The sequence below is a fragment of the Callithrix jacchus genome, chromosome 4 (assembly GCF_049354715.1).
Source record: "Callithrix jacchus isolate 240 chromosome 4, calJac240_pri, whole genome shotgun sequence".
Lineage (NCBI taxonomy): Eukaryota > Metazoa > Chordata > Mammalia > Primates > Cebidae > Callithrix > Callithrix jacchus.
The window spans coordinates 36,924,213-37,211,348 of NC_133505.1; the positions used below are offsets into that span (position 1 = coordinate 36,924,213).

At 44.5% G+C, this 287,136-nt stretch overlaps 7 protein-coding genes, 1 long non-coding RNA gene, 1 other non-coding gene and 3 pseudogenes across 60 annotated transcripts in view; 9 read left to right on the top strand and 3 right to left on the bottom strand.

Annotated features, from left to right (window-relative positions):
* Window positions 1-25,836: 25,836 nt before the first annotated feature.
* Window positions 25,837-27,865, top strand: LOC144582311 (uncharacterized). Its single transcript, XR_013534778.1, has 4 exons — window positions 25,837-25,905; window positions 26,128-26,346; window positions 27,182-27,280; window positions 27,658-27,865. It is a non-coding gene; the product is annotated as an uncharacterized LOC144582311 (long non-coding RNA).
* Window positions 27,866-39,389: 11,524 nt separating this feature from the next.
* Window positions 39,390-65,635, bottom strand: LOC144582083 (interferon-induced transmembrane protein 3-like; annotated as a pseudogene). Its single transcript, XR_013533942.1, has 4 exons — window positions 65,546-65,635; window positions 61,362-61,445; window positions 41,431-41,517; window positions 39,390-40,077 (listed from the first exon to the last, which is right to left on the bottom strand). The product of XR_013533942.1 is annotated as an interferon-induced transmembrane protein 3-like (transcript).
* LOC128931751 (small ribosomal subunit protein eS27 pseudogene) lies at window positions 56,567-56,947 on the top strand (annotated as a pseudogene).
* On the top strand, window positions 57,774-57,906 carry LOC128931961 (small nucleolar RNA SNORA16B/SNORA16A family). The gene has a single exon (XR_008481108.1). It is a non-coding gene; the product is annotated as a small nucleolar RNA SNORA16B/SNORA16A family (small nucleolar RNA).
* A 9,859-nt stretch (window positions 65,636-75,494) lies between the features above and the next one.
* LOC128931945 (putative uncharacterized protein C6orf52) lies at window positions 75,495-105,097 on the bottom strand. 11 transcript variants are annotated; one of them, XR_013533939.1, is made up of 8 exons: window positions 104,843-105,097; window positions 103,945-104,167; window positions 97,125-97,207; window positions 96,741-96,921; window positions 92,714-92,759; window positions 81,232-81,327; window positions 79,050-79,157; window positions 76,352-76,382 (listed from the first exon to the last, which is right to left on the bottom strand). XR_013533939.1 is itself a non-coding variant. In XM_078368624.1 (7 exons), exons 4-7 carry the CDS (start codon window positions 97,193-97,195, stop codon window positions 75,668-75,670), a joined length of 441 nt encoding a protein of 146 aa, XP_078224750.1. In that variant the 5' UTR covers window positions 97,196-97,207; window positions 103,178-103,474; window positions 103,945-104,066; window positions 104,843-105,097; the 3' UTR covers window positions 75,495-75,667. The 11 variants fall into 11 exon arrangements, 9 of the variants coding, with proteins under 9 accessions (XP_078224750.1, XP_078224748.1, XP_078224747.1 ...); XR_013533940.1 differs by having other exon boundaries at window positions 76,366-76,382; window positions 79,050-79,138; XM_078368624.1 differs by lacking the exons at window positions 76,352-76,382; window positions 79,050-79,157; window positions 81,232-81,327 and adding exons at window positions 75,495-75,810; window positions 103,178-103,474 and having other exon boundaries at window positions 103,945-104,066.
* LOC144582279 (serine/threonine-protein kinase MARK2-like) lies at window positions 84,448-86,348 on the top strand. Its single transcript, XM_078370530.1, has 2 exons — window positions 84,448-85,989; window positions 86,244-86,348. Exons 1-2 carry the CDS (start codon window positions 84,448-84,450, stop codon window positions 86,322-86,324), a joined length of 1,623 nt encoding a protein of 540 aa, XP_078226656.1. The 3' UTR covers window positions 86,325-86,348.
* A 345-nt stretch (window positions 105,098-105,442) lies between the features above and the next one.
* LOC144576504 (p21-activated protein kinase-interacting protein 1-like) lies at window positions 105,443-115,593 on the top strand. Of its 2 annotated transcripts, XR_013533941.1 has the most exons (6): window positions 105,443-105,567; window positions 107,784-107,949; window positions 112,297-112,417; window positions 112,488-112,562; window positions 115,194-115,339; window positions 115,431-115,593. XR_013533941.1 is itself a non-coding variant. In XM_078368630.1 (5 exons), the coding sequence occupies exons 1-5, from the start codon at window positions 105,484-105,486 to the stop codon at window positions 115,468-115,470; spliced, it is 486 nt and encodes a 161-aa protein (XP_078224756.1). In that variant the 5' UTR covers window positions 105,443-105,483; the 3' UTR covers window positions 115,471-115,593. The 2 variants fall into 2 exon arrangements, 1 of the variants encoding a protein (XP_078224756.1); XM_078368630.1 differs by lacking the exon at window positions 115,194-115,339.
* A 6,688-nt stretch (window positions 115,594-122,281) lies between these two features.
* LOC144582399 (double homeobox protein A-like) lies at window positions 122,282-132,864 on the top strand. Its single transcript, XM_078370885.1, has 2 exons — window positions 122,282-122,341; window positions 127,303-132,864. The coding sequence occupies exons 1-2, from the start codon at window positions 122,282-122,284 to the stop codon at window positions 127,978-127,980; spliced, it is 738 nt and encodes a 245-aa protein (XP_078227011.1). The 3' UTR covers window positions 127,981-132,864.
* Window positions 132,865-137,877: 5,013 nt separating this feature from the next.
* LOC144576516 (serine/threonine-protein kinase MARK2-like) lies at window positions 137,878-204,893 on the top strand. Of its 38 annotated transcripts, XM_078368598.1 has the most exons (6): window positions 137,878-138,136; window positions 138,775-139,122; window positions 159,064-170,430; window positions 175,056-175,238; window positions 183,420-184,725; window positions 184,981-185,088. In XM_078368598.1, the coding sequence occupies exons 4-6, from the start codon at window positions 175,111-175,113 to the stop codon at window positions 185,059-185,061; spliced, it is 1,515 nt and encodes a 504-aa protein (XP_078224724.1). In that variant the 5' UTR covers window positions 137,878-138,136; window positions 138,775-139,122; window positions 159,064-170,430; window positions 175,056-175,110; the 3' UTR covers window positions 185,062-185,088. The 38 variants fall into 38 exon arrangements, 28 of the variants coding, with proteins under 28 accessions (XP_078224724.1, XP_078224729.1, XP_078224730.1 ...); XM_078368603.1 differs by lacking the exons at window positions 159,064-170,430; window positions 175,056-175,238 and adding an exon at window positions 138,183-138,522 and having other exon boundaries at window positions 137,878-137,994; XM_078368599.1 differs by lacking the exon at window positions 138,775-139,122 and having other exon boundaries at window positions 138,027-138,136.
* LOC144582280 (uncharacterized) lies at window positions 144,913-172,127 on the bottom strand. Its single transcript, XM_078370531.1, has 4 exons — window positions 172,076-172,127; window positions 170,879-171,594; window positions 167,796-167,913; window positions 144,913-150,513 (listed from the first exon to the last, which is right to left on the bottom strand). The coding sequence occupies exons 1-4, from the start codon at window positions 172,125-172,127 to the stop codon at window positions 150,410-150,412; spliced, it is 990 nt and encodes a 329-aa protein (XP_078226657.1). The 3' UTR covers window positions 144,913-150,409.
* Window positions 204,894-238,155: 33,262 nt separating the features above from the next.
* LOC144582085 (saoe class I histocompatibility antigen, A alpha chain-like) lies at window positions 238,156-241,461 on the top strand. Of its 2 annotated transcripts, XM_078368632.1 has the most exons (7): window positions 238,156-238,239; window positions 238,369-238,638; window positions 238,891-239,166; window positions 239,749-240,024; window positions 240,147-240,263; window positions 240,690-240,722; window positions 241,043-241,461. In XM_078368632.1, the coding sequence occupies exons 1-7, from the start codon at window positions 238,167-238,169 to the stop codon at window positions 241,045-241,047; spliced, it is 1,050 nt and encodes a 349-aa protein (XP_078224758.1). In that variant the 5' UTR covers window positions 238,156-238,166; the 3' UTR covers window positions 241,048-241,461. The 2 variants fall into 2 exon arrangements, with proteins under 2 accessions (XP_078224758.1, XP_078224757.1); XM_078368631.1 differs by lacking the exon at window positions 241,043-241,461 and having other exon boundaries at window positions 240,690-240,938.
* Window positions 241,462-286,905: 45,444 nt separating this feature from the next.
* Window positions 286,906-287,136, top strand: part of LOC144582086 (HLA class I histocompatibility antigen, B alpha chain-like) — a 15,087-nt pseudogene continuing 14,856 nt past the window's right edge. The window contains exon 1 of the transcript XR_013533943.1: window positions 286,906-287,136. This exon is cut by the window's right edge and continues 45 nt beyond it. The product of XR_013533943.1 is annotated as an HLA class I histocompatibility antigen, B alpha chain-like (transcript).

Here is a 287,136-nt window from a genome sequence, read left to right on the forward strand (position 1 = left end):
AAACCTCGATGTCAGTGTGAGGGGCCCTTGTGCTGTAGCTGCCAAGAAACAGCACTTGGCCTGAGTCTGTGTTACTAAGGATACTGCCTTTAGAATAGGAGATGCTCTACGGTGACCTTCGTTGTCGGCCAGACACAGGACAGAGTGGTTCTGCATCTGTGGAACATCACTGAAGTAAAATCAGAAAAATCTCTAACCTTGTGGAGCATGTGTTCCAGCGGGAAGAGGCAGACGATAGATACACTATCACCAGAGCAAGGAAGGAAAGTGCTGGAAGGTGGGACTTGCTCTGAGGCAAGTGATCCGGGGTGTGGGCAGTGGGAACAGGGAAGGTGGCTGTTGTGTTGGGGGGGTCAGGGTGCACCACATTGCAAAGGTGACTTTTGAGGAAAGAATTGAGGGACACGAGGAGTGTCCACGAGGATATCTGAAGAAGTTCTTTCCAGGCAGGGGAACCTCCAGTACAAATGCACTAGGGCAGGAAGGTGTCTGTGTTCCCAGGAGAGGAAGGAGCCCAGGAGGGCTGGAGAGAGAGAATCTGACGTGAAGTCAAAGGTACAGCCAGGGCAGGTGGGCCTGGAGGGTGTGAAGAAGCATCTGACCTTTGTTCTGAGTAAGATGGGGAGGTAGCAGACAGTTTTGAGCAGACAAGAGATGTGGTACAACTTCTCTTTTAAAAGGAGCTCTGACTGCTGTGCTGAGAACAGAATTGAGAGGCAAGGGGTGAGGGAGGCAGAAGGGAAAACAGTGAGAAGCGAGTGCAGTATTCCAGGCTGGAGATGTTGCTACCTTGATCGGGGTGTGAGCAGGGAAATAGTGGGACATGAGGGGATTCTGGATGCATTTTAACATGGACTCACAGCATTTGCCAATGGATTGTATCTGTGGTGTGAGAAAGTCGAATCAAGGACACCCACAGTTGTAAAATTAGTGAGTAGAAGGAAGGGTGGGGCTGCTGTGGAAATGGAGAGACTCTGGCAGGAGCATACTGAGGAGGGAACATCCCAGGCACTCAGTGGAGGAGATGTCTACTAGGAATACAGGTGAGGGAGCCCGGGTGGCAGTTGTACAGACAACTCCAGAGTTTAGGGGAAATGAGAAATAGACGGGGCTGGAGACATAGATTTAGGAGGTCACACCATATAAACAATACTTATAACTTCAAGCATGGATGAGGGCACCAAGGAAGTGACTGGCTGTAGAAGAGAATGAGTGCAGAGACTGAACCCTGGACCTCCAGTTCTAAGGGATCTGATCAGACCATACTGAGAGCAGACTGCACAGTTCTGACCCCACACCTAGAGGACACTGAGGCAAGGACCGCCCATGTGCACAGGAATCACCTGGACATGGTGCTGAGATCCAAGAAGTCCAGGGTTGAATGAGATTCTGGATTTTTGACAAGACTGGGCCTGTGTTTCTGGTCTCCAGATCAAGAACACCAGGATCCCACATGTCTGAGCATCAGCCTGCCTGTAGTGCTTGTTATATAAGTGATGGCTTGGTGTTGTGCATTTACTCTGAGACAGGTGTTCTGGAAAGTGGCCTGATTATTTTCTAAGCCCCTGCCCTCCCTCTTGGGATCCAGATTGGGAACCATTGAAATCAGAGATCAGAGTGCCCAGGGTGGGTGGATAGGGTGGGTTTTCAAACCTTGTTTAAAAGAAGATTTTTCTCTCAGAAATAAAAGGCAGGATGTATATAATCAATTGTGAGATGTGATATTCCCTGTTGACCTCTCCACCATGGGGTAGAGGCCAGATAGACAATTCAGGATGTGGCTCTCACACAGAGAACAACGCCTGAATGCTGCTCTCTGACACTGCTCCACAGACTGATTTCTCACTCACTTCTTGGAGCAAACTATGGAAACCAAACTTCTCTAATGTACACATAAAGCGGTATATCTGGTACTGGGGGCTAATTTTATTGTAGGGAAGGCCACAGAACAGGGCTGGAAATCACACAGCCAGGAACAGAATCCACAGCCCACCCAGGATCAGGTCCCTCCTAGGAACAATTGCCCCTGCTACTGAGCACAGATGCTACTGCTCACACCTCTGACATCCTAGTGCTGGACACTGGACCCTGAGGCTAGGACAGATGCCACTGCTGCTCCTGGAAACTGGACATCGCCACTGCCACTCAGCTGTTTCCACTAAAATGCATTCTGCACAGTCCCAGGCTCTCTGAGTCACCGCATTGTGGCTCAGAGTCTGGCAGTGACATAGGAGCTAAGAAGAAATTATTTAGGCAGATAGTGAGGGTACAGAAGTCCTCAGTAAGGTTTTCTTGTAATGAAACGCAGCCCTGAAATCATTTTCTTTTCTAACAAAGAGCAGCCTGTAACATGAGTACATTTAACAAGAGAGATAGATTCCAAGAATAGTGGGGACTTCAACATCTAAACCTCAACATTAGACAGATCATCTACACAGAAAGTCAAGAAAGAAACATTGTATTTAAATTGAACTTTAGACCAAATAAAGCTTACAGATACTTACAGAGCATTCTATCTAACACTACAGAATATACCTTCTTTTCATGAACACAAGGACATTTTCCGGGAGAGAGCCTATGTTAAGCCACAAAACAAGTCTCAACAAATTTTCAAAAATTGAAATTATATTAAATATCTTCTTTGGCCACAATGGAATAAAACTAGACAGGTACACCAAGAAAACTTTGGCAACTAGACAAATACATGGAAACTAACAACATGCTCCTGAATAAACATTGAGTGAACAGAAAAATTCAGATGGAAATCAAGTTTGTTGAAACAAATGAAAATGGAAACACAACATATCCAAACCTGTGTGATACAGTTAAACAGGGCCAAAGGGGAAGTTTACAGCAGTAAATGCCTACCTAAAAGGAGTAGAAACATTACAAATTAACAATATGATGATGACTCTTAAGGAACAAACTAGAAAAGCAACAAACCACATCCAAAATTAGCAGAAAAGAAATAACAAACACCAGAGCAGAGCTAAATAAAGACTTTTAAAAACGATGTAAGTGGGAAAAAAGCAGGAGTTGCAATTCTCATCTCTGATAAAAAAGACTTCAAACCAACAAAGATCAAAAGACACCACGAAGGACATTCCATGATGGTAAAAGGATCAATGCAACAAGAAGGGCTAATGATCCTAAATATATACGCACCCAATACAGGAGCACCCAGATACATAAAGCAAGTTCTTAATGACTTACAAAGAGACTTAGACTCCCACACAATCATAGTGGGAGACTTCAACACCCCATTGTCAATATTACACAGATCAATGAGACAGAAAATTAGCAAGGATATCCAGGACTTGAATTCAGACCTGAACCAAGCAAACCTAATAGACATTTACAGAACTCTCCACCCCAAATCCACAGAATACACATTCTTCTCAGCATCACATCACACCTGCTCTAAAATTGAACACATAATTAAAAGTAAATCACTCCTCAGCAAATGCAAAAGAACAGAAATCATAACAAACAGTCTCTCAATCAAGTTAGAACTCAGAATTCAGAAACTAACTCAGAACTGCACAGCTTCATGAAAACTGAACAACTGGCTCTTGAATGTTGACTGGATTAATGATGAAATGAAGGCAGAAATAAAGATGTTCTTCGCAACCAACAAGAATGAAGACACAATGTACCAGAATCTCTGGGGCACATTTAAAGCAGTGTCTAGAGGAATATATATAGCAATAAATGCCCACATGAGAAGCAAGGAAAGATCTAAAATCGACACCCCGTCATCAAAATTGAAAGAGCTAGAGGAGCAAGATCAAAAAACACAAAATCTAGTGAAAGACAAGAAATAACTAAGATCAGAGCAGAAATGAAGGAGATAGAGACACAAAAAACCCTTCAAAAAAATCAATAAATCCAGGAGCTGGTTTTTCGAAAAGATCAACAAAATAGACCAGTAGCCAGATTAATAAAAAAGGAAAGGGAGAAGAATCAAATAGATATAATAAAAAATGATAAAGGGGATATCACCACAGATTCCACAGAAATACAAACCATCATCAGAGATTATGACAAAAAACTCTATGCACATAAACTAGTAAACCTGGAAGAAATAGATAAATTCCTAGACACTTGCATCCTCCAAAGCCTAAACCAGGAAGAAGTCAAAACCCTGAATAGATCAATAACAAGGGCTGAAGTGAAGGTAGCAATTAAGAGGCTACCACCCAAAAAAGGCCCAGGTCCAGATGGCTTCACAGCTAAATTCTACCAGACATACAAAGAGGAGCTGGTACCATTCCTTCTGAAACTATTCCAAACAATCCAAAAAGAGGGAATCCTTCCCAAATCATTTTGTGATACCAACATCATCCTGATACCAAAACCTGGCAGAGACTCAGCAAGAAAAGAACACTTCAGGCCAATATCCATGATGAACATAGACACAAAAATCTTCAATAAAATACTGGCAAGCCGATTGCAACAGCACATCAAAAACCTTATCCACCAGGATCAAGTAGGCTTCATCCCGGGGATGCAAGGCTGGTTCAACACACGCAAGTCTGTAAATGTAATTCACCACATAAACAGAACCAAAGACAAAAACCACATGATTATCTCAATTGACGCAGAGAAGACCTTTGACAAAATTCAACAGCGCTTTATGCTAAGAACCCTCAATAAACTCGGTATTGATGGAAGGCAATTTATGACAAACCAACAGCCAATATCATACTGAATGGAAAAAAACTGGAAGCATTCCCTTTGAAATCTGGCACTAGACAAAAATGCCCTCTCTCACCACTCCTATTCAATAAAGTATTGGAAGTTCTAGCCAGAGCAATCAGGCAAGACAAAGAAATAAAGGGTATTCAAATAGGAAAGGTGGAAGCCAAATTGTCTCTATTTGCAGATGACATGATTGTTTATTTACAAGACCCCATCATCTCAGCCCAAAATCTCCTGAAACTGATAAGCAACTTCAGCAAAGTCTCAGGATACAAAATCAACGTGCAAAAATCACAAGCATTCCTATACACCAATAACAGACTTAAAGAGAGCCAAATCAAGAACGAACTGCCATTCACAATTGCTACAAAGAGAATAAAATACCTAGGAATACAACTCACAAGGAATGTAAAAGACCTCTTCAAGGAGAACTACAAACCACTGCTCAGTGAAATAAGAGAGGACACAAATAGATGGGGAAACATTCCATGTTCATGGTTAGGAAGAATCAATATCGTGAAAATGGCCATACTGCCCAAAGTAATTTACAGATTTAACACTATCTCCATCAAGCTACCAATGACCTTCTTCACAGAACTGGAGAAAACCATCTTAACCTTCATATGGAACCAAAAAAGAGCCAGCAGAGCCAAGTCAATTCTAAGCAAAAAGAACAAAGCAGGAGGCATGACACTACCAGACTTCAAACTATACTACAAAGCTACAGTAATCAAAACACCATGGTACTGGTACCAAAACAGAGATATAGGCCAATGGAACAGAACAGAGGCCTTGGAAGCAACATCACACATCTACAACCAGCTGATCTTTGACAAACCTGACAAAAACAAGCAATGGGGAAAAGATTTCCTGTTTAATAAATGGTGTTGGGAAAACTGGCTGGCTATGTGCAGAAAGCAGAAACTGGACCCCTTCCTGACACCTTACACTAAAATTAACTCGAGATGGATTAAAGACTTAAACATAAGACCTAACACCATCAAAATCCTAGAAGAAAACCTAGGCAAAACCATTCTGGACATAGCTGTAGGCAAGGACTTCGTGACCAAAACACCAAAAGCATTGACAACAAAAGCCAAAATAGACAAATGGAACCCAATTAAACTCCACAGCTTCTGCACAGCAAAAGAATCAGTCATTAGAGTGAATCTGCAACCAACAGAATGGGAAAAATAATTTGCAATCTACCCATCTGACAAAGGGCTAATACACAGAATCCACAAAGAACTAAAACAGATTGACAAGAGAAAAACAAATAAGCCCATTCCAAAGTGGGCAAAGGATATGAACAGACACTTTACAAAACAAGACATACATGAGGCCAACAAACATATGAAAAATTGCTCATCATCACTGGTCATTAGAAAAATGCAAATCAAAACTACATTGAGATACCATCTGACGCCAGTTAGAATGGCTATCATTAAAAAATCTGGAGACAACAGATGCTGGAGTGGATGTGGAGAAATAGGAACATTTTTACACTGTTGGTGGGAGTGTAAATTAGTTCAACTATTGTGGAAGACAGTGTGGCGATTCCTCAAGGACCTAGAAATAGAAATTCCATTTGACCCAGCAGTCCCATTACTGGGTATATATCCAAAGGACTATAAATCGTTCTACGCATGCACATGAATGTTCATTGTAGCACTGTTTACAATAGCAAAGACCTGGAACCAACCCAAATGTCCATCGATGATAGACTGGAGAAGGAAAATGTGGCATATATACACCATGAAATATTAAGCAGCCATCAAAAACGATGAGTTCGTGTCCTTTGTAGGGACATGGATGAACCTGAAACTATCATTCTCAGCAAACTGATGCAAGAACAGAAAATCAAGCACCACATGTTCTCCCTCATAGGTGGGTGTTGAACAATGAGAACACATGGACACAGGGAGGGGAGCATCACACACTGGGGTCTGTTGGGGGGAATAGGGGACAGACAGTGAGGGGTTGGGAGTTGGAAAGAGATAGCATGGGAAGAAATGCCAGATATAGGTGAAGGGGAGGAAGGCAGCGAATCACGTTGCCATGTGTGTGCCTATGCAAGAATCTTGAATGTTCTTCACATGTTCCCCTAAACCTAAAATGCAATTAAAAAAAAAATAAAAATCAGTTTGTTTCAGAGCATGTAAAATGTATCTGATAAAAATCAGGGGTCCCCTTAACCCCCCAGTAGAATTTTCTAGGGGTCCAGTGATCGGGGCAGATTAAGAGTTTTTCTAAGGTGATGGGTAATGTGTTGCATCTGGCTCCTCCTACAACAAAAAAGCAGGCACAACACTCACTGCACTGTCATTTCAGAGGCAGCATGTTCCTCATTTGGGTGTGCTACTCTTGCCCATTTACTGAAGGATCTGACCTGAAATGCTGCTAGTTTTGAGTGGGGCCCAGAACATAAGGCTCTGCAACAGGTCCAGGATGCTGTGCAAGTTGCTCTGCCACTTGAATAAAATGATCCAATGGATCCAACAGAGATTGAATTGACAGAGCAGACAGAGACCTACTTGGAGCCTTTGGCAGCCTCCTGTAAGTGAATCACAGAGAAAGATTTTAGATGCATGCTGGGAGAGAAAAGGTGATGTGGCAGGACTGGGAGCCGTGAGCAAAACCCTGCCACCCTCTGCAGATAACAACTCTCCTTTTGAGAAAAGCTTTTGGCTTGCAGCTGGACCTTAGTAGAGACTGAATGAGTCACTATGGGCCACCAAATGGCCATGTGACCTGAGCTACCCATCATTAATTGGGTGCTGTCTGACCCACAAGCCATAATGTGAGTGTGCACAGCAGCACTCCATCAGCTAAAGGAATTGGTATACAGGAGATCAGGTTGAAGGAAGCCCTGAAGGCACAATTACAGGACACCAGGAAATGGCTCAATTGCTCATGGCTCCCAGTTTTGCTACAGTACCTTTCTCCCCTAGCCTGTATCTATGGCCTCATAGGAGAGTTCCTTAAAATTAGTTGATTCAGGAAGGGAAAACTAAGATCTGTGTATAGATAGTTCTGTATGGTGTGCAGGCATCCCTGAAGAACTGTGTTGAAGGGAGATATTCCCAGTAGACAGAACTTTAAGTAGTCGCTGGTTATTTTGTTTGAAAAGAGAAATGAACACAGATGTGACTGTATATGGGTTCACAGGCTACAGCCAATGGCTTGATGGATGGTCAGAGAATTTTAAAGAACATGATTGGAAAATTGTTGGCAAGAGGTTCTGGGGATAATATATGTTGATAGACCTTTCTAAATGTGCAAAAAATGTGCAGATATCTCTCTTTTTTTTTCCGAGACGGAGTTTCGCTCTTGTTACCCAGGCTAGAGTGCAATGGCACGATCTTGGCTCACCGTAACCTCTACCTCCTGGGTTCAGGCAATTCTCCTGCCTCAGCCTCCCGAGTAGCTGGGATTACAGGCGTGCACCACCATGCCCGGCTAATTTTTTGTGTTTTTAGTAGAGACGGGGTTTCACCATGTTGACCAGGATGGTCTCGATCTCTTGACCTCGTGATCCACCCCCTTGGCCTCCCAAAGTGCTGGGATTACAGGGCAGATATCTCTTATGTGACTACTTCCGAAAGGTGACCTCAATAGGAGAGGTTTGATAAAGTGGATAGGATGACTCATTATTTGTACCCCTGTCATCCTCTTTGCTTAGTGGACTCATGAACAAAAAGGCCATGGTGATGCAGGTGGAGATCATGCATGGGCTCAGTAACATAGATTTCTACTCACCAAAGCCCACCTGGCTACAATCACTGCTGGGTATGTACCAAATCTGCCATCAGTAGAACCTACCCTGAGTCTCCAAAAGGACAGCATTCCCAGAGGTGATTAGCCAGCTACTGGAGCAGGTTGATTACATTGAACAATTACCTTCGAGGAAAGAGCAGGGGTTTGTTCTTCCTGAAACAGATGTTTCCTCTGGATACAAATGTATTTTCCCTGCAAGTTGTGCTTCTGCCAAAGCAAGATTCATGGACTTTAGAATGCCATATCTACTATATGGCATCCTGCACAGTGCTGCTTGGGATTAAGCAACTCACTTCACAGAAAATTAAGTGCCACAATGGGCCGATGAAATTCACAGGTCTTACTGTGTTCTCCATCAGCCTGAAGCAGCTGGTTTTACAGAAGCAGTATGGCCTTTTGAGCATGCGGTTACAGTGTCAGCCAGGTTATTAATAATAACTTGTGGGTGTTTATACAACTTTCTCCAGAAGTTGCAAATGCTCTGAATCAGCATCCATCATACGGTGCTGTTTATCCCATAGCCAAGATCTGTGTGTCCAGAAATAACCAAAGAGAAATGGGAGTCACAAGATTCACTATTACCTATGGAGTTCCAGTTGCAAAATCTTTCTGTGCCCACAACCTTGTGTCCTGAGAGTCTGGAGGTTTTCCAAAGGGTAGAATGCCTTCTCAGGAAACACAGAAATGATTCCCCTGAGCTGGAAACTAAGACAGCCACCCAGCCCCTTCAGCTCCTCATGATTCTGAATCAACAGACAAAGGAAGGGGTTACTGCACTGTCTGGGGTGATTGGTCCTGGTCATCAGGGGGAAATTGGTCTGCTACTATGCACTGGTAACAAATAAGGCAGTTTGGAACACAGGAGAGGTGTTAGAGCATGTCTTAGTCATACTCTGTCTTATAATTAAGTCAAAAACTATAACAGCCCAAGGAAGGCAGGACTACTAATGACCCATACCCTTCAGGAATGAATGTTTGAGTCACCCAAGCAGGAAAAGAAACCTGATTAGCTGAGGGACTTGCTGAAAGTAATGGAAATATAGTATGGTTAGTGAAAAAAGCTATTTATAATTACTAGTTGTGGCCAGCATGGTGGCACATGCCTGTGATCACAGCACTTTGGAGGCTGAGGCAGGTGGGTTGCTTAAGTCTAGGAATGTGAGACCAACCTGGGCATCATGCTGAAACTCCATCTCTACTGAAATAAATACAAGAAATTAGTCAGGCTTGGTGGTGTGCTTGTAGTCCCAGCTACTTAGGAGATTGAGGTAGGAGGATCAGTTGTTCCGAGGAGGTGGAGGTTGCAGTGAGCCAAGGTAATGCCACTGCACTCCAGCCTGGGCAGCAGAACAAGACCCTGTTTCAAATAAACAAGTAACTAAATAAATAACCAGCTGTAACCATGTGACCAGTTACAGAAATAGAGACAGTAAATGTTCTATTACTTCCTTATTTTTTATAAAGATATTTATGTCTGTGTATATATATATCCATACATGTATTAAGCAAATGCCTTTGTTTTCATATCATCTTACAATAAAACATAAGATGTGTTAATAATAGTTCCCTTTTATTAATGATGGTTTAACTTTTATTAAACATGGGATTTAGGTTACAGTATATCAAAGAGAAGAGTGCATATCATGCATTCAGTTTGAATCTTTTTCTGGGGAAAGGATTAGTGTGTTTTTAGTTGGATATAAGATAGTTGTATTATCATTGGCAAAAGTATGACTTTATAATTGCTTTTATTTGGAGACTAAGTATGGTTTAAGAAAAGATTTATGGGTGCCAAGTTCACAAGCATGGGCTGGGATGGTTGGTTTTATGTGTTAATTTGACTAAACCATAGCACCTAGTTATTTAATCAAACACTAAATGTATATGTGGCTATGATGGTGTTTTGCAGCTGTGGTTAAAACCTGATATCAACTGATTTTTTTTTTCCTGATATGGAGTCATTTCCCAATTGTATGATTATAGGATTGCAGCGTTTGGCTTTCAAAAGACCATTTAAAACAGCTCAAGGAAATTTTCTAACAAACTCCACAGCAGGATCACAACTAAACCTATGAGCAGTAGTAGAGATAAACAATGACACTGCCTTTAAAATTTCATTTTGAAAAATGTGTTTTGAAAGTGGCTGATTAGCTCCTAATTTAACCACTACCATTTGAGGTCATATATTAGATTGGCAGAGTCATTAAGTCGTAATTTTTTTCTTTTTTTGAGATGGACTCTTGCTCTGTGGCCAAGCTGGAATGCAGCGGCACGATCTCAGTTCACTGCAATCTCTACCTCCCATGTTCAAGCGATTCTCCTTTCTCAGCCTCCTGAATAGCTGGGACTATAGGTGCATAACACCACACCCAGCTAATTTTTGTATTTTGAGTAGAGATGAAGTTTCACAGTGTTGGCCAGGATGGTCTCAATCTCCTGACCTGGTGATTGAGGTCAGGAGATTGACCTCAGCCTCCCAAAGTGCTGAGATTACAGGTGTGAGCCACCACGTCTGGCAAAGTCATTGTAAATTTTATGTATTTTATTTTTGCAAGGCAAGTGCTTCTCTCTGCTATCTGATAAAATAAAATGTCAAGCTAGGCATGATGAGGCATGCCTTGTAGTCCCAAGTATTCAAGAGGCTGAGGTGGGAGGATTCCTTCAGTCTGGGGTTCAAGGCTGCAGCAAGCTATGATGGTGCCACTGCACTCCAGCTGGGCAGCAGAGTGGGAATAAAATGTTCATGTAAAATCTTAGTGTTAGCAGTTCAACCTTGAACTGATTATGTGATATCTTATTTGAGAGAAGCTGTTGTGTATAATGAAGTTTGGGGAATATCAACAAGAAGTAAATGCCAATCTTGTTCCTAATTTACAAACCAAAAGGAAATTCCATAAACCTTTAATGCTAAGCTAAATCACTGTAGAATGAATGACAAAAAATTATCATACAAAATGTAACCAGTTGCTAGGTGTATCTGAATATTAATTAGAAAAATAGATGAATGAAAGACATATTCTAGGAAGATAAAAACTATGAGAAGTGTAAAAGCTTATCAAGCCCTTGGCTGGAGTTACACGAAGTTGCTACTCAGCTCTAACTTGGGATTAGCATGGTGGCTACTTCTTAAAGTTGATACAAGGCTTCAATGTGTTTTAATGCATCAAAAGCACCTAGAAAAGTGCCTGAGACATCATAAGTTCCAAAGTCTCTGTAAATAAATAAAAAATATATAAAAGCAATGCTAAATTCAAGGTCCTGATCCTCTACTCAGGAGGCTAAGTGGGAGGATCCCTTAAGCCCAGGATTTCAAGGGTGCAGCAAGCTGTGACGGTGCCACTGCACTCCAGCCTGGGCAACAGTGAGGCCCCATGTCTAAAAAATTAATTAATGAATTAAGTGATGTTAACTTCAAATCTTACTGTTAGCAGTTCAACCTTGAACTGATTATTTGAGGGTTTGTTTTTTTTTTGAGACCATGTTTTGCTCTTGTTGCCCAGGCTGGAGTGGAATGACACAATCTCAGCTCCCTGCAACCTCTACCTCCTGGGTTCAAGCAATTCTCCTGCCTCAGCCTCCCGTGTAGCTGGAATGACAGGTGCTGCCACCATGCCCTGCTAGTTTTTGTATTGTTAGTAGAGACAGGGTTTCACCATGCTGGCCAGGCTGATCTTGAACTCCTGACCTCAGGTGATCTGCCTGCCTCAGCCTCCCAAAGTGCTGGGATTATAGGCCACTGTGCCTGGCCTTGAGATCTTATCCAACAGAAGCTGTTGTGTACAATAAAACTTAGGGAATATCAACAAGAAGTAAATGCCAATCTTGTTTCTAAATTACAAACTAAAAGGAAATTCTATAAACCTTTAATGCTAAGCTAAATCATGGTAGAATGAATGACCAATAATTATTCTACAAAACTTACCAGCTGCTAGGTGTATCTGAATATTAATAAGAAAAAAGATGAATGGAAGAAATGTTCTAGGAACAAGAACTATAAAAGGGCTGTAGAAACTTATCAAAGTTCTTAAAATTGAAACAAACATTAAATGTGTTTGAATGCATCAAAACCACCTAGAAGAGTGCCTGAGACGTAGGAAATGCTCAAGTTTCTGTAAATAAATAAAATACATTTAAATGTGACACTAAATTCCAAGTCCTCTGCAAATGCCCAAATGGTCTGTTCATCTTCCACTCACAATCCACAGTGAAATGTATCTGATGAATTGAATGAAATGTGTGAGGTGTTTGTCATCTTTAATGTTAACCTTGGTACATTATACAACATTCTTCTCTTGTATTGTAACCAATTTACCAAGATAACACAGGCTTAACTTGTTTTTAATTTTTTTATTTGTTTATTTATTTTTTTGAGACAGAGTCTCACTCTGCTGCCCAGGCTGGAGTGCAGTGGGCAATCTCAGCTCACTACAACCTCTGCCTCCTGGGTTCAAATGATTCTCCTGCCTCAGCCTCCTGAGTAGTTGAGATTACAGACTTGTGCCACCACACCCAGCTAATTTTTGTATTTTTAGTAGAGACAGGGCTTCACCATGTTGGTCAGGCTAGTCTTCAACTCCTGACCTTGTGATCTGCCTGCCTTGGCCTCCCAAAGTACTGCGATTACAGACATGAGATGGACTCTTGCACTGTTGCCCAGGCTGGAGTGCAGTGGTGTTATCTCAGCTCACTGCAACCTCCACATCCTTGGTTCAAGAGATTCTCCTGTCTCTGCCTCCCAAATAACTGGGATTACAGGTGTATGCCACCAGGACCAGCTAATTTTTGTATTTTTAGTACAGACAGCGTTTTGCCATGTTGGCTGGGCTGGTCTTGAATTCCTGACCTCAGGTGATCAGCCCACCTTGACGTCTCAAAGTACTGGGATTACATGTGTGAGCAACTGAGATGGGCATTTTAATTTTTTTTCATACAGCATAGAATTACACTGCTACATTTTTAAATTTCAGATGATTTAAAAGATATTTACACTATAGTAGCCAAACAATAATAATTATAAGTAACCAACATGGTGAAACCCATCTCTACTAAAAGTACAAACATTATCAGGGTGTGGTGGCGGGCACCTGTAATCCCAGCTACTTAGGAGGCTGAGGCAGTAGAATTGCTTAAACCTGGGAGGCAGAGGTTGCAGTGACCCAAGATTGCGCCACTGCACTCCAACATAGGCAATAGAGACCCTGTCTCAAAAGAGGGAAAGAAGAAAAGAAGGAAAGAAAGAAAAGAAAAAAAAAGAGAAAGAAAGAAAGAGGAAAAAGGAAATAAAAAACTGTATCTCGGATAAATTTCTCACCTTAAAGCAAAATCTCTTATTGAAAAACACATTTATTTCACATACAAATAAGAATTCAGCATATTTTCTATACCCAGAGATAACAGAGATTAACATGTTTTTTTTTTTTTTTTTGGTGGGGGTTCAGGTATTTTATTAGCTGCTGAGTGCAAGAAAGTCTCATCACTGAAGAAGCTGAAATCCCATTTTTCCTTGAAATGGGATCGTTCCAAAATTAGTAACAATGAAGCAGTCAGTCACATGATGGATGGCTGAGCAAAAAACAGAGACAGCAGATGCTGAATTTTGTTTCTGTAATTCTGCCTTGTCCACAGGGCCCTATTTACCCTTCAATCAATTAAAATAAAAGAGATTTTAAAAGTCAGTTTCTTATTTGCACTAGCCACATTTCAAGTACTCACAATTCACAGAATATGAATGTCTGTTTCTGTGCTCTAATGAACAGCACAGACATAAACACTCCATCACTGCAGAAGGGAATTGGACAGCGGTATTCCAATATTTCATGGACAGGATCCTGAGTATAATGACAGAATAATGACAATTCCAAGTTCCCATTTCAGTTCACGGTCTCTTCTCTGATTCGTGGTGTAGCACGGAGCCCATCTCTTTTGTGAACAAAGGTTAATTTGTCCAATTATACACAAGTAGCTAACATTGCTTTTTTTTTTTTTTTTTTTTTTTTGCCAGTCTTACACTGTAAGTTACAACCAAAGTGAAGGGCCTGAATTATATTTTCATTTTAACAAAGGGGTTTAAAGGGGAAATCCATCTGAAAAAGGAACAAGTCAGGAAAACAAAAACAAAACAGAAGTTTCCATACCAATTCCCATAGCAATAATCCCTTTGCCGTCCTGAGAGTTCCCCCTCATCCTGATTTCATAGTAATCCTGTTTACACCTTTCAAACTTAACCCCCATGCATATGTCTGTAAAACAATATAGGTTATCTTAAACTTCATAGAGATTTTGAACTTTTTATACAAATGGAATCGTGCTATGTGTATTCTTATGAGACCTTATTTTAGCTCAAATATATGCTTGCTAAGTTGTTATAGGTGTCTCTAAAGGGTTCTTGTTTTGTTATTTGTAGAATTGCATTGAATGAATAAACCACACATGAAATTAATCCTTTTCCCTTTGTGGTCATTCTGCTTTTAGAATTTAAAAATTACAAATGATGCTGCTGTAAGCCTTCTTGCACATGTATGTTGGTGCACACGTGCACTGGCGCACAATATTGGAGCACAGATCACTCACAATAATATGCCTAGGAATGGAATTACTGGTGTATGTGTATAATATCCCACCCAAAGAGATGATGTCCTAGATTAAGTGACTGTGCCAATTTGCACTATGGCGAGCAGTGTGTGGCAGCTATTGATGGTCCATATTCTCACCAATATTTGGAATAGTCAGTGATTTTAATTTAGAAATTCTAGTGGGTTTGTCATGACATCTCATTATGTTTCTTTCATTAAACTTTAGTAAGATATAAATCACATAAAACTCACCATTTAAAGTACACAATTCAACGTTTTTTCACATATTCAGATTTTTAAATCACCATATCTAATTTTAGAGCATTCTCATCATCCCTAGATGATGACTTTAGAATATGTCTCTCTATAAAATGAAGTCAATCCATTCATTTTGACTTCATGAGTGTTTTCTCTATCATTGGCAACTTTTCCAGTTTTGGAGAAGCACCTTTCCAAGTTCCTTTAAAAATTAGACTTTTAAGCCAGGCACGGTGGCTCACGCCTGTAATCTCAGCACTTTGGGAGGCTGAAGAGGGCAGATCACCTGAGATCGGGAATTGGAGACTAGCTTGACCAATAAGAGAAACTCCATCTCTACTAAAAATACAAAAAATTAGCCGAGCATGGTGGCACATGCCTGTAATCCCAACTACTCAGGAGGCTGAGGCAGGAGAATCACTTAAAACCAGGAGGTGGAGGTTGCAGTGAGCCGAGATTGTGCCATTGTACCCTAGCCTTGGCGACAAGAGAGAAACTCTGTCTCAGGGAAAAAAAATATGTAATTTTAATTAAAATTATGTTCAGTAAAGAGATTTGGAAAACGTTGACAAATTTTGTCACATTGAGACTTATAATTCATGAATATGGAATGCTTCTTTATTAAATATCCTTAAATAAAGCATTGCTGTTTGCATTTGTGCATTTTTCAGTAAATTTATTCCAAAGATCTTGAAGTATTTTGCTAGTGTTCATAATATCTCTTTCTCTGTTGGATTTGTTTAAGTGCTAGTGGTGGTACGTATATGTTAGGTTCAAGCCCAAGCTGGGGGGCTAGGGGAGTCAGTGGACAGGTGGCAGGTAGCTGAAAGAACAGTCATGGAATTGTAGGCAGGTGGGACAGAGCTTTATTTCTCTCGGTATGGGAGCGGGAGAGCAAGCACTATGCACATCGTTAGCAAGGGAGTTATACTTTTTACAGGCAATGATGCTTCCAAGGCAAGCAGGAGCTTACCTGAGTAGTCACATTACCTGCCTTACATGGCGTCGTTACATAATGCATTGGTTTATGCGCCTGAGCTCCAGACCCACTGTGTCATGCTGCACTGGAAGGCTGCCTGGGTCCATTTCTGACTGAAGCACCGCCATCCTCCTTGCACTCCACTCCCTAGGCCGATGGCATCTTCCGGGTAGGGACACCTGCCCATAGGGTGGACTCCTGAACCTATAACCCACAACAACAATACAGAGAGCAACAACTCACTGCTAAGATTCCAGCTATGCCACTTATGACTATCAGGATCCAGCATAGGCCAGAACCTAGGGACGCCCACCACCTCTGGAGGGGGTCATCAGTAAGGCCCTTGACCACCTTTATTCCCCATGCGACCCCTTGCAGGGCTGATGTTATGTTTTGCTGATTGTCAGGGATAAATGTACAGCACTGTGTTCCTACAAAGCACAGGTGTCTCCTTGGGAGCAGGTACTATGTCTAAGGCCATCCAGTCTTATAACACAACTTTTCTAATCTGATTAACCTCATCGGTCAACAGGAGGAGGCCTGCTTGGGTGTGTAATTCAGAACCAGAGCGGTATGCTCTGCAACAGCCGTCACTTCTTCCTCTGTAGTCATAACACCTGCTCCAGGAACAGTTAATACTAAGGGATAGAACTGCCAGGCGGCTCGCTGCACTTCAAAAACTGGAAGGGTAGTGCCTCTCAGTTATGCAGGCGTCTGGGTAATGTGGGGAGGACAGTGGCAGGTCCATAAGGCCACCCTCAGGAACAATGTCCAGTCCAGTTCCCTGTAAGCTAAGGCCACCCTGTGTACCCGCAGACCCCAAAACTCCCAAAGGGTACAAAGTCCATCAGGGCCGGACCTTGATGAGGCCACTTGTTTCACCGCACCTTTGGTGTGGTGACGCGTGTTATGTTTGCACAGGTCGTGGCGGGTCCCTATCTCACATTAGGGTTAATGTGTTCTATGGAGCGCAGCACCCAGGCTAGGGGTACATGTTCCCCCACTAGCCAGCCCCATCTGTCATAAGCACTATGAGCCAGCCAGGGGGCGGGCGGGCCTTGGGTCTTGCAGCGCCGTTTTCCCAAAGCTTGCCATGTTGCATTTCAGGCACCACCACCAGGGCCAGCCTGTGAGTGACGTCAGGCTTCAGGCACAGTCTTACCCCCCACCACACACTGACCAGCCACGACAAGGTCTCCTTAGCGTGGAGGGGGCGGGGCCTCATCTGACCCCTCACGGGTGGGGAAGCACTAGGAACATTTTGCTCCATGTTTCTCCTTCAGTCTAGATAATGACTGACTTCTGCTGGGACCAATCACAGAGGGAGGGAGGGAGGAGTTGGGGTGGGCGGGCTGAGACAGGAGGGGCGGGGAGACTTCCCTCCCATCCCGGGCCCTTCCTGGAGCTGACACCTGGACAGGTCCAGGGCCTGCACCTGCAGCTGCGCAGTGGCCCTGGACGGAGATTCCTCGGGGGACACTTTCAATTCGCCTACCATAGGGGAGATTTCAGGTCCCGAACCAGGACCTGCAGACCTGGACAGCGGCACAAACCGCAGCTCAGAGGAGAGGTTCTGGATTGCGGAGGCCACTAGGGAACCCCTAATGGGTCACTGCACTAGGTGGCCGCTCAGAAGCCTGAGCTTCGCAAGGAGACGCTGCCGCGGGCAGGTACTGGGGTCCTCAGGGCCTCACGCACCTCAGGACCTCCTGGAGCTGGAATTGTGTTCCCTCGAGGTGTCCCTATGGGAAGGAAGAGGGGTCAAACCCAGCACCATCCTCCTCCTCTTTCACCTTCTCCTCCTCCTCCTCCTCCTCCTCCTCCTCCTCCTCCTCCTTCTCTTCTCCCCTCCCCTCCCTTCTTCTTTCTTCCTTTCTTCTTTTCTTTATTCCATCTTCTTTCTTCTTGTGATTGAGGATTCTGTCCAGGCTCCTGAGGCTCTCCTGAGGGCAAGTGGGGAGGGTGGACAGAGCGAAGGAGGGCAGGGAGGTAAATGGGAAAGAACAGCAGTTACCCTTGTCAACAGTGATGCCCTTGGGTCCATCTTCACCGAGGGCTCTTATATGTAATCAGAAGATGAAACACCGGGAAACAGAAGCAGCGGAGACACAGTGAAGGAAAGCAGTCCAACAAACAACTTCTGGTTCAATATCGGACTATAACAGATAGTATCTGAAGAATGTAAAATGTGAGTGCAAATTAGAAAAGAAACAAAAATTTTAAAACTAAAATATAATATCCCCATTAGAAGCAAAAGAGTGGCTTTGTAGACAATGACACACAGTTGTAGAAAGAGCATTAGAGATAGATTAGGAAAATTGCTTATCCAGAACCTATTTTTAACTTTGAAAATTGTTGGCCAGGCGTTGTGGCTCATGCCTGTAATCTGGCACTTTGGGAGACCGCGGCAGCCAGATTACCTGAGGTCAGGAGTTGGAGACCAGCCTGGCTGACATGCTGAAACCCTGCTTCTATTACAAATACAAAAAATTAGTAGGGTGTGGTGGTGTGCACCTGTAATCCCAGCTACTCAGGAGCCTGAGGCAGGAGAATCACTTGAACCTGGAAGGTGGAGGTTGCAGCAAGCTGGGATTGTGCCATTACACTCCAGCTTGGGCAACAAGGGTGCAACTCCAACTCTCTCTCTCTCACACACACACACACACACAGAAAAGAAAAAGAAAGAAAATCGGTGCTGCCCCTCTCACAAGGAGGCTGATGAGATTCCCATTACACTTTCTCTGTCTATGAGAATCTACTGTCTGGCTCAGCCTCTGACTCTCCTCGGAGCAGCCATCAGCACTTGTGACTCCTCACTCGGGTCCTAATGGAAAAGTCGCCTTGAGATGCTGGGCTTGGGGCTTCTACCCAGGAGAGATTATGCTGATGTGACTGTGGCAAGGGGAGGACCAGATCCCAAAATGCATAGCATGGGGGCCCCAGGCCTGGGGGATGGGACCTTCTAGAAGTGGGTGGCTATGGTGGTGCCTTCTGGAGAGAAGCAGGTATCCCCGTGCTGTGTGGAGCATGAGGGGCTGCTCAGGCTCCTTAAACTGAGGTAGGTAAAGAGGGAGTGTGGTGGAAACCTCTTCACAGAACTGGCATAGTGAAAGCTGCTCTGGGCCCTGTGGCAGGGTCAGGATTTTGACCTGGAAGCCCAGGCCCCTTTCATTCCCTTCTCAGAAACACCTTCCAAGCTCATCCTAACCATCATGGGAACAATTGCTGGCTTCCTGCTGCTTCCTGCTCCAGTCTTTGGAGATGGGATATGCAAGAAGTTCTCATGTATGCAAGAGGCTGGAGAGATGGCTTTGCCCTTTCTCACCTGTTGGGATCCCACTGTGAGTGGGAGACTTGCTTATTCACTTCTCCCTGCTCCTGCTAGAGCTGGGGATGGTGAAGCCACTAAGCCACATGCCCTGAGAGGGAACCAGGCAGACTGACAAGGAGGGCACTGCCTGTCAAGTGGCCAATGGTCCCAATCAGAGAAGGTGAAGGGTGAGAGAGGAGGCTGCTGGGAACCAGAAGCTTGGTTCTGGAAGGCTGAGAAAGTGCAGGCTGACAGTAGAGGCTAAGGGCTGGAGACCCTGGGGTCAGCTGTGCTGTTCCCTCTGAGCCCCAGGGTGCAGGGGAGGGTCCTTTACACAAGGGAGCTTCAGGTCTCATGGCCATTTCTGGGCTCTGTACTCCGCTGATCCCCCATGAGGATTCTAAACATTGAGATCAGGTACCCAGGACCCCTGGAATCTGATTCTCATATAACCTGAATTATCTTTAATAAAAATATTCTTCTATTTTGTTTATTTCCTACAAGATATAAAATATTACCAAACTGTTGTACATTATGAGCTAATATGTAGGTACCAGGCATATGTGGACAGATCCTCCTAGTTATTTATATTGGAGGAAGGTGGGGGTCCAGCCCCATTCACAGATGTGAACAGCAGGATAGCAATGTCAGGACCACGATACTGGGTGGCCCTAACCCTGAAGGAAAGACCTTCACTGCAAACAGACATTCAGGACGCAGATTTCAGGGTCCTCCGCTTTCTTTTCTTCCTGTTCTGAATTTAACAGTTTAATTTCCTAATCTCAGCTGGTAGCAATATAAATGAGGTATTCATGACACTTGGGCCCCCCTCTACCATGGCACCTAACAGGGTCTTCTCTCCTCATAAGAATGTCAGGAGGGTCTACTCTATAAAAACCAACAAGGAAGGGGTGGCAGGAGAAGCTCATCTTGAACCCCTGGAATAGAGAGCGTGGAGCCATGGTCCTGTTCCTCACCCATCCCACGGTCCTGCCTCAAATACAGTCTCCTTCTGCAGGCTCTGCTGGGTCCTCTTTATTTTCATTCTCCAGGTGGTGACAGGGTCCCTGATGCTGATGTGGTGTTCACAGCTTCCTGAAATATAATCTTTGGGGCCCATTGCCAACAGGAGCTGAGGCTGGGGAGCAGCTTAGGGTTGTGGGGGATCCCTGGATTTGAAGGTAGGGGATGGCGATGGCCTGCCCATAATGCTCAGGGTGTCGAGGCTGAGAGTGGCTAAGCTGAATCTGGTCATTACCATGTTCTCCACAGTTTGGAGCTGCCTTGTGCAGACCAGCAAGACACAGATTGTTCTCAGCTCCCTTGTCTCTGAATCCTGACTTCTCTTCCCCCAGCGGTGTAGCTGATGAACTGTGCCTCCTCCCAAGCATAGCACAGGGGGGATGTAGGGAGAGGGACCCATTCCTCTGATGCCCCAGAACCCCTTCCACAGAGTCCCAATATCCAGGCCTGGGGTCCCCTTCCCTGGATCAACCTTCCTTTTCTGGAATGAAAGGGTTACAGTGTTTCCCTCCCAGATCTCCCCTGTGACTCACTCACTCTAAATAGATGTCTTGCTCTGGGTTATTATTCTCACATCCCTTCTTTGAAGCTGTGCTAAGATGTTACAAACTATTAAGAGAACATGGAGGCCGGGTGTAGTGGCTTATGCCGGTAATCCCAACACTTTGGGAGACTGAGGTGGGTGAATCACCTGAGGTCAGGAGTTTGAGTCCAGCCTGGCTAACATGGCAAAAACCTCTCCCTAAAAAATACAAAAATTAGCTGATTGTGGTGGCAGGCACCTGTGATCCCATCTATTCAGTAGACCGAGGTGAGAGAATCACTTGAACCTGGGAGGTGCAGGTTGCAGTGAGCCGAGAGTGCACCATTGCACTCCAGTCTGGGTAACGAAAGCAAAATTCTGTCTCAAAAAAAAAAAAGGAGGATAGGTTCCCTTTTTTGGATTATAAGGATTTTCTGTGCTGAGGCGGGGCCAGGTGGGGAGAGAAGGGCGGGTGGAGGGGCAGGTGCTGGGTGGTGCGCGGCCTCGCTCTCTGCTCCACAAAGTTCCTGCTGAGGTCATTCCTCGTCTATTTGTCTGGATCCCTCCCTGTGGTGTGATTTGTGCCTGGTCTTTAGGGGCGGGTGCTGCTCCAGGTTGGAGGCCTCACACATCTCCAGGGTGAGCCTTTCTCCAAGTCCATGGAGGTCAAGGGCAGGTCCTGGCAGCTCTCCATCCTGCCCTCAGCTGCACTTTGTATGTGTCTGTATTTTCACACATTGACCTCGTCCCTCTGATCAGAGATTTCCAGGAATAGCATCCTGTAGGGGAGCCATCATCATCACGCTCTGGCCAGGCTCTGTCTCTCACTCTTGGGTCGTGAGTTCTGTTTCTTGTCTTCTAAAGACTCGGGGCAGCCTCTGCACTTGGGGCTTCTCAGACACCCCAAATTGATTGTTTCCACCTTTGCCTTCCTTCCTGCTCTGTTTCCAGAACATCTTATTTTCCCTTTTTATTGTAGTAAGTCAATTTTTTAAATTAACACTGTGAATAGATGTGTTAATGCAGTGTCTTGGGTGCACCATGTGGTTAGTCAGGGACCTGGTAGAAAAGAAATGATACCTTTTTCTTCCTTTTATTTATTTATTTTTTTGAGATGGCGTTCCATTCTTGCTGCTCAGGATGGAGTGCAATGGGGCAATCTCAGCTCACTGCACCCTCTGCCTCCTGGGTTCAAGTGATTCTCCTGCCTCAGCCTCCTCAGTAGCTGAAATCACAGGCATGCGCCATGATGCCTGGCTAATTTCGTATATTTAGTAGTGATGGGGTTTCTCCATGTTGGTCAGGCTGGTCTCAAACTCCTGACTTCAGGTGATCCACCCACCTCAGCCTCCCAAAGTGATGGGATTACAGGCATGAGCCACTGCTCCTGGCCTGAGATTGTACCTTTTACACAGATGTCAGCAAGGCTAAGAAAGCGGCCGGGAGCGGTGGCTCACGCCTGTAATCCCAGCACTTTGGGAGGCTGAGGCGGGTGGATTACAAGGTCAAGAGATTGAGACCATCCTGGTCAACATGGTGAAACCTCGTCTCTACTAAAAATACAAAAAAAATTAGTTGGGCATGGTGGCGTGTGCCTGTAAACCCAGCTACTCAGGAGGCTGAGGCAGGAGAATTGCCTGAACCCAGGAGGCGGAGGTTGCGGTGAGCCGAGATCGCGCCATTGCACTCCAGCCTGGGTAACAAGAGCGAAACTCTGTCTCAAAAAAAAAAAAAAGAAAGCAACAAGGGGCACTGAAGCTCCCTGGGATGATAAAAGAGCAAGGAAAGGAGCAGTTTCCAGAACTCAAGGAAATCTATAGCTTTCAGTAGGGGCAGCCCTGCATGCCAGTGGCTGTAGGTAGAGGCTGAAGTGATTGCAGAACCACAGAGCTGCCCAGAGGGAGTGAGGGAAATGAAACCCTGAGTTACTTCTCCTCCCACACTCCCATCTCCTGCAGGTGCCTGTTATCATCCAAACCCAAGCAGAAGCCAGATGGTGAAGGGGCACAGGCTGTACCTGTCATGGTCAGCCTCCTAGTGCAGGGGGCAGGGTGGAGGAGGCTCTGTGGGGAGATAGCATCAGACAGCAATGCACCCACCTGCTTACAGTGTTCACAATGTTCAGGGAATTCACTTAAATATCCTAGAGTTTCCCTAACCCAAAAGCATGACTTTTTAAAAAATAAATGTTATTTATTTATTCATTCAAGTTCCCTTGTATGAAATCAGTGCTGAAGCATTGTTAGAAGGGAAACACAAGACTCAATAAGGCCACCACCTCAATAATACCCAACAAAATATGATGCAATGCTTCTAATCCCAGCTACTCGGGAGGCTGAGGCAGGAGAATTGCTTGAATTTGGGAGGCAGAGATTGCAGTTAGCTGAGATTGTACCATTGCACTCTACCCTGAGTGACAGAACAAGACTCCATCTCAAAATAATACTAATAACAATGACGGGAGCTGTACACATTAGGCCTTCAGGTGGACAGTGACATTAGTAAGGCACTTAGTGGTACCATCAATGGCCAGGGAACAGACCATGTTGATGCCATGCCCTTCAGCTACATAGAACTTTGCTGTGCATTTTCTTCTTAAAATCACAGCATTAGGCCACTACATTAACAAGTTCTTCAAACAGAAATTCATTTATTCTTTGTGATAAGATTTGGGTAAGGGTGAAAAGAGTATTAAGTAACACTGATTGCAGATTCTTTATGACTTTTAGCCAGAACTACGAAAGAAAGTATACAGAGGCTGGGTGTGGTGGCTCACGCCTGTAATCCCAGCACTTTGGGAGGCCAAGATGGGCAGATCACGAGGTCAGGAGATAGAGACCAACCAGGCCAATATAGTAAAACCCCATCTCTACTAAAAATACAAAAATTAGCTGGGCGCAGTGGTGTATGCCTGTAATGCCAGCTACTTGGGAGGTTGAGGCAGGAGAATCACTTGAACACGGGAGGCGAAGGTTGCAGTGAGCCAAGATATCAATATTGCACTCCAGCCTGGGCAACAAGAATAAAACTCCATCTCAAAAAAAAAAAAAAAACTCTAAGCATTCAATAAAAACCACTTCTCCCTGCCCAATGCCATCCATGGAAATACTTCTACTGCAGAAGAGATGCCATCTTCCATTTACATGTCTGTAAAAGCTAATGCATGCCTCCGCTGCAGTAGACAGAAGAGAGCTAAGCAGCCCCTTCCACACAGTGCCTCTGGTGGAGAATGTTGGTGTGGCCACAGTGCTCCCTGTCCTCTGCTGTGCACTTTACTGCTCTGTGGAGAGGGGTGAGGACCTCAATGGAGACAGGAGAAATCCTATTTTGTTCAGACGATGTGGCTCTCTTTGGGTTTGTCCAGCAAATCCAAGCTGTGTCTGTGGGTCTGTACGCTGTGTGCATCTTCAGCAGGAACCCCCGTGAAGTGCTTCAGTGCTGAGCTCCCAGTCTCCCTTGTAACCATGGCAAATGGAACCATCCACTTGACACAGTTCTCTCTGTCACACCACGAATGCTCTTAAACCTTTTGTGTCAATTCAAGGGAAGAGAATTACAAGGCAGAAGCAGTGAGTACATCCTAGGAAAATTCTAAGCAGTCAGCATCCAGCACACGGAGATCTGAAAGCTCCGCAATCTGTAAACATTTGCTGGGGAGGCCGTGGCAACAGCACTTTGTATGAGTCATTTAGAGACGCCACCTGCATGTATACATTCAGCCAGGACGCAGTGGCCAGGGGACTTAAACACCACTCAGGGGCCTTTATACTTACTCATTCCACAGTAAGAATTTTATGTCCTGAACAAGCCCCAAAGCTGCACACTGTGCAACTGTGAAGAACAGATTTCCTCAGGTTTGGCTGCAGTAGATAAAGATAAAATCCCAATCATCTGTAAAAGTGATTTTACAACATTCTGTGCTGTCACGTGTTGATCAAAGCAATCCTGTGCCAAGTAAACTATCTCCCTGTGAAGTCTGCAGACCTCATGCGCCTCCCTCAGCCAATCCAGAAGAGGCTGCAGAAGAGGGTGCCACGGCATAGAAGGCTTATCCCATAAGTATGACTTTTGCTGGTTCAATATGACTTTCCAGACTCTTCTGTTTGCCCATGTCTGTATAGGCAGTGGTGAGGCTCTGGATCACAGGAAATGCTGAGACATATGCATAGAATTCAGGTAGGCCAGCTCATCCTCTTTGTCAGATGTGGGGATCAAGCAGCAGGGTTTATACAGACTGTATTACTGTCCCAAGGCTGAATGCCACCCTGGCCTCCCACAGCCCTGTCAATATTGGCAATTTTTCCACTGGACTCTGAACAAAAAGCCACAATTTCCTTCTTTTTTCGGGAACAAACAGAGAAATCAGTGCCACTTCCCTCTTTCCTGCTGCCCTGTTCCTTCGCAACCTCCCCTACTCTCCCTGGACATAATGCAGGGCTCAGGCACCCAACTTAAGCCTGAAGCTGTCTCCAGGGCAGGCGGGCATGGACCTGTCAAGACAGGAGGCAGGAGGTGAGCAGGAGGAGGCATGCCTTTAAAAAACAACATCTCACTTAAAATTGCTTAGCAGGTACAAAAATGCGATGGTATCTAACTCTCCCTCCCTTTCCCCACAGGGACCATACAAATTGTAAATGAATTGCTTGAGTTATTTGAGTGCAAGCCCTAACAGTGAAGTCTGGCTTACACAGGCACAGGGAATTTCCACGGAGCTAGAGCTGCGGCTCATGGAATCACAGACGCTGCCAAAGTAATGAAAATGGTGAGTCACTTCCTCTGTAAAGGGAGAGAGGTTGACGGCGGTGCCTCTCGACCCAGACTGGGAACCTGACATGCTGGAGTGTGGGAGGCTTCTTGTAGCCATGGTTCTAATTTCCCTGCGGTGGCCGGGCTCTGTGGGCAGTGGGCCGGGTGTGTCTCAGGAGGGAACGAGGATGCCCAAGCAAGTGCCTGGTGATGCTTTTCCCCTCCGATCCCTTCTCAGCACACACAGGCACACAGGCAAGGCTGACCACAGAAGAAGCTGCGTGGACACCTGAGGACTCCACAGAGGAGCAGCTTTCCTCCAGGTGCTCTGAAGTGGTGATGTCAGAATGGAGGGGACCTGCTGACACTGGCTCTGCCAGACCTCTGTGCTCCCCTCCCCAGCCCCCACGTTCCAGGACTCTTGGCACAAGAAAATGGATCAGACAAGAAGGACCAGGTTGGTGGGAATATCCCTGCCAATTGGCAACTCAAGCCTCACCCAGACCTCACCTCCTCACCCCACACTCCTCAGACCCTGTTCCTCCAAGCCAAAGTCAGACATGCAAGGGAAATGCCGGGCACAGATGACAGGCTGCATAATTGCTGGAGAAGGTCCCCAAGTCTAGGACCAGACACCTGTCTCACCCTCTCAGGTGACCTTAGTCATCATCCTGCAGGCACTTACACTCCTTCTCAGCACTAGCACTTTCTGTAGATAGTCAAGTTCCTCTTTCTTCTCAGGGTTCACCATGAGCACTGGGGTGACCAAACACACTGTGCAAAGGGCAGGGAGACTCTTCAATGACAGCTTATGAATCTGTCCCTTCGCCACCGCCAATGCTGGGAAATGGCACCTCAATCCACAATTTCTTCCTGCCCTACCTCCTCACACCCATCTGGAATTTAGGGGAATGGGGAGGGCAGCCAGCGGTGATGGCAGCAGCTGAGGCCTAAGGAAAACTGAACGGGAAGCCAAGGAACCAGCTCAGGTGACTATAATTGTTTGCTGTTCTGCACGTGTGTCCAAGAATGACCACAAAGGATTTTCAATGAGCAATTCTAAGGTTACCATCCTATTTGGCCACATCACAGACATCAAGTGGATCAACACTGCCTTTATCTATGACATGAGTGAGAATTCCGACCCCTACCTGCATCAGGTTAGCCCCACACCCTGAAGGACCCCCACTCTCCTGTTATTTTTTGCATCTTATTTACCTTATATCCTCATCCCTTCCTCTGGGTGTCTTTGCCCTGGGGGTCTTCTGCTTCTACTCTCTGTCTCCTTTCAGGTGGCCAGAGCAGGCTGGTTTGGTCAGGGCTTGGCCATCACATTCGAGTCACATGAGAATGATGCCAGGATCCTCAGTGATGGGCAGCATCGCTTTGAGGTGAGTGTTAGGAGCTGTCTGATGAGACAGACGTCTCCTCCACAGTGAGTGCTGAGCTCGTGAAACTTTTGGATCCTCCCTGTTTGTTAGTATGTTTCTTCTGAAGCCTGTCGTGTAGGTCATGGGCACCTGATACATAATGGACGTGTTACCGGTTCATGCCCCTGGCCTTTGATGCTGTGTTGGGCTGTTTTCCTGGCCTCCGTGTGGGGTCTCTGTCTTCTCGCATCATATTACATGTCCTTCCTCAGCCCCAAGTCTGTCCTCTGAACCCACACAGTACACCAGCATCTGCATGTGTGCCATGGGTTCCTGCCTCACTTTCCCCTTTTCATGCCTTATTCTGAACATGCCATATTTTCTCTTCAATTGAACAGATGCAGTAGATGACTCACCAATTCTGGAATGTGACCATCTATCCTTCAGGAGAGGACATGAGTGTGGGGGTGAAGGAGACACCATTGCTCACACCCCCAACAGCCCCCACCCCATGGCTTCCTTCCTCTGCATCAGCACCACCCCTGAACTCTTATTCTTGATTGTCATAATTTTTAACATCTTAACTAGAAATGAAAGACATGTGTTTCTGTGGTATCTGTAAGTGCTACATCTTCTTACTGTGTTTGGGGAGGTTATTTTAGGACACGATCCAGGGTAAATTCCTGCAAGGCTGAGGTGCACTGCGGTGAGGTCAAGGAAAGATGACTGAGACTGCAGAACCCTGGCTCCTCCACTACCTTCTTGTATTAGCCAGAGTCCTCTAGAGAGACAGAACTAATAGGATATATATATGGGGATTTATTAAGTAGTATTAACTCACACGATCACAAGGTCCCACAACAGGTCATCTGCAAGCTGAGGAGCAGGGAAGCCAGTCTGAGTCCCAAAGCTGATGGGGACTCAGTTTGATGTTTGAGAGCAGGAAGCATCCAGCATGGGAGGAAGATATAGGCTGGGAGGCTAAGCCAGTCTAGGCTTTACACATTTTTCTGCCTGCTTTATATTCTGGCCATGCTGGCAGCTGATGAGATGCCACCCACCCAGATTGAGGGTGGCTCTGCCTTTCCCAGTCCACTGACTCAAATGTTAATCTCTTTTGGCACCACCCTCCCAGACACACCCAGGATCAATACTTTGCATCCTTCAATCCAACCAAGTTGACACAGTATTACCACCACACAGCCAACTTCTGGCCTTTTGTGGTCTCTTCCACTTTCCCAGTGGCCTGGGAGCAGCTGGGATATTTCTGATCCTGGGGCTCCTAGGTAGTGATGCACAGTATTTCCAGTGCTGAGGGGTGCCATGGACACTGAAGCTTGGGTGTCTCCTCACAGGCTCTCTTGGTGCCTCCTTATTTGTTCCTTCAGGTTCTGGATCTTGACCACTAGGACCTGGGCCCCCACCCCCTCCAGCAGGGCCTGATCCACTCCAGCTGCTGCTCCAGCAACTCTCTGGCTTGGGCCACCTCAGCCGTGTGGTGGGACCAGGGGCTTGGTGAGGGGAGTTGGGAGGGGAGCTCCAGCCAGGGCGCTGAGACCCTGGGAAGCTGTGCTGCAGGGTCTGGCTGTAAGAAATTTGACCTCTGTTTCTCTTTTTCTAGCCCATTAGTTTCAGTCCACCTGTACCAAGAAGCCCAGGGGGCTCTCTGTCTTAGGTATAGGCCTCTGGGAGGCAGGTAGAGATCCCTGACCCAGGAGCTATACTGGAAACCCCACAGCTGCAGAAAGTCAAGTCGCACCTCTAAAACCCCCAGCTGGTTAAAAAAGACAAAGAATTTGACTACCCAAGAGGTTTCATTTACATAACAAGACCACCTTCTCAGCCTCCCTCTGTGTGCTTTTAATTTAAAGATTTCAGAGATCTCTTCTTCTAAACAATTAATGAAAACATCAGGTTTTAAGAGGACACATAGTAGTGTCATGGCTAGCCTTAACAGATTCCCTTGACTAAATTAAGAGCAAAAAAATCTGACTTCAAACACTCTGGTAGTTAAAATTATACACTCATCAGCCTAGCACGGTGGCTCATACCAGTAATCCCAGCACTTTGGGAGGCTGAGGTGGGCAGATCATGAGGTTGAGAGATTGAGACCATCCTGGCCAACATGGTGAAACCCTGAGTCTACTAAAAATACAAAAATTAGCCAAGTGTGATGGTGAGAGCCTGTAGTCCCAGTTACTTGGAGGCTGAAGCAAGACAATTGCTTGAACCTGGGAGGTGGAGGTTGCCGTAAGCAGCCTGGGCAACAGAACAAGACACTGTCTCAAAAAAAAAAAAAAAAAAAAAAAAAAAGATTAAACACTTCTGCTATGGCTCAGGTTTGCTACCTCATCAGGGAACAACAAAGGCCACCCACTTGTGGCCTAAGAGTCAAAACTTTGGTTAAGGCACTTGGGAGGATACCTTTTGGTAAAGAAGGTGAAAAGCCAGGAATATCAACTGCTCCTCCTGGCTAACATCTGGTGATAAGGGATCTGAAAGGACTTTTTAGAGCTCTTATAGTCAAAATTTGACTTCATTACAACTGATATTTTAGACTTTAGTGTGTATATATCGTTTTAAGGTTTCTGTTCTCTCTGTGTAAACATTTCTCAGTCAGCTGACTGCCTCTCTTAAACCTCCTGCTAGTCACATGCACTCCCTCTGTTTCCCTATCTCTCTATTTATTTCCTTTTTATTTTTATTTTTTGAGATGGAATCTCACTTTGTCACCTGGGCTGGAAGCTGGAGTGCAATGGTGTGGTTTTGGTTCTCTGCAAACTCTGCCTCCAGGGTTCAGGTGATACTCCCACCTCAGCCTCCTGAGTAGCTGGGATTACAGGTGCATACCACCACACCTGGCTAGTTTTTGCATTTTTAGTAGAGACGGGTTTTACTATATTGGCCACACTGGTCTTAAACTCCTGACCTCATGATCTGCCTGCCTTGGCCTCCCAAAGTGCTGGGATTACAGGTGTGAGCCACTGTGCCCGGCGGACATGGAATTTTTCAAGATTACGAATAATATGGGTTTTCTAAAAATTGAATGAATGAATTAAAAATTGTTAAGCATAAATGATAAAGGGGTATTTCCAAGCCACTTTGGGTCCCATGGTTGCCACTCAAAAGTGGAGCTGTCCCCATTTCTTTTCAGTTTTACTCAGATCAAAGCTTGTGGTTCCAATTTAATATATAATCACAAAATGCATTTAAGTTTCTTGAGATGCCGAGGGAGCAAGCATTCCCTTAATTTTCTAGAAATTATGAGAAATAATTCTTTTGTAATCATTACTAAAGTAAAAAGGGATTTTTACCCAGGGCTTTGCAAATATGATGTGTTTTCTTCCTGCTTTTAAGGGTCATGTTTCTGAAAATCTCAACCTAGTGACATCACTTTCATGTTTCTCTCTGCATTTACTCCTTGGTACTGGAGAGACCCTCAATGCATCTCAGTAAGGATGAGATGTGTTCTCATGTATTCTCACTAGAATGGATGTGTTTATCCATGACTCACAGAATCTAACCATATCCTGGCTACAAGATACTCACTTTGGATCTAGGAACATGTAGAAGTTGAAATTGGAAGGACAGAAAAGGATATTCATGAAAACAATAAGAATTTCTTATGTTCTTTCATAGGATTCTATGTGTTGGCTGAGCTCAGATGATAGCATGGGTGTTTTACATGGTTCAGGGCTTGAAGTGGAAGGAAACAGATGCAGGCAGGATGGTTAATAGCTGTGTGTGAAACTGACACAACCACACTTCTGCCATATTTTATTGGCTAACACAGATCCGGATCTGCTCATGTTTAAGGGGTGGAGAGACCTTACCTCTTGAGGAGGGAGTGGTGGGTCAGACTAAAGAAAACCACGTGTGATGGAAGATATTTTTGCAGCCCTCTTTGGAAAATACGTGCAATCCAAAACATCCTATCTGCCAGAAAGGCAGAACACCGTCATGCCTTACCACTCAAGTCTAAGTCCTGCAATTCTATATGTTGGAAACAATTGCTCAGAGTCACACAGAAAACAAGCACTTAAATGACAGATTGCTCAGCAAGGGAAATTTACTTCTGCAGAATGGTGACACTCACATTCTTGGCTGCTGCCAGAGCATACCAAGCAAAGGAGAGAAGGGGTTTTTATCCCTGTCACAGTCCCTACTCTATGTCCTTCCTCCATTGGCTGGGGTTGGAACACAATTGGCTATTGTTTAGCAATTTCCAAGTAAAGAAGGTGCGGGTCAGTTACAAATGTGTCTGTGGAGGGGCTCGGGGTGAGGGGTGGTGAGACATGTCTGGGCATGTCCAGGAACAGCAAAGGTGGGAAAGATTACTTGCAGAATCAGGAACAAGGAAGTAACTGGAGAGGCATATTTTTCTACAGATTGGGACTGGTGGGAAGAGTTGTTGACCAAGCAGTGACTAAGTAATTAGACGTGAGGAGGTATAAGGATAAGGAAGTTGCTTTGGAGAAGAAAGAACATCTCCTTTCCTCATCTTCTTCCCTCAACTCCTTTCAAAGAACAAAGAAGTAAAACTGTTTAAGAGGAACGGTTTGTTCCTAACATATAATATCCTGGGGAAGGAGCATGTCTTAGGAAGTAGGTGTGGAGTTGACATTCTAAATAAAGCCCCATCTAAAGCCACAATTTCAGTTTATTTTGATGAAATTTTGTGTTATTTTTGTAAATTAGGGGCTCACAAATCTCTCTTCAGGGATTTCTCCAGTGGTGGGGATGATACGCTTCCCTCCTCCACAGTTCTATTTTACAGATAAGTGGATCTAGGTCTCAGTTTCAATTATTTAAAACACCAGAGACTTGGATGTGTGCAAGCCACAAAATGGTGAAAGGATGCTCTCTGTCACGTTCCCTTCTCTCAGTCACTGCATCCTGAACAAGAACCTGCTCTACTTTGACCTTCTGAATGGGGAGGAGAACTGCAATCCTGCATAACCTTCAAGCTTCCTGAGCTAAACCTGCTGCCCAAACAGAATGGTTTGTTGTAAAGACTAAACCCTACACCAAGGGCTCTCCCTTCACCCACCAGAGTCAAGCCAAAGAGATTTATTCTATTTTGTTCTTTAGAAAATGGAATCTCAAGGATGATTCAGACTGTTATGGGCTAAACTGCATCCCCTCAAATGGACATGTTTATGTCCTAACTCCCAGTACCTGAGAAAGTGACTGCATTTGGAGAGGTCTTTAAGGAGGTCATTTAGGTAAGATAAGGTCATATGAGTGTGCTCTAATTCAATGTGACTGATGTCCTCATGAAAATAGAAGATTAGGACACAGACAGATACAGAGGAATGAGCATGTGAAGACTAGGGAGAAGACATCTACAAGCCAAGGAAAGAAGACACAGAAGAAATGTGCACTGCCATCACCATGATATTGGACTGCCAGCCTCCAGAACTGTGACACAACACATTTCCATTTTGAGAATGCCCCCCTCACCAAGGTATGAAGGTTCCACTTGACACATACAGGTATAAAAATTGCTAGGTCTGCGGAATAGTCACCAATCTTGAGTCCTGGATATTCAGAAATTCTCACCCAGTAACTACACCAAAGCCAGGTTTTATGTCAGAGTCCCTCAAATGTGCAGAAGTCTGGTGTCTTTGAGAAAAGACCCTACAATTCTGTTTTAGATATATTCTTTCTACAGGCCTTTCCCAGAGGAACATTTAGTCATTTACCCCTGTCCACTGGGAAATAGAAAAACCCCAAAAATCTGGAAGCTCAACATTAATGTCTTTAATTCTGTCCAAGGTTACCCTGGGATGAATAATTTGTTGTCATCTGTATAAAAATCTTTCCCTACACTAAAGTAATGAAGATATTCTACTATATTATTTTAAAGAATGTTTTCCAAGAGATGAGTAAGATTGCATTTTTCCATATAGTAACCAATTGTTCTTAAACTATTTATTAAATAGTTTTTCTTTATCCACTGATCTGACCTACCTTTGCTCTACACGTGTTCATGGCTTTCTATTCTATTCAAAAGATCTAGTTGAGTGCCCTTGTCTCAACACCCTGACTCTCTCTAGAATGCTGCTCTTGCATTCTAACATCATGTCTTGATATATGCTAAGGAAATTCTCTCGCTTATTTTTATTTAGAGTGTTGTAGCTATTTTTTGTCTTTCATACTTCAAGATTTAAAATCAGCTTACTGTCACAAAATGCTGGATAAACATTTGATTGAGATGTATTTGTTCTCAGAGTATTGTAAGAAATTAATGTCATTATAATATTGAATCATCCAAGCCAGGATCTTGGTAAATCTCTTCAGTTAATCCACTGTCTTCTTCAATTACACTCTTCTGTAATTACTCTGTAGGGTTTTTTAAGTAACCCCATTGATGCCTTGTACAGAATTCGTTAGGTGTAGTTTTAGGACTTTATATGTATGCACTTAAGCAGTATCAATTTTTTTAAATTTTATTTTCCATCTTTGCAGAACAGCTCCATAATTTTTTCTACTTACCCTGTAAATCTATCTTACTAACTTCAAGAATGTTCTAATCATTTGCATTTTCTGCATTCAACATATTACCATCTGCAAACTATAAGAGTTTTGTGCCTTCTTTTAAAACCTTTTTAAGTGTATTTCTTTTCTCCTTTACAACACTGGGAAGATCCTTAATTACAATGTTTAAAAAGAGCAGTGAAAACTGCTGGGCCACCCATGCAAAAGTTGAGCTGTAAGTCCTGAGAAGTGACTGCGTTGCTCTTGCATTTCAGTCCTTTGAGACCCATCCTAAACCCAGGAATTTATGGTGCCCCATATGCACCCTGCAGCATTTACATGTAGCCTTTATCCCCCAGCCATCGAGAGTCTCAGACACTGCCCAGACAAGCAAACATCACCCAAGGCAAAAGCAGCCCCACAGCTCCACTTGCACTTCTAGACTTCTGCCTTCTCCAGCTTCCTGGCCTGGCAAATCTTCACTGCTTGGTTAGCCCATCCATACCTTCAATCAGATTTTTCAAATATGTACTCTTTTCCCACTTGTCCAGTAGTACTTAATGGGAGGGATGATCCAAATTACCTAATTAGTAATTGCTGAAAACTAAAGTACAGTGTACAAATTTTATCTCAATGTTACCAAGAGAGAAAATGCATAGGTATCAGTAGTGACCCCTTACTTAAACATGTGTAACTTAGAGGTAATAAAAACAAAAATGTTAGATAATATCTATTCCAGATTAAAATATATATCAATACACTCAAACTTACAGTAAAAACACCTACATATGTAATAGATGACTATGACTCTGATAGACAAACGTGGGAGTACAGTATGAAGACACTTCTCATCATCTTCACTCCATGAGGCAGACAGTATGAAATGAGAAACAGAGATTGAAATGTGTTGCAAGACTCTGTGAAAGGCATTAGAGTAAGTTCTACACAAATAAATCAAAGCAGTCTCCTCACAAATGACATTGGACTTATCTGTGAGATGCATGTCCTTATTGAAATGGAGCTAATCTTAGGTAGGTCGTTTCTTTTAAGTAAAATGGACTCTGACTCACTAGCTACTGGTCCACCACCAGTTTTTTCCTTTGCTAAAAGGAAGGCCCCACCCTGAGCCAGCATCTCCCAGGTGGAGGTCTCTTGCTGACATCACCTTCCAGCAGGATAAATTTTCATGGGAACCCAAAGAGAAGAGGAAGAGCTCAAGAAAAAGGGCCTAAAGGAATGACAATAGTGACAATATTTTACACTTTTATTGTGCTATGTGTCAATCAGTGGTCTTAGCACTTTAAAAATACTAATTTATTTTATTCTGACTACACATCAGCTTGTGCCTGTTATTTTCTCTTTTACAGATTATGAAAAATAGGAGCAAAGGTCACACACAAGTAGGAGTGGAGCTGGGTTTGCACCCAAACAATCCTGCCCCAAGGCCATGCTCACACCACTCACTTTTCCAAAATGTGAGGGTGGTGGAGAGTCCAGCTCAGGGAGAGACGAGAGTGAGAGAAGAAGGCTGAACAGAATGGATGACTCTGATGGACCCACGATTCCAGGAGAGAATGACAAGGATTATGTAATTCAGAGAAAATATTCAGAGTCTCTGGTTTAAACGTAAGCATCTTCAGCTCGAGGACAGGTAGCTGGGCAGGTAAGACAAACTAAACCAAAGCCGCAGCTCTGAAGAGTTTCCTCTCCTGAGAATTCCGCGGGAGTTTCCCTGACCTCATGGCCACCTCTCATCCTTATCTTCTAAGAAAAAGAGGAACCAGGTGCAGAAGCAGAACTTGAAAGCAGACATGAATGTGACCGCTGAAACAGAGCACCACATAGAGACAATTAAGTCCCCGGATGTCTGTGGGCCTCCCTGACAGTGGTCAGGCCTACCACAAGAGCTTGGAAGAGCAGAGTTTTCTCCTCATTCCCCAAAGGAAGGAGACATCTTGGCCATCTTGGATGTGTCCTTCCCTAGCTGGCTAAACAGTGGGCGCTTTCACAGGGCTGACACTGTCACACAGCCGAGGTGTCCCCAGCCCTTATGTGGGTGTGACAGAGGACTTAGAGCATCTTGCCTTTGGGTCACCTCTTTTCCAATGCCACTTCAGTCCCATACTTCTTGACCTGAGACTTATTAGTAAGAGTAAAGGTTATATGATTATATAGATGTGTATATTTATGATTGCACTTGAACAGCCATGTGATTATTTTATAATTATATATATATATGAATAACTATAAACTATATCTGTAATTTGTTTCTAATTCTATGTTTATATGAGAACATGCTGAGGCTTCAGACCCTTGCCTGGGCTCTTGTGGAGTTTCTCCCCCACACAGGCCTTTCTGCTTCATCAAAAGTTGTAAACAAGGAAGGCAGAAGACAGAGTCATCTACTAATACAGAAGTGGGGCTGTCACATGACCTCATCACAGAAATGACATCATTTTTGTCACATTCTATTGGTTAGAAGCAAGTTTTCAGTCTCTCGGTTCTCAGCTGCATGAGACGCCAAGAGACAGAATCACTGGGCATCATCTTAGGGTCTATACGCAGAGGCTGGGCCATCACTAAACAAGATCATTACAAACTCATATCCCGGGCTGGGCTGGATGATCTGCAGAGCTGAACTATGTTTATGAAAGCAAAGCCCTGGATACAAGAACCAGAGGTGCCCACAGGAAAGGCTGGTCTTGCATTCTGTGTGAAGCTAGGCTGGCGTTCTCTCCAAATATTTTCTCTTCACACCTCCTGCATCTCTAAAGAAGCACCACCACTAAACCTATCTGTTTTTTTCTATTGAGTGTCATCCTGTCAGGCAAATCTTCTGCTCTATTTCTTCAAGCTTGTTTTCAGGCAGACGCCCACAAACTTACTTCTAGTAGTTATTTCTTTTCCTTCACTCACTTTATTTTTTAGTGGTTTATTTCTCTTGTATGGATTAACTAGTCAATTTAATTAGGGAATTGGTATTTTCTAAATAAATGTTTCTACTACTTTTTGGATCATATAAGCAAAAATCCTCTTGCCAAGCCTCAGCTCACTTCCCACATGGGCACTAGACAAAATTAGTGGGAATCCTGGGAAGTCATGGATTGGCATAGTTCTTAAGCATTAGCAGACATGTTGGTCACAAAGTCATAAAATATTATCTTTGATTTCCTTATGTCCCTGATGACATCAGACCTGGCACTCAATCCCTGTTTGTAGAGGTGAACTCAACTAAACTCCTCCCTGTTCACTGAATATGTGAGCCCAACAACCTCTCATGTCATGGACCAAATTCCCTTGTCTTATGTCATTTTTCCAGGTGGGGTGCTGTTCACATGGAGCCATTTCTCCTTTTCCACCTCATTTTCCAGGTGCGAAACACTGTATTTCAATCACTCAGGGTCCTTTCTTTTTCTTTTCTTTTTTTTTTGAGACGGAGTTTTGCTCTTGTTACCCAGGCTGGAGTGCAATGGCGTGATCTTGGGTAACCACAACCTCCACTTCCTGGGTTCTGGCACTTCTCCTGCCTCAGCCTCCCAAGTAGCTGGGACTACAGGTGTGCACCACCATGTCCAGCTAATTTTTGTATTTTTAGTAGAGATGGTGTTTCATCATGTTGATCAGGATGGTCTCGATCTCTTGACCTCATGATCCATGTGCCTTGGCCTCCCAAAGTGCTGGGATTATAGGCGTGAGCCACCACACCAAGCCAGGGTCCTTTCTTACAGGAAGAGATGGCCAAGGGCAGACCTGTGTTCCATGGATCAAATCCAAACTATGGTGCAGTAAAATAAAAGCAGAGCTCAAGTGGTAACAGGACGCCTATAGTAAAGACCATCTGAGAGCGCCCTAAGACTGCAGAACACTGCTGTGTGGTTGCAGAGAAGGAAAAACTGCCTTGGTCCCACATCTCTTCCCAACATAGAGTTTGCATGAGGGTCTCATAAAGAGGGCTTATGCAGAAGACTCTGGGAAGGAAGGCAACCTTTACTCACTAGACTCAGGAGGGTCTTTGCAGTTGGATGCTTGTGAGGCCTGAAGGTCTTGCAGGGCAGAGATCACCGGAACACCACAGGCTCTGCCTGTGTTCTTAGAATATGGAGCAATTCTAATTGCTCTGTATCCACAATGCTACAGAGATAAAAGCCCCTTGATGCATGTGTGTGTGGTCAGACCTTATGGCACCTCATCAACTGCACCTCTCTTGCCAAAGCACCTGGATAGATAATGGGTGGTAAAAGCTCAGGGTCCTTAGTTAGCATTTCTTAGGAGAACCACATTTGCTATTGAATGCTGCAGAGAAGTGCTCTTCCTCAGGCTATCTTCCTTCTCAGTCCCCCTCCCCAAAGCCTGCAAGATTAACAAGATCATGCACCCAATAAAGGCACAGGAAGCTCACAGATTCAATGTGGATCACCTGTGCGGATCACCCCACTGGAGAGTGTGTTGGACCCCTGGACTCATGCTATGAAATTCTACCCTTGTGTCTTTGTCTTTATTTCTTTTCTCACTCAGAGTGATTCTTCTGGAATGCAGATCTGAGCAATGTCCTTCCTGACTTCAGTGATGCCAAAGCTGCACATTGTCCTTGGGACAAAAGACAAGGTTCTACCCAAACCCATGAGCTTCAGCCATTGAACCTGCTCACTGCTCCAACCTTGCTTTCTGCCCTGTGCTTTCTCTCTAATCTCCACCATGAACTGCTGACAGTTCCCCAGACTCCCTGTGTGCTCTTTCTTCTGAGCCTCTGTTTGTGATACTGATTCCCTAGAAGATTTTTCCTGCCATTCACCCAGGTTAACTATGTTCATCATCCAGGTCTCTGTTTAGACATTGCATTCTCCTGGAAGCGGTTTTCCCACACTAATTATAGTAGCCTGCATTTACTAGTTCTTTCAATCCTGTTGTGGAATCTTTGGTGTTTCACTCACTGAGGCCTAGGAGAGCCCGATGCATAGTCACTGCCTAATACAGGTTTGCTAAATAAATGTGGGGTCTGTTTGGTAGAAAGTCCCGCTATCTTTCCCCCAGGTTTCTTGCCCCCACCCTCCCCCCAGGCTTCCTGCTGCCCTGAGAAAAGCCCGCCAAGCCTGCTCTGTTCTGCCCAGCAACAACAAGCAGCCAATCATCGCAGCAGGAAAGCCCGCCAAGCCTCAGCCTATCCTGAACCGACACGTAACCCTCTGAGCCACCTCAGCAGTCTGCCCAGAGACAGACAGCCTATCCTAAGCTCCTACTACACTCCGCCAGCCCTGTGTCCACGCCCCCTCCACCCCCCTATAAAATCCTCCTACCCCAGCTGCGCAGTCGCAGCCAGCCCCCGATCTCCTTCCTTTCCTGGCCTGCCCGCTGGTCCCAATAAACCTGAACTCGGCTTCCAACTCTCGAGCTGTTATTTGGGGTCGGGTACCAGGCAGGGGTCTACAAGGGGGTCACACAGGGTCGACCATGAGATACCACCTTACTCCTGCAAGAATGGGCGTAATTAAAAAGTCAAATAATAGTAGACATTGGCATAGATATGGTGAAAAGAGAACACTCTTACACTGCTAGTGGTCAGAATATAAGTTAGTACAGCCACTTTGGCAAAAAGTATGGATGTTCTGGAAAATCTTACCCAACAAGAAACCCAAGTGGCACTCAGGTGATCAGAGGGACACACTTTATTACATCAGCAGGCCCAGAAGGGTTCACACCCAAAAGTCTGGACCCCAGCTAAGAAAAGTACACAGTTTTTTGGTTTTTTTCCAGGAACATGTGCACTTTATTGAACACAACTGTGGAAAAGTGTGTGAGGGAAAAAGGCTGATACAGGATCAGCTGGGGGCAAGGAGAGGAATGGAAGCAGGAGTGCGTGGGAGACAGGTCACAGGCAGAGCCCCTGGCCGGGATGATTCCTCTGATCTACTGATAGGCTTGCAGAATCAGTATTGGGATGATGATCAGCAGAATGGTCGTGAGGATGCCCAAGATCAGCACCCAGATGTTCAGGCACTTGGCGGTGGAGGCGTAGGCCTGGGCCCCGGTCAGGTCACCAACCATCTTCCTGTCCCTAGACTTCACGGAGTAGGCGAACGCTATGAAGCCCAGGCAGCAGGAGTTCATGAAGAGGGTGTTGAACAGGGACCAGATGACATGGTCGGGCACGGAGGTCTCGCTTCGGATGTGGATCACGGTGGATGTCGGGGGCGCAGGGTTGTGGGGCGCCCCCAGCGCAGCCACCTCATGTTCCTCCTTCAGCATCTCATAGTCCGGGGACGGCTGGTGCTGGTGGGAGTGAAGAAGGTTTGGACCGTGTGGTTCATGGTGTCCAGGGAAGACTGGCCGTGGTCGGGTAGCTGGGCAAAGTACACAGTTTTTACAGGTAAAGGGGCAGGGGAAGTAACTCAGGACTTTAGACAATGCAGCAGGTTTTAGACGAAGTGGCAGTTTCCCTTAAGGCTTTCCAGTTAGTAAGCAATAAACTGAGGTACAGAAGCAGAAAGGGGCAGTTACTAACAAAAATAGGGGCAGTTTTAAAATAGGGACAGTTGCTGAGTATGTGCTGACAAAATCCTGGGCAAAATTTCCACTTCATCCCCCACTTTGATGCTCTCTTATGGATATTAGGGAGCATCCCCTTTTACACCCTGGTGTCTGTACTTAGAGGCTTGTACTCACAGAGGGCTAGTAATTGAGCACTTGGTTTTCTAATTACCATTGTGACATGGTAAAAAGCCCCATAAAACTGCAGACCTCAACCATACCTCAGCTTTCTGTTGAAACTGCTCTCTATAACCCAAATGTGAATAAGTAATTAAGAATGGTGATCGCCACCCTACCCAGACAATGTGTAAACGAATGCTAATCTTGGCTTTTGTGAACCACTTAAGTAACAATCAGAATGTCAAATAGTTCCCTGGCCCTTGGAATGTCCGGAATCCCCTCACCCTCATCTCCACCCAGAAGGTGATTTACAGAATCCCCTGGCCCTCAGATTGTTGAAATCCTTTCAGCCCCACCCCCACCCCACACCCTCATCCCAGAGGTGGTTTTGGGGCATAAAAAGGTCTTGTCACCCTCCTTTCGGGGCCACAGGTTGGAGAGATGTGAGTCCTCTGTGTCCGCTGGCAATAAAGACCCTGCAATTTGGCATACTTTTGTCTTGGTGTTGACTTTCTATGCTTGGGCCAGTACATCATTTTGGAGACCCCAGCGAGATTTATCTTTGTCCATCACCAGACAAAAGCCATCTTAGACTCTTGCCTGGGCGGCCGCTCCCACCTTGCAGGCCTCTAGGGGAAGCACCCCCTGAGCTGTCCCAGGGCCCCAGAGTGCCACCATGGAGGATAAGCAACCACCCGGCCAACGTTCACCCAAAATTCTTCAGGGTCTTAAAAAGCCTCCAAAGGTAAGTTTGGTCTGCAATCTGGTCTGGAATCTGGGAACTAGTTCAAGGGGGGCCTGAGTCAGGGGACTGGATGCAGTCATTGCAACTCTGACCAGGCAAGCCTTACTGAGATGTCACTTGAGGCTCCTGGTGGTGGACACAGTGGGTGTCAGCCTTCTGGTAGCTGGTACAGTGGGTATCAGCATCTGGTAGCTGATATAATAGGTACCAGCATTCGATTGTTTTCCATAAATTCTGTGTGAATGAGAGAGTGAATGTGTATATATGTAGTCCCCGCTACAGGGCTTGTGTCGGCCTTCACCTGCGGTTCCATGGGAGTGTCATAAGGCATAATGGTGATTCACTTCAGAGCTGTCCTACTCGGATCTCCATCCTGAGGTGACCAGGCCTGGGGATTATACAGATACACCTTAGCCAAGATGCCCCTGAAACATCCCTCTGGGAACGTGGCTGGGCAGGCAACAGACTGGTCTCCCATCTGGGGGGCGCCCATCCTTTGTCAGTCAATCCTATATGTGGTACTGTCCTTTTTGTAAATTTTCTGGTTTTGTTAGACTCCTGTTAGCTGAAAAACAGTGGTTTAGACCTGTTATTCTTGAGGTGGATAATATTCTCCATTGGCTAAGTGACCATTGACTTCAAGAAACTCTAATTTAGTTTACACCTCTGGAAATAATTCTGTTCTCTTTCCTTTTCTTCTTCTTATACTATCATTGAGGCCTCATTCTTCTTTTTTCATATCTGAGAGAAAATTCTGCCCCCGATAACTTGGGTGTAGCTTTTTTTCTCTGTTTTAGAGAATAAAACTTTAAATAAGTTTGATTTAAACTTTAAATTCTCTTTACCACCCATCTTTGCCCGTTTAGGGTAAAAAAAGGAGCAATTGTCTCTTCTGTCAAAAGAAACAGAAACAGGGAAGAACAGAGAGAAAGAGAGAAAGTAGACAGAAGAGAGAAGAGAGAGGACAAGAAAGTAAGAGAGGAGACAGAGAAGAGAGTGGAGAAAAATAAGGAGAGAGAAATTTAATGCTTTATAGAGTCCCTGTGTCAAGGCGACCAAGAAAAAAAAAAAAAAAGCCACAGGGGTGGGGAACTCGAAGCTGGCCCAGTGGCTGGGAGCTTCGTTTTAAAGTGATGCAAAAAGTTTTTTTTTTTTTTTTCTCTGCTGGCCACCAGCCCCACCTGGCTTTCAGGCAGGCCACACAGCCTCAGGGTGCAGCATTTGCAACTGCAAGGTTGTTGGTTTAAATCCTCAGTAAAGCCAGTTTTAAATTAGTGAAATCTCTTAAGGGAAATTTGGCATTAAAAAAAAACACACACACACACAAATGGGGTCGTCTAGCTCCCGGCCTTGTACCCTCCCCCAATGCATGATGGACAACTTCAAGGTTGGATTCTCAGGCCAATATGGGGTGAAATTAACCCCTGGAAAACTCTGCTCTTTGTGTGAGCTAGAATGGCCATCTTTTGGAGTTGGGTGACCAGATACTGGAACCTACAACCCAAAAATTATTCAGGCTGTACGGAAAATGGTTGCAGAAACTCCTGGATACCCTGACCAGTTTCCATACATCGACCAATGGTTGGGTTTAGTCCAACAGCCTATCCCATGGCTAAAGCGCTGCATAAAACAGGCTTGGCTTCAGGTCATGTTAGCCGGCCCAAAGAAGGCCCCTACTGCGCTGACCATTCTCCCCACCCCAGAAGAGGATCTAGAATTACCTCCACCTTATTTTAGACTCTCTGGACAGAGGTCTCAGCACCCCTCTTCAGACAGCACTGATAGCCAGCCCTTGCCCTCTGAACAGGGGTCTCAGCACCCCTCTCCAGACAGCACTGATAGCCAGCCCTTGTCCCCACTCCACACCCATAGCGGGGCTCCATACCCACCCCAGGTATTACCCCTTCGAGAGATGCCCCCAATGGAAGGAGGTAGCTGGGGCCGCCCTTTCTTCATCCACATCCCCTTCTCTTCCAGTGACTTATACAATTGGAAGACTCAACACTCCCCCTTTTCTGAAAGGCCCCAGGTGCTCACAGGACTCCTAGAGTCTATCTTACTAACTCACTGCCCCACCTGGGATGATTGTCAACAATTACTCCTAATACTGTTTACTGCAGAAGAAAGGGGCAGAATTAGACAGGAGCCCATAAGGCCATAGTTGGAACAGGGGGAGGCTCGGTGGAGGACCACTGGGAGAAAATTAATGAAATTTTCCCTTCCACCCGACCCCAGTGAGACCCAAACACTTCAGCGGGTCTACAGGCTTTGAACAACTTTCACTGGTACCTACTAGAAGGGATTAGGGGAGCCAACTGAAGCCCACTAACCTCTCCAAGGTAGGGACTGTAACTCAGGGCCCGCAGGAGTCGCCAGCTGCCTTCCCTGAGCGTACAGGACACTTATCGCACCTACACTCCTATTGACCCTGAGGCTTCAGAAAATCAGCAGGTCATCAATCTGGCTTTCATTTCCCAGTCAGCCCCAGATATTAAAAGAAAGTTACAGAAGTTAGAGGGGTTTCAGGGAATGAGTTTGTCCCAATTGTTGGAAATTGCCCAAAAAGTTTTTTACAGTAGGGACACTTCAGAAGCCAGACAGGATAAGAGAGTTACTAAAGCAGTAATCGCAGCTCTTCAGGAAACCTGAATTATCCCATGGGGACAGGGAACCCCAACGGGGAGCCCCTGGGGTCCCCAGCCCAGCCTAGAATGCAACCAGTGTGGGTACTGCCGACAGATAAGCCACTGGAAGAACGAGTGCCCAGAAAGGAGAAGTCAAGAAACAACTCAGGGAAACCCACTGAGGGCTATTCTCAATTTAGAAAGCCAGAATTGATGGGGCCGGGGCTCTTATTTATTAAGCCCCCAGGAGCCCAGGGTCACTTTAAAAATTGGGGGCACACCTGTCAGTTTTTTGGTCGACACAGGAGCGGCCCACTCAGTCCTTACTCAGCCTCTGAGACCACTATCCAGCAGAAGAACAATTATTCAGGGGGCCACAGGAAATACCACAACTAGCCCCTGGACCGCCAATTGATTCACTGATCTGGGGAACGGCACTGTCACCCACTCATTCTTAGTCATTCCTGAGTGTCCATACCCACTCTTAGGAAAGGACTTACTTCACAAACTCCATGCAAATATTTCTTTCAGCGAGGGTCAGGCTTGCCTCTCAATTCCTCCTCCCTTAGCCAAAGGGCTGCTCACTATCTTGGAGCAGATCCAGGGAGCCGGTATGCACGACCATTCTCGGAGCCTGCTCTGTCCACTGACCTAGAATGAGACTCTGCAGGAGGCCTCTGCATCATGCCCAGCCTGCCAAAATTTTGCTTCTGCTCAGGGACCAACAAGAGACTGCTATTCTCTGAAGCCAACATCAGTCTGGCCAGTCAAGCAGGTACTTTCCAAACTGGAACAATTAGATCCAGCCAGCCATCCTTCCTAGAAAGCCCTGCTATGTAGTGATCAAAGACATGGGCTTTAATCACTTGGGTTCAAATCCCAGCTCTCCCATTCATTAGCTGTGCAACTTTAGGCAATTTTCCTAACCAGTCTGAGCCTCAGTATCCTCATCTCTAAAAGGGGTACAATGATTCCTACCTCTTAGGGTTGCTGTGTGCATAAAACAAAGTGATATACGGAGTGACTGGCACATTGCATTCAATGTGTGGGAGCCATAGTCTACTCAGAGTGTTACTGGGTTATCTACCGGCTCTGCCATGGAAAGGGTATTAGACACAGATGGGGACAGAAGTCAGCTGTGGGAGCCGCACTAGGGAGATCAAGAAGGGTGGAATGGAAAGAAACAGGGGGCCCAGAAGCCTGGACTTCCTCATGGGCTGAGGAAGGCCATGGAGGGGAGCATCCCAGAAACCACCAAGAACTGTGTGGTGAGTGGCCAGCCTGCACTACTAGGTACACAGTGCCATGCCAACACTGATGTGGAACTGCTTCCATCAATCAGAAAGAGGAGATTGCTTTTCCCCTCTTCTAACACTTTTAAATGACTGTGTTTGCCTGCTGATAGTCCCTAAGTATGACGTGATAAATATCCCATGGAAAGGAACCAAGGAACACGGGCCTAAAACCCGTGAGGTGGTGTGAGGGGGAGGAGAGGAGAGGGAATGGGCAAAGGGCCAAGCACAGTAAAAGATGTGATGGTGCTTTGGCGCCACGAATCGCATCTCTGACTTCATCTACTAGTCTCCTCTCTCCCTCTGTCCAGCCACACTGGCCCTTCTCTATGCCTTGAACACCTCAGCTGTGTTCTACCGCAGGGCCTTGGAACTTGCTTTCCCTCTGCCTGTGGGATTCTTCCCACAATGGCTCATGCTCCCTCCTTCCGCTAAAATGTCACCTTTGTGGTCAGGCCTTCCCTGGCCGTCCATGTGAAACTGCCACTACCCCCTTTCTGCTTAGTTTTCTACAGTGCATCTAAAGCCATCTCAACGTGCTGTTAGTCAACTCTGGCTCCTTCCCTTTCCCCCACCTCAGTTACCATAAGAGCAGAAGATTTTTTTTTTGATGGAGTTTCGCTGTTGTTACCCAGACTGGAGTGCAATGGCGCGATCTCGGCTCACCGCAACCTCCGCCTCCTGGCTTCAAGCAATTCTCCTGCCTCAGCCTCCTGAGTAGCTGGGACTACAGGTGCGCATCATCATGCCCAGCTAATTTTTGTATTTTTAGTAGAGACGGGGTTTCACCTTGTTGACAAGGATGGTCTCAATCTCTTGACCTTGTGATCCACCCGCCTCAGTCTCCCAAAGTGCTGGGATTACAGGCATGAGCCACTGCACCCGGCAAGAGCAGAAGATTTTTTATCTGCTTTATTTATCCCTTCATCCCTAGTGCCTAGCACATAAAAGGTACCCAAAAAACATCTGTTGAATAAATGGAGTAGGAAAGGGGAAGATGGAATTAGAATCACATGTTAATAATCCTAGATCCTCACTGGTCTGAAAGAACTCTTGTTACTAACATCATTGAAGGTGCTGGGAGAGTTCCAAAGCAAGGATCAGATACCATCTGAGGCTTCCTCTCTTGCGCCCAAGAACTCCTCAACAGATTTCCCCAAAGTGCAGATTGTTTCAAATATTTCGTTCAGAAAAGGGCTGGGCCTATGCTCTCCTTGTGCCGTGAGAGGGATGCCTTAAAATAAGAACACGGGGATCAGCCAAGCCACCAACTGTACCTGGAGGCAGATGAGCACTGTATTAGTTTCCTATTACACTGTAACAAATTACCACAAACTTAGTGACTTAGAACAAAACATTTATTCTCTTACAGTTCTGGAGGTCAGAAATCCAAAATTACTTTCACTGGGCTAAAATGAATGTGTTGGCAAGGCCACATTTCCTCCAGAGGTTCTAGGGGAAAACAGTTTCCTTGCCTTTTCCAGCTTCCAAAGCTATATTCGTTGCGTTTTTGGCCTTCTCTTCCACCTCCAAAGCCAGCAGTGTAGTATCTTGCTGAGGTAGTTACATTGCCTCCTTCTCCTGTGTCCATTCTCTCTCTCTGGCTCCCCCTTATAAAGACATTTGGGATTGCATTTAGGGGTCCACGTAGATAATTCAGGATAATCCCCTCATCTCAAGATCCTTAACTTAATCACATGTGCAAAGTCCATTTTCTCACCTGATATTCACATGTTGCAGAAGTTATAAAGGGGTTTATTTTGGGGGCCACTATTTAGCTTAACACCAAGGAAGCAAGCTCCAAAAGTCTGGAAGAAACACAGTTCAGATCCCTGGTCCACATAAAATAAGTGTCAGATTGGGAGCCTTGGCAGCATCCCAGGCCAGGGTCTTTCTTTCACTGTAACATTTTTTTTTTTTTTGAGACAGAGTTTCGCTCGTTACCCAGGCTGGAGTGCAATGGCGCAATCTCGGCTCACCGCAACCTCCGCCCCCTGGGTTCAGGCAATTCTCCTGCCTCAGCCTTCTGAGTAGCTGGGATTACAGGCATGCGCCACCGTGCCCAGCTAATTTTTTGTAATTTTTAGTAGAGACGGGGTTTCACCATGTTGACCAGGATGGTCTCGATCTGTTGACCTCGTGATCCACCTGCCTCGGCCTCCCAAAGTGCTGGGATTACAGGCTTGAGCCACCGCGCCCGGCCTCACTGTAACTATTTGTATTTAAGTAGGCAGCAGGCCAGGTGCAGTGGCACACACCTGTAATCCTAGCACTGTGGGAGGCCAAGGCGAGTGGATCACTGGAGGTCAGGAGTTAGAGACCAGCCTGGCCAACATAGTGAAACCTCATCTCTATTAAAAACACAAAAATCAGCCAGGTGAAGTGGCACACACCTGTAATCCCAGTTACTCAGAAGGCTGAGGCAGGAGAATCGCTTGAACCTGGGAGGCAGACGTTGCAGTGAGCCGAGACTGCACCACTACACTCCAGCCTGGGGGACAGAATGAGACTATGTCTCAAAATAAAAAAAAACGTAGGCAAAGGAGAGTTCATTTTATGGAACTGAGCATTCTGGCCCTTGGAGGACCACCTTGAAAGGGAAAAGCAGTTTTCTCTTCTCCAGCCTAAAGCCCCCAATGGACGGCTGAGGTGTATATTCCAGGATGTGTGTGCTGAGGGTTGAGGGGAATCCATCAGGACCTCCGAACTTTCCTAAAGGCTTTCACACAGGAGAGCGGGCTGCAAAGAAATGGTCTGAACCATATGAACAAGCCCCAGAACAAACCCCAGGATGGCAGATGTGCTGCTTGGGGTGGAGGATTCTGAATCCATCTGGGCTTGGAGAGGAAAGCTGATGTGGTCAGAGTGCCATGAGCACCACATCAAACACTAGGAATGGGCAGGTCAATGGCAATCTGCACGCTGTGACCTGGTCTACATGGCACCTCTGGAGGCTATAGGAAGGTGGCTTCTATCCAGACCAAAAGTGACTTGGAGAAGCACACCCTGAGAAACATGAAGAGAAACCGCTCCAGAAGATAACTGTACACCGTGGACACTCTCCTCTGTTGTGTGGACATCAGATGCTTTCTTACTTCTTTGGAATATGCTGCTAATTCTGAACCATTTCGCATCGCTTCTCCCCAAAGCCCTCAAGGGCCAGTGATGTAACTGAGGAGGGTAAACTTCTAATGTAAGAACAATACATTTCTCTTACCAGGTTTATTGATGTGAGGTTCACCAGTGGACCCAGCTGAACAGCAGGATTTAGTGAAGAAATGATACAGCAGTGACAGCCAGGGGAGATTTTGCCCCCTAGAGGACATTTGGCAATGTTTGCAGACATTCTTGGGTTTTACAGTAGGGGAGGGGAGAGTGTCACTGGCACTTGGTGTGTAGAAGCTAGGGATGCTGCTCAACATCCTAAAATGCACAAACAGCCCACACAAGAGATGATTATCCAGCCCAGTATGTTTACAGTGCTAGGCCTGAGAAGTCCTATACTAGAGAAACAGGAACTAGGAGGCAAAGAAAGTCAACCTCTACAAACATGAAGATGTTTTAGGCAATTAAGGGAAACGAAGAGCATGCCTTCCTTAATTGTCTGGAAAAGGAGGTAATGAGTAGAGCTCTGGGTTCTGACAAACTCTAGAACAATGTGTTTGTGAGGAGAGAGTGCAGGGTGGCCTGCTTGGCTAGTGCTGCCGGTTGGAGAGCAAAGTTGGCTTGTACTTCCACTGGAGTGGTGGCAAGGAACTCTGCGAGGTGGCTCACGCCTATAACCCCAGCACTTTGGGAGGCCAAGGCAGGCGGATCACAAGGTCAGAAGTTCGGGACTAAAAATACAAAAACTAGCTGGGCATAGTGGCACATGCCTTGTTAACCCAGCCACTCAAGAGGCTGAAGCAGGAGAATCGCTTCAACCTGGGAGGCGGAAGCTGTAGTGAGCCAAGATCATGCCACTGCACTCCAGCCTGGGAGACAGAGTAAGACTCCATCTCAAAAAAAAAAAAAATCAGCTGTTAGGTATCTTTTAGTATCATGATATGGAAGTGAACTTAAGCATGAAGCGGTTTTCCCACACTACTTGGAGCACCTCCCTTCAGCATCCTCCTAGAAGAGAACTCTTTCCAAGCTCAGTTGCCATTAGCTGTGGAGAACTTAGTAATGTTCTCAGGGGAGTAGCTGAGGTGACGATGAGGCTGAGCAGAAGTTAGGCATGAAAGAGAACTTTTTGGGGGAGTCTCTCTGAATCTGCTATGATTCTGAGGGCTGCCTGATTAAAATAAAATTATATAAGAAAAAAAAAAGAAAGACAGGACTTTTTTTTCTTTTTCTTTTAGAGACAGGGTCTTACTCTGTCACCCAGGCTGGAGTACAGTGGTGCAAACATGGCTCACTGCGGCCTCAACCTCCTGGGCATGAGTGATTCTCCTCAGGATCACTTGAGGTCAGGAATTTGAGACCAGCCTCAACATAGTAAGGCCCATCTCTACAAAAATTTTAAAAATTAGCCGGCCTGGTGGTGTGCATCTGTAGTCCCTGCTACTTGGGAGAAGTAGGAGGATCCCTTGAGCCCAGGAGTTTGAGCCTGCAGTGCACCGAGATCGCCCCACTGCACTCCAGCCTGGGTGACAGAATGAGACCCTGTCTCTTAAAAAAAAAAAAAAGTAAATAGCTGGGCGCGGTGGCTCACACCTATAATCCCAGCTTTGGGAGGCCGAGGCAGGTGGATCATGAGGTCAGGCGTTCGAGACCAGCCTGGCCAACATAGTGAAACCCCGTCTCTACTAAAAATACAAAGAATGTCAGGAGTGATGGTGGGCACCTGTAATCTCAGCTACTTGGGAGGCTGAGGCAGGAGAATCGCTTGAACCTGGGAGGCAGAGGTTGTAGTGAGCCGAGATTGCACCACTGCATTCTAGCCCAGGTGACAGTGTGAGTCACTGTCTAAAAAAAATAAAAATTTTTTTAAATAAAATAAATAAATAGGAAAAGCACTGTGTGAATGAGTTGCAAGCTAAACTAGACACTTGTTTCATGAAACACCATTTTTACCAGAAAGATTAACAGGCAAATGATAATTATTTAGACTTTACTATCTGACAGACTTTTTCTTGAAAATGGATGAAGTGAGATTGTTAATTCAAAAAAAACTAGTTGGCAGGCACAGTGGCTCACATCTGTAATCCCAGCACTTTGGGAAGCCAAAGTGAGCAGATCACTTGAGGTCAGGAGTTCAAGATCAGCCTAGCCAACGTGATGAAACCTCATCTCTAATTTAAAAAATACACAATTATCTAGGTGTGGTGGTACACACCTATAATCCTAGCTATTCAGGAGGCCAAGGCAGGAGATTTGCTTGAACCTGGGAGGTGGAGGTTGCAGTGAGCTGAGATCACACCACTGTGCTCCAGCCTGGGCAACAGAGTGAGACTCTGTCTCGAAAAAAAAAAATAAAAGAACTGGCCAGGCACAGTGGCTCATGCCTTTAATCCCAGCACTTTGGGAGGACAAGGCAGGAGAATGGCTCGAGCTCAGGAGTTTGAGACTAGCCTGGGTAACACAGGGAGATCTGATCTCTACAAAAAGTTAAAAAATGAGGTGGGCATGATGGTGCATGCATGTAGTCCTAGCTACTTGGAAGGCTGAGGTGGGAGGATGACTTGAGCCCAGAAGTCAAGGCTACAGTGAGCCAAGAATTCACCACTGCACTCCAGTCTGGGCAGCAGAGCGAGACCCAGTCTAGGGGGGGTGGAAGAAAGGGCTGGGTGTGGCAGCTCATGCCTGTAATTTCAGCCTTTGGGAAGCTGAGGCAGATGGATCACTTGAGGCCAGGAATTCAAGATCAGCCTGGTCAATGTAGCAAGATCACAAGACCCCATCTTTACAAAAAATTTTTTAAAAAGCTGGGCATGCTGGCACATACCTGTGGTCTCAGCTACTCTGGAGGCTGAGGAAGGAGGACTGCTTGAGCCCAGAAGTTGAAGGATGCAAGTGAGCTATGATTGCACCACTGTACTCCAGCCTGGGTGACTGAGGGAGACCCTATCTCAAATAAAATAGAACAAAAGAACCAACAGTATGTTACCAATGGTAAAAATCAAGCTTCAAGAGAAAACTCAAATTTAGAAAACATGCATTGGCCACTGCGAGCCTAACAGCTTCCCAATACTTAAAGACTTTTTAAAATGAGATCAGTGGTGATACTAATGAATATGGTTTTTTGACAATGTAAAATAAAATGTGTCAACATTCGGAAGATCTACATAACTCAATGAAACAATATTTCCCAATAACCAATTGAAAGTAAAAGATCCATTCAAAGTGCAAGACAGACCAATGGATTTTTTTTTTCTTTTTTTTTAATTTTTTATTGCATTTTAGGTTTGGGGGTACATGTGCAGAACATGCAAGACAGTTGCATAGGTACACACATGGCAGTGTGTTTTGCTTCCTTTCTCCCCTTCACCCACATTTGGCATTTGTCCCCAGGCTATCCCTCCCCACCTCCCCCTCCCACTAGCCCTCCCCATTTCCCCCCAATAGACCCCAGTGTTTAGTACTCTTCTCTCTGTGTTCATGCGTTCTCATTTTTCATCACCCACCTATGAGTGAGAATATGCGGTATTTCGTTTTCTGTTCTTGTGTCAGTTTGCTGAGGATGATGTTCTCCAGATTCATCCATGTCCCTACAAATGACACAAACTCATCATTTCTGATTGCTGCATAATATTCCATGGTGTATATGTGCCACATTTTTCCAATCCAGTCTATCATCAATGAGCACTTGGGTTGATTCCAAGTCTTTGCTATTGTAAACAGTGCTGCAATGAACATTCGTGTACATGTGTCCTTATAGTAGAATGACTTATAGTCTTTTGGATATATACCCAGTAATGGGATTGCTGGGTCAAATGGAATTTCTATTTCTAAGGCCTTGAGGAATCGCCACACTGTCTTCCACAGTGGTTGAACTAATTTACACTCCCACCAACAGTGTAAAAGTGTTCCTTTTTCTCCACATCCTCTCCAGCATCTGTTGTCTCCAGATTTTTTAATGATCGCCATTCTAACTGGCGTGAGATGGTATCTCAATGTGGTTTTGATTTGCATCTCTCTTATGACCAGTGACGATGAGCATTTTTTCATATGATTGTTGGCCTCATATATGTCTTCTTTCGTAAAGTGTCTGTTCATATCCTTTGCCCACTTTTGAATGGGCTTGTTTGTTTTTTTCCTGTAAATCTGTTTGAGTTCTTTGTAAATTCTGGATATCAGCCCTTTGTCAGATGGGTAAACTGCAAAAGTTTTTTTCCCATTCTGTTGGTTGCCGATTCACTCTATTGACTGTTTCTTTTGCCGTGCAGAAGCTGTGGAGTTTCGTTAGGTCCCATTTCAGACCAATGGATTTTAATGGCAGAAAGTATGAAAAGTCTGTTGGTAAAGTTTCAAACTCCATATTGCAACTAACCTTTGCTGAGTATAGCATAGTATAGTATAGTAATCAAAGAACAGAAGAATACCCACATGATCTGCAAAGGCTATTAAAATACTCCTCCCTTCCTCAACCACATATCTATGTGAGGCCAGATTTTTTGTCATATCTTTCAAACAAAACAACATACCACAAGAGATTGAATCTAGAAGCAGATGTAAGAATTCAGCTGTCTTTTATTAAACCAGGCACCAAAAAAAAAAAAAAAAAAAAAAATGACTGGCAAAAATGTAAAACATCACTCCCCTCAATAATTGTTTTGTTTTGAAAAATAGTTCTTTTTCATTAAAAAGTCATTTATGATGGCATGTAGTGCATTTATTATATTAAATAATTCTTAAAAATCAGTAACCTTTTTACTTATGACACTGATTTCAACAGAAAAGAAAAAATTAGTAACTTTAAAAAATTCCTCTGTTTTAATTTCTTCCTTTTTTTCTTTTTGAGACAGGGTCTCACTCTGTTGCCCAGGCTAAGTGCAGTGGTGCGATCTTGGCTCAATGCAGCCTCTGCCTCCTAGGTTCCAGCAATCCTCCCACTTCAGGTTCCTAAGTAGCTGGGATTACAGGTGTGTGCCACCACATCAAGCAAATTTGTGCATTTTTTGTACAGGCGGATCTCACCATGTTGCCCAGGCTGATCTCGAACTCCTGAACTCAAGTGATCCACCAGCCTCGGTCTCCCAAAGTGCTGGGATTACAGGTGTGAGCCACCATGCCCAGCCTGTTTTAATTTCTAACATGGTAAACATAAGCCCTTGGGCTCTCCAATAACTTTTAAGAATCTAAAGGGATCTTGAGGCCAAAAAGTTTGAGAATGCTGTTTTACAATATTCTAAAGTTGACTTCAAATTAAGCCACCTTTCTTTCCAAGCCCAACCTCAGACCCAGTTTTTTCAGGGACAATGCCAGCCTTCAGTGATGACTTACTCCTCTAAATGTGTGTCCTTATACAGCACCATGTGCTTAGTATTCGCCAGTTCTCTAACATTTAAAAAATATTTTTTGTGCATATTCTTTTTTCAGTGAGGTTCCCCACCCTGGGGGTGGGGTCAGCCAAGGATCACGCCTGAATGTCTGAAACACCTGTAACAAGATGTGGTCCATAGAAGCGCCTCAGGAGGGCTGGGCTCGGTGGCTCATGCCTGTAATCCCAGCACCTTGGGAGGCTGAGACAGGCAGATCACAAGATCAGGAGATCAAAACCATCCTAGCTAACATGGGGAAACCCTGTCTCTACTAAAAATACAAAAAAGTTAGCCAAGGCAGATGCTTATAATCCCAGCTACACAGGAGGCTGAGGAAGGAGAATCACTTGAACCCTGGAGGTGGAGGTTGCAGTGAGCTGAGATCATGCCACTGCACTCCAGCCTGGGCGACAGAGTGAGACTCTGTCTCAAAAAAAATAAAATAAAATAAAGTTAAGTGCCTCAGGTGAGAAAGACTAAAATGTCAACAACCATAGTTTTTTGAGATTAACACTAAAAAATACGATAAAGTTACAAGCTCACCTTTGCCAGAAACTAAGAAAGAAAACTTCTCCAGCTACTCAGGAGACTGAGGCAGGAAGATGGCTTGAGGCAGGAGTTGGAGACCAGCCTGGGAAACAGAGCAAGGTCTTATCTCTAAAAAAGAAAAAAAAATTTTTTTTAATGAGCCAGGCAGAAAGTCCTAGCTAGAGGAATCAGATAAGAGAAAGACATTAAGGGCACCCAAATTGGAAAGAAAGAAGTCAAATTATCCTTGTTTGCAGATAATACATCATATTTGGAAAAAGCTAGCTGGGTGTGGTGGCTCACACCTGTAATCCCAGCACTTTGGGAGGCTGAGGTGGGTGGATCAGGAGGTCAGGAGTTCAAGACCAGCCTGGCCAATACAGTGAAACTCCGTCTCTCCTAAAAATACAAAAAATTAGCCAGGCATGGTGGCTGGCGTCTGTAATCCCAGCTACTCAGGAGGCTGAGGCAGGACAAATGCTTGACCCTGAGAGGCAGAGGCTGCAGTGAACAGAGATCGCGCCACCGTACTCCAGCCCGGGTGACACTGTGATACTCCGTCTTAAAAAAAGAAAAACTAAAGACTCCACAAGAAAACTATTAGAACTAATAAACAGAATCAGTAAAGTTGCAGGATACAAAATCAACATACAAACATTAGCAGCAAGGCTGGGCATACTGCCTCATGCCTGTAACCCCAGCACTTTGGGAGGCCGAAGCAGGCAGACTGCTTGAGGCCAGGAGTTCGAGACCAGCCTGGCCAACATGGCAAAACTCCTCTACTAAAAACTAAAAAGAAACTAGCCAGGCATGGTGGTGCACACCTGTACTGCCAGCTCCTGGGGAGGCTGAGGCATGAGAATCGCTTGAACCGAGGAGGCAGAGGTTGCCAAGCTATGATTGCGCCACTGTACTCCAGCCTGGGAGATAGAACCAGACACCCTCTAACATCTCTGTCTCAACAACAATAATAAAATCAGTAGCATTTTTACATGCCAACAGTGAACAATGTGAAAATTTTTAAATTAATCCCATTTACAATAGCCACACAAAATTGATTACCTAGAAATTAACTTAACGTGGTATAGATGCAGCAAAGAACAAAAAAAAAAGAAAGAAATTAACCACAGAAGTGAAAGATCTCTGTAATGAAAACTATAAAACACTGATGAAAAAAATTAAAGAGGACATCAAAAAATGGAAAGATATTCCATGTTCATGCACTAGAAGAATCAATATTTTTAAAATGTCCATACAACCCAAAGCAATCTAAAAATTGGATGAAGTCCCTATCAAAATACCAATGAAATTCTTCGTAGAAATAGAAAAAAAAACCCTAAAATTTATATGGAACCACAAAAGGCCAATAGCTAAAGCTATCCTAAGCAAAAAGAACAAAACTGGAGGAATTACATTACTTGACTTCAAATTATACTACAAAGATACAGTAACCAAAAGAGAATCATACAGGCATGAAAACAAGACACACAGGCTGGGTGTGGTGGCTCATGCCTGTAATCCCAGCACTTTGGGAGGTTGAGGTGGGTGGATCACCTGAGCTCAGGAGTTTGAGACCAGCCTAACCAACATGGTGAAACCCTATCTCTACTAAAAATACAAAAAAATTAGCTGGGCATGGTGGCAAGTGCCTATAATCCCAGCTACTTGGGAGGCTGAGGCAGGAGAACTGCTTGAACCCAGGAGGTGGAGGTTGCGGTGAGCCGAGATTGCACCATTGCACTCCAGCCTGGGCAACAAGAGTGAAACTCCATCTCAAAACAGAAAAACAAAAAACAGACGCATAGACCGATGGAACAGAGAACCCAGAAACAAATCCACATGCCTACAGTGAACTCACTTTTGACAAAGGTGCCAAGAATATACACTGAGGAAAAGACAGTCTCTTCAATAAATGGTGCTCAGAAAACTGGATATTCATAGGAAGAATAATGAAACTAGACCCTTATCTCTTGCCATATACAAAAACCAAATCAAAATAAACTAAAGACTTAAATCTAAGGCTTTAAACTGTGAAACTACTATAAGAAAACATAGGAGAAAATCTCCAGGACACTCGTCTGGGCAAAAATTTCTTGAGCAGTACCCCACAAACACAGGCAACCAAAGCAAAAATGGCCAAATGTGATCACATCATGTTAAACAGCTTCTGCACAGCAAAGGAAACTATCAACGTGTAGTGAAGAGACAACCCACAGGATGGGAGAAAATATTTGCAAACTACCCATATGACAAGATATTAATAACAAGAATATACAAGGAGTTCAAACAACTCTATAGGAAAAAAAATCTAATAATCTGATCAAAGGATGGGCAAAAGATTGTAATAAGACATTTCTCAAAAGAAGACATACAGGGCCAGGTGCTGCGGCTCATGCTTGTAATCTCAGCACTTTGGGAGGCCGAGGTGGGTGGATCATGAGGTCAGGAGTTCGAGACCAGCCTGACCAACATGGTGAAACTCCATCTCTAATAAAAATACAAAAATTGGACAACCTACCCACGAGAACATGCCTCTTGCAAAGGATCTCCGTCATCCCTCTCCAGAAGAGGAGAAGAGGAAACGCAGGAAGAAACGCCTGGTGCTGAGCCCCAGTTCCTACTTCATGGATGTGAAATGCCCAGGATGCTATAAAATCACCATGGTCTTCAGCCATGCACAAATGGTAGTTTTGTGTTGGCTGCTCCACTGTCCTCTGCCAGCCTACAGGAGGAAAAACAAGGCTTACAGAAGGATGTTCTTTCAGGAGGAAGCAGCGCTAAAAGCACTCTGAATCAAGATGAGTCGGGAACCATCTCAATAAACACATTTTGGATTAAAAAAAAAATACAAAAATTAGCTGGGCGTGGTGGGGTGCACTTATAATCCCAGCTACTCAAGAGGGCTGAGGCAGGAGAACTGCTTGAACCCGAGAGGTGGAGGTTGCAGTGAGCGGAGATCGAGCCACTGCACTCCAGCCTGGGTAACAGAGCAAGGCTCTGTCTCAAATAAAAAGACATAGAGGCCAGTTGCAGTGACTCATGCCAGTAATCCCAACACTTTGGGAGGCCGAGGTGGGCAGATCACAAGGTCAGGAGTTTAAGACCTGGCCAACATGGCAAAACCTTGTCTCTACTAAAAATACAAAAATTGCCAGGCGTGGTGGCAGGCACCTGTAATCCCAGCTACTCAGGAGACTGAAGCAGAATTGCTTGAATCCAGGAGGCAGAGGTTGCAGTGAGCCTAGACTGTGCCATTACACTTCAGCCTGGGTGAGAAGGACAAGATTCCATCTCAAAAAAAAAAAAAAAAAAAAAACACACATACAAATGGCAAGCAGGCATATGTAAAGGTGCTCAGTAACACTGATCATCAGAAAAATGGAAATCAAATCTACAATGAGGCTGGGCATGGTGGCTCATGCCTGTAATCCCAGCACTTTGGGAGGCTGAGGCAAGTGGATCACCTCAAGTCAGGAGTTTGAGACCAGCCTGGCCAACATGGGAAAACCCTGTCTCTACTAAAAATGCAAAAATTAGCCAGGCATGGTGACGGGCGCCTGTAGTCCCAGCTACTTGGGAGGCTGAGGCAGGAGAATTGCTTGAATCTGGTAGGCAGAGGTTCCAGTGAGCCGAGATCATGCCACTGCACTCCAGCCTGCACAACAAAGCAAGACTCCAGCTCAAAAAAACACTACAATGAGATATCATCTCACCCCAGTTAAAATAGCTTATATCAGTGGCCCTTATTGAAGCTGCAGCAGCTTCCACATAGCTGCTATGGTGAAAAAGGAGCCGAGTGACAGTTTTCCTTGATGTTTGTCATTCTGTTTGTTGTAACTCATCTGCAACATTTAGGAAAAACAGAGTTCCATTATAAAATAAAAAAATAAGCCAGGCGCGGTGCAGTGGCTCATACCTGTAATCCCAGCACTTTGGAAGGCCAAGGCAGGCAGATCATGAGTTTGAGGCCAGCCTGGCTAACATGGTGAAACCCCAGCTCTACTAAAAATACAAAAATTAGCTGGGTGTGGGGGCACATGCCTATAATCCCAGCTACTCGGGAGGCTGGGGCACAAGAATCACTTGAACCCAGGAGGCAGAGGTTGCAGTGAGCCAAGATCGCACCACTGCACTCCAACCTGGGTGACAGAGCAAGATGCTATCTCTAAAGAAATACATTTTAAATGGCTTATATGCAAAACACAGGCAATAAATTCTAGTAACAATGTGGAGAAAAGGGAACCCTTTGCACACTGTTGATGGGAATATAAATTAGTACAACCACTATGGAGAATAGTTTGGAGGTTCCACAAAATAACTAAAAATTGAGCTACCATATGATCCAGCAATCCCATTGCTGAGAACATATTCAGAAGAAAGGGAATCAGTGTACTGTAGAGATATCTGCACTCCTATGTTTGTTGCAGCACTGTTTACAATAGCTAAGATTTGGAAGTGACCTGAGTCAACAGATGAATATATAGTACATATACACAATGGAGAACTATTCAGCCATAAAAAAGGATGAGATCCAGTCATCTGCAACAACATGGATGAAACTGAAGGTCATTATGCTAAATGAAATAAGGCAGGAACAGAAAGACAAATCGCATGTTCTCACTTATTTATGGGATATGAAAATCAAAACAATAGAACTCATGGACATAGAGGGTAGAAGGATGGTTACCAAAGGCTGGGAAGGGTAGTGAGGAGTTTCAGGGTGAGGTACAAATGGTTAATGGGTACAAAAAATATATAGAAAGAATAAGACCTACTATTTGATAGCACAACAGGATGACTACAGTCAATAAGAACTATATATTTTTAAATAACCTAAAGACTATAAGTGGATTGTTGGCAACTCAATGGATAAATGCTTGAGGGGATGGAGACACCATTCTTTAGAATGTGTTTATTTCACACTGCATGCCTACATCAAAACATCTTGATTGGGCACAGTGGCTCACGCCTGTAATCCCAGGACTTTGGGAGGCCAAGGTGGATGGATCACCTAAGGTCAGGAGTTCGAGACCAGCCTGGACAACATGGTAAAACCCCATCTCTAAATAATACAAAAATTAGCCAGGCGTAGTGGCACGCACCTGTAATCCCAGCTACTCCGGAGGCTAAGGCATGACAATCGCTTGAACCCAGGAGGCGGAGGTTGCAGTGAGCTGAGATCATGCCACTGCACTCCAGCCTGGGTAACAGAGTGAATCTGTGTCAAAAACAAACAAACAAACAAAAAACAACAAAGAACAAAACCATCTCATGTACCTCATAAATATATAATGGGTACTACTGTGTACCCATTAAATAAAAAAAAAAAAAACAAATAGCCAGGCATGGCGGTGTTCACCCGCAGTCCCAGCTACCTAGGAGGCTGTGGTGAGAGGACTGCCTAGGCCAAGCTTATCCAACCCACAACCCATGGACCACATGCAGCCCAGGACAGCTTTGAATGCAGCCCAACACAAATATGTAAACTTTCTTAAAACATGAGATTATTTTGTGACTTTTATTTTTAGCTCATCAGCTATTGTTAGCGTATTTTATGTGTAGCCCAAGACATTAATTCTTCTTCCAATGTGGCCCAGAAACGGCAAGAATATAATAGCAAAACCCCATCAAGAAAGAAAATAAAGAGAAGAGAAAAGAAAGAAGAGAACAGAAAAAAGAGAAAAGCGGAGGGAAGGGGAGGGGAGGGGAGACAAGATGCTCCTACCTGCACCTGGGAGATCAAGGCTCAGGGATGAACTGGACAAATGACCCCCAGAAACGCATATACAATTGCTGCCACTGGGCCTAGCTACTGCTAAATCAAATGACAAAGCAAATCAGTTCAACTCAGTAGCTCTCCCTGCTCAGGGGGTAATTCAACCTCTTCCCTTTTGGGGAACCTCAGAAGCCTCTGAAACTTCTCCCTTCTTCCTCCCTCACATTCCCTTCAGAGGAAAGCACTTGGTATGGGTATGAGAGCAGGAGGGCCCCCCCGCAACCCCAGGACCTTCCTGAAAGATCCACAAACAACCTGACCCACACGGACAGGGAGACACGGGGACTCACCACCCTGTTTGACAACAGGAAAACATGCAGGGTGTTAAAGGCAGAAAAGGGGAAGTGAAGCCCACAGACAGCTACTGGAACCACTGAACTTCAGAGATTAAAACAAATCAGACAGGAGGCCCACATTTCCCCCGGCCCCCAGCAGGGACCCACAACAACTCTGCCTTCCAAATAGGACAATGAACATTGTATTCCCTGGAGCTCCACTTCCGAGAGTTTATAAATCTGCCAGGCATCCTGAGAACATGGAAACAGCAATGGGAAACTCAGAGCATTGTTCAGACTCTTGGTGAGAACTCCCTACCCCTGCAGAGATGGAAGAAACAATTCTGTATACTATGGCCAGCTCTCATATATACCAGCAAACCACAGACCCATAAGGCAGAGCAGAGACTGGATCTGTTTTTTGCTATTATCATTTCCCAAAGTGCCTGGCACATAATTGGCACTCAAAAATATTTGTTCCCGCCGTGTGCAGTGGCTCACAGTATAATCCCAGCACTCTGGGAGGCAGAGGCCATTGGATTACCTGATATCAGGAGTTTGAGACCAGTCTGGCTAACATGATGAAATCCCGTCTCTACTAAAAATACAAAAATTAGCCGGGTGTGGTGGCGCATGCCTGTAATCCAGCTGCTTGGGAGGCTGAGGCAGGAGAATCACTTGAACTGGAAGGCAGAGGTTGCAGTGAGCCAAGATTGTGCCACTGCACTCCAGCCTGGATAAGAGCAAAACCCCATCTCAAAAAAAAGACATCTAATTTAAACCATCCTTACACACACACACACACACACACACACACACACACGTATGTATATGTATTTGTTCCCTAAATAAGAGAGAATGATGGACACCATCTTAGTGGCCTGGCACCCTAGGTACACATATAGGCAAAGACAAAAGTCTGTTCATTTATTCATTCAACAAATATTTATTCAGTATCTCCTCTGTGCCAGGCACTACCCTAGACACAAAGGCAGCAGAATAAGTCCCTGCCCTGTGGAGTTTATCTTTTAATGGGCACAAAGGTGGGAATCTCCGTGCTCCTGAAAAAACTATGCAAGCCATAGACATTTGATAATTACTTAATCAACGCCTAGACTATGCATAAGCAACTGGTACCAGATGCTGTGACAGGAACCTGCAATCTGGGACTTAGCCCTAGTGAAATTATTTCATCTACAAGGTCAGGATCTTAAATCTGCACCACGTGTTAGTGGATGGTCAGAGACCCCTGAGTAAAGAAAATGGGATTACCTCATCGGTGCATCTGTCTTCATCTGTTGGTGAGCAGAAGCCACTGTGTGAGCATCATGTGCATGCCCAAAACACTGTACAACACTGCAGGACAGAAAAAAAAATCGGCTTTAGCTGAGAGGTGCCAGGGGCCCTAAAAGCAACTCTAATAAGTTATAAACATTGTAACTCACAGAGTGCTCCCAAGGTAATCTGGCTCCTTGTCCGTCCCTTACACACCACCCTGAGATGTGATTCTGAGCCTGAGTCAGCAAATATTTCCCCAATCCTGGAAGGAGTCTGCTCACTCCCAAGTAAGCAGACACTGGCTTTGCTGATTTTGTCAGGTTAGGCAGAAGGAGCAGGCAAGGTAAGAAAGGAGCTGGTGCCCAATACCCCCCATGGGTAGCAGCTCATAAATGAAGATGTCCTGAGTCATGGTTGATTCCTTCACCAAAGCCCCTGGAGACTGAACTGGAGTCACATCCTAGTTACCAGCCTGCTGAGTTATGAAGGCTAGGAGCCATGTGTCAAGGAAGAAGACCCACATGTCTGAAACCGGATACAAGGGGCCATGTTCTCCCTGCCGGGCTCAAGGTAAGCTCCAAGCTCTCCTCTGACACCCTGGAATTCTGCTGTTGCAAGCAGCTCCTCCCGCTGGCTCCAAAGGCAGAGAAAAATGCTCAGGGATGTCAAACTGTCTCCAAGAAGCAGCCATTAGGTAATCTGGGACCACATGGCATAGACAATGGCATCAGGCACAGGGCTTCTGACATCATTTAGGCAAGGGCCTGGCAGAACGGACAAAACCCACAGAGACCTGGGTAGGGAGGAAGAAGAGGATGTTTCCAAGCTGGGCAGTGGAGCTGGGTCCCGCAATTTCCAGGCCCTCCAGAGGCACACGAGGAAGGCACCACTGTTCAGCTTCCCAGCCTGTAGGGGGCACCCAGAGAGGTGGGCCTCAGAGACAGAATACAGCTGAAGCCCTTAGACGTGACAGGTCCAACTCCTGAGAGAGAGAAGCTGCACTACCCCAGGATGTGCCAGGATCCGCAGGCCCTGAAGACAGCTTGCACAACAGTCAGGACAGCTGTAGGCCCAAAGCAGAGGCCTAATGGCTTCCAGGCCACTGCCTTACACTGGCTATCCTCTTACCAGGCCTTAAGGGAAGGGGTTGAAGGGACCACAGGTGGGGTTGAAAGACTGAGTAGGAACAATTCTTCCCAGATGTGTTGAGGCATGTTATACAAGCAGGCAGTGGCAAAGAGGCAAGGAGAAAGGCAGCCAAACTGGCAATCAGTGTCATCTCAGTGCTCTGCGACACCAAGGTGGGGAGGACTGCTGGAAGCTAGGAGTTCCAGATATTGTGAGAGCCTGTCTTTACAAAAAAAAACTTTTTTTAATTTAGTGAGTGTGGTGGTATGCACCTGTAGTCCCAGCTTCTCTGGAGGCTGAGGTAAGAAGATCCCTTGGAGTGCAGGAGTTCGAGGTTACAGTGCGCTATGATACTGCCACTGCACTCCAGCCTGGGCAACAGAACAAAACGTTGTGTCAGAAAATAAAGAAAAACAATCCAGACCCAGGCTCTGCAAAAATCACTGAATGGGAAGGAATTTGGTAATTGACAATCACGACTACCTTCTCAGAAAACGACAGAGTGAACAAACTGCAAGAAGCTTTCCAGCTAGGCTGCTGGTGCCCAAGCTGCTCCACAAGGACCGGCCTTAACCTGTTCTCAAACCTCTCACCTGCCACCACAGCAGAGAGCCCTACTAAGGGGTAAGTGCAGACAGGAGTAACAAACTGCTCAGAAGAGTAAGAAAGGGTCCTTCTTGGGAGCCAGAGACTAGACTAAAAATCTGCCCCCAACACTTTACCTCAACCTCTTTAGAATGATCCACTAAAACCCCGGAGAGATGCTATTCACAGGAACAAGGAAACCTTCTGGTCCAGTCTGCCCAAATCCCTGCAAGTGCTGCAAAGGGGGTCTTGGGATCAGTGAAGAGGCGACTGGCTCAACGACAGGTCATCCACAATCCTATTGCTTTCATAGAAAACAGCGCACAAGAGGATTACAGAACGGTAAAGTCTGGTCAAGCTGGTTCCTTTGGCTCTCCATCACAGCTCCTGAAGGTTGCCAACTCCTGTGTCCAATCTGGGCTCAAAGATAGACAGCACAATCCTCAAAAGGGAAGTCCTAGAAACCTGGAGCCAGATGAAACGACAAGCCTTCATTTCTAAATGTGAGACTGGATCACACTTTCAGAATCCTCCAAGATCAGATTGGGTATGTTACCCGGTGAAACAAAGGATATGTTATTTCTTGAAGACTTAGCAAAGGATATATTATTTCTCAAAGATTTCTTTAGAGAACCAACACCAAATAAAGGAGCTCAAACTGAAGGATATGAAGAGAATTTTCTGCTTGGTAAGTTTAACGTCCAGACACACCAGGAAGGTGGTGGGCTCTCGAGCCTCAGAGAAGATGATCTACATGACCGGAAGCAGATATGCCTGGTCAGGTTCCTGACAAGGTCTAACTACTGCAGTCCCACATCCTTCCCAAGTAGTTCTCAATTTGATACCTCACACTATGCCTGGGCAAAGGGAACAGAACTTTGGGGTTGCCCTTCCTCTTGCATGCAGAGGAAATTAAGCTCCCAGGGGAAAAAAATAGGGAGAATTTGGATTCCCTAGATTCAGAAAAGAATAAAGAAAAAGAGGGAGAAGAGACTCCGAGAGAACATGTTCAGTGACCAACGTCAGAGGCACATTCAGTTGGTCAAAGATTGTCAAAGAGATAGGAGAGAAAATCAGCAGCCGTTTCAAGCCACCAATAACAAAAGGGACAGATGCCCGCCAGCCCCAGGGCTAACAGGCCGGCAATCTATTTCAAAACTCAAACAGGGAAAAAAAAGTTCTGGAGCCAGCACAGAGGAAAAAGGTTGAGGACTACAAACATTTTCTGGAGCACAGCTATGAAGAATGCTCTTAGCCCTTTGGGATGGAGCACAGGGTGGAGGGTGGGAGTGAGGGCAGAGAGGCTGGAGTATCGTGGTATAAACGTATTCCATACATCCAGAGTGGAAAGACACAAAACCCTGATTCCTGGAAGGGGAGAAGAACTGGACAAAGCCTCCAGCTACCCGTGGCACACATCCAACTCAGCGCCGTCTCTTCCCAAGGGTTCCTGAAAGTCAACAGGCCCATAAAGGGGAAGTATTAAAGCTGAGATGAGAAGAATGGCCCACAAACTGGACATCATCTCTGACGCAATACCCAAGTCAATTCTCCCACACAGATATATCTGTTATTTCCTTTAGTCAGTCAGCCTCTTAATTCGATCAAGGTCTGAACACCTCCACCCCACCCCATGGGTATGTCAACCTCAGGTCAAGTGAAAGCAGAGTCAAGTGAAAGCTAACGCTTCTCCCAGAAGCAGGGGAAAGGAACAGGGAGGGAAAAGAAGGTGGACGACAGGAATGCAGGGGACAGGGCTGTTAGGAAGGAAATCGGAAAGACGAGCAAAAACAGGCCCTCTCAGGGAGCCAAGGTAAGAGAGGCTTAGGGAGACAGGGACTGCAGGCACGGAGTTGGAAAAAGTCTAGTAACACCCTGGGGAAGAGGATGGGGTTCCATAATACTAGGAGGGATTAGGACACAGAGTAAGAAGGGGACAGGGATGCGGAAGGAGAGCAAGGATGGAAGGATGAAGGCAGGAGACAAGGGGTACAGAGGAAAAGATCCCCGAGAAGACCCTAGATAGGGCAACAGATTAGGGAACACCAGAAAGGGGTAAAGAAAGTGGAGGTCAGAGACAGGGGAAAAAATGGGAGTGGCCCCCCCGGGCCTGACGGGGTTCTCATAAGTAGGAGGAGACGGGGCGAAGAGGCCCAAGAGGGGGCACAGAGTCGAGTGGACGGAGGCCAGTGTTTCGTACTCACTCAAGCAGCTATGGGGGTCCAAGGGCGGGGGGCGCAGAGGCGGCAGGGCGCCTGCACTGCAACGCACGACTGCTGACCGGACCGGGCCGGAGCATCTGGAAGCCGCCGCGACGCTGCTCGCGGACCCCGGCCGCTCCCCGCACCCCGCACCCCGCTCCCCGCCGCCGGGACCTGCGCCCCAGTCCTGGGGGCTGCCTCGGTCCGGGCCCGCCGCTTCCCGCCACCGCCGCTTTCCGCCCGCTTCCCCCGACTCGGACTGACCTGTCCCGGCTGCCTAAGGCGCCACTGCCGCCCTCTCGCAGGCTCCGCAGAATCCTCCCGCTCCTGCCAAAACTTTTCCCATTAATCCCCAGCTCCGCGGCGGCCGCAGCGTCACACGCTCTGCGGCCCGGCCCCGCCCCCGCCGGCACGACGTCACCGCGCAGCTCTGCCCTTCCCTCCCCACGCCCCCTCCCGCCCGGCGGCGGCCAATCACCGCGCCTCCTGGAGGCTCCTCTGATTCTGCCTCTCCGCCCACCGCACGCTGTCCCGGGCCCTCCTGCGGCGCCCTCTGGTGCGGGATGCGGGCACAGCAGGGAAGGGAGGAGCCGGGGAGCGCCAGGGCCAGTAAAACGAGTCTAGCAAGTGTCACAAGACGGAATTTAAAGCTGGAAGGGAATTTCGAGGTCATCTAGTGCAACCTCCTCATCTCCCATTGAAGAAACTTAGTCCTAGAAAAGATAAGTGACTTGCAGTGACGAGTCTGGAGGGACTCTTAACCCAGTGCTAGGTCCACTAGAGGAGATCATACCGCCTGTACTTTTCAAAAAAGGGCTTTCCGCTTTCAAGAGGCTTCTACAACTGGAAACTTACGGTCTTAGACTTCTTAACCTTTCTTCCCATGTGCTTACGTAATACGCTTATTCACCTAAAATAGGTAACATCTTCTCTATAGTTGTAGACAATTCTGTTCTCACTTCTTAACCCAGGTCTTTAAGACCTGAAAGGGACCTATTATCCCAACCTGGCGCTTGAGATGTACCACAAAATGCTACCTAGCAGCTGGGAGGCAATCTGGTGGAAGAAGTTGGCTTTCATCTGGCGATGAACAAAACTTGACTCAGGTATATGACCAATGCCTCCTCTCCATCATCATTAAAGCTTACCCCGCCCCTCCCCTTTGAGGACACCTTCTATAGGCCACAAGCTCCTCAGGCCACACCCTAGCTATCTGGATGTGTGATTTTTTTCTTGAGACACAATTTCACTCTGTTGCCCCTGCCTGCCTGCAATTGTGCAATCAGCTCACTGCAACCTCCGTCTCCGGGATTCAAGCGATTCTCCTGCCTCAGCTTTCCAAGTAGCTGGGATTACAGGCACCCGCCACCATACCCAGCTAATTTTTGTATTTTTAGTAGAGACAGAGTTTCACCATGTCAGCCAGGCTTGTCTTGAACTGTTGACCTCACGTGAACCGCCGGCCTCAGCCTCCCAAAGTGAACCATCTCACCCAGTCTGGATGTGAATTGTTGTTGTTGTTGTTGTTGAGACCGGTTGGCTCTCTGTTGCCCCGGCTGGCGTGCACTGGCACGATCACTGTAGCCTCTACCTCCCTCGAGTGATCCTCCCACCTCAACCTCTTGAGTAGCTGGGACTACAGGGGTGCACCACCACAACCGGCTAATTTTTTGTGTTTTTAGTAGAGACCGGTTTTCGCCATGTTGCCCAGGCTGGTCTTAACTCCTGAACTCAAGTTATCCTCCCACCTTAGCCTCCCAAACTGCTGGGATTACAGATGTGAGCCACCATGCCTCGGAGGGATGAATGATTTTTTTTTTTTTTTCATTCTGTCTGCTTCTCTCTTTTTCTTTTTTTCTTCTACGTTTTGAAATGATTGTGCATTATACTTCTAACTTAGATGTCAACCTCCTTGCCTTCTGAGATTGAGGTCAAAATGGACTGTGGAAATCAAAGACCCTCTCCTAACATTTTTGCAACTATCTGGGGGTTTATATTCTCTTAAATATTTATGTCTCTGTTTCTGCTTTTGCCAGGCTGTTGCTGTACCACGGTTCACAAGCCTGGAAAGGAAACTCAGCTCTCCCTGAGGACTGCCTGCACCTCTTCCCACACAAAATATTCATGAGTACAAAGACATTAGGGTCCTCTGGGCCCTGGAGCAGGTCATATGATAGATAGCAAACAGTTTAAACTTACCCATCAGAAGTTTTTCTTCCCTTTTTTATTTTTTGAGACAGAGTTTTGCTCTTGTTGCCCAGGCTGGAGTGCAATGGCACAATCTCTGCTCACTGCAACCTCCGCCTCCCGGGTTCAAGCGATTCTCCTGACTCAGCCTCCCAAGTAGCTGGGATTACAGGCACCTGACACCACACCCAGCTAATTTTGTATTTTTAGTAGAGACAGGGTTTCTCCATGTCTCAGGTGAACTGCAAATCTCAGATGATCTGCCTCTCAGAGTGCTGGGATTATAGGCGTGAGCCACTGCTCCTGGTCAGAAGTTTTTAAAAGTCCTTTTCACACCCCTAGCTGAGGTTTTCTAACTGGCCCTGCACCCGCTAGCCTCCTCCAGAATCACCACCTCTCCTTCCCGCCCACCATTCTCTCCTGTGTCCCACCCTCACTGGAGGAAACACAAATTCCTCTGGCTTTTCAGACAGAAAGAGAAAGAGACACTTTAACCTTATCTCTTTGTTGCTTAAGTTCCGTCCTTCCCAGGGAAACAGATACACCAGCCAAATCTCCTAATGATGCCTATCCTATAGCTCTAGTTTATACAGATCACTGGGCACTCAGGTTGTGACTCAGCTTATATCCCAGTGTTAAGGTCCCTACAGATGACTTTGTTGTCCACAAAATAGTTCATTTTGGCTGCTACCAAGGTCCTAGAATATACTGCTTCTTCTTCTATTCCATTTTTGGAATCCTGAGTTTATTCTCCATGCTTCCATTCTAATTCTTTTGACTGTTCACCTCTACAAAGTAGGGAGAGGTACTAGACACAGAAGGTCACATATTGTAATGTGTGTAATGATTTCCTACAAGAGAACACTTTTCAGCAATAAGGAACAAACGAGATACACAGACATACACGTTGTATGTACAACATTGATGGATTTCAAAAACATTGTGTGGCACAAAAGAAAAAAGACACAGAAGGCTACATACTATGTAATTTCATTACATGAATTCCTGGAGCAGGAAAACTAATCTGTCATGACAAAAAGATTAGTGGCTGCCCATGTAGAAAACTTAAATAAAAGTGGCACAAAAATATTTTATCAAGGTGATGGAAATGTTTCATGTGTTAATTAGGTGTTGATTAGGATGGTAGTTACCTGGTGTATAAATTCCTCAAAACACACAGAACTGTATATCTAAAAGCTGTGCCTTTTATTGTATCTAAGTATAGCTTAATAAAAAATAAATATGGCTGGGCGTGCTGGCTCACACCTGTAATCCCAGCACTTTGGGAGACTGAAGCGGGTGCATCATGAGGTCAGGAGTTCAAGACCAGCCCGGCCAAGGTGGTAAAACCCCATCTCTACTAAAAATACAAAAAAACTAGCCAGGCATGGTAGTGTGCGCCTGTAACTCCAGCTACTCTGGTGGCTGAGACAGGAGAATTGCTTGAACATAGGAGGCAGAGGTTGTGGTGAGCAGAGATCACACCACTGCACTCCAGCCTAGGTGACAGAGCAAGACTCCATCTCAAAAAAAAGAACGTACGACCTCACGTAGGCCTTTATTTCTACTTCTTGACCTAACTTCCACAGTACTCCACGGGTTTCTGGAGCGTATAACATGTTTTATTCTGTACTTTAGTATTTAGGGAAATTCTCTCTTCCATGCCTCTCCAGATGTGATCAGATGCCTGATTCATCTTGCAAATCAAGATGACACCAGGAAGTGTCACCTGGTAGTAGGAATAGCCATTGTCTTATTTATTGAATGAATTAGTGCTACATATTCCTACAACTTTTAAGCTTGAAACTTGCATTCGCCCACAAATTCTATTTCAGACTCATCCTTGCTGCTTTTGCAAATAAATGCAGCTGACAGAATCATTTGCAAATGAAGCAGTGTATCTTACACAATAAACACTTATCTCAGAGGTGAACGAATCCAGAATGCTTTCTCTCTTCAGGATGCAAGATGTCTTAGTTTTGGTGATTGTTTTACTTTGTTTCCCTTGATGTCTTCTTGTTGACTTACAGGCCACTATTGGCAAGATATGTGCGTCTATGGCCCTGGGGATTTAAAGTGGCTGTATATATCTTGTAGCATGTTCACTAACAAGTTAAAGTTGGAGACCTACCCACTTACTGTGGAATGCCTAGAACTGAGGATTCGAGAGAAAACTCTGAACCAGAGTGAATTCCCTGTGGAAACAGACTGGTATCTGCTCCAAGAGTAAAAGCTACTTCAAAGAAAATATAAAATATCAACAATAAAAAAAACTAATAACTCTTATTTTGGAACATGTGTCCTACTTTCCTCATGGGTCTTGCCTAGGACACATGGCAGACCTGGGGACCACCTGTGAGCCTGCGGGAAGAACATCCCAGGTCACTATGAACACGGAAGGCGTGAAAGTTCAACTGACTGCAGTTGGCACCTTAGCCATGAGTGGCTGTTTCTTAACTCCTCATGTAACTCCTACTCTAACCCATTCTAATCACAGTCTTAAATATTACATTATGTGTATTGTAAAATGCCCTAATTAAGGAGTGTCCCTTCAGAAATTAGTGGTTTTCCCAGTCTTCCTTATTGAAAGAGGGATCCAGCTTTTTTGTTTGTTTTTTAGGCAGGGGCTCATTTTGTCACCCAGGCTACAGTGCAGTGGCATGACCTCAGCTCACTGCAGCCTCGACCTCCTGGGCTCACGCCATCCTCCCACCTCAGTCCCCAAGTAGCTGGGACTACAGGTGCATGCCATCATGCCCTGCTAATTTTTTTGTACTTTTTTGTAGAGATGGGGTCTCGCCATGTTGCCTAGCTAGGCTGTCAGCTGTTTGATATGTAAGTAAGGACAGAAAGTCACCTTAAAGCAGAATAGTTCCTTCTTGCTGTGCCAAGAACTACTAAATGATTGAACACTTTTTTAAGTATAGAGCCATGAGCCTTAGTATTCTGGGGAAAAGGTTTAACCAAGCTCTTTGAATTTTGAGAGCTTTGTGAAAATTGGTCTCACCTCTTAATGGAAGAATTGGCCTCCAAGAAGCAGCCAGCGGAACACTGTCTTCCCGGGGCTCGAGCCTGTTTGTAAAAGATGATCTGCTAGCAGAATGTAACCCTCAGCCATTACTTTGCCTTAAAAACCTAACTTGCTTTGAAAACCTAATGTATTTATAGCAGCATTATTCACAATAGCCAAAAGGTGGAAGCAACCCAAATGGACAAATGGATAAACAGAATGTGGTACACATACATTCGATAGAATATGATCCATCCTGAAAAAGAATTCTGACACGTGCCACCACATGGATGAACCTTGAAAACATTGTTACGTGCAATAAGCCAGACATTAAAGATCACATATTATATGGTTCCATTTATATGAAATGTCCAGAATAAACAAATCTACAGAGACCGAATGGTGGCTGCCAGGGGATGGGAGGAGAAGGGGAATGGGGAGTTATTATTCAATGGGTACAAAGTTTCAGTTTGGAAAGATGAAAACTTCTGGAGATGGATGGTGGTGATGGTAGCCAACAACATGAATATACTTAATGCCACTGAACTGTTCATTAAATCAATAAAGATGCTCATCAATAGAGAAGGGACTGATTTTTAAATTTGCGTGATAAACCTTACCCGTGTTTACTGTGCTTTTCCTAGTCACCTCTCCATAACTTGCCTCCCTCAATCTCCTTTGAGATGAAGGTCACAGGTGTTAAAGCCTGAGTTCTAAGCCACCTCTATGAGAGTCACTCATTTTTCCCTGGGTATCTTCTGGGTCTGGGTATGTACACGTTAATAAATGTCAGCTTTTCTCTCGTTAATGTTTTCCATTATGGTGGGGGAGGGCACTAAAAACTCCGAAGGGTATAGGAAAAAATGTTTTTTTCTAACCTACAGAACTGTCAGAGGACTTCAGCCCTAGCAGTGATCCCAAATGAGAAGCCCAGTCTTTATTGCTGATCCTATTTAAAATATTTTCAAAAAGATGACATGATGATTTGGCAGTGAAAAGGGTACAGAAAACAAATCAGCAGAGCCAAAATTTGAGTTTAGTGGAGCCCATATTTGTTTTTAGAGAAATGACCACAAATCCATATTTTCTTGCATATGAATTGTAAAGAAATGACCAGTTTATTTCATTTATAACAATCTTGTGTGTAAATAAAATAACTTTGATTTTTAATTTTTATTTATTATTTTTGAGACAGAGTCTTGCTCTGTCACCCAGGCTGGAGTGCAGTGGTGTAATCTCGGCTCACTGCAACCTCCGCCTCCTGGGTTCAAGTGATTCTCCTGCCTCTCCTCCCGAGTAGCTGGGACTACAGGCACTGCCACCACACCCAGCTAATTTTTTGTATTTTTAGCAAAGACAGGGTTTTGCCATGTTGCCCAGGCTGGTTTTGAACTCCTGAGCTCAGGCAGTCTGCATGCCTTGGCCACCCAAAGTGCTGGGATTACAGGTGTGAACCATTGCGCCTGGTCAGTGTGATTTTTTTAAAAAAGTGTCTAAATGAAGCAAGAGCAGGGGTTGGCCAGATAAATAGTTCTGCCTCTGAAGGCCATCCTATCTTTGTCCCAGCAATTCGCCTCTCCCATTGTAGTGCAAAAGCAGCCAAAAGGGAACCAGTGAGCTTGGCTACCTCTCATTAAGCATTATTTAAATCCAAGGTGGTTGGATTTGGACCATGAGCTATAGTTTGCAAATCCCTGGTCTAAAAGGGCCCCTATAAATTTTTAAAATAAAAATTATAAGTGGTTAAACAAAGTATTGTCATAGTTTAATTGGCAAGGTTTTATATTTCTTAGTGGTACAAGAAATTATGGAACTTACATTTAGTAGAATTTTAGATTGAATGACATACAGTGTGTATGTCCGTAAGGGGCATAGCATCACACAATAAGGCTTGATGAGAATGAATAGAAGTTAGCAGTTAGATAATGCTTCTAAGGTTTTGGGCAGCATTGTTAAACTCAGTTTGGTAGGGCAGCATATAACATGGCATGCAGAACTTGATGAAGCTTGATTAAGAAGATCTGGATTTAGGGTGTGATGAGGGAGCTCAGGACAAAATGAAAGCATCAGCATACATTCATATGTTTAAAAGGCTCCTGGTGGTATGAGCTCACAAGGGGTCTCCTGATCTGCAGGTTGCAAAGATCCATGGGGGAAGTGTGGTTTCATGAGTGGGGTTGCACCACTCACACTCACCACTTCCCTTGGCTGGGAGCAGGGGTTCCTTTGGACCCAGGCTGTTCCCAATTGGGTCATCACCCCACCCTTTTCTTTGTTCTCTGTGGGTCCAGTTGTTTTCCTAATCAGTCCCAATGCAAGAACCTGGATATTTCAGTTGAAGGTGCTAAATTCACTCGCCACTTTCATTCCTCTCCATGAGCACTGCAGCTGCTTCTAATCAGCTATCTTGGCCCCTCTGCCTTTCAAGTAACTTTCTAAAGGCAAAACTGACCATGCCAATCCTATGCTTAAAATTCTTTCATTGTCTCCTAATTTTAATAAAATCCAAATTCTTTACAGTGACCTAAAATCCCTGCCTAAACTTACTTATGACTACCACACTAGCCATGTATTTGCAACAGGGAACAGTATCAACCTCCAAGGAGGTGAAAATTGGTTCTGGAGGAATAGAGAGGGGATAAGTCTTACTTTTTCCAATGTGTAAGGAACAGGCATAGAGCATATATAATAAATATGGAATTAAAATCTTATAGAGGGGGGACAATTAAAAAAAGAGTGTGAAGAAAAATTGAGAATCCACCTAACCTAATCTCAGGGCTACCATGTTGCTAGGGGCTACCGTATTGCGTAGCACTGGTCTTACCTCTAAGTCCTGTAAGACCAGTGCTACGCAATACGGTAGCCCCTAGCAACGTGTGGCTACTGAACGCTTGCAATGTACCTAGTGCAAAAGGAAAAGCAAAGTTTTAATTTTGCTTAAATAGAAATTTAATAGCCATATGTGGCTAGTGGCTGTGATATCAGACAGCACAGCTCTACACACATGCTATCTGTATCTATCCATGCTAGAGTCAGGATACTTTGCTAGAAATAACAAAAATTCAGAATAGATTACACCTAAGTCCAGATAAGAGAGAATCCAGGGTTGGCTAATTCAACAGATTCGAAGCCATTATCATGGATCCAGGGTCTTTCCATCACCCTTCACTGCCATCCCAGGTGCATCAGCACTACCCTAAGATTGTTTTCCTGATAGTCACAGTATGTCTGCCACAGTACCAGGCATCACATCTAAAACTAATGCTCAGTATGAGACTGCAGCTGTCTCTTTTTTTGTTCCTCCTTTTAAAAATGAGAAAACATCACCTCACATCTTGTTAGCCAGAATTTTATCAGATGTCTTCACTGATCACTGGCAACAAGAATGGGATTACTACACATGACTCAGATGCTATGAAAGCCATTCCCTGGAACTGAATATAGTGCTGGTCCCCAAAACATATGGCTAGAGGAGGAAGGCTGATCAAGCCAGGCCTTGTAGGAAAGTAGGGACTTGCACAGCTTGTATTAAGGAGGGAAGAGTGAAAGCAGAACTTCACCCTCTGTTCTAGGTAGAACTAAGCTGAACTAGTTCAGAATATCCCTGTGCCAGTGGTTTTCAGAGTGTTGTTATCCAGAAACTTTTTAGAGAATTGAAAATCGTCAGGTTCCACCCAAAACTTATTGAATCAAACTCAGGATGGTGCACAAGAATCTGTGTTTCAACAAGCCTTCTAGGAGATTCTGATACACCCTAGTTTGAAAACATTGCCCTATTCCAGTGGTTTTCAATTGTGTGTGTGTGGGGGGGGACAATTTTGTCCCTAGGGAACATTTGGCAATGTCTAGAGACATTTTGGTTGTCACCACTGTAGTGCAGGGTGCCTCTGGCATCTAGCAGTAGAGGTCAGGACAACGTGCAAGACAGTCTCCCACAGCAAAGATGCGTCCAGCCCCAAATGGCAATAGTGCCAAGGTTGAGAAACCACGGGGCAGAAGAAGCTCCTTTATAGTGGCTTCAGCCCACCTGGCTCTCCACCCAGGTTTCAGGTCTTTGAACCTGGTTAACGCAAGGATTAGCATCTGTCAAGCACCTTCAGAGCAGAAGAGATGTCAGATTGCCTTTGCCCACAGTCTGATCAACTTCCTTCTAAGCAATCAGCCTTCTAGTGGTCAACTCAGTCAGATCAGTCCCTGGGGTCACTTAAGTATCAGGACACAATGATTATTTCAGGACAAAAAAAAAAATCTTATAAGGAACACAGTCAATATACACATTGGCTGGCTTTTGTGAGGGCCTAATTCCTCTATCTTAGAAAGTTGACAGGTTGTTTGGATCAAGCAAACCTTTTCCATGCTTTTTCGTTGTTGATTTGTTTTTGTTGTTTTTGAGACAGAATTTCACTTTGTTGCCCAAGCTGGTGTGCCATGGTACAATCTCAGCTCACTTGAACCTCTGCCTCCTGGGTTCAAGCGATTCTCCTGCCCCAGCCTCCTGAGTAGTTGGGATTATAGGCATGTGCCACCATACCCAGCTAATTTTTGTATCTTTAGTAAAGACAGGGTTTCTCCATGTCGGTCAGGCTGATATCAATCTCCCAACCTCAGCTGATCCTCCCGCCTCAGCCTCCCAAAGTGCTGGAATTACAGGTGTGAGCCACCACGCCCAGCCTGATGCTTAGGAATCTTTCTGTTCAATTGAGTCTCTACCACCACCTTTAGCTCTCTCTCATGGGGCCAGGAAATGGAGATCAAGCATCTAGTTCTAACTAACATTTTCTAGACAAGACAGAAGCAAGGAACCTTACATTGCCTATGGATATAATTTCTAAGAGAGTTTGAAGTTACAGAAAGCAGCGAATCATATCATAGTAGGCAATGCCACTATCAGTTCAGCTCAAACCCACCTCATATTAAACCTATTTTCCGAGGGTTTTGTATCACAGCTTGTTCTACCATGATCACCACATGAGCTCTTCTGACACTTACCTAATATAACACACTTCCAGGAACAGATGTGCTGGTGAAGTTTATTTACATTAATGTTCTCTTATGTCAATCACAGGTAAGCCCTGGATGCTAGTTTTCATATACAGAATCCAGTACCTTCCTGGGAGAACTACTTTTTTCCCTAAACAAAAGAAGACACAATTAATATGATAACTGGGGAGCTTAATGAACATCTTGCTTCACTTTGGGGTGTCATCTGGAATTTCTGAGTCAACTGTATCCAGCGGCTGCCAGTGGCAATTCATGAGGGAGTCGTAGAGTTCTTCACTTTTCACCATAAACTCTTGGTTTGATTCCTCAATATTCAAATGAAGATGTGGATCTGCAGAAGTCAATAATGGATATGAAAGAAATAGAGTTTTACAGAACACATATTAGAAAGGTTTTAGAAAGCATTTGCAGGAAGTACCGCAGATAGTAAATGTTAAAATTCTTAAATTGCATATTTCCTTTCAATAAGACTTGAAAATAGAAATTTAAGCTATAAAAGTAGTAGTGTTGGCCAGGCATGGTGGCTCACACGTAATCCCAGCACTTTGGGAGGCAGAGGTGGGTGAATCACCGGAAGTCAGGAGTTCAAGATCAGCCTGGCCAACATGGTCTCTACTATAAATACAAAAATTAGCTGGGCATGGTGGCAGATGGCTGTAATCCCAGCTACTCAGGAGGCTGAGGCAGGAGAACAGATTGAACCAGGGAGTCAAATGTTGCAGTGAGCTGAGATTGCACCACTGCACTCCAGCCTGGAGACAAAGTGAGACTCTGTATCAAAAAAAAAAAAAAAAAAATTAAAAAAAGTAATAGAATCAACAGACTTAACGAGCATCTGACCTTGACAGAAGAGATGGTGAAATAATAATGGACAGATTTGAGATGCTTCAGAGGTGGCTTCAACTTAGGAGGAAAGAAGAAAAGGAAAATCAAGAACCACTGCCATGTTCCTGGCATGAGCCAGGTAGATACAATGCTAAACAGTGAGCCAAGCCAAGGGCCCCGAGGACAGGGGTTTATAAAAATAAACATGCTATTTTAACTGCTCAGTTAACAGATTCATGTTAGTGAATAAATTTTACATAGCAACTAATTCAGAAACACAGGATGACTTGGCCTTCTATCTCTGAAACATGGAACCCTATGAGGAGGTGGTATTATGTTATAGCAAACGTATTAGACCTGGATTTTCAGCCCAAGTTGCCAGGCTTCCAGAGCTTGCCAAGGCTTTCAAGGTCATTAATTTTTTTAATGTAACCTGTTTTTGTCCTCTTCTTGTACTGAATGTAAAGGAAGAAGCCTTTTGTGTTTTCCTTTGTAATTTTTCCAAGCCTCAGTTCCTTGAGGATCATAATTTGCTTCCTAACACTCATATGGGTTCACGCTATTCATCTGTAGTGCAATGGGACTAAATCTTGGCCCCACAAAATTCTTCTGTTAAAAGCCTAAACCCCACAATGTGAAGGCATTTGGAGATGAGGACCGGGAGGTCAGATGAGGTCATATGGGTTGGTTGCTGGTATGATAGAAGTAGTGCCCCCATAAAAAGAGACAGCAGGCTGAGCACAGCAGTTCACACCTGTAACCCCAACACTTTGGGAAGCTAAGGCCAGCGGATCACTTATGTCTTGGAGTTTGAGATCAGCCTGGGCAACATACTGAGACCCCATCATCACAAAATATAAAAATAAATTTTAAAAGAAGATAAAGCAGAGAACTTGCTCACATTCTCTTCTACAAGGCATGCAAAAAGAGGTCAAATGTGGAAACAGGAAGAAGGCTGCTGTCTGCAAGCCAAGAAGGGAGCCCTCACCAGAAATCAAATTAGCCTGGATATTGGATTTCCATCCTCCAGAACTGCAAGAATATAAATTTCTGTTTAAACCACCCATTCTGTGGTATTTTGCTACAGTAGCCCCAGAAGACTAATGCAATACCCTTCTATATTTATCATTTTGGAACCAAAATGGTCAAATCAGCCTTAGGCATCATATAAATTTCATGAGCTACTTCTCATTTTTCTTCACTGGAATCACTGGTGACTGTGTTGTCTGATTCTTACACTTTAGAGCTTCCCAACCTTTCTGAACCATCTTTCCCTTGAGGATTTCTGATCATAAAAGTAGAAGTTTCCCTTTTTTTCCCCCAAAACATTCTGAAATTTTCTTAATACACTTCTGCCCCCAGTTCCTTTCCTTCACCATTGTTACAGGCAGTTGTTTGCTAAAGGGTCCCTGACCGCATGCCCCTAGTGGGGAGAGAGGTGTCAGAATCATGTGCTTATGAGCATGCTCTCTACTTAACTTGCAGCCAAGAGAACAGATAAGGTGTGGTTAGCTCCAAACCCTGGATGATATGATCTCTGCCCTTCCAGTGATGTTGACCAAAACTATAATAGAAGAAGCCTATACAGGACAAACTAATTATGTCTTCCCTAAACCTGTGCATCTTTTAGACCAACACTGTCCAACACTAGCCACATGCAGCTATTGAGTGAGCATTGCTAGCCTTGACTAAGATGTGATGTAAGGATAAAATACACACCACATTGAAAGCAGAATGGTGGTTGCCTGAGGGAAGGGAGAGTGAGGAGTTACTGTTATTTAATGGGTATGGAGTTTGAGGTTATAAAATGAAGAGTTCTGGAGATGAATAATGATGGTTACACAAAACTATGAATGTACTTAATACCACTGATACATTTAAAAGTCTATTGCTTCTCAGCCTTTTGGCTAAGACCAAATGTGATACATTGACAAGTCAAGATGATAAATTTTATGTTATGCATATTTCATTCACCACAATTAAAAAAATTTTAAATCTGCTTTAAGGTACAATCTGAATAGCCCTCAAAATAAGAATCCCCCACAATCTGCAGGTGAGGGGGCAGCCATAAAAGAAAAAAAAATAGAAAAAATATACACTGTATTTCAAAGACTTGATGTAAAATGAAAGTGATTAATTTTTATATTGATTGCATGTTGGAATAATACCTTGGATATTGTCTTAGATTGGGCTGCTAACAACATATCAGAGACTGAGTAGTTTATAACAACACAGTTATTTCTCACAGTTTTAGAAGCCAGAAGTCCAAGATCAAGATGTCAGCATGGTTGGGTTCTGGTGAGGACCCTCTTCTGGGCTGCACACTGCCCAGAAGTCATATCTTCACATGGGAGAGGGCAGGGAGAGGAATCAAGCTCCCTTGTGACTCTTGTAAGGTTACCAATTCCATTCATAAGGACTCTACCCTGATGACCTCACCTAATCCTAATCACCTCTCTAAAGACCCACATCCTAAAACTATCGCATTGGGTGTGAGGGTTTCAACATATGAATTTGGCAAGGGAAAAGAACGCAAATTCAGTCCATCACAGATATTAGGTTAAGTAAGAAACATTATTGGGCCGGGCATGGTGGCTCATGCCTGTAATCCCAGCACTTTGGCAGGCCGAGGCAGGTAGATCACTAGGTCAAGAGATCGAGACCATCCTGGTCAACATGGTGAAACCCCATCTCTACTAAAAATACAAAAAATTAGCTGGGCATGGTGGTGTGTGCCTGTAATACCAGCTACTCAGGAGGCTGAGGCAGGAGAATTGCCTGAATCCAGGAGTTGGGGGTTGCGGTGAGCCGAGATCATGCCATTGCACTCCAGCCTGGGTAACAAGAGAGAAACTGTCTCAAAAAAAAAAAAAAAGAAAGAAAGAAACATTATTAATTTCACCAGTCTCTTGAGTTGGTTCTTTAATTTGGTTACTAAAAAAATTTAAACTACCTACATAAATAGCTTTGTGTTTCACATTATCTATTCTTTAATTTCTAAATGTTCCAAACTGACAGAAAAAAACTATGTATTTATCATGTACAACATTTCTTTTTTGTTTTTTTTTTTTGCTTTTTGAAACGTAACATTTCAAGTATACATTCATTGGTGAATCATCAAAAGCACTACTTCACAGTTATTTTTCATTTTTGTAGTGGAAACACTGAATGTCCTCTATGTATTTTTCTTTATTTTTCCTTTTTCCTTCTCTTTAAGACTAGTCAAATGCAGCAGTAAGAAGCAGGGAAAGAGTAGAACAAAAAGTTCAATACACAATTGACTCAACAACCAGTTGCGATAACTCACTACCTTCGAACTAGTCTGTATTTTTCAATATATTTCTTCATTAATTATAGTCACCATGCTGAACAATATATCTTTCTCTTTTTTCTTTGATGGGGGGTTGGTGGGGGGGGACTGGAGTCTCACCCTGTTGCCCAGGCTGGAGTGCAGTGGCACAATCTCAGCTCACTGCAACCTCCACCTCCTGGGTTCAAGTGATTCTCCCACCTCAGCCTCCCAAGTAGCTGGGACTACAAGCAGGCACGCCATCATGCCTGGCTAATTTCTGTATTTTTAGTAGAGACAGGATTTCACCATGTTGGCCAGGCTGCTCTTGAACTCCTGACCTCAAGTGATCCATCCACCTCGGCCTCCCAAAGTGCCGGGATTACAGACATGAGCCACCATGCACCCGGTCATTTTTTGCTATTTGCATGAAGAATGCCAGTGGTATTTTAATAGAGAGTGCATTGAATCTGGCTGGGCAAAGTGGCTCCTGCCTGTAATCCCAGCACTTTGGGAGGCCAAAGCAGATGGATCACCTGAGGTCAGGAGTTCAAGAACAGCCTGGTCAACATGGAGAAGCCCTAGCTCTACTAAAAATACAAAAATTAGCCAGGCATTTGGCACCCGCCTGTAGTCCCCGCTACTTGAGAGGCTGAGGCAGAAGAATTGCTTGAACCCAGGAAGCGGAGGTTGCAGTGAGCCAAGACTGCGCCACTGTGCTCCAGCCTGGTGACAGAGCAAGACTCCGTCTCAAAAAATATATATATATATTTTCAAATTCTATTTGTTGTAACATCAAACACAGATATAAAAGTCTCCAGCGTATAGGACCTCCAACCTACAATGTTAATTAAAACAGGAGGGAAATTCGCTGATGAAATCATTGGAAACTTTCAGGTGTGATTCTTTGGAGGAGAACATGGGGGCAGAAGCAAAGTCAATTATTTTTTAGGAGTTTCATTGGATTTTAAAAACCTTTTCTTTCAAAGTTGTTAACTGAAATGTCAGGAATGAGTTACATTGTTCACTGATCCCTTCCCCAAACAAAGAACTTGCTACTTGGAGGCCCCTGATCAATCACTAGAGATTGAAGCGCAAGAAAAGAAACATTGTTGACTGGAGATGCTGTTCCTAGACCTCCACAGGCTTTGCAAGTATCTTGGCAAATATAGTTAAATAAAATATAAAAACAAAGATTGTAGTTGTCTTGCTTCTTCTCACTGTCTGCGTTTCAGATGTAATGAGATGAAAATCACTAGTTTATGACAATCTTATATAGTTGAGTTTTATAAGAATGACTTAGAAATGCTTCCCAATAAAAAAGAAAGAAATCAAAGTCCAATAAAGACCCAGAAGAGAATAGAAATTACTAAAAGTTACAGGTTTTAAAAATTTAGTTTCAAGATATTTATCTGAAAAATCATAGATCAATGTAGATAAAAATTAACATTGTCCTTCCGTATTAGCATTTGGTATTAGCACTTGACAAATACTTAAATGTTGAATGTCTGATGAGAATTTACTTCCCAATTAGATTTTTTAGTTGTTTATTTTCACATTTCTTGAGGCAAGCGGTACAGAATGTAGTGGCCAAGGTCATGGCGCAGGAGTGGTTTGAAACCCTGCTTCTCTACTTACTGTGTGTCTGACCATGGGCAAATTACTGATCAAAAGTACACGTCAGACTGGCAGAACTCTTGTTCATGTTCGAAACCAAAGGTTGGTAAACTTTTTCTGTAAAGGACCAGATAGTAAATAGTTTTAACTTTTGGGCCATATGGTATGTATCATAACTGCTCAGCTCTACTTCTGAAGCACAAAAGCACCATAGATAACAAGAAAAAAATGAATTGTGGCTGCCTTCCCATCAAACGGTACATACAAAAGCTGGGATGGGTCATAGTTTGCCAACCCCTGATCTGGAATACACCTGAATGTGGTGCATAGCCTTCATTACCTTTCTTGTAAAATTGTCTCAAATTGAAGCTGGAGGTCCTTTCTTCCCCTCTGAGATTCCTTCTTCCACTCTCCCCCCCCACACATTTTCTATCTGCAGCTTTATTCTGGTGGCAACCCAAAAGGTCAAGGCTGGGCTCCATCCCGCAGCACAGCAGGATATTGGCACAGACTCAACCCTCCCAGGTTCTCAGAATGGAGCTCATACAAAGCTAAGCCTCTTGATGATACTGCCAACCTCACAGAGCTCAGTGCTTAGTATATTTTGTTTTTTGAGATAGGGCCTTGTTCTGTCATCCAGGATAGAGTGCAGTGGCACAATCTCAGCTCACTACAACCTCTAGCTCCCTGGATCAAGTGATCCATCCATCCCAGCATCTGAAGTAGCTGGGACCACAGGCACAAGTCACCAAGTCTGGCTAAATTTTGTATTTTTTGTAAAGATGGGGTTTCACCATGTTGCCCAGGCTGGTCTTGAACTGGGCTCAAGGGATCTTCCTGTCTCGGCCTCTCAAAGTGCTGGGATTACAGGCATGAACCACCATGCTTGGCCAAGTAATTAGTTTTTAATGGAAAATGAGTCTGTATCTTTTAAGATCTTTGGAAAGATATCCATTCTTCTTCCCTCACGGCAGCTAACACAATGTCCTACACCCAGTAAGTATTTGTTGATGTTAGTGTGAGGTCATGGCAACTGTGACTTTATCCCTTTGTACATTAGTTTGGTGAAGACCTGGCTTTCTAGTTCCAGAAGCAGAACTGAAGCAAATTCCTTTTCTTTTCGGGAAACAGACCTTTCGCAAAGAGACACGGATTCTCAAAGGAAAACAAACCTGTCTTCCTGAGACTCATAGGGGAGTGATTGGGGAGGTGCTGGAATCCTCGGGGGAAATTATGGGTTATGGTTTCTTTCTGTTCTAGATAAGGGTTGGGCACAGGCAGATCCTGAGAAAAGTGGAGTCCTTTATTGCCCAGTGGGAGATGGCATTTCCAGGAGCAGTCCTGGTTGGTGCAATGGTGGCTGGTTGTCCTGTTTCTTTAGGCTCTTATAGGGAGATAGCCAGGGTGGCTCCCTAAAGAAAACAGCTGGGTGGAATCCTTATCCTTATCAACATGGCTAGATCACAGGGGCTGGTGGCCTTATCCTATCAGGGCAACCAGTGATTTCACCATGTCACCAACTACTCCTTTAGAAACCAACCGCATTGTTACATTTCAAGCATAACACTAGTGCCCAAATCCATTCTGCCATATTATAACTCAACTGCATCAGCAAGTTTATTGCTAAAAACCTAGAGTCTCAAATACTTTATGAGACAGCCTGAGGATGTAAGAAAGTAAGTCTAATTTCACCATAGCATTTACTTGGCTGTGTGTACGTGCACACGCCACGTCCCGGGAACGAGGAAATTTCCCTCAAAAAGCTCTAATCAATTCACTTTAGTAATTTCTTGTTTGTTTCACTCTGATACTGAGTTTTCTTCTCATTCAAACATTCATTTATTCATTGAAATATTAGAAATATTAGTCAAGTGTCCTCTATGTATCTATCCATTGTCCTAGGTACTGTGGATACCACTGTAAATAAAACATGTAAAACACTTGCCTTCGTGAAGTTTATATGCAAGAGTCTGACAAAGAAATATGCAAGTGAAATATGCAAATGTCAGATGTTGCTAAGTGCAATGGAGATCAATGAAGTAGGGAGGGTGGTGAGAGAGCTGCAGAGATGTAGACTGGTTGGGGGGTTGCTGTGAGCAGCGGGACTCAATCCCTCCCAACCTGGCCCCTGTCACTCATTCAGACTAGTGCATCCCTCCAGAGAGCCACCCTCGATCATCCTGGGCCTTCACAGAGGCTACCCTCCTGCCCTTGTCCCTACTCACTTAGGCGACCCCTCCTCACACCGCAGGGCTCAGCACACTGGCCTCCAGAGAGCCCCACTTCTTCCCTCACCAGCGCTGACCTGAGGCCCAGGTCACTGTTCTCTGGCCCCACTTCACCTGGTGCTTCTCACGCTGAAGGAGCTTCATGGCTGGGGGGCCTTCCTGAAGAGGCTATGGGCTCATGGAGTGTAGGGTATGTCTGTTTCCTCTGTGTCCATTACATAATCTCAACCACATGAGGAAGGAAAAACCCTACAAGGAAAGGAAAATATTCTCTCCCTTCTCAATGGTTGACATCAACCATTGAGAGATGAAAGAAAAGGAATTAAATATGTTGCATGTAGATATTAGGAGATCTTCAAAATCCAAAAGCTATTTCAGATTTTGAAATTACAAATGATTGAAAACCACCATGGCACGTTAAACCTATGTAACAAACCTGCACAATCTACACATGTACCCCAGAACTTAAGAGTACAATAAATATAGAAAAAGAAACTACAAATGAAAATGCTGTTGAAGCGTTGTACCAGTTTAAATAGCTGGGAAACAAAATATCAATCTCTATAATCCATCTAGACAAAAGCACTTACTTTTTAAAAGAGGAAGATGTTTTGGGGACCAAAAGAGAGAAAACCTCTGTGAAAGATCCCCAGCCATGATTGGCCCTGCTTTGCTCTGAGCTCATGAAAAGCCTTTGTGATGTCATAACAGACAGGCCTATATAAGGCCCTGGCTGGGTCATGGTTTTTGGTCTGAGAAATCCCTGGAAGCTTTTTTGGTGACCTGTGGACTCAGACCAGCTTAGCGATTACGAGTTGTTTGGCGGGGTGGGGGGAGTTTTTGTGGGAGGGGCGTTGTTGTGTTTTTTAGTTAGTATAGTTAATATAGTTGGTACTGTTTCTTAGCATTTTAGTGTTCTTTGGGATAGTTAGTATTGTTAATATTTTAGCGTAGTCCATAGAGTTAGAGTAGTTATTTGTATATAGTTAGTGTAGACAAAGTAGGCACCATGAGGCAGGGCTTGGCCTCCACCTCACCTGCCCTGCGGCCACCTTATTATCAAATACTAAACTTTATAGGCCGTGGTGCCTTTGGGGAGGTCACGCTGGCCCGCCACTTAATGACTGGCATCCGGGTGGCGGTGAAAACAATCAACAGAACCAGCTTCCTCTCTAGCCACAGAGAGATGACTGTTTTACAGTCGGTCCGCCACGGCAACATCATTAACCTTTACCAAATGATTAACAGCAGAGAGGCGTGCCATTTCATTATGGAGTATGCCGCAGGAGGAAGCCTGGCCAACTGGCTTGACCACCACATAGTGGAGGAGGAGGAGGCCCGAGGCAAGTTCCAACAAATGCTGTCCGCCGTGAGCTACCTCCACCGCCGAAGCATCGCTCACCGAGATCTTAAACCTGACAACATGTTGTTAGATGGCAACGGGAACATAAAAATTGCAGATTTTGGATCAGCCATAACTTTTTATGAGGGGCAGAGGCTGAGAGCAGGTCATGGGACCCTCCCCTACATGGCCCCAGAACTCTTTGGGGCCCAGGGCTATGAATGTCCCGCCATGGACATATGGAGCCTAGGCGTCACGTTATACCAGATGGTGTCCAACAGTCTGCCCTTCTTCGCAGTGAGTCGTTTCCAACTGATATCCCTCATTCTATCTGGCCAGTATGTTATTCGGCACTATTTCTCAGAAGGCCTAAAAAGCCTAATTAAAAACCTTTTAATATCTAATCCCAATGAGCGGCCGACAGCAGACAAAGTCTTGAGGGACCCGTGGGTGAACAACGGCCAGGACTTGCCTCCAGCGACGTATGAAGAGCCGATTGAAGACCACCCGAACTGTGAGACCATAAGGCTCTTGGTGGCCATGGGATTGAAGCCAGAAAACATCGTAAAGGCAATTGAAGACCATGTCTTTAATTATCCCATGGCCACCTACCGTATTGTAGATGGAGAAAAAAAGCCATCCATTACCACTCCACAGTCTCTTGCTCCTGGGGATCCTACATGTTTAGTCACTGAGATTTCCAGTTCACCTGCCGGCCTTCACAGGAAGTCAGACCCCCAGCATGCCCCCACGGCCTCCCTGACCATCGAGCGCAATTGTGGAGATGTAGAAAACTTGGCACGGCAAACCCTCCAGTGTGACCGTGTGGCCTCCTCCACTGTAAGCGCCATAGGCGGTGGTGGTGCTTTAGAAACCTTGGCAGAGCAAGTCCCCCAGCGTGACCTCGTGTCTGCAGCCTCCAGCAAGTGCTCCACCGGCAGTGAAAATTTAGAAACTTTGGCTCAACCAGCCCTCCCGCATAACATGGCCGCCTCCACTCAGATCACCACCCAGAGCACCGTGGCTCAACAACCAGGACACGAAGGCAGCATCCTCCAAGCTGGGCAGCCCGAGGCTGTGTTGGCCCGGCCAAGAAGAGGCTGGAGCTGCCGCAGGGCTGCCCGAAGGTGCATTGCCATAATAAGGAGATTCTGTTGCTGCCTCTGTCCACCCAAGAGGCAGAGTAAGAGGGCCCACCCAAGAGAAAAAGTAAGTAGGTGGGCGGTGAAGCCGCACTTCTTGCATTTTACTATATTTATTCTGTCTTTATTAGTATTGTTTTAATTGGCAAATCTCTGGGGCCGGAGAGTGGCAGAGGGAGGGAATGGGGGGTATTGGTCAAAGGACCAAAGTCTAGACAGGAGGAAGAGGTTTTGACTCTAGTGCACAGCAGGGTGACCAGAGTCAATAAGAATGTATTGCATTTTGCAAAACATGTTCATGTCAAATGTCTCTGCATTTAGATTGGAGAGGACGAAGGCCCGAAACCTGAGATGCCCAGGAGCAACGTTGGAGCCTGCAGCACTTTATATAAAAAAATATAAAAATAAATGTATCATTCTGATAAATGACCATTTCTTGCTTCTTGCAAATTTTGTAGTAGCATTGGAAAGGTGGCACGTGGGTTGCAGACACTCTGCTGCTTTGTGCCCTCCCTGCACAGGACCGGGGCTAAGAGAAGGGCAAGGCATGAGGCAAAGGAAAAGCAGATGTACTAGCACCTGCCTTAGTTGAAAGAAAAGCGGGGATAATGAAAGGATGGAGGAGGATGTGGAAGAGAGCAAGAAAAAGATAGAGCTAAACCAGAGTCTAAACCTGGCCCAGAGTGGAGACGGTCTATAAAGATCATGCAGTTTACCCCCGTGCAATACCTAGTGGTGGCATATGATCCAAACTGGTGGGTCACTGTCTTACACTACTACTATTGTGGCTATAGGAGTATCAGGTAAAAATGAACAAAAACAAACCTTTTTGCCAATCAAAATATGTCACTGGAAGGCAAGAGGTGTGGCACAAGTTCTTATATCTTCCCAGCTGCCCTGTTCCTTTGTTGGGGAGAAATCTGCTCCAAAAACTACAAGTAAAAATTTCTTTTAAGCCTAAAGATAACAAGACTTTAGGTTTTAAGTAACCAAAGACTATGGTATTAGCCTTCACAGTGGCAATTATTTGCTAGGAATATTTCTTACACCAGAAATCATCCCTCGCTTCGGTCTACCTGCCACCATCCAGTTGGACAATGGTCCAGCATTTACTGCCCAAGTAGTCCAGCTGGTTGCTGAGTCCCTCAACATCTAGATACTACACATCCCTTACCATCCTCAGTCATCGGGTAAAGTTGAACAGGCCAATGGCATCCTCAAAGACCATTTGGCCAAACTTGCTATTGAGGTAAAACTCTCTTGGCCCATACTCCTACCCCTTGCCCTGGCCTATATCCGGACCATCCCATGGGGGCTAACGGGCCTGAGCCCCTTTGAATTGCTGTACAGCCGGCCTTTCCTGGTTTCCTATAATCTCCCTGCGCGACCACCACCACTGGCCTCCTACCTTTTGTTTCTCTCTCTCCTCTGCCAAGCACTCAGGGAGCATGCCAATTGCACTCTCCCTGTCATTCCAGGACCAGAGGACCTCCACCCGGCAGCACCTCACCAGCTGGGTGACAGCGTTCTCCTCCAAGAGCTCAAACCAGGATCCTTGCAACCCAGGAATCCTGGACTGAGGGCCCCACCACCAGGACTCATAATCTTGCACAGGCAAACTGCCAAACAGGCAGCTGTCAGTCTACTGTCTCCATCCTCATCCCACATGGTAAAAGCGCCATACTCGGTCGCAATCATGGGTTTCACTTTCAGCATGGGCTGTGTTTTCTATATGACCAAACCAAGGACTACTGTCATTGGTGGAACACACCACCTATGGGGGGTGCCCATACAGCTCTTGTGTTATTCACAAGCCACAGCCTCCAAGCTGTCCCAACCACATGCTCGCTTACTTCAGCAATGGTTCCTTAGCCCTCAACATCTGTGACCCCGGCACAGCTGTTAGGATACAGGAGTGTCTGGTAAAGTCTGTGAAGATTATACCTGGAGCCACCCTCAGGGAACATGGCTAATATTTCGGTCCTATACCTGCATTGTCTCTGAAGCAATAGAACAGCTCAGTTCTGTAAGCCATACAATCCTGTAAAATGAAGCCATCCTAACTAACCAATTCAAACCCTCAGATGACACCTCTCAGTCTTTCTCTTGGTTGACTCTAGTACAGCAGGGAGCCAACATGTTAAATTTAACTAAAGATATGAATATCACCAACTGCTTTATATGTGCCTCTCTCAGCAACCCCCCCTTTAGCTGCAGTTCCCCTCAGGTCCGGGTTCAATCTGTCACAATCACCTATGGGACCCGGCACCATCTTAACAGATATCCCCTTGTTCCAAGTACACCCTCAAAATCTCTCTCTCTGCCATGAGACAGCCAGCAGCTCCAGTCCCAGCTATAACACCACAGTAAAGGTACAATCCTCCCTCTACGCACCACCAAGAGGATATTTCTGGTGTAATGGAACCTTACCTAAAATTATTAATGCCTCCTTCCCTTTCCCTTGCGTGCCTGTCACCTTGGTCCTGCAGTTAGAGGTATATGGACAGGCCGAACTTCTATCCCTCCTTCCACCCTCCCCTAATCACCAAGACAGATGAGCAGTCTTCCTCCCAAAGGTCGTTGGTCTCTCTCTAGCATCCTCTCTGGTGGCAGCCGAGCTGGGTAACAGCGCCCTAGGCTACAGTGTCACCTCAGCCACTCAACTAGAGGACAAGCTTTGTGTGGCTATCGAAGCATCAGCTGCCTCCCTGGCCTCCCTCCAGCAACTCAAAAACGTAACTACTAGTAGCCTACTGTTGACTGGAAGCCTTACTGATGACATAAACAGTCAATTGACAAGTACTTGTATGTTACATGCGTTGTATACTGTATTCTTACAACAAAGTAAGCCAGAGAAGAGAAAATGTTATTAAGAAAATCATAAGGAAGAGAAGATACATTTACAGTACTATGCTGTATTTATCAGTAATACAAGTTTGTTGTGGTCTGTTTACAAGATGAATCATCTGTTGAAAGGGCGATGACTGCAGTTCAGACCTCAGTCTATGGTACAGATCAAGCAATTCAACTTTTTCTTGTAATGACATGACTTCCCTCTGCTTTTTGGGAGCACATCCAGCATCACTAGTGATATTTCCTATGCATTCCATTGGGTTAGGAAGGGTTTACGGTATTGCACCAAACATGATGAAAATACACAAGAACTTCAAGAGATCACCTTTTAGTGTGATAGAAAATTGACCAGGGAGAGAAACTGCTCACGGGGAAATGATTAGCATCACACTTCATATTTTATTATTACTATTATTTTTAGATGAAGTCTCGCTCTGTCACCCAGGCTAGAGTGCAGTGGCTTTATCTCCATCACTGCAACCTCTGCCTCCTGGGTTTAAGCTATGCCTCCCAAGTAGCTGGGATTACAGGTATGCACCAGGATGCCCAGGTAATTTTTGTATTTTTAGAGGAGATGAGGTTTCGCCATTTTGGCCACGCTGCTTTCGAACTCCTGGCCTCAAGTGATACACAAACCTTGGTCTCCCAAAATGCTGCATGCAGCATTTTAAGAGAATACTTGCAACACTTAAGCTCACGGCGATAGCAACAGGAAATGGCTATGAAATTATTGCAGTAGTATGGCATTACTACAGTTAATTTTATGCAGTTATAATTCAATACTGCATTTTTACATTTGTTTATATATTTCTCTCGACTACAAATGGCATCATATACAGCCTATAAGTGTATGCACAAGTTTTGATGAATTTTAACTTTTTATAATAAATTTGTGTATATTTTATAGTGGTAAATTATAAAACAGACTAGTATCTACATATATTTTCTGAATTCATGACATACATTACAATTTCTTAATGTTTCCAATATTTCTAGGCTGTGTTCATTGAGTTTTTTCAAATAATTGCAAATCTCAAAAAACATTTCCAATATATTTCCTGGAAAAAATCTGCAAATAAACGGATCCACAAAGTTAAAACACATGCTCAGGAGCACTGTACCTATTTTACATCCTGATCAGGATGCCTTATTTAAAACATACTTACTTTATGTTAAAACGCACGCTCTGAATGAAAAGACCACCCAAATAGGCTTTGTGTGAGCAACATGGCTGTTTATTCACCCGGGGGCGGGCAGGCTGAGTCAGTGGAGGGCAGTGGGATAGAAGCTAGTTTTATATGTTTGCAGTAGGCAGTGGAAAGTTACAGAAGTTACAGTTTAGAGTGGTCTTTTGCAAGCTGGGAGGGGGTCGTAGGGTCTGGAGTCACAAAGTTGACCAAAGTTGGTTACAAAGTTGACCAAGATTGGTTACAAAGTCCAATGACCTTGTCAATTAAGGCCGGAAAAAGAAACAATAGAAGAATGTCTCAGGTTAGTTAGGCACCAAAAGGGTTGATTGCCTTCCACTTTTCATGGTCTCCAAATTCCTTCACACGTTTTCTAATTCCAGAAGGTCCTCCAGAGGTGTACGTGTGCACCATGGTTCCATGAGTCAGCCTAAAAGAACTTACACTTTATTTTTTAATTATGAAAGAAGTATTTGCCATAAGTTGATTTCATTTGTTCAGGCAATAATGTGTTATAAAATTATTCTTGCCCCTAGAAAGAATTTAGGAGCCATCTCCTATCAATTACATAAAAACCCAGGAAAAGAACATGAGTAAATTCCCCCACACTGCTATTATTAACACCACTCATTGATCCAAGAAGGATTATCTGAGGTAACATGTCTCCCTCCTGCCTCAAGCTTCTGAGCTATATCCTGCCACCAAGAGCATATGTCACGTTAAGAAATGCCAACAGATTTAAACAGATTTACCAAGACCTAATTAAGAAGTTCACATTTATACTGACCAGTACTGTGCCCGATTTATGACCAGCCAACACGTGAGTGGTTATCATATGGCAGAAGCTGTTAAACCACCTAAAAGTACTTTAGACCTGGCATGCCCACACTTCCTATGAGATAGGTATCAACGTCCCCACTTTACAGAAAGTGAAGCAGACACACTAGAGATTAATTTGTCTAGAACTACAGAGCTAGTAGGTGGGATCTGAATCCCCTGGCAGTCTGTATCCTAAAAGAAAACTTTTACCTCCATTATTCTGATAAGAGGCAGAAAACACCCAAATGCCTAGGCAAACAGGAAAGTGTCCATGGAGAACCTCCAACCTGCCCAAGTCATTGTGCACAGGGGATTTGCCTAAACATGCCCATGGTGAAAAATTCCGTCCCTTAACACATGCACAGTAAGGGAAATAAATCAATGTGGAGTGGCTCAGACTAAGGGCCCACATGCACACTGGAAGAATGGGGTGGAACCACCAGGAATTCATGCCTTATGCAGGGGAGGAGCCTGGCCTTTTCAACTTGTGTGTACTGGCCCGGTATTCAATTTGTGAGGTAGAAACCTGCATTCAGGATCCCTCTTTTTCTTGAGAGCTTTCCTTTCACTTAATAAATTCCCTCCTCCTCACCCTTCAATGTGTCCGCATGCCTAATTTTTCCTGGTCATAAGACAAGAACCTAGAGATTTAGCTGAACTAAGGAGCAAGAAATCCTGCATCAATTTTAATAAATTGTGGCCGGCGCAGTGGCTCACACCTGTAATCCCAGCACTTTGGGAGGCTGAGGCCGGTGGATCGCGAGGTCAAGAGATCAAGATCATCCTGGTCAACACGGTGAAACCCCGTTTCTACTAAAAATACAAACTATTAGCTGGGCACGGTGGCGCGTGCCTGTAGTCCCAGCTACTCAGGAGGCTGAGGGAAGAGAATTGCCTGAACCCAGGAGGCGGAGGTTGCAGTGAGCCGAGATCACGCCATTGCACTCCAGCCTGGGTAACAAGAGCGAAACTCCGTCTCAAAAAATAATAATGATAATAAATAAATAAACTGCATAACTGATAAAGACAGGAAGAGAGATTCACACTTAACCTGAAAGAAATCCCAGAAAGCTGAAATAAGCACCCTTTAGTGATGCTCAAATCAAAGTACTAAAAACTAGAACTGCTCACCAGTATCTAAAGATTTCAACATCAATTTGATTTAATTTAAACACCGAGCACCTACCAATATGTGAACTCTGAATTAGTCACAGGGGCTACAAAGACTAATAACAACATGCTCCCTTCTTTGATAAAGTCACAAAGACAGTGGGTGGGTTTGTCTGGTAGGGGAAGGGGTTGGATCAAGAGAGAGAAAAAAAGAACATGTGATAAGACAGGCATGTGATAAGAAAAAGACAATAGCATTCTCTGAATTTCTCCTCTATTTTTCTTTCTTATTACTTAAAAGTGGCAAAACATTTTCTTCCCTTCCTCAAATAAGACACATTCAGAGTGTTTGTCCCCAGGCAGACAAACTTTGTTCTTTTCAGAACAGATTAAGAACTACAGGAAGCACCACCAGCCTGATACTAGGGAGCTGTCCTGACAAGTACCCCAGGAACCAATAATCCTGAGGCCACAGCGATCGCCTCGGTGCTCTTCTCCCTTGAAAATCAGAATTAAAGCATAATTTACCTCAAAGTCTAAACTTACAGAGGAAATGGCGCTTAAAAGCAACGTATTATCTTCTTCCTGTTTGGGAACATCCCCCTTTCTCAGTCCTTCAGAAGGGCCCAAAGAAGTAGTTTGGCTAAAGTTGTTCCCATAGAACCAGTTTCCAAAAACAGGAGAAATTACTGAAGAATATGGCTTAGGCAACCTACATGGGAATTTTCCAGTTGAACCTCCCAGTTTCCAGCAAGCAGAGTGAATGAGAAACCAGGAAATGGGGTTTTGTTTTCAACCACTTGAGCACAAGGTTTATGTTACCTTCTAGTGGGTCTTCATCTTGGTTTTCAGCTAGAGCTGTGGTTTCCTGCAATAAAAAAGGATCTCATGAGAAAATAATTTTACTTAAAGGTTAAATATCAATACATACTTTATTGGGAAAAACTCTAGCTTCTAAAAATACTATCTAAAATAAAAATAATATTGAAAATTAATCCCTTAAAATCAGATTCTGAATTTGATGGAAAGAATCTTTAGGTGACATGGTACAATTATGAAAGAGGTAAACTGAGTCACAGAAGAATTATTACAAAAGAGCAGCAAGCCTAACAGGGGCCTCTGGCCTTTGGATTTTCTGGGACCTAACTAGCATCCTAGAGCCTGAGCTAGGAACCAGACACCAGGGTCCCTGGTATCAGGCTCCTTATTTCCTGTACTCATGCCTGACTCTACCTGGAGTTCTGCTCCTCCTTCCAGAATACAATCTATAAAGTCTCCATAAGCACATTTTCCTCATGGCCCTCTAATCATATCCCCAAAACCCATGGCTCAGCTAAGAACCAGGATATTAGGTGCTCAAGAAAATGAGAGGCTACAGCAAAGCAAACCAATCATATTCTTACATAATGAGAAAAGTGAACTGCAGAGGCACTCGCAAAGTAAATCTTGGTTGGTTAACCCAGACTCTGTTGGATCTACTGGGGCAGCATACATTTTTACGATTCCGCTATAGACTTGCTGGGAACCTGTCTTTTTAAGTATGGCTAGCTATTCCAAGGAATCACTCTATCAAGGAAGGGCTGATCTAGCTCCTGGCACTTAATTAAGCTTCCCTTGCTAATAAGAATGAGAAGGTACTGAGAGTCAAAGATCCACTATCTTTCCTTTTCCGTCTATCTGAAAGTATGTCTCCCCTTCACTCTGAAATATGTACAGGTTTGGAAAATAGGTTACCACAAATTTCAAAAGACAATCTGTGTCATTTTTGTATTTAGATATGGCTAAATGGTGGCATGCAGCCCATAGTCTCAGCTACTTGGAAGGCTGGGGCAGGAGACCCAGGAGATAAGGCTGCAGTGAGTTATGATAGTACCACTGCATTCCAGCCTGGGCAAAAGAGCAAGACATCATCTCTAAAAACTAATTCTATAAAAGGGAAAGAAAGAAATGGCTAAGACACCCAGAATCCATGCCTCCACAAGTCCTTTCCAATAATACAAGACTAAGTAACCTCACATTTTCCTCCTTTCAATGTGCATTCTGGCAAATGTGGATGCTAAATAACCAGGGTGAGGGAAGCAGCAACTATTTGGAGACAGATAGTATCCAAATCTTTCTAGTCTGAGGGTCACTGGCACTGTGTATGCAGCTGACTGCCTTTAAAAAGAAGCACGTTTATAGGCTGGGCGAGGTGGCTCAAGCCTGTAATCCCAGCACTTTGGGAGGCTAAGGCAGGTGGATCACTAGGTCAAGAGATCGAGACCATCCTGGTCAACATGGTGAAACCCCATCTCTACTAAAAATATAAAAAATTAGCTGGGCACGGTGGTGCGTGCCTGTAATCCCAGCTACTCAGGAGGCTGAGGCAGGAGAATTGCCTGAACCCAGGACACGGAGGTTGCGGTGAGCTGAGATCACGCCATTGCACTTCAGCCTAGGTAACAAGAGCGAAACTCCATCTCAAAAAGAAGAAGAAGAAGAAGAAGAAAAGCACGTTTATAAGTCTTTCCTCAGCTAGAGATAGTCTGGGAAAGTGTGCTGATGGGCCACAAAGACCTGAGAATCATGTTGGAGACACCCACCTCCACAATGCCAAAATGTAAAGAAGAGGGCTGCAGAGGGGTAACCCATTAACTTGGGGAGATAAAGGTTATGGACACAGGCACAGCACATTGGGGGAAGCAGGGAATAAAGCTAGGACATCTCAGCAATACACGCTTTATTAGAGAACAAAATGGGGATGGGTGAGTGAAAGAGCGCTACCACAGAGCCTTCCCATCTTTAGTTTTGCTCAGCAGCTTCCCAACAGGGATCACCCAGCAGGATGGCAGGCAGAAGGCACAGTGGGGTCACCACAACCACAAAATATATTTATATAATTCTTGTACAAAAAAATGCATGTTACAGTAATAATTTGGCTGGAGGGCGAGATAAAAATCTCAGGATGTGCCCACAAAAATGGACAGAGGAATGGAGAGAAGGGGTAGCCAGGTGAGAAAAAAAGGCTGTTCATTTCTCAATTTTCTCATGAGTGATGAAAAATCAACAAATACTTTCACTTCTGAAGTTGGTAATATACTCATTCTTATACTTCTCCATTTAAAGATAGAAGGGTAACCACCAAAAACAGACCATCTCCCAAAAAAGAACAAAAAGGGAAGAGGCGAAAGAAAAAAAAAAAGAGTGACAAAACCTCAGGCAATGTGGTGAAATATATTTTTTTAAGCCCTTCAATATCAAACATCTGTTAAAAGGGAAAAACCTGTATTGGGCCAAAAGGGGGGAGAAAATGACAAGAAATCTAAAACAGACCTGAGAAAAATTGAAAATGAAACTTTGGGTGGTAAAATATCATAATATAAAGCAAATGTAAGTTTTAAAAGTCAAGGGTCTAGATGTGAAATTCAACTTTGGTTTTAAGGCAAAGATCATCACGCAAACGGTGTCACTATGCATATTAGGAGAAAAGCTAGGGTGGGGGACGTCTGTAACATTTAGAGCAAAAATTGTTAATTTCTCTAACCTGTGAATATCTTATGCAGTCAAGCAAGAGAAACACAGCTCAACAGAAAAACTAGAAAGATTGTATCAAAGTCACAGAACACAGATACCAATAAACACTTCAAGAGATATTTGCCCTCGGTAATAGATAAATGCCTCCCTGGCCTATCAGATTGCCCGATCATATACAGAGAGGAATGTAGAGTAGCAAGAACACCCACCACAATAATGAAAAGTACAAATTCTTGCAGACTTTAAGTAATTTGCTATTTAAACATTTTTATGTTACATCCTTTAATCCAGCCCTTCCACATCCAGAAATAAATTCTTGGGAAAAAATCAACACCCAGAAAAATGCTTGAAGATAAGTAAGTTTGTTAAAGTCTGGAAAATATTCAAAATGTCAGATAAGGGATGAGCTAAAAATCACAATGTATCTAAATGAGCTCACTCTGTTGCTCACGCTTGAGTACAATGGCACAATCATGGCTCACTGAAGCCTCAAACTCTTGGGCTCAAGTGATCATCCCGCCTCAGTCTCCCAAGTAGCTGGGACTATATGTGTGAGCCATTTTGCCCAGACCATAAATGGGCAACTTTTAAAGAAAGGTCTCCTTATGCAGAAGCAAGCAAAGAGCAAAACGGTATGTACTACATAGTTCACTCTTGCCTAAATCATCTCCTAACCACCAAAACAGAAAGACAAACCATGCTGATTTAGCAAGAGTACAGGGGAAAGATCTAGAAGACATCCACTCCAACAGTACTTTCTTCTAAGTGGAAAGGGAGTAGGGAAGGAGGAGGGGTGTGGGGGGAGCTTTTCCCTGACTTCAATACATCTTTGTGTGATTTGAGAAATATGTCACTTTAGTAATTCAAAGTATTACATCTTTTTAAAGTGTTTTTATATCTAATTGCTATAAAACAAACCCCAAAACTACTTTTTGTCCTATATTAAGTGTTAAAGAGTAAAATTTATTGAATTATGACAATTTAAAATTTAGTAGCAGGAATTTAGACAAAGACTTCATCAGCCTTTTGTTTCTGGAAGAGAATGAGAAATTATCTGCAAGTGAAAACTTACGGGTTATACATGTCCAAACTCAGCGAATCATAAAAATTAAACATGTACAGGAGACTTTCTGGGTATCAAGTGTACACCTCAGTAAAGCTGAACAAACGTTTGTCTGAGGCTATCATCAGCTTTACTCTCTAGTTTTAAAACAGGCAGCAAAAGCTGTGGCTGTGGGAATTTGGATGAGAGGATAATAATGTGTGAAGATAGGAAAGTGACGTTTACTATTATCGGGCCCATGAATGACACAAGATTCATTCCAGCAAGGGATACCTTAGGCATAACCAAAGTTCCAGCTGTGTGTTGAGGGGTCTCACGTGCAGAAAAACAGTTCTGTCCATTTCCATCCACTGCACAGCTGTAGCTGTAGCCAGAAAGAAGGTAAGAGCTGGGCTGCTGCATGTACCAGTTGCCACAGTGGTAACCCTGGATGGGCTGGAACTCCTGCTTCACTCTAATAGCAGAGGGGAGAGCACAGCAATGACAACCATCACCAACCAACATAGAATCATCCACAAACCCCCCAACTTCTTTCCAGGAAGTTTGCAGTAAGTTGAACACCTATGTTCAAAGCCATTGTTTGTAAGTTACCAACAGTTATGTAGCAAATAGAACAGTAACAGCTTTCTTTTTCCTTCAAAGGAGAAAACTGCTCACCTTTGCCAGTAGCTGGAATAGTTACTGTGTTGAGCTATGCCAAAACCTGCAAAACTCTCCTGTTCTGCCATTTATCCAGAAACCTTACAAAAAGAGAACAGAATCCGGTTTTTATTCCTGCATCAAAAATTCTGGCCTGTGGGCTAAAACCTCTCAACCCTGACAGGTAAGTCTCGCAACTACCTGAGATAATTACATTTAGTGGCAATTCCTGCTAGGCAATTAATTGCTTGACTTTCCTGACAACAGGGCAAAGGTGTGTGTGTGTGGGGGGGGGTGCACTAAGGCACCTGGGAAAAATTCTGCCACCTGTTCCTCTGGCTTCCACCTTCCGGCCCTCTCTCCCAACTGTCAGGCCTGGGGGAGCCAGCAGAACCCCAAGGAGGGACAGAAGGGGAAGATGTGTCCGTCGACAATGAAAGAGTCTCCACTGCATCCCTTATCATAACAAGAGAAATCTTTAATAACAAAACCTTAAGACAAATACATTTCTCTCCTCAGTTATCATTCTGAGAATAACTATTGGAACTAGCCAGTGCTTTTTTGTTTTTTTTAATCCCATGCAGGGATTAAAAGCATAATTATTGAAAGCATAATCCAAACTAGCTGCAAAATTAAGGGGCAGTGAAGAAGGCCTTCCTTTGCTCCCTTCCCTCTTGTTTCTCTTCCTTTTCTCTCTCTTACACCCTACATTTATGAGAGTACAGGATACAATTTTAAAGAAATATTTCTCTTGTTCAGTATTTTTCAAAAACTCAGATAAAGCTTCCCAAAATTTAACGTGCATACAAATGACCTAGACTTGTTTAAAATGTAGGTTCTTTAGGCTGGCACAGTGGCTCACATTAGTAATCCCAACACTTTGGGAAGCTGAGGCGGACAGATCACGAAGTGAGATCGAGACTATCCTGGCTAACATGGTGAAACCCCATCTCCACTAAAAAATAAAATAAAATAAAATAAAAAAATTAGCCAGGCGTGGTGGCCCACACTTGTAGTCTCAACTACTCAGGAGGCCGAGGCAGGAGAACAGCTTGAAACCAGGACGCGGAGGTTGCAGTGAGCTGAGATCACGCCACTGCACTCCAGCCTGGCAACAAGGTGAGACTCCATATTAAAAAAAAAAAAAAGATTCTTTAACTTGACAGATCTGGAGTGGAGCCTCAAATTCTGCCTTTATAGCTGGCTCCTGCCACTTTAAGCAGCAAGGATACACAGTGTCAAAATTCAAGATAACTTTTGAGTCCATATGGGGTGCTTAGGGTGTGGCCATTTCCCTGCTGCTGGCTAATAACTAAGTGCTAATGTATTTTCTGTTTACCTGTATTGTGAAAAATAGCAGACTTGATGAATTCAAAACATTCTGATCATTCAATCATTCACCAGTTATTTATTGAGCCATTACGACAGTCATCCCTTAGTATCCAGGGGAGATTGTTTACAGGATCCCCCTCAGATACCAAAATCCTTTGATGCCCAATATAAAATGGTGTAGTATTTGCAAAGAAGCTACACACATCCTCCCATAAACCTTAAATTCTGTCTAGATTACTTATAATACTTAATACAATGGCTATACATTATTTCATGTGGGTTCAACAGTAGTATCCGGCATGTGGCAAATTCAAGTTTTACTTTTTGGAGTTTTTGTTTTTAAGATGGTGGCTCCCTCTGTCACCCAGGCTGGAGCACAGTGCTGTGATCTTGGCTCACTGCAACCTCTGCCTCCCAGGTTCAAGTGATTATCCTGCCTCAGCCTCCCCAGTAGCTGGAATTACAGTCACCTACCACTACACCTGGCTGATTTCTGTATTTTTAGTAGACATGGGATTTCACCATGTTGCCCAGGCTGCAGTGCAGTGGCGTGATCTCATCTCACTGCAACCTCTGCCCTCCAAGTACAAATGATCTCCTGCCTCGGCCTCCCTAGTAACTGGGATTACAGGCAACTGCCACCCCTGGCTTTTTAGTTGAGACGGGGTTTCACCATGTTGACCAGGCTGGTCTCAAACTTCTGACCTGAGGTGACATGATCGCCTTGGCCTCCCAAAGTGCTGGGATAACAGATGTGAGCCACCTTGCCCAGCCTCCCAAATATTTTCAATCCATGATTGGTTGAATCCAGTGATGTAGAACCCACAGACGCTGAGAGCTGATGGCATACACAAGGCAAGGCAACTGGCATTGATATAGTGGAGTTTATCCGGAGTGAATCTCCCCATGTCTTCAAGGGAGATTTTATTGATTAGCATCTATGGCAGACATTGTTGGGTGCCACCCAATATTGATTTATTTTCTTCCATTATAACAATTCTGATTTCACATGGGCCAGCAATAGGCTCAAGCTAAAAGACTACATTTCCTGGATTCTCCCTTGAAGCAAGACGTGGCCAAGTGGCCAATATGGCTAAGAAGATCTAAATAGAAGTATTAGAATGGGATTGGGGAAAGCTGTGTGGGAAAAGGGTATTTGCTAACTTGGAAGGGGGCCTTTTTATCGTCTACTCTCTCTCCAGGTCTGGTGCTGGGATTACAAATGACAGGGGGAGTCAGAATAACTGCAGCTATCTTGGCTATGAGGTGACATGAGGGAAGAAGTCATACAGAGTAACATGGTGATCCAAGACAGAATGAGTCTGGGTCACTGATGACTAAGGACTCTTTCCACTAGCACTAGACTGGCCTACTACTGGTTTATTTTACTTAATAAATGTCTTGTTTAAACCACTGTTATGTCAGGTTAAATACAATTCCTAACGACTATACCTTAGACAACCAATAAAAATGTTAAAAATTCTTTTTCTATAAAATCTTTTTTTTTACTTATCTCATTTTAGAACTGACTTTATTTCACACAAAGAAAATCACAATTATGGCTATGACCAGGTGAGTGTTGAGGCTGCAGTTGGAAAGGAATATAGAAGTTGAACACTGAGGAGGTGGTAAGGAGACCAAGGAAGAGAGAGGTCAATGTAATCATGCTGAAACCAGCTAGGAAAATGGCAGCAGCTGTGGTGAGGAAGGAGACTCGGGCATCTAGGATCACCTCCCCCTTGATCTCCACACTGCATTTCAATAGAAGAAAAGGCTGGCTGGTGCCTCCTAAATCACCTTCCTATAGGATAGCAGGCATAGTAAGGGGGAATCTCTCCAGAAGATACTGTTTTTACTTAAACAAGATCAAATCTCCACCCCACTCCATTTGGAGACCAGAAACCTTTCACATGTAATTCCTAAAACTAAACCCAAGACCCTTTCATATGTGATTTCTAAAGCTGTAAACCCAAGACCCTTTCACTTGTAATTTCTAAGGCTGTAAACCTAAGATCCTTTCACGTGTAATATCTAGAGTGTACGCCTATATAAAGGCAGAGCTTCTCTTTTAGGGGAGCTTGGCCGTTTGGACAAAACATAAAGCCTTGCTCCCAGGCCGTAATAATAAAACCCCTTCCCTCTCTAATTCAGTGTCTGAGAGGTCTGTTTCTCATGGCTGTTCCTGCTTCAGTGGAACACAAGGTTTCGAGGAAGATCCCAGGGAAAAGATGGGCACTTAAGGCCTGGGAGAGGACAGTGACCAGGAAGGGCTCACAAGCACTGTTTTGCTCTCTAAAAGCCCCAAATGCAAATCTTCTGTTTCAACTAGATTACTCCCATGAAGCAGGTGAAACAAATTCTACTTGGGCCCAACATTGGGCAGGTTCAGAGCAGGTAGAGGATTATCTCCAATTCCCTTTGTGCTGGGAAATACAAACTGGACCAAACCCTCTATGAATACATTCCCATGCAACCTCCGTAGTCCTTGAGGTTAACAGTGTTGCTATGTGTCTCACTGAGAAAGGAGAATTCAGTAGGAACATGAGACTCTTGTGATATTTCTAACAGGGCTGGTTTTTCTCTACTATATCCTGTTTTTACCCCAGGATATCCACTTTACTACCCTCACCACCTAAGAAAAACAAATACTGGATTTTACTCTAGCAAACCAAAGCTAGGCACTACAAATATTTGTTAAATGAATGAATAAATCAGAGCATAGCTCAAGTGCAAAAATCTTTTCAATCAATAATTTAAAAGCAAAGCCACAAAACAAGATAATCCTCTTGTGCTTTAGTATTGATTAATGAACTCTCAATATTGGTTGTTTCTTGGAAGCTGCAGATTTCACAAGAATAAAATTAAATGGCTTTTTACATCCTTTGTTTGGAGAGAACAGAAGGCTTTACGGGAAGTTATGCTCAGTTCAAATCCAGTTAAACAAGTATAAAACTCTCTACTGTCTTTCTCCAGACAATGAAAATCCGCAATCTTAAGACCGAAACTGTTGAAAAACGCACACTTTGAATGAAGAGACCTTCCAAACAGGGATTGTGTGAGCAACACAGCTGTTTATTCACCCGGGTGCAGGTGGGCTAAGGCCGAAAAGCGCATTAGCAAAGGGCAGTGGGATAGGAGTTGGTTTCAAAGGTTTGGGTAGTTTTTATGGGGGGCAAGGGTGTTGCAGAGTAAGTCCAGTTACAGTGGTGAACGTTAGGAGCAAGGAGTATACATGACCACAAGTTAAGTTACAAAGGCAAGATTAGGTGAGAGGTCTCTACATTATCGTAAGAACAGTTAAGATGGCAGGGTTGGGTGAGGGGCTTGTCAGGGAAGCTCCAATGGGTGATTATGGACAATGGGGAATGTAGGCAAGGGGTAGGAGACAGCCAAGGCAAGCAGGACTTCAGACTTTCAGGCTCCAGGCTTGCATATGGAGACCTGACAGAAACTACTGCCACAGCCATGCATAAAATGCAATGCTGCTGCTTTCCTTTGTTAAAGCGAATGTTCAAGGCTGAGGACCCATAAAAAACAGCATTACTGGCCGGGCGCGGTGGCTCATGCCTATAATCCCAGCACTTTGGGAGGCCGAGGCGGGTGGATCACGAAGTCAAGAGGTCGAGACCATCCTGGTCAACATGGTGAAACTCCGTCTCTACTAAAAAAAAAATACAAAAATTAGCTGGGCATGGTGGCATGCGCCTGTAGTCCCAGCTGCTTGGGAGGCTGAGGCAGGAGAATTGCTTGAACCCAGGAGGCGGAGGTTGCGGTGAGCTGAGATCGTGCCATTGCACTCCAGCCTGGGTAACAAGAGCAAAACTCCGTCTCAAAAAAAACAAAAAAAACATTACTGGCTCTACTGTTATTTAGCTGTGTGTTCTTAAAAACGTCCGGATGTATCTCAGCACTTATAACCTAAGAGTGAATCACTGCATTTTACCCTTAACGAGTTACCCTGACACTAATCTTTTTGAAACTGTACTTAATGTTCTCCAAAAATGTACATCCACATATTTGCATATAATTTATTGGGACTGAAAACCCCTGAAACTCATCCATGAACCCCCCCAGATTAGTAACAGCTGGACTAGGTGTTGTCTCAGTCCTCCGAGCTCTATAATTGGTTCCACTAATTTCTAAGTTTTGGGGATTTTTGTTTTGTTTTTTGATGTTTTGTTTAGAAAAACGACTTTTAGTTACCTTCATGATGCTTAACACCATGGTTTCCATTCTAGAACCAGCCATATTCTAAACTTCCCGGTCGGAACGAAAGTTACTTAAGCAAGTAAAAGTGTGACAGTTTGTAACAGATTCTGAATATAGTAATAACCTTTTTATGGTTAAAATTTATTTTTAAAAACGTATTAAACAAGTATTAATTCTTCTCAAACATCAGTTGAGATGTCCCTGGGGTAAGGAGACAAGGTATCAGGGACAGTCCAGAAGTAAAGGAATATACAAAGCATGACTTTGACAGCTGTAGAGGTTTTCTTTTAATTTTTTATTGCATTTTAGGTTTGGGGGTACATGTGCAGAACATGCAAGACAGTTGCATAGGTACACACATGGCAGTGTGTTTTGCCTCCTTTCTCCCCTTCACCCACATTTGGCATTTCTCCCCAGGCTATCCCTCCCCACCTCCCCCTCCCACTGGCCCTCCCCATTTCCCCCCAATAGACCCCAGTGTTTAGTACTCTTCTCTCTGTGTCCATGTGTTCTCATTTTTCATCACCCACCTATGAGTGAGAATATGCGGTGTTTCGTTTTCTGTTCTTGTGTCAGTTTGCTGAGGATGATGTTCTCCAGATTCATCCATGTCGAGGTTTTCTTTTTTTTCATTTTGGATGGGAGTATAATGCTTTTGCATTAAAATGAACAGATACGTTGTGGAGCAAAATGAGTAAAGACACGTTTTTAAAGATAAAATGTGAAAGTTCAAATATATATGTCTTGCCTACTCAGTTTTTGTTTTCATGTCCAGAGCACACTCACTTCACACTCCTCCCAGTGGTTCTCTCCTGGAAAGTTACACACTACAAAAAGAAGTAATCTCAATCGTAAAATAATTTGACTTTTTGTAACACAATGAAGATAACTAGCACAAAGTGAAAAATGATATGTTTTTTTTGGAGACAGAGTCTCTCTCTGTCGCCCACGCTGCAGTGCCGTGGTTCGCTCAGCTCACTGCAGTCTCACCCTCCCGGGTTCAAGTGATTCTCCTGCCTCAACCTCCCGAGGAGATGGGATTTCAGGCGCCTGCCACCATGCCCTGCTAATTTTTCTATTTGTAGTAGAGGTTGGGTTTCACCATGTTGCCCAGGCTGGTCTCAAATCCCTGACCTCAAGTGATCTGCCCGCCTCGGCCTCCAAAAGTGCTGGGATTACAGGCATGAGCAGCCACACCTGACCAAGAATTATTTTAGAAGAATGAATGAATACAAGGATTTCCACTAGACTGAAGACTAGTTTGTCAACAGCATTTCAGTGTCTGTAAAGTGCTTACATTTGGAGTTGACACAGCTGGCAGGTGACAACCCAAAGAGGATCTGCTCGTAGCAACCCGCGACCAGCTCCATTCAGCAAAGCACGTACCTCTTCCTCCAGACCGGCTCAACCTGGAGGTGACTGAACCGGACGTCAATAAATAAATAAATAAAAAGGCCTGAGTCCTTTCTGCATCGGCGTCCGAATTATACGTCATGGGTTCAGGGCTGCCTCTAAGTCGCCTGTAAACGTGCAAACACTTTCAGTGCTGGAAGATCACAAAAGAGGAGGAAATGTCTCCTGCGCTACAATGTCAACCAACGCATCCAAAGTGAAATCGTCTCAGCAAGACCCAAATTGGCCTTTATTAATTAACACGTACTGACAATCCAGAACACCAGAGAAGAAAATTTCTTGGAAACAGAAGGGTCTAAGCGCTGAAGCACTGTATCGCACTTGAAATGGAGGCTGAAGTTTTGACTAGGACGGACTATGCATCTTGTTTATCACCTTACCTACTACGGTGTTTATGAGAACTATACAAACCAAGATTTACTCTATTGGGAGATTGTGGGAAAGCTGTAATGTCTAACGCATACCTCAACCTCTAAACCTTATTAAACTTTTTTTTTCTTTGAGACGGTGTCTGGCTCGTCACCCAGGCTGGAGTGCAATGGAGCGATCTCGGCTCACGGTAGCCTCGACCTCTTGGGCTCAAGCGATCCTCCCACCACCGCCTTCAGAGTAGCTGGGGCCACAGGCGCGCGCCACGCCAGGCCCGGCTACTTTCTAAATACTTTTGTAGAGATGGAATCCAGCTATGTTGCCCAGGCTCACTCCTCCATCCCCAAGAGATGCCGCAACTTTGGCCAATATGACCCCAGAGATAGACAAGTGAAGCAAGCAGGCATACAAACCGTGCAGGGGCAAGCAGGAACGCGGACAGATCTCGCACACCGGGTCCCTCGAGGCAGCGCGGACGCTGAGCCGCTGGAACAGGTCATCGCGAACCCTAAGTCCCACCCCTCCTTGCCCTGTTACGAAAGGCTCGTTCCACTACTTCCCGAACAAAAAGGAACCCTAACTTCTACCCTCCTAGTACACAACCCACACCAAATCGCAAGCCAAGAGCCCCACCCCACTGCAGGGAACCGCAGCCACAGCTCCGCCCCACCGGGCCGGAAATTGACCCCGCCTCCTCCTGGACATCACGGAAACGAGGGTCTTCGCAGAGGATGTCCCGCCTGCTCCCCTCAGACGGACCTAGCTCTCGCCTTCCTAAGATATGCCTGCTTGCCCCCAATTTTTTCCTTCTTGCAGTGAGAACGTCCTCATATTGCATCCTTACTTATTCTCCTCTTGGGAAATCCATGTGATCTTCCAGCGCTGAAAGTGTTTGCACGTTTACAGGCGACTTAAAGGCAGCCCTGAGCCCATGACGTATAATTCGGGCGCCGATGCAGAAAGGACCCAGGGCTTTTTTTTTTTTTTTTTTGACATCCGGTTCAATCACCTCCATATTGAGCCGGGCTGGCGGAAGAGGCACGTGCTTTGCTGAATGGAGCTGGTCGCGGGTTGCTACGAGCAGGTCCTCTTTGGGGTAACTGTACACCCGAAGTCTGAGGCGTGCGGCGACCGCGAGGTGAGATACCGCGTACCGGGAGACAGCCGGAGGCGGGGCCGGGAAAGTTGGGTTTGGTTCCTACACAGCAGAGGTAAACATTTGAGCGCCTGCTGTTCACTGTCAGATCTCTGGATGAATTGATGAATCAAACCTAAGAGACTTAAGGGAAAAGCTAACCTTTTAAAACACAGAGTGGATATTTTTTCAAAATTAGACAATATCTGCTTGTTACAGTAGACAAAAGGGCCACGGGACACAGAGGAAACGGCATTTCTGCATACGGATAAGTGAGTCGTAGATGGTGGATTTAAGGGTAGATAGATCCCATAAGTTGACTGTATTCAAAATTTAATGAAAAAAGATCTCGCTCTTTCTCTGAATTTCTGTCCTAGAATTTTACAAATTATTAGAGTTAGATTAGGATAAATCACTTATAGATAAAGGATACCAGTTCGTTATTGGTTGGGAACTTATTTGCGAGCTGGGCAGTGGAGTTGCAAAGGTGCTGGAGGTATGCATCTTGCCTTAGAGACGTTCCCTCCATAAGGGTTGGAGGACTGAGGAGATACATAGATGGAGAGAAATTACAGCAGAATGAACAGAAAGCTTTAGTAAATTGCCAGTAGCCAAATAGGTAGGTAGGACTGTACTCACGGCTAGAAATCCTACCTCCTAACATCTAGCTAAGTTTTATTCTTGAAGCAATTCTCAGCATATTCCAGAAACCTGTTTTATTGAGTACAGTACTTTATGAAGTCAAGGTGTCAATCTTGAATTACCTAGATAATTTGGGAGTATGTCACTCGACCTGTTGCTTTTGTTTATTTTGTTTCCTACTCCAGTTATTTGCTTTTGGTCTTTGGCTGAAAAGTGATGTGTTTTGAATAGTCACAGATGGATACTATTGAGTGTTTTCTTTCCAGTGAAATTACTTAACTATGTTTCAGACACACAATAGGCCTACAGCAATCCTGAGGCAGATACAGTTTTTCTCATTTTTGCAGATGAGGAACCAAAATTTTCCTCCTAAATAGGTTAAGCGACTGCTGTAGGCCATACAGCTAATAGTTGGCAGAGCTGACCCAAAATGTCAGGAGCCCCCCAAGGGTCTCTGATATTTGAGGCTCTTAACATTCCCCTATACTGCTACTAAATCTAAGTGATAGCCTAGATAAACCCACATTGTGTGAATTTGAAAAGGATATTATTTGATGTAAGCCCATAGCAGCCCCTCAAGAATGCTTGATTTAAAGGAGACCCCCTTGGTCTTAATTGATGGAAGGAGTATCTGTTGCTCTAATTATGCAGGTCCTGATTTGCAGTAACACGTGTTCAAAGAAGTTTGATGGGTGTTTTCTGTTTGTTTCCCAAATACTTTTTGATGCAGTTCCTTCAGTTTAAGGAGTGTGAGAGTGTGTGTGTGTGTGTGTGTGTGTGTATGTGTATGTGTATTTTGCTGTCATACTTCACATTCATCCAGACTTCCTAATCCTATTGTCACATGGCAATAAGCATACAGGTGCTGAGATTTCATTATTGGTGATTCTCAGGGACTTATGTTGGTGCTCATGGAAGCATACCTTTACTCTGTTGGTTTTTCTTTGTAAGACTTGTGGTTGGGCATGGTGGCTCATGCCTGTAATCCCAGCACTTTGGGAGGCTGAGGCAGGTGGATCACTTGAGGCCAGGAGTTTGAAACCAGCCTGGCCAACATGGCAAAACCCTGCGTCTACTAAAAATACAAAAATTAGCTGGGTGTGGTGACAGGCACCTGTAATCCCAGCTACTAGAGAATCTGAGACATGAGAATCGCTTGAACCTGGGAGGCAGATGTTGTGGTGAGCTGAGATCACGCCGCTGCACTCCAGCCTGAATGACAGAGCAAGACTCCATCTCAAAAAAAAAAAAAAAAGATTCGTGTAGAATCTAAAAGTCTTCTCTCGTCCAGTCTCCATTACTGCGTTCTAGAGTGGTGATACCCAGTGTTGCCTTCCCATCCCCTTGCTTTACCTTCCTGATGAAGTCTCAAGTCCTTTGTGTTAAACTACGTGTCATTTTTTAGTTTTACATGTCATTCTTCCATGTGTGGGATCCATTGATGATTTTCATGAATTGCAGAACGATTTATCTTTTTAGTAACCAATAAATGGTTCCATGGTTCATAAAAACTACCAGTGGATAGTTGGTAAAACTGTGGGGTGACTGTGGCATTAATTGTGTGTTTTCATCTTCAGCAGCAATGGACTCCTGTGGCCGACTTCACTCACCATGCTCACACTGCCTCCTTGTCAGCAGTAGCTGTCAATAGTCGTTTTGTGGTCACTGGGAGCAAAGATGAAACAATTCACATTTATGACATGAAAAAGAAGATAGAGCATGGGGCTCTAGTGCATCACAGTGGTAAGAAAATTGTATCTTAAGTTGAGCCATTTGCTGTATCTATTTTATGGCAGATTCTGTGGTAGAAGATAGAGGAATTTTTAAAAAAATGGCTTCTTAGCTTGGCGCAGTGGCTCGCACCTGTAGTCCCAGCACTTTGGGAAGCTGAGGCAGGTGGATCACTTGAGGTCAGGAGCTTAAGACCAGACCCTTCTCCACTAAACTACAAAAAAATTAGCCAGGTGTGGTGGCACCTACCTGTGGTCCCAGCTACTTGGGAGGCTGAGGCAGGGGAATCATTTGAACCCGGGAGGCAGAGGTTGCAGTAAGCTGAGATTGTGCCACTGCCCTCCAACCTGGGCATCAGAGTGAGACTCCATCTCGGGGGGAAGAAAATGGTTTGCTCTGGGTTGTCTCACAGTTCGTATTGGAAGACAGAAAGGAGGAACTCAGGGAGTAAGGGAGTCAGAGTGAGGTTTCACTGAAACCTTCCTTAAAATGAATCTGAATTTTTTTTTTCTCTTCTTGTCTGTATTATTTTAAAAGAGAAATGTCAGTTGTTAGGCAGATAAAGTTTGCAAGGAGGGTGAAAGGACATTGCAGGCAGAGCCGGCAGTGTGAGGAGCACAAGTAGTAGGATCACAGCAATATCTCACTTTATTGAGGGCATATTTTGTACCCCTCAGTGTGCCAAGAAAGTAGTTTTATCTTTAGTTCATGGAAGAGAACACCTAGTTTCAAAGATGTTACTTGACTTGCCCAAGGTCTCAAAACAGTGGAACTAGAACTTGAACCTAGGTCTAAAGCCCATGCTTTTGACCGCTGGTGTGCATGAGGAGCCGTAAGCTGTTCTGGATTGTGAGAAGGTTAAATTGGAGTATGAGGCGCTACAGAAGTAGATCCCAGAGACCTTGAGAGAAGGCAGGTAGAGGCTGAATGGGAGGGAGGGAGCAAGCAAGCTAATGAGTGATGTGGGCTTGAGGAAAGTACTGCCAGTCTGCTATGGGAGGGCTGCTAACTGAGAATCCAAACAGAAGGAATGATGAAGGCCTGCCCCATTGGAATTGGCAGCTATGGATCGAGCAACATCAGTTTGCAAGGTTTTCTGAGTTTCTTCAGTAGTAAGCCCCAGACATTTCCCTAGAGAGAGGAAGGTTACTTGGTGCGTGCAGTAGGAGGATTAAGTTACAAGGGAATTAAGAATTTTGGTGAAGGAGTAGATTAGGTTGTCAGCTTAGAGAAAATGTGTTGTCAAGGGCCTGGAGATCTCTGAAGTACAAAAGCAGATGGAGTGTGAGTGCAGGAAGGCGTGAAAGGGATGGGAAGATGTGAGCTTGTGGTCAGCAAATAGGTTCCCAGAGGTCAAGATTTCTAACGTGGAACAGCTCTACGTGGTAATGATGCCCAGGCTGTGGTGGTGGGGACTGAAATACAGAGGAGGCAAAGATCACTGGAGTTGAAGTCAAGGAGTAGTAATTCCCACCTTGTTGAGTTTTCCACACTGGTGGTCAAGGTACCAGGGATAGTGGCAGAATCAAGGGAGAGAAAGACTGAACAGGTAAGTTTTTTTCTTCAGTACCAAACATTTTATGCTGTTTTTATTGCATTTTCCTAGGAGACAGAGAATGAGGAGTAACTTAGCTAAGAAAGTTGGTTTTCTGCAAAGGCAGATAAAATAGGTGCCTTTTTTCCTATCCAGTCTTTCTTGTATTTCAGAGGATCACAGCAGGCATGGGTTTCCAGCAGTAAATATGCAGCCATAAACGGCTTCCTTCTATGACATGTTCTCTTAGTATTCAGACTGCTATAACAAAATACCTTAGACTGAATCATTTCTGTATAATGGAGATTTATTTCTCACAGTGCTAGAGGCCGGGAAGTCTAAGAGTAAAGCACCAGTAGATTTTCATGTCTGCTAAGGACTGGCTGGCTGTTGCTGTGTCTTCTTATGGTAGAAGGGCAGCAGCTCCCTGTACAATTCTGCAAGGTCCAGCTTGAGAGTTGGAGCCAGTTTTTAAAAAGCAAACAAACAAACAAAAAAAGTTGTTGTTTTTGTTTTTTTTTTTTATAAGGGGTCTTGCTTATTGCCCAGGCTGAAATGCAGTGGAGTGATCTCAGCTCACTGCAACTTCCACCTCCTGGGTTTAAGTGATTCTCCTGCCTCAGCCTCCCTAGTAGCTTGGATTACAGGCGCCCACCACCATGCCCGGCTAATTTTTTACATTTTAGTAGAGACGGGGTTTTACCATATTGGCCAGGCTGGTCTTGAACTCCTGATCTCAAGTTATCTGCCCACCTCGGCCTCCCAAAGGGCTGAGATTACAGGTGTGAGCCACCTCGCCGTGCCAAAAAAAAAAAAACTTTTATAAGGTCAATAATCTTGCTCATGAGTCATCCTCACTTAAAGCTTCCACCTCTTAAACTATCACTTTGGCAACTAAGTTTCAGCAAATGATTTTGGGGGACACGTTCACACCATGGCAGACTGTCCATAATGCTTTAAGAGCTGTCTCACCCTTCATCGGCTGTGCTTTAAGTGTTTTACATATACATTCTTTTTTTTTCCCTTTCCCATACCCACTTCATACAACGAAGCCTTCTCTCTCAGGTTTGGAAGAAATAAGTTAAATTCGACCTGCCCATACCCATTAGTACAAGAGTTCAACAATAAGAAAAGGAATGACACAGAAGGAGTTTAGACTTTGCGGGGGGGTGAATGAAATAGGGTTCTTGGTTTCTTGGTTTCCTCCATTTCTTGTATAAATCCTTTTTTTTCTTGTCTTTTTAAGAATTCTTTTCTTATTTTTCCTTCAACCCTTATTTTAAGTTCAGGGATACACATGCAGGATGTGCAGGTTTATTACATAAGTAAATGTGCCTTAGTGGTTTGCGGCACAGATCCCATCCCCTAGGCATTAAGCCAGGCATCCTTTAGCTGTTCTAATGCTCTCTCTCCCCCCACCTTTCCCCTCCCAAAGGCCCCAGTGTGTGTTGTTCTCCCTGTGTGTCCATGTGTTCTCATGATTCAGCTCCCACTTATAAGTGAGAACATGTGGTATTTGGGCTTTCTTTTTCTTTTCTCTTTGTTTTCTTTTCTTTTCTTTCTTTTTTTGAGAGGGAGTTTAGCTCTGTCACCCCAGCTGGAGTGCAGTGGCAGGATCTCAGCTCACTGCAACCTCCACTTCCCAAGTTGAAGTGATTTTTGTGCCTCAGCCTCCTAAATAGCTGAGACTATAAGCACACACCACCACGTCCAGCTAATCTTTGTATTTTCAGTAGAGATGGGGTTTTGCCATGTTGGCCAGGCTGATCTTGAACCCCTGACCTCAGGTGATCTGCCCGAATTGGCCTCCCAAAGTGCTGGGATTACAGGCATGAGCCACCACACCCGGCCAGTGTTTGGTTTTCTCTTCCTGCATTAGTTTGCTGAGGATAATGGCTTCAAACTTCATCTACATCCCTGCAGAGCACATGGTCACATTCCTTTTTATGGCTGCATAAATCCTATTTTTCTCAGAGTTGGTAATAGATAAACTTTTTTCTAGGTTAGCGGATATAGGAAAGTAAACTTTCCAAAGTGAGAAATAGGATAATAGGGAGAGGAAAATATGGACAAATGAATGAGAAGTGTTTAGTAATGGATCAAAACAGGTCAGAGTGATAATGACTTGATCGTGGCTGATTGGGTGGCTAGTTCAGGCTTTAGAAAGTGGAAGTCATGTGGCAGTACTCCTGGTTTGTTCCCCAGATTAGCTTGTTAGCCAGTTAGTTTTGTTTACTTCTGCTTAAATTATCCTAGCCAGCCATTTCCTAAATTTGTAATTTGAAGAGGTAAAGCAAGGATGTGAACTGATTCATTCAAAGATGTATCTAAACTGCAGGTACTCTGCTGAAAATATTTGCATAGATTTTAGCAGTTGTACATATACAAAAAACTTTAAGGTGTATTTTAGTAATATTAAGACATCGAGGCCAGGCACGGTGGCTCACGCCTGTAATTCCAGCACTTTGGGAGGCTGAGGTGGGCAGGTCACTTGGGTCCAGGAGTTCAAGAGCAGCCTGGACAACATGGTGAAACTCTGTACCTACAAAAAATACAAAAGTTAGCTAGGTGTATTGGTGTGAACCTGTAGTCCCAGCTACTTAGAATGCTGAGGTGGGAAGATCACTTGAACCTAGGAAGAAGAGGCTGCAGTGGGCCAAGATTGTGCCATAGCACTCCAGCTTGGGTAACAGAGTAAAACCCTGCCTCCAGAGAAAACAAAAAAGGCATTGAGTGTTTTAGTTAGCATAGCATAGCCTTCAAACCAGAAATGGAGTTTGCATTTAAAATGAATATTATTTTTGCCGGTTTTGGTTTTTCCACAGGCACAATAACTTGCCTGAAATTCTGTGGCAACAGGCATTTGATCAGTGGAGCAGAAGATGGACTTATCTGTATCTGGGATGCCAAGAAATGGGAATGCCTGAAGTCAATTAAAGCTCACAAGTGAGTTGGGCTCTTCCCTTTGGCATTCTCCATGTGCCAGTCAAGTCGGGGACTGTTAGTTTCATTTTAGAGGACATGTGACCTTCCTTTCTATTCACCCATCTGGCAAGTTGGCCCTGTCGGTTGGTACAGATAAGACATTAAGGTAAGTCATTAACGCTCGAGAGCATTTTTCTAAGGTGTATCTTTTACTACAGCTCTCCACCATTTAAAAACACTGTGAAACAGGCAGGGCATTTCACAGTATATTTCAATGGTGGAGAGCTGTAGGAAAATATGGTGGCTCATGTCTATAATCTCAGTGCTTAGGGAGGCTGAGGCGAGTGGATCACGATGTCAGGAGTTCAAGACCAGCCTGGCCAGTATGGTAAAATCCCGTCTCTACTAAAAAAGAAATTAGCCAGGCATGGTGGCAGCGTCTATAATCCCAGCTATTCGGGAAGCTGAGGCAGAGAATTGCTTGAACCCGGGAGGCGGAGGCGGAGGCGGAGGTTGCAGTGAGCCAAGCACACCACTGCATTCCAGCCTGCTCAACACAGCGAGGCTTTGTCTCAAAAAAAACAAAATGCTGTGAAACAATGGAAAGGTCAAAAGCTAGTGAACCCTTTCATAATGGTAGGATAAAGATGATAAGCTCTGAACTCAAGCATGTAATTTTGCTCCAATCATCATAGCTGTGAAGTGAAGATTTTTAGGAAGGGAAGCCTTTGGAAAATAAAATGGTTATGATGTGTTAAAGGGATATGGGAATGAAGCAAGCCTTAATCCTGCCTGATAATATTTCAGGATGTTGCTGTAAGGAAGATAGCAGGTCTTTTAAATAGCCAATATTTAGTAAAATTGTCACTAGAGTAAGTCGTCATTATGCTTGTTCTTTTACGCTTAGTAAAAGTTAGTTGGTGGTCACACCATAAGTGAGCTTCCTGTTTTGCAGAACGCGGAATCTTGTAGAAGGAAGATCAGCATTCATAAAAAATATAAAACAAAGTGATTATTATAATTTTTTTTTTAAGACGGAGTTTCGCTCTTGTTACCCAGGCTGGAGTGCAATGGCGCGATCTCAGCTCATCTCAACCTCCGCCTCCTGGGTTCAGGCAATTCTCCTGCCTCAGCCTCCTGAGTAGCTGGGATTACAGGCATGCGCCACCATGCTCAGCTAATTTTTTGTATTTTTAGTAGAGAGGGGGTTTCACCATGTTAACCCGGATGGTCTCGATCTCTTGACCTCGTGATCCACCTGCCTTGGCCTCCCAAAGTGCTGGGATTACAGGCTTGAGCCACCGCGCCCGGCCTAAAGTGAGTATTTTTGTTTGAAATACAGGTTGAGCATTCCTAATCTGGAAATCTGAAATCCTTCAAAATCTGAAACTCTTTGAACACTGGTGTGATGCCTCAAGTAGAAAATTCAACATGCAGGCCAGGCGCGGTGGCTCATGCCTATAATCGCAGCACTTCAGGAGGCTGTGGCAGGTGAATCACCTGAGGTCAGGAGTTCCAAGACCAGTCTGGCCAATGTGATAAAACCCCATCTCTTCTAAAAATACAAAAATTAGCCAGGTTGGGTGGCGGACACCTGTAATCCCAGCTACTTGGGAGGCTGAGGCAGGAGAATCACTCGAACCTGGGAGGCAGAGGTTACAGTGAGCCGAGATTGGCCATTGCACTCCAGCCTGGGTGACAAGAGCAAAATGCCATCTCAAAAAAAGAAAAAGAAAATTCAACACCTAACCTCATGATGGATCACAGTCAAAACTTTGTTTCATGCCCAAAATTATTTAAAACATTGTGTAAAATTACCTTCAGGCTAGGTGTATATAAAACATAGATGACTTTCATTTTTAGACTTGAAACATGAGTTCCACGGGTTGTATCCTTGAGATATTTTGCTGTTTAAATGCAGATATTCCAAAATCCAAAACAGTTCTGGTCTCAAGCATTTTGGATAAGGGATACTCAACCAGTATATTTTAGAGTGACTTAATGGACTATGCATATAGATAGATACACATTCTTACATGTGTGCATGTTACACATTTCTTTCCCTGCATGGTGGTGGTTACCTCTGAGTAAATGCTTTGGGTTACTTTATTTTCCCATTTTAGATCTAGATTCTTGTGGCTTTGCCACCTGCCTTTGATTTTTATTATATTTTATTTTATTTTTGAGATAGAGTCTTGCTCTGTCACCCAGGCTGAAGTGCAGTGGCACAATCTCAGCTCACTCCAACCTCTGCCTCCTGGGCTCAAGTGATTCTCCTGCCTCAGCCTCCCAAGTAGCTGGGGTTACAGGTGCATGCCACCATGCTTGGCTAATTTTTTGTAGTTTTTGTAGAGATGAGGTTTCACCATCTGGTCTCAAACTCCTGGCCTTAAGTGATACACCCACCTTGGCCTCCCAAAATGCTGGGATTACAGGTGTGAGCCACTGCACTTGGCCCACCCTTGACTTTTTGAACCTAGATTATTTTCTAAAAAATTGAACTTGCAAAATGTGTTATGAAGAGCAAATGGCATCATGGATTTGAAAATGCACATTATAAATATTTGCTATTTTTATTACTATGATCATTTTATGTTTTATTTATGAAATAATAAATAGGTCAGGCATGGTGGCTCATACCTATAATCCCAGCACTTTGGGAGGCTGAGGTGGGTAGATTACGAGGTCAGGAGATCTAGACCATCTTGGCCAACATGGTGAAACCCCGTCTCTACTAAAAAAAATTAAAAATTTAAAAATTTAAATAAAAAATAAACTTTATTTTTTTCACTTACAGATGCTCACCTAGTGGAATGGTCCCCAAGAGGAGAGCAATATGTAGTTATCATACAGAATAAAATAGACATCTATCAGCTTGACACTGCATCCATTAGTGGCACCATCACAAATGAAAAGAGAATTTCTGCTGTTAAATTTCTTTCAGTAAGTAATCAGAAATCAGTGACCGAAGTTTGTGGTGATGTTTGGAACTGTTGATGACATTCTGCCTGTTATTATTTTTCATCTCTCCTAGGAGTCTGTCCTTGCAGTGGCTGGAGATGAAGAAGTTATAAGGTTTTTTGACTGTGATTCGCTAATGTGCCTCTGTGAATTTAAAGCTCATGAAAACAGGTAATTTTACCAATCTCAGGTGTATATGTTGAGTCTTAATAAATGGTATATATGCAGCAGTTTCTTAAACCAGGGTATATGTTTTTATTAACTGCAGAAATAATCAGACATACCTACGTGGACAGTATGTGGTATCTAGAGTCTAATAAAATGGTGGAAAATGTTATCTTCATGGCCTTTAATAATGCAAAAGTGGGCTGGGCATGGTGACTCACGTCTGTAATCCCAGCACTTTGGGAGGCCAAGGTGGGTGGATCATGAAGTCAAAAGATTGAGACCATCCTGGCCAACATGGTGAAACCCCATCTCTACTAAAAATACAAAAATTAGCTGGGCATAATTGTGTGCGCCTGTAGTCCCAGCTACTCGGGAAAGCTGAGGCAGGAGAATCGCTTGAACCCAGGAGGCAAAGGTTGCAGCGAGCCAAGATCACACCACTGCACTCCATCCAGCCTGGCTACAGTGCGAGACTCCCTCTCAGAAAAAGAAAACAAAAAAAACAATGCAAAATCGGTGAAGTTGTTTTTTGGGACTAGTCCTTTGCACAAGATAGTTTTTTAAATGTCTGTTAGATTTGGAGCCTGAAATCAAACGTATTTGAACAAACAAAAGACTAAACAGTCTTGAGCTTTGTTCCCAACTACTTTTGTCCTTTTATGTAATTCCCCTTGCCTACTTCTTCCCCCTTTATGAGTGATTTTTTTTCCCCCTGCAGGAGAAGTGAACTGTTATTGAGTTCCAGTTTTGTGCCAGTCTTTATTACCTTTTAATGCTTACTGTATTTCTAGGGGGTAGATAATCTCAAAATAAGCAGTTAAGTGGCTTGGCTAAGATTACCCCACTCTTAGGTAATGCAGCTGAGAGCTGAACCCAGTTTTATCTGACTCTTAGATCCCTGCTTTTTCTAGGAATTTTGAAAAAGGTGATCTAATGTGCAGAGTTATATTTTGATGTATTTCATTTGCATGTTCTATGTCTCAAATGAGTCGTCTTATTTATTAACAGTGGTTAAGTTTTAAGAAATCCGTACTTGGAGTACTGCAGTTACTAAAATAAAGGCCTTACTCTTCCCTATATTGGGGAGTAAACATTCTTCAAGGTCGCCCATTCCAGGTGTACTAGTAACACTTAAGATATTTGGCCATTCATTCAGTCAACAAGTGTTTATTGATCATCATTACGAAATACTACACGAGGTATTTAATAATGAACAGAAAAGACAAGAGCTTGTGCTCTCATGGCTCTTCTATTGTAGCGAGGCAATAGATTATAAAGTAAGCAGATCATTATGACAGAATGGAAATAGAAAAGTAGAGTGATTAAGGAATAAACGTAATTGGTTTAGATAGGATGATGAGGCAAGGAGATGTGAGACTTTAAGAATGAGAAAGGAGCTAGTTTTAAAAATAAGAGAGAGTAGGGCCGGGCACCGTGGCACACGCCTTGAATCCCAGCACTTTGGGAGGCTGAGGCAGGTGGATCACCTGAGGTTGTGGGTTCAAGACCAGCCTGACCAACATGGAGAAAACCCCATTTCTACTAAAAATACAAAATTAGCTGGGCGTGGTGGCACATGCCTGTAATCTTGGCTTCTTGGGAGGCTGATGCAGTAGAATTGCTTGAACCTGGGAGGTGGAGGTTGCAGTGAGCTGAGATCACACCACTACACTACAGCCTCGGCAACAGAACGAGACTCCATCTCAAATAAAAGGAAGAGAGAGCCACAGGTGCCACGACCCTGAGGGAGAACAGAGCTTGGTGTATTTTAGGAGCAGATAGAAGACCTTTGTGACTAGGTGAGAGTGAGCAAGGAAAGGGCGGTGGAAGCCAAATGGTGCCTATAATCATATTTTTTCTTACTATGGAAAAATTTAAAAGCATTTAGACTGGTTTATGATACTAATTTTTTTTTTAATGGTACCAACTTTTAAAATTAATTAATTTATTTTAATAGAGATGGGGTATCACCATGTTAGCCAGGCTGGTTTCGAACTCCTGACCTCAGGTGATCCACCTATCTCGGCCTCCCAAAGTGCTGGGATTACAGGTGTGAACCACCGTGCCCGGCCTTATGGTACTAACATTTTAAGACTTGCCACCAGCTTTAGCAGCTGTCACTGTGTGACCAATCTTGCTTCATCTATATGCTCAGCCACTTCCTCTCCCATGTTATTTTAAATTAAACCCCAGTTTTGTAGAGTTTTTGGAAGTTGATTTGATTTACATTTTTAAGGGGCAAAATAGAAGCAGAAAGGCCAATGAGGCTATGTCTGTGATCCAGAAGAAAAGTGATGGCAGCTTAGACTATCAATGGTGGCACTGGAGTGGAGAGAAATGGGTGTGTGGGAGAGACCTTGATTCATCGTTTCTGTTGCCTTTTCTCTCCTTACTGAACTTGGAATTTCTTGAGATGAAGGGCTTTGTTTTACTCATCTTTAGTTCCCTTGTAATAACCTGATTATTTATAGTTATCTATTGTCTTTTCAACTTTTCCTTCAGATATGGTGGGCAGTTGATTTTATCTTGTATTTTGGGCCTGAGTATGATTCACTAATGGAATGTGAAGCTTAGTTATATATATATATTTTTGAGATGGAGTTTCGCTTTTGTTACCCAGGCTGGAGTGCAGTGGCGTGATCTCGGCTCACTGCAACTTCCGCTTCCTGGGTTCAAGCGATTCTCCTGCCTCTGCCTCCCCAGTAGCTGAGATTACAGGCGTGTGCCACCATGCCTGGCTAATTTTTGTAGTTTTAGTAGAGACAGCTTTTTACTATGTTGGCTAGGCTGGTCTTGAACTCCTGACATCAATTGATCTACCAGCCTCGGTCTCCCAAAGTGCTGGGATCACAGGTGTGAGCCACCATGGCCAGCCCCCATTCACCTTTTTAGCAGTTGAACATTCCTTGTGACTGTGAAACCCGGTCCAAATACACACCTACATGCTTATATGAACACACAGATAGATGACAGCAAAAACAGTCACCTGTGAGGGAGGGGACTGCAGCATCCTCGAAGTGGCCTGTTGGCAGGAAGGCTACAGGAATGGGAAAAAGTTGCGGCAGTTGCCCTGGGTGTCTGCCTGCATCCCTCTCAGCTTTCCTCCCTACCTATGAAGACTGTTTACTGAGCTCTTGGGCAACTCTCTGCCTTTTTTCTGTCTGTGGGAGGATGGCTGGTCATGGTCACAGGGCAGGCCGGAGGTCCAGAGAGTTAAAGAAGCAGCCTTCAAGCAATGACCGACCAGCAGTTGATGAAAAAACACCCTTCTGGGCATGGTGGCATGCATCTGTCATCCTAGTGACTCGGGAGGCTGAGGTGGGAGGATCACTTGTGCCCAGGAGTTCAAGGCGCAGTGAGCTATGATCCTGCCACTACACTCAGGCCTAGGCAATAGAGCAAGAATTTTTTTTTAAGTTGCAGTCTCTCTCTTTTTTTTTTGAGATGTAGTATGGCTCTTGTTGCCCAGGCTGCAATGCAGTGGCGTGATCTCAGCTGACTGCAACCTCCACCTCCCAGGATCAAGTGATTCTCCTGCCTCAGCCTCCCAAGTAGCTGGGATTACAGGCATGTGCCACCATGCCCCAATAGTTTTGTATTTTTAGTAGAGACGGGGTTTCTCCATGTTGGTCAGGCTGATCTCAAACTCCTGACCTCAGGCAATCTGCCCGCCTTAGCCTCCCAAAGTGCTAGGATTACAGGCGTGAGCCACTGTGCCTGGCCGAAAGTTCTTATCTCTTAAAAAAAAGAGGCTGGGTGCAAGGTGGCTCACTGCTGTAATCCCAGCACTTTGAGAGGTTGAGGCAGGAGGATTGCTTATGCCCAGGAGTTTGAGATCAGTCTGAGAAACATAATGAGACCACGTCTCTACAAAAAGTAAAAAATTGGGCCGGGCGCAGTGGCTCATGCTTGTAATCTCAGCACTTTAGGAGGCCAAGGAGGGCGGATCAGCTGAGGTTAAGAGTTCAAGACCAGCCTGGCTAACATGTTGAAACCCTGTTTCTACTAAAAATACAAAGGATTAGCTGGGCATTGTGGCACACGCCTGTACTCCCAACTACTTGGGAGGTTGAGGCAGGAGAATGGCTTGTTCCTGGGAGGTGGAAGTTGCAGTGAGCCGAGATTGTGCCATTCCCTCCAGCTTGGGCAACAGAGCGAAACTCCAGCTGAAAGAAAAAAAAAAGTAAAAAATTATCTGGGCATGGTGGCATGCACCTATAGTCCCAGCTCCTTGGGAGGCTGAGGCAGGAGGATCACCTGAGCCCAGGAAGTTGAGACTACAGTGAGCCATGATTGTGCCTCTGCACTGCAGCCTGGATGACAGAGCAAGACCTTGTCTCAGAATAATTAATCAATGAAACATCAAACCCCTTGCTGCCTGGCAGCTGGCGTGGGTCAACTCTGAGGCATACTCTAGCCTGGCTCTCTGAGCTCTCCAGAGGGCTGTAACTGCTCACAGTGGTGACTGGTTCCATGACGTCTCCATTCTTGGCATCCTTCCCTCCCATGTCACTTCTCCATTCCTCTGCTGGTGTTTGCCGTGGGCACCCCCCCCCACACACACACATTCAAGTGTGTGTCCTCTAACCTTTGTCTCAGGGTCTGCATCCTGGGGAACCTAAACCAAGACAGAGGTTCCAAGATGAGTCTTCAACAAACTTATAATCAGGCTGGGAGATGAAATCCAGTTATGATCATGAAGTACTATTAATAATAAGAGAGCAGGGTTGGGCACGGTGGTTTACACCTGTAATCCCAGCACTTCAGGAGGCCGAGGTGGGCAGATCTCCTGAGGTCAGGAGTTCAGGACCAGCCTGGCCAACATGGTGAAACCCCGTCTCTATTAATAATACAAAAAATTAGCTGGGGGTGGTGGCAGGCACCTGGAATCCCAGCTACTCTAGAGGATGAGGCAGGAGAGTCGCTCAAACCCGGGAGGCGGAAGTTGCAGTGAGCTGAGGTTGTACCATTGCACTCCAGCCTGGACAACAAAAGCAAAACTCCCTCTCAAAATAATAATAATAATAATAGAACATATATAATAAATCTAGCCAAGATGACCTGCCTCTTTTAAGTATGGGCTCAGTGCCAGGGACTGGTCATTGGGTACAATGTCTCTTATCTTGCTGAAGCCAGATAAGAGTATTCATACTCACCAGAGTCCTTGTGTTACTCCATTTGCATTGCTATGAAGAAATGCCTGACACTGGGTAATTCATAAAGAAAAGAGTTTCATTGGCTCATGGTTCTGCAGGCTGTACAGGAAGTATGACACCAGCATCTGTTCCTTGTGAAGGCCTCAGGAAGCTTGCAATCATGGTAGAAGGCAAAGGGAAGCAGGTGTCTCACATGGTGAGAGAGAGCAGATAGACATGGTAGTTCATACCTGTAATCCAAGCACTTTGGGTGCCAAGGCAGGCGGATCTCCTGAGGTTGAGTGTTCAAGACCAGCCTGACCAACATGGTGAAACCCTGTTTTTAAATTTAAAAAAAAAGAGAAAGAGAAAGAGAGCTGATGAGAGAAAGTGGTAGTAGGCGCCACACTTTTTTTATTTATATTTATTAATTTATTATTTATTAATTTTTTTTTTGTAGAGACACTTTTTTTTTTTTTTTTTTTGAGTTGGAGTTTCGCTCGTTACCCAGGCTGGAGTGCAATGGCACAATCTCGGCTCACCGCAACCTCTGCCTCCTGGGTTCAGGCAATTCTCCTGCCTCAGCCTCCTGAGTAGCTGGGATTACAGGCACGTGCCACCATGCCCAGCTAATTTTTTGTATTTTTAGTAAAGACGGGGTTTCACCATGTTGACCAGGACGGTCTCCATCTCTTGACCTCATAATCCACCCGCCTCGGCTTCCCAAAGTGCTGGATTACAGGCGTGAGCCACCGCGCCCGGCCCGATCTCACATAAACTCAGAGCAAGAACTCTCTCATCACTGCAAGGAGGGCACCAAGCTATTCATAAGGGATCATCCTCATGACCCAAGCACCTCCCACCAGTCCCCACTTCCAACACTTGGGATTATATTTCAACATGAGAGCTGGAGGGGACAAATAACCAAACCATGTCATATTGCCCCATGACCCTCCAAATCTCATATCCTCACACTGCAAAATACAATCATCCCTTCCCAATAGTCCCCAAAAGTCTCAACTTGTTTCACTATCAATCGGTCAAAAGTCCCAAGTCCAAAGTCTCACCCAGAGATGAATTTCTTCCACCTCTGAACCTGTGAAATGAAAGACAAGTTACTTACTTCCCAGATACGGTGGTAGTACAGGCATCGAATAAACATTCTCATTTCCAAAGAGAGAAATGTGCCAAAAGAAAGAGGCAAGAGACCCCACACAAGTCCTAAATCCAGCAGGGCAGTCATTAAATCTTAAAGCTTTGAAATAATCTCCTTTGACTCCCTGTTCCACTGGGGAGCTCTGGCCTTGTGGCTTTGCAGAGTGCAGCCCCTGGGGGTGCTCTTGGTTGAAGTTGAGTGCCTGCAGCTTTTCCAGGCTCAGGAGGCAAGCTGCCCATGGCTCTACCGTTCTGAGGTCTGGAGCATGGCAGTCCCCTTCCCACAGCTCCACTAGGCAGTGTCCTGATGGGGACTCTGTGTGGGGATTCCAATTCCACATCTCTCCTCCCCTGTGGCAGGCTTCTGCCTTGGGCACCCAGCCTTTCTCATACATTCTCTGAAATCTAGGGAAAGCTGTCAAGCCTTCTTCATGCGCAGTCTGTGCACATGCAGACTTAACGCCACATGGGAGCTGCCAAGGCTTATGGGTTGCACACTCCAGAATGGCAGCCCAAGCCATATCTGGTGCCCTTTGAGCCATAGCTGGACATGGAGCAGCTGGGATGTGGGTAGCTCTGTCTCAAAGCTGGGCAGGGCAGCAGGACCCTGGGCCTGGACCAGGTAACAAGTCTTTCCTCCTAGGCCTCTGGGTCTGTGATGGGAGGGGCTGCTCTAATGATTTCTGAAATGCCCTTGAGGCCTTTTTTTCCATTGTCTTGGATATTAGCACTTGGCTTCCTTTTAGTCTTGGAAATTTCTCTAGCAAGTGATTGCTCCACAGCCTGCTTGTATTCCTCTTCCGAAAATACTTTTTTCACTAGCCTGGCACAGTGGCTCATGCCTGTAATCCCAGTACTTTGGGAGAATGAGGCGGGTGGATTGCCTGAAGTCATGAGTTTGAGACCAGATTGGCCCACAAAGTGAAACCCTGTCTCTACTAAAAATACAAAAAAATTGGCCAGGCGTGGCAGCTTATTCCTGTAATCACAGCACTTTGGGAGGATGAGGTGGGTGGATCATGAGGTCAGGAGTTTGAGACCAGCCTGGCCATCATGGTGAAACCCCATCTGTACTAAAAATACAAAAATAAGCCGGGCGAGGTGGCAGGTGCCTGTAATCCCAGCTACTCAGGAAATTGAGGCAGGAGAATCCCTTGAACCCAGGAATTGGAGGTTGCAGTGAGTTGAGATCGTGCCTGCACTCCAGCCTGGGGAACAGAGCCAGACCCGGTCTCAAAAAACAAAAAAAAAATTAGCTGGGTTTGGTGGTGGGCATCTGTAATCCCAGCTACTAGGAAGGCTGAGTCAGGAGAATTGATTGAACCCAGGAGGCAGAGGTTGCAGTGACCCGAGATCGCACCGTTGCACTCCAACCTGAACAATAGGAGCATGAAACTCCATCTCAAAAAAAAAAGAAAAAAGAAAATGCGCTGGATGCAGTGGCTCATGCCTGTAATCCCAGTACTTTGGGAGGCTAAGGCAGGTGGATAACTTGGGGTTGGGAGTTTGAGACCAGCTGACCAACATGGTGAAACCCCTTCTCAAATAAATACAAAAAATTAGCCAGGCGTGGTGGCACATGCCTGTAGTCCCAGCTACCCAGGAGGCTGAGGCAGAAGAATCGCTTGAACCCACGAGGTGGAGGTTGCTATGAGCCGAGATCATGACATTGCACTCCAGTCCAGGCAACAAAAGCTTAAAACTGTGTCTCAAAAAAAAAAAAAAAAAAATGCTGCTGGGCGCGGTGGCTCACGCCTGTAATCCCAGCACTTTGAGTGGCTGAGGTGGGTGGATCACCTGAGGTTAAGAGTTCAAGACCAGTCTAGCCATCATGGTGAAAACCCCATCTTTAAAAAAAAAGAAAGAAAATGATTTTCTGCCACATGGTCAGGCTGCAAAGTTTCCAAGCTTTTAAGCTCTACTTCCTTTTTAAATAAAAATTCTAACTTTAAGTCATTTATTTGCTCCCATATCTGATAATAGGTTGTTAGAAGCAGTCAGGCCACATATTGAATGCTTTACTGCTTAGAAATTTATTCCATCAGATACCCCAAGTCATCACTCTTAAGTTCAAACTTCCTCAAATCCTTAGAGCATGGAGACAGTGCAGCCAAGTTCTTTGCAAGGACATAACACGGGTGAGCTTTACTCCAGTTCCCAATAACTTCCTCATTTCCATCTGAGACCTCATCAGCCTGACCTTCAGTATCCATCTCACCATCACCATTTTGGTCGAAACCACTTGACCAGTCTCTGAGAAGTTCCAAACTTCCCCTCAACTTCCTGTCTTCCTCTGAACCCTCCAAACTCTTCCAGCCTCTACCCATTATCCAGTTCCAAAGCCACTTTCACATCTTCAGGTATTTTTATAGCAATGCCCCACTCTTGGTACCAATTTTCAGTGTTAGTCCATTCTTGCATTGCTATAAAACAAATATCTAAGGTGGTTGGGCATGGTGGTTCACGCCTGTAATCCAAGCACTTTGGAGGCCAAGGCAGGTGAATCACCTGAGGTCGGGAGTTCAAGACGAGCCTGACCAACATGCTGAAATCCCATCTTTAAAAAAAATAATAAAAAAAAAAGAACAAATATCTAAGGCTATGTAATTTATACAGAAAAGAGGTTTGATCAGCTCACAGTTCTGCAGGAACTGCACAGGAAGCATGGCACCTGGTGAGGCCTCAGGAAGCTTCCAGTCATGGTGGACAGCAGAGCAGGAGCAGGCATGTCACATGGTGAAAGAGAAAGCAAGAAAGAGATCGGGGAGTGGGGAGGTGCCACATTTTTTTTTTTAAACAACCAGATACTGTACAAACCCAGAGCAAAGACTCACTCATTACCATGAGGAGGGCACCAGTCATTCAAGAGGCATCCACCCCCTTAACCCAAACACCTCCCACCAAGCCCCACCTCCAACACTGAGGATGACATTTCCATATGAGATTTGGAGGGGACAAATATCCACACCATATCAGTCCTCTACCTTCATAGTCCCCATTTGACAGATAAGAAAGCTGAGGTTTAGAGAAGGCTTTTGCTCAAGGTTAAGAGCTAGGCAGTGGCAGTTTGGCCTGGAGAGCCTAGGCCCAAACAGGGAGGTCCCTAAGCACTGATTGCATTGTGGAGAGCAGAAGAGAGAGAGGCCAGAGGTCCTTGGCATGACCTTTCAGGAAGGGAGACCTTGAGGATGGGCAGACGTGGGAAGATGAAGAGTCCGGCAGAGGGCCTTGGGCCTCAGTTTTCTCATCTGTCAAGTAGGCATGATAATAGGACCCCTCCCCTCCCATAGGGCCATTTGGGGATTGAGTTAATATAGACATAAAGAGCCTGTAGTAAGTGTTCACGAAATACTAATTATTATGAATGGGAACAATGTGAGCTGTCGGGTGTAGTCCTGGTTGGAGGTCTGAACAGGTTCCAGAGGCAGCCTTCCAGTTCCCACTCCCAGCACCCAGGCCCTGAAGGGAGAGAGCTGCAAAGGCAAAAAAAAAAAAAAAAGTTAATCAGTCCGGAACCCCTGAATTTGGGGGTTTAGTCAGGCAGCCTGCATTCCTGCATTTTCCTTTTTAAAAGAACACCACGACCTCTGTCACCCAATCTTCACATCTCCATTCTCAACAACCTGGAAGTCCTCCCTGCTGTCTAACCTCTTATCTTCCTGCTGTGCATTTAGTCTGTGGGGCAAAGGGAGAGCTAATGAATCTCTGCGATTGGCTTTGGAGTCAGCTGGAAGCAGGGCAGGTGGAGCCTGTGTGTGGTCCACAGACTATGGTGCCAGAGAAAACTCACTCTGGGCTCAAAGGCCTGTCTGGCTCAGGATGGAGGGAGTGGGCCAGGGCCTCACCACCGGACGGTGGGATCACAGAAGATCTTGGAGGCAGCTGCAGGTGGAGGCTGGAGATAGGCTTTGGTGAAGTCCCTGTCCCAACTTTGAGGCTCCTCCCAGCCACTGCTGGGGAAGTGTTCAGGGCAGGGTCTGTGAGGGGTCCTCTGCTGGGCTGCCCTGCCTTTGTCTGAGTGTAACACCTGAGTGAAAAGAGATTATCCTCCCAGATTCCCCAGCTGTGACTATTCTGCAGCACTGAGGTGACGCCTACAGGCTCTGGTGACAAGCAGACCTGAGTTTAAGTCCCAACTCTGTCACTTATTAGATTGTGACATTGAGCAAACCCCTTCACCTCCCTGAGCTTTCCTTATGTGACAAATGAGGATGCCTTGCTGTACAGCCTTCACCAAACAGCTGACTTTCCATTCCCCATCTGGAGCACAGGAATGAACCATTAGCTGTTTGATTGACAGCAAGTCCCAACAGCTTGGTAAGCCTCAGTTTCCCCATCTGTAAAATGGGGATTAGAATGAGTTAAGACTAAGCACCAACACACCTAAGCACCATGGCACCACCTGGGGGGGCATCGGGTGCTGGCGATGGTTGGTTATTTATTCCTCCTTTCTGAATCGTCCCCATGTGCCTCGCTCTGGGTAGCTTTCCTTTCTGCTCCCCCAGCCAACTCCAGACAAACACAGAGGGCTACTAGTATGCTGGGGTCACTCCTGGGAGTGGTTATGCTTTGAAATAGAGCATAGAATGACAGCAGTGCCAACCACAGGAAGGAGCTTCTGATGTTCAGCTTGGCCCAATCCATGTCTACCACAGGCTTGCAGGGGTTCAGGAGCTGGGCTGCAGCTGGGGTCCATGGCAACCAGGGGCACCTAGGCCCTTGGGGAATCCTCCCCTTCATGCCCCTGCTTTGACTGGGAGGGGAGAGGAGAATGCCAGTGTAATGGTCCTTCAGGGTTGGTTCACCTGAGAACTCAGCTGACTGTGGGCAATGCTTGGCAGGAATCCATCTCTGTACTCTGGGAACCACCCTTTGGAACTCAAGGAGACTGACCACAGGCCCTCCCATTCCTGGGACCCTCTTCCAGGGACCTTCAGATTCCATACTCTGCTGCTTCCTGCAGCAAAGTGACAGGGATCTGAATGTTTCCTGTGAAATGAGCCCCACATGAGACTGGCAGGCAGCAGGCACCCACTGGGGGTTTATGGGATGAATGAGTGATTGGAGATGTGGAGGAAAAGGCAGAGGACTGGCTGGGCATGGTGGCAAACACGTATAATCCAAGCACTTTGGAGGCCAAGGCAGGTGGATCACCTGAGGTCGGGAGTTCAAGACCAGCCTGACCAACATGGTGAAACCCCGTCATAAAAAAACAAAAACAAAAACAAAAACGCCAGGCGCGGTGGCTCACGCCTGTAGTCCCAGCACTTTGGGAGGCCGAGGCGGGTGGATCACGAGGTCAAGAGATCTAGACCATCCTGGTCAACATGGTGAAACCCCATCTCTACAAAAAATTAGCTGGGCATGGTGGCACGTGCCTGTAATCCCAGCTACTCAGGAGGCTGAGGCAGGAGAATTGCCTGAACCCAGGAGGCGGAGGTTTCAATGAGCCGAGATCGCGTCGCTGCACTCCAGCCTGGGTAACAGGAGCAAAACTCCTTCTCAAAAAAAAAAAAGTCCAGACACTGGCTCAGTCTCCAGGACTCTTCCAGCGTGGCCGAGGACACCTCTTCACACAAGATGGTAGAAACAAATCATAGGCGCAGCCGCACCAAATTCACAGAAGATCAGTTGAAAATCCTCATCAATACCTTCAATCAAAAGCCCTACCTAGGTTGTGCCACCAGACAAAAACTTGCTTTAGAAATCAACACAGAAGAGTCCAGAATCCAGAATTGGTTTCAGAATCGAAGAGCTAGGTTTGGATTCCGGAAAAGACCAGGATCTGAGACTTTAGAATCAAGCCAGAGCCATGGGCAAGACCAATCTGATACGGATTTTCAAAGTAGAGAAGCCAGACGGTGTCGTGCCGTGTACGGCACCTTTCAGTTATGCACTCTCATTGAGGCAGTTACGAAAAACCCACACCCTGGGATTCATTACAGAGAACAGCTTGCTAAGGAAATTGGTGTTCCAGAGTTAAGAGTCCAAATTTGGTTCCAAAATCGAAGATCTAGATTTCATCTCCAGAGAAAAAGGGAACTTGTGTTCTTAGAACCAGAAGACCAGGGCAAGATTTCTGAGGGACTGCAAGGTGCAGAAGATACACAAAATGGCACCAACTTCCCCAGCGACTCTCATCCCTCTAGAGCCAGAGCATGGTGAACACGGTCAAGGTTAGCGTACTTTATATTATCAGTTGGGCCCCAAATCTCTGCAGTCTTGGGGAAGACTGTTGCCCAGGTGCCAAGGCAAGAGACTGAAGGCACAATCTGTCCCCAGTATCATAAATAACTGATCACTTAGTTATAGCAATGCTACCAGATAGATTTGGAAACAATCACATAATCAATTATATAATCAATCTTATTAAATCATAATTCTCTTTTATTTATTTATTTTTTTTGAGATGGAGGCTTGCTGTTGTTACCCAGACTGGAGTGCAATGGCACAATCTCAGCTCACCGCAACCTCCGCCTCCTGGGTTCAAGTGATTCTCCTGCCTCAGCCTCCCGAGTAGCTGGGACTACAGGTGTGCACCACCAGGCCCTGCTAATTTTCATATTTTTAGTACAGACAGTGTTTCACCATGTTGACCGGGATGGTCTCGATCTCTTGACCTCGTGATCCACCCGCCTCGGCCTCCCAAAGTGCTGGGATTACAGGCATGAGCCACCGCGCCCGGCCTTATTTTTTTTTATTTTTAATTTTTTTAAAGATGAGGTTTCACCGTATTGGTCAGGCTGGTCTCCAACTTCTGACCTCAGGTGATCTGCCCGCCTCAGCCTCCCAAAGTGCTGGGATTACAGGTGTGAGCCACTGCATCTGGCCCATAATTCTCTATTATTAATCTTTGCTCTAGTTTTATAGCATAGAATCATTTTAGTCTTATAGTATAGACATAATCGGGTGAAATATAATTAGCAACTGAAGGGACATTTTGAGAAGTGATCCTGAGGCGACAGTGAGAGCCTTGTGATAATGCCAGCACCTGGGAAGGCACCATTACTTAGCAGTTAGGCCTTGTGCTAAGGGGCCACACACTGGGAAGGCGCCCTGTTACTTAGCAGGCCATGAAGGGAAGTTTCCCTATTACCGGGGGGAGCTCAGAGAACACTCTGCTCTGCCCGGCTCTTGAGAAAGGCCTGACATTAGCCAGGCCTGCACAGACATCCAGGGGCTTAAATGCCTCTCTGTGGTGCTGTGCTCCAGTGGTCACCATCCTTGTCCACTTTCACGTTCTGCTTTCCCACCCAGAGCTCCTTAGAAATCGTGAGAAGTAAGAATAGCAGAATCCTAAATGCCTTTGATCTTTCTGATAAGTGCATAGAAAGATGCTGATGTTTGTGCCTCCCCTCCTTGCAGCGGCTGCCTGAGAGGGAGGGGCCCCTGTACTATAAGCACGTGATTTGCTTGACCCTATCAATCATGTCAGATGAGTCACTTTCCTTATCCTGCCCCCCTGCCTTGTATACAATAAATATCAGCGCGTCCCAGCATTCTGGGCCACTACTGGAAGATGCAAGGATTTTCCTCTAGAACCTCCTGAGGAGAAACCAGCCTGACAACACCTCGGTTTTAGGACTTCTGCATTCCTGAACTATAAGACAATAAGTGTGTGTTTTAAGGCACAAAGTTTTTGGAGTAAGCAAGGAACTAATATACCTTTGCTTCATTGCCAGTGTGTGGCCCACAGCAGGTGCTCAATAAATGTTTGTTGAAAAAGAAAAAAAAAAAAAAAAAAAAAAGCAGAGGACCTAGGTTGGGGCTCTCAGTGCCCCTCTGAGTCCTTCCACGGTTTCTGCTAGGCTGTTCCTCTGTCCTGGGCTTCCTCCCTCTCCACAGGGACACGGGGATGCTGGGATTAAAGTCCTAGTACTACCCTCCACCAACAAGTGCAGGAGTTAGTGGTTAAACAACCTGCTCCCCACCTCGGCTCTCCCACCCCTTGGTGGGACAACCTGAGGCTGTAGGGCACAGCCCCTGAGAATGTTGCCAGCAGGGTCGAGCCCCAGTGCCAACCAGGCTTGTGCTTCCGGGGATCTTCTCCCAAATAAACCCCTTCCAGAGAAAATCTGCCCAACTTTGAAGGCCAGACTCTGAGGATGTTTGCAGCACCGGGGCCTCCGGAAGGCAGCACTGCATTCAGCCCCTTGGGATGTTTCTGAGGCCTGGCTGTCTCTGCATTGTGGTGCCTGGGGGGGGTTGGGAGCTGTAATCCCTCAGACCTCAGCCCAGCCTCCTCTGTTCTCAGGCCGGCCCAGCAGCCGGTGGGACTGTGGGAGGAAGAGGCCAACTGCTGAGGCCAGGCCGGCTTCTCTCCATCTGGCCGGCAGCCTCCCCCTACTGCCCTAGGACAAGGGCCCCAGTGTCTGCTCAGCTCCTGGGCAAACAGCAGGCCTTTCTCTCCCTCTCCACTCTGGAGCCTCAGCTGTGACCCCTCCCTGCCCCCTTGGGAGGCACAGCCCTCCATGCATGACCTTTTCCTTCTCAATGATTCAGAAACAGGCTGACAAGCCCAGCAAGGGAGCAGGTCCTGTATAGTGGGTGAACCCCCATTTCATCGTTCCCAGCTTTGGCCAGGCAGCCAGGGCAAGAATTGGCTGGGAGGGCCTCAGTCCTGCCAAGATGGGGTGGGGTGCGGCTGGAGGCCAGGCCCAGCCCAGGTGGACTTGACGTCATGCGTTTCACCTCTGTCTCCCTCAGACAAAGCCTGCTTCTTCCTGCCTGGCCCTGCCCCTGGGGAAGTTTTCCACACCGCTCTCCTTTCCCAGCAGGATTACAGGGCTGATGCTCCCCCTCCCAACACACCTTTCTTGTTGGCAGGTGAGGTGCCAAGGCCTGGGCATACTCACAGAAACCTGCCCCGCTTCCCTCTTGGTTCAGGGTCTACCTCGAGCATCTGGAGAGAGAAAGAATGGCCAGAGGCCACCCCCTCTCTTTGGGAGCTCCTGCCAAAATGCCAACCTGGGCTTCAGGATGGGGTGACTTCAGAGGGCAACTGGGAACTGTAATTAACCTCCACTGCAATCCCCACCACTCCCAACTCAGATTCAGAACTCAGGGGGTTTGGCAGCTCAGCCTAGCCCCCCAGCTTCCTCCTAGCCATCGGGTATAACAGGCAATCAAAAACAGATTACTAAACAGGGAAGGGGACTTGGAGGCCTGATTTGTGGAGATCTTGTTAAAAGTTTGCCTTATACATGTCCTATTCTTGGTCATCCATTTGAAACAAAATTCCACCAATAGATGGTCATTCCTTTAGCGCTTGCTCTCTCTCTCTCCTCTCTCTCTCCTCTCTCTCTCTCTCTCTCTCTCTCTCTCTCTCTCTCTCTCTCTCTCTCTCTGTCTCTTTTGAAAACAATCCTCAGGTCTGGCTTGGCATGGTGGCTCATGCCTATAATCCCATCACTTTGGGAGGCAGAGGTGGGTGGATTGCTCAGGAGTTCGAGACCAGCCTGGGCAAAATGGTGAATCCCGTCTCTACTAAACTATAAAAAATTAGCTGGGTGTGGTGGTGTGCACCTGTAGTCCCAGCTACTTGGGAGGCTGAGGCAGGAGAATGGCTTGAACTCGGGAGGCAGAAGTTGCAGTGAGCGCTGAGATTGTGCCACTGCACTCCAGCCTGGGCAACAAGAGTGAAACTCCGTCTCAAAAAAAAAGAGAGAGAGAGGGTTAAAAGTGATTCTTTTACCAGTTCCTGGCCCCCAGACCTCCCACCCAGAAGCCCCTAAAATCACTGGCTTCCTGGGAATCCTGATCAGAGCTTCTTATTCTCTCTGGGAGAGGAGCCTTGGAGGTGGAGCTGGTGGGTGCTGGGAGATAACCAGCAATTGAGGTTGGGGCCTGGGCCAGGCAGATCGGTCATGAGGGGGATGATGGTGACTCCTTCCTGGGCCTGAACTTGGCTCCAGCTTAACAGCGTTCCACTCAAGCCACTTGGAAGAGGTGCAGTCCATCAGTTCCCAGTTCCTTAGAGTGTCTCTGGGAGCTCTGTGCTCCCCACCCAGGGAACCCAGGCACCTGACACCCCAAGCTGGCGCTCTCGCGGTCTCCTTGTGTATGTATCTCCTGATGTAGTTTATATGCTTTCCCCACCTCTTTCTCCTTGACAGTTCAATTCCATGCAGATTTATTAGGCACATACTGTTTTCTTTTTCTTTTATTTTTTTGAGATGGAGTTTCCCTCTTGTCACCAGGCTGGAGTGCAATGGCATGATCTCGGCTCACTGCAACTTCTGCCTCCTGGGTTCAAGTGATTCTCCTGCCTCAGCCTCCTGAGTAGCTGGATTACTGCTGCATGGCACCACGCCCAGCTAATTTTTGTATTTTTAGTAGAGACAGGGGTTTCATCATGTTGGCCAGGCTGGCCTCAAACTCCTAACCTCAAGTGATCCACCTGCCTCGGTCTCCCAAAGTGCTGGGATTACAGGGGTGACCCACCTTGCCCCCCCAAGCACTTACTATTTTCCTCACTTGACCTGGAGACACAAAGTGAAGGACACAGCTTCCTTCATCCAGCTCACAGTTGGCTCAGGGAGGCCAGAAAAGACAGAGTGTTTCAATCCAAGATGGCCCATGATATGTTCTTTGATGGGGGGGAATAAGGAAATCTCATGTTAAAAATTCTGTGTTGGTTTAGGATACAGTTCAGTGGGCACATTCCTATGTAGCTGGCAAGAGGGTAAATTAGAATATCCAAGGCCGGGCTTGGTGGCTCATGCCTGTAATCCCAGCACTTTAGGAGGTTGAGGTGGGCGGATCACAAGCTCAGGAGATGGAGACCATCTAGGCTAACATGGTGAAACCCTGTCTCTACTAAAAATAAAAAAAAAAATTAGCTGGGCCTGGTGGCAAGCACCTGTAGTCCCAGGTGCTTGGGAGGCTGAGGTAGGAGAATGGCTTGAATCTGGGAAGTGAAGGTTGCAGTGAGCCAAGATTGCACCACTACCCTCCAGCTTGGGCTATAGAGTGAGACTGCATCTCAAAAAAAAATCCAAACTGGGGAGCCATGGTGGCTCCGGCCAGTTGTCCTGGTGCTCAAGGAGGTGAGGCTGTGAGTTCAAGGCCAACCTGAGCAACATAAAAAGCTCTCATTGATTGACCCAAAAAAAAAAAAAATTTTTTTTTGCCAGGCGCGGTGGCTCAAGCCTGTAATCCCAGCACTTTGGGAGGCCGAGCTGGGTGGATCATGAGGCAAAGAGATCGAGACCATCCTGGTCAACATGGTGAAACCCCGTCTCTACTAAAGATACAAAAATTTAGCTGGGCATGGTGGCATGTGCCTGTAATCCCAGCTACTCAGGAGGCTGAGGCAAGAGAATTGCCTGAACCTGGGAGGTGGAGGTTGCGGTGAGCTGAGATCGCGCCATTGCACTCCAGCCTGGGTAACAAGAGCGAAACTCTGTCTCAAAAAAAAAAAAAAAAAAAAAAAAAATCTAAATTGGAGAATAATTTGGCAACTCCTAGGAAGTAATCCAGCAATGGTACTTTCTAAGTTTTTATTCTAGAGCAGGGCTTCTCAAGCTTTTTGACAGGTATCCTCAATAATAAATATATTGTTACCCATAACACACATATTACACAACAGACAACTTTCACCCTATTATTTACCCTGATGATGTGTTACAAATATTGATACTTTCTAGTCAATTTTGAGTTTTAAAAATGCTGATCTTGGCGGGGCGCGGGTGGCTCACGCCTTTAATCCCAGCACTTTGAGAGGCCGAGGTGGGTGGATCACAAGGTCAAGAGATTGAGACCATCCTGGTCAACAAGGTGAAACCCCGTCTCTACTAAAAACACAAAAATTAGGTGGGCATGGTGGTGCGCACCTGTAGTCCCAGCTACTCGGGAGGCTGAGGCAGGAGAATTGCTTGAACCCAGGAGGCGGAGGTTGCGGTGAGCCGAGATCATGTCATTGCATGCCAGCCTGGGTAACAACAGTGAAACTCTGTCTCAAAAAAAAAAAAAAATGCTGATCTTCACCCACTAAGTTGATTTCCTATCTCATGAATGGGCCTCAATCCACAGTTTGAAGGACACTGCCCCTGAGACATGCATGCATGTGCACAAGGAGACAAGAATGTTTACTGAAACATTGTTGCAATAGCAAAACTTAGATAAGTCTTTATTCAAGACCTGTCACCAACAAAATGGATAAAGTAATTGTGATGTGGCCAGGAAGTAGACTATCACACAGTAGCTGTGTATCAAAGGATGCACACAGGGTGATAACATTTATACAAGATATAAGATCCTGCAAAGTGACATCATGCATTGTTTATGGATACATTGAAATGCCATACAAACATAAAAACCTACCTGAAATGAAACCCACCCAAATCAGGATAGTGGCTGTCTCTGGAGGGAAAGAACTTAGTTGAAGAGTGCATGAGGAGGGAGGAGCTTCAACTGAGTTTTTTGTTTGTTTGTTTTTTTAAGACAGGATCTCACTCTGTCACCCAGAGTAGAGTGCGGTAGCATAATCAAAGCTCATTGCAGCCTTAACCTCCCTGGGCTCAGGTGATTCTCCCACTTCAGTCTCCCAAGTAGCTGGGACTACAGGTGTTCTTTTTTTTTTTTTTTTTTTGAGACAAGGTTTTTGCCATGTTGCCCAAGCTGGTCTTGAACTCCTAGGCAAAAGTGATCCTCCAGACTTGGCCTCCCAAAGTGCTGAGATTATAGATGTGAGCCACATTGCCTGGCCACAACTGAAATTTTAAGTTTCAATTAATGAATTAATTTTGAGACAGAATCTTGCTCTTGTTGCCCAGGCTGGAGTACAATAGCACTGTCTCGGCTCACTGCAACCTCTGTCTCCCCAATTCAAGCCATTCCCTGCCTCAGCCTCGGGGGTAGCTGGGATTACAGGCATGCGCCAGTATAGCCGGCTAATTTTGTATTTTTAGTAGAAACAGTGTTTCTCCATGTTGGTCAGGCTGGTCTCAAACTCCCAATTTCAGGTGATCTGCCCACCTTAGCCTCCCAAAGTGCTGGGATTACAGGCATGAGCCACTGCCCCCGGCCCTTATTTTTATTTTTGACATGGAGTCTTACTCTGTTGCCCAGGGCTGAGTGCAGTGGTGTGATCTTGGCTCACTGCAACCTCCACTTTCTGGGTTCAAGTGATTCTTTTGCCTCAGGCTCTCTAGTAGCTGGGACTACAGGCAAATGTCACCTCACCTGGCCAATTTTTTTTTTGTCTCACTGAGTCTTGTTCTGTCACCCAGGCTGGAATGCAGTGGCATGATCTTGACTCACTGTGACCTCTGCCTCCCAGGTTCAAGCAATTCTCCTGCCTCTCAGCCTCCTGAGTAGCTTGGATTACAGGCACGTGCCACCATGCCCGGTTAATTTTTGTATGTTTATTAGAGACGGGGTTTCACCATGTTAGTTAGGCTGGTCTCGTACTCCTGACCTCATGATCTGTTCGCCTCGGTCTCCCAAAGTGCTGAGATTACAGGCATGAGCCATTACACCCAGCCTGCCTGGCTAATTTTTGTATTTTTGGTAGAGATGGGCTTTCACTATGTTGGCTAGGCTGGCCTTGAACTCCTGACCTCAGGTGATCTGTCTCCCTTGATCTCCCAAAGTGCTGGGATTACAGGCATGAGCCACTGCACCCCACCTAAATTTTAATTCTTTAAAAAAAAAAAAGGAACCAAATTTGGCAAAATACAAAGATTTGGCAAAGTTGGAGAAAGGTACAGCGCACTCACTGTATTTTTATCTATTACTTCTTGAAATGGTTCATAATAGTACTTAAAAGATTGGTGCTCCAGTAACTTAGGGAAGAAGACTATTCTGATCTTGGGAAACTGAAAAGGGGAAGTGCTAGAGGGAGCCACAGGAGCCCAGGCACAGGTGTATGAGTGGATGAGGTCCCGGGTAAATGAGAAGGGACATACTCTCACTCCTGCCTGGGATACTGTGCTGACGGCTCACTCCTCTCTCAGATGTTGGTATGGTACTTTACCCATTTAACAGATGAGGACACAGGCTGAGAGAATGTCTTCTAGGAAGTGGCAGGGTGGGGACTCTAACCAGGCTGTAAGAGTCAGAGCCTGCGTTCTTTCTTGGTCAGTCCACAGCATGGATCCTCCTTGAGGAACGATAGTGGTGTCTGCAGAGGGTGGGAGGACAGCAAGACTTGAGGGTCTGGTGTGCTGGGTTCAGGTCTGTAGACTGTTCTGTGGGCAGTGAGGAGGCATAGGAAGGCTTCACGTAGGGAGGAGGGGAGTGAGCTCACTGCAGCTGTACCATCTGTTTCTTTTTTTTTCTTTTATTTCTTTCTTTATTTTTTTGTTAATCAATGAGAGCTTCTTATGTTGCTCAGGTTGGCCTTGAACTCATAACCTCACCTCCTCAAGCGCCAGGACAACTGGCCAGAGCCACCGCGGCTCCCTATTTCTTGCTTTCTTTCTTTTTTTTTTTTTTTTTTTTTGAGATGAAGTCTCACTCTGCCACCTAGGCTGGAGTGCAATGGCAAGATCTCAGCTCACTGCAACGTCCACCTCCCAGGTTCAAGCGATTCTCCTGCTTCAACCTCCCAAGTAACTGGGATTATAGGCATGTGCCACCACGCCTGGCTAATTTTGTATTTTTAGTAGAGATGGGATTTTTCTACGTTGGCCAGGCTGGTCTCAAACTCCTGACCTCAGGTGATCTGCCCATCTCAGCCTCACCCCCAAAGTGCTGGGGTTACAGGCATGAGCCACCGTGCCCTGCACCATGTTTCTTTTTTCTTTTTTTGAGATGAAGTCTTGCTCTGTTGGCCAGCTGGAAAGCCACCGTGCTCAGCCACCATCTGTTTCTTAAACTTTGGTTTCTGTTGTTGTTTTTTAACCAAATGAACTTTTCTTGAAACAAATTCTAACTCAGAACCCAGGTATATAAAAGAGCTTACACTGGAGCTGATTTGGTGAAGCAGGTGATGGGGGCCCAGAGCACTCACCTCTGAGACCTCCTGGTTGGTGGAGAGACAGAGGTTCCAAGTACTCCTAGGCTGGGGAGGGGTGGGGAGAACCAAGGCCATGTGCTTTAGTCCAGAGAGGCCAGAAGTGGAGTGACCTCCATTCCCGGCTACCATACCTCATCTGAGTTATGGAACCATATACGGATGTCAGGAGAGGAGACAAGTTTTTAACTTGTCCCTCTTCCTTCTCCGTCTGGGGAGGGGAAAAAGGTAATTGGGCTCAGGCTGACAGCTGGATCAAAGCCTGATGCCCAGCAGAGGCCTGACATAACAGGCCTTCAATACATACTTATGGAATGAATGCATATTTTTTCCTGCTAAGTTTTGGGGAAGATACAGGAGGCCTGGCTTCTGGAGCAGGTGACACTGTTCCAGGGGCTGGCCCTTCTCAGTGAGGTTCCAGTGATCCACCCTTGTGGCTCAGTTGGTGTGGGGTGGTAGGAGAACACCGGGCTGAAAATCAGAGACTTGGTTAGCTTCTGCCTGCAGTTGCCAGGAGCCTGCTGAGTGCTCTTGATGGGTGGTGCTCCTTCTCTGGGTTTTGGTCATCTCTTTTTGGCACAATGGACTGGATGAGGTTTTTCAAACTGCAGTTTGCAACCCATTTGGAACATTTAAAAAAAGCAATTCAGTGGGTTACAATCAGCATTAAAGCAACAACAGCAACACAACTCAAATAGAATAGAAAATATCAGCCGGTATCAAAGGTCATAAGAGTAAGCATTGTTTGGCGAAAATATTATTTTGCTTATATATAGATGAAGGTGTGGACTGGTCTGCTGTGAAACTTGTTACTGTTTGCCCTGGTGAAAAACAAAACAAAACTGTAAAACACGGGACTCGGCGATCCTGGAAGTGTCCTTCCCTCCCAGATTCCTGGGGGTCCTCGAAAGAAAAAAAAGAGAACTGCCCCCCGACCCCGCCACTGCCTGGGGCTCTTCTCTTCCCAGGGTCCGCAGCTGTCTCTTTGCTCTTAGCTGTCTCCACCCCTCCCCTAGCCTCTCTTCTTCCTGCTTCAGTCACCGAGTCCCCTCCTCCCTTTCTTCCAGGGACAAACGCCCCCCCACAACTCAGGAAGTGGGGGTGGGGGTTCTGAAGGGAGCGAATGTGATCGGATGGGGGTGGCAATGGGCACCCTATCCTAGAAGTTCAAATAAAGGACTAGAAAGCAAACACCCAAGCAGCGGGAAACAGAACAGAAAGTAAGCGAGCCGGGGACGCGAATTGGAGGGCAAGTAGTTCGGGAGCCAGAGCCTGGAGGCGCCGCCGCACCGGGTCACTCCCAGAGGGCCGGCACCCAGACTTGGAATCCTTGGCGCTTGCGTGCGCTATCAACCAGCGAAGGTAACTTGGTAACTTTCTTTCTTTCTCTCTTTTTTTTTTTTGAAAGGAAAGACGGAAGGAGCCAAGAGTTTTAGAGCCAACTCCTGGAGAGGGAGCGGCTGAACTGATTCGGAAGTTGGATCTCTTTGTACACAGGAATGCAGAGGAAAAAAAAAAAAAACAAAACCCACCCCATTGCTTCATTTCCCCTCCAAGCCCGAGCACTTTCTATTGTGCAATTAAAAGGCTTTTTTCAAGTTGAGAAAAGTGAATCCCGAATTTGCGCTGCAAGCGAGGGCAATCCAGGGCGCATCCTCCGCGCGCCGCTCCGGGGTAGCGCCAGCGGGAGCGTTGGACTCCGGGAACCCCGAGGGCGGAGAGCTCCCCACTACGCCTGGGCCTCCCAGGTACGGCAGTTCCGCGAGCCCGCTGGACCCAGAGCTCCCCAGTGCGGTGCAGGATGCCTTTGGGGACCAGGAGGGCTGGCAGCGCATTTGGCGTCCGGGAGGTCGGGACCCGGACCAGCGAGGAGCGCGGGGCGCCGGGAGGCAGGCCGGTGCACATGGGTGCCGGCGGGCGGGCCGTTGGCTGGGGGGGTGGGGGGGCGGGATTTGCATGTATCTGGCGGCCCCAGACTTCCTGCTCCTTCTACGCTGCAGGTACGCGCGGGCCGGGCCGGGCCTGGCGGGCTGGCGGCGGGCGCGCCCAGACGTGGGTACCTCCTCACCCGGACCTCGGGCCGCGCCGCGCCGCCTCCTGGCTCCCGTGGCCACCAGCCCGCCCCGGCCTCCCCAAGCGTCGGGCTCCGAGGTGGGGGCGCGCCCCTCCCCGTCCCCCGGACACCTCAGTCCTCTGCACTGAGCTTGGCCACGCTCCCTTGGGCGCCCCCCACGCCCCGGGCTCCGGAGGGCCGCAGCCATGAGTGAAATGTTCAGCTTTCTCCACATCGGGGACATCGTCTCCCTGTACGCCGAGGGCTCTGTCAATGGCTTCATCAGCACTTTGGGGTAAGTCTAGCTCGAGAGGGGCGCGGGCAAAGAGGGGGCGCCGTGGGCCTTGGTGCCAGCTGCGTGCGTCTTGCCGCCGCCCTCCGACAGAGGGCCTGGAAGTCCCCCCAGCCTCAAGGAGCGGGGAACGCCTCGTCTCCTTCTTTTAGAGAAAGGAAGTGAAGTGTTTGCTCAGGTAGGACTCGGGCTCCCTACTGGAGTTGGCAGGAGGAGCCCCCATCGGCGCAGCCTCTACCCTCCTGCACAAGCCTTTGGAGGGGGCGGAGGGGCCGAGACTTCCTTTGCAGGTGGTCCCCGGGGCAGGTGGGTGGCTGGAGGCTGAGTTGGAGAAGGGCAGCCGGGCCTGGATGTGACCAGCTCTGAGGCCAGGGCGGAGCTGTGGGAGGTGGGCAGGCTCTGCTTGGAGCCCGGAATCCTCCGTGGTGCCTTTGAGGGGTCTCACCTTCTCCTCACAGCTCTCTCCCTGTTCTTTCCAGCTTCAGTAGGAGTGTCTTAGCCCTCCCCTTCCAGGCTTTCAGGTCCTGGCCAGCTGCCCCTTCTCCCCGCCTCTCCCGTTCAATTTCCTGCACTCGTCATCTGGCGCCCTTGGGTCCCTGGTTCTAGCTTCTCTCCAGCACTTTCACAAACATTAATTAATTCTGGCCACCACCTCCCAGGGTCTGGGCTGGATAAACAGGGAATCAATTCATGTCTCTGGAGAGGGCCAGGCCTATAGCAGGGATGGGGCAGGAGAGAAATTAGGCAGAGAGGATGGGTTTATCTTCAGGCGAGTAGCTGGGTGATTGGGAGTGTAGTGTGGTTTCTCCAGCCAAGGCCCAGAGCAGGGCCTGCTACCTTTGTCCTGTTTTCAGTCTGGGAGCCTAGGTTAAATTGTCTCATCCTCCCAGCCACACATAGCTTCCCACTAGGGGACACCCCGTCCTCTGCTGACCCACTCAGTGGGACCGGCCAGCCTGGTGGTGCCTCTGGGGGACTTGGAGGACAACCTGGCACCCTCAGCTCAGGACTGGCTCTGGACAGGGCCCAACTCACCCCAAGCCTAGGAGGTGCGGGGTCACCGGTCTCCCCCAGCATTGCTGGGAGTTTAGCTTTGGTCTTGCTGGATTGTGGGATTGGAGGGCTGACTCTGCCAGCAGGGAGTTCTCACCCAGCATTCCAGCATGCCTGGTCCCCTTCTCGCAGAACCATCCACGTCCCTCCTGGTGGCCTCTCTTTCACACGTGGAATCCCTGGCTACTTGTCCCCCCTTCCACTAGATCTGACTTGTTCCTAGCTCCCTAAAGGATGGGGTTGGAGCAACATCTGGGCCAGCATCTGTGCAGGCCTCCTCCAGAGAGCAGTGACTAGTCTCTGGCTGCCCTGAGGCCAGGGCCTGCATATAGTAGGTACTGAGTAAACACCTCTGATAAAGCTGAGGGAAGGAGTAGAGGGTGTGGGGGTTGGGGGGATGTAGGGAACTATTGGGGAAGTCCCCTCCTAGTGAAGAGCACCAAGGACTTTTGGGAAATGACCACCTCTGTTGCTTAGTGCCTGGCCCGGGGCTGAACACACTGTGGTTTTTAAGCACCTGTAGGGTTTTTTTTTAGACAGGGTCTCACTTTGTCATCCAGGCTAGAGTGCAGTGATGCCATCTTGGTTTACTGCAGCCTCGACCTCCAGGGTTCAAGCAATCCTGCCTAAGTGCCCCCAGAACTAGCTGGGACTACAGACAAACCTGGCTAATTTTTGCATTCTTTTGTAGAGACAGGGTTTCACCATGTTACCCAGGCTGGTTTCCAAGTCCGGAGCTCAATCAATCTGCCCGCCTCAGTCTTCCAAAGTGCTGGGATTACAGGCGTGAAACACCGTGCCCTGCCTAGCACCTGTGAGATTTAACAACATCAGGGAAAACATCTTACTGCTGCTTCCCCTGCTCTCAGGCAGGCCTCACTCCCTCCCAAGGATTCCCTCTGTTGCCTCTGTAACTTCCTTCCATCTCGGCCCTTCCCGCCCCAGGAACTGCTTCCTCCACCCACTGTGATCTTGGGGCAGGTCCTGGCGACCTCTAGACCTCTAGAGCGCTCTTCGATGACAGGGTGAGCCCTCCCTCTGCAAACACCTCCAACATCTCCTGATTTTCCACCTGCAGGCGCCCACCCTCCTGGCATGGCTTTCTAGCATCAGCCTGTGCAGGTCTGCACCGTAATTTTCTTTTTCTTTTGAGACGGGAGTCTCGCTTTATCACCAGGCTGGAGTGCAGTGGAGCGTTCTTGGCTCACTGTAACCTCTGCCTCCTGGGTTCAAGCGATTCTCCTGCTTCATCCTCCTGAGTAGCTAGGACTACAGGCATGCACCACCAGACCCAGGTAACTTTTGTATTTTTAGTAGAGACGGGGTTTCACGATGTTGGCCAGGATGGCCTAGATCTCTTGATCTTGTGATCTGCCCACCTTGGCCTCCCAAAGTGCTGGGATTACAGGCGTGAGCCACAGCGCCCTGCCTACTGCATCATAATTTTCTGGGGCTTTTTCACTTGGAGCTCCGGGTGCACCGCATGACTGCAACCTGTCCCGTGCTCTCAGTCTCTTTACCTTTGCTCTTGCGTCGTTCCTGCCCTTTAGCCAGTCTCCACCTGGGTAAATATGTCCCACCCTTTAAGGCCTAATGCATCGTGGCCTATTTTGAGAAATCCAGCTTCCCCTACCTGCAGGGCAGAATTAACCCTTCGTCCTCTGTGCTTTTGAACTATTTTGGACAAACCACTCTCTGGTGTCCCTCACATTGGAGGCTTCCCTGTAGACCCATCTAATGCTGGGCATCTTGCCAGGATTAACACCATTCATACATTTAGCAGGTCCACAGGCACTGTAATGGGTGCTGGGGACTTGGTGGTGGTTCAAGGAGCTGTGCTTCCTGTTTCCTTGGACTTAGGAGTCAAAGAAGGAGTGATTTGTAAGTGCTGTAAATAATCAGTCCAGCAACTTCAGCGACACCAGGAAGCTTATCGGAAATGCAGAATGTCAGACCCCCGTGCCCAGTCCTACTGAATGAAAATCTGCATTTTATTAAGATCCCCAGGGGACTGGTGCCTCCTTTCTCAACTCTCGTCCCCTCTGCCTTTCCCAAGGCTGTTGGTGCCCATGTCTGTGAACCCCGAGGCTGATTTGACCGAATTCCTGGGCTAACCCAGTGCCCAGTGTGTGGGTCCCAGGAGGTACCCAGTAAGGGCTGGATGAAATGCATTTGTTGAAGACAGGGGTGGCCTTGGTGGGCAGATGGGCCAGGTCACCTGGGAGATGGGAAGGGGGCATTGGTTGGGGAGGGAGGCAGGGGCAGCCTTCAGAGCCAGAGCTCTTCAGTGCAAAGTGGAGGAGGCCAATTAGAGCCTCCTGGAGAATTAGAGGTCCTGGTGAAGATTGTACATTAACTATGGGTCGGAAGGATGGCAGGGGTTCAGGGAGTGGATTCAGGAGTGGTGAGACTGCCGGCCAGCAAGGGAAAACAGGACCACACCTGTTCTTGGCAGGAGAGTGGCCAATGCCACTGCCTTATCCCTCACCCCAGGGGGAGCAGCAGAGGCCAGGGCTGGAGTAGCTGATTAGGGCCAACAAAAAGTGGAGGATTTAATGTGGCTTCAGGCCAGTGGCTAGGAAGAACTGGCCTTGGATACACAGGATGGACCCATCAGGATCTCATGTCATCTCTTGAAAATCTTTTTTTTTTTTTTTGAGATGAAGTTTTCACTCTTGTTGCCCAGGCTGAAGTGCTATGGCATGATCTCAGCTCACCGCAACCTTTGCCTCTCAGGTTCAAGTGATTCTCCTGCATCAGCCTCCTGTGTAGCTGAGAGTACAGGCATGTGCCACCATGCTTGGCTGATTTTGTGTTTTTAGTACAGATGGGGCTTCTCCGTGTCGGTCAGGCTGGTCTCGAACTCCTGACTAGGATTACAGGTGTGAGTCACTGCACCTGGTGAAGATCTCTTTTGAGTCCCCAGAGGGGTGGCCCCAGACCCACACAGAGTAGACTGGGGGAGTGCAGGTGAACTGGGTCTTGGAGCTGAACTTTCAACATTTGTCAAAGTGCCTCTTCCCACCCATGGCTGGGGTTTGGTGCCCCATTTGGAGCTCTCAGGGTCTCTGGACCTGGATCACCCGGGGCTGGGTGATCATAGTGGGTAGGATCAGAAGGGACCCTGCCTCTTACCCATGGGGTTCCCTGTTCACCTGCCAGCCTGACCCACTTCCCTGGAGGTCAGGACCCAAGAAGTATGGGGGTGAATATAGAGGAAGCCCAGGTTCCCAGGCTCATGATCCCTGCGTCGGAAACCTCAGGGGCATGGCTCTCAGGAACAGTGTCAGTCTCGTGTTCCATCAACAGCTTGCTGGGTGGTTTTCGTTTTGTTTTGTTTGAGATAGGGCCTTTGTCCCCGGGGCTGGAATGCAGTAGTTTGATCTGGGCTCACTGCAGCCTTCACCTCTGGGGCTCAAGCAATCCTTCCACCTCAGTTCCCCCCAGTAGCTGGGACTACAGGCATGTATTACCACGCCTGGCTAGTTTTTGTATTTTTTGTTGAGACAGAGTCTCCCCTGGCTGCCCAAGCTAATGCCAGACTCTTGGGCTCAAGTGATCCTCCCTCCTCGGCCCCCCGAAGTGCTGGGATTACAGGCATGAGTCACCGTGTCTGGCTGTTACTGGGTGTTGCTGGCTGTTTGTGCTCTGGCTGTACCTGAGAATCTCCCAAGGATTAAAAAAAAAAAAAATCCAGCTCCCAAGTCTCATGCCAGACCAATTGCACAGAATGGAACAAGCTGGACCTGTGCCATCTTTAAGGCTGGGGTCTGATCGTTGGATTTTTTTTTTTTTTTTTTTTTTTGAGATGGAGTCTCTGTCACCCAGGCTGGAATGCAGTGGTGCGATCTTAGCTCACTGCAACCTCCGCCTCCCAGGTTCAAGCGATCCTCCTGCCTCAGCCTTCCAAGTAGCTGGGATTACACATGCGTGCCACCATGTAGGGCTAAATTTTTTGTATTTTTAGTAAAGATAGGTTTTCACCATGTTGGTCAGGCTGGTCTTTATATACTGATCTTGTGATCTGCCCACCTCAGCCTCTCAAAGTGTTGGGATTATAGGCATGAGGTACCGTGCCCGGCCTGGGTGTTGGATTTTTAAGAAGCTTTCCAGGTGATTTTAATGAGTACCTGGGGCCTGGATCCCTAGCTGGGGGCCTCCCAGGCTGACAGTCTGTGAGGAAAGCCTGCCTGCTGGGTCTACCTGCCCCTCAGCCTGGAAGGCCCATCTCCTCTTTGTCTTCATCAGACTTTGTAATGTCATTCAACAAGCATTTATTAAGCATCTACCATGTGCTAGGTAAGGCACTGTTTTAGGCACTGGGAAATCAGTGGTAATCAAGGCACAGGTCCAGCTTGTTCCATTCTGTGCAGTGGGGCCCTTTGAGCCTTAAGTCTGTGAGACACATGTAATTCCAGGAATGTGAGACTGCCCCTCCTATTCCTGCATTTCCTGGGTGGATTTCAGACCTGCCTTGGCTTTCATTTAGCTATTTCACTGGAAGGAGATGTTAGACTTCTGTACCCCAAGTCAGAGTCTTGGTCTCAGCCTAATCCATGCAACTCATGTTTTGAAAAAAAAAATATATATATATATATATATTCAGATTTAAATAAATATACATTCCATGGAGAAAACGTGAAAAACTAAAAGAAAAAGTATCTGTAACTTACATTAACATTCTCTAAGTGACTTACAGTAACTGTGACTTATATTGACATTCTCTATGACCTTCTAGCCTTTTTCTTTTTTTGAGATGGAGTCTTGCTCTGTCACCCGTTCGAGTGCAGTGGAGCCATCTTGGCTCACTGCAACCTTCGCCTCTCAGGTTCAAGTGGTTTTTCTGCCTCAGCCTCCCGAGTAGGTGGGACTCCAGGTGCCCATCACTACACCTGGCTAATTTTGGTATTTTTAGTAGAGATGGGGTTTTACCATGTTGGCCTGGCTGGTCTTGAACTCATGATCTTGTGATCCACCCACCTTGGCCTCCCAAACTGCTGGGATTACAGCCACTGTGCCTGGCCCTAAACAACTTTATTTATTTATTGTTTTGAGACAGAATCTTGCTCTGTTGCCCAGGCTGGAGTGCAGTGGCACAATCTCAGCTCACTGCAACCTCCACCTTCTGGACTTAAGCAATTCTCCTGCCTCAGCCTCCTGAGTAGCTAGGACTACAGGCTCTTGCCACCAAGCCCAGCTAATTTTTTCCGGGTGAGATGGAGTTTCACTGTGTTAACCAGGATGGTCTCGATCTCCTGACCTTGTTATCCTCCCACCTCAGCCTCCCAAAGTGCTGGGATTGCAGGAGTGAAGCACTGCGCCTGGCCACCTTAATTTATTTAAGCAACTCTAATATTCAGCATTCAGGCTGTTTGTAAATTTTTGCTGTTACGAACCATTTGTCTTGAACATCCTAGTCCATACATGCCTGAACACTTGTCTAGTTATAGGTATCCTCTCAGGTAATACGTTTCCAGAAATGGAAAGACAAGACCTCTACTTACTAAGAGGTAAAAGTGTCTAATGTTTTGTGTTTCTGTGGTGGTGGAGGGGCGTAGGAACAGAACTTGTGCCACAGAGGGTCAAACCTGATTCATGTCCTGTGTAAATCTTGCACTAGCATGTGGGGAGTAAGACCAGCTCCGCCCTTGAGGTTAGGCTGCGGAGGTACCAGGTGCTTCCCTGGCAGTGCAAGGATGTGCTGGAGAAGGGATGAAGTGGAGAGAGGGTGGTGTGGGGGTTGGCTCAGCCTAGAATCAGGGCCACATGTCCACCTTGGGACTCCAGGGTCTCTGCTGCATCCAGTTCCTCGGCCTGGCCTGAATCCTGTCGGTCTGAAAGAATCCTGCTAGAGCCACTTGCTCACACTCTGCCCTGCCCTACATTCCTGACCCCACATCCTCTCCCTGGCTTGGTGCATTGGGGCGGTGGCTTGGGTTGGGGATGGGGACACATGCTGAGTTTTAGGGTGGGGCCACACCAGCTTTCTGCTTTCTGCTTGCGGGGAAGTTTCTGGGTTTCCATGATCTCTGCACACATGCCTGGAGTCCCTGCATGTCCACCCCCAGCCCTTCTCTCTAAACTTCACCCCGTGTGCAGCTGGGGCACCCCTCTCTGGGAGTGGGGCTGTGTGAGTAGAGGGGAGGAAATCTGGGGTGGGGGAAGGAGGAAAGCAGAACCCAGATCTCCACTAAGTTCATCACAGGCCTCCAAATGTGAGCTCTGAAGCCCTGGGTACATCAGGCTGGTCATACGAAAGGTGCCAGTGGCACCCAGCATTCGTACCTGCAGTCATAATACCCTGCAGTCAGGACCCTGGCTTAGAGAGCTTGGGGTCACGAAGCAGGGGCCTGAGGAGAGGAGGTTACAGGGCCTTTCAGTCCAGGGACTAGGAGAGAAATGTGGGTGCAGAAATGAGGCTGGGCGTTCACAACACAGTGAGTCCAGGGTGTGGGCTGGGGATGGAACTGGGTGGAGTCCCATTACTGAGGGATTTCCACTCGGGAAGACAGGCAGGGGAGACTCATTGCAGAGGCTTCAGTGAGGGAGTAAAATGATCAGAGTGGTATGTTTTTTTGGCCAGCAGGTGGACAGAGCCAGAAGGGGCAGTGAACACAAATCTCAGTCCAGGAGCAGCTGCAGGTGCTTGAGGCAGATACCTGTGCATATTTGGTTAGCAAATCACTCTCCCCATCATTCAGCCAGCCAGCCAGCCCTTACCCCTTCCTGCACGGTGCAGGAGAGCCCTCTTCTCCAGTAGAAGTCTAGAAATAGATGATGGGGGTGATATAGGTAATGGGAGGGAGAATTAAGTCTGTGACTCAAAGATGATGATGATGATGATGATGATGATGGCAATGGGTAGACTTTGCAGATGACTTCATTGGGTGGCTCTGGCCTTTATGAATGCTCTCACAGCCTGAGGCGTAAATATACTTCAGAAAAAGTAGAGAGAACCTTTTAGAACACCGATTTGCCTACCACCTAGACTTAATAATTGTTTACAGTGCTCATATTTGCTATGTGTATTTTTTGCTGAGGTATTTTATGAATAATTACATACATTGCAACTTTTTCACCTCTAAGTATTTTATTATGCATCCCTATGTAACTACAGTGCTGTGATCACACCAATTAATAGTTTTCTAATGGCATTCAGGACCCAATCCATAGTCAGATGTGCCTATTGTCCTCAGTGGTATGATCAGAGTTCTCTGTAACCTCGAACTCCTGGACTCAAGCGATCCTCCTGCCTTGGCCTTTCAAAGTGCTGGGTTGTGCCTGGCCTTAGTCTGTGTTTGACTGACCATTGGTTTCTTTCTTTTCTTTTTTGAGACGGAATTTTGCTCTTGTTGCCCAAGCTGGAGTGCAATGGTGTGATCTCGGGTCATCACAACCTCTGCCTCTTGGGTTCAAGCAATTCTCCTGCCTCAGCCTCCTGAATAGCTGGGACTACAGGCGTGCACTACCACGCCTGGCTAATTATTTCTATTTTTAGTAGAGACGGGTTTTCACCGTGTTAGCCAAGATGGTCTCGATCTCCTGACCTCATGATCCGCCTGCCTCGGCCTCCCAAAGTGCTGGGATTACAGGCATGAGCCACCGTGCCCTGTCACAGTTGTTTTTTTTTTTTTGAGATGGAGTTTCCCTCTTGTCACCCAGGCTGTAGTGCAATGGCGAAATCTCAGCTCACTGCAACCTCTGCCTCCTGGGTTCAAGTGATTCTCAGCCTTCTGAGTAGCTGGGATTATAGGTGCCAGCCACCACACCCGACTAATTTTTGTATTTTTAGTAGAGATGAGGTTTCACTATGTTGGGACAGGCTGGTCTTGAACTCCTGACCTCAGGTGATCCACCCACCTCGGTCTCCCAACCCCTGCCTGGCCTGACCATTGGTTTCTTTAAATTAGGATCCAATCTCAAATTACATTGGATTCTTAAGCCTCTTCAGTTTCCTTTAATCTGAAACAGCGCCCTGCCCCCATCACCTTTCCCACTGTGAACACTGAATTCTGGTAAGGCAGGGTTGTGCTGTAGGCTGCCTAGCTTGCTGGATTGATTTGTCAGGGCTGCCTTTGTTGTTTTGTTTCCTAGAGAGCTCTGTGGAGGTCTGGAGCCAGGGCGAGCAGGCTTGAGGGTCCTACAGCCTCAGTTATTCTGTTAGGTGAGAAAGACTGAGAGTCCAGTTCTGGATTGTCGGGGTCCGGCACGTCTGCCAGGGGGCTACTGACCCGCCTGCCAGGGGGACTACCGACCCGCGGGAGTCACCAAGACCACCAACGTAGATGTCTCGTTCAACCTGAGGGAGAGAGCATGCGGAAAAAAAAGAGAATAGAAAAGTGGGGTCTGGAGGGCCACAAGACCTGAAGTCACGCAGGCAACTTTATTTTTATGAGTTACAGGTTTTATACCTTTTCTCTAGTTACATTTACTTTAGCTCAGCAGAAAAAGGGGGCAAACAGAAAAGGGAACAGAAATCACGTAAAAATAGTTATCAGGGGCCTGTGATAACAGCTCACAAAGCATTTTCAAGGGGGATTGTGATAATAGCTTACAAAGCAGTCTAAGAGTTAAAAGATACACAGTGCAAGCAAACAATGGTTCCTTAAAGGTGGCTTGTTAATTATGCTTCCCATCAGGAGGTAGAGCAAAGGCTCAGCCCCTGAGAAAATATGGGCAGGGGTCTCTTGCCCCTCTCAGGCACCTCAATTGCAGCAAGCCTATTGCCTACACAGAGACTAAGGGGGATATGAAGCAGTCAGCACAATGTCCTCACAAACCGCAGGCCCTTACTCTGCATTCTGTTCTTGCCTTAGTAGCTTAGCCATTCTTGCCTCGACTCGACAGCCCTCGAGAGCGGGGGGAGAGCAGCACAGGTCCAGCAGCCAAGTTGGGGCGAGACAGCTACTGTCTCAAGCCCTTGGCGTGAACGCTGCCATGGATTATGGAGAGTGGGAGATAAGCCTGGGGCTGGCAGGGCTTGAGGCAAAGGCAGGCTGGCAGCCCATGGTTGCATCTTTTCTTCCTTTCTTCCCAGCTTTCCCTCTGGTCTCCTGCTCCCTGTCTTCTCCTTGTCCTTACAGATATGTTCTCCCATGCACCCAGCACTGCTGTAGGACCCCAGGACTTATCAGAGAGCCCACCTGCCCCTTACAGCCAGAAACCCAGGCCTGTGGCAGAGGCAGGCTGGCACACTGGCCCCGACCTTTATTTCTACTGAGTTGTTCTTGCTATCTCTGTTTTTCCTGGAGAGACTATTGGGGTTCTCTGCATGTGCAGCTTATTGTCCTTTCTAGACTTTAAGCTTTCTGAAGGCTTTAGCTGTACTTGTTTTAAAATTCCATATACTGCCTGGCCCCTTGGTTGGCATAGGATGGATTCTTGGTAAAGATATGTAGAGGCAAAGAAAGTAGTTGCTTTTGCAGGGATGCAGGAGTTAATTTCTTTTCTCTGACGAGCCAGGAATCCCAACCAGTGAATCTGGGTTCCTGTCTTAATATTCCTGCCTCACCTCTGGCTAGCAGGTGTGACTGGATATCTGGAGAAAAGGTCCCCCAGGCCTCCCACCCACCACCAACCCAGTGTTCAGACGGCGCCTGCTGTTGGAGTGGCCTCCTTAGGGCTGGCCTGGATCTGTGGAATCATGGCCAGTGTCTAGGGCTGGGAGTCAGAAGACCTGGGATCTGGAATTTGCTGTTCCATTAACTTGTGTAACCTGGGCTGGTCAGTTTTCCCTCCGTGCCCCAGGGACAGTTTTCTCAATCACAGCTGGATGGAGTTCGGTTGTTCAGGGTCCCTCGGGGATCTCCCCAGTCTGTGACTCCCCCTCCCATGGTGCTCTGATGGTGGCCAAGCTGGTAGGTGCAGGTTTTGAGTCAGCCTCCTTGATAGTCACCTGCCCCACTTCTATCTCGCTCCCTTCCTCCTTCTTATCTAATCTTTCCAGACAGCACTGCCTCGCCCTGCTGCCTTTCCCATGGCGACCACCTGGATCTCCAAAGTCCACGCTGGGTGAAATGGGGCCACCCAGGTCCTGGAATGTAGCTGTCTTCCTTTCCTACCTCAAATCAAGGTCTTGGAGTGTAGACCCCGTGAGCATTTCAGGGATTGTGCCCTCCTCATCCCTTAGAACAAGCTGTTAACCAGCTCCTCTCCAGAAGGCCCAGGACGGCTCTGCCTGCCCACAGGCCTCCAGCCAGGACCCTTTTCTTGTGGCCTCATCCTCCTGTCTCTTCTGCTATTCAGACTGGTCTTGTGCCTCCCAGTGGATGAAAGGCGCACTGCAGGGACTGTCCTCTGGGCTCCTGAGCCCACAGGTGCCGGCCATGAGCTGGGCTGGTCCTGAATGGAGGGGAGAAGGGGATACACAGGTGTAGACAAGGCCTCTGTCCTCCGCACTTAGCATGGCTGAAGGAGATCCCCGAGGGTGGGGACCACACCCAGCTACTGTAGGCTCGCAGTGAGGTTTGTTGAGTGGATGGAAACCTGGGTTGTGTTTGTGCCATTCTCTGAGCCACTATGTGGCTCTGGGGTTCGGTCCACTCTGTGGGCCTCACACTGGACTATGGTAAGAACGCAATGAGATACTGGATGTAAAAACGATTGATAAACTATAGAGTTCGAACGATAGAAGGGCAGTTTTTCTGTGATCTTGGCTGGGGTACCACCGGCCTCTAGATGAGGGGTGAGGCCGGTGGTGGGCGTGGGCAGGGAGCTACCGGGGAGCCTCAGCTCGGCCTTGAGATCACAGGAATGGATTGGGGCTTCATCGTAGTAGAGGCTGGACGGTGACATCGGCGGGCTGGAAGAGGGTGGGAACAGGCCCTTTCCGAGGCCCGTGGGCGGAGGGACCTTGTGGGGAGGCGTTCGGGAGGGGGGTGAGGCGCCGCGGCCACTTTGCCCTGGAGAGCGCGGCTCTGGTTTCAGCGCCAGGTGCGCACCCAGTAGGGCACCTGCGGCCCAGCTAGTTTGATAAACACAGGTGCCCGCCATGAGGAAGAGTCAGGGTGGGGCGCTAAGGCCAGGGACATCGGTGCCAGCGGGTGGGGAGGGGTCCCCCGGGGACGCCCTCCGCGGGCAGTCGAGACCCGGAGAGCAGGAAAGCGCGGGCGCAGCAGCACATCACCCGCCCCGCCCCCGGGCGCGCCTGGCGGAGGCGCGGCGTCCTGGCAGCGGCCGGCAGTCGGAGACGGCTGCACTTGGGACGCTGAGTTTCACTCCGCCGCAGGGGCGGGGGCGGGGCCGGAAGCCCGGAGCTCGCCGGCCCGGCCAGGTTGGGGGCGGGGCCAGAGCGCGTGGGTGGGGCGGGGCGGGGCTAGGGCGGCCAGACCCACGCGCTCCAGGGAGGTCTCGGTCTCGCTGGGTGGAGCTCCATCAAAATTACCTGACTTGTGTCGCGGCCCTCGAGCCTCCCTCTGGCCCCAGGTCTCCCCACAGCTCATCTGATAAGAGCTTTTCTGCTGATCTGTTAATGACTTCACCCGAGCTCCCTCCCTTCCCGACCCCCTCCCGCCGGAGATCACCTTCTTGCCATCCCTCAGCTCTAATGAGTATGCACAGAGAAATGGGGGAGGGCCGCTTGCGGGCACGGTGGGACCCTGGGAACATCTGCCCAGGGCCACCTTCTTTACCTACACACACCAGATGGAGGCTGCGCTAAACACTAGCTGGAGAATAAAACAAGGAAGGCAAGGTGGCATGGTGCCACCCCTTGGAGGATCTTGAGCCTAACATTCTCACATGATACCTGTTTTGCTAGTCCTCGCGGACCCAGGAGGAAATGCCAAAGGTCCCATCTCCTGCCTCCCAAGTCCTCACTCTTGACCGACCCTCCCTGCTTTCCAGAGCCCCCTCCAGGGCTTGTTTCTCTCCTTCAGTCCCTCAGACAGACCATTCTCGCCTGCTCAGGGGCACATCTGGGATGTCTTCCCTTCCCAATCTTGTTTGAATTCCCCTCGAGAGGCCATGCTCCCCTCATGACCAGTCCCTCTCTTCTCTAAGTGGCTTCTGGATTTTTTTTTTTTTTTTTTAGATGACGTTCCGCTCTTGTTGCCCGGGCTTGAGTGCAATGGTGCGATCTTGGCTCACCCCAGCCTCCACCTCTCAGGTCAAGCGATTCTCCTGCCTCAGCCTCCCGAGTAGCTGGATTACAGGCATGTGCTACCACGCCCGGCTAATTTTGTATTTTTAGTAGAGATGGGTTTTCTCCATGTTGGTCAGGCTGGTCTCCAACTCCTGACCTCAGGTGATCCTCCTGCCTCAGTCTCCCAAAGTGCTGGGATTACAGGGGTGAGCCTAAGTGGCTTCTGTTTGCACTCCCCTGCTTTGCAGACTGCCGGGCACTGCCGGATGGGGAGGGGCTGTGTTGGAGAGGCGAGGCTTCAAAAGCTGTGCCAGCGTGGGCAGGGACAGATGGACATCCACCTAATGACCACGTGGGCTTGTCCAGAGGGGTGAGGAAAAACACTGGTCCCGGAATTTGCATGTCTTTCCTTCATTTGTGACCCAGACAAGGAGTTTGGAGGAGAGGCGTGGAGGGGTCAGGAATGAGGATGGTTTTTTTTTCCGTCAGACAGACAGCCTCTGAGGAAGGAGACTCTGCAGCCTCTTCCTCTCCGCCCCCCTTCTCCCACCTTGTGTGCTGGTAAAGATGGGGGCTGTGGGGACTGCTGCCAGCCTCTCTCCAGCTGCACAACTTTCATGCTGCCCTGTGGTTCCATCACCCCTGGTCGGTGCTTTCTTCCTCCCACCTTCAAAATTCATTCTTCAGGGCTTTGCTAAGAGACAACCAGCTAGTCTGATTCACTAATGTTACAGGTAATTCTATGAATTATTCAAGACTCTGAGCAGCTCCTGCTTCTCCCACACCTTCTCTGATTGGCCAAGTGCTGACCTCTCCCTTCCCTGAATTCGGAGAAAACCCAGGCTGGTACCACCAGTTGGCTCTGATACATATTCTTTATGTTTTTTATCTTCTGAGTATGTGATTTATCTTCCCAATGAGATTTTAAATTCCCTGAGGCAGGGACCTCCTCTTTTGCTTCTTGTGTATTTTACTGCACAGTTAGTAAAACAAATTAATTAACTCGGTATGTATTATATGTGTGCCTTCTCTACACCAGGCAGTGGTCTGGGTGCTGGGGACACGGCAGGAAGCAAAACAGACATGTCTGTGCCTTCACGGAACTTACATCCCATGGGGTAAGGGTAAGGAATAGTAAATAAGTAAAACAGCTAGCCAGCCAGGTGATGATAAAGGCCCTGGAGAACAGTTACACAGGGAGGGGCATACCAAGTGTGGCAGGAGGCAGTTTGCAATTTTTAATAAAAATGGGAGGAGTGTCTTCATAGGAACAGGGCTGTTTGAGCCCAGATCTGAAGGAGATGAGAATCTGGAGGTAGAGGGTTCTGGGCAGAGGAAAGAGCCATGTCCAGTTCCCTGGGGGGCTTTAAGGAGCCTTGAGGGGTCTCCAGGGCTGGAGCAGATGGGTGAGGGGAAGGGGATGGGGAGGAGATGCTATCAAAGAGATGAGGGGGATCGACCATGCAGATCTTTCAGGCCATGTGAGTTCTTTAGTTTTATTCTGAGATGGGTGCTTCTGGAGGGTTCTGAGTGGATTCTGGCCTGATTTGACTTATCTTTTAAAGGGATCCTCCCCCTGCTGGGTGTGGTGGCTCATGCCTCTAATCCCAGCACTGTGGGAGGCTGAGGTAGGCAGATCAACCTGTGGTCAGGTGTTTGAGACCAGCCTGACCAACATGGTGAAACCCTATCTCTATTGAAAATACAAAAAAGAAAAGAAAAAATTAGCTGGGCATGGTGGTGGGTACCTGTAATCCCAGCTACTCGGGAAGCTGAGGCAGGAGAATTGCTTGAACCTGGAAGTCAGAGGTTGCAGTGAGCCAAGATCACACCACTGCATTCCAGCCTGGGTGATAGAGTGAGATTCCATCTCAAAAAAAATAAAAAGTTAAAGGGATTAGGAGAGTGACAAGACCTTTTTATACCCACAAAACCACCTTGGGAGTGGGGGTGAGGAGCGGAGATGGGAATGAAAGCTGTCAATCACCTCCTAGGTGAGGGGGCTCCAGATATTCCAAGGGCCAGGGGACTTTTGTCATTCCGATTGCCACCTAAGTGGTTTATAGAGGTCAAGATAAACATTACTTTATACATTATTTGGACAGGTGTGGGGTCCACATAATTTTAGGTTACTTGGCGCCAGGATGGAATTATCTGGGGGTGCTTACTTTGCTAAGCAAAGGCCAGCAATTCTGGCAGTTACAGATAAGAGAAAGTATGCAGCTTGTCCTCTCTTTGCATTTTGTAAGGTAATCTTAGTAGTTTACAGAAGCCATGGCTGGCAGTCATTGTGAGGAGAATGGAAACAGTTTTCCCATTTTAAAATGGCATTGTACTGGTTCTAATTCTAGGCCAACTATATCACACAGTGGCCCTTCCATTAGATTGAACAGAGCCCCTTCACTTTTATCTGGATCCTCATGCTTAGGATGGCCCTGTTCTCCCATTAACTGTGGACATTATTTTTTCTTCCAATATCCTATTTCTTGACAAAATGCACCCTGATCGCATTGCAGGCGCAGGCGGGCAGACTGTGGGGCTTTCCAGGAACCCCCCTTTTTCCACGCTCTTGGGGGCATTCTTCTCATAGAGCAGCTATCAAGTTGGCCTTCCATTGAGCCTGATGTTCCCTTTCGCTATGATTTTCCCTCTGGCTTACTGCCTCTTGGTTACAAATACCTGGTTAGCTACTTCCAATAAGTGAAGTATTGCTGCATGCAAATCCTGCCCGTTTCTGCCACTGAATTTGCCTGGACTTGAGAATCTGCATTTCTCGGTGGTGAGGGGGATAGTGGTTTCTAGCAGTTTGTCCCCTGACTACTGAAACAGTTGCTGCCTTCTCTCTTAGCCACTTCGGAGGGTTTAACACTAACTGCAGCCATGAGTCTAGGTATGGAAATTGAGGTGTTCTAGCTCACCGTATATAACCTCATGCCTTACTTTGGAGACAGGGGACCTGTCTAGGGTCCCCTCTGGGGGCCAACTTACCCTAAATGCTGGTCAATCTTTCCTACATAAAGCCCTTAATTTCTCTGGTGTCATAGTTACTTTATAATTCCCACTAAATCCCTTCTTTTAATTTTTCAGCATGGTTTCTAAAGGGCTGAGCTTGCTATGGGAGCGATCCATATTAACACTTCAAAGAAATAATTCCCACAGTTAGGAGAGTGTTAGTTCACTTACAGCAGTTCCTGCCTAGCAAGACGCAGCACAGAGCACTCTCCGATTTACATTCTTCAATCCTTTTACAATGCCCAGCTGCTTCTTCATTCAGCCTAATGTGGCTGTCTCTAATTCTTACAAATTGCTGGGCGCATAAGGCCCTTCCTAATGGGCCCAACACCTTTTATGACTAATGAGTTTGGTTGGACACATCTACACACAGACACACATCCAATTGCTCTTCGTCCAATTCAAAACCATAAGCAAAAGCTTCCAAGGTTACAGAGAGAGCGATCGTCAAAACTGCCGATCTGGCACCCATGGGTGATCAGGTCGTGCTTCCACCCAAAATGGGGGAGGCTACTTTCCCGGGTTCAATCTTACCAAATTCAGTGGTCCAGACTTCCCCAAATACTTGTTCCTCCTCGGTGTTCAGTCACTGGGTGGATCCACACTGCAGGGCCTCCCTGCTCTGCTCTGGTGAGGCTTTTCCACTAGGCAAATACCTGCCCAGGAACACTCTCAGGATGCATCACCCCAGCGAGCAGGAGTCCCCCTGCAGGGATGCGCCACAGGGCTAGGCAAACTACCTAAGAGACTTTTTCCCACCGTCTGCTATCCAAGACTCACTTCCCAGCCAACGCACCAAAAATGCAGCCAGAGCGGCCATGGGAAATGGATCTCTGGGACACCGAATACAGGAGGAAGGACGGTTTATTCAGCCGGGAGCAAGGTGGCATAGTTGCCTAAGAGCCAAGCTCCCCTAACAAAAGAAGGTTCCATCTTTATATAGGCTTATACTTTAGAGGTTACACATGGAAGAATCTTAGGTTTATAGCTTCACATATGAAAAGGGTCTTGGTTTACAGTCTCAGGAATTACATATGAAAAGGGTTTTGGTTTACAGCCTTAGGAATTACATATGAAAAGGAACTTGGTTTACAGTCTCAGGGATTACGTATGAAAAGGATTTCAGTTTAAAGTCTTAGGAATGAAAAAGGGAAGTTGATCTGAGATGCCTGGGTCTCCCTCTTCAATAGAATTTAACATGTATGCTGCATGCAGAAGCTGGCATTTTATCTTTATAGTTTACAAGTCCCTTAGAATGTTTTACACTTTTGGCCACATTACTAAACACAAGAATGTTTTCAGCTCAATCTACCTGAGCTACATGGAAATATGATAAGCAAATAGAAAGTGAATGGAGATAAATTCCTTACTTACCTTCTGAGATGACACCTTCTAGTTAGCTAGTGGTAGATCCAAGACTACTGGGCTAGGAAACATTTTGGGCTGGAGTACAAGGGTAGTTTTAGGGATAGAGAAATTAACAGGCAGAGAGGGAATCTCTGAGACTAAGAAAGACTAAGTGTAGCTGGGCCTAGACGATCTGAGTTCCAAATGTAGTTGTTGATCTTAAATTACACACAGCAGCAATGGAATTGTCAGTCATTGTGTCCACCTAGTCAGACAGGTAATTACTTTAACCACTGATGCTGTGAGAAATTAGAAAAGTCTGGGATGGCTGTGAGAATATGTGTATAAAGATGTCTGTAGAGTGGGTGACAAATAAAGAAAACCACCTAAATATTTACCCCAGCAGAGCAGATGCATATAACATACTATGGAATATCAATAAAATGATGCATGAAACTTTTTTCTGTGAAATTCAAAAATGTTCATGATATAATAGAAATAAACACATCAAATGGTAGGGCACTGTAAATACAATAATGTAATTTTTAAAAGGTTAAATGAGAAATAAGATAAAATTAAATTCATCTAGGTTAAAAAGGAAGAGGTAAAACTATGTCAATTGCAGATGATTAAATCTATATATAGAAATACAAAAGAATTCACTAAAAACAAGTTTAGCAACTACTAAACTACTAATACTAAATGAGTTTAGCACATTGATAGGATGCAAAATAAAAACACAAAAATTAAGTATTTCTGTAATCAATTCATTAACAAAAATATTATTAAAAATACAACTTACAGCAGCATTAAAAAGAACAAAATAGGACTGAAATTGAGGGTCCAGCAATACTCTTCACTTTCACGCTTAATTGGTTTTTGTAAATGGTGCTAATATAATTCAGTGGGGGAAGAAATTATCTGTCCATCAAATGATGCTGAGACAACAGGCTATTCATATGCAAAAGAATAAAGCTGGATCCCTACTTCACCCCATATATAAAAATTACCTGAAAGTGTATCAGAGACCTAAATATGAGACTTCACTAGAAAAGTCTTAAAAGAAAACATAGGCATAAATCCTTATGACTTTGGATTAGGTACAATTATCTGATCTTAAATGATACCAAAGGCACAAGCAATAAAAGGAAATTTAAAAATCTGAACATCATGAAAATTGAAAGTGTGTGTGTCTAAGGACACCACCAAGAAAGTGAAAAGCAACTCATTGAAAGGGAGAGAATTTTTGCAAATGTTACATCTGGTAAGGAAATGACTTGTATCTAGAATATAGAAAGAATGACTGTAACTCAATATAATGTTAGTAATAATAAAATAATAATCAAAAGACAAATAATACACAAAAGGCCTATAAGCACATAGAAACATATTCAATATCATCAACCATCAGGGAAATATACATCAACCTGAAACTGAGTTACTATTCCCCACCCACTAGCATGGCTATAATTGAAAAGATAATAATTAGTATTTATGAGAATGTGGAGATACTAGAACACTCACACTTTGCTGGTGAGAATTTAAGTGACATAGCCCCTTTAGAGAGCAGGCCAGCTGTTCAAAGTGTTGCACATTAAGTTATTATATGATCCAGCAATCCCCTCCCATGTATAGAGTATACCCAAGAGACATGAGAACACAAATTCACATAAAAACCTATACAAAATGTTTATAGCAGGATTATCAGTAATAATCCAAAATGAGGACCAAAATGTAACCAACTAATAAACAAATTGTGATACATTCATACAGAAATATAATTAAGCAATAAAAAAGATATGAAGCACTGATACAAGCTACAACCCACACAAACTTTGAAAATTTTACGATAAGTGAAATAAGACAGACACAAAAGACCGCATATTGTATAACTTTATTACATAAAATGTTCAGAAAAGGTAAATCTGAAGAGCTAAAACATAGGTTGATAACTTCTTAGGGTTAGGGATTTGAATGTGGATTTTTCTCCTGAGCTGGAAGGAGAGGAATGTGATCTGTAATTGACTGTGGTAATGGACGCACAACTGTGAATATTCTGAAAACCACTGAATTGTATATTTTCAATATGTGGATTTTATGCCATTTAAGTAATATCTCATGTGGTCCTTAAAATTATTAAATTACATGTAAAATTTGTAGTCTTTTGCTCAAAAAAGCTACCAATAAGGTTTGCATGCAAGCGAAGAAAGTAGACACACAGAGAGTAGGCTGAGATAATAGTAATTATCTTAGTAAAGTGAATTTGGATTTAGTGATAGGAGAGATTTGAAAGTATATTTATGCATATTTTGGTTGTTTCATTTCCTATGGTGAGCATGAATTACTTTTACGGTAAAATTTTAAAAATAGAAAGTTAAGAATCTTGAAAACTCTTCAGTCAAATAAACATAGTAACAAATGATAAAGAGCTATCTCAAATGTCTTCCTAGAGAATTGGCTGAAGCACATGCATGTAAAAGGAAGGCAATGGCTGAAGAATCAAGACAGGACTATAGTGGGAGAAGAGAAGAAAAATGTAAACGTGGAGATAGATGACAAGAAGATAACTGATGCATGAAGTGGACATTAATACTGTGAAAACCTCTTGGGGAGTCAGAAATGACCACGTCTACATGGGAGGGAAACTTTTTTTTTTTTTTAATTGAGATGGAGTTTCACTCTTGTTACCCAGGCTGGAGTGCAATGGTGCGATCTCGGCTCACCGCAACCTCCGCCTCCTGGGTTCAGGCAATTCTCCTGCCTCAGCCTCCCAAGTAGCTGGGATTACAGGCATGCGCCACCATGCCCAGCTAATTTTTTGTATTTTTAGTAGAGACGGGGTTTCACCATGTTGACCAGGATGGTCTTGATCTCTTGACCTCGTGATCCACCCACCTCGGCCTCCCAAAGTGCTGGGATTACAGGTGTGAGGCCACCGCACCTGGCCTGGGAGGGAAAGTGTCTTATCGCCCAAGATGACCAGCCATCAGGGACATGGGACAGAATCAGAAGGGCTGTCTAGTCATTTCCTTTCTTCTCCCTCCAACATCCCAGCAAGATTATTGACTAATTTACAGCCAATGCACATTGAAGAATCAGTACAATTTGTTGTAGGCTTTGAGAAAATAGAAATTTCTTGAGCTCTTCTTGGGGGTAGTGAGCCGTTTCCCTGTATCAGACAAATAGACTCATCTGGTATTTCAGGAATAAAGTGTGTAATGTAGAAATAAGAGCATACACTAATGTTTGGAAACCAGGGGTAGCAAATATTGACAAAGTCATGTGACAGGCAGAATAATGGTCTCCTAAACGTATCTGTGTCCTGAAATTTATAGAAACATCTTCTAATAGGGCAGAAGGAACTTTTCAGATGTGATTAAGCTGCAGCTCCTGAGATGGGAAGATTATCCTGGATTGAAGGCAGCTTCAATGTAATCACAACAGACCTTATAAGTGAAAGGAGTAAAGACAGCATCAGAGTTAGAGATGTGACAACAGAATCAGAGGTCGAAATGATGTGACTGCTGACTTGGAATATGGAGGAAAGGACCAAGAGCCAAGGAATGCAGGCAGCCCCAAGAAGCTGGAAATGGTGAGGAAACAATTTTCCCTTAGGGCCTCAGAAGAAATGCAGCTCTGATGACACATTAACTTTAGCCCCTAGTGACCCATTTTTGACTTCACACCTCCAGAACTGTAAGAGGTTAAATCTTGTATTAGCCATTCAAACTAAATTTTGAATTGCAAATCAGCCCCATATTTATTAATTTTTTAAAATTTTCATAGTTTTGGGGAGGCAGGTAGTTTTTGGTTACATTTAGAGTTCTTTAGTAGTGAATTCTGAAATGTTAGTGCACCATCACCCGAGCAGTGTACTCTGTACCCAAAATAGTCTTTTATCCCTCACCCTCTTCCCAACCTCCCCACAAGTCCCCACAGCCCATTATATCACTTTGTATGTCATTCCATCCTCATAGCTTAGCTCTCATTTATGAGTGAGAACATTCAGTATTTGGTTTTTCCATCCCTGAGTTACTTCACTTATAATAATAATCTCCAGCTCCACCTAAGTTGCTGTATAACACATTATTTTATTCCTTTTTATGGTCAAGTAGTGTTCCATGGTGTATTTACACCACATTTCTTTTATACACCCACTGGTTGATGGTCACTCAGGTTGGCTCCATATCCTTGCAATTGTGAATTGTGCTGCCCTAAATATGCATCTGCATGTGTCTTTTCCATATAATGATTTACTCCCCTTTGGGTAGATACCCAGTAATAGGGTTGCTGGATCAAATGGTAGATCCAGTTTTAGATATTTAAGGAATCTCCATGAAGTGGAAATTTGGCCCAGGATTTTGTCAGCACGTAGTGGGTAACTGTCCCCATTTTAAAACTGCCCCTATTTTTGTTAGTAACTGCCCCTTTCGGCTTCTGTACCTCAGCTTATTGCTTACTAAATGAAAAGCCTTAAGGGAAACTGCTGTGTCGTCTAAAACCTGCTGCTTTGTCTAAAGTCCTGAGTTACTTCCCCTGCCCTTTTACCTATAAAAACTGTGTACTTTTCTTAGCTGGGGTCCAGACTTTTGGGTGTGAACCCTTCTGGGCCCCACGACATAATAAAGTGTGTTCCTCTGATCCCTGAGTTCTGCTTTGGTTTCTTATCAGGTAAAATTTTCCAGAACATTTTGTTCCCTAACCAGAAAACCCAACTGCGCTGGCCCCTTGAGCCACTGGTTTGGGGTCAGAAAGAACAGATAGCTTGCCTGTTCCCCACTGGGAAACAAGGCAGGGCCCCCGATAAGCTTCTACAGGGCCTTCTTTCCTGGAGGGAGAACGGCAGTTGCTCCGGCATTGCCACTCGCCGAACTCAAGGGGGAGATGGACTGAACTGAAGGGAACTCTGAATAAGGTAAGGTCCTGGGATCTGACCCTAGGCAGGCCCATCTACAGGTGGAAGGAGAGATTGGATCTCCATTTGGAGACAGCAGTCAGATTTCCTGAGTCAGGGTAGGAATGTGATAATCTGAGTGAGTGTGTGAGTGCATGGGGAGCTCAAGGGCCCACCCTTGAACCTCCATTCTGTGGCTCCATGGTGCAAACTATGGAGTCCAAGAGGGCCTGAGCCTGCGTGTCTGTGGCGACCTCATAAGGCTTATGGCAGTATTGAGCTAAGTGCGAGCTGAGCTCGATCCGAGTTGGGGGATTATACTGACCTGCTGATGCTAAGAGGCACCTAAGTTCCTGCAAGGGATGTGACCAGGTGGGAAACCAAGTGGTCCTTCATGGGATACCCCCTCCTTTGTCTATCTTGTGCCAATGGTCAGAAAGGGACACACATCATGGGGAAAAGTCAATCTAAGCCCACGGTCCTAAACTGTATGGTCAAAAACTTCAGGAAGGGCTTTTCTGAAAATTATGGGGTCAGAATGACCCCAGGAAAGCTAAAGATCCTCTGCAGATCAGAGTGGCTGGTTCTTAGCATTGGCTGGTGACCAGGGGCACCCTGGACCTCTCTACAGGCTGTTTGGAAGGCTGTGACCAGCAACCCCAGCCACCCGGACCAGATCCCATATATTGACTCCTGGTTGGAGACAGCTCAGACCCTTCCCCTTGGGTTCAATTCTGCACTGGAAAAAAGTGACAGTTTAAGGTCCTCATGGCCCAAGCAACTAAGGGACCAAAGGAACCAATTCATCAGGGTGACCCCAAGGAGGAGCTGTCACTGCTTTATGTCCTTCTGGCACCATCAGCCCCCAGCCCACCAGCCTTGCCTGACACACCCCCCACACAAAGAGGGGAGATCTGAGCACCCTCCCTTGTGGCTAGATCACTGTGCATACTGCAAAGAGGTGGGACATTGGAAGAACGAGTGCCCCAAACAGATGGTCCTGGGTGGGGCACCCCCCACCAAGGGAGGGCAGAATACCAGCCAGAACCTAGCCAGGCCCACCTGATTGCCTTGTCCAGGATGAACTCAGACTAGGACGGGCCAACCTCTGTGAAACTTGGCCCCTGAGAGCCCATGTCAGGATGAAGGTCTGGGGCCACCCAATGACTTTTATAGTAGACACTGGAGCAGAGTACTCATGATCACCACTCTGGTTGCCCCATTTAGCAACTGAAAGGCAACTGTTGTGGGAGCAACAGACAACCAAGTAGAGCCCCGGCCATTCTGCCAAGATCGGATATGCCAATTAGGAGGGCACCAGGTATGCCATGAGTTCCTCTACCTACTGAAATGTCCTGTTCCCCTTTTGGGAAGAGACTTGTTAAGGGCACAAATTGCTTTTAAACCAGGGGAGCCAGCCAGTCTGACTTTGAGTGAGCCAAAATGGGGCCTGGTCCAGGCAGTCACACTTCCACGTGAGGAAGAATGAAAACTGCACACTGCCGAGAGGTCAGAGGAAATCCCACCAGAATTCCTGGACTCCTTCCCTGCAGTCTGGGCAGAGATGGAAGCCCCTAGGGATGGCTAAGGCCCAAATATGCAGACGACAGGTGAGATACCTGGGGTTCATCAGCACCAAAGGACACCGGTCCTTGGGACCAGAGAGAAAAAGGGTGATTTGCTCCATGCCCACTCCCAATACCAAGTGGAAGCTCAGGGAGTTTCTCGGGGTGGCAGGCTTCTGCCGAATATGGATTCCCGACTATGGACCCCTTGAGGGGGGTGGTAGCCAAGACATGGCTTTCTGGGAAATCAAGGCACTGCTCCAAAGTGCCCCAACACTAGGACTTCCAGATGTCACCTGAGAATTCAATCTATTCATTCAGGATAGAAAGAAGATAGCACTTGGGGTCCTCACCCAGACCACTGGGCCTTGGCAGAGACCAGTAACATATCTGTCTAAACAGTTGGATGCAGTAGCATCGGAATGACCCCCTTGTCTCTGAGCCTTAGCTGCCACAGTTATTCTGATGAAGGAAGCTGACAAGCTAACCTTGGGCCAGACTGTCCATATCAAAGTGCCTCACTCAGTGTCCACCCTTATGAGCAGTCAGGGGCACCAGTGGCTCTCAAATGTTTGTTTAACCCACTACCAAGGGCTGCTCTACGAAAACCCACAGGTCACCATTGAGACAGTGGCCTCAACCCAGCCACATTTCTACCCACAGAGGAGGGGACCCTAGACCAAGACTGTGAGGAGGTGGTAGATGAAATCTTTACTAGTCTGCCAGACCTGAAGGACTGTCCCCTCCCAAAGGCAGACTTAAACCTGTTCACTGATGGAACCAGCTGTGTCCAAAACAGGAAGAGGTATGCAGGGTATGCAGTCACCACTGCCACTGAAGTGGTCGAGGCAGCCCCTTTGCCCAGCAGCTGGTCAGCACAATGGGCAGAAGTACATGCCCTCATTCAGGCCCTGTGCCATGCAGAAGGTAAAGTGGCCAATATTCACACTGACTCCAAGTTCGCCTTTGCAACTGTCCACATACATGGGGTGATATACAAGGAGAAAGGGCTGCTAACAGTAGGAGGAAAAGAAATCAAAAATAAGGAAGAAATTCTCAGACTGCTAGAAGGAGTTTGGAAGCCCAAAGAGGTAGCTGTCGTGCATTGCAAGGGCCACCAAAGAGGAACTGATCTTATCTCTATAGGAAACCGTCTGGCTGACAGAGAAGCTAAGGCAGCTGCACTGCAGAAAGAACCTGTACGGGCCCCCGCCCACTTATTCAGTCACCCCTTGGCTCCAAGAGGATATGGGAAAGCCAGAGTGCTCTAAGGAAGAAAACCAGTGGGAACAGCAGGAGGGGGAAGCAGAGTGCTGGGGGATGGTGGCTACTCCCTGACCACAGACCGATAGTGCCCAGGAACTTGGCTCACACCATCATTACTCAGGGCCATGGTCTCACTACCTAGGTAAAACTGCTCTGGAGACCTTACTCCACAGCTATTACTATATTGCAACCCTCCCTAAACTCTGTGCTGCAGTAAGCAATCAGTGCCTTACCTGTGCTAAAAGCAACCCCCCCCAGTGACTGAAACCTGCCCCAGGGGTGCAACAGGTGGGGGTCTACCCCTTTGAGGACATAGAGGTGGACTTCACTGAAATTAAGCCCAGTAAAGGGTACAAATGCCTACAGGTCCTTGTATGTATGTACTCAGGCTGGGCTGAGGCACTGCCAACTAAGATGGAAAGAGCCCGAGAAGTAGTGGAAGTCCTATTTTGTGAAATTGTTCCCTGATATGGGATTCCACCATACACAGTGACAGTGGGCCAGCATTCACCATACACAATGACAATGGGACAGCATCCACCATACACAGTGACAATGGGCCAGCATTTGTGGCAGAAATCATCCAAGCCCTCACCAGCGTGCTCAAGATTAAGTGGAAACTTCATACAGCCTACAGGCCACAAAGTTCAGGGAAAGTGGAGCACATGAATCCAACCCTGAAGGTTACACTAGCAAAGCTCTGTCAGGAAACCCAGGCTTCCTGGGTAGATATACTTCCCCTAGCCCTGTTGCAGTCATGGTGTACAGCAGGACCCGCGGGCTACTCACCCTTTGAAATCCTATTCGGGAGCACCGCCACCCCCACCCCCCTCACCCCGTTAACAAAGAAACAGGAGACCTGAGACAGCTAGGGGAAACAAGCATGACATCCCAGCTGCAGGCACTGGGAAAAGTGCTGTCCCCGGTCAGTCAGTTTGTAACAGAAAGAGCACCTCTCTCCCTAGCCAATCCAGTACATCCCTTCCAACTTGGGGACCAGGTCTAGGTGAAAGATTGGATAAAGGAACCCCTCCAATCTGTCTGGACAGGGCCCCATGCTGTAATCCTTGTCATCCAAACTGTTCTGCAAGTTACAGGAGTCGTTCTGTGGGTACACTATTCCAGAGCAGAGAGGGCCCACCCGGACACATCGCTGGACAGGTGGTCTGTGCGCCCAGACCCTCGGCATCCCATGAAAATCATGCTCCAGCAAGATGTGGTCTGAAATCTTAATACTTGGACAGCATTTGTTGTTCTACTGTTGTGCTGACATTATTGTCTTCCCTTGAGGGATATTCTTTGTCCATTTATGGTGTAAAATGCCACTTCCTGTTTTGCTATTAATAATCTTGGCCCTTGCCTTTGGCCCTTGCCTAATTAACATACTCTGGCAGTTTCCTGAAGTCATGGTAATTAGAAAACCAAGTGCTCAGTTACTAGCCCTTTGTGAGTATAAGCCGCTAAGTACAGACACCAGGGTGTAAAAGGGGATGCTCCCTAATAACCATAAGAGAGCATCAAAGTGGGGGATGAAGTGGAAATTTTGCCCAGGATTTTGTCAGCCCGTAGTCAGCATCCATCCCTATTTTAAAACTGCCCCTATTTTTGTTAGTAACTGCCTCTTTCTGCTTCTGTACCTCAGTTTATTGCTTACTAACTGGAAAGCCTTAAGGGAAACTGCCACTTCGTCTAAAACCTGCTGCGTTGTCTAAAGTCCCGAGTTACTTCCGCTGCCCCTTTACCTATAAAAACTGTGCTTTTCTTAGCTGGGGTCCAGACTTCTGGGTGTGAACCCTTCTGGGCCTGCTGGTGTAATAAAGTGTGTTCCTCTGACCCCGAGTGCCACTTGGGTTTCTTGTTGGGTAAGATTTTCCAGAACATCCGTACTTTTTGCCAAAGTGCCTGTACTAATTTATATTCTCACCACTAGCAGTGTAAGAGTGCTCTCTTTTCACCATACCTATGCCAACGTCTACTATTTTTTGACTTTTTAATTATGCCCATTCTTGCAGGAGTAAGGTGGTTTCTCATGGTCGACCCCACATTTATTTAGCAAACCTGTATTAGGCAGTGACTATGCATCAGGCTCTCCTAGGCCTCAGTGAGTGAAACACCAAAGATTCCACAACAGGATTGAAAGAACTGGTAAATGCAGGCTACTGTAATTAGTGTGGGAAAACTGCTTCCAGGAGGATGCAATGTCTAAACAGAGGCCTGGATGAGGAACCCAGTTAATCCAGGTGAATGGCAGGAGAAATCTTCTAGGGAATCAGTATCACAAACACAGGCTCAGAAGAAAGAGCACACAGGGAGTCTGGGGAACTGTCAGCAGTTCAGGGTGGAGATTAGAGAGAAGGGAGCACAGGGGCAGAAAGCAAGGTTGGAGCAGTGAGCAGGTTCAATGGCTGAAGCTCGTGGGCTTTGGGAGAACCTTGGCTTTTATCCCAAGGACAATGTGCAGCTTTGGCAGCACTAAAGTCAGGAAGAACCTTGATCAGATCTGCATTCCAGAAGAATCACTCTGAGTGAGAAAAGAAATAAAGACAAAGACACAAGAGTAGAATTTCCAGGGGTCTAACACACTCTCCAGTGGGGTGATCCACACAGGTGACCCACACTGACATTGAGCTCTGAGCTTCCTGTGCTTTTATTGGGTGCATGATCTTGTTAATCTTGCAGGCTTTGGGGAGGTGGACTGAGAAGGAAGATAGCCTGAGGAAGAGCACTTGTCTGCAGCATTCAATAGCAAATGTGGTTCTCCTAAGAAATGCTAACTAAGGACCCTGAGACTTTACCACCCATTATCTATCCAGGTGCTTTGGCAAAAGAGGTGCAGTCAATAAGGTGCCGTAGGGTCTGCCCAAACACATATGCATCAAGGGGCTTTTATCTCCAGAGTGTTGTGGACACAGAGCAACTAGAATTGCTCCTTATTTTGAGAACATAGGCAGAGCCTGTGGTGTTCCGGTGATCTCTACCCTGCAAGACCTTCAGGCTTCACAAGCATCCATCTGCAAAGACCCTCCTGAGTCTAGTGAGTAAAGGTTGTATTTCTTCCCAGAGTCTTTTGCATAAGCCCTCTTTATGAGACCCTCATGCAAACTCTATGTTGGGAAGAGATGTGGGACCAAAGCAGTTTTTCCTTCTCTGCAACCACACACACAGCAGTGTTCTGCAGTCATAGGGCGCTCTCAGGTGGTCTTTATTATAGGCCTCCTGTTATGGCTTGAGCTCTGCTTTTATTTTACTGCACCACAGTTTGGATTTGATCTGTGGACCACAGGACTGCCCTTGGCCATCTCTTTCTGTAAGAAAGGACACTGGCCAGGCACGGTGGCTCATGCCTATAATCCCAGCACTTTGGGAGGCCAAGGCAGGTGGATCATGAGGTCAAGAGATCAAGACCATCCTGGTCAACATGGTGAAACCCCATCTCTACTAAAAATGCAAATATTACCTGAGCATGGTGACACATGCCTGTAGTCCCAGCTACTCAGGAGGCTGAGGCAGGAGAATTGCTTGAATCCAGGAGGTGGAGGTTGCGGTAAGCCGAGATCGCGCCATTGCACTCCAGCCTGGGTAACAAGAGTGAAACTCCATCTTAAAAAAAAAAAAAGAAAAAGAAAGGACCCTGAGTGATCAACATCCAGTGTTTCACACCTGGAAAATGAGGTGGAAAAGGAGAAAGGGCCCCATGTGAACAGCACCCCACCTGGAAAAATGACATAAAACAAGGGAATTCAGCCCATGACATGAGAGGTTGTTGGGTTCACATATTATTGAGTGATCAGGGAGGAGTTTAGATGAGTTCACCTCTACAAACAGGTATTGAGTGCCAGGTATGGTGTCATCAATGACAGAAGGAAATCAAAGATATATGTTTTATATCTTTGTGACCAACATGTCTGCTCCTGCTTCAGAACGATGCCAATCCCCGACTTTCCAGGATTCCCACTAATTTTGTCTACTGCCCATGTGGGAAGTGAGCTGAGGCTTGTCAAGAGGATTTTAGCTTATATGGTCCAAAAAATAGAAAGATTTCTTTAGAAAACACCAATTCCCTAATTAAATTGACTAGTTAATCCATACAAGAGAAATAAACCACTAAAAAATAAACTGAGTGAAAGAAAACAAATAATTACTAGAAGTAAGTTTGTGGGCATCTGCATGGAAACAAGCCTGAAGAAATAGTGAGAGCGGATTTGCCTGACAGTATGACACTCGACTGCTTCTTCCAAATATTCAAAATAATTATTTTGGAATAAGACTAACTAGCAGAGATATCTTACAAGACAGTTCATACTGGACATGTATTCAAAAGGGTGTCTCTCTGAACTGACCCACTAATTTATTTATAAATCAAACCCCCTAACCTTCCTCCTCCCTGGCCCACTTTTTTTTAAATAAAGTAATATGATTTCAGCTGGGCACAGTGGCTCATGACTTGTAATCCCAGCACTTGGGAAGCCAAGGGGGGTGTCGATCACTTGAGGTCAGGAGTTCGACCAGCCTGGACAACATGTGAAACCCTGTCTCTACCAAAAATACACAAGTTGGCCTGGTGTGGTGGTGCACACCTGTTATCCCAGCTAGTCAGGAGGCTGAGGCACGAGAATCACTTGAGCCCAGGAGGTGGAGGGTGCAGTGAGCCTAGATTGCACCACTGCACTCTAGCCTGGGAGACAGAGTGAGACCCTGCCACAAAAAAAAGAAGAAAAAAAAAAGTAATACAATTTGGATTTGGGTATTAAAAAAAAAAATTCCTCTGAAGACCCAAAGTTTCTGAGAAATACTTACCGAAACAGGACGCATCACACTTGTGCAGTATAAAGCTTTCAAGAGCTTGCCCTTGATTTTAGCTCTTTTAGGTTAAACATTCCCATGACTTTTCTATTCAGCTAACAAGTGAACTTATTCCCTTACTCGATACAATTCCTACCTACACATTGGGACAAAGCCTCAAAGCCCAAAGGAGAGAGCCAATTGGCCCTAAAAATGCCTTGTGCACTCTGATGCCAAGGTGCCAAGAGTATGAAGCGACAGACCAGCCATAAGAGATAGCCGCCTAGACTTTTGTCTTTGAAGGCTGCCAAAATCGGGTCCCTTCTCTCGGGAGTATCTCCCTCCTCCCAAACTTCACTTGAGACTCTCATCATTACAACTGTCAGCTGCAAAATGTTTGCAGTTGCTCTCCACTTGTGCATTAGCATAAAGCAGCTTGCTTTATTGGGTTAATTCAAAAGAGTTATCAAGGACTTACTGTGCGGCTGTAGGCACTAGAAGGACAGTAAAGAACAAATGATAAAAATCTGTCTTCCTGAAACTTACATTCTGGTAGAGGAGACTTTCAAGAAACAAGCTAAAGAAACAAAATATGCAGTACACTAAACAATACATGCTCAAGAGAAGAGAAAATGAAGCAGGCAAGGGGAATACACACTGTGGTGGGCTGGGTAGGAAAGGTTAGAATTTTAAGATTAAGTGGTCACACATAATCAGGCAGAGAGTATGTGCCTAAAGGGGTAGCCAGGGCAAAATCAGATGGAGTAAGAGAAAGGTGGTTAGCATATTTTAATAAGCCCTGAAGTGGAGAGGAAACCCTACAGGAAGGGGGACAAAGATTGAATATAGACCCCTGAAGACAAACGCAGATTTCACATTTTGCCAAGACCTGTCCTTTGAGTTGAGGATAGCACAACAGATGTTCTCCCTTCGTAGCCAAAGAACCAGGCTCTGCTGCTAAAACTCTCAGGCAGTTCATCGGACCGAGGGAACACACACACACACACACACACACACACACACACACCCCACCCCACCCCACCCCCCCACCCCCGCTTAATGCCGAGAGGAAGCGGTACTAATCCAGAGTGGAGGACTGGCCTGGGAAACCCGGCAGAGAGAGGAGTTGTCCTAAAGAACACACCAGAAGCCCCTCCAACCCCAGACACTGATAAAACCCAGCCTCCTCCCAAGCCAATCTGTAAACCCAGGACGCACCATCGAGCGCACAGACACATCCCCGGGGTGCAGGGAGGAGAGGGGCCGGAGCTTAACCGTTAGGGCCCGAACCCCAGGACTCCAGAGGCAGGGTGGGTGCAGCGCGCGAGAAACGCCGTTTTTCGCTCCAGGCGCCGGCGGGCGGTGGCGAGAGCAGGTTCCGGGGGCCGGAGGGTGGGCTGCGGGCGGGAATGGCTCGCGGGCATCCCGGTCGCCAGCCCAGTGCATGCAACAGGGGGCTGAGCGCGAGCGGGTACCTCGAGGTACTGGAGCGGGACCGGGGAGCAGGAACAGGAACAAAGTTCCGGAGACCAGTGGGCCTCGGGCCGACCCGCGCGCCCCCGGCCCAAACGTTCAGCTCCCGCTCCCTAGACCCGCGCGGACCCTGCCCCTCCGAAGGTAGCCGGTTCCAGCGGCGAACCCGCAAAGTCCGCGCAGCCACCCGCTCGGCCCTTTCCCGCCAGGTGCGTGGGTCCAGGAGAGAAAGAAAGCGCGGCGGTGGCGGTGGCGGTGGCGGTGGCGACGCGCAGTCCCACTCACCATGATCCGCAGCGGCTGTGGCGCGGCAACCCAGGCGGGCGGCGATGCACTGTCCAGGGTAGCCAGGTCCCTCTGCCCGGCGCTGTCTCGGCGCCCGCGCCTCCCCGCCCCCTCGGGCTCGCGCCGCCGCCGTGCAGCGCACGGATCCTCGGGGCCGTTTCGTCCCCGCCCCCTCGCCCACAGAGGCCTCGCGGGCCGCCCCGCCTGGAGGGCGCGCGGCGGGAGGGGCTCAGGGCTAGCGAGGCGGCGCCCTCTTTCCCTGCGGCGCCGCGCGCCCCCTCCTAGGCGATCCGCCTCGCTCTCGCGGCTGCGGCGCTCCCTGGCGGCCGGGAGGTGATTTGCAGGCCCAGCCGGCGTCGGTTGCGCGTGGCGGCTCAACGTTCGCGGAACCCCACGAGGACCCACCACCTGCCCGGATGGGCGGCTGCTGCCGCGGGAGGAGTAGCGTGCAGGGCAGGCACGCTGGTCCTGCTTCCAGTTGGGTTTCGTGGGTTTGAAGCACACGTTAGGAGGAAATGGCTCTGTTCGTGCAGTTTTGCGGGGTCTGGTTTTCTTAGGTTTAGGGGATGGAGTGGGTTTCTCTGGGGGTGCGGTGGGGAGCGGATCAGTTTGGATACCGGCCCATGGCAGGAGGCACCGTCCCCCTCCCGGTCCGACCCGGGGCTTCCAGCTGACGCCACCGACGGTGAGCGCACTGTGAACAGAACGGTACACTTCTAGTTACTTTATTTTTGTGTGGGGCCCAAGTGAAAGACGTGGGAAGAATTGGACTTCCCTGAGTATTACATGAACTTTCCTCCATTTCACCCTTAAACTTGGGAAGTTGGTGGCTCCCTTCTGTATCCACAGCATTTCGGGAGACTGAGGCGGGCTGATCACTTGAGGTCAGGAGTTCGGGAGCAGCCTGGGCAACATGGCAAAACCCTATCTCTTAAATCAAAAATACAAAATATTAGCCGTATGTGGTGGTGCGCGTGCCTGTGATCCCAGCCACTCGGGAGGCTGAGGTGGGAGGAGCGCCTGAGCCCGGGAGGTCGAGGCTGCTGTGAGCTGAGATCGTGCTACTGCACTCCAGCCTGGGCGACAGAATAAGACCCTGTCTAAAAAAAAAGAAAAAAAGAGGTGATTATTGGGGTTGAGAACAGCATGTGTGGATGTGCACGGAGGTACCTGCCCCATGCACTTTGCATCCCACACCTTGGGTGGTGTGGGCGCCCTTGCAGAGTTTTGTGCGGTAGCAGAGTGACATAGGTACCAGGGCTCAATCTTAACTGTGATACAATCACCTAATATATAGTTTCCTAATGGAGAGTTTTTAAATGTTATATAGAAGTTCCCATAGCTGAAGTGGTCAGCGTTATGCACGTTTGTTTATAAAAGGTAGATGACTTTATGACCATGAACAGGTAGATTAACCTGGTCTGATAAAGCCTCGGGAGACAGCTCTGCCACATACTGGGTGTGTGGTATTGGGTTGATTACCTAAACTCTCTGTGCTCCAGTGTCCTGATCTAAAAATTCAGAATAAAATAGCGCTTACATGACATGTGGCTGTTAGGGTTAAATTAATATCGCTAAAATGCTAGAAAAATATCTTGATACCGAAGTACTAGTTATTGATTTGTTATCAATTTTGAGAATCAGAAAGTGATATTCTATTTAATGCTGGTATATTTTTATAAAAAGTGTGACCCAAATCAAAGATACAATTTGATTTCAGCTTCACTTACTTTGTTCACTCAGCAAAGCTTTCAATACCTACTATGTGCTAGGCATTTTGGGAAGAGCTAGGGTTACAGTGATGAAGAAACACAGTCCCTGTTAAGAGTTTTCAGAACCTATGATGATCTATGTTATGATATTTAGAGACTTGAAGGAAATTCACACAAATAGTCCTCAACTATTGTTTTTCCTTGGATAACAGTATTATGGAATGATTTTCTTCTTCTTCTTGCTCTTCTCTTTTTCTGGGGGGGTTCCACTCTGTCACAGAAGCTGGAGTGCAGTGGCTAGATCTTGGCTCACTGCAACCTCCGCCTCCTGGGTTCAAGAGATTCTCCTGCCTCAGCCTCCTGAGTACCTGGGATTGTAGGCGCCCATTACCAGGCCTGGCTAATTTTTGTATTTTTAGTAGAGATAGGGTTCGTCAGCCTGGTCGGTCTCAAACTTCTGACCTTGTGATCTGCCTGTCTCAGCCTCCCAAAGTGCTGGGATTGCAGGCATGAGTCACCGTACCCAACCTTTGGTTTTATTATTTTTTAAAGCTTGTTTTTATTGTCTATTTTACATGTGTTATACTTTGAAAGCTATATAAAAGTCACTTCCAAGTGTTTTGGATATTGAATGATAAAAACTCTGGACCTGAATTTCATTGTATCACTAATCCAATGCAGTAGAATGTGAATTCTTAATTTAGACAGTGATTTTTAGACATTATTGTGTATAAATAGCACCAGAGGGTTTAATACAATACAAGCATACCTGAGATCCATCAAGATGATCTCAGGTACAGACCAAGAATATGAATTTTTTTTTCAGTTTTGCTTTTAGATTAATATTTGCTATCAGTTTCACATCACAGGAATTCAAAAGGAGTATCTACTTCATTCTAGAGGCATCTGTGACCCTGCATAAAGCATAATGGAGTCTCTGTGGGTCTCGAAGTGGTGAAACCTCCATTCCCCAGGAATATGGATTTTGAACAAGCACCTCAAATGATGCTGGTACAGACAGGCAGTCCATGAACCATTATTTTGAGAAACTTAATTCCATTATCCATTCAGGGAAATCTTTAGTCTCTTTAACAACATAAAAGGAAGAAAACAATTTTTAGGTGACAACGGACCTTCAAGAACCCTGCTGCTGTTGCTTGCAAGAATTGTATCATTGATGTCATCTAGACCTTGCAAAGCACACCAGTTAAACATGGGGAAGGAATTCTTTTTTTTTTTTGAGATGGAGTCCCACTCTGTCACCAGGCTGGAGTGCAGTGGCCTGATCTCGGCTCACTGCAACCTCCACCTCCCAGGTTCAAGCAATTTTCCTGCCTCAGCCTCTTGAGTAGCTAGGACTACAGGTGTGTGCCACCACACCCAGCTAATTTTTGTATTTTTAGTAGGGACAGGGTTTCACCATGTTGGCCAGGATGGTCTCAATCTCTTGACCTCGTGATCCACCCACCTTGGCCTCTCAAAGTGCTGGGATTACAGACATGAGCCTCCATGCCCGGCTGGGAAGGAATTCTTAAACTTTGAATTATCCCTGTACTTCCACATTACCATTTAGCCTAATAATCATTATTTTACCTCTATTCTGTAAAAACACATGTAAATCCATGAGGCCAGAAGGAGATCTAAAAAGTCATCTATATCTTATCTTTTTCTTGAAATATTATTTTATGGCTTTCCCTATCACTACAACAAAGGAACAAATGAGACAGCAAATGCCAGAGGGTCTTTTCCCCACCAATATTTTATTAGATAGAAAAAGGAAGTGGTGTCCGGGCTTAGTGGCTCATGCCTGTAATCACAACATTTTGGGAGGCCAATGTGGGCGGATGACGAGGTGAGGAGTTCGAGACCAGCCTCATGGTGAAACACCATCTCTACTGAAAATACAAAAATTAGCCTAGCTGGGCATGGTGGCAAGCACCTGTAATCCCAGCTATCAGGAGACTGAGGCAGGAGAATCGTTTGAACTTGGGAGGTGGAGGTTGCAGTGAGCTGAGAATGCACCATTGCACTCCAGCCTAGGAGACAGGGTGAGATTCCATCTCAAGAAAGAAAAGAAAGAAAAAAAGAAGAGGTTCTACCTGTATAAACACAGGACTGGAAAGGTACCTTAACCAAACATAACTGTGAAAGGGTCTTCACTGGATATAACATGAATTCCCACTTATTGATCAGTGAAAAAGTTAACATGCCATCACTTACATGATTTTATAGTATTTAATGTCATCGTTCCCTTGTATGGATTACCCAAAAGCTTGAATCTGCTTATGTTTCTTTAGCTGTACTCAAGCCCATATTGAGCGTGTGTCCAATAACAGACTAATTGTGTTTGGTACTTACATGGAGGTGGTGCTATATAAAGTGATCATTAGCATAATCTAAGAATCTGAAACCAAAAAATAGACATCAAACTGATTCTCTTTCTCTCCCTCTGTCACATATCTTAGATTTTGTAGGTGAAGAAAGTGTGTCTCAGAGGAGTTAGAGAAGACCAGTTAATAGATGACAATGCTATGGCCTGGAACTCCCATTTGGATCCTGGGTCTCCTATCTCACTCAGCCTGGGTGAGTTTTCTGTGTCTCTACTGCCTCTCCAGTGCTAGTCTGCCAGCCCTCATCACAATTGTGAAGTAGGTAAGCTTTGTTTTGGGGAGTTTAATCTCCTTTTAGTGTGGTTCTCTTCTGAAGCATCCCTTTTGATATGCCTAGCATCTTTCTGTTTTATCTTGAGAAAAATTCTCACTTATAATGTATTGTGACTTTAAATCAATCTATTACATTTCTTAAAGTATTTGTACTTTTAGGGCAGTTGTAGAAACAGACTCTGGAAATCACATCCTTTCCTTGGCCATGTGCTCTGCTTTGTGTAAAGAAAGCTCTGCACCTGTGTGAGTTTAGAAATGAAAAATAATAAGATAAAGAGTAAAGAGCAAGCCCAAATGAAGGCACGTTGACTCTGGAAATCACATCCTCTTTTGCTAGAATGAGAGTAATGTAAATAAGAGACTAGACTAGCAACTCAGAATGAATCATTTTGAAGTCTATGATTTTCTAGCCTGTAGTTAAAACATGGTCAGAAATAGCTGAGGTGTAGCAAATGATTTTTACAACATTATGTAAAGTTGGGTTTTTTTTTGAGATGAGATCTATTTTTTTTTTTTTTTTTTTGAGCCTGAGTCTTGCTGTGTCACCCAGGCTAGAGTGCAGTGGCACAGTCTCAGCTCACTACAACCTCCCCCCTCCTGGGTTCAAGTGATTCTCCTGCTTCAGCCTCCCAAATAGCTGGGATTACAGGTGCATGCCACCATGCCCAGCTAAGTTTTGTATCTTAGTAGAGATGGGGTTTCCCCGTGTTAGCCAAACTAGTCTCAAACTCCTGACCTCAAGGGATCCACCATTTTTGACCTCGCAAAGTGCTGGGATTACAGGCGAGAGCCACCATGCCTGGCCAAGATGGGATTCCCTTATGTCGACCAGGTCGGGGGGCCCTAGTTTATTCGGCATGCAGTCACGTGGTCCTCAAAGTTACTCAGAAAATCTGAAAGGAAAAGAGACCTCAGAGAAGCATCAGGGGTGACCTCACCTGCAGCAAATCATTTCCAGTGTCTCTGCAGGGCTGAGGCTCTGAGCGGGTGCAGGACAGGGTCCCACACATTGCACATGGCCTCCCCACACTCACACTGCCTGGTGAGCATTTTCAGGAGGACCAACAGCCCCTTCAGGTCCCATCTGCCCATGTTAATCATGCTGAAGGGTTCCCAGGAGGATCCTGAAGTCCTGGGTACCAGACTGTGCTGAAGTCACAGTGGTGGGGGTGTGGTCCCCAAAGCACCTGGGGGGGCCACTTGTGCTGCTGGGTTCCTGGCTGTCTAGTGTGGCATTGGTCTTTCTGCTGTGAATGGTTTCCCCTTTTTGATAACAGCAGCACAAAGCAGTACCCCTCAGAGGCATGACAGAGGAATGAGCCTTCAGCCAGGCCCAGGTTGAAGGGGTGCTTTGAAATAGGCAGGTGTCCTGGGTGTGAGGAGAGGGTTGATGGCAAGACCCAGCAGCCCCAAGGGATGGAGGGGGTGATGGGAATGGGGACTTTCATAAGGCAGGTTCCAGCTTCCCAGGAACCCGGTGTTTCTGTGCCAGGCAGTGAATCTGTTGGTACAGACAACCATCAGCACCCATCAGGGAGCTTCCTCATGGGTCCCTAGGGAGCCTGAGGAAGGTCCAGGAGGCACCGCCCTCGTGCATGGCTGGGGCCCAGTGTGCACAGCCTTGAACATGCAGTGACCCTGCCCACTACTGATGCTGGCCAGGGATGGTACTGGAGTTCCACCATTCAGATAAGATTCTCCATCCCCAATAAAGAGCAGGACCAGGAAGCACGAAGCAGGCTGGGGAAAGGATGGTAGTGTTGTGGGGCCCTTGTCTCCCCAGTGTGCTGCTGGCCTTAAAATCCACTTTGGGGGCAAGGCTCCCCCAGGTGTGAATACTGACTCTCCCTCCACCCAATGCCAGTTTGCAACCCCAGGGAGAAGGTATCTGTGGGCCCCACTTGAGCTCCCTAAGAGCCCCTGTGAGTCCGTCCCTCTGCCAAGCAGCTGTGCCCCCTCTGGAAGTGGCACCACCAATACCATCACCTGAAGTGGAAAATTCTGGCTTACTCTTCAGCCTGTGACTATGACATCACCATTACTTTTGGCCTCACCCCCCACCCCCTTTGACCTTTACTAATAGGTTCTGGCCAACTAAGGATCATTATCTGATTTGAGGTTGTTGTGGAAACCAGCTGGGGCAGCTTTGAGCTATTGAGAAGCGGTGGGCCCGTGGGGCATTTAGACTATACTTCAAATCTGATTCCCAGTCCAGCACTCCCACCCCCAGCAGCTCCCATTTATCTGTCCACTTGCCAAGAAAGGGCCCAGGGCAGCGTGCGGGGCTCAGGGAGGGAGAGCAAGGCTCAGGTACATACTGGGATTCATAACTCATATTTACGCTGAATGTTAGGAGTTAAATTCAATGAAAGAGTCTTAGAAAACATATCCTAGTTTTCAAAGCAACATATATCCAAATGTTAAAATCTGTATGCATTGGCATACAGAATAACCATACTTTATTAAGAATTTTAGAAAGAAAGATAAATGGAGGGCCAGTGAAACCAGTTATTTAATTTATGCTCACATTTCATAAATTCACTGTGAGGTGTGAACTTTCTCAATGCACTGCCATGTATCAACAACTTTCAGAGTCAATCATGGGTAGCTGTATGGACCTCACCTAGCAGTAGAGGAAAGCAAAATCCAAGACACAGATTTTAGTAAGGTCTAGAAAGTGCCTGATCCAGCCGGGCACAGTAGTGGCTCAGACCTGTAATCCCAGAACTTTGGGAGGTCGAGGCTGGTGGATTGCTGAGCTCAGGAGGTTTAGACTATCCTGGCAACATGGCAAAACCCCGTCATGTTGCCACCATAGCTAGGTAAAATACAGAAATTAGCTGGCTGTGGTGGCACCCATCTGTAATCCCAGCTACTCAAGAGGCCAAGGTGGGAGGATGACTTCAGCCTGGGAGGCAGAGGTTGCAGTGAGCTGAGATGGCAGCACTGCACTCCAGCCTGGGTTACAGAGTGACACCCTGGAAAGAGAAGAAAGAAAAGGGAAGGGAAGGGAGGGGGAAGGGAGGGAAGAAGAGGGGAGGGGAGCAGAGGAGAGGATGTGTTTGGTGACGGTTCCCAACTCTGTGAATGTTCTAAAATGTACTAAAAAATCCTGAACTGTATGCTTTAGGTGTGTGAATTGCATGGTATGTGAATGACCTTGACACAGATGTGATTAAAAACAACAGAAATCAGCTAGAGGTGCATGGTGGCTGCCCTTAGACTTGGCCAGTGTGTTTGCTTGCCACAGTCTCCACCTCCCCGTTAATCCCTGACACTGCACCTTGGGGCCAGGTCCGTTTAGCACAGCACTTCCAGCTGTGTTCCTCACACCCCGCTGCCTCCCCTCACTGACTTTACACCTATCCTGCCCTAGAGGAAGTTAATTTAGTGACAGTCTATGTGAAGATAGTCAGTAGGTGCAAAAAGCCAATGAAAGGTGCCCTGGGTGTGTTTCTGGATGGAGACTGTGGGACATGGTCACTGCAAAGGTGAACTCTGACTTTGGCCTTTCCTGGAGCCAGGAAGTCATTTCCTGCTGCTGTGAGCTTTCGAGGGCTACCTCCATGAACCAGGCAAAGCCAAGAGCAAACCCGAGTATCAGGATGGCAGGAGACCCACAGTCAGGGCACCTCTAGCCCATCCACAGTGCTGCACCATCTGAGTCCCCACCACACACCAAGCACCGGATCAACCCAGGCCTCGCTGGGTCCGGGGAAAGTCTCCGAAGCTGGCCTGACTGCAACACTCCTCAATCACCAGGAACCACCCCTTTTAACAGAGGAAAGCAGGTCTTGGGCTTACAGCATCTCAAAGGCTACCGCACAACAATGGTTTAATGACATGCTGGGGTGGGTGTCACTGCCACTGTTGTATCAAACCAATGAGCTTTGGGCTGCCTTGGATTGATGACTTAGAGAGGGTCTGTTACACTTTCCGTAGTAAGAGCTCCCTTCTAAAGTAAGTTCTGTGTTTGTGATTGCATCATAACCCATCATGCAGATATGCAGACGTGTCTGAGTGTTTGTTTGTTCTTAATCTTTTCATTCTATTCTTCCCTATATTTTTGAAAGAACAAAAACATTTTGACCATTCAAACACTCTGATTAGAAAAGAACGGCGAAAGTACAAATGAAGACATAAAAATAATCAGCCAGCCTCCCTGTCAACATGGGGAAATAGAAAAAGTGAGACTAGAATAAGATATTGGAAAGCAGAACACTAAATTCATCCATGCCACGAGCACAGATAAGTCAACACTTGCAAGAATAGGGAGAGGGTCAAGAAATCAACCTGGGGAAACAGAGAAAGGTGCAACCTCTTTACAAGCAATTTTCTTGATTGTTGTTAAGAGTGCTGCTTATGTAATAATATTTTTATTTTAATGGAAAGATTGACAGAAAGGAAACCATTAGGTAACAGTGTGGGTAGTTTGTGGACATGGAATGAAAATCATAAAGGTAACCTGGGTGCGGAGGGTCACACCGGTAATGCCAGCACTTTGCGAGGCCAGGGCGGGTGGATCCCTTGAGCCCAGGAGTTCGAGACCAGCTGGGCAACATTGTGAGACCCCATCTCTACAAAAAAATACAAAAATTAGCCAGGTGTAGTGGTGTGCGCAGCCAGGTGGTGGTAGTCACAGCTACTCTGGAGGCTGAGTTGGGAGGATTACTTAAACCCAGGAGGTCAAGGCTGCAGTAAGCTATGATCCTGCCACTGCACTCCAGCCCAGGCAACAGAGTGAGACCCTGTCTCAAAAATAAAAAAAATTACAAAGGTAGCATGAAAATGACTAAAGTTGCAGAATAAATGAGAGACTCTAACAGCTTTGCTAGTTATACCTGATGACATTAAGTGACAGCTTTTAAAACACCAATCTATGAACATCACAATGGCCCAGAGGAAGAATGAAAATCACCCTGGGGACCAATGACCCAAACTTACCATGGTGATGGCCCTGGTTTCCTGGTAGGCCATCTTGATGTCGTCCACAGCACTGGTATTGAGGACGAAGTCACCTGAGTCTTTCCTGAAGTGGAGTTCCACTGGCAGGAGGCAGATTCAGGGAGAGTTGGGCTGTGTCTTGGAGAGTGAGGGGGTCCCCTGGTGGGTCTTACCCAGGCAGCTGGCAGGGCATGGGCTGTATCTGGAAGCCAAGACGGTCCTAGATGGTCACCTCTTCCAGGCTCACCCTCACATCCTCTACCAGGATGAGCTCTGTGGAGACCGATGAAGGCACTGGAGGGTCATGCTGAAGGGCAAGGGCAAGGCCATGAGATGCAGGAGGCCACAGGACACCCACGGACCAATACCAGGTCATCCTCCAGGCTGCCCTTCAAAAAGAACAGGCCCAGAAGCCCCAGGGCCTGGCCTTGCTCCCAGCCACAAGCCTGATAAGCCCCTGGTGCTCCTGAGCCCCGTGGAATGGCCAAGGCCTATTTGAGGCCTCCCATCAGGCCCCCAAGGTGGAGTCAGTTACCGACTCCTGCACTCCAGACCCAGGATGCATTGGCAGCAGTCCCACTTAGGTGCCTCCCCACCCTACCAGGCCCCAGTGGTGGGTGACTCTCACACACACCCTGCCCTTCAAGACCTCACAGCAAAGGGCCAGCTTCAGAGCATGTGGCAGACACCACTCCAGGCAGGGACAGAAAGGCCACTCTCGGCCAGGCTAGGCAGTGTGGGTGGGTCCCCTGGAAGAGTGGCCAAGCCTGGCTCGCAAGAGAACAAGGACAGCCTTCATGCCCTAGGGCGGCACATGACCCACAGAGCTCTGCTTCCTGCCTCGTGTCACACAAGGGAGCCACCCAGATCCGAGGTCCCCAGGGAGTCGCGTGTTTGAGCACCTCCTCGGGTCCACAGTTGTGCCAGGCGTTCAGGGTGCAGCAGCTGCCCTCAGGGAGAGGCAACTCCAATGCACATATGGAAGAGCAGGAGCAGGCCAAGTGTGGTGGCTCTCACCTGGAATCCCAGCACTTTGGGAAGCCAAGGTGGGAGGATCACTTGAGCCCAGGGGTTCATGACCAGCCTGGCCAACATGGCAAAACACATCTCCACTAAAAATACAAAAAATGAGCTGGGTGTGGTGGTGCATGCCTGTAATCCCAGATTCTCAGGAAGCTGAGGCAGGAGAATCACTTGAACCAAGGCAGCGGAGGTTGCAGTGAGCTGAGATCATGCCATTGTACTCTGGCCTGGGTGACAGAGTGAGACTCTGTCTTGGGGGAAAAAAAAAAAAAAGGAAAATAAGTGCAGAATCCTGGGGAGAACATGTCAGGGTGTTCAGGCTCCAGGCAGAAGGCTATGACACCCCCCCATTGCTGACCAAGGGATTCCTAGTGCCAGTGAGGGCTGAGCCAACAGGGACAGGCACAGGTGTGCCCCTTCAGGGGCCATCTCCCTCCAGACCAACCTCCTGAGTGCTGCCCTCATGGGCCTCAGTCTCTTCCAAATCTTGCTCCCCAGGAGGCAATAAAAGCACCTCATCCTGGCATTTAGGAACCCTGGGAATCCAGCCCCACTTTCTCCTTCCAGCCTATGCCTGCTGCCTCCACCTAAATGTAGAAGGACCTACATTTCCTGGTGGCCATGCCCTCTGTGGGGTGGCTGTCATCCATGCAGGGTTATTCCTGGGGAGCCCTTCCCTTCCACCCTCCAGTGCACCTACGGGGCCCCTACTATTTATAGCAGCACCTCCACCTGGGGCAGAGTCAGGCTGTGAGGGCTGTGGCCCTGCGAGGGGCTCAGAACTATTCCACAACCCCAGTGCTGGAATACAGGCTCAGCCTCTGTCCTGGGACTTGAGTGCTCCCAACCTGGCCCCTGTCACTCGTTCAGACTAGCGCATCCCTCCAGAGAGCAACCCTCAGTCATCCTGGGCCTTTGCAGAGGCTACCCTCCTGCCCTTGTCTCTACTCACTTAGGCGACCCCTCCTCACACCGCAGGGCTCAGCCCACTGGCCTCCAGAAAGCCCCACTTCTTCCCTCACCAGTGCTGACCTGAGGCCCAGGCCACTCTTTGGCCCCCACTTCACCTGGTGCTTCTCACGCTGAAGGAGCTTCATGTCTGGGGGGGGGCCTTCTTGAAGAGGCTATGGGCTCATGGAGGGTAGGGTATGTCTGTTTATTCTCTGTCCATTACATAATCTCAACCACATGAGGAAGGAAAAACCCTACAAGGAAAGGAAAATATTCTCTCCCTTCTCAATGGTTCAACCATTGAGAGATGAAAGAAAAGGAATTAAATATGTTGCATGTAGACATTAGGAGATCTTCAAAATCCAAAAGCTATTTCAGATTTTGAAATAACAAATGATTGAAAACCACCATGGCACGTTAAACCTATGTAACAAACCTGCACAATCTACACGTGTACCCCAGAACTTAAGAGTACAATAAATATAGAAAAAGAAACTACAAATGAAAATGCTGTTGAAGCGTTGTACCAGTTTAAATAGCTGGGAAACAAAATATCAATCTCTATAATCCATCTAGACAAAAGCACTTACTTTTTAAAAGAGGAAGATGTTTTGGGGACCAAAAGAGAGAAAACCTCTGTGAAAGATCCCCAGCCATGATTGGCCCTGCTTTGCTCTGAGCTCATGAAAAGCCTTTGTGATGTCATAACAGACAGGCCTATATAAGGCCCTGGCTGGGTCATGGTTTTTGGTCTGAGAAATCCCTGGAAGCTTTTTTGGTGACCTGTGGACTCAGACCAGCTTAGCGATTACGAGTTGTTTGGCGGGGTGGGGGGAGTTTTTGTGGGAGGGGCGTTGTTGTGTTTTTTAGTTAGTATAGTTAATATAGTTGGTACTGTTTCTTAGCATTTTAGTGTTCTTTGGGATAGTTAGTATTGTTAATATTTTAGCGTAGTCCATAGAGTTAGAGTAGTTATTTGTATATAGTTAGTGTAGACAAAGTAGGCACCATGAGGCAGGGCTTGGCCTCCACCTCACCTGCCCTGCGGCCACCTTATTATCAAATACTAAACTTTATAGGCCGTGGTGCCTTTGGGGAGGTCACGCTGGCCCGCCACTTAATGACTGGCATCCGGGTGGCGGTGAAAACAATCAACAGAACCAGCTTCCTCTCTAGCCACAGAGAGATGACTGTTTTACAGTCGGTCCGCCACGGCAACATCATTAACCTTTACCAAATGATTAACAGCAGAGAGGCGTGCCATTTCGTTATGGAGTATGCCGCAGGAGGAAGCCTGGCCAACTGGCTTGACCACCACATAGTGGAGGAGGAGGAGGCCCGAGGCAAGTTCCAACAAATGCTGTCCGCCGTGAGCTACCTCCACCGCCGAAGCATCGCTCACCGAGATCTTAAACCTGACAACATGTTGTTAGATGGCAACGGGAACATAAAAATTGCAGATTTTGGATCAGCCATAACTTTTTATGAGGGGCAGAGGCTGAGAGCAGGTCATGGGACCCTCCCCTACATGGCCCCAGAACTCTTTGGGGCCCAGGGCTATGAATGTCCCGCCATGGACATATGGAGCCTAGGCGTCACGTTATACCAGATGGTGTCCAACAGTCTGCCCTTCTTCGCAGTGAGTCGTTTCCAACTGATATCCCTCATTCTATCTGGCCAGTATGTTATTCGGCACTATTTCTCAGAAGGCCTAAAAAGCCTAATTAAAAACCTTTTAATATCTAATCCCAATGAGCGGCCGACAGCAGACAAAGTCTTGAGGGACCCGTGGGTGAACAACGGCCAGGACTTGCCTCCAGCGACGTATGAAGAGCCGATTGAAGACCACCCGAACTGTGAGACCATAAGGCTCTTGGTGGCCATGGGATTGAAGCCAGAAAACATCGTAAAGGCAATTGAAGGCCACGTCTTTAATTATCCCATGGCCACCTACCGTATTGTAGATGGAGAAAAAAAGCCATCCATTACCACTCCACAGTCTCTTGCTCCTGGGGATCCTACATGTTTAGTCACTGAGATTTCCAGTTCACCTGCCGGCCTTCACAGGAAGTCAGACCCCCAGCATGCCCCCACGGCCTCCCTGACCATCGAGCGCAATTGTGGAGATGTAGAAAACTTGGCACGGCAAGCCCTCCAGTGTGACCGTGTGGCCTCCTCCACTGTAAGCGCCATAGGCGGTGGTGGTGCTTTAGAAACCTTGGCAGAGCAAGCCCCCCAGCGTGACCTCGTGTCTGCAGCCTCCAGCAAGTGCTCCACCGGCAGTGAAAATTTAGAAACTTTGGCTCAACCAGCCCTCCCGCATAACCTCACGGCCGCCTCCACCCAGATCACCACCCAGAGCACCGTGGCTCAACAACCAGCACACGAAGGCAGCGTCCTCCAAGCTGGGCAGCCCGAGGCTGTGTTGGCCCGGCCAAGAAGAGGCTGGAGCTGCCGCAGGGCTGCCCGAAGGTGCATTGCCATAATAAGGAGATGCTGTTGCTGCCTCTGTCCACCCAAGAGGCAGAGTAAGAGGGCCCACCCAAGAGAAAAAGTAAGTAGGTGGGCGGTGAAGCCGCACTTCTTGCATTTTACTATATTTATTCTGTCTTTATTAGTATTGTTTTAATTGGCAAATCTCCGGGGCCGGAGAGTGGCAGAGGGAGGGAATGGGGGGGTATTGGTCAAAGGACCAAAGTCTAGACAGGAGGAAGAGGTTTTGACTCTAGTGCACAGCAGGGTGACCAGAGTCAATAAGAATGTATTGCATTTTGCAAAACATGTTCATGTCAAATGTCTCTGCATTTAGATTGGAGAGGACGAAGGCCCGAAACCTGAGATGCCCAGGAGCAACGTTGGAGCCTGCAGCACTTTATATAAAAAAATATAAAAATAAATGTATCATTCTGATAAATGACCATTTCTTGCTTCTTGCAAATTTTGTAGTAGCATTGGAAAGGTGGCACGTGGGTTGCAGACACTCTGCTGCTTTGTGCCCTCCCTGCACAGGACCGGGGCTAAGAGAAGGGCAAGGTGTGAGGCAAAGGAAAAGGCAGATTTACTAGCACCTGCCTTAGTTGAAAGAAAAGCGGGGATAATGAAAGGATGGAGGAGGACGTGGAAGAGAGCAAGAAAAAGATATAGCTAAACCAGGGTCTAAACCTGGTCCAGACTGGAGAACAGTCTATAAAGATCATGCAGTTTACCCCCGTGAGCACTGGAGGCTCACTGTCTCACACTACTACTATTGCGGCCATAGGAGTATCAGGTAAAAACGAACAAAACAAACCCTTTTGCCAATCAAAATATGTCACTGGAAGGCAAGAGGTGTGGCACAGGTTCTTATATCTTCCCAGCTGCCCTGTTCCTTTTTTGGAATCTGCTCCAAAAACTACAAGTACAAATTACTTTTAAGCCTAAAGAAACAAGACTTTAGATTTTAAGTAACCAAAGACTATGGTATTAGCCTTCACAGTGGCAATTATTTGCTAGGGATATTTCTTACACAAGAAATCATTTCTACCTGCCACCATCCAGTTGAACAATGGTCCAGCATTTACTGCACAAGTTGTCCAGCTCATTGCCGAGTCCCTCAACATCTAGATACTACACATCCCTTACCATCCTCAGTCATCGGGTAAAGTTGAACAGACCAATGGCATCCTCAAAGACCATTTGGCCAAACTTGCTATTGAGGTAAAACTCTCTTGGCTCACACTCCTACCTCTTGCCCTGGCCCATATCCGGGCCACCCCATGGGGGCCAATGGGTCTGAGCCCCTTTGAATTGCTGTACGGCTGGCCTTTCCTGGTTTCCCATAATCTCCCTGCGTGACCGCCACCACTGGCCTCCTACCTTTCGTTTCTCTCTCTCCTGCACCAAGTACTTAGGGAGCATACCGACCGCACTCTCCCTGTGGTTCTGGGACCAGAGGACCCCCACCCGGCAGCACAAACTGTCATTGGTGGAACATCACCTATGGGGGGTGCCCGTACAACTCTTGTGTTATTCACAAGCCGCAGCCTCCAAGCTGTCCCAACCGCATGCTCGCTCACTTCAGCAATGGTTTTTTAGCCCTCAACATCCGTGACCCCAACACAGCCATTAGGATACAGGATACTTGGCTTCCCAAGTGCTGGGATTACAAGTCATGAGCCTCTATGCCCAGCTGAAATCATACTACTTTATTTTAAAAAAAAAAAAAAGTGGGCCAGGGAGGAGGAAGGTTAGGGGGTTTAATTTAAAATAAATTAGTGGGTCAGTTCAGAGAGACACCCTTTTGAATACATGTCCAGTATGAACTGTCTTGTAAGATATCTCTGCTAGTCTTATTTCAAAATAATTATTTTTTTTTTCAAATTTTCTTTTGTTTTTCTATTTCTATAATGTGGATTTATGGCAGTGGTTTTAAAAGACTTAGACTAGAAAAATGTATTAATTGTAAATAAATTGTTTAATAAAGTTTACATGAGTAAGTTTTTGAAAAAGATGTAATTAGAGCTGACTATACAAGTTCAGCAGTTCTGTGGTTACCATTTTCCCAGATAGGTAGCAGAAATTAAATGTGAAAAGGAAAGAAAGTTTGTCTTTGAAATTAATACCAATGAACCAACCAAAGGTCAATGAAAGATACTTTATTGACTTCAATTTGTATTTGTAGGAGATTTTACTGTTAAGATTTCTAGGATTCAAAGTATCCAGCCTTTTTTTCTTTCTGTTCTTTGAAAGTAAGCATTTTCAAGGAGTACAAAATCCATTTTTAAAGCATCAGTTGGGTAAGCTTAATTTTTGGTTCTTCAACAAAGGTTCCATTTAGTTTAGCTTCCTTCAAAACGTTTTAGTCACTTTGACAGGTCCAGGTGCTTTTGTGCTCCAAAAGACAATGTTGAAAATTCGTCAAGTAGATCTGTATTATCTGCCTAGTTGTCTTCAGAAAACAGGCCCTGCTGTTTAGGATTAGGTGGATGATCGTCTCCGTTGGACAGTTGGATATGTACCATCTAACTTGATGGGTTTGCATTTCTGGGAATAAACATTGATAAAAGGAAAGAAGCTGCACCAGAAACGTCTTTAATGGCCGGATCTGGTGAAAATATGCCAGCATCAGTAGCTCATCATAATTCTAAAGTTACAAATCCACACGTTTGTAGCTTTTCTTCTTAATTGAATTGGGACATAACTGACTTTGACAATGAACCATTCTAATAAATAGTTTAAATATTAGAGCGCATACTTGTTCTGAAATTTCTGTCACCGTTTAGAACTTGAGATCTGGGGTCATCGTGGCCTTGAATCCTAACACCGACATTTAACTGTGTGACCTTGGGCCTCAGTATTTTATTCTATAAAAGATGTTTAATAAGGTTTTTGGGAGGAACAAATAAGACGGTGCCCTTTATGTGTCTAGCATAGTGCTTGGGGTGCTTAGTAAATATTAACTATTATGATGATGTGTTTCCTTTTTTCTTCCATATCTATGTTTAGTTGAGATACCTCAGAATGATGTCTCTATCCCTTTTGTGATCTTAATATATAACTAATATTGCTGTCCAATAGAAATATAACATAAGCCACATATGTAATTTTCAGTTTTCTACAAATCACGTTAAAAAAGTACAGACAAGTGAAATTAGTTTTAATAATGTTATTTAACCCAGTCCATGCATATATTTCATCATCTAATCAATGCAGAAAAAATGAGATTTTAAATTCTTTTTTTCCCATAGAAAATCTTCAAAATCTAATGTGTATTTGATGCTTAGAGCCCATCTCAGTTCAGGGTACCCATATTTCAGTTGCTCAGTGGTTGCCTGTGCTTAGAGGCAACTGTATTGGACAAACAGCTCTAGATTGCACAGAGCTTCCAAGTTTGCCTCTTAAAGCTCTTAGACCCTTTCCACTAGTGAGAACCTCGCCGCCACCTTAAACCCAGCATTACAAAAAGAAAGCTACTCATCTTTCAGACTCTCTACTCTGTTCCCTTTTGCTGTTAGTAATTCCACCAGCTCTTCAGTCTACTGTCTGAAATCGGATTCGTATTCTCTTTTTTCTTGTATGTTGTTTGTTGTCTAATATTCTCATATTTTTATTTGAAAATATTTTTTTCTTCAGTCTGACTTCATTCTTCCTACTATATATTTGAACATATTTTAAAATCTCTTTCCCTCACCCCTTGAGCCCTGTTTCCAACATTTTTGCCTTATCTACAAATTTCCTTTATTTTTTTTTTCTTATTATACTTTATGTTCTGGAGTACACGTGCAGATCTTGCAGGATTGTTGCTTAGGTACACACAGGCTCTCTCTGAGTCTCTGGGCTCCACATTCTCTCCATTCTTTCCTCAGCCCTTTATAACGTTAGAAATTGTTTCCATTTCATAGGTTATTCCTATCCTTACCTTTCCTTTATCAAATATCCAGAAAAGTCTAATTAGTTTAACTGACAGTTTGACATTAAAATAATTTATTCAAGAGAAGAGGCACAAATGAAGGAGGAAAAACAAGCTGTGGGAAGGGAAGATGAAACCATTCTTTGAGTTTTATATGCCTTTCAGGAAATATCAGAAGGAATCGATTCTAGTAGTCTATAGTACAGTAATTATAGTTAACAATGTATTGTATATTTCAAGATAGCTAGATGAGAATTGTAATATTCCTAACATAAGAAAAGATAAATGTTTGAAGTGATAGATGTTCCAGTTACCCTAACTCGATCATTACATTGTATACATGTACCAAAACGGCACATGTATCCTGGGAAAATGTACAACTATGAGGCATAAATTTAAAAATAGAAATATCATGGAACTGATTAATAATAATCACAATCACCACCCCAAAGCAATGAAACTTGATTTTTTTTTTAAATTGTACTTTAAGCTCTGGGGCACATGTGCACATCCCGCAGGGTTGTTGCATAGGTACACACATACCATGGTGGTTAGCAGTCTCTGTCCCCCTTCGGCTACATCAGGCATTTCTCCCACTGTTTTTCCTCCCCAGCCTCCCTACCCGCCCACTGTCCCTCCCCAGCCCTTCCACCCCCAACCTGCCCCAGTGTGTGATGTTCCCCTCCCTATGCCCATGTGTTCTCATTGTTCAACACCCTCCTATGAGTGAGAACATGTGGTGTTTGGTTTTCTCTTCTTGGGTCAGTTTGCTGAGAATGATGGTTTCCAGATTCATCCATGATGTTTACACAGTGCTTTCTAAGAGACAGGGCACCTTCCTCTGTGCCTGGTGAACAGAGGGACAAAACAAAAGAAAGGCACTGGATGAAGAGTCAAGAAACCTGGGTTCTAGCCCTGGCTTTATTATTTACTAGCTCTATTCCCTTGCTTAAGTTGCTTTGAGACACTGTACACACCTGCTCAATGGGGTATTATATCTGTGGTGAGATTGTTTTGTTAGAATCAAATGGGGCCTCAGTGTTTTTACATTGTCTCTCCTTTGGCTGTGTAGATCTTCCCCTCCGTGCCCCCAGCCTACCCTAATTACTCTAGTAAAACTGGAACCTGCCTTATATTCACACACACAGCTAGATATGTACCACACTTGATCCTCTTACACTGCTTTTTTCCCACAGCACTTATGACCTAGCAGTTTGCTAATTTATGTAACAATTGAAACCATTTAATCATTAATCTCTCTTGATGCATTTAAAATCATCACAATTCAGTTTGGGCATGTTTCAGTAGTATAGCTGCTTCATCAATACACATAGGCTTGTGTTACCTTTTAGTAAATGATAATATGTATTCCTACAACTGTATTCATACTTCATAGTCCTATTTGTGGTGAGGGCCAGGTTATATCATTTATAAATAATGAAATCCATGTTTCATCATAAGTTTTAAATGAAATTAAAATGCATATGTATTTCTGTAATTTCATATTTATGGGTTATGTTCTTATTTACATAAATCTATATAGCATTAAGTTCTTGCTGAAATTAAAAATGATTTTCTTAGTAATATAAACAAAGCTATGCTATATTGACTTGCTGAGTAATTATTTTTACTTTACATATATGTAGCCTTGACCTAGCATAACTTAAATATGCTGCCAATACTGTATAATTATACTATTTTATATTTATTAATCAGCTGGATGTTTTTCAATGCATTTTAATACACATTAAAACTTTCTAAAGCCTCACAAAAAAACTTTTGTGAGAGGCAAGTCCTGTAGCAATATGCCTTCCTTCGTAAGGAAGACAATGGCCCCTTTCCTTTGGCCTTTTCTGTGTTCAGCCTCCTTAAAAAAAAAAAAAAATGGCACACGTCACAAGTCATTTTGAGATTTACTGCCTGAAGTCTGCATCAGATTCATAAATACAAAGCAACCATGCTAGTGTCACAATATTTTGGAAGCCATGTTTTTCTGTTAAAAAATAGGGTTATGACATCAACCCCGTTAAAGTCCTGCCGCTGCTACTAAAACGCTACCATGTTCCTTTTGTAAATTAGGTTGACTATCATAAATCATTTTCTGCTCACAATTTTAAAAGTAAGCAGAAACACCCTATTTTAATACATTTCTTAACACTAATCTCACCAGTACTTGCTTCATATAAGATAGAAGATAGAACATGTGTAACAGTCTTAAAGTTCTAAGCGCAAACTTTGGAATATTTTGCATTTGTTCTCCTTTTGAAGGAAATAAATATGCTCTCTACATTGAATATGTATTCTTTAAAATTGCTCTCAAGGAGACATGCAAATACATTGCCTCAGTCATTTTTTCATTAGATACACTCATTGTTTATTCAGCACGTGCTCAGTACTACTAATTAGAGGCAGTGTGTGGGCACTATGAATTTAAGTATAAAAGACAGCCCCTAGGGTTACAGTGATGAAGAAACACAGTCCCTCCTGTTAGGAGTTTTCAGAACCTATGATGATCTATATGATGATATTTAGAGACTTGAAGGAAATTCACACAAATAGTCCTCAACTATTGTTTTTCCTTGGATAACAGTATTATGGAATGATTTTCTTTTCTTCTTCTTCTTGTTCTTTTTTTGGAGTTCCACTCTGTCACAGAAGCTGGAGTGCAGTGGCTACATCTTGGCTCACTGCAATTCAAGAGATTCTCCTGCCTCAGCCTCATGAGTACCTGGGATTATAGGCGCCCACCACCATGCCTGGCTAATTTTTGTATTTTTAGAAGAGATAGGGTTGGTCAGTCTGGCCTCAAACTCCTGACCTTGTGATCTGCCTGCCTCAGCCTCCCAAAGTGCTGGGATTGCAGGCCTGAGTCACCGCACCCAGCCATTGATTTTATTCTTTTTAAAGCTTGTTTGTATTGTCTATTTTACATGTGTTATGCTTTGAAAGCTGTATAAAAGTCACTTCCATGTGTTTTGGATATTGAATGATAAAAACTCTGGACCTGAATTTCATTGTATCACTAATCCAATGCAGTAGAATGTGAATTCTTAATTTAGACAGTGATTTTTAGACATTATTGTGTATAAATAGCACCAGAGGGTTTAATACAATACAAGCATACCTGAGATCCATCAAGATGATCTCAGGTACAGACCAAGAATATGAATTTTTTTTTCCAGTTTTGCTTTTGGATTAAAATTTGCTATCAGTTTCACATCACAGGAATTCAAAAGGAGTATCTACTTCATTCTAGAGGCATCTGTGACCCTGCATAAAGCATAATGGAGTCTCTGTGGGTCTCAAAGTGGTGAAACCTCCATTCCCCAGGAATACAAATTTTGAACAAGCACCGCAAATGATGCTGGTACAGACAGGCAGTCCATGGACCATATTTTGAGAAACTTAATTCCATTATCCATTCAGGGAAATCTTCAGTCTATTTAACAACATAAAGGGAAGAAAACAATTTTTAGGTGACAACGGACCTCCAAGAACCCTGCTGCTGTTGCTTGCAAGAATTGTATCATTGATGTCATCTAGACCTTGCAAAGCACACCAGTTAAACATGGGGAAGGAATTCTTTTTTTTGAGATGAAGTCCCACTCTGTCACCAGGCTGGAGTGCAGTGGCCTGATCTCGGCTCACTGCAACCTCCACCTCCCAGGTTTAAGCAATTTTCCTGCCTCAGCCTCTTGAGTAGCTAGGATTACAGGTGTGTGCCACCACACCCAGCTAATTTTTGTAGTTTTAGTAGGGACAGGGTTTCACCATGTTGGCCAGGATGGTCTTGATGTCTTGACCTCGTGATCCACCCACCTTGGCCTCTCAAAGTGATGAAATTACAGGCATGAGCTGTAAGGAATTCTTAAACTTTGAATTATCCCTGTACTTCCACATTACCATTTAGCCTAATATTTATTATTTTACCTTTATTCTCTAAAAACACATGTAAATCCATAAGGCCAGAAGGAGATCTAAAAAGTCATCTATATCTCATCTTTTTCTTGAAATATTATTTTATGGCTTTCCCTATCACTACAACAAAGGAACAAATGAGACAGCAAATGCCAGAGGGTCTTTTCCCCACCAATATTTTATTAGATAGAAAAAGGAAGTGGTGCCCGGGCTTAGTGGCTCATGCCTGTAATCACAACACTTTGGAAGGCCAAGGCGGGTGGATGATGAGGTGAGGAGTTTGAGACCAGCCTTATGGTGAAACCCCATCTCTACTAAAAATACAAAAATTAGCCTAGCTGGGCATGGTGGCAAGCACCTGTAATCCTAGCTATCTGGAGGCTGAGGCAGGAAAATCGTTTGAACTTGGGAGGTGGAGGTTGCAGTGAGCTGAGATCACACCATTGCACTTCAGCCTAGAAGACAGGGTGAGATTTCATCTCAAGAAAAAAAAGAGGAGGTTCTACCTGTATAAACACAGGACTGGAAAGGTACCTTAACCAAATATAACTGTGAAAGGGTCTTCACTGGATATAACATGAATTCCCACTTATTCATCAGTGAAAAACTTAACATGCCATCACTTACATGATTTTATAGTATTTAATGTCATCATTTCCTTGTATGGATTACCCAAAAGCTTGAATCTTATGTTTCTTTAGCTGTACTCAAGCCCATATTGAGCATGTGTTCAATAACATAAACTAATTGTGTGTTTGGTACTTACGTGGAGGTGGTGCTATATAAAGTGATCATTTGCATAATCTAAGAATCTTAAACCAAAAAATAGAGATCAAACTGATTCTCTTTCTTTCCCTCTGTCACATATCTTAGATTTTGTAGGTGAAGAAAGTGTGTCTCAGAGGAGTTAGAGAAGACCAGTTAATAGATGACAATGCTACAGCCTGGAACTTCTATTTGGATCCTGGGTCTCCTATCTCACTCAGCCTGGGTGAGTTTTCTGTGTCTCTACTGCCTCTCCAGTGCTAGTCTGCCAGCCCTCATCACAATTGTGAAGTAGGTAAGCTTTGTTTTGGGGAGTTTAATCTCCTTTTAGTGTGGTTCTCTTCTGAAGCATCCCTTTTGATATACCTAGCATCTTTCTGTTTTATCTTGAGAAAAATTCTCACTTATAATGTATTGTGACTTTAAATCAATCTACTACATTTCTTAAAGTATTTGTACTTTTAGGGCAGTTGTAGAAACAGACTCTGGAAATCACATCCTTTCCTTGGCCATGTGCTCTGCTTTGTGTAAAGAAAGCTCTGCACCTGTGTGAGTTTAGAAATGAAAAATAATAAGATAAAGAGTAAAGAGCAAGCCCAAATGAAGGCACGTTGACTCTGGAAATCACATCCTCTTTCGCTAGAATGAGAGTAATGTAAACAAGAGACTAGACTAGCAACTCAGAATGAATCATTTTGAAGTCTATGATTTTCTTGCCTGTAGTTAAAAATTGGTCAGAAATAGCTGAGGTGTAGCAAATGATTTTTTACAGCATTATGTAAAGTTGGGTTTTTTTTGAGATGAGATCTCTTTTTTTATTCTTTTTTGAGCTGGAGTCTTGCCCTGTCACCCATGCTAGAGTGTAGTGGCACAGTCTCAGCTCACTACATCCTCCTTCTCCCAGGTTCAAGTAATTCTCCTGCTTCAGCCTCCCAAATAGCTGGGATTACAGGTGCATGCCACCATGCCCAGCTAATTTTTGTATCTTAGTAGAGATGGGGTTTCACCACGTTAGCCAAGCTGGTCTCAAACTCCTGACCTCAAGGGATCCACCTGTTTTGACCTTCCAAAGTGCTGGGATTACAGGTGAGAGCCACCATGCCTGGCCAAGATGGGATTCCCTTATGTTGACCAGGTCGGGGGGCTCAAGGGATCCTCCTGCCTTAGCCTCATGAGAAGCCAGGATTATAGGTGTATGCTACCACAAATTATTTTCATTATTATAAGTTATGGAAGATGTTATTGTAAATGTAGTTGATGATAAAATGTACATGGGTGCACAAAATTTAATAGTCTCTTCCCTTGACTTTGTTTCACCTTAGACTGATTGGTCTTGCATTTTCTTTCTATTGCCATCAAGAACAGCAGCCTTCAATATGAAAACCCTATATGCCAACAAATAATCAACTCAAAAATTTTGTCAACTTCACCCCAAAGTTAGGAATTTAAATGTATTAAGAAGTAATCAGGTGGCTGGATGCAGTGGCTCATGCCTGTATTCCCAGCACTCTGGGAGGCTGAGGTAGGTGAATCACCTGAGATCAGGAGTTCGAGACCAGCCTGGCCAACATGGTAAAACCCCATCTCTACTAAAAATAGAAAAAAATTAGCTAGGCATGGTGGTGGGCACTATAATCCCAGCTACTCTGGAGGCTGAGGCAGGAGAATCACTTGAACCCGGGAGGTGGAGGTCACAGTGAGCCAAGATTGCGCCATTACACTCCAGCCTGGGCAACAAGAGCCAAACTTCATCTCAAAAAGAAAAAAAAAAAGAAAAAAAAAATCTGGAGACAATAGATGCTGGAGAGGATGTGGAGAAATAAGAACACGTTTACACTGTTGGTGGGAGTGTAAATTAGTTCAACCATTGTGGAAGACAGTGTGGCGATTCCTCAAGGATCTAAAAATAGAAATTCCATTTGACCCAGCAATCCCATTACTGGGTATATACCCAAAGGATTATAAATCATTCTATCATCAAGACACATGCACAGCTATGTTCATTGTGGTTTTGTTTATGACTGGGAAGATTTGGAAACCAAACCAAATGCGCATCAATGATAGACTGGGCAAAAAAAAAAAAAAAAAAAAAAAAAAAAAAAAAAAAAAGGGGGGCACATATACACCATGAAATACTATGCAGCCATAAAAAACAATGAGTTCATTTCCTTTGTACAGGCATGGATGAACCTAGAAACCATAATTCTCAGCAAACTGGCAGAAGAACAGAAAACCAAACACCACGTTTTCATTCATAGGCGGGTGATGAACAATGAGAACACTTGGGCACAGGGAAGGAAACACAGAGCTAGGTGTGGGGGAGGGGGGATGGCGGCGGGGAGGATGGGGAGGGATAACACTGGGAGAAATGCCTGATGGGGGGATGTAGAAGTGTTGGGGGGTGGTGGAGGTGGGGAATGGAGACAGCAGACCACAATGGCATGTAGGTACCTATGCAATAATCCTGCAGGATGTAGGATGTGCACATGTACTCCAGAGCCAAATACAATTAAAACAAACAAACAAAAAAGGTATGCTCTTCTATCATCCTAGCACAAATGGAAACTCAGGCCCATACTGACTGATGGCCTGTTTAAACTCTTAACAGTTTGAAGGGAAGGGGTTCAAAAGCAACCCATACTTGCCCTTGCTGATCTGGAAGGTGTGTAACCACTGGGAATTGCCATGCCTCTAAATCTCCCTCATTTCCCACTTGTTGAATCCCAGCTTGGATAGAACTGGTTACCATAGATATAGGAGTATAAGCACCTGGACTGGTTACCATAGTTCTAGGAGCACACACGCCAACAGAAGCAGCGGTAGAAATATCAGGGAGGCTCTGACCATCTCTCTACAAGATACTGAGCAGGGCTGATAGGCACACCTTTTCCTTATTTGACTTTTTATCTTTTTGCTCCATGATTTCTTTACATACTTAATCACACTCCTTCTCTTCTCCTGAATTTTCTCCTGAATCCTTTTCCTCATCTTATGTCTGAAACAGCTCCAGGGCAAAACACACCAAAGTCCAAATGGACCACACCAAATAAACCCTGTGTTGGCTTGATCTTTGGCTGATGTTACCCCAATATGACCGAGTTCCCCCAGCTGCCACCCTTGGAGATTTTTTCAAATGTTCTTGCGCCAATTCCGAGCTCCCCCAACTAACCCTGGGAGATTTTTTCAAACATTCTTGGTCTACTTCAAGGTTCTCCCTAATTCACCCTGGGAGTCTCCCTTGGGCTCCTCCTGAGCTCCCCAACTTACCCCAGGGATTTTTTCCAGTAGTATTTGGGCCACTTCTGGGTTCTCCCTAATTCACCTAGGAGTCTCCCCCCGGGCTCCTTCTGGCTCCCCCTAACTCACCTGGGGGATTCTTTTCAAACATTGCAGAGATACCTTCAGCTTAGCCTCTTTTTACATTGTTCAGGCAATCCTTCATCCTGGGTTTTAGTCTCCACATTTTGGCACCTCTTACCAAAACCCAGCTCAGTTGGGAGACCCCCACCCAGATGGCGCTGAAGGTATTTGAGAGGCAGATACCAAAACAGCACAACGGAGTGAATCTATCCTGGGGACCAACAGCCTGAGAGCCTGTGGGGCTGACAGCTCTCCAGACTGAAAACCCCTGAGCAGAGAGTCATCCATGTGTTTATTTGCTCTTTGACACGTGATTCTTATTAATACACAGGTGATCTACATATACAAATATACTAGGTAGGCAGCTGTTACCCGAATACCACGAATTAGAAACTAAAAGTATCTTCCACAAGAGAACCATGGGGGCAGGGTAAACTTAATGTTTCTCAACAGTGGTCATGCCTGCTTGCTGTTGGGAATCGGGTTGTTTTGCTCACTCAAACTGGTAAACTTACTGAGGCTTGCTCTCGGCTTTGATGACAGGGCAGCATGAAAGACAGCTTTCATTTTATCCGCCTACGTTAGAGAAGACTTTCAACCTTTTTGCTGAGTTGTGGAGCTCTGGTTCAATCTTAGAGAAAGGCAGGATAGTGGAGTGGGGCTTGGAGCCAAGGTAACTCCAATTTCCAACAGGCTCCATCACCGATGAGCTGTGTAGCCTCAGGCACATCACTGAACCACTCTGAGCCTGTTGCTTCAACTGTAAAATAGAGATAATAACACAGCATCTTGCAGGAGTTGTGTGAAGATGAAAGCTTTAGGTACATAAAGATATAAAATATGGAAGAGTTTGGCACATAATAGACCCTCATAAATGTTCAGGAGTGCACAGAATAATTAATCATAAATATTGTTTATGAAATTAACAAACCAGAAGATAAATTATGCTCATGCTAACCCACCCACCTTATGGATGATTAGTTCGGATTCAGGATCAGATTTGAAATATCTTTTGAAACATATGTAGGGCAGAGAAATTAACATTTGAGTGCCTGGAGAATCTTAAATTTTCTCATTCCTGACTTCTGATATAAAATTTGCAATACAGCATAAGTTTTTGGTATGCTCCCTTTTCTTTCAGACTTATTTACTTTTAATGAACAAACCAACCCACGGTATCATCTACAGTAATGGCAATTACAGCGAGTAGGAGATAGAGCAATAAAAATGAACCATAAACTCTAGTTCATAAAGGGACGCCCAAATCCAGGCGCTGACACAGTGAAGCTTCTAAAGACGTCATCGGTGACTGATGTTGCTGCAGTGTGATTGAATGGTTGTTTAGTCTGAAGGAGGTGGGCATCAGTCAAAAAGGAAGGATGGCATAGTTATCTCACCCATTTGCTAAATCAAAATTGGAGAAATTATCTAGGGCATTCAGCTATTCTCTTGAGAACATAACTATTTCTTAATTACCTAACTAGAAAACTCATGAGCCTCTGGAGAATTCTTAGGAAACGTTACAGAGAGTTTATGTGAACTGCAGCCTCTGGTGGCAAATGCCCCAGAGCAAATCTCTCACTTGAAATGAGTTCTCAGGGTCTGATGCAGCCAATCATCCCCTTGTCGCTGTTCCCTCCTCCCCATCCCTTTCTGCTACCACCAATCTACGTGACTTCCCAGCTGGCCCCCTGCCCCCAGCCTCTCCAGAGTTGCCTTCATGAAACACAGTTCTAATCACATCAATCTGACTCAGACACTTTTAGTGGCCCCCCCATGTCCCACATGATGAAGTCCAAACTTTTTCAAATGATACTTAAGGTCTTCCATGATCTGGCTTCAACTTACGTTGAAATCTCTTCTCCTAGGTCTCCTTTACCCAGCCCTTATTCTCATCCTCACTAGTAACCTCATGCATCCATTCAACAAACATTTTTAAAGTGCCACAAATCTAGCATTGTGATGGAGGGTGAGCAAGACACAGTCTCTGCTCTGGGGAGCTCAGAGTCTGGTGATGGGCTCAGAGTCTGGACAAGCCAAAGAGTGTTTTCTCCAGTTACTAACACAGAGAGTTAGTCCCCAGTCATTTACCCTAAGAATGCCTCGTACTTTTTCTTTCAAACACAAATAACAAGTAAAGGATTATCTAGGTAATTATTTAATGCCTATCTCTCCTCCCCTCATTAGCCTATAAACTTTTAAGGGCAGAGAGGGCAGAATCATGTCTGATAAGTTCATCCTACATGTGCATTGACAGTTATATAGTAAATGACCTAAAATAAATATTTTTGAATGATACGTATTTGTGTTCATTTTTTCTTTTTGGAGCTTTACCATATTACTCTCAGATACTGTGCAAAACATTCCAGAATCTGGAATGTGTTCTCTAGTTCCATGGGGCTGTTTCTCACCTGGTCTGATGGCCAATAACACGCATAGGACTCCTTTATTCCTGCCTCAATAGAAGTGTCTGTGCACACACACACACACACTTGCGCACGGTCTCACACACTCCCATCCCTCTATTTATTTTTACATTTGCATCCAGAAGCCAATATGTTATCAAGGGGATGTTAACCTGGTTAGAAAATCCGACTCTGACAGAATCTTGAATATTTGCTCCATAAATTCATCAGTGCAAGGGCAGACTTTATACTTAGCAACATTCAGAATTGCCTTGGTTCCAAAACTTTAAAAAGGAATGCAAAATTAAAAAGAATCAAAATGCTTAAAATGCTAAATATAGAGAATAACTATGAATACAAAACCCCTTGCTAATCTTATAGATTGCTCATCTCGACTTATGGCTTCAAATATTACTTATGTGTTGTCTTAGGGTGGGTGACCCAGAAGCAGAGCCTGATTTGTACGCACATGCTTTCTTAAGGAAATACTCCCTGGACTGGTAAGGCTGAGGGAGATGTAAACAGAGGAGAGAAAGCCCAGCAAAGGTTTAATCTCAGGCAGGCTTTGCAAAGGGTGGTGGTTTTAACCCAATCCTGGGTGTACAGAAACCCTGGGGCTTAAGATATGCCCAGCCTTTTTTGGAACAAGAGAACTAGGCTTTCACACACCTTCTGCTCTGTACCCTGTGCCTGTGTGTCACTGGTCAAGGATTGTCCTAGAACACGAGTCTTCAAACCCTGGGCCATGAACCGGTACCTGTCTGTGGTACTGTTAGGAACTGAGCTGTAGAGTAGGAGGTGAGTGGTAGATGAGCAAGCAAGTGAAGCTTCATTTGTATTTACAGTCACTCCCTATCCCTCGCATTACTGCCTGAGCTCCACCTCCTGTCTTATAGCACAGGAATCCCCAACTTCTGGACCAGGGACTGGTACTGGTCCTGACCTGTTAAGAGCTGAGCTGCACAGCAGAAGATGAACAGTGGGCCAGAGAGTGAAACTGAGCTTCACCTCCTGTCAGATCAGCAGTGGCATCAGATTCTCATAGAAGCAGGAACACTATTGTGAACTACATATGTGATGGATCTAGGTTACATGCTCCTTATGGTAATCTAGTGCCTAATGATCCATCACTGTCTCCTATCACCCTCAGATGGGACTATCTAGTTGCGGGAAAACAAGTTCAGGGCTCCCGCTGATTCTACATTATGGTGAGTTGTGTAATTATTTCATTGTAGATTTCAATGTAATAATAATAGAAATAAAGGGCACAATAAATGCAATGTGCTCAAATCATCCCAAAACCATCCCCTGCACTGCCCGGTCCATGGAAAAACTGTCTCCCACAAAACTGGCCCCTGGTGCCAAAAAGGTTGGGGACCACTGTCCTGGAGGGAAGTCAATTTCCAAGTATATCTTGTTTTCTGATTGTGGAGGGGAAAGCAGCTCTAAAAGCCTAAGGGAAGACTCCAAAAAGACACAGGTGCTGGGTGTTAGAAGCAAAAGCAGGAGTGGGGCTCTCAAAAGAAAACAAGGTACCGCAGGGAGTCTAGGTGGAGCAGCTGTGTCCACTACGTTGCTGAATGCTCTCACAGTTTCCTCCAGCTTGGACTTCTCACCTGACCTTCAGACGCATGCATCCGACTGCCTGCTTGACATCTCTACTTGAACATATGTGTCCGTTACCCATTGCCACAATAATGTTGTATAACATACAACCACAAAACCTTAGTGCATATAACAAACTATTATTTTTGCTTACAGTATGTGGACCAGCTGGGCAGTTCAGATAATTTGTGCTGGGCTTGGTGAAGCTCATTTATGCATCTATTGTCAGCTGTGGGTTTGCTGAATGGCTTGAGTAATCTTTTCTGGGCTTTCTCAAATGTATGGGGCCTCAGCTGGGAAAACTGAGCTGATTTCACTCTGCTGCACATGTCTCATCCTTCATCAGGATAGCCTGGGAGAGAGGGAGGTTGGGAAGGTAAGAGGGAGAGAGGGAGGGAGGGTAGGAGGGAGAGAGGGAGGGTGGGAGGAAGAAGAAGAGAGAGAAAACACGCAGGTGAGAGCGCCCTACTTTGCAACGTAGGCAGGCAGCATTTATAGACAGAGAACAGAAATGAGCTTCAGAAACAACTTGATTAGTTACAGCTCAGTAACCAATCAGCAGACACTATATTTGAAGCTGGTCTGATCAGTTGGCCACCTGTAACTGACTGAAGCTCAGTTGCTGTGACTGGTTGGGACTCAGCTATTTGTTACCAAAGTCTGCTCGTGAGTTTTGCTTTCATCTAATTTATGTCTAGGTTAGATTGCAGTTTGTTACTGCAATCTAACTTAGACACAAGAACGGAGGCAACCCCAGGTGGAATTTGGCTTCACTTAACAAGGCTTAGGCCCAGAACCAGCCACTGTTCCTATTACCACATTCTGTTACCAAAAGAAAGTCACTGGTCAATTCAAAGAGTGGGTAAATAGACTTCATCTTTGACAGAGGAGCTTTAGAGTCCATTTCTGTAATCAACCTCCTAATGTCTAACTGGCATCTGCTTTATTGGTGGCAGTTGAGCAGAGTTTCATTGCTAAAGACTTACAGGTCACCAAATGACAGTGTTTACCAATCCACAGTTTTCTGCAGGAAGAGGATACGATATAGCAGCAGCTTGAAGTAGGGGCATGCATCACAACCGAGGGCTGTGTGGGAAGTAGAAAAGTTCCTTTTTAAAGTTTGGTTTCTTGTTAAAGAATAAATCATAAGTGTGCTAATAACTCTTCGTTAAGCCCTATCCTATGCAGCTATTAGACATGCCATGCTTACAGGCACATAGTACATTTTATGTCCTTGTACTTTAACTGTGCTGGACGTGCTCACAGGCATTTCCCAGCTCTCCACTGCTTTTACCTGTTTAGAAAAGTCTTAAGTTGTTAGCCAATGGGGTTTTAGTTTAGATTGTGAGGTCTGGCTCCAGCCAATGGAGATCAGACACAGCAGTGACAACCCCAAATGTGTAAGAAATAAATTTGCATGTTTACCTTTGTTCTTTGTACTCTCATGCACGATGACTAGCGAGGGTACCCTTCCTGCAGTCCAGGAGGCAAAAATTGCCTTGCTGAAAGACACTTTGTCTCAGTGCCAGTTTTTCTTTGCAGCACTGAACATCTATTTCCAACAGGCTGTGTCACACAGCAAGGGGTCCAGAGGGGCCAGGTGCAAGCTCCAATTATCCTCCCTCTGGAAGGGCCACACTTGACATGCCCTCTCCCAGATCAGGAACCACTGATACGTAGATGGAACACCTTACAACTAGGGAGCCCCAAATGGAGTCTTGTCTTGGGTCTCAGGATTTTTTTTTTTTTTTTTTTTTTGAGGAGTCTAGCTGTATCACCCAGGCTGGAGTGCAGTGGCATGATCTTGCCTCACCACAACCTCCACCTCCTGGGTTCGAGTCCCAGCCTCCTGAGTAGCTGGGACTACAGGTGCCCACGGCTATGTCCAGCTAATTTTTGTATTTTTAGTAGAGATGGGTTTCACCAAATTGGTCAGGCTGGTCTCAAACTCCTGACCGCAGGTGATCCACCGACCTCAGCCTCCCAAAGTGTTGGGATTACAGGTGTGAACCACCATGACCGTCTGATCTTGGGTGCCTTTTATCCCATAGGCATCACTTGGGCACTTGCTCTTGTGCAACTGAGCCCAATGGCAGAGCCTTCTAGGGGGTGAGGGAGGAGACGGTCCTCACTGAAACCAGGTGCAAGCCATCAATCTAACCTCACCATTACTAATCAACAATGCTGACAAGGTAGTATAAACCATCCAAAAACTCCACAGACCTATGGGTACAAAGTACCACTAGTAATCAATATGTTCTGTGTCTTCCCAGGGAACGATGCTATGCAGGTCTATTTCTCATTTCAGTAAAAGTTCAGGCCAATTCTAGACCTGCTGGAATCACTTCACAGAGCACAGCATCTCAAATGCAACGTGTTCAAAACTGAGATCTTGATGGTGCTTCCTCGATTCTTTCTCATCCTGCTAATGACAACTTCATTATATTTGCTCAGACCAAAGACCATGGCATCATGTGACAACTCTCTGTATTTCATGCCCCACCTCCAATCTATCAACAAATCCTGTTGGTGCTACCTTCAAAATATGTTCAGAATTTGGCTGAGTGCAGTGGCTCACACCTATAATGCCGGCACTTTGCGAGGCCAAGGTGGGTAGATCACATGAGGTCAGGAGTTAAAGACCAGCCTGTGAAACATGGGGAAAACCAGTCTCTACTAAAAATATGAAAAAAAATTAGTTGGGTGTGGGGGCATGCACCTGTAGTCTCAGCTATTTGGAAAGCTGAGGTTTTCAATCACTTGAACTTGGGAGGTGGAGGTTGCAATGAGCTGAGATTGCACCACTGCACTCCAGCCTGGGAGAGTGAGACTTCATCTCAAATCTGTATATATATTCAAAGTTCTATCACTCTCACCTTCCTCACTCACACTACCATGATCCAAGGTGCCCTCATCTTTCACCTGCTGCTGTGGTTTAAATGTGTGTGTCCCTCTAAAATCCATATGTTGGAACTTAAACCCCAACCTGATGGTACTAGAAGGTGGGATCTCTGGGAGGTGATTCAGTCATGAGGATTCTACCCCCATGAATAGGATTAATGCCCTCATGAAAGGGCTGCAGGGAACTAGCTAGGTCCTTTTGTCTTCTGCCATGCGAGGACACAGAGAAGGCACCATCTATGAGAAACAGGCCCTCACCAGACTCAGAATATGCTGGTGCCTTGACCTTGGACTTCACAGCTTCTGGAACTTTGAGAGTCAGTTTTGATTGTTTAGAAATTGTCCAGTCCCAGGTATTTTGTAATAGCAGCTGGGCCTCGACTAAGACACCTCTTAACTGGCTACCGGCTGTGCCTTGCCCCCTTTTCAGTCTCCTCTCAACATAGCAGTCAAGGCAAACCCATGAAAAGTGAGTCACTTCTCTGCTAAGACATCGCAAATGACTCTCATCCCACTCAGAAGAAAAGCAGAGGTCCTAACTCTGACCACGGGCTCAGTGTGACTTGGTTGCTCTTGACTTCTCTGATGCCATCACCTGCTACGCTCTTTTCTCCACTCTAGTTGGACTACCTTCCTCGTTCCTCAACATGCAGGCACGCCTCCGCTTCTGGCCTTCCATGTTCCCTCCACTGGAATTTTCTTTTCCCCTGTGATCTGTTTTGCCCCCTACTTCCTGCAGGTTTTCTGGTGGAGGCTTTCTAGATACTTACCTAAAACTTCAGTCTCCTTCCAACATTTACAGTCCTCTTCCAGTCTTCAGTTACTTTTGTTTCTTAGCCTTTATCACTGACCAGCACTATATACATTTACTTATATGTCCCTTTTACAGACGGTCTTCCTTCTAGAAGGCGAGTTCAAGGAGGGTAGGAAGGTTGCTTTGTTTACTACTGTATTCCCAGTTCCCAGAACTGAACCCGATACATGGAAATTACTCAGTACATATTTTTTGAATGAATGTTACTCATAATCATAGATCAGTAATATCATGGATCAATCAGACTGTAAATTGTTTTGGAGTATGAGCTATCATATATTTTAATATTCCACATTGTATGTGATATATATCTCTTCATTTTTGCAGGTTTTCAGTAAACATGTATTGAAAGAGCTAAACTGAAATATGCTAACCTTTAAATTAAAAGTGTACCAGTTTTAATATTTGGAGCTGTGAATGACTTTCAAAAATAATACAAATGTTTAAGATTTTATACAAAAGAGTCGCTATGCTTGATTATATCGAAGATATCACTGAATATATAACACCATTATTTTATGTTCTATGGAGACAAAAAATGCTGCCAATTAAATGATGATTAAATACTTGTTTATCATTTTAATTTTTATTTGGACCTCATTGAAATCGCTTCTTAAGGCTTATTTAGCAAAGACATTCCTCTATATCGTGTGTGTGTGTGTGTGTGTGTGTATGTACACACACATATGAAAAGTCAAATGTAATTGAAATAAACTGTCTAAGCATTCCTGAGACAATTTCACATTCCGAATTCAACTCTTCACAACCATTTTTTGACATTGACTCATTAATGTCCATGTTTCAAAATCAAGAATGTTCTTTAAAGAGCGCACTCTTGTCTCTGGAATTGTCCCCCAGGTCCCCGACATGATTTAGCACTTTTGGATGAACCAGAGCAGGCAATGACAGCTACGGCTACATCCTGACAGCTGCCTGGTCTCGGTGCCTGTCACAGGCACCCTGAGTTCAGCAATGTTAAAACTGGAAAAAAATTTGCACCTTAGAGTCAGTGACATCGGGAATACAGTGAGATACCCACTTCCAAAGGTCTTAATGGTCTTTTTAAAAAAATCAATTCTAACTTTTCCTCTTTCTACTATTGTAAAATAGGTGAATTTTATTAACCATAGCAATCATTTGCAGCACATAAAAGAAAGCCTTTCATTAAAATTTATCCTAAGTATTTGCACAATAATAATCATAAGTCATTAAAATGAATTGCAGGGGTCAGAAAATTATTAAAGGTTGGTAATAGTTTTAATCCATCCAACTGAAGAAAAATAGTCCTTCAAACTCTGATTATAGTCAGTCTTTTATAGACTTGTTTGGAGGACATTTACACACAGCCTCTAGCGTACTTCAAGTCATATCTAGTCACTTGTAATACCAACTACAATGTAAATGCTATGTCAACAGTGGTTATGCTGTATTGTTTAAAAATTTGTGTTATTTTTTATTGTTGTATTGTGGTGTTTTTTTCAGAATATTTTCAATCTACTGTTGGTTGAGTCTCTGGATGTGAAACTCCAAAAGAGGGAGGCCTGGTTATAACCTTAATCCAAGAGAAACATACGACGGTTATTAAGATTGCAACGTCTTTTTATTATCTCTGTAGTAACTGGTTACTAAAGTGACCAGTTATTAAATATATTTTTAAATATTAAACAGTTTTTATTGGGGTAAAGCTCACAGAACATAATCTTCATGATTTAAGAGTATACAGATCTGTTTCTACAAAAAATAAACAAATTAGCGGGTGTGGTGGCCCATGCTTGTTGTCCCAGCTACTTGGGAGGCTGAGATGGGAGAGTGGTTTGAGCTTGGAGGCTCAAGGCTGCAGTGAGGCAAAATTGCACTGTAGTACTCCATCCTGGGTGACAGAGCGAGACCCTGCCTCAAAATAACAACAACAATAGTGTCTAATTCACAATATTGTACAACCATCACCTCTATCTAGTTCTAAACCATCTTCATTGCCCCCCCAAAAGGGAACCACTTACTTACCCATTAAGCAGTCTACTCCCCTTCCCCCTGCTCCTAGTCCTTGGCAACCACCAACCTTTGTCTCTGTAGACTTACCTATTCTAGATAGTTCATGTAAATGGAATCATATACTACTTTTAGGCTGGGTGCGGTGGCTCATACATGTAATCCCAGCACTCTGGGAGGCTGAGGTGGGCAGATCACGAGATCAGGAGTTCAAGACCAGCTTGACCAATGTGGTGAAACTCTGTCTCTAGTAAAAATACAAAAATAAGCTGGACGTGTTGGCATGTGTCTATAATCCCAGCTATTCAGAAGGCTGACTCAGGAGAATCATTTGAATCCGGGAGGTGGAGGTTGTAATGAGCTGAGATTGTGCCACTGCACTCCAGCCTGGGTGACAGAGTGAGACTTCATTAAAAAAAAAAAAAGTGACTTTTTTGTATGGCTTCTTTTACTAAGCAGGTTTTCAGGTTTCATCTACCTCATAGGACATGTCGGTACCTCATTCTTGTTTATGGCTCCGTAATATTCCACTGTATGACTATACCACAGTTTCTTTAAGCACTTACCAGTCGATAGACTTTTGGGTTGTTTCCATTTTTGGCTATTGTAAATAGTGCTGCTATGAGCATGGATGCACAAGCTTTAGTTTGAATACCTCTTTTTCAGTTCTTTTAGGAATCTACCTAGGAGTGGAGTTGCTGGGTCATATGGTAATTCTATATTTAACTTTTTAAGGAACTGCCAAAGTGATTTCCACAGAGATTGCATCATTTCATATTCCTACTGGCAAGGCATGAGGGTTTCACTTTCTCTATGTCCTCACAAAACATTAAATAAATGATTAGAAACAGTTTTTTTCTGAAACTGTAATATAGAATTTACAAAAATATAAGATTACAGAACTGTTTGGAGGGCATTTTGGCACACAGCTTGGCATTTTTAAACATTAACAGTGCAAAGTATTCGGCACTTCCCTGCACTCAGAGCCCCTGGTTATTCTGAAAGCCATGTGGCACTTGACCTCAAAGTTAGTTTTAAGGCTCTGTCCCCTTGCTCCCTCCATGGTATAGAACGTTCCCATTTCTCATAGGCCTTTATGTCTCCATTCTCTTTCTGCAGAACACAAAGTCTTCCTCTGTACTCCCTGCCAAGTAACTCCTTCCAACCCCTCAGTCTCATTAACATCGCAGCCCATAGGGAAAACCATCAGAGGCACTAACACCTGCCCACACATCTCCCACTGCAGTATGATAATGTCTAATGAGACTTTCCAAGGCTCACCTTCAGCAAGACAAACTCCAATTCTCCCTGCTGGATTCCTGCTGTTCCTGTCCCCAGTCCAACACCTTCTTGTTATGAAAACCTGGCAGTTTTTCAATTAAGCAGACTGCCCATGTCTTTCCAGAAATCTGATGATCCTGGTGTGATGAAAGGACAGAACATCTGGGTTCTGGGCCTTATCTGCCACCCATGACCTTTATTCTTTACAGCATTTCCTATTGAGTTTCTGCCATCTGCAAAGTACTGAATTATATAGCAGACAGATCACTGGTCTTGCCTAGGTCTCAAATCTGTAACATGAAGAGGAGATATCTTATCTTCCCTGGATCTGATGATCCTGGACATCCATTCCAACCGAAAGTAATTCCATGCTTATGAATTGGAAAGACTGTTTTGATGGGAGGGAACAGCGGTTCTTAGAAATAGGTGTGTAACAAATGAGTAAACATTCCCAAAATATTTGGGAGAGGAGATGAGACATGGAAAGAAAATTGCCAGTTGCCGTCACTTTCACAAGACCCCCCGAATTCAGCAGAACAGAAATCTCAGTATGAAAGGCAATCCTCGAACTTAAATGCATTTTTGTGTATTAGCCTTATTTTTCCAATTTCTAGGGAACCACTGGCTTAGAGGACAGAATCCAAAGAAGCAGAAACCCACTCTCCCATTGACGTCTCAATAATGTGCCATCTGAACGATTTCTCAGTTCTCTCTCTGGTTTCTTTCTCAAGTAACTCAAAAGTTCTCACGGACACATTTGAGCATTTTCAAAGTGTAACTAGCGTCTACAGACACTAGAGGGCAGAGCGCAGCCTGAGGTCCGGTCCTGAGGCTGCAGAGCCATCACCTCATTTCATTTTCCCTGTGTGCCTCCAAACGGCGCTGCAGCTCGCGTCAGTCTTGTCCCCAGCTCGGATGCTCCTGGCACTGAGCTCCTTTCTGGAGAGGGTAGGGAGAGTCTATCCTACCTGAGACACAAACTGAGGAAGGGGCACCCTGCCTTCCTAGAGATGCTGCCCTGCATCAGAAACCCAGGAGGAGCTTTCCTCTTTGTATTTAAATTCTGTAACTTGCATTCATCATTGGCATAAAAAATATTTATATGGCGCGGTGGCTCATGCCTGTAATCCCAGCACTTTGGGAGGCCGAGGCGGGTGGATCACGAGGTCAAGAGATCGAGACCATCCTTGTCAACATGGTGAAACCCTGTCTCTACTAAAATACAAAAAGTTAGCTGGGCATCATGGTGCGTGCCTGTAATGCCAGCTACTCAGGAGGCTGAGGCAGGAGAATTGCCTGAACCCAGCAGGCGGAGGTTGCGGTGAGCCGAGATCGCGCCATTGCACTCCAGTCTGGGTAACGAGAGCAAAACTCTGTCATATATATATATATATATATATATATATATATATATATATATATATGTCCTTTAGCAGCGTCATAAGCTACTGAGCGTGGACTCAACAGACGCTGCGCCGTCAGGGTTGAGTGACCCATCACACATGCTGAGGAACATTTTCCTGCCATCAGTTTCTTCAGGGACAGCAGGACGACATTCTCCCTTCCCTCCCTCTAAAAAGGCAGGCAGGATAGCATCTTTGGTGTGTCTTAGCATTCTCACACAGTGTTCTCAGTTCATCCTGAACCTTGAGAGGGAGGTATTCTATTTATCCCTGTTTCATTATTCTTTTAAAACTCAGTCTCGGTTTTCAAAAATCAGTTTTAACAATTTTAAACTTTTCAAAGTAAAGTTGATGTTAAAAACATGAAATACCATGAAAGAGCTTGTCATGAGAAGGAACGTTCCCAGTCTATTCCTTCCCACACGCCACCCCTGCTTCTGCAGCTAAAGGCAGCCTTTAAGAACTCTTAACAGTTTCTATTTCAGGATTTAGTGGAGGTCACCTCCCTATCTCCAAGTGATGTGCCCATGATATTACTGCTTGTTTTATTGAATCTAGATGATAAATGATCAATTGAGTTTCTCTTATAACAGACAAGGATTTATCCTTTTTTGTTTTTTAGATGGAGTCTTGCTCTGTTACCAGGCTGGAGTGCAGTGGTGAAATCTTGGCTCACTGCAATCTCCTCTCCACCCCCTGGGTTCAAGTGATTCCCCTGCCTCAGCCTTCTGAGTAGCTGGGATTATAGGCACATGCCACCATGCCTGGCTAATTTTTTGCATTTTAGGAGAGACTGGGTTTCACCTTATTGGCCAGAATGGTCGGGATCGCTTGACTTTGTGATCCGCCCACCTCAGCCTCCCAAAGTGCTGGGATTACAAGTGTGAGCCACCGCACCTGGCTGTTTTTAGCTTTTTGATAAAGTCCCTTATGATCTCTGCTTTGATGATGAGAAAACCGAAGCTCACAAGGTTTGAGTGACGTGTCCAAGGTCATATAAACAAAAACTGATGGAGTGGCAATGAGGGAAAGAGGACTCAGTTTTCCTAATTTTAGGATTTTTGTAATTTCCACCCCACATTGTGAGGGACTGAATCTACCTTTGCAAATATTATAACCCAGAAAATGATGACAGTGAAAGAGATCTGACCTAGCCAACTCCATCTTGCTTCCAGCCTCCAAGCTGTCCTTGTTCATTCCTTGGTGTCGGCTCAACTAACTTTGGGAGGAACTTAGTTTATAGTTTAACTTTGAAACAAAGATAATGACAGCCCTTTCCCAAAACAAATCCCTTTCCCACTTGGGCACTAGACTGCCTTTACAGGACAAACAGATTAGCCACAAGATTAGAAATTATGGTTTAGGAGTTGTGCAGCTGGAGACTCTCAGGTTCTGAACCTCCTCAGATTACTCCTGGGGATAAATCACCATTGTAAAATCTAAGATCAGTGCTTGAGGTATTTTGCAGATGCTGTGCTGGATGTATCAGCTGGCAAAACCCAGATCGATAAGCTGGCTCAGCTTGTCTTGTGGCTCCCACCCAGGGACTGACAGACGGCACAAGAGGACAGCTTCAACTCACTATGATTTCATCTCCAACCCAACAATCAGCACTCCTGACTCACTGGCCCCCTACCCATCAAATTATCCTTAAAACTCTGATCCCTGAATGCTCAGAGAGACTGATTTGAGTATTAATAAAATTCTGGTCTCCCATAGAGCCAACTCTGCATGAACTAAATTCTTTCTCTGTTGCGATCCCCCCATCTCGATAAATCAGCTCTGTCTAGGCAATGGGCAAGGAGAACCAACCGGGCAGTTCCAGGACCACTTCAAGGCTTACCTGCCAGGGTAATTACCTTCTAGGCTTGTCTTCAGATGTCAAGACTGATGTAGGGGCTGGGCGCGGTGGCTGACACCTGTAATCTTAGCATTTTGGGAGGCCGAGGTGGGCGGATCACCTGAAGTCAGGGGTTCAAGACCTGCCTGGCCAGCATGGCGAAACCCCATCTCTACTAAAAATACAAAAATCAGCCAGGTGTGGTGGCGCATGCCTGCAATCCCAGCTACTTGAGAGGCTGAGCAAGAGAATCATTTGAACCCAGGAGGCAGAGGTTGCAGTGAACCGAGACTGCACCATTGCACTTCAGCATGGGTGACAGAGTGAGACTCCATCTCAAAATAAATAAATAAATAAATAAATAAAGACTAATGTAGTAAGACTCCTCAAAATGGGTCTGACAGATAAAATACAGAATTCTCAGTTAGATTTGAATTTCAGACAAAGAACAAATACTTTTTAAGTATAAATACACCCTAAATATTGCACAGGACATACCCACTAGAACATGCATGGGACAGATTTGCCTTCATTTGCTAAATCTGGCAATTATAGCAGAGAAAAGATTTCTTTCCCCACCCATTGCCAGGTTCAAGGTTGAGACTCATGGTTGATACTCCTATAACAAGAGAGAGCTCAACAAGAGAAGAGTTCAGCAAATTTACTTCAAATAATTCTATGTTACAAGGGCTGGGCACAGTGGCTCATACCTGTAATCCCAGCACTTTGGAGGCTGAAGTGGGATGATTGCCTAAGTTCAGGAGTTCAAGACTGGCCTGAGCAACATAGTGAGACCCCCATCCCTACAAAAAGTTTGAAAATGAGCTGGGTGTGGTGGCATGCACCTGTAGCTGCAGCTACTTGGGAGGCTAAGGTAGGAGGATCACTTGGGAGAATCCTCAGTGGGAGGAGGTCAAGGCAGCAGCAAGCCATGGTCACGCCCCTGCACTCTAGCCTGACTGACAGAGCAAGACCTTGTCTCAAACAAAACGAAAGAAGTTTTATGTGACTCAGACACCTTCAGAAATAAAGATCCAAAGAAACAGGGAAAACTGTGTGTTTATGAACAGTCACGCAGAAGTCTGCTTGGATAAAGGGGTATAATCTAAAGGTTATAAACAGGAGGGAGCTTAGCAAGTCCTGTTCGGATTCTTCTTTGTGTCTCTGTGTTTTCAGATGGGGACATTCCTTTCCTCCAGGTATATGGTGGGCCCCTGGAGTGAGAGATTTACAACCTACATCAGAGGAAAAGGAACCAGGGGAAGAAAGTGGGGGACACCTTCCAGCTTCTGTTGTCTTCTGAAATGCCAAGGTGCCCTATTGTGGGGTAGTGTGTGCTGAACCCCATCACAATTCTTATTTATGACCATGAATCTAGGCTTATACTTAGGCTGCTTTTCCTTTTCCTTTTTTTTTTTTTTTTTTGAGACAGAGTCTTGCTCTTTAGCCGAGGCTGGAGTGCAGTGGCGCCATCTCAGCTTATCGCAACCTCCGCCTCCCAGTTTCAAGCGATTCTCCTGCCTCAGTCTCCTGAGTAGCTGGGATTACAGGCACCCACCCCATGCCCGGCTAGTTTTCGTATTTTTTAGTAGAGATGGGATTTCACCATATTGGGCAGGCTGATCTTGAACTCCTGACCTTGTGATCCACTCACCTCGGCCTCCCAAAGGGCCGGGATTACAGTTGTGAGCCACTGTGCCCGGCCTAGGCTGGTTTTAAACCTCTAGAACTGTGGGTACAGTAACAGGTCTGTGGTTTATTAATGACAAAGAAATTTTTCTGAGAAAGACACTATTTATGATTTTCATATAGATAAAAAACAGGCAAAGTTAAAATATATAATGTTTACAGATACAGACATAGAAAGTAAGATTACAAAGAAGAACAAGTCAATTGGTAACACAAAATCAGGAGAGGGGCTACCTGGTGTGTGTGGGGTATGTCATGAGAAGAAGCATACTAGAGACCTCAAAGGTTTAGGGAAACGGTGTGCATTTCATTTTTTGATGTAGTATGTTTCTTTTTTTTTGAGATGGAGTTTCACTTGTCACCCAGGCTGGAGTGCAATGGCACAATCTTGGCTTACCGCAACCTCTTCTCCCGGGTTCAAGCAATTCTCCTACCTCAGCCTCCAGAGTAGCTGGGATTGCAGGCATGTGCCACTATACCCGGCTCATTTTGTATTTTTAATAGAGAGGGGGTTTCTCCATGTTGGCCAAGCTGGTCTTGAACTCCTGACCTCAGAAGATCCATCCGCCTTGGCCTCCCAAAGTGCTGGGATTATAGGCATGAGCCACCTCACCCAGCCTGATGTAGTATATTTCTATGCACTGTTTGTGCATATATTTAAAAAAAAAAAAAAAAAGGCTGGGTGCAATGGCTTGCACCTGTAATCCCAGCACTTTGGGAGGCTTAGGTGGGCAGATCACTTGAGGTGAGGGGTTCAAGACCAGCCTGGCTAACAGGGTGAAACCCCATCTCTACTAAGAATACAGAAAAAAAAAAATTATCTGGGTGTGGTGGTGCATGCCTGTAACCCCAGCTACTTGGGAGGCTGAGGCAGAGAATCACTTGAACCTGGGAGCAGAGGTTGTAGTGAGTGGAGATCACACCACTGCACTCCAGCCAGGACAACAAAGTGAGACTCCATCCCAAAAAAAAAAAAAGAAAAGAAAAGAAAAAAGAAAATAAGCTTTCCTAGATTCTGAATGACACAGACCAAGGTTGTAAACCTAGCTGTAGCATCTCTAAGATTTGGTTTCTTTACAGAATGGGAATAATAACACATAGCTGGCAGCACTGTTGTGTGGTTTAAAAATAATATATGTAAAGAGCAGCACAGGGTGTGCACCTAGCTAGCATGTCTTTAGGAAATGCTACTGTCAAGCAAGTCTATGTAGGAGTGAGGCAGAGATTATGCCAGAACATCCGCATCCTACGAGGCAAAGCTGTGGTCAGATCCTGTCTTTGCTTCTGTTGGCTGTTGCCTTCTTATCTAAACTCTTTATTTTGCTAGCGTATATTGAAATTCTGAAGAAATCACCTGAAATTTCACATAATTTTGAATGTTGAACTACTTCTTAAAAATAAAATGCAGCCCTTTATAAAATAGATTTGTGAACGAATGAGTGATGTTTGTAAAGAGAAGAGCCAAAAAGGAAAGTCAATCCCTTGTTAATGTTAAGTTCTACCTTCAAAGCACAGGAGATATGTAGAGAAGTCAATGAGGAAACGTCTGTTGATTGGAACAGGCCATCATTTGCCACGGACATGCAAAAGGCAAATTATTTTCCTTAATTGTACACTCTCAGGCTCCCCGCTGGATAAAGAGATTTTTAGCAAAATTCTAAAATGTGGTTTTTTTTTGCATTTTCCCATGTTCTATATACTTCTATATGGAATTACTAACACACTGAAGTCTTATGGCTTAAAAAAAAAATGACCAACTTCCCTTGACTGAAGAATTTGCTTTAAGCCATAATTGAATGTTAAACAAAGCCTCTTAAAAAAATAAGGTAAAGGAAACCTTCAAATTATGAATGCTAATTGAAGAATTTTTCATTTAAGTATTCAGAATTGGCAGAAAGGAGGATTCATCATGTCAATTTAGAAAGAAATATTCTATAAAATTTCATTTTTATACATTTCCTTTGAGTTAAAATATCCTGAGAGTAAAACATCCAGACTCACCAGTAATATAATCGCATAAGTCAAAATAATATTGAAAATCGTTTTACCCTCAAAAATATTAACAGTCACTGCTGCCACAGCTGTGGTGTACAGTGAAGTGGGTTTTCTTGCACTGTGCTAGTGGAGTGTAAACTGGGCAATCTGGAAAGCAGTTGGCTGGTATATATTAAGAGCTCTAAACATGTCTATATTCTTTGACCTTGTAACTCTATAGACTGTTTTCCTAAAACTTCAGAGACACCGCTTTGGCCAATAAGACCTACCCTTCATCAGAGGTCTGGGTTCCAGTTCATGGAATAAAGGTGTGCGCATATTATCATTATATTTTCTGATGATGGTGGAAAAGTAGGCTATCTAAACTTGTTCATCGATAGGGAAATGTGAGGTAAATTAGTGTGCGCTCACATTACAAGTACATTTACCAAGATTTTAATGAAAAGATAAAATGCTCACAAGTTTACATTAAGTGAAAAAAGCAGTAGGCAAATAATACACGGTTTTCTCAACTATGCAAAATACACACTTATAAAAATATTGGAATATGAGAAACCAAACTACTGGCAAGTAATAATTTTAGGATTGTGGGCTTGCAAATGATTCTTATTTTCTTCTTTATATGTTTTCCTGTTTTCCAAATTTTCTATGATAAGCACTATTACCATTATAATAAAGCCAAAAAAGATACTTTAAAAACTTCTGAGGCACTGGCATTTTTCTGTAATGGTTATACATGAATTGACTCATGTTCAGGGGAGAAAGGAAGCTAATGAGGCAGGTACAATATACCATTTCGTTTCCTCAAGGCAGGGTTAAAATGGGATTTCTCAACATGTGGTTACTTCAAAGGGTGTGTGCAGCATACATTACCAATTACCAGTAAGTTGCATGATTTCACTATATTTCTAGAACTCCAGTGCCTGAGTTAAACAGAAGTCATGTTTTTCATGTTGATATATGAAATGACATACGTCTCTAGTTCCTTGGGAGAGCACGCAATTTGTAAGGCCTATTATTTTTATGTTATGAAACCCATCTCTGTAATTATTAGGCAGAAGGCGTCATGAAGTTGGCTGAATACAAAGGAAGGGGAAGCGAAGTGTTTCCAGCTCTCTGATGTTTCCTAGTGATAGCCATTGATTAGAACACTGTTATTTTAAAGCAATTCTACTGAAAACAGAATATGTTTACAGAACATTAAGTGATGACTTTATTGAGCTTTAAATTTCATGATTTGGGCATCAGTCTCTCCAGAATTTCAGGATATGTCTTAATATGTTTAGAGTTGTTGTAAAAAACACCTGAGACTGGGTAATTTATAAAGATAAAAGGTTCTTTGACTCATAATTCTGGTGGCTGGAAGGTCCAAGATTGGGCATTGGCATCTTGTTGAAAGCCTTAGGTTGCTTCAACTCACAGTGGAATGTGAGCCAGTATGTGCAAAGAGATAGTGAGAGAGGAAGCAAGGGAGATGGGGTGGGGGTGGGGGGTCCCAGGCTCTTTCTAACAACCAGCTCTGATGGGAATTAATAGAATGACAATTCACTCGCCCTGAGGGAGGCCATTAATCTATCCACGAGGGATTTGCCTCCATGATCCAAACACCTTCCACCAGGCCCACCTCCAACACCACTACACTGGGGCTCAGATTTCAACATGAGTTTTAGAGGGGACAAACGTCCAAACCACAGCATACCATGGTGGGAATAGGATAAAGCAGGGATCCATTGTTAGATTTTACTCACAAGTAAAATGTGTTGTTCTGAGTCTTCTTGGTCAGATCCTCCTTTCAGATAATAATTCTTAGATTGAAAGGGTCAGTTCTAGAGTGACATTACATATACTGTTGTTTACAATGCAATGCTCTTTGCAAAAACAGGTTTAGGTTAAAGAAAGGCCAGTGGTCAGGCTGACTGGCAACATACAAAGGAAAGGCTATAAAAACTTTAACTTTACAAAGTTGTTCTTCAGCATTTTGCTATGTGGCATTTACTATTTCAGAAACTAAAGAACAATATTAACTGAAATGTTCATAAAGTCATCAAGTTTATATACCTCCTTTTAAAAATATTATTTGAGAGGTGGGAGAATCATTTGAGCCCAGGAGTTCAAGACCATCCTGGGCAACATAGCAAGGCCCCATCTCTAAATTAAAAAAAATAAAAATTAAAATGTCATTTGATCCTGGAAGTCTCACACATTATAAAGGAAATATTTAAATAAGGCTCTTTAGGTTACTTGAAACACTCTTCGGCTTGGCTTAGCTTGGCTGAAATGAACATCGTATTATGTTGGAGAAGAGTACTTTGTTCTGCTAATATATAATATTATATATGTACTACTGCTTTATGAATTAATTGTTTCATGGATGTTGGCTTATATCCCCAACTAGGTTAAAAATAGCAGTGGGCAGGAGCTGTGTCTTATATTCCTTTTGTATTCTCCATGGTATCAAACATAATGCTGAAAATAAGGCTGCATTTGGAAAGACGAGGAAAAACACAAGACCAGTGAGAGAGAAAGCACCAGAGAATGAAAATCTGAAAGGAGACTAGGGATGCTTCAGCCTAAAAGAACAATCTAGGGCTGGACTTAAAGGTCTGAGGTCTGAAGACCCTGAAACATGTCCCCTTCCAAAAGAAGCTGTTACAGGTGGGGCTTTGTTTGACTTTCAGAAGGATTTTTGCTGGGCATGACTCCTTACATTAAGTGAGAAAATTTTTAGAACTTTTGTGCCGACGCATTCATATTTGAAATGCAGTCTAATGTTCTTATCGAGCACATCAAAGGAAATAGCCCTATTTTGTAATCTACTGGAGCTTTAAGAAAATTTTAACTGGATCAAATCAACTATGTGCAGAGTTGCTTTGAGTTGCTTTACGAAGCACTTATATGATTTATGGCATCGATTCCCAGGTATATGTAAAGGATTATTTCAGAATTAATCAATTATATCTTATATCATCACCCACAACAATCATCATCTTTAGCTACCATTACATTTGGACCAAAAGGGTGAACATCTTAAAATTCCTCCGGAATAAATGATCCATGCTAGTTCTCATCAATTCCTCAGACAAGGGTTCACTTGGCTAGATGTTAAAGTTTGAATCTGGCCAGGCACAGTGGCATATGCATGTAATCTCAGCACTTTGGGAGGCCAAGGCTGGTGGATTGCTTGAGCCCAGGAGTTTGAGACCAGCTGAGGCAACATGGTGAAACCCTGTCTCTACAAAAAAATGCAAAAATTAGACGGGTGTGGTGGTGCATGCCTGTAGTCCCAGCTACTTGGGAGGCTGAGCTGAGAGGAATCCTTGAGCTCAGAAAGTCGAGTCTGCAGTGAGGCATGGTCACACCACAGGGCAACTGAGCAAGATCTTCTGTCAAAAAAAAGTTTGAACTAATAGCATGCAACTTTTTGCTGCTGTTATTTAATTAATAGTTTATTTGATAAATATACTCCACGAGAGGCATTCCAAATGCATTTGGGGGATAAAGACAAACTTCTTTATGTTTGTGGAGATAAGCATGAATAGAAGGAGGGAGACCATCAGGAATGATATGCGTTACTATCATCATGTATGTGAACTGCAACACATAAAACTAAGTCTTACGTTGAGAAAAACAGTTGGAATTTAAGCACTGCTGGTGTGTTATTTGTTAAGCTAGTGTCTCTCGGCTTTGAACCCATGCTTCCATATCCTGTTTTGTGATGCTGGCACTCTGCAAACCTTTCTCTGTGTTGGTTGCTCCCTTTAGGCTCTGCCAATTGGGCACTAGAGAGAGACTGTGGGGCTGGAGGGGCAGACGGGGTGCTCTCTTTTCCGTCTGCTTCACAGTCACCTTAGCTGTATAGGCAGCAGCAGTTCCCTCCAGACGCCGCATGATTCCAATTTGCTGACTTCCTAAAATGTAGAGAACCAGCCTTATCATGCATGCCCAGAGATGTGGCCTCACTGAACAGGGAACTCCCTCCCTTCCTCACAGGTCTGGGTCTCAGCTGCCGAGGACCCTCTCCCAGATTTCTGAGGCACTATCCAAGCAACAGTCGCTCCTCAGAGGTCTGAATTCCCGTCTATAGTGACCCACTCTCCAACCCTGTGAGTTTCAGTCATTTCAACGTTTTTCTCTATTTCCTCAGTCCTGGGGGGACAGCAGCATCCTATGGGGGTGTGAGGTGTCTCTGAGATACCTTACTCTTCCTTTTTGCCTTTTGAGTTGTTCCATATCTGGCTAGCAATTCTTGTTACTACTTTCTCTCTGTTAAACCAACCGGGGTGATTGCTGTCTTCCTACTGTATCCTGACCAACACAGCTTCCTCAAACAGTAAGGCTGGGGTCAATGTTAATCTTCATAAAATGCACATGGCTGGTTGCTGAAAATTTTGGGCAGATAAGAGGGAAAAATGTGTTCAAGTTTTTGTGTGAACATATGTTTTCATTTCTGTTGGGTAAATACCGAGGAGTGGAATGGTTGGGTCACAAGGTATTGGTTGAACTGTTTATGAAGCTGTCAAAATATTTTCCGAAGTAGCTGCACCATTTAACATTCCTGCCAGCAACACATGAGAATCCCAATGCTTTACATACTCTCCAATACTTAGTATTGTCACTCTATTTTAGCCATCCTGGTGGACGTATAGATGACATCTCATTGTGATTTAAAATTTCATTTCCCTAGCAACTACATTGAGTGTCTTTTCATACACTAAATGCCTTTTGGAGGTGCATTTTGGTGAAATATCTGTACAAAGCATTTGCCCACCTTTTATTAGATTACTTATCTTCTTGTTGTAAGAACTATTTACATATTCAAGATATCCATCTGTGTTTGGCAAATATTTTCTCCCAGTTTGTGGCTTGCCTTTTAATTTTCTTAACATTTTGAAAAGCAAAAGTTCTACATTTTGGTTAATTATTATTATTATTTTTTGAGACAGAGTCTTGCTCTCGTTGCTCAGGCTGGAGTGCAGTGGTGCAATCTCAACTCACTGCAACCTCTGCCTCCCGGGTTCAAGTGATTCTCCTGCCTCAGCCTCCTGAGTAGCTGGGATTACAGGTGCCCACCACCACACCTGGCTAATTTTTGTACTTTTTAGTAGAGATGGGGTCTCGCCATGTTAACCAGGCTGGTCTCTAACTCCTGGCCTCAGGTGATCTGCCCACCTTGGCCTCCCAAAGTGTGCCTGACCTTAATTAATTTATTTTAAAAAACTCTCTTCAAAACTCAAGATCACTAAATTCTCCTATCGTAGAAATTTTATAGTTTTGGCTCGTATATTTAAGGATTTATTTTGAGTTAAATTTAGTGGATATTGTGAGATAAAGATTCAGGTTTTGTGTGTTTTTTTTTTTTTTTTTGGAACTGACACTCCAGTTGTTTCAGAACCATTTCTTTGAATGATTATCTCTCTCTCTCTCTTTTTTTTTTTTGAGATGGAGTTTCGCTCTTGTTACCCAGGCTGGAGCACAATGGTGCGATCTCGGCTCACTGCAACCTCCACCTCCTGGGTTCAAACAATTCTCCCGCCTCAGACTCCTGAGTAGCTGGGATTACAGGCACACGCCACCATACCCAGCTAATTTTTTTTTTTTTTTTGTATTTTTAGTAGAGACGAGGTTTCACCATGTTGACCAGGATGGTCTCGATCTCTTGACCTCATGATCCACCTGCCTCGGCCTCCCAAAGTGCTGGGATTACAGGCTTGAGCCACCGCACCCGGCCTTGAATGATTATCTTTACCCCATTGAATTGCCTTGGCATCTTTGTCAAAAATCTATTGGTTACACGTGTGTGTATTTTATTTCTAGAGTCTCTATTCTGTTCCGTTGATTTATATGTCCATCTTGATACTAATATGAAACTATTTTGATTACTGTAGTGTAACAGAAAGTCTTAAAATGAGTTAGTAAGTTCTTCAACTTCTTTTTCAACATTGCTTTGGCTACTCCGGTTTCTTTGCATTTCCACATACATTTTAAAATTAGCTTGTCATGTTTATAAAAATAAAGTCTGTTGGGATTTTAATTGGGATGTCCTTAATTCTACAGACCAATCTGGGGTGATAGCAGTAAACATTTTATAATTTGTTACATTAAAATACCTAGGTCTATCTTGCACTTAGAATGATTTTTACCATACGTGATTTTGTGACATCATGCACTGCTCATTTGTGAAATATCAGGTCACTGAGTCATGCAGAACTTCCAAAAGTTTACAAATTATATTATATATTTAAAATTATATTGATTAATATCACTATCTCACTGAAAATGTCTTTAAGTATCATGGAGCTTTTAAGCTCACAGTGGCACAAACATGTTTCTAAAAATTCTGACTTTTTCACGGAAAGCTCTAATTTTATCACTGGCAACAAAGGCTTTCAGTTGTTTTCCTTGAAGTGTCAGCCTTACTTTTGGTTCTTTTTTCAGAAAACATCTGCTAAAAACTCAAGCCTGAATCTGAGTTGTCTGTCAGTTGCTCTTAAGAAAAACACACACAACAATGTTAAAAGACAGACTGTCAGAGTGGATCAAGAAACAAGACCCAATTATATGTTGCTAACAAGAAACTCCTTTTTACAATGGGGCCAATTTGAGGGTGGAGGGTGAGGACTGAAAAACTACCTATTGGGTATTATGCTGATTACCTGAGTGACAAAATTGTCTGTACACCAATTCCCCACAATATGCAAGTTGCCCACTTAACAAACCTGCACATGTACCCCTTGAAACTAAAAGTTGGAAAGGAAAAAAAAAAACCTCATGTTAACTATAAAGGCATATAAAAGTAAAAGGATGGAGAAAGATATACCATGCTAACACTAATCAAAAGACAGCAGAGTAGCTACATTAACTTTAGACAGAGCAGGCTTCAGGCCAAGGAAAGCTGGAGGGGATGAAGAGGAGTATTCCATAAAAATAAAAGGATTAATTCTCCAGGAAGATGTAATAACCCTTAATTGTGAATGTCCCTTACAACAGAGCATGAAAATACATGACACAATAACTGATAGAACCGTAAGGAGAAACAGATGGATCCACCATTATATTTGGAGACTTTAAACACCCCTTTATGGGTAATTAATAGATTCAGCTAGCAGAAAATCAAATAAAAATGGTGTTTTATGAAACGAAACCAAATAATGGTTAGGGCAGCGGCCAATTCAAACACAGAGGCTTTCTCTTGAGACAACCATTGTATAGCTGACCCAGGAACAACACGGGTTTGAACTGAGCAGGTCCACTTATCCATAGATTTTTTTCCATATAGTGAAAATTGTTTTGGAGATTTGCAATAACTTGAAAAAACTCACAGACAAACCAAGTAGCCTAGAAATATCAGAAAAATTAAGAAAAAGGTATGCCATAAATGCATGAAATATATGTAGATGCTAGTTTATAATTTACTATCATAAACATATACAAATCAGTGATAAAAAGTTAAAATTTATCAAATCTTATAAACACAAATGCAGACCATATGTGTTTCCATTCCCAGTCAACAGAAATGTAAACAAAAGCAGTAAAGATGCAGTGTTAAATCATAACTACATAAAATTAACTGTAGTACATACTGTACTACTGTAATAATTTTGTAGCCACCTCTTACTGCTGTTTCAGTGCGCATAAGTGTATCCACTTAAAATGCCACATGAGCAGTTTGTCTCTCTAGTAAAATTCGTATCACAGTAAAAAGTGATCTCTTGTTCTTACATATTTTTCATCATGTTTAGGGCAACACCATAAACCTTGAATAACATTATGGGACCCACATGAGTTGCCACCAGTAATGCTGGAAGTGCTCCCAAGAAGCAGAGAAAAGTCATAATGAAGGAGTGTATTTTCTTTCTGGGTCCACAAGGGGGTGTAGTTTCAGGGGCAAGAACTACCTAATGCCCCTCTCTCCTCTATCCATCCAGGAGACTTAACCGTTTTTGTTTTAAACTTTCAGGGGGGAAAAGACCAAAGATCAATCACTCCAGTGGAAGTTTAGAGGAACTCTTTTCATTGGCCAGGGGGCTTGGAAAAGGTGGGAATTCCTCCCAGGTTAAAAGTCCCTGTCTCCCTCATCAGGGCGGATTTTCCCCTCTGGGGTCCCCTTCCACAATCCTCGTGAAAGCTGCATTTCCTCTCTTGGATTCCATACTTGGGTCCCTTCCACACTCTTCGTGGAAGCCTTTTTCTCTCTCCTTTTTCTCTGCCTAAATAAATCACTTTCTGCAAAAACTTTTTGGGGTCCGGTATTTACTTTACAAGCTGTGCCCGGCGTGGTCCCCTCTCCCATTCTCAGGTGAGTGAAAGACCAAAAGCCTGGAAAAAAGTCCTCTCAGGGGAGCTAAGCGCTCCCCTGCACCCCAAAACCGGCAAACATTTTGACGAGTCAGCAATGAGAGGGGTACACAGGAAAAAAAAAAAACCTTCAAACTGTAAGTAAAACCGTTCCCGTTCCGTCTGTCTCTTTAAAAACACCAAAGTAGCGGCGCCAAGCCTCGGGGGCAAAACCCAGCCTGTCTTTAAGCGGCGAGGGCCAGGTTTAAATAAAGGCGCAGTTTTTCCTCCAAACTCTCTACTTGCTTTCTGCTCCTCTGGGCCAAAAACCTGCAGGAGGCAAGGCAGGCAAACACTGTCTGCAGTTACCTGGTGTCCCCGGCCGTGTGTTCTTGCAGTAAACTAAACCTGCCGGGCAAAAAGTGCAAACACTCTCCCCGGGTCTTTCGCTCCTTGCCGTTTGGGAACTGAAACTGGAAAACCGTGGCTCAGCCCCGGGGATGGGCCCAGGCACGTGCTGCGGCCACTGTCACCGGCGCTGCAGGCTGGAAAAAAACAGCAGGGGCCGGGGGCGGTGGCTCACGCCTGTAATCCCAGCACTTTGGGAGGCCAAGGCGCGTGGATCATGAGGTCAAGAGATCGAGACCATCCTGGCCAACATGGTGAAACCCGGTCTCTACTAAAATACAAAAATTAGCTGGGCGTGGTGGTGCACACCTGTTAGTCCCAGCTACTCTGGAGGCCGAGGCAGGGGAATTGCTTGAACCCGGAGGAAGAGGTTGCAGTAAGCCGAGATTGCGCCACTGCACTCCAGCCTGGCGCTTGGCGACAGAGCAAGACTTGTCTTAAAAAAAAAAAAAAAAAGCAGGGAGGGGGCAAGGTATAGCCCAAGCCTGCACGGAGCCAAAAGGCACGGTGGCCTGTACAACAGCCCGGCTAGCCTCGCCGGCGTTCCCTAGTCAAAACAGCAGTAAGAAAGGGGCCCAGGGTGCGCACATGGTCCTGGCATCACGGCAACCACGGCAAAACAGGCCGCAAGGGGCGGGGCACGCCTTCTCCTCTGGCACTTAGCAGTGTAAAAAGGCTGTCCTGGGCCTTCGCCTGCCAGCCGTGGGTCCCTGTGTGCCTGTGTGGGCGGGGATGAAAAGGCAGCGACTAGGGAAGTAGCCCAAATGCGCAGGCATTTCTGGCAAGGTCAACATGGCAAACCAAAAGCGGCGGGGGGGCGGGGGCAGCAGGGGTCATGGTACTCAAAACTCACAGCCGGCCCAGCAGCGGTTGCAAACAAAAGCCGTCTGTGTAACCCGTGCCCAATTTTTAAAATCACAGCGGCAAACAGTTTTTTTTCTCTCGGCAGGATGGCAAAAAAAAAAAAACAAAAAAAAAACAACCAGCCGTGGCCTAATCAGGCCAGCCATACCATCTCACGGTGCAGCATTCTCATTCAAATAAAGCTTAAAAAAGCTTTCTGCCTTCCCTTCCTGCAGGTGGCCAAGATGGTAAAGGAGTTAAGGTGCAGAACTGGCAGCTCTAAGGTTACTGGTACAAATCCCTGGTAAAGACAATCTTAAATTGGGGGAATCTTAAAAAAAATTCGAAAGCTGAAGGCTATGGGACCTTGTGTTTTGTGTATAATTTGTCTTGCTTGAGATTGGCTCTTGCTCTAGGCAAAACTTTTCCATCTAAAAAAGTATAGTTAAACCAGAACTATACTTTTGGCTAGAGCCCAGAAGTTCAAGGATGTAGTGCACTATGATCACAGCTGTGAACAGTCACTGCGCTCCAGCCTGGGCAACACGGCAAGACCTTATCTTTACAGTAATAGTAATAAGAATAATACAATTCTTCGTCCTGCCTCAGGCTAAAGCTACTTTCTCATTTGAACCCAAAGGGCAGAAATGCCTACTGAGGGCTCTATCAGAGAAAAGAAATGAGTTCTTCCCTCACAATCCATGATCCAATTTTTGGTTGTAGAGTTCAGCTGAGCATTAAAAGTAACACTAAAAACACCATCAATACATAGATTACTGATTGTCATATATGTGTACATGTATATACGTGTGTGTGAATGCATATATATATAGTGTACATATACACATACACACACATATATAGTGGTAAACATATACGCACACACACACACACACATATATATAGTGGTAAACATATATATATGTTTATGTTATGTAAACATACATATGTTTACATATATATATGTATGTTTACCACTACCGAAAAGAGGCAGATGGATTCTTCCATTTCATAGATGAAAAGCTGAGCCCCTGAGAACTCTGAGGCTTGGTCTGTGTTCACTGAATGTCAGCCGTGAGAATTAGGAGTCACCTAGCCTCCTGCAGAGCCCATCTAGGCATGAGCCACACCAGTGGAGACACCTCAATAGCTTGAAGAGCAACTGAGATCCAGGAACATCCACACTTGTAGAGGGGCCATATCCAGTGGAATACAACTGAGGGATGTACAAAGGGTAGAGGAGAGTCTAGCTATTTTCTTCAGCTGGGGGTGGCAGATGAGTGGGTCAGTCAGCTACCTATGAGGTGTATTATGTTCCTAGGACTGTCTTTCATTCCTCTGCTGAGAACTCCGTCCTGCACAGGCAAACACTATATATTCACTGGTAAGTAGGATCCTTTTTAGAAATGCAAACATAACTTCCCTTATATTAAAGCCAAACATTGTCCCTCCCAGTAAGTCATCTTATTTGGATAATCTCCTAACTTCCCCTGAAGTTAGCCCAGAGTTGCATCTGAGCATTTGGATCCAAGACAGAAAGTTCTTTTGGGGTTTGGACCTGGCTGATCTTGGACCATGTGCTGAAATGAGGCTTTCTACTTGCAGAAGAGAAAGGGTGAGCTATGAATAGGAGATGAAATCCTCAGGGGAAAAGACAGATGGGCAGATTCCCAAGCAAGCTTGGAATATATTTTTCAGCCACTTTTTTATTGTGATAAAATACACATAAACACAAAATTTATCATTGTAATCATTTAAGTGTACAATGCAGTAACATTTAGTAGATTCACAATATTATGTAGCCATCATCACTATCAAGTTCTAGAGCATTTTTATCACCCTGGAAGGAAACTCTGTACCCGTTAAGCAGTCACCTTCCACTCTCCCCTGCCACCAGCCCCTGGCACCATTTACCCAGTTTCTGTCTCTGTAGATTTGCTTCTTCTGAATATTTTATGCAAATGGAATCACACAATATATGGCCTTTTGTGACTGGCTTCTTTCATTTGACATGTTTTTAAGGTTCTTCCAAGTTGTAGCATGTATCAGTACATCATTCCTTGTATGGTCAAATAGTATTCCATTGCAGAATAGATTACATGTTGTTTATCCATTCATCAGTTGATGAGCATTTTCTTTTACATTAAATAGAGACAACAAAAGAGGAGTTACAAAACACCCCACCAAAAATACTTGCTTTTCTATTTACCTATGAAATTACTTTTAGCTGTGTACTTTTTTGCTTCATATGGATTCAAGTTACTCTCTAATGCCCTTTTATTTCAGCCGGAAGCACTCCTTTTAGCATTACTTGGAGAATAGGTTTACCAGAGACAAATGCCATTAGGTTTTATTTGCCTGTGAATCTCTGAATTTCTCCATTATTTCTGAAGGAGAGTTTTGCCAGATATTCCACTGTCAGTTGACAGGTTTTTTTTTTCTTAATGAACTTTAAGTTTGTCCTGCCAATGTCTTCTGAACTCATGGTTTCTGAAGAACACTTGGCTGTTAATCTCATGGAGGATCCTTGTACTCGAGAAGCTCCTTCTCTTGCTGTTTTCAAGATGCTCTGTTTGTCTTTGACTTTTCACAGTTTGATTATAATGTCTCTCAGTGTGGACATCTTTGAATTTATGCTACTTTAAAAGTCTGGGTGTGTTGGATACTGAGGTTCCTGTTTGAAATAAAATGTTGAAGGTTTGGGGCCATTATTTCTTCAAATACTCTTTCTCCCCTCTTCTTTCCTCTCCCTTCTGGGAACTCCCGAAATGCATATGTGTGATGTTGTCTCTCAGATCTCTTCTGTTTATTTTTCTTCATACTTTTCCATTCTGCTTTTCAAATGGGACAATTTCAATTGACCTATGTTTGCATTTACTGCCTCTGCATTCTGCATACCGAAATCTGCCCTTGAAGCCCTCCAGTGAATTTTCTATTTTGCTTCCAATACATTTCAGTTTCAGAATTTCCATTTGGCTCCTTTCCACAATTTTTACCTCTGTATTGATTTTCACCATTTAGTGAAATGTAGTTCTCCTGATTTTCTGTAGTTATTTGTCCATGGTTTCCTTCAGCTCTTTGACTGTGTTTAAGGCAGTTGATTTAAAGTCTGTCTAGTAAGTCAGTCCAGCGCTTGGCCTTCTTCAGGAACAATTTCTGTCCATTGCTTTTCCGGTGATGAGGTCATTCTTTCATACATGCATAACTCATGATTTTTCTAGTTAAAATCCAGACATTTTCAATATTATAATGTGGTAACTCTGAAAATTACATTTTCTAAACTATTTTTGTATAGACTGTATTCTTTATTATTATTATTGTTGTGTGTGGTCACTGAAGTCTCTATTTGGTTAGCTTAGTGGTCCTCTCGTGTTTTGACAGAGATTTCCTTAATGTCTTGAACCATAAAGAGAAAACATTCCAGTCATTTCATCCAGGGTCTGAGGATGCTGGGATCATGCCTTCAACAGTTAATTAGGCAGTTTACAACTCTGCCTTTGCCTTTACTTCCTGCCTGTTGGCATCAGCTAGAGATGTGAACAAGGGACCTTCTCAGGTCCCTTGTGAGCATGTGCCCCTCACTAGTCATGTACAAGGCTATCTAGGTTCCCAGAAATATGGAAGCTTTCCCAAACCCTACTTCCCCAGAGCATCTCACTCCCAGCGTTCTCTTCCAGTCTTTTCTGCATGTCTGTTGCCGTCCTCAATTGATATTTCTTGCCCTAGCGGTAGCTGCTGACTCACTAGCTTTTACAAGTTTTTGTTTCTGTTTGTTTGTTTGTTTTAATCAAATGCTCTCTGCCTTGGCTGACTCTCTGTCCTGAGACAGATCAAAGTAGGGGGAAAATGCAAGCCATTTCTTTTCATCCTTCAGGGAGTTGCCCAAAAGGACAAAAAAAAAAAAATATTCTTTGAGAGCAAGATCTACTCAGATCCATCTGGCATCAGGAACCCACACTGGGAACCCCGCCTGCTGTCGTCAAGACCACTGCTGACCGGAAGAGAAAGAAATGGGCCAAGGGTAAGTTGTGATCCCACTAAGCTCTGCTACTGAGTCCCAGTTGTTTTTTCTGCATTCACTTGGTGGCTATAAACTTTAAAATTTTTCAGAATTTCAATACACGTGATTGTTTGTCAACCCAATGAGAATATCTTCTGGTGCCATCCAGGAATCTGTGTTTTAACAGATCTTCTCAAGATTGTGTGTGTGTGTGTGCGCGCGCGCACGCATGTGTGTGTGCTGATGTTTCACAAGCACATTGTCTCTTGTGTCATCCCTCTTTTTGGGGGCTGGGCTCCTGGAATTTCCCATGCCACCATGTTCTCTGATGTCACTCCCCTCTGCTGCTTTTGAACTGTGCTTATGCAGCACAAGTCCTGGCCCATTAATTTTCTCCCGGAAACCCTTTTACTTGGTAAACACTCATCAAACCCCTACCTTATCCTGTGTACTGTACTCCATGGACTGGATTCTCAGAAAAAGAAATCAGACTTCCTCAGACCTCATGGATGGCACAGTCTAGGTAGGGATGAGAAGATGGATGAGGAAGTGATAACACAGCATAGTAAGTGCTTTATGTTATTTTTTCACTTTAACTCTACATTATTATTCTATAACGACAATATTGATTTACGTGTACCTATTATTAGCCATCCATCTTTCTCTTTCTTTCTCTGTCTTTCTTTTTTCTCTTTCTTTCTCTCTCTCTTCTCTCTTTTTTCTTCTATTTCTTTCTTTCCCTTCCTTCCTTTTTTCCTTCCTTCTTTGTTTCTTTCCTCCCTTCCTTTTTTTTCTTTCTTCCTTTCTTATATTTTTTATGACCTAAATATTTTTAGAGTAGGAATTTTGCAAATAAATCAAGCATCCTATTAATATTGTAATGTCCTTATTTTGCTCTTCTTCTTGAAAGATGGATTTGCCAGCCACAAATATCTGCTTTGACATTGCTCTTCCCTGAGCTCTTCAGTGATGCTCTCCTCTGGTTGCCGTGGGTGATGAGGAGAAGTCAGCTGCATTCTAACGCAGTTGTTTTTCAGATAATCTGTGGCTACCTTTAAGTTCACCATTTGTCTTTAGCATCTGACACTCCAGGGCGGTATGAGCAGATGTTGTTCTCTTTCACTCACAGGGTTATGCACACATTTGCTTAATCTTTAATTATAATCTCTTTATGGAGTGCCTCCTTCCATTTACTCTCTTTTCATATTCTAAAAGTTTAACTAGTGCTAAACCTTATTCGACCACCATATTTACTGTGAAACCCAGACGAATAACCTCACAAATACATCCAAACCCTAAGCCTTGGAACTTTGAAATATGTTACGTTACAGAACAAAAGGGACTTACAGATATGATTAAAGGTTTAGACTTTGTGATGGGGAGATTACTTTGGATTATCTTGGCAGGCCAGATCTGATCACAACTTCTTTTTTATTTTAATTTTTATTATAAGTCCTGGGGTACATGTGTAGAATATGCAGGTTTGTTACATAGACAAATGTGTGCCACTTTGTGCAGGGACTCCATGAGCAAGCCCTGTGGGGCTGAGTGTCATCAATCATCAAGCCATCTCACCCACCTGATTACAGGGAGCCCCACCCCCTTAAAGACCCACTGGTAGATAAATACACCCCTAAAGATATGGTGGCATCCACACACAACCACTATCTTCTCACACTCTGCCTATAGCAAGAGGTCTATGTGTGCCTCTCTCCTCCACCTCCCAGTTTTGCAACTCCATTTCCCTCAAGTTCGTGGCTGGCCAGCCAAGCCATGAGCCACTGCCCATGACTCATTCATTCATGCAATACTGGGGCATCATTTCACATCCTCCGCCTTCCGTGGGCTTGTTTGGGTTTTGATACCTAGGTTTCCGGCCCAAAAGCCATTACAAAAGCTGTCCTGGTGTCAGCTCCCAAGCCTACTACTGTTGTTGTAGATTCTCCTCTTTATATGTATTTATTTCCTGGAATTAAAGAAAATTGCATTAATTTTTTCAATGCAGCATTTCCAAGGGTGTGCAATAGGAGCGATTCTTCTTATAGTAGATAGAATTGCTTCAAAATTTTAGACATGTATATTTGAGTGAAGGACAGCATGCATGGAGAAAAGGGGACAATGCACAAGTGGGCAGTGTATTTTCACAAAGTGAACACTCGGGCAAACAACACCCACACCCAAGCACAGCAATCACAGACTCCCAGAAACACCTTTGGGTCCTACTCAGTCATAAACCACCCTCTCCCACCCTAGAGTAGCCACTCTTGATTTCTAACACACATTAGTTCTGCCAGTTCTAGTTGAATGGCACTAGACTGTCACCATCATGCCCCTGGGTCTCATCATTTCGCTGTGTGTGTTCGTAGCCTATTCACTGCCATGGCTGTCCAATGCTCCACTTTATAAATAGCTCACACTTCTTGTCCCTTCACTGTTGATAGATAATTGTGTTGTATCCAGATTTTACAAATCATGCTGCTATGAATAACATTTTCATATATTTAGGCACACACATACACACATTTCTATTGGTTTATAACTAGTAGTGCAATTGATGGGCCACAGGTGAGTAAATGCTTGGATTAGTCTCTCAAACAAACAGTAGAGGAGGGTAAATCTCTTTAGAAATGATTCAAATAGTAAATGAGGAAGGAATGAGAGACTGAGACTATAACAACTCTTTTGCAACACATAATGAATTAACAGATTTAGCCATCAAACAGCAATGGCAATTAATAACACAATAAAAGAAAAAACTAATGTGAGGCTCTTCCTGTTGATGGAAGAACACAATCCAGTGCCATCAAACAAGTCCAAGTGAAAAAGAAATCAAGCCGAAGCTAAGCGAACCTCCAAAGCCAATTACCAATTTAGAGGCAATACAGGTAATAGAAATACATATTCAACTATGCCTTGGGGGCAATCAGCAAAATGCACACTATGGGAAGCTCTACCACACAATATACGTTTCAAGGAAAATCTATAGAATAAAAGAGAACAAAGTATATTTCTAAAGGTAAAATTAAATTATAATTTTGGATGAGAAATTATAAAATCGAACAAAGAAGAGATGATTGTAAAAGTCAGGACATGTTTTTATTTGGGAGAGCAAAGAGTTTGTTGCTGAACTGGGGCAAATGATGGGACTTCTGCTTTGCCCTGCAAACGTCTATCCCTTGTGGTTAATGGGTGTTTGCTTTTTATTAAAGGACACAAATTTTAGAAAGTTTTCTTTTTCCTTTTGGAGTCCTATATTTTATTTTATGACACAAAGGCTAATGAAAAAATAATTTAGAGATTATGGTTACTGCTCTGCACAAAGCCTCCTCCCCATCCTCCTCTCTGGACACTGAGCACCCAGAACACCCAGCAGCCCCAGGACCCCCAGCAGGGGTGACCTCACTTCTAGGAGTGCGTGCAGCTCACATCACCAGAGGCAATACGCAGGTCTACTCCTTGACTCCTGGAAGAACCTGATAGGACACAGCTGAGGGGAAGCCTTCCCCGCCTTCTGCAGGCTCTTGGCCATCAGTGTAGAGAGAGCGGGTCCTCACCTCTCCACAGGCGCCTTCATGGCCAGAGCCTCCTCTCTGCATGGAAAGAAAGGCTTGGCTCTTCCCCTGAACACGGTGACATGGATCTCGCCAAAGGTGGAGATGACACCATTCCTCCCTCAGCAACCTCACGCTCTTTTTGCTTTACGGGAAAGTTGACCCAGGCTGATGTCCAGTGAAGAAATCCCAGGTGTATAGAAAGAAGTGGATCTCAGGGCTGTGCCTGATCTGCAAAAGGAAGCTCGTGGACCACCAGGTGGCGCTGCTGCGCTGCTCCTGCTCCCAGGAGGTGGATGCCCAGGATGAGATTTGAGGTGAAGAGAGAGATGTCATCGCTCATCCTCCAGGTTCCAAGTAAAAACCTTCCATTCCAGCCCATCTCGATCTCCCTGAATCCTTAATGCTAATGAGGAACGTCTCCTTCTCACCTCCCTGGACTGGGATTTTAACACTGAAAAATTGATGTGATTTCTAGTTTTAGCATGTCCTGGTTTATTGTGCTACCAGTAAAATAAAAGAAAAATACACCTCGAATAAATAATAAATAAAATAACCCATCGTGAGCAAAGGTTTACAATGTATTTTTTGAGTCCATATCTCACTCTGTAACCTGGGCTGGAGTCCAGTAGTGTAATCATAGCTCACTGCAGCCTTAAATTTATGAACTCAAGGGATCTTCCACCTCAGCCTCCCCAATACCTGAGAATACAAGTGCCCACCACCATGCCCAGATAAGTTTACTTATTCTTAATTTTTTTTAGAGATGAGGGTCTCATTATGTTGTCCAAGCTGGTCTCCAACTTCTGATCTCAATCAATCCTCTTGCCTTAGCGTCCTGAGTTGCTGGGATTACAGGTGTGAGCTGTCATGCTTGTAATGTACTGACACCATCATGGTTTCCTTCTCCAAGTGTGGACTCAGCAGCAGACACCCCTTGTCTCTTGGGTCAGGACACTGGGTAGAGTGGAATAGCAAGGCAACACAGTTACTGCAGAAAGCGCCCATGTGGAAGAGGTCCAGCAGGGAGGGCCAGCTGTCCCAGGGCCACCATATTTAGGGATAACTCCTCTTTCTGGCCAGGACTGGTCTTTGATGACTTTTGTATTCACAGTAGTTCTGAAATCATAGGATGATGAGACTCAAGACTGGCTATGATTTTTTTTCAGACCATCTCTGAGATTTGTTGATCTATTTTTTGTGTCTCAATTTCCTTCAGAACTTAACTCATTCTTAACATTTCACAGTCCACTTCAGTTAATAATGTACTAGTACCCATTAAATACAGATATCTTACAACCATTTATCCTCTATAAAATGTCCATCTTTTATGATATATATTATATGTAATATACTCTATATAGATTATAAGTCCCACAAGAAAAAACTTTTTCTTATCTTTAAACAGATCTATGTATATAAAGTAAGAGTAAATGGAAGGAGCAAGAAAGACTTTTGCACTTAGCTCAATATTTACCATTTTTGATCATCTTTATCTTTTCTGATAATTTTATTTTCCACCTGGTTTCATTTGCCTCTAGTCTGAAGAATTTTCTTTACCAATGATACTGTGCAGATCTGCTGGTGACAAATTCTCTTAATTTTCTTTTACCTGAAATATCTCCTTATTTTGCCTGTCCTTGAATGATATCTGTGCTGGATATAGAATTCTTAGTTGACCCTTTTTTCTTCCAGAAATTTAAATATGTGACTCTACTTTTTTTGTTTGTTTGTTTCTATGGTTTTTAATAAGAAGTCATTGGTCAGGACAAGAGGAACAGAGAAACCAAAACTGGGAAAATAACGTGGTAGACCTGAAACTTATCATACCAATAATGACAAAAACCTACATGAATAAACAGTCCAATGAAGGGTAGAGATTGTGTGAATTGGTTTTAAAAAAAACACACACACTGAACCCAACCATATGCTCTTTCCAGACATGCACTTTTTTTTAAATTTAACTTTTATTTTTAGTTAAGGGGTATATGTGCAGGTTTGTTATATAGGTAAAATTCTGTCATTGGGTTTTGTTGTACAGATTATTTCTGTACCCAGTAGTACCCACCCAAGTATTAAACCTTAGTACACATTAGCTCTTTTTCCTCATTCTCTCCCTCCTCCCACCCTCCACCCTCAAGTAGACCCTAGTGTGTGTTGTTCCTCTCTACATGTCCATGTGTTCTCATCATTTAGCTCCCACTCATAAGTGAAAACATGTGGTATTTGGTTCTCTGTTCCTGCATTAGTTTGCTAAGGAGAATGGCCTCCAAATTTATCCATGTTCCTGCAAAGGACATGAGCTCATTCTGTTTTGGCTGCATTGTATTCCATGGTGTACATGTGCCACATTTTCTTTATCCAGTGTACCATCGAAGGACATTTAGGTTGATTCCAAGTCTTTGCCATTGTAAATAGTGCTGCAATGAACATATACATACATGTAAGACAGGAGTTTTATTTTTATATTTAATTTCTTTTATTTTACTTTACATTCCAGGATACATGTGCAGAATGTGCAGGTTTGTTACATATGTATAGTCCGCCATGGTGGTTTGCTGCACCTACTGACCCATCCTCTAAGTTCCCTCCCCTCATTCCTCACTCCCCAGCAGGCCCTGGTGTGTGTGCTTCCCCTCCCTGTGTCCATGTGTTCCCTTTGTTTAGCTCCCTCTTAGGAGTGAGAACATGTGGTGTTTGGTTTTCTGTTCCTGTGTTAGTTTGCTGAGGATAATGGTTTCCAGCTTTATCTGTGTTCCTACGAAGGACATAAACTCATTCCTTTTTATGGCTGTGTATTATTTTATGGTGTATATGTACTACATTTTCTTTATCCAATCTATCATTGATGCTTTCCATGTCTTTGCCATTGGAAATAATGCTACAATAAACATATGTGTGCATGTGTCTTTATAGCACAATGATTTATATTCCTTTGGGTATATATCCAGTAATAGGATTGTTGGGTCAAATGGCATTTCTGGCTCTAGATCTTTGAGGAATGGCCACACCATCCTCCATAATGGTTGAACCAGTTTACATTCCCAACAACTACAAAAGTGTCCCTATTTCTCCAGAGCCTTGCCAGCATCTATTGTTTCTTGACTTTTTGATAACTGCCATTCTGACTGGCAAGAGATGGTGTCTCATTATGGCTTTGATTTGCATTTATCTAATGATTAGTGATATTGAGCTTCTTTTCCATACATTTCTTGGCCACTTAAATGTCTTCTTCTCAGAAGTGTTTGTTCATATCCTTTGCCCACTTTTGAAGGGGCTTTTTTTCCTTGTAAATTTGTTTAAGTTCCTTGTAAACAAACATGTGAGCTCTCATCATTCTTGTTTTAACACCTAACAGGCATCCTAACCAGTGCAACATGGTAAGAAAATGAAATAAAAGACAAATAGAAGCACTGGGCATGATAGCTCCTGCCTGTAATCCATGCATTTTGGGAGGTTGAGGTGGGAGAATCACTTGAGTTCAGGAGTCTGAGACCAGCCTGATAGTGAGACCTCATCTCTACCAAATAAAAATAATTGTTAAAGAAAAAGATCAAAAGATAGAAAAGGAAGAAATGAAATCTTCCCTTGTCACCAGGCTCATTGCATATGCACAAAACACTAGGGATTTCTGAAAAAGCCTCTGGAATTAATCACTGAATTTGCAAAATAGTTCATAAAATACCTGTGATGTCACTGAGATGAACATGAAGAGACAGCAAACAATACTAGTCATCAAAGAAGTGAAAGTAAAAACCACAATCAGAAACCACCACACATCACCTGGAATAGGTAAAGTTAAAAAGACATATGATAAATCTAAATGCTTGCAAGAATATGGAAAAAATAGAAATGTCTGATATTTCTAAAAGGAATGCAAAAAATGTGGCAGCCAATTTGTAAAGCAGTTTGGCAATTTCTTATACAGCTGCCCATCTATTACCACATGACCCAGCAATCCCACAAATATGTATTTATCCAAAAGAAATAAAAATGTAAGGCCACACTTGGAAGAGTTATTTATAGTGGCTTCATTAATAAAAAACCCCAACTGGAGTAATCCACATATCTATCAATTGGAGAATAGAGAAACCAGAGAATAAACTGGGATTCCAACAATACTTGGCAGTTGCTCAGCAACAAAAATGAATGAATGGCATCATCTCAAACATTGTTATGCTGAGAGAGCAAACAAAGGACTACATGAAATATGATTACATGTCCATGAAATTCTAGAAATTACACTACTGCAGTGACAGAAAGCAGAGCAGTGGCTGAGTGAAGGAAAGGGGTGAGGGTGGGAAGCAAGGATTAAATTTTTTAGGGAAAAGAAACTGATCTCTACAGTGTCACAATTCAGGCGTTACTGGGCAGTAGGAATTGAGGGAAGAGGAGGGTGTGAGGGGTGAGAGGGGCAGAGAGAAGGGCTGGGGAAGCAGGAGGTGAGGAAAAGGAGCAGGGGAAAGGACTCTAAAGCCATGGAGGAGCTAGTAGGGGGTTCTTTGCATCTGGTGTTTCTCTACTGGGCAATGTGGTAGCTACATGACTATAAATAGTTTTTTTTTATTACACAAAAATGCCCTAATAAGCCAAAAAAAAAAAAAAAAAAAAGGAGAAAAGGAGGCAAAAATATTTTTAGATCATCAAAACCATAAAATGTATTTCCTAGGGGTCCTGTACTACATGTAATTTTAAAGGAAGTTCTTCAGGCTGAAGGGAAATGATACTAGATGGTGACCCAGATACACAGAAAGGAACAATTAACAACACAAATGATGTACACACACATATATCACATACACACTCATTTTCTTCATTTCCTGAAGACATATGGCTGCTTGTCTACAACAAAAAGTATTACACTGTATCGCTGAGTGTTTGATGTAATATACACAACAATAATAGCATAATGATAGGTTAAATGAAACTACACTGTTACATGTGTCGTTTATTTTGTGTAATATACACACAATAATAGCATAAGGATAGGTTAAATAAAACTACACTGTTACATGTGTCGTTTAATATTACCTGAACTTCACTGTGAAAAGTCAAGGAATCAGGTTTCAGTTCTTACAACAATAAAAAATTAGTGTAAATATACAGCTAAAAGCCACTGGGAGCATTTAAACCATAAATTAAAAAATGTTTACTTGACACTCAAGAAAGTAGCAAAGGAGGAACAGAACTAAAAGATATGAGACAAATTGAAACCATATAGCAAAATGGTAGACCAAAATTCAATCATTGTAAATGAAGAAATGACACGACCTGAGTCACATTGGCAGGACTGCTGAACACTGTGGGGAAAATAGACACGGCAGGAAGTGAGGGACAGTGTTAGTGCCGCAATTCAGGAGTGACAGGGTGGTGGGGACTAAGGGGAAGGGAGGGTGTGAGGGATGACAGGGGCAGAGAGAAGGGATGGAGAAGTAGGAGGTGAGGAAAAGGAACGGGGAATTGTAAAGCAGTGGAAGAGCCTAGCAGGGGGTTCTTTGCATTCGTTTTTAATACATTTTGTGGGACTGCCTAAAAACTAATGATCTCCTCATGATTAAAAAAAAAAAAGGTTACAAAAGTACCAAGTGTTCAAGTAAAATACCCACTCTGCTTAGATGCTCATAGTTCACGAAAGCAGGCAGTGCTTGAGCGCTGGTGAAGAGCACTAGGACTGCATGGAGCACTCGCAACTCTGAGTGATGACTACAGGCTCCCGGTTCAATACACAGTAACAAACCTGCTTCTTTGTATTCAGGAGGTGTTCTGGACTCACACAGGGAAACTCCCACTAGGGAATGAAAATAATTTTAAATGCAGAAACCAGAGTCACAGATCCATAGCTTGGGAAAGTAAAACTTAGGAGCTTTGAGAGTTTAACTGTGATGATGTTTTGACCCAGGTCTTTTACAGATTGGAATCCTAATCATTCAGGGATTACAATATTGTGTTACCTACCGTATTAATAAAAAGGAAACTGGTCTCTATGAGAGTCTCTATCTGCTGCCTTCAGACAAAACTTCACCAGGTTTAAAGAGAAAACCCCTGTCTCTACACCTCCATGCCCAGGGCGAGCTCACTCTCTGGCATCAAGTTCCCTGTGGTGAGTTTCCTTGTACAAGAGTCCAAGTGGAGAGGTAAGGAGTGGGAGGCAGGGAGTCCAGTTCAGGGACGGAGATTCTAGGAGGAGAAATGAAGGGGAAGGGCCTGGGCGCAGCCTGGGGGTCTCTCCCTGGTTTCCACAGACAGATTCTTGGCCAGGACTCAGGCAGACAGTGTGACAAAGAAGCTTGTGTAGAAGAATAGGGATCAGGACAAAGTCCTAGTTCTTGGTCGTGGCTCTCAGGGTCTCAGGCACCAGGTCGTTTCTGCATTGGGGAGGCGCAGCTTTGGGGAATCCCTAGTCCTCTGAGTCACTTCTCACAGTCTGAGTCGGGTCCTTCTTCCTGGATACTCATGACGCGGACCCAGTTCCAACTTCCATTGGGTGTCGGGTTTCTAGAGAAGCCAATCAGCGTCGCCGCGGTCCTGGTTCTAAAATCCCGATTCGCCCTCCCCAGTTGCCTAGGATGGCGGTCCTGGCGCCCCGAACTCTCCTCCTGCTGCTCTTAGGGGCCCTGGCCCAGACCAAGACCTGGGCAGGTGAGTGAGGTGTCGAGAGGGAAACAGCCTCTGCGGGGAGGAGCGAGGGGCCCGCCGGGCGGAGGAGCAGGACTCGGGAAGCCGCGCAGGGAGGAGGATCTGGGGGTCTCAGCCCCTCCTTGCCCCCAGGCTCCCACTTCATGAGGTATTTCCACATTGCTGTGTCCCGGCCTGGCCGTGGGGAGCCCCGGTACCTAGAAGTCGGCTACGTGGACGACACGCAGTTCGTGCGGTTTGACAGCGACGCCGCGAGACCGAGGATGGAGCCGCGGGCGCCGTGGGTGGAGCAGGAGGGGCCGGAGTATTGGGAAGAGGAGACACAGAGAGCCAAGGATGTGGCACAGACTTTCCGAGTGAACCTGCAGACCCTGCGCGGCTACTACAACCAGAGCGGGGCCGGTGAGTGACCGCCGCCCGGAGCGCAGGTCACGACTCCTCCCCATTCCCCACGGACAGCCCGGGTCCCTCGGAGTCTCCAGGTCCGAGATCCACCCCGGGGCTGCCGGACCCGCCCAGACCCTGGACGCGGGAGAGCCCCGGGCGCCTTTACTCGGTTTCATTTTCAGTTTACACCAAAGTCCCCAAGGGTTGGTCGGGGCGGGGGTGGGGCTCGGTGGGCGGGGGTGGGGCTGACCGAGGGGGCGGGGCCAGGGTCTCACACCCTCCAGTTGATGTACCGCTGCTACCTGGGGCCCGACTGGAGCCTCCTCCGTGGGTATCTCCAGTTCGCCTACGACGCCAAGGATTATATCTCCCTGAACCATGACCTGAGCTCCTGGACCGCCGCGGACACAGCGGCTCAGATCACGCAGCGCAAGTGGGAGGCGGCCAATGTGGCGGAGGAGTGGAGAGCCTACATGGAGGGCACGTGCCTGGAGTGGCTCCGCAGACACCTGAAGAACGGGAAGGAGACGCTGCAGCGTGCGGGTACTAGGGACAGTAGGAAGCCTTCCCCATCTTCTATAGATCTCTCGGGATGACCTTCCAGTAGGAGGGGAGGAAAATGGGATCAGCGCTAGAATATACCCCTCCCTTGAATGGAGAATGGCATGAGTTTTCCTGAGTTTCCTCTCAAGGCCCCCTCTGCTCTCTAGGACAATTTAGGGATGACGTCTCTGAGGAAATGGACGGGATGACGGTTCCTGGAATACTTATGAGGGGTCCCCCCTGACCCCTGCAGCCGCCTTGGGCGCTGTGACTTTTTGTCTCAGGCCTTGTTCTCTGCCTCACACTCAATGTGTTTATTTAAAATTTTGATTCCAGCTTTTCTGAGTCCTTCCACCTCCACTCGGGTCAGGACCAGAAGTCGCTGTTCCCCTCTTCTCAGAGACTAGAACTTTGCAAGACATGGAAGATTATCCCAGGTGCCTGTGTCCAGGCTGGTATCTGGGTTCTGTGCTCCCTCCTCACCCCAGGTGTCCTGTCCATTCTCAGGATGATCACACGGGTATTGCCATGATGTCCCATGAGAGATGAAAAGTGCCTGAATTTTCTGACTCTTCCCATCAGATCCCCCAAAGACACATGTGACCCACCACCCCATCTCTGACCATGAGGCCATCCTGAGGTGCTGGGCCATGGGCTTCTACGCTGCGGAGATCACGCTGACCTGGCAGCGGGATGGGGAGGACCAGACCCAGGACATGGAGCTTGTGGAGACCAGGCCAGCAGGGGATGGAAACTTCCAGAAGTGGGCGGCTGTGGTGGTGCCTTCTGGAGAAGAGCAGAGATATATGTGCCATGTGCAGCATGAGGGGCTGCTGGAGCCCCTCACCCTGAGATGGGGTAAGGAGGGGGATGGGGGTCATGTCTCTTTTCAGGGAAAGAAGGAGCTTTTCTTGAGCCCTTCAGCAGGGTCAGGGCTGAGGCCTGGGGTCAGAGCCCCTCACCTTCCCCTCCTTTCCCAGAGCCGTCTTCCCAGCTCACCATTTCTATCGTGGGCATCGTTGCTGGCCTGGTTGTCCTAGGAGCTGTGGTCATTGGAGCGATGGTCACTGCTGTGATGTGGAGGAAGAAGAGCTCAGGTAGGGAGGGCATGAAGCGGGGTCTGGGTTTTCTTGTCCCACTGGGGGTTTCAAGTCCCAGGTAGAAGTGTTCCCTTCCTCATTACTGGAAAGCACCATCCACACATGGGCCGACCTAGCCTGGGGACCTGTATACCAGTACTTATTCTTTGTGAAGCACGTGTGACAATGAAGGACAGATGTATCACCTTGATGATTGTGGTGTTGGAGATCTGATCCTGGCATTCACAAGTCAAGGGAAGGTTCCTGCTAAGGAGGGCAGTTGGTCCAGGACCAATATCTGTTTCCCTGGTGTTTCCTGTTCCTGCCCTGGGTTTGTAGTCATAGTTCTGGAAACTTCTCTTGAGTCCCAGACTAGGAGGTTCCTCTAAGATCTCATGGCCCTGCCTCCTCCCTGTCCCCTCACAGAACATTTTCTTCCCACAGGTGGAGAAAGAGGAAGCTACTCTCAGGCTGTGTGTAAGTGGTGGGGGCGGGAGTGTGGAGGAACTCACCCACCCCATAATCCCTCCTGGCCCACATCTCCCATGGACTCTGACCAGGTCCTGTTTTTGTTCTACCCCAGGCAGTGACAGTACCCAGGGCTCTGATGTGTCTCTCATGGCTTGTAAAGGGGAGACCCTGAGAGGCCCAAAGTGGCTGGGGGGTGGGGCAGAAGGGAAAGGACTAGGTTATGGGGATTCTTTGATTGGGACATTTCCAGGGTCTGGTGGGCTGTTCAGAGTGTCATCACTTACCATGACTGACCTGAATTTGTTCATGACTATTGTTTTCTGTAGCCTGAGACAGCTGCCTTGTGTGGGACTGAGACGCAGGATTTCTTCACGCCTCCCCTTTGTGACTTCAAGAGCCTCTGGCATCTCATTCTGCAAAGGTTTCTGAATGTGTCTGAGTCCCTGTTAACATAATATAAGGATGTGGAGAGACAGCCCACCCCATGTCCACCGTGACCGCTGTCCCCACACTGACCTGTGTTCCCTCCCCAGTCATCTTTCCTGTTCCAAGAGGTGGGGTTGGGTGTCTCCAACTCTGTCTCAGCTTCATGGTGCAGACTGAGCTGCAACCTCTTACTTCCCTACTGAAAATAAGAATCTGAATATAAATTTGTTTTCTCAAATATTAAGCTGATGGATTAATTAAATACACCAATTCCTAGAATTTGAGAGAGGAAATAAAGACCGGAGAACCTTCCAGGGTCCGCATGTTTGGTATGCTGAGTCTGTTGCAGGTGGGGATGGAGAAGGCTGTGAGGAGCTGAGTGTGAGTGGGTTCTGTGCCCAGTTGCTGCCGAGTCCATCATGGGATTTATGTGGTCAGTCCTCAGCTGGGTCAGCTTCACTGCTCCATTGTCCTTGTTCCTTTGCTGGAAACTTGTCCAGCGAAAGCTGTGACCACAGAGGCTGTCACTTCTCCCAGGGCGGCCCCTGCACACAGGAGTCTTTGGGTTTCTGGCCCAAATTTTCAGACCCATTCAGCTCCTGGCCTCCTTCTAGGGCTCCTCTTCTGCTCTGCTCTCCTGCCCTATCTCCTTGCCCTGGTTCCAGTGATCTTGGTGTTGGCTCCAATCCCAACTCATGAATCTAAAGCAGAGTCTAATTTAGATTCATATTTGTTTGTAAACTTGGGTCCATAGTCAAGAATTGTACTTTCCTGAAGGGAGAAACCTGGTTGTGTGCTGCAGTGTGCGGGGGGTGGGGGGTGAGGGGTGGGTGCATTTTAAGATAGACTCACAGCATTTGCCAATGGATTGTATCTGTGGTGTGAGAAAGAATAATCAAGGACACTCATAGTTCTAAAATGAGTGAGTAGAAGGAAGGGTGGAGCTGCTGTCAGTGGAGATGGGGAGACTGTGGCAGGAGCATATTGAGGAGGGGGCCTCCCAGGTACTCAGTGGAAATGTCTACTAGGAATGCAGGTGAGGGAGCTGGGGTGGCAGTTGGACAAACAACTCCAGAGTTTAGTGGAAAGGACTGGGCTGGAGAAATAGACTTAGGAGGTCACACCATATGAATGATACTTAAAACCTCAAGCATGGATGAGGGCACCAAGGAAGTGATTGACTGAAAAGAATGAATGCAGGGAGTAAACCCTGGACCTTCAGTTCTAAGGGATCTGATCAGATCATACCCAGAGCAGACTACACAGTTCTGACCCCACACCTAGAGGATGCTTAGACAAGGACCTCCCATGTGCACAGGAATCACCTGGACGTGGTGCTGAGATCCAGGAAGTCTGGAGTCAAGCAAGAGACTCTGGATTATGACAAGGCCGGAGCTCCTGCTGCTGGTTTCCAGATCACACCTGGAATAGAAAGAACACGTGGATCCCACATGTCTGAACATCAGCCTCCTCACCTGTAGTGCTTGTCATGTATGTGATTCCTTGGTCTTTTGCATACTAATACTCTGAGACAGGCATTCTGAGAAGCCGCCTGAGTATTTTCTAAGCCCCCCACCAGCAATCCTATTAGTTAGATTGGGAACCACTGAGATCAGAGACCACAGAATGGTGGGTAGATGAGGTGAGTTTTCAAACCTTGTTTAAAAGAGGATTTTTCTCACAGAAAGAAAAGGCAGGATGTAGATCATCAACTATGAGAGTTGATATTCCCTGTTGACCTCTCCACCATGGGGCAGAAGCCAGGTAGACAATTCAGGATGTGGCTCTCACACAAAGAACACCTCTGAATGCTGCTCTCTGACACTGCTCCACATAGTGATTTCTCACTCACTTCTTGGAGCAAACTATGGAAACCAAATTTTTCTAATTTATACATGAAGCAGTATATCTGGTATTGGGGGCTAATTTTGTTGTTGTGAAGGCCACAGAACAAGGCTGGAAACTACACAGCAAGGAACAGAATCCACAGCCCACCCTGGATCAGGTCCCTCCTAGGAACAATGCCCCTGCTGCTGAGCACAGACGCCACCGCTCACACCTCTGACACCCTGGTGTTGGACACTGGACCCTGAGGCTAGGACAGATGTTGCTGCTGAACCTGGATGGAAACTGGACATCACTACTGCCACCCAGCCACCTTTACTAAAATGAATTCTGCACAGTCCCTGCCTCTCTGTGTCACCTCATTCTGGCTCAGATTATGGCAGTAAATAAATAAAGAAATTATTTAGGCAGATAGTGAGGGTATGGAAGTCCTCAGTAAGGTTTTCCTTTTAATGCAACACAGCCTCCAAATCATTTTCTTTTCTAACAGATTGCAGACTATAAAATTACTACATCTAACAAGAGAGATAGATTCCAATACAATAATAGCAGAGACTTCAGACTTCAATATCCAAACCTCAGCATTAGACAGATCATCTATACAGAAAATCAGGAAAGAAACATTGGATTTAAACTGACCAAATAAAGCTAACAGATATTTACAGAGCATTCTATCTAACACTACATTCTTTTCACGAAAACATGGAACATTTTTCTGGGAGAGAGCCTATGTTAAGCCACAAAACAAGTTTCAATAAATTTCCAAAAATTAAAATCATATCAAATATCTTCTCTGGCCACAGTGGAAAAAAACTAAAAATATACACCAAGAGAAACTTTGGCAGCTGGACAAATATATAGAAATTAAACAACATGCTCCTGAATAATCATTGAGTCAACAGAGAAATTAAGATGGAAATCAAAAAGTTTCTTGAAACAAATGAAAATGGAAACAGAACATATCAAAACCTGTGGGATACAGCTAAACAGGGCTAAATGGGAAGTTTATACCAATAAATGCCTACCTTAGAAAAGCAGAAACATTACAAATTAACAATGTAACAATGAACCCCAAGGAACTAGAAAAGCAACAACCACCACATCAAAATTAGCAGAAAAAATAATAAAGATCAGAGCAGAACTAAATACTTTTAAAAACCACGTAAATGATCAACAAAATAAAAACTTTGTTCTTTGAAAAGATAAGCAAAAGTGATAAACCACTAGCTAGATAAACCAAGAAAAAGAGAAGACTCAAAGATCATCAGAAAAGAGAAACATTACAACTGATACCAAAAAGATGTGAATGATCATCAGAGCCTATTATGAACAATTCTGTACTGACAGACTGGAAAACCTGGAGGAAACGGATACATTCCTGGTGACAACCTACCAAGATTAAATTAGGAAGAATAGAAAACCGGAAGCCCTAACATACATGAACCATTCTCTCATGGGCCAGTGGGCCCCTGACCCACCCTGCGATTATTTCCTCAGCGCTAGTTTGCGTAATTGAAATAGACCTACTCAGCATCAAGCAGAATCTGCAGATCAGTTCCTTATTTTAACTTTCATTTTCAGTTCAGGGGCACAAGGACAGGCTGTTTATATGTAAAGTTGTGGGAGTTTTTTTCACAGATTATTTAATCACTCAGGTTTTAAGCCTAGTACCCATTTGTTATTTTTCCTGATCTTCTCCCTCCTCCCACTTTCCATCTTCTGAAAGGCCCCGGTGTGTGCTGTTCCCCTCTATTTTCCAATATTGTTTCCCTCTATTTTCCCCTCTAAATTCTCATCCTTTAGCTCCCACTTGTAAGTGAGAACATGCATTAGTTTGCTAAGGATAATGGCCTCAATCTCCATTCATGTCCCTGCAAAGGACATGATCTCGTTCCTTTTGCTGTCTGCAGAGTATTCTACAGTATATATGTACCGCATTGTCTTTATCCAATCTATCACTGAAGGGCATTTAAGTTGATTCTATGTCTTTGCTATTGTGAATAGTGCTGCAATAAAAATATGTGTGGGCGTGTGCCCTTATAATAGAATGATTTATCTTTCTTTGGGTATAATGGTATTTCTGTCTTTAGATCTTTCAGAAATCACCACACTGTCTTCCACTATGGCTGGCCTAATTTGCACTCCCAACAACAGTTTCTAAGCGTTCCTTTTTCTCCACAACCTTGGCAGCTTCTGTTATTTTTTGAGTTTTTAATAATAGCCATTCTGTCTGGTGTAAGATGGCATCTCATTGTGGTTTTGATTTGCATTTCTCTAATGATCAGTGATGCTGAGCTTTTTTTTCATATGTTTGTTGGCTGCATGTATGTCTTTTTTTTGAAAAGTGTTTGTTAATATGCTTTGCCTACTTTTTAATGTAGTTTTTTTATCGTAAATTTGTTTAAGTTTCTTAAAAATGCTAGATATTAGACCTATGTCAGATGCATAGTTTGCAAAAAAAAAATTCCCCCATTCTGTAGGCTGTCTGTTTATTCTGTTGATAATTTCTTGCACTGTGCAAAACCTCTTTAATTGAATTAGATCCCCTTTGTCAATTTTTCCTTTTGTTTCACTTGCTTTTGGTGTCTTTGTCAAAAAATTGTTGCTCATGCCTGTGTCCTGAGTGGTGTTGCCTAGATTGTCTTCCAAGGTTTTTATAGTTTTTGGTTTTACATTTAAGTCTTTAATCCATCTTGAAGTGATTTTTGTATATGGTATAAGGAAGGAGTTCAATTTTAATCTTCTGCCTATGGCTAGCCAGTTATCCCAGCACCATTTATAAAGGGAATCCTTTCCCCATTGCTTGTTTTTGTCAGGTTTGTCAAAGATTATAGTTGTAGGTGTGTGGTGTTATTTCTGGGTTCTCTATTCTGTTCCATTAAAACACTGTCTGTTTCTGTACCAGTACCATGCTGTTTTCCTTACTGCAGCTCTGAAGTATAGTTAAAATCAAGTACCATGATAACTCCAGCTTTGGTCCTATTGCCTAGAATTGGTTTGGCGATTTGGGCTCTTTTTTGGTTCCATGTGAATTTTTAAATAATTTTTTCTAGTTTTGTGAAGAATGTCAATGGTAGTTTGATAGGAATAGCATTGAATCTAAACATTGCTTTGGGCAGTATGGCCATTTTCATGATATTGATTTTTCCTATCCATAAGCATAGGAAACTTTTCCATTTGTTTGAACAGTGGTTTGTAGTTCTCCTTGTAGAGATCTTTTACTGCTACAGGTTAGCTGAATTCCTAGGTATTTTATTGTTTTTGTGGCAATTGTGAATGGGAGTTCATTCCTGATTTGGCTCTTGGCTTACCTGTTGTTGACATGTAGAAATGCTAGTAATTTTTGCACATTGATTTTGTATCCTGAGACTTTGCTGCTGTTGTTTATTAGCTTAAGAACCCTTTGAGCTGAGCCTGTGGGTTTTTCTAGATGTAGAATTATGTCAGTTGCAAACAGGAATAGTTTGACTTCTTCTCTTTTTATTTGAATAGTCTTTATTTATTTCACTTGCCTAAACTTCCAATACTATATTAAATGCGAGTAGTGAGAGAAGGCATTCTTGTCTTGTGTCAATTTTCAAGGGGAATGCTTCTAGCTTTTCCCGTTCAGTATGATGTTGGCTATGGGTTTGTCATAAATGGCTTTTACTATTTTGAGGTATGTTCTTTCAATGCCTAGTTTATTGAGAGTTTTTTAAAAATATGAATATATGTTGAATTTTATCAAAAGGCCTTTTTGCATCTACTGAAATAATCATGTGGTATTGGTTTTTTGTTCTGTTTATGTGATGAATCACATTTATTGATTTGCATCCATTCAACCAAACTTGTATCCTAGGGATGAAGCCTATTTAATTGTGATGGGTAAGATTTCTGATGTGCTGTTCGATTCGGTTTGCCAGTATTTTGTTCAAGATTTTTGTATCACTGTTCATCAAGAATATTGGCCTGATGTTTTCTTTTTTGTTGTTGTTGTATCTCCACCATATTTTGATATCGGGATGATCTACCTTATAGAATGAGTTAGGGAGGAGTTTCAGTAGAAATGGTACCATCTCTTCTTTGTACATCTAATAGAATTCATCTGTCAATCATCTGGTCCTGGGCTTTTTTGTGGTTTGGTAGGCTGTTTATTACTGCCTCAAGTTCAGAACTCATTATTTGTTCAGAGATTCAGTTTCTTCTTGGTTCAGTCTTCGGGGTGGTATATGTGTCCATGAATTTATCCATTTCTTCTAGATTTTCTAGTTTATGTGCATAGTGGAGTTCATAATATGTTCTGGTGGTTGCTTGTATTTCTATGGGGTCAGTGGTAATGTTCCTCTTACTGTTTCTAATTGTGTTTATTTGAATTTTCTTTCTTTACTTCATTATTAGTGTATCTAGTGGTCTATATATTTTACTAATTTTTTTAAACCTCCCCACTTCACTGAACTTTTGAATGGTGTTTTGTGTCTTTCTGTCTCCTTTGGGAGATAATATCTTTGTTAATTTTTTTGGTTATTTCTTGTACTCTGCTAGCTTTGGGATATGTTTGCTCTCCTTTCTCAAGTTCTCTTAGTTGTGATTTTAGGTTGTTGAATTGAGATTTTTCTAACTTTTTGATGTAGGCATTTAAGGCTATAAATTTCCCTCTTAACACTGCCTTAGCTGTTTCCTAGAGATTCTGGCACATTGAATCTCTGTTCTCATTAATTTGAAAACACTTTATTATCTATCCAAAAGTAATTCAAGAACAGGTTATTCAATCTCTCTGTAATTATATGGTTTGAGTGAATTTCTTTTTCTTGATTTTGATTGCACTGTGGTCTGAGATATTGTTTGTTATTATTTCAGTTCTTTTGCATTTGCTGAGGAGTGTTTTACTCCTGATTGTGTGATATATTTTAGAGTAAGTGCCATGTGGCAATGAGAAAAATGTATATTCTGTTGTTTTGGGATGGAGAGTTCTATAGATATCTATCAGTTCCATTTGATCAAGGGCTGAGTTCAGGTCCTGAATATCTTTGTTAATTTTCTGTCTTGATGATCTGTCTAACATTGTCAGTGGGATACTAAAATCTCCTATTATTGTGTGAGATTCTAAGTCTCTTTGAAGGTCTCTAAGAACCTGCCTTATGAATCTGGATGCTCCTGTATGGATGCATATATATTTAGGATAGTTAGATCTCCTTGTTGAATGGAACCCTTTAACGTTATGTAATGCCCTTTGTCTTTTCTGATGTTTGTTGGTTTAAAGTCTGTTTTGTCAGAAACTAGGATTGTAACCCCAACTTTTTTTTGCTTTCCATTTGCTTGATAAATTTTCCTCCATCCTTTTATTTTGAGCCTCTGTGTCTTATTGCATGTGAGATGGGCGTATTGAAGACAGCATACTGATAAGTCTTGGTTCTTTATCCAGCTTGCCACTCTGTGTCTTTTAAGTAGGGCATTAAGACATTTGCTTTAAAGGTTAGTACTGATATGTATGGATTTGATCCTGTCATCATGATGTTAGCTGGTTACTTTGCAGATTTGCTTACATGGTTGCTTTATTGTGTCACTAGTCTGTGTACTTCAGTGTGTTTTTTGTTGTGGCTGGTAACTGTCTTTCCTTTCCATATTTAGTACTTCCTTCAGGAGTTCTTGTAATGCAAGACTGGTGGTAATGAATTCCCATGGCATTTGCTTGTCTGAAAAGAATCTTATTTCTTTTTTTTTTTTTTTTTTTTTTTGCTTATAAAGCTTAGTTGGGCTGGATATGAAATTCTGTTGGAAATTCTTTTCTTTAAGAATGTTCAATATTGGCCATCATTGCTTCTGGCTTGTAGGGTTTCCTCTGAGAGGTCCACTCTTAGTCTAATGGGCTTCCCTGTGGAGGTGACCTGGCCTTTCTCTCTGGCTGCCCTTAATGTTTTTTCTTTCATTTAAAACCTGGAGAATCTGATGACTATATGTCTTGGGAATGATCTTCTCATGTCGTAACTTGCCAGGGTCCTCTGCATTTCTGAATTTGAATGTTAGCCTGTCTAGCTAGGTTGCAGAAGTTCTCATGAATGATGTCCTGAAATGTTTTCCAGATTGGTTCCACTCTCCCCATCTCTTTCAGGTACGCCAATTATTCATAGATTCAGTTTATTTACATAATCCCATGTTTCTGGGAGGTTTTGCTGATTCCTTTTCATTCTTTTTTCTCTATTCTTGTCTTCCTGTTTTATTTCAGAAAGCCAGTCTTCAATCACTGAGATTCTTTTCTCCACTTCCTCTATTCTGCTACTAATACTGGTGAGTATACTATGAAATTCTTATAGTGTTTTTCAGCTTTGTCAGGTTGGTTACATTCATTTTTTTACTTTGGGAAGGAGTTTCGCTCTTGTTACACAGGCTGGGGTGCAATGGCACGATCTCAGCTCATCACAATCTCCACCTCCTGGGTTCAGGCAATTCTCCTGCCTCAGCCTCCTGAGTAGCTGGGATTACAGGCATGCACCACCATGCCCAGCTAATTTTTTGTATTTTTAGTAAAGATGGGGTTTCACCATGTTGACAAGGATGGTCTCGATCTCTTGACCTCGTGATCCACCCGCCTCGGCCTCCCAAAGTGCTGGGATTACAGGCTTGAGTCAGCGCGCCCCGCCATTCTTCTTTATACTAGCTATTTTGCTGTTCAGCTCCTGCAATGTTTTATCATGCTTTTAAGCTTCCTTGCATTGGATTACAGTGTACTCCTTTATCATAGTGAAATTCATTTCTATTTATGTTCCCAATTCTACTTCTGTTGTTTCAGCCATCTCAGCCTTAACCTGGTTCTCATTGCTAGCTTTTTAGTTTTCAGCATTCTTTTGCTGATTCTTTTTGTCTTTGTGGGCTTATCTACCTTCAATCTTTGAGGTTGCTGATCTTTGAATCGATTTTGTTTTTCTCCTCTTTTGCTTTCTCTTTTAACAGTCTGGCCACTTTTCTGTAGGGCTGCTGCAGTTTGCTAGGGACCTGCTCCAGTTTCTGGTTGCCTCAGATTTTCCAGTATCTGGAGGTATCACCAGTAAAACTTATGTGACAACAAAGATGGCAGTCTGCCCATTCCTCTGAGAGCTCTGTCTCAGGGAAGTACGGGCCTGTTGCCAGCCCAAACACACCTGTAGGAGGTGCTAGGGAACCTGGTTGGAAGGTCTTGCCCAGTCAGAAGGAACAGCATTGGGGATTTACTTTAAAACATAGTCTGGCCATGTTTTTGTAGAGCAGCTATGCTGTGCTGGGGTTCCGCTTTGACCTCTGGCTGCCTTGGACACTCTGAAATTGGAAGGCTGGAATGGCATAGTCATACAAACAGCAAAGTTGGGGGCCCACCCCTCCCCAGGGAGCTCTGTCCCAGTTAGGCACAACACTGATGCTGTGGATAGAATCCCAAGCCAAAAGAATCTCGTCCTGTCACGTGATATGGAGTGGGGCCTGCAGCCCTGTGAATTTAGCCTCTTTCCTAGCAGTATGTATGGGGGTCTAATATCCCACCTTGCCAGAGCTGCACTTACTTTTGCCAGGAAGCCAGAATTCTAGAGTATCTAAAGCTCCATGGGTTGAGTTGTTTCCTTGATTAATCCCAATGCAAGTACCTGAACGTTTCAGTTGAAGGTGCTCCATTTATTTGCCCCTTTCATTCCTCTCCATGAGAGTCACACATCCTAGGTGCGTTTAGCCAGCCATCTCAGCCACTCCCCCAGAACCTTGACCTAAGGAGTGAGGGCTCCTAAGGTTAAATCAGTAAGTAGAATCCAGTAGAACCGTCATTATTTTAAAAAATAGTAAACCACATGCAATATTACATTTCTGGAGAAAGTACAGGGATTAGTGCCATCATCAAAAGGTTAAAATATACAGGCAGAACAATTCCCATCAAATGCAAATTCATCTGATTTATTTGATCAGTGTGGAAAACCAATGAATCTTAAAGATGCTGATTGATAACTATAAATTTAACTAGATTGGGACCTTATATGCAGCCACTGTCCCAGATGTGGTTTTATTACTTGAACAAATTAAGACATCTGTTACCTGGTATGCAGCTATTGATATGGCAACTGCTTTTCCCTGGATCCACTACTAAAGAGCACAAGAAAGTTTACTTTCAACTGCCAAGACCAGGAATACACGTACAGTGTCCTACCGCAGGGCTATATTAGTTCTGCAATTCTGCAGCCCTATATTATAATTTAGTCTGCAAGAAACTTGATCACCTTTCCCATCCACAAGACACTGCACTGACCCATACCGTGGATGACATTATGCTGACTGGATCTAGTAAACAAGAAGCAACTACTCTAGACTTATTAAAGAGAAATTTCTGTGCCAGAGCATGGGAAATTCATCTGATAAAAATCAGGAGTCCCTCACCCACCCCACAGTGAAATTTCTAGGGGTCCAGTGATGGGGGCAGATTAAAATAGTTCTTCTAAGGTGAAGGATAACATGTTGTATCTGGCTCCTCCTACAGCCAAAAGGCAAGCACAACACCCACTGCACTGTCATTTCAGAGGCAGCATGTTCCTCATGTGGGTTTGCTACTCTAGCCCATTTATTGAGTGACCTGAAAAGCAGCTAGTTTTGAGTAGGGCCCAGAACATAAGAAGGCTCTGCAGCAGGTCCAGGATGCTGTGCAAGTTACTCTGCCACTTGAATAAAATGATCCAGTGGATCCAACAGAGGGAGACAGAGACCTACCTTGAGGCTTTGGCAGCCTCCTGTAAGTGAATCACAGAGAATGATTTTAGATGCATGCTGGGAGAGAAAAGGTAATGTGGCAGGACTGGGAGCCATGAGCAAAGCCTTGCCACCCTCTGCAGATAACAACTCTCCTTTTGAGAAAAGCTTTTGGCTTGTAGCTGGGCCTTAGTAGAGACTGAATGATTCACTATGGGCCACCAAATGACCATGTGACCTGAGCTACCCATCATTAATTGGAGGAGAACTGGTTGGAGGGATTTCTCCCCTGGCTTTTGGTATTGATTCAGGGAGAAATGAGATATGATTGGCCTGGATTCATTAATATTGGATCTTCACTCAGTATCTCAGATTAAATGTGCTGTTTTGAACACCTAAGAGTGATGTTAATACTCAGCCATGTTAGCTCATTAAAACCTGAATTCAACTGTGGCCTAGCACAGTGTTTCTCAAATTTGTCTGCACTTTAAATTATGTGGGAGATTTTAAACAGTTCCAGGTCTAGATCAACAAGTAAAACCAACTAAATCTAACTCATCAAAAGTAGGATCCCAGAAACAGTATTGTTCATAAAACTCTCCAGGTTTGACTCCAATCAACAGTCAAGTTAAAAAGCAGTGGCTCACAGCAGTGATTCTCAATATTTCTTGTGTATCAAAATTATCTGGGAATTGTAGCAAAAGTATAGAGGTCCAGATATTCTAGTTTAACATGCTGGAGCCCTGATTTTATTAAAAGAAATAATCTCTCCAGATTTTACTATATGCAACAGTTTGTGAAAACCACTAGCCTATATCAACAGAGTCCCTATCACAGGCATGCTGCAGAGGAAGGTGTCTGAATGCAGCTCAGAGAGATAGGAAAGTGGGAATGTATCCACTATGTGCAACCTGCTTAGCCATCTCCTAACCATGTCTCCTTGGAGGGCTGACAGGATGCCCCCTCACCAAGGCATGACACATATGGGTATAAAAACTGCTAGGACTGCTGAACAGTCACCAATCTTGAGTCCTGGGTATTCAGAAATTCTTACTTAGTAGTTACACCAAAGCCAGTTGATATGTCAGAGGCCCTTTTGTGCTAGATATATTCTTTCTACAGGTCTTTCCCAGAGGAACATTTAGTCATATACCACTGTCCACTGGGGAATGGAAAACCTCAAATAATCTGGGTGCTCAACATTAATGTATTTAATTCTGTCAAAGGTTACCCTGTGGTGAATACTTTGCTGGAATCCTACATTTTGGGAGGCTGAGGCAGGAGGATCACCTGAGGTCGGGAGTTCGAGACCAGCCTGACCAACATGGAGAAACCCCATCTTTACTAAAATTACAAAAAAACATTAGCGAGGTGTAGTGGTGCATCCCATTTACTTGGGGGTGGCGGGGGGCTGAGGTAGGAGAATCACTTGAACTCGGGAGGCGGAGGTTGCTCAGTCAGCTGAGATCGCACCATTGTGCTCCATCCTGGGCAACAAAAGCAAAACTCCATCAAAAACAAACAAACAAACAAACAAACAAACAAACAACAACAGAAACAAACAAACAAAAAAAAACTTTCCCTACCCTAAAGTAATGAAGATATTCTACTTTATTATTTTAAAGAATGTTTTTACAAGAGATAAGGACAATTGCATTTTTCCATATAGATAACCAGCTGTATTTAAATTACTTACTAAATAGTTTTCCTTTACCCACTGATCTGTAATGCTATCTCCTTTAACTATGCTCAGAGCTTTCTATTCTGTTCCAAAGATCTAGGCTACTACCCCTTCCTAAACACCCCGACTCTCTTAATTAAAGTAACTCTAACATAAATCTTCCTATCTGCTAAGGAAATTCTCTCTGCTCATTATTCTTATTTAGAGTGTCGTGGCTATTTTTTGTCTTTCCTATTTCTATATAAGGCTTAAAGTCAGCTTAATAAGTGTCACAAATGCTTGATAAACATTTAATTGAGATGTATTTGAGTTCTTAGAGCATTGTAGGAAATTAATATCATAATATTAAATCTTCAAGCCAGGATCTTGGCAAGTCTATTTGGTTAATTAATTGTCTTATTAATTACTGTCTTCTGTAATTACTCAGTAGGGATTTTTAAATATCCCAATTGATACCTTGTACAGAATTTGTCAGGTGTAGTTTTAGAAGTTTATGTAAATGCACTTTTGCTCTATCAATTTGTTAAATTTTCATCTTCTGTCTGTGCAAAACACCTCTGTAATTTTTTTCTTCCTGCCCTGCAAAACTATCTTATTAACGTCAAGAATGTTCTAATCTTGTATTTTTTTTTGCATTCAGCATATTACCATTTGCAAATTATAAGAGTTCTGTGCCTTCTTTTCAAACCTTTTTATGTGTATTTCTTTTCTTCATTTTTAACACTTGGAAGATCTTCAACTGCAATGTTTAATAAGAGCAGTGAAAACTGCTGGACCACCCATGCAAAAGTTGAGCTGTAACTCCTGGGCCTTCACTGTCTTGCTCTTACAGGTCAGCGCTTTGGGACCTATCCTAAACCCAGAGATTTATGGTGCCACATATGTCCCTTGCAGCCTTTGGATGTAGCCTTTATCCCCTCAGCCCTTGAGGGTCTCAGACACTGCCCAGATCAGGAAACATCACCCAAGACAAGAGCAGCCCCACAGCTCCACTTACTTTTCTATATTTCTGCCTTCTCCTGGGTCCTGATCTTCACCGCTTGTTTAGCCCATCTGTACCTTCAATCAGATTCACTTTGCCCAGTCTCCTTCTCTCATTCCAGTCTCCAAATCATTTTCTTTTGTAAGAAAGAGCAGCCTGTAAAATCAAGCTTCAGACATAGACAAGCAAGCTGGAAGTTCTCATGGGTGAATGCAGCAGCTGTGCCAATAGGAAAAGGACACCTGGGATTAGGCATGTTCACAATGGTGGCTCCATCTTTCCTTCTCTTCACCAGCCACGTGTACAGTAAGGAGCAGACAACATGGCACCCCCCCTAGTGGAAAGCCCATTAGCATAATAGGATTAGGGTGGGGGAACAGCTTTTCCCACGCACTATGTAAATGTCACACCTGGTCTAACCAACCTGTGAGCCGTACATAAATCAGACACCATCTCCTCAATCCTGCCTATAAAATCTAAGGCACTCTGATTCCAGGCCGGAATTCCCTTTCAGGCATCCCTCTCTCTTACACCAGAGAGCTGTTTGCCTTTGTCTTTCTTTTGACTATTAAAAAACCTCTGCTTCCAAGCTCACTCTTCATGTGTAGGTGTCCTTAATGTTCTTGGTGCAAGATGGCAAAATCCCTGTTATTTACCCAAGACAATGACAAAGCTTCAATAGGTGCTCATCTGACTGGTGGAGCCTAAGACTGATGTCCATGATCAACTGCAGGGGTGACTGGAGTGTTGTCCTCTTCTAGGGAGGGAGGTGTTTTCTGTCTCCTCTTAACACTTTACATCTTGTAAACCAAAAATGAACTTCAAAGCTACCCCTCACAACCATCTTAATGGACACCCTCCTCAGCCAGGGCACTCAAAAGTTCACCTGGAAGACCGGCTCAGGCCATCATGGAAGCAGGTGTTCAACATGCTTCATATGCCCTCTTCCCTTTTGGAATTCAGGAAAAGCAGACCAGCATTTACCATCAGCATGGACCTTAAGTCTGATCAGAAACATTTCCAATCTATTCTCTCTGAAACCTGCCACCTGGAGGCTTCATCTGCATGATAAAATTTTGGTCTCCACAACTTCTTACCATAACCCAGACATTCCTTTCTATTGATAATAACTGAATCATTTGCCAATCAGAACATTTTAAAATCTACCTATATCCTAGAAGCACTAACCCCACCCCCCACTTGCTTCAGATTGTTCCGCCTTTCTGAACTGAACCAATGTACATCTTAAATGTATTTGATTGATGTCTCATATCTTCCTAAAATATTTAAAACCAACCGGCACCCCAAACACCTGAACACATGTTCAGGGCTGTATCATGGGCTGCGGTCACTCATATTTGGCTCAGAATAAATCTCTTCAAATATTTTACAGAGTTTAACTCCTTTCATTGATGATGTGGAATTCTGATGTAATAAGAGGGCTCACATGCTGAGTGTGAGGGGTGGGAAAAGAATGACAAATTTTAATTATTGGAACAGTGATCCAAGACAAGAACTTTATCTGGTACCTGGGAGGCACTCGAAGTGTTTGAATGAACCAGTGATGAATAACTAACATCTTTCCACCCATTCCCTTGAAAATTAGTTATTACCTCAAGTGTTTGTCTATCCCAGTTCATATTCTAGATTATTGGAGTGGCATTGTGTGATGGTGAAATGATTATTCACACATCTTCCCTCGGTATTGTCTCTTACTAGGATTTAAAAACCCAGGTTTGTAAGATCTCAGAGGATCTGGGTGCACACTGATGTCTTATATTAACATTTATATGTTTTTGTGTGTGGAAATATTTCTAGGGAGAGAATCTCTAACATTTGTTAGATTTTTTGTTTGTTTTTGAGATGGAATTTTACTCTTGTCCAGGCTGGCATGCAGTGGCATGATCTCAGCTCACCACAACCTCTCCCTTCTGGGTTCAAGCCATTCTCTTGCCTCAGCCTCCTGAGTGTCTAGGCTTACAGGCATGAGCCACCAGGCCTGGCTAATATTGTAATTTTAGTAGAGACAGGGTTTCTCCATGTTGGTCAGGCTAGTTTCAAACTCCCGACCTCAGGTGATAAGCCCACCTCAGCCTCCCAATGTGCTGGGATTACATGCATGAACCACTGTGCCCTGGCACATTTATTTGTTTTTTTTTTTTTTAATTTTTTATTGGATTTTAGGTTTTGGGGTACATGAGCAGAGCATGCAAGACAGTTGCGTAGGAACATACATGGCAGTGTGCTTTTCTTTCCTTCTCCCCTTCACCCACATTTGGCCTTTCTCCCCAGGCTATCCCTCCCCACGTCCCCCTCCCACTGGCCCTCCCCTTTTCCCCCCAATAGACCCCAGTGTTTAGTACTCCCCTTTCTGTGTCCATGTGTTCCCATTTTTCATCACCCGCCTATGAGTGAGAATATGCGGTGTTTCATTTTCTGTTCTTGTGTCAGTTTGCTGAGGATGACGTTCTCCAGATTCATCCATGTCCCTACAAACGACACAAACTCATCATTTCTGATTGCTGCATAATATTCCATGGTGTATATGTGCCACATTTTTCCAATCCAGTCTATTATCAATGGGCATTTGGGTTGATTCCAGGTCTTTGCTATTGTAAACTGTGCTGCAATGAACATTCGTGTACATGTGTCCTTATAGTAGAATGATTTATAGTCTTTTGGATATATACCCAGTAATGGGATTGCTGGGTCAAATGGAATTTCTATTTCTAAGGCCTTGAGGAATTGCCACACCGTCTTCCACAATGGTTGAACTAATTTACACTCCCACCAACAGTGTAAAAGTGTTCCTTTTTCTCCAAATCCTCTCCAGCATCTGTTGTCTCCAGATTTTTTTAATGATCGCCATTCTAACTGGCGTGAGATGGTATCTCAATGTGGTTTTGATTTGCATCTCTCTGACGACCGGTGACGATGAGCATTTTTTCATATGATTGTTGGCCTCATATATGTCTTCTTTCGTAGAGTGTCTGTTCATATCCTTTGCCCACTTTTGAATGGGCTTGTTTGTTTTTTTCCTGTAAATCCGTTTGAGTTCTTTGTAAATTCTGGATATCAGCCCTTTGTCAGATGGGTAAACTGCAAAAATTTTTTCCCATTCTGTTGGTTGCCGATCCACTCTAGTGACTTTCTTTTGCCGTGCAGAAGCTGTGGAGTTTCATTAGGTCCCATTTGTCTATTTTGGCTTTTGTTGCCAATGCTTTTGGTGTTTTGTTCATGAAGTCCTTGACTACTCCTATGTCCTGGATAGTTTTGCCTAGATTTCCTTCTAGGGTTTTTATGGTGCCAGGTCTTATGTTTAAGTCTTTAATCCATCTGGAGTTAATTTTAGTGTAAGGTGTCAGGAAGGGGTCCAGTTTCTGCTTTCTGCACATGGCTAGCCAGTTTTCCCAACACCATTTGTTAAACAGGGAATCCTTTCCCCCTTGCTTGTTTTTGTCAGGTTTATCAAAGATTGTATAATTGTAGATATGTTGTGTTGCCTCCAGTGCCTCTGTTTTGTTCCATTGGTCTATATCTCTGTTTTGGTACCAGTACCATGCTGTTTTGATTACTGTAGCCTTGTAGTATAGTTTGAAATCCAGTAGTGTGATGCCCCCCGCTGTGTTCTTTTTGCTTAGAATTGACTTGGCTATGCAGGCTCTCTTTTGGTTCCATATGAAGTTCATGGTGGTTTTTTCCAGTTCTGTGAAGAAAGTCAATGGTAGCTTGATGGGGATAGCATTGATTCTGTAAATTACTTTGGGCAGTATAGCCATTTTCATGATGTTAATTCTTCCTAACCATGAACATGGAATGTTTCTCCATCTGTTTGTGTCCTCTCTGATTTCATTGAGCAGTGGTTTGTAGTTCTCCTTGAAGAGGTCCCTTACGTTCCTTGTGAGTTGTATTCCAAGGTATTTTATTCTTTTTGTAGCAATTGTGAATGGCAGTTCGTTCTTGATTTGGCTTTCTTTAAGTCTGTTATTGGTGTAGACGAATGCTTGTGAGTTTTGCACATTGATTTTATATCCTGAGACTTTGCTGAAGTTGCTTATCAGTTTCAGGAGTTTTTGGGCTGAGGTGATGGGGTGTTCTAGGTATACTATCATGTCGTCTGCAATTAGAGACAATTTGGCTTCCTCCTTTCCTATTTGAATACCCTTTATTTCTTTTTCTTGCCTGATTGCTCTGGCTAGAACTTCCAGTACTATATTGAATAGGAGTGGTGAAAGAGGGCATTCTTGTCTAGTGCCAGATTTCAAAGGGAATGCTTCCAATTTTTGCCCATTCAGTATGATATTGGCTGTTGGTTTGTCATGAATAGCTTTTATTACTTTGAGATACCTTCCATCGATACCGAGTTTATTGAGGATTTTTAGCATAAAGGGCTGTTGAATTTTGTCAAATGCCTTCTCTGCGTCAATTGAGATAATCATGTGGCTTTTGTTTTTGGTTCTGTTTATGTGGTGAATTACGTTTATAGACTTGCGTATGTTGAACCAGCCTTTTATCCCCGGGATGAATCCTACTTGATCATGGTGAATAAGTTTTTTGATTTGCTGTTGCATTCGGCTTGCCAATATTTTATTGAAGATTTTTGCATCTATGTTCATCATGGATATTGGCCTGAAGTTTTCTTTTCTTGTTGGGTCTCTGCCGGGTTTTGGTATCAGAATGATGTTGGTCTCGTAAAATGATTTGGGAAGTATTCCCTCTTTTTGGATTGTTTGAAATAGTTTTAGAAGGAATGGTACCAGCTCCTCCTTGTGTGTCTGGTAGAATTCGGCTGTGAACCCGTCTGGACCTGGGCTTTTTTTGTGTGGTAGGCTCTTAATTGCTGCCTCGACTTCTGACCTTGTTATTGGTCTATTCATAGTTTCAGCTTCCTCCTGGTTTAGGCTTGGGAGGATGCAGGAGTCCAGGAATTTATCCATTTCTTCCAGGTTTACTAGTTTATGTGCATAAAGTTGTTTGTAATATTCTCTGATGATGGTTTGAATTTCTGTGGAATCTGTGGTGATTTCCCCTTTATCATTTTTTATTGCATCTATTTGGTTGTTCTCTCTTTTCTTTTTAATCAATCTGGCTAGTGGTCTGTCTATTTTGTTGATCTTTTCAAAAAACCAGCTCTTGGATTTATTGATTTTTTGAAGGGGTTTTCCTGTCTCAATCTCCTTCAGCTCAGCTCTGATCTTAGTTATTTCTTGTCTTCTGCTGGGTTTTGAGTTTTGTTGATCTTGCTCCTCTAGCTCTTTCAATTTTGACGATAGGGTGTCAATTTTGGATCTCTCCATTCTCCTCATATGGGCACTTATTGCTATATACTTTCCTCTAGAGACTGCTTTAAATGTGTCCCAGAGATTCTGGCATGTTGTGTCTTCATTCTCATTGGTTTCGAAGAACTTCTTTATTTCTGCCTTCATTTCATTGTTTACCCAGTCAACATTCAAGAGCCAGTTGTTCAGTTTCCATGAAGCTGTGCGGTTCTGGGTTGATTTCTGTATTCTGAGTTCTAACTTGATTGCACTATGGTCTGAGAGGCTGTTTGTTATGATTTCAGTTGTTTTGCATTTGTTGAGCAGTGCTTTACTTCCAATTATGTGGTCAATTTTTGAGTAGGTGTGATGTGGTGCTGAGAAGAATGTATATTCTGTGGATTTGGGGTGGAGAGTTCTGTAAATGTCTATCAGGTTTGCTTGCTCCAGGTCTGAGTTCAAGCCCTGGATATCCTTGTTAATTTTCTGTCTGGTTGATCTGTCTAATATTGACAGTGGAGTGTTAAAGTCTCCCACTATTATTGTGTGGGAGTCTAAGTCTCTTTGTAAGTCATTAAGAACTTGCCTTATGTATCTGGGTGCTCCTGCATTGGGTCCATATATGTTTAGGATCGTTAGCTCTTCTTGTTTTATCGATCCTTTTACCATTATGTAATGGCCTTGTTTGTCTCTTTTGATCTTTGTTGCTTTAAAGTCTATTTTATCAGAGATGAGAATTGCAACTCCTGCTTTTTTTTGCTCTCCACTTGCTTGGTAAATCTTCCTCCATCCCTTTATTTTGAGCCTTTGTGTATCCTTGCATGTGAGATGGGTTTTCTGGATACAGCACACTGATGGGTTTTGGATTTTTATCCAATTTGCCAGTCTGTGTCTTTTGATTGGTGCATTGAGTCCATTTACATTTAGGGTTAATATTGTTATGTGTGAATTTGGTACTGCCATTTTGATGCTAAGTGGCCGTTTTGCCTGTTAGTTGTTGTAGATTCTTCATTATGTTGATGCTCTTTAGCATTTAGTGTGATTTTGGAATGGCTGGTACTGGTTGTTCCTTTCTATGTGTAGTGCCTCTTTTAGGAGCTCTTGTAAAGCAGGCCTGGTGGTGACAAAATCTCTGAGTACTTGCTTGTTCGCAAAGGATTTTATTCTTCCTTCACTTCTGAAGCTCAGTTTGGCTGGATATGAAATTCTGGGTTGAAAGTTCTTTTCTTTAAGAATGTTGAATATTGGGCCCCACTCTCTTCTGGCTTGTAGTGTTTCTGCCGAGAGATCTGCTGTGAGTCTGATGGGCTTCCCTTTGTGGGTAACTCAACCTTTCTCTCTGGCTGCCCTTAGTATTTTCTCCTTTATTTCAACCTTGTTGAATCTGACGATTATGTGCCTTGGGGTTGCTCTTCTTGCGGAATATCTTTGTGGTGTTCTCTGTATTTCCTGCATTTGAGTGTTGGCCTGTCTTCCTAGGTGGGGGAAGTTTTCCTGGATAATGTCCTGAAGAGTATTTTCCAGCTTGGATTCATTCTCTTCGTCCCCTTCTGGTACACCTATCAAACGTAGTTTAGGTCTTTTCACATAGTCCCACATTTCTTGGAGACTTTGTTCATTCCTTTTTGCGCTTTTTTCTCTAATCTTGGTTTCTCGTTTAATTTCATTGAGTTGGTCTTTGACTTCAGATATTCTTTCTTCTGCTTGGTCAATTCGGCTATTGAAACTTGTGCATGCTTCGTGAAGTTCTCGTATTGTGTTTTTCAGCTCCTTTAATTCATTCATATTCCTCTCTAAGTTATCCATTCTTGTTATCATTTCCTCATATCTTTTTTTAAGTTCCTTAGTTTCTTTGCATTGATTTAATACATGTTCTTTTAGCTCACAAAAGTTTCTCATTATCCACCTTCTGAAGTCTAATTCCATCATTTTGTCACAGTCATTCTCCGTCCAGCTTTGTTCCCTTGCTGGTGGGGAGTTTTGGTCCTTTCTAGGAGGCGAGGTGTTCTGGTTTCGGGTGTTTTCCTCCTTTTTTCGCTGGTTTCTTCCCATCTTTGTGGGTTTATCCCCTTGTCGTCTGCGTAGTTGGTGACTTTTCGATTGGGTCTCTGAGTGAACACCCAGATTGTTGATGATGAAGTATTTCTGTTACTTGGTTTTCCTTCTACCAGCCTAGCCCCTTCGCTGTACGACTGCTGAGGTCCACTCCAGGCCCTGCTTGTCTGGGGTGCACCTCTAGCAGCTGTGGCACAGTGAGGGATGCTACCTGTTTCTTTTTCTGCTATCTTTGTCCCAGGATGATGCCTGCCAAATGTCAGTCTTTTGGATATAGAGGGGTCAGGGAGCTGCTTGAGGAGACAGTCTGTTCTTTTTAGGAGCTCAATTTCTGAGCTGTGAGCTCTGTTGTTCATTCAGGGCTGTTAGGCTGCTATGTTTGATTCTGCTGCAATAGAGCTCATTAAAAAAAACCCTTTTTTTCTCAAATGCTCTGTGTTGGGGGGTTCGGGCTTTATTTTTTGATGTCCGTTGAGGTGTGCTGCCCAGCTAGGAGGCAGACTAGCCACTGTTTGCCTGCCGAGTCTCCGCCCTGCTGTTGTGTGATTCGCCCTGTTCCTGCAGGCTCTGCTGTGGTCTCTGCCACGCCCTGTGGTGGAGTATCTTCGTTGTAGCGTGTTGCCTCAGCAACGGCAGGCTGCGTCTGCAGTGGGTGTGTATCTCAGTAGGGACGGGTTGCCTCGGCAACGGCTGGCTGCGTCAGCAGTGGGCGTGTATCTCAGTTGGGGCGGGTTGCCTTGGCAGTGGTGGATGCCCCTTCCCCACAGAGTGTCTCGGACCGTCTGCTCGGGATAGTTTGAAATCGCGGTTTTGTTCGTCCCACTGGGTACCCTGAACGCTCTGTCCCTGCAATCCCCTGGGCTGGCCTACTGTCCAAGTCTCATTCAGTCTCAAGTCCAGCCCTCTCAAGTCTCAGGTTGCCGGTTCAACAGGGCACCCGGACAAGCGCACCCTGTGGGGATTGCTCGGTAGGGCCGGCCGCCGCCGCCCCGGCTGCCGGCTTAGCCAGGCAGACTTACTGCCTGGCGTCCCATGTCTTTTTTATACTTGGGAGTTTCCCTGTTCTGTGGGCAACAAAGATCAGTCTGGAAATGCAACTCCGACTCACCTCTTTGCAGATTCAACGAGAGCTCCAATCCTGGGTTGTTCTCACAGCGCCATCTTGAGTCCTCCGTCCATTTATTTGTTTTTATGTGACCCCCTCTGTGGCCTAAAAGAAAATCCTAACTTACAGGTTAGATGTAGGGCCACTCCATGTCTGGACAATGAACAGCTGGTAGCAACCTGTGTTTAGTAGACTTAGGGACATGAAATAAATGCTTACATTTTGTTTATCTTTTCCTCTGGGACAAAAGAAGGTAGAGGTTTACTTGCTTCCTCTTACCACAGGCTTCTATCAATGGGATGGTGATGGGGTTTTCCTCCACCCAAGTAACTTTCTGATTCTCCAACAGCAGCTGGGAGTCCTAGAATCTGACTCAATTCTGACCCTAACTACCTGGAGTTCGTCTCAGATTCCACAGGTTTAAGGGCTCAGCCCCACAAGACTGTCCTCACGTCAGATGCAAGTCACAAGTATCGGGTCCCACGTTAGCTACACTTCTGTCTGACATGGCTGCAGAGTCAGGGGTTTCTCACCTCCCAAGCCTTGATAATTCTTAAACTTACTTAAAGAACTCAGAAAGTTGCTATTTTCATACAAACCATAAAACATCCAAAACAGTTCTCAATCAGTTTAGAAGTTTATTTTCCCAAGCTGAAGATGCACCTTGGAAAAAGACACACAAATCATTGTAGCATCTGTGGCCCACGCTTTTCCTAAGAGGGTTTTGAGGGCTGCAATATTTACAGGGGAAAATCAGGCAGGAGAGTAAGAAGGAACAGTCAACTATGCTTTCATCTCGTGCTCAGTAAATCTACATTTTACATGAAATAAAGTAAACTGTGGGGTAGAAAAGTCAAATATGCATTTGTCTCTGGGTGGGTAGAGGGATGATTTCTAGTCTTGTTTTTTCTGTGCCTGTGAAGATCAGCTGTTAATTTATATTGTCAGAGGAAATTCAACAAAACTCTGTTTTAGAATAAAGATATTGGGCCCCACAAGGAATTATCCCATGAGCAATTTGTGAGGGAGGCCACATGGGGAGAGATGTGATCTTCTATCTTTGTGGTTAGTTGTGTAGGAACAAAAGAAAGGCAGTTTTTCCATCACTCAGTTTCCAAACTTAACCTTTTCCTTTGGTATAGTGAGTTTGGAGTTCTGAAATTTTATTTATTTATTTTTTTTATTTTTTTGAGATGGAGTTTCGCTCTTGTTACCTAGGCTGGAGTGCAATGGCGCAATCTCGGCTCACCACAACCTTCGCCTCCTGGGTTCAGGCAATTCTCCTGCCTCAGCCTTCTGAGTAGCTGGGATTACAGGCATGCACCACCATGCTCAGCTACTTTTTTGTATTTTTAGTAGAGACGGGGTTTCACCTTGTTGACCAGGATGGTCTCAATCTCTTGACCTCGTGATCCACCCGCCTTGGCCTCCCAAAGTGCTGGGATTACAGGCTTGAGCCACCGTGCCCGGCCCTGAAATTTTATTTTTTTTCATACTCAGTATTGCAGTTTATGATTGTCATAGCTTAAATCAGCTGTCGCCAACTTTTTGGCATCAGGGACCAGTTTCATGGAAGACAATTTTTCCATGGACTAGCAGAGGTGGTGGGGGTGGAGGGGAATGGTTTCAGGATGAAACTGTTCCACCTCAGATGATCAGGCATTAGTGTTTCATAAGGAACATGCAACCTAGAGCCCTCACATACAGAGTTCACAATAGTGTTCATGCTTCCATGAGAATGAAATTCCGCCACTCATCTGACAGCAGGCGGAGCTCCTGTGCTCATGCTCTCTTGCCCACCAATCACCTCCTGCAATGCGATCTGGTTCCTACCAGGCCAGGAATTTGTACCAGTCCACAGCCCGGGGCTTAGGGACCCTGGTTTAAATTATGCCACTATAGAAGAACACTTGAGACTAGATGACTTATAACAAATAGAAATTTATTTGATTCATGGTTATTGAGGATGGGAATTCCAAGATTAAGAGATTGTATTTGGTACAAAGCAAAAGGGCAAGAGACGGTGAGAGTTAGAGGGAAAACGAGGTCAAACTCACAGCCTCAGATCCTTTCATGATCTGACTTAATCCATTAATGAGGTCAGAGCTCTGATGATCTAATCACCTCTCAAAGGTCCCACCACTTAAAGATGTTGCATTGGGGATGAATCATCCAACAGATGCATTTTTGGACAAACATTCAAACCACAGTGGTTATAAAGGATACAAATGAGCAGCCAGATGAAGTGTGCACAGGGTGAGGTCTGGAAGGGCTCTGAGCACAGGAGCCTCTGTTCTGATGGAGATGAGGTGCACCATCCTCCCAGCACATGGACACACAGATGTGTTCACCAATTGGAAAGCTCTCCAAAACCCAATCTCTAGAGGTTTCTATGGAAGTTTCATGTGTAGGCAAGATTAATTAAATCACTGGCCATTGGTGACTGAACTCAACCTCCAGCCCTGCTTTCCTTTGCAAAAGTAATTGACTGGGCTGAAAGTTCCAATTCTCTAATCATAGCTTCATGCTTCTGGCAAGCAGCCCCCATCCTGAAGCTACCTAGGGGCTCCTCAGCCCGTGGTCATCTCATTGCCATGTTAAAGTCATGCTTATCACTGAGGAGACTGCAAATGTTTTATAACCTGCTTGTCAGGAAACAGGGACAAAACCAAATATTTTGATTGGACCACAGATCACACCCTAGTCTTTGACCACATTATCTCTTTTATAATATTTATATATTTATTTTAGAGACAAGGTCTTGCTCTTTTGCCCAGAGTAGAATGCAGTGGCACAATCATAGCTCACTGTAACCTTGAATTCCTGGGCTCAAGTGATCCTTCTGCCTCAGCCTCCTGAGTAGATAGCATCACAGGTGCACACCACGTGCTTAATTAATTTTTAAATATTTTTATAGGGATGGAGTCTCACTATTTTGCCCAGGCTAGTCTCAAACTCTTAGCCTTAAACAATGCTCCTACCATGGCCTCCCAAAATGATAAAATTGCAAGCATGAGCCACTGTGCCTGGCCAGTCACAGGTCTCCTATATCGGAGGAATCATAACAGTAAAAAAAACCTGGCACATTACCAGAATCCTGTTTGGTCATTAACAATTATCCCGGTGTAGTCCAAAAACAGGAGTAGTCTCAGCAACATGTAGATGCACCCTTTCAGGCATCTGGTAAAATTGATCTAAGAGACAATATCATCTCTTGCTCATGCCTCTTTCGAGTAGTTCATTTTACATTGGATTTTCCTCATTACATAACCCATTTATTCATTCGTTTACCCTCAGCTATTTCTCCTTTTCTTCTTTTATACCAAACATTTCCAGCTATGGAAGGAACATGAGATTCTGCTGCTCTGCTGGCCTACACTGCGGGGAGCAATACTGTTTTAGTAAGTGTCTCCCATCAGCCCATTCCAGTTAACAGACGTTAGGGTTATGCAGGTAGAGAACTGGTTGGCTATCTGACCCCAGGCAATACAGCTGCATTCAGTGCTAACCCCAACTTATCCAGATGCACTGAACGCACAACCTCCTTCTCCAGGCCCTCAGGAATTCTTGCATTACAGACATAAAATATATTTACAGTTTCCTGCTTAGGAATAATTCCTGTTTCTAGACTGTATTTGCATCCCTAGTCCTGGGACCATCAGGTATGAGAAAAGCAAGATGAGGTAAAGTAGAGTCATCATTCCAGTGTCCTCCTACCTTGGGAAGGACTGTAGGTAGATCACACCAGCACCTTCCCCTGCTCCACCAGGAAAGGAGAGATAATGTCATGTCAAATGTGAGCTCATTCATGAAGGTGTGTAAGCTCACCCTTCATGCTTATGTCTCCCCACTCCTGCTTTATACAGTCAATGTTTCAATGGGTTATTTTAATTCTCTATGGAACTCTTCCTCTGAGGAAGCTATTTCTCTGACCATTGTTGGACATTGTGGGGAAGTGTGTTTCCTGGTGTAATGTGGCTCAGTGGTCCACATGGTGGCAATACCTCCCATTCAGGTTCATTTTTTTTATTGTCTCTGCTTATCTCTGTCTCTTTTCTTGTAACACTTTTTTTTTTTTTTGAGGCACAGTCTTACTCTGTCTCTCAGGATGGAGTGTAGTGGCACCGTCTTGGCTCACTGCAACCTCTGCCTCTCAGGTTCAAATCATTTCTCTTGCCTCAGTCTCCCAAGTAGCTGGACTATGGGCAGGCTGTATTTCTAGTTTCACCATGTTTTCCAGGCTGGTCTCAAACTCCTAACCCCAAGTGATCCACTCATCTCAGCCTCCAAAAGTGCTGGGATTACAGTCATGTGCCACTGCACCCAGTCTTGTTAAATAGAATAGTTCTTATGAGTATTTTGCACCTGTGAGGTGGGGAATGCAAGAGGAATATGTCTTGATTCAGCCCATCTCTGCATTGCTACAGCCCCGGAGTCTACTTATTTCATGGACCCAGGCGATCTTCACAAACAACATAAATTTTTTTCTGAGATGTGGTCTTAATACATTTGCCAGACTCAAATATTTATCAGGCTAAACTCAAATGCCTGTACTCAAGATATCCTTCTGCCTCAGCCACTTTCATAGCTGGAATTACAGGTGCACCTGGCAAGCACTTAGAGATAAATGCTTGTTCATTTCAATCATCTTTCAGACCTGGAAGGGAGTTATTCTGATGAGCATTGAACAGCACCAAGGGAATGATGCTGAACCAGTCATGAGAAACCATACCATAATCCAATTACTTTCCACCTAAAATGCTGGGGATCACATCTTGACATGATATTCGGGCAAGAACAATATTCACTCCCTATCAGGCATCAATGTGTTTTACATTAATGCACCTCTCAAATTACCATAGTGATGTCCATAGGACTGTGTCCCATAGGGCATTCTTTTCATAGGCTAGTTTTCCATTCCTCTCTTGATTAATTATATGGCTAGGCCATCAGTCACTGCCCATAAGTCAGTAAAAACTAAAACATAGGAGCTTTTATCATTGTTCAAGCCTTCCATCACTGCTAAGAAAATACTATGCAATTCAGCCCGCAAGAGTTGTTCTGTTTTTATTGTCTTTGATCAAAGGGGAGGACTTCCGAACAGGATGTTGTCCATTCATCTTGCAAATGTTGTACACGAACAAACCAGCTCTTTATGGGTCAGAAGATTGATACTGCAGTTCAGATCCCAGGGCAGAATTCCATCTTGCTTGGGAAAGGTCAGTGTTTTAGTCAATTTACACTTTTAATGAATTGAATGAAGTCCATTCATTTTATAGAGGGCAATCTACTTTGCTCAAAGTACAGCAATTTGTATGTTAATCTTATCCAAGAAAGAGCCTAAAAACATCCTCCAGAATAATGCTTTAACACCTACCTGGGCACCAGGTCTAGATGACAAATAAAATTATTTATGACATTCTTTAATACAAGAATATTCTAAGGAAATTAGCCTTTGACCTAATAAAATAAGGAATAAACAACTGTTTCTGAAAATTTATAACCAATCATCAACAAACTCTCCCTACAGATTGTTTCTCAAGTGTAGTTTATAATTGTGGGTGAATATAACATATATTTATTCAAAACCAAATAAAGAGAGAAAATTGAAAATGGAGAAAATTAAAAAAAACATAAGAATAATAATAAAGATGACAGCAGTTATTTCATTGGAAACAGTGCAAAGGAGGAGACAGATGAGCCACATCTCTAAAGTTCTGAAAGGAAAATGCTGTCATACTAGATGTTATTTTCTGAAAAAAAAAAAAAAAAAAAAAAAAATCCTTTAAAGCATATATGTAATATGCATAATTTTAATTGACAAATAATGATATATTGATGAGGAACTGTGAGTTATACTGGGATTTATGTATACCATGCATAATGATTAAATCAGGCTCTTTAACACACCTTAAGAACATCTATCAAAAAATAAAGGGATTTTAGACTTATAGGAAGTGAAAAAATTTACACTGTAATAATGAACTGTAATAAATAAACTGTAATAAATGTTTCACCCCTTCAGGCAAAAAGAAAATGATACCAACTGCAAATATGTAATAAAGAGCAGCAGAAATGGTAAGCATGTGGGTAGATACATAAGATTTTTTCATAATTTTAAAATCTTATTAAGAGACAATTGTAATGCCTTTACCAAAAAATGGTAGAGAACTCCAAAAACACACTCCCCTACTAAAGCAACTATTAACCTGGAAAAAACTATCAGAATTAAGTTATTCTGTACTCTGGAGTCTATGAAAAAACTTTTTACAACAACCAAAGTAGTGCTTAATGAAAAAGAAGCTCTAAATTTTGGTAAGAGAGCATGGTGACACTATTCCTTAGCCACCTACTCACTCCCACTCCCACACCCTCAGCTATGAGGTAGCCACGGGGACAGTGGCCACATTCCTGGTGTAGCTTCCTGATGCCAGAAGAGGCAAAATGGAGTTTCTTCTCAAAGAATTGTGTTTGTGTCCTTTGACAGGTATGATAGCCCCCAAAAAGATCAGCTCAAAGGCTGGTCTTTGCTTCACTCCTCTTGGAACTTTATTAAGATTGGAGTGGTCTCCATATTAATGTTTGTCAAAAGCATTTAAAGGCAAATACTAGTCATAGATGCCTGAGGCAAGGAATAACAGATGGGCAAAGAGCAGACTGACTGAAAAGGCTAGAAAGGTAGATGCTGAAGATAGAGATACGTAGGGCAATATGATATTCAAAATATCCTACATATGCTGAGAAAATCAGAATGCCACATACATAGCCAGGGCTAAACACATGCTTTAAAAGTAACTGAGATGACCTTAGGCTTTTACCTTTGGATGATCTTTAGCCTCTATATAAGCAGTCAATGAAGTTAAGGTGGATGTCTAAACTGACCGGTTATGTGTTGAAGGAGTGTCCCACCTCAGAGTCTATCCACAAAGTCTGAGAGGGCATTATTTATTTACTTTTTGGCTAAAGCTGTTTAAGGAAACCTCTGTCAAAACAGTAGCTGACCATAAAGCTAATAGAATACATTTCAGTGACTGTACATGGCAAAGAACAAGCTTAAAAAATAGTTTAGAAAAGTCACTAAGAAACAATTCCATCAACAAGAAGCTCTGGGGAATGGGAAAAATATAATATCCAGAGTTACCACATTGTTGTATTCAAAGTGGTCAGTTTTTATCAAAAAATCTTGAGGTATTCAAAAGTTTAAGAGAGTGGACCATTCACAGAAAAAAAAAAACACATCAGCAGAAGCTGTCCTTAAGAAAGCCAAGTCATTAGTTGGACGTACTAGATAAAGAAAGACTTTAAACCCATAGTCTTAAATATGTTCAAATAGATTTTTTAAAAGTTGAAAAGAGAAAAACAAATAAAGGTACCAGAAGAAAAATATCTCACCAAATAAAGGCCATCATTAAAAATATCATAAGGAAACTGAAATTCTAGAGGGGAAAGTATAATTACTGAAATAAAAAATTCATTAGAGATGTTCAATAGCAGACTTGAACAGGTAGAAGAAAGCATCAGCAAACTTGAAGACAAGTCATCTTAAATTGTAGACTGTGAAGAATACAAACAAAAAAAAGGAAAAAAGAAAAATAATAGTGAACAGAGCCTAAGGGACTTGTGGGACACCATCATGCTGATGAATACATGCAGAATTTAGTAGGCAGAAGAACCAGGAAATTGAAGGTAAGCCAATTACAATTATGGAATCTGAAGAGCAGGAAGGAAAAAAAAGTAAAACAGCAAATGATCAGAGGCTATGACACCTCTGAACAGCATCAAGCGGACTGACAGATGTATAATGGGAATCCTCAAAGTAAAGGAGAGATGAAAAGAGACAGTAAAAATATGGGGTAACATAACAGGTGAAACCTTGCCCAACTTGAGAAAAATCTGTGCATCTACACAGTCACATTGAAGAACTTCAATGAAATCCAAGTGGAATAAACTCAAAGAGAGCCAAACCAAAATACATTATAACCAAACTGTTGAAATAAAAGCAAAGAGAACTTGGACAGCAGCAGGTAACAACACATTACGTACAAGGGATCCTCATTGAGATTAACAGCCAATTTCACACCAGAAAATGCCAAGGAATGTCAGAGTGGTATGACATGTTTAAATTGCTGCAAAAATAAAGCTGTCAACCAAAAGTTCTATATCCAGAAAACTTATTCCTCAAAAATGAGAATATATGGTTTTGCAAGATGAAAACAGTTTTGGAGATTGGTTTGCAAAACAGTGTGAATGTTCTTAGTAGTACTGAACAGTACCATTACAAATGGTTAAGATTGCAAAATTTATGTTATGTACATTTTATCACAATTAATGTTAAAATGAAGAAATTGAGATTTTCTACATAATAACAACTGAGAGTTTCCAATGCTAGCAGATCTTTCCTATAAGAAATACTAGTACAAGTCATTCAGGTTGAAATGAAAGGACACTAGACAATAGCCCAGAGACACATAAAGAAATTATATGCAAAAAACCTAAGACAATTTAATGTGGAAAAGCATACACTCTTCATCTAATGGAACTGTGACAATTGCATGTTCACATTCTAGAGGATGAAGCTGAGAGCTGGAAGTGGTGACCCCACCTGCAATCTCAGCATTTTGAGAGGCTGAGACAGGAGAATTGCTTGGACCCAGCAGTTCAAGGTTACCATGAGCTCTGATTGCACCACTGCACTCTAGCCTGGGTGATACACTGTCTCTACCAAAGGAAAAAAAAAAGACAGAAATTAAAACCCTACCTCACAGTATATGCAGAAATTGTCAAATGGATTAGAGACCTACTTGTAAGGGCTAAAACAGAAAACTCCTAGAAGAAAAGAGAGTGGGCTTATTTTTAATAATTTTTTTCTGTTTGTCTGTTCCTGAACAAATACTTCACTCTTTTAATCACTGTGGCTTTCAAGTATCTGTTGATATCTGACAGTTTAAGTCCTCCAATTGTGTTCACTTCCAATATTGTTCTGGCTATTTTAGGTTCCTCATATTTTTGCATACATTTTAGAAGGAGCACGTTGATTCCCATAAAAAAAACTGTTGAGATTTTTATTACAATTGCATTGGTTTCATAGATCATTTTGCGGATAGATGGCACCTTGGCAATATTGTCTTCCTCACATATATGAAATAATTTTCTATTTAATTTGTCTTATCAAGGTCTTGTAATTTTGAGTAATGAGATTTTTGTATAACCTTTATATTTATTTCTAGGAACTTCTGTTTCTTCATGGTATTGTACATATTACTGTTTAAAGAATGTCAGTTCTCACCGTTTATTACTCATGTATAGAAATGTTACTTTTTGTTTTATATTGGCCTTGCCAAATTCACTTACTTTTAATAGTCTGTTTATAGAGCCTCTTAGATTTTCTTCATACACGATAATGTTTTCCTTGAGGAAGACAGTCATATTTATTATCTAATCTATTATTATTATTATTATTATTATTTGCTTTTGGTCACTCAGCACAATGTTAAATAAAAGTCACGATTACTGGTCATCCTTCTCTTGTCCCCAATTCAGAGGAGTGGGGATTATGATAACTACAATTCAACATGAGATTTGGGTGGGGAAACAGCCAAACCATATTTCAGTCTGCCTTTTATGTCTGTGGGTTCCACATCTGTGAATTCAACTACCTGAGGATTGAAAAATGTTATATTGCTGCTAATGTATACTATGCAGTTAGGACTACCTACAATGGTTATGTTCTTGTCTGTACATGAAGATGTATGGACATTGTCATTATTTTCTAAGCAATATAGTATAACAACTATTTACAAATCATTTACATTGTATTAGAAATTATAAGTAATCTAGAGATGATTTAAAGTATATGGAAGGATGTGCATAAATAATAGGAAAATGCTAGGCTACATTATATATGGGACCTGAGCATCCATGGATTTTGGTATCCACAGAGGTCCTAGAACCCATCTCAAAAAGTACCAAGGGAAGACTGAATAAGACTGACCAGCCTATTTTAAGTTTTTGAAAGAACTGACAGGGTAAAGAAATCTGGGCAAGGAATTTTCCTGGTGGGAAGGAATTTATTTATAACTCAATTTTTTGATGGATATGGGAGTATTTATATTTTCTATTTCGTTTTCTGTTGGCTTTGTTCAACCATCTTTTTTCAAGACCTCATGTCTTTATGCCTAAATTGTAAAAGGTCTTGCCATGAAGCTGTGTCTAACATTCTCTTCTTTTTGTTTCCATAAAATCTACAGTTTTATAATGTCCCTTCTCATAGTGTTCATTTGTGTTTTCTCTATTCTTATAATTATCTTTCAGGGGATTTTGAAATAAATTGCCCATCTTTTGCCTATTTTCCTTAACATATTAATCATAAATATTTAGAAGAATGTCCTTGCTTGCTGGCTTCAATATCCAGATCATCTCTGAGTCTGCTTCTGTTGATTATTTCTTCTCTAGTTGTTGCATTTGCTCTGCTGCTAGGCGTGGCACATATTCTAGATGATGTATTTTAGAGGTTCTCTGTTTTGTTATCTTCCTCCAAAGACTGCTAACAGTTTGACAGTTACGTAATTATTGAAGAATCACCTGTAGTAAAAATCAGACCCACTTTGATTCTGCTTAGTCTTGATTTTAGCCTTTGCTAGATGGGTGGGTCTATTTCAGTGTGGTCCTTACTCCAAGGCCAGAGTCCTCACTTAGAGGGCTTCCCCATCCTGATATCTCAACACAGGTTTTGCAGGGCTAAACTTTCAACATCTCCTCACAATGGAGCTCACACAATGGAGCTTCTGACATTTCTACTTAGCATGCAATCTCCAAGCAGCTCTCCTCTGACGGGCTTCTTAGAGCATCATGTAGAGCATACGAAGCTTATGGGTGCAGATTTTGGGTGTTTCCTCTCTGAAACTCCTTCCCTCAGCACCCTACCCCTAAACCCCAGTCAGTATTCCAAGCCTGAACTCTGATCTCTGTTTCCTTTGCCAGTGAGATTGTTTTTCTCTGCTTGGGCTCCATTTCCCTTCATTGTATATTGGCAAATGCTTTTAGAAAGAAAGATGATGAGAATGTGAATCTCCCTTTCTGGAACTTTCATTCTCCAAAAGGTGATAGTCCTGTGCTGGATGCTGTTTTGTGGATGCACAACTGCATTGTATGTTTTGTCTGACTGTCTGACTTTTATAATTGTTTACAGTGGGAGGATGAGTTTAAAATGAGCTGCTCTGTGACAGTTTGAACCAGAAGACCTCTAAACCTCCAATATCATTTGCATTTCAAATTCTTCATAGGATAATTTAACACCTCACAGGAAAAGATAATATATTTTATCTTGGTGCCTAGTTTAAACCTCAATTTCAGTTTCAACAACCTTACACACACACAATACACACACACAGGCCACTGTGTTATATAGTCACGCACTGCATAATGATGTTTGGGCCAATGATGGATGACATATATGACAGTCGTCCCATGAGAGTTTAATGGAGTTGAAGAATTTCTGTCCCCTGGTAACACTGTAGCCATCACAACCTCATAGTACAATGCATTACTCATGTGTTTGTGCTGCTGCTGCTGTTAACAAACCGACCGCACTGCTAATCCTACAAATGTCTAGCACATACAGTTTGTACGGTACATAATACTTGATAATAGATGGCTATGCTATGTTTTATGTATTTGCTATAGTTTTTATTGTTATTTTAGAGTGCAATCCCTCTATGTATCAATAAAACTTAACTTATAATAGCCTCAGACAGGTACTTCAGGAGGTATTCCAGAAGGAGGCAGTGTTATCATAGGAGATGGCAGCTCCATGTGTGTTATTACCCCTGAAGGTCTTCCAGTGGGATAAGATAGGAAGACTGAAGATGGTTGATATTGTTGATCTTGACCTCGTGTCAGCCTAGGCTAGTGTATGTCTTTATTTTTACCAAAAAATATTGAAAGATTTTAAAAGATAGGAATGAGCTTCTAGAAGGAGAATATAAAGAAAAATATTTTTGTAGAGCTGTATAATGTGTTGATGCTTTAAGCTAAGTGCTATTACAAAAGAGTAGAAAAGTTAAAAAGTATATAAAGTTAAAAGTTTACAGAAAGCTATGGCAACTAATTTATCAATTAGTTATTAATTATTAATAAATGACTAATAATAAAATTAATTATTAATTAATAAGCTAACTTATTATTAAAGAAAGAAAATAATTATTAAAATCAATTCAGCATAGCCTAAGTGTACAGTGTTTATAAAGTATAAGCGGTGTGCAGTAATGCCCTAGGCCTTCACATTCACTCACCATTCACTCACTGACTCACCCAGAGCAACTTCCCATCCTGCAGGCTTCATTCATGGTAAGTATCCTAGACAGACGCCATCTTAAAAATCTTTTTCATTTTTACCACATTTTTACTGTATTTTTTCTCTGTTTACACATGTTTAGATCCACAAATACTTACCATTGTGTTAAATTGGCTGCAGTATTCCATACAATAACATGCTATGCAAGTTTGTAGCCTAGGAGCAATGGGCTTTTTCATGTAGTCTACATGTGCATTAGGTTATACTATCGAGGTTTCTGTAAGGACACGCTATGATGACCACACATGACAAAATCACCTAAGGACTCGTTTCTCAGATGCTATCTCACTATCAAGCAAAGAAAGACTGTATGTTCATGTATGCTACTTGAAGTTTAAAATTTTCAATTTGATATGCTTGTGTCTCTTTTAAGAAACATTTTCAAGGCCGGGCGTGGTGGCTCAAGCCTATAATCCCAGCACTATGGGAGGCCGAGGCAGGTGAATCACGAGGTCAATAGATCGAGACCATCCTGGTCAACAAGGTGAAAGCCCATCTCTGCTAAAAATACAAAGAAATTAGCTGGGCATGGTGGCGCATGCCTGTAATCCCAGCTACTCAGGAGGCTGAGGCAGGAGAATTGCCTGAACACAGGAGGCGGAGGTTGCAGTGAGCCGAGATCGCGCCATTGCACTCCAGCCTGGGTAACAAGAGCGAAACTCGGTCTAAAAAAAAAGAAAAAAAGAAACATTTTTCATTCTATCAACTGTTGCTAAAAAAAGAGAAAGGAGCGGGGCACAGTGGCTCATGTCTGTAATCAGAAGTTTGGGAGGCTGAGGTAGGTGGATCATTAGAGCCCAGAAGTTTGAGACCAGCCTGGGTAACCTGGCAAAACCCCATCTCTTTTTCTCTTATTTTTTTCTTTGAAAGAAAAAAAGGAGAGAAGGAGAGGAAGAAAGAAGAAGAAAAAGAGGGAGAGAGAACAGGAATATTGCTTTATTCTAAAAATGGTTATTAATAATGGCCGATCAATATTTTGTGTGTTTAAAGTGGAGAATGTATATTTTGCATATTTAAAGTGGAGAGCTCTATAAATATTTATTAAGTTTACTTGTTCTGAATCTGTGTTCAAGTCCTGGATATCCTTATTAATTTTCTGTCTCGTTGAATCTAAATCTCTTTATGGGTCTTAAGTATCTGGGTGTTAGGATCGTTAGCTCTTATTGTTGCATTGATCCTTTTACCACTGTATCTTTGTTGCTTTGAAATCTATTTTATCAAATGCGAGAATTGCAACTCCTGCTTTTTGTTAATTAATTTATTTTTTCTCTCCATTTGGTTGGTAAATTTTTTCTCCAACCCTTTGTTTTGAGTCTTTGTGTATCTTTGGATATAAAATGGGTCTGGATGTAGCACACCATTAGGTTTTGGGTGTATCTTTTGATTGGGGGATTTAGTCTATTTAAATTTAGGGTTACTACCATTTGATGTTAACTGGCTGTTTTATCCATTCGTTGATGTAAATTCTTCTTTATGTTGATGCTCTTTATTTTTTGGTATATTTTTAGAAAGGCTAATACTGGTTGTTCCTTTCTATGTGTAATGCTTCTTTCAGAAGTTCTTGTAAAGCAGGCCTGGTAGTAATAAAATCTGTGAGTACTTGCTTGTTCATAAAATATTTTATTTTTCCTTCAATTGTGAAACTTAGTTTGGCTGGATATGAAATTCTGGGCTGAAAGTTCTGTTCTTTAAGGATGTTGAATATTGGTCCCCACTCTTTTCTGGCTTGTAGGGTTTCCACTGAGAGATCTGCTGTAAGTCTAATAGGCTTCCCTTTGTGGGTAACCTGACCTTTCTCTCTGGCTGCCCTTAGTATTTTCTCCTTCATTTCAACCCCGGTGAATCTAACGATTATGTGCCTTGGGGTTGCTCTTCTTGAGGAATATCTTTGTGGTGTTCTCTGTATTACCTGGGGTTGAATAGTGTCCTGCTTTGCTAGATTGGGAAAATTTTCCTGGATAATATCCTGAAAAGTATTTTCCAGCTTGGATTCATTCTCTCCATCACATTCAGGTACACCTATCAAACGTACATTAGGTCTTTTCACATAGTCCCATATTTCTTTGAGACTTTGCTCATTCCTTTGTATCCTTTTTTCTCTATTCTTGTCTTCTAGTTTTATTTCATCAAGTTGGTCTTCGACCTCTGATATCCTTTCTTCTGCTTGATCAATTCAGCAATTCAAATTTGTGCATATTTCACTAAGTTCTCGTGTTGTATTTTTCAACTCCGTTAGTTCATTTATATTCCTCTCTATATTGTCTATTCTTTTTAGCATTTCGTCAAACCTTTTTTCAAAGTTCTTAGTTTCTTTACATTGGGTTAGAACAAGTTTTTTTAACTCCCAGAATTTTCTTATCATCCGCCTTCTGAAGCCTACTTCAGATAATGGAACACAGTCCTTTTCCACAGGGCTTGTTCCATTGCTGATGAGGAGCTGCAATCCCCTGTAGAGGGAGAGGGGTTCTGATTTTGGGTATTCTCAGCCTTTTTAGGCTGGTTTCTTCCCTTTATTATAAATTTATCCATCTGTCATCTTTACAATTACCACCTTTCTAATTAGGTTTCTGAGTGGACATCCAATTTATTGATTCCCAGTGCTGGGATCCCAGTAACCCACTGCGCCGGCCAAAATAGCAGCGATAAGACTGATGGTGCTCTTCTGCCCGGGAATCTCTGGTCTGGCTTCCTTCTTGAGTCCATAACAAGCGGCTCTGCCTTCCTGGAGCTCCAAACACCAGTCAGTAGGGGAACCAGTCCTGTTTACTCTGCATGAAGAGCTGCCGCGCCAAGGCGCTGGCAAAACTGCTGCGCCAGCCACAAGAGTTGCACTGGCGACCTGTGGGGCTCCTCCACTGGAAGTCTTATGGTCCGTGAGAGACGAAAATTCATCTGAAAATGTGGCAATCTCTCGTTCTCTGAGCTTTCACTGGGAGCTACAATCCCAAGCTGTTAGTGATCAGCCATCTTGGATCAGATCTCAAACCCCATCTCTACTAAAAAAACAAAGATGAGCCGGGCATGGTATTGCACGCCTGTAGTCCCAGTTCCTCAGGGGGCTGAGGCGGAAGGATCACCTGAGCCTTGGGAGGTAGAGGCTGCAGTGAACCATGATAGGGCCTGCACTTTAGCCTGAGTGACAGAATGAAACCTGACTCAAACAAACAAACAAACAAACAAAAAAAAAAAAAGAAAGAAAGAAAGAAAAAGAAAAGGAAAAAGAAAGAAGAAAGATTTTTGTACCCAAATGTTTTTAGGTTATCCTCTTAATAACTTTGGTAGTAATTTACTTTTTCATATTTGTCTTTACTGTTGATTTAATTTTTTGTTTATATCAAGGTGTGGAGATATAATTTAATCATGGCATGTTTGGTAGACTACAGATGCTGGAAAAGGGCTTAAGAGATGATGATGAATCAAAATACAGGATAGAGGCTGGGTGCGGTGGCTCAGGCCTGTAATCCCAGCATTTTGGGAAGTTGAGGTGCATGAATTGTTTGAATCCAGGAATTTGAGACCAGCCTGGGCAATATAGTCATATCTTGTCTGTACAAAATATTTTTTAAAAATTAGTTGGGTATTGTAGCATATGCCTGTAGTTTCAGCTACTTGGCCAACTGAGGCTAAAGGATTGCTTCAGATAGGGAGGTCGAGGCTGAAGTGAGCAATGATTGTGCCACTACACTGCAGTTAGTAAGGTTTTTGTTTGTTTGTTTGCGGCAGGGTCTCACTCTGTCTGAAAACAAACAAACAAAAATTAAAAAAATTAAAAACCCAATGCTCAGGATAGAAATCTCCATACATTATAATACATAAAAATAATGACAGAGATCATATAAATAAAGTCATTTCTGTGTTGAAGACTTTCTGATGATTTTGATGTTTTTGTTTGTCTATTTCCTAGAAACTTTTCTTTTTCTTTCTAGAAATTATGTATGATAAGAATAATGGGCCAGGCATGGTGGCTCATGCCTGTAATCTCAGCACTTTGGGAGGCCAAGGTGGATGGATCACCTGAGGTTGGGAGTTCAAGACTAGCCTGGCCAACACAGTGAAACCCATCTCTACAAAAAACACAAATTTGTGTGTGTATGTGTGTGTGTGTGTGTGTGTGTGTGTGTGTGTGGTAGGCACCTTTTTAAATTTTTTTGTGGTGGTGCATGCCTATAATCCAAGCTACTCAGGAGGCCAAGGCTGGAGAATCACTTGAACTAGAGAGGCAGAGGTTGCAGTGAGCCAAGATTGCGCCATTGCACTCCAGCCTGGGCAACAAGAGTGAAACTGTCTAAAAAAAAAAAAAAAAAACACCACACACACACACACACAAAACTTATGATAAACAGCCCTTTCCTCTGATTCCTAACTTTCTGGTTTCCCTTCATCTCCACTGACGTCAGGACAATCCTGAGCATCATGAAAGTCCTGCAATGATAGCCATTTAGAACTTTTAAAAAACTCAGGACTCTCTTCTAAACCAGTATCTGTTAAAGCTGCAGAGAAGAGTATTTTTTTGGTTTATTGGGAGACAGGGAGGATGAAGGGGGCACTCACACCCAGAACATCTATTCCAACACGCCTGTCTTCATCAGCCTTTGGTTCCTTCCTATACACTATATCAAAACATTTCTCACATCTAATCCTAATTAGTTAGGCTATGACTAAGTCAAATTTAAAAACAATTCAACATTTAGAATTACTCTGAGTGTGGAAACTCAAATCATTTTTTCCCCTGCTCTCACACTACAACAACTATCAACACAGCAGACTTCTCTGATGAAATGTAGGGAATTTCTCCAAAAAACAAGCTATTGATTCTGTGATGAACACCAGCTGGGTGTCCTCTAACTCAATTCTGACACTATCTCCCTATATATAGCATCACATCCCATGGGTTGAGGGCTCAGCCCCTACAACTGTCCCCCTCCCACTCCTGATGCTGATCTCAAGCCTCAGGTTATTTTGCTTGTGTTTCTAACTGACTTACTATAAATCAGGGTTCCCACAACCCACTTACCAGGTTTGATTACTTTGCTAGAATGGCTCACAGAACTCAGAGAAACACTCACATACACTTACCAGTTTATTTTAAAAGGTATTCTAAAAGATACAAATAAAGAGCCACATTAACAGATACACAGGGCAAGTTAGAAGGGTCCCCAGTGCAGGAGCTTCTGTCCCATTGGGTTGGGATGCACCACCCTCCCTGGCACATGGCTGAGTTCTTGTTCACCTTCCTCTAAGCCTCCCTGTGTTCAACTATCCAGAAGCTCTCCAAACTCTGCCCTTTTGGGTTTTGATGGAAACTATATTTCGTATGCATGATTTATTAGATCATTGACTATCAGCTTAACCTTCAGCCTCTCTCCCCTCCTTGCCAATGATACAATCCTTATGTGAAAAAAGCTAAAGACTCCACCAAGGAACTATTAGATCTGATAAATAAATTCAGTAAAGTTGTAGAATGCAAAAGTCAGCATACAAAAATCAGTATAATGTCTATACATTAGTAATGAAGTAGCTGAGAAAGAAATAAAAAAGGCATTTCTATTTACAATAGTTAGAAAAAAAATGCCTAGGAGTAAGTTTAAGCAAGGAAGTAAAAACCTCTTAAAAAGAAATCTACACAACACTGATGAAAGAAAGAAGAGGATGCAAACAAATGGAAAGATATTCCCTGCTCATGAATTAGAAAATTCATATTAGTAAAATGACCATAGTTCCAAAAGCAATCTAGAGCTTCAAGGGAATCCCAATAAAAATACCAATGTTATTTTTCACAGAATTAGAAATAATAATTTTAATATTCCTATGGAACCAAAAATAAAACAAAAAACTGAAATAGCCAAAACAGTCCTGAACAAACAGAACAAAAAGCTAGATGAAAAATATACTATAAGGCTATAGTAACCAAAACAGAATGGTATTGGTATAAAAACAGGCATGTCAATCAGTGTCAATCAATGGAACATAATAGAGAATCTAGAAATAAATTCATATGTTTATAGCCAACTGACTTTTAACAAAGGTGTCAAGAGCACACTGAAAATGGATAGCCAAATGCAGAAGAATGAAATTAGATCCCTATCACTAACTCTATATAAAAACCTACTCAAGTTCAATCATATACCTAAATGTAAGACCTGAAGCTATAAAGCAACTGGAAGAACACCTATGGAAAACATTCTAGGACATTGGTCTGGGCAAAGATTTTATGGGTAAGACTTCAAAAATATAGAAAACACAAACAAAAATAGACAAATGGGACTATAAGAAACTAAAAAGCTTCTGCACAACAAAGAAAACAATCAACAGAGTGAAGAGATAGCAATTTATCTGACAAGAGACTAAAACATAAAATATGTAAGAAACTCAAACATCTTAAGAATTAAAAAACCAAATAATCTCATTAAAAAGTGAGCAAAGGATATGAATAGACATTTTTCAAAAGAAGACCAACAGGTATGTTAAAGAAAAAAAGCTCAATATCACTAACCGTGAGGGAAATGCAAATCAAAACCTCTGAGATGTCTTCTTACCCCAGATAGTATAGACACAGCTAAAATGACAAAAATAAAACAAACAACCACCACAAACAAAACAAAACAAAACAAAGCAATACAAAAACCCCAGATCCTGGTGATGTGGAGAAAAGGAAACTCTTACACACTGTTGATAGGAGTTTATTTATATATTTATTTATTTATTTATTGAGACAGAGTTTCGCTGTTGTTACCCAGACTGGAATGCAATGGCAGGATCTCAGCTCACCTCACTGCAACCCGCCTCCTGGGTTCAAGCAATTCTCTTGCCTCAGCCTCCCTAGTAGCTGGGAATACAGGCGCGCACCACCATGCCCAGCTAATTTTTGTATTTTCAGTAGAGACGGGGTTTCACCTTGTTGACCAGGATTGTCTCGATCTCTTGACCTCGTGATCCACCTGCCTCCCAAAGTGCTGGGATTACAGGCGTGAGCCACCGTGCCCAGCCTGATAGGAGTTTTAATTAGTACAGCCACTATAGAAAACAGTAAGGAGAATTTAAAAAAATATAGAAAGAGAACCACTATATCATCCAGCAATCTGTGGGTGGGTGGCAAAACCCCGGAGTTCAGGGGTCAGGGTTGGCAGAGAGCAGGGCCTGGGGGCACTTGGGTAACTGCAAGAGAATGAGAGAGGCAGATGCCTGAGTCCTAGATTATGGAAGTGAGGGAGGTGAGGGGCTGCCCCCAGACGGCAGGAAATTAACAGAAGAGTTCTTAAGACCTCTTGGGAATAGGGAGGATTCAAGCCCTCAGGATCCAGGGCAAGGGGTCAGAAGCTTGGGCCAGGCTTGTCATTGAGCTCTTTGTAACCCACGACTATCTTTAGACTCCAACCTAAGTCATGCGCACATCGTCCCAGAACAACATCTCCGTTGCTCTAGCAGAGGGGCCTGCTCTCTGCCTGTGACCCTGTGGGTCCTGGGTCTGGCATGGTGGCTTCTGCTGTCAAAGGCAATGAGAAGCAGCCATTCAGCAAGCTGAGTGCTGTGACCCCAGGCCTCGTGGGGCCGGACTCTGATATGACAGTAAGGTCCAGCTCAGAAAGTATGGCCCTGGAACTATTACCCTGGGCCCCTTAGCACCTGGCCTTAGCTATCTTTTCTTCAGGACCCTAGGGACTCCCTCCTGCTCTACACACACACACACACACACACACACACACACACACACACACACCTTCTAAAGGAATACTTCCCGTTTTTCTCTCCTCCCTGACTCACTCTTCTTCCTTCTTTTCTTTTTCTTCTTCTTTCCTTCTCCCATCCCCCTCGCACTCCTCCTCCTCCTCCTTCTTTATCATCATAATCTCCTCCTCCTCCCCCTCCTCCTCCTTATTCTTCCTCCTCTCCTCTTCCTCTTTTTCTTTTTCCTCTTCTCCCCTCCTCCTCCTCCTTCTTCTCCTTCTCCTTCTCCTTTTTCCTTTTTCTTTCTTCTTTTTATAAATAAAAAGGTTTAATTGACTCAAAGTTCCAGCATTGGGTATGATTCCTTGTTCTCTTATGATCCATTTCTTCTCCCTTCTGCTCCTTGGAACCTCCCTTCTTCCTGGACCGAGGCTGCTCTCCCTATACCCCAGGGTTGGCGCTCAAAGGCTGATTCCTGGGATGAGCAGCCTCCACTTGCAGGAGCAGTGGCAGGAACAAGGGACAGGACAGGAGGCCAAGGTCTCATCCTGGAGGCTGAGGGATTAGGTCTTCTGGTAACACGGGTTTGGGGGTGGGTCAACCCCAGACCTGAACCTGCTGTTTTGCCCTGGAAGCCTCTCTCTGCCCTGAGATGAAAGTGCAGTCAGTTGCAGGAGAAAACGGTCATATCAACATGGATTTTGGGAGGCTGGATGGACTCAGAGCCTGACTTGAGACCCAGAGGCTCCCTCTTGTGCACAGCCCTGTCCTTGTGCTGGGAGCAGAGGAAGAGCCTAGGAGGTCCTGGCTGGGGATAGAGGGGAGAGTCGTCCTCTGTCCTGGGTCCTGTGGCTATGCTAGGACGTTGCTGTGCTGCTCTCGGATTCTGACTGAGCACTCTCTGGGACAGGGCTGCGGGCTGAGTGGGCAGAAATAGCTAAGCATGAGGTCATCCACGTGGTTTGGAGGTTACTCCTGAGCAGCCCTGTAATCTACGGGGCTCAGGCTAGATTTGCTTGTCTTGCAACGTGAAGCAATTGTGGAGTAGCAAGAGCTGGCTCTAGAATTCTTATGGTGAATACAGTTCTCATAGAATCCAACCAGAATGAGAGTCCAGGGCCTGAGTTGACTGTCCTGGGCACACTCGACTGTGACGGAGTTGCCAAAAATGTAACTTCGGCACTTGCAGAAATTTCAATGATTGTCAAAAACACCAAATACTTGTGTACAATTTCACTTCTGATGTCTGTGGCTGTGCTTTGAAAGGGCAGAAAGAGCCATGGAAAGAGGCTGAAAGACTCCTCTGGGAATTCTCAAGTCCTTTTTCATAGCAGTAACAATTCAGAAGTGACTGGGTAGTGGGAACTAAAAAGAGAGGAAGGCGTGAGGGATGAGGGGCAGAGAGAAGGGCTGGGGAGCACGAGGTGAGGAAAAGGGGCAGGGGAAAGAATTCTAAAGCAGTTGAGGAGGTCAGCAGGGGGTTCTTTGCATTGGCTGTTTTGCTGCTGGGCAATGTGATAATTATAGGACTATAAATAATTACCAATATTCACCAAAAAGCACAGCTAAAACTGGTGACTTTTATTACCTGTAAATGCCCTAATAAGCAAAAAAAGGGGTGAAAAGGGAAAAATAAAGACATTTTTAGATTATCAAACCATAAAATTCATTTCCTATGGGACCTGTATTACATGTAATTTTAAAGGAATTTCTTCAGGCTGAAGGTAAGTGGTACTAGTTGGTGACCCAGATATACAGAAAGGAACAACTAACAACAGAAATGATGCACACACATATCACACACACACTCATTTTCTTAATTTCCTGAAGACATATGACTGCTTGTCTAAAACAAAAACTATTACACTGTATCATTGAATTTATAATGTATATTAATGTAATATACATAACAATAATAGCATAGTGATAGGTTAAATGAAACTATACCATTTGAAGTGTGCTTTATTTTGCTGGATGTATTTTAATGTTACCTGAACTTCATTGTGGAAAGTCAAGGAATTGGGTTTCGATTCTTACAACGATAAAAACATGAGTATAAAGAAATATAGCTAAGCCGGGCACGGTAGCTTACACCTGTAATTCCAGCACTTTGGGAGGCTGAGGTGGGCGGATCACCGGAGGTCAGGAGTTCGAGGCCAGTCTGACCAACATGGAGGTCTCCATATGCAAACCTGAACCCAGAAATTCTAAAGTCCTGATCACTGCCCCCTGCTATCACCCAGCGGAGCTTCCCTGGGAGCTTTCCCCTCACCCTACCCTGCCGTCTTAACTTCTTATAATAATGTGAATACTCCTCACCCACCCTGCCATCTTAACTGTTCTTATAATAATGTGAATACTCCTCACCCCACCCTCCCGTCTTAAATACTCTTATGTCTTACCCCACCTGCCATTGTAACTGAACTTATGGTAACGTATACTCCTTGCCCCAACCCCCACCACTGTAACTGATCTTACCCCATAACACCCCTGTCCCCTCCCCAAAAGATCTTCCTCAACCAGTAAAACTAACTCCTATCCCATCGCCCTTCACTAACGCCCTTTTCAGCCTTAGCCCACCAGCACCCAGCTGAATAAACAGCCATGTTGCTCACACAAAGCCTGTTTGGGGAGTCTCTTCATTCAAAGAGCATGTTTCAACATGGAGAAACCCTGTCTCTACTAAAAATAGAAAATTAGCCATGTGAAGTGGTGTGTGCCTATAATCCCAGCTACTCTGGAAGGCTGAGGCAGGAGAATCACTTGAACTAGGGAGGCAGAGGTTGTGGTGAGCCGCGATGGCGCCATTCATTGCACTCCAGCCCCGACAACAAGAGCAAAACTCCGTCTTAAAAAAAAAAAAAAAAAAAAAACCACTGGGAGAATTAAAAGCATAAACTAAAAAATGTTTACTTGATACACAAGAAAGTGCAAAGGAGAAAAAGAAACAAAAAGATAGGAGACAAATTGAAAACATATAGCAAAATGGTAGACCAAAATCCCACCACTGTAAGTGAAGAAATGACACGACCTGAGTCACATTAGCAAAACTGCTGAGCACTACGGGGAGAACAGACATGGGCAGGAAGTGAGGGACAGTGTTAGTGCCACAATTCAGGAGTGACAGGGTGGCAGGGACTAAGGGGAGAAAAGGGTGTGAGGGATGACAGGGGCAGAGAGAAGGGCTGGAGAAGCAGGAGGTGAGGAAAAGGGGCAGAGGAAAGAATTCTAAAGCAGTGGAAGAGCCTAGCAGGGGGTTCTTTTCATTAGTATTTAATGCATTTTGTGGACTTCCTGAAAACTAATGGCCTCTTTATGATTAAAAAAAATGGGTTAGAAAATACCAAGTGTTCAAATAAAACATACTCATTGCTTAGGTGTGTGTAGCTCAGGAAAACAGGAAGTGCTTGAGCGCTGGTGAAGAGCATTGAGACTGCATGGAGCTCTCATAACTCTGAGTGCTGACTACAGGCTCCCGGTTGCAATATACAGTAACAAACCTGCTTCTTTGTATTCAGACGTTCTGGACTCACACAGGGAAACTGATTAGGGAATGGTGATAATTTTAAATGTAAGAACCCAGAGTCACAGATCCATAGTCTAGGAAGGTAAAACTTAGGAGCTTTGAGAGTTTAACTGTAATGCTGTTTTGACACAGGTCTTTTACAGATTGGAATCCTAATCATTCAGAGATGACCAATATTGTGCTACCTACTGTATTAATAAACAAAAGGGAACCTGGTCTCTATGAGAATCTCTATCTGGTGCCTTCAGACAAAACTTCACCAGGTTTCAAGAGAAAACCCCTGTCTCTACACCTCCACTCCCAGGGCGAGCTCACTCTCTGGCATCAAGTTCCCTGTGGTGAATTTCCTTGTACAAGAGTCCAAGGGGAGAGGTAAGGAGTGGGAGGCAGGGAGTCCAGTTCAGGGACGGGGATTCCAGGAGGAGAAATGAAGGGAAAGAGGCTGGGCGCAGCCTGGGTTTCTCTCTCTGGTTTCCACAGACAGATCGTTGGCCAGGACTCAGGCAGACAGTGTGACAAAGAGGCTTGGTGTCGGAGAAGAGGGATCAGGACAAAGTCCTAGTTCCCGGGCGTGACTCTCGGGGTCTCAGGCGCCTAGGGCCCTGTCGGTATTGGGGAAAGTGCAGTGTTGGGGATTCCCCACTCCCCTGAATTTCACTTCTCCCAACCTGTCAGGTCTTTCTTCCTGGATACTCATGACGCATCCCCAGTTCTCACTCCCATTGGGTGACGGGTTTCTAGCTAAGCCAATCAGCGTCGCCGAGGTCCCGGTTCTGAAGCTCCCAGACACCTACCTGGACTCAAGATTCTCCCCAGACGCCGAGGATGGGGTCATGGCGCCCCGAATCCTCC

Bases quoted from the DNA above. Each gene is read 5' to 3' on its own strand.
- LOC144576516 (XM_078368592.1), top strand. From the start codon at position 183,181: ATGAGGCAGGGCTTGGCCTCCACCTCACCTGCCCTGCGGCCACCTTAT. The intron at 184,726-184,980 runs GTAAGTAGGTGG...CTCTGCATTTAG, and splicing joins GGGCCCACCCAAGAGAAAAA to ATTGGAGAGGACGAAGGCCC.
- LOC144576504 (XM_078368630.1), top strand. From the start codon at position 105,484: ATGGAGCTGGTCGCGGGTTGCTACGAGCAGGTCCTCTTTGGGGTAACT. The intron at 107,950-112,296 runs GTAAGAAAATTG...GTTTTTCCACAG, and splicing joins GGCTCTAGTGCATCACAGTG to GCACAATAACTTGCCTGAAA. The intron at 112,418-112,487 runs GTGAGTTGGGCT...GTTTCATTTTAG, and splicing joins AAGTCAATTAAAGCTCACAA to AGGACATGTGACCTTCCTTT.
- LOC144582399 (XM_078370885.1), top strand. From the start codon at position 122,282: ATGGGAGCTGCCAAGGCTTATGGGTTGCACACTCCAGAATGGCAGCCC. The intron at 122,342-127,302 runs GTGCCCTTTGAG...CCTGGGTAACAG, and splicing joins GGCAGCCCAAGCCATATCTG to GAGCAAAACTCCTTCTCAAA.
- LOC128931945 (XM_078368621.1), bottom strand. From the start codon at position 97,195: ATGGCAGAACAGGAGAGTTTTGCAGGTTTTGGCATAGCTCAACACAGT. The intron at 96,922-97,124 runs GTGAGCAGTTTT...CTCTGCTATTAG, and splicing joins TATTCCAGCTACTGGCAAAG to AGTGAAGCAGGAGTTCCAGC. The intron at 75,811-79,082 runs GCAATTCTCCTG...TGACTTCTGCAG, and splicing joins CCCCCAACTCCTGGATTCAG to ATCCACATCTTCATTTGAAT.
- LOC144582085 (XM_078368631.1), top strand. From the start codon at position 238,167: ATGGCGGTCCTGGCGCCCCGAACTCTCCTCCTGCTGCTCTTAGGGGCC. The intron at 240,025-240,146 runs GTAAGGAGGGGG...CTCCTTTCCCAG, and splicing joins GCCCCTCACCCTGAGATGGG to AGCCGTCTTCCCAGCTCACC. The intron at 240,264-240,689 runs GTAGGGAGGGCA...TTCTTCCCACAG, and splicing joins GTGGAGGAAGAAGAGCTCAG to GTGGAGAAAGAGGAAGCTAC.
- LOC144582279 (XM_078370530.1), top strand. From the start codon at position 84,448: ATGAGGCAGGGCTTGGCCTCCACCTCACCTGCCCTGCGGCCACCTTAT. The intron at 85,990-86,243 runs GTAAGTAGGTGG...CTCTGCATTTAG, and splicing joins GGGCCCACCCAAGAGAAAAA to ATTGGAGAGGACGAAGGCCC.
- LOC144582280 (XM_078370531.1), bottom strand. From the start codon at position 172,127: ATGTCACTCTGCTACCGCACAAAACTCTGCAAGGGCGCCCACACCACC. The intron at 171,595-172,075 runs GTGTGGGATGCA...TAAAGTAACTAG, and splicing joins GGGCGCCCACACCACCCAAG to AAGTGTACCGTTCTGTTCAC. The intron at 150,514-167,795 runs GTAATATTTGCA...CCCTCCATTCAG, and splicing joins GCATGTGTCACCATGCTCAG to GACCAGCCCAGCTCATGGCC.